Here is a 288358-nt window from a genome sequence, read left to right on the forward strand (position 1 = left end):
GGTTTACTGCGCCTCGAAACTCTTGTGTATAGGCGCATTACACATGACCAATAAATAAACGTAGCATAAGAAATCACTTGAAATTAAGTGAAAACAACTTTAGTTCAGCAACAGTTAAGTTAAAACAGTTCTGTGCAACAGAACTTTTGAAATTCGGCAAATGTTGGAAGCAATGCTGCCTTGACGCTTAACCTTAACCATATTTATAGTACAGGTTCTCAGTCAAGACTGGATAGTCATTGTTAAGTGGGTGTTTCCATAGGAAGCGGCCATTTTGAGATGATTATACCTGTGGTACAGATCTACACAAAACGTGGTAAAAAGAGTATGCATGCCCCTCTGAATTTCTTTAGGAATGTTTTGTGAAGATCCATCATGGAAGGACAGAGTGATACAAAGGCCCAAAAGTTGAAAATTGGAATTTATGTTCCCACCTACAGAAACAAATGCTGGACAGATTTGCTTCCAACATTCCTGAGGGACTGGGGTCTGGGCCAGCTTGAGTGCTTTGTTTGATTAGGTGAAAATCCATTCAGTGTTTTTATTTTTAAAACCCCACATCTGTTGCATTTTTACACGTATATTGGGACAGTTAAATCTGTGGTTCCACATGTTGAACTGAAAAACTTCCATACAACTGCATTGGGTAAAGAGAAAATACTTATTTTTTTATTTTTATCTGCGCCACATATACAGATATCCGTGCATAGCTGTGGATCAGACACATCAGAATTGAGTGGTTTTTGGTTGGTTGAGTACGGACAGGAAAATGTGAAGCCCCGGCTATCTTGGTTCCTGGCGCCCCTTGCGGGACCAATGTATTGCATACCAAATAATAGATTGAAAAAATGTTGTAAAGGGATAAATAGGATCCTATTTGCTTTGTGCTGACCTCAGGGTGGCAGAGGGCATGTCCCAGAGGGCTAGGATGTGGCCCCTTTTTGCTAATAAAATTGCAGTGATTTTTGGCCGTGGGAACTGCAGATCCTGACTGAATCTGCAGATGTCACACTGTGAGAAAAAGGCCTGAATGGGGGAGTCAATAAGTTGTTGTGGGTAAGTTACAGGCTAGGAGGGATGTGGGTATGATGAAGGATTGTGCAATTCATTTTTCAAAGTGGATTTCTTTTTGCTGCAGCGTGCTGTCCATGGAACTTTGGCAGCAATGTGGATCCTTACCAACGGCGCACAGTCGCTATCTGCGGACCTTTCGTTCACCCATGGATTCAATACAAAGAATGCATACACAAATGTTAAAAAAGAGACATATTGGACTGTGAGGATTGTCCGGATTCTGAGGTGGATACGGGCATGCCTCTTGGAGGTGAAATGTGGCCTTGTTTTATGAAAGAAATAACGATTTGTGGCCATAAGATTCCTGGATTCTGATTGGATCTGCGGGTAAAGAGCTGTGGGAAAATGCTCACTAGGGGGGATAGAAGGCTTGTTTAGTGCAAGTTAGCAGGTGGGGGTAAGTGTCTGATTTATAATTGTGAAGTATGGTTACCAGAAGACCGTAAAACCGATTTCTTTTGCATGCGCAACCCGCGGATCCCGACCAGCAGAGCCCGTTCACGGAGTGTACACGTGGTATCCATGAAACGTCTGTGAAACAGTGGATCCCATCAAAAGAGTGCAGACAAGAAAGTTTTACAAGGGCCAGATAGAAGCTGTCTGAGGCATGTCCTGACCATAGAGTGGATAAGGATGTGACTCAGAGGGATGGATTATGGACTTTTGGGGAAATTTGTGCCTGTGGGAACTGCGGATACAGACCTGATACACGAATACTGTGAATTGTTGCAGATATCTGCGAATCTCATTTTTTAATACAGCAACCATTCAAATTATTGCTCTAGTCACCTGAACTGCATACTGTGGACCAACATTTCATATGCTGCTCAGCCTCTGAGGAGAGTGGTCCTTTTTGAAAGAAAAGAAAGCAAGTATTGTTTTTTCTTTTGGCAGATTTCATTATCAATTTAGTAGACGAAATTATTTTGTAATGGTAGCTAGTATGCCTTTACATTAAACACTGGGCCTCATTATGATATCGGCGGTAGCTGTGCCTGTAGTACAGGCATGTCTGCCGCTGGTGTCATTTTTTTTTCAGGATCCACGAATGGGCAATACCGGGTCATTACGACCCTGCCGGACCCTGTAATTGCCCATTTGTGGGCGCCGGAAAAAAGATGCTCCCCAATCCAATTCGGCCCCATAGGGCCAAATGGGAATGGGGAGGTCGGATGCACCGACACCGTTTATAACGGTGCCGCTGCATCCGAAATGCTGGGCTCGCGGGTGCCGCTCTGCCCGCCAGGTCCGACCTGGTGGGCAGAAAGGCACCCGCGAGTACAACTCGTAGTTTCCCGGTCCGGGAACTACAGTACCAGCAAGCTTACCGGTACCGTAGTTCCCGGACCGGCAAACTTATAATGAGGCCCATTGCCCCTACACCCAGGCACAGTGCTCATTACGAGTTTGGTGGTATTCTGACAGTAAATCTGCCAAAATACCTCCAAACTCAATTATCGTTACTGCCACTTGGTTTTGTGGGGTTACCATAGGGTTACAAGTGCTGGTAATTTGCCATTTTTGGAGTCCACAGGACTCCACCACGATTTTTGGCAGATTTACCATTGGTAAATCCACTGATTTTTGGAGGTAAAGTGGAGTGTTGGGTTACTGATTTATTCAATATGTGGATATCAATTAAATAATTAGAGTAAATCTGACTTGTTAGTGCTATATTAATTGCGAGAAGTCATCTGACATGTGTTTTGACGCTCCTGGTCGGGGAGGCAATAGTATCCTGGTTGGGGGGTTGGACCGATGTCCACGCTTCTGCCCTGGAAGGAGTGGTAGCGGATATTTAGCTGGTTAACAATAGCTAGAAGCCCAATCTTTCGAAAGACTATTGGCACCCAGACCACACCAGGGCAAGAACATGAGAATCCGCCCCAGATTTAAATCAACCATGCTCCAGCACTGACTAATTCATCACACCACACACCTTGAGAAAGACCCAGATTGAATCCAATTATTTAATTGATATCCACATATTGATTGAATCAGTAATCCAGCACTCAGGTGAACAGGGATCAAACTCTTTTTTGCTACATAACATGTGGAGAAAGAAGGGCATTTTCTCACTTGGAACCCCATCACCAGCAGCAGGGTATATAACCTACATTGAAGATCAAGCAAAGTGTTCTGCTATTTCAGTAATCTGACCTTATAACAAGGGGAAAAGATCCTCTTTCAGCCTGAGGCCTACAAAGGTTGAGGACAGAGCCAGTCCTACCTGAGTGTGGGGCAGTAGCAGTTGAGAGGGCTCCAATTCCTGTGCCCTACCAAGTGCCTGCTTCTTTAGGAACAATAGCCACTTGCATCACCCCATACCTCTTGGGAACAATGCTGGGCAGTTTTTCTCTTTCTTTTGTTGAAACAGAAATTAGCTAGCCAGAGTATGGACAGACCATCCACAGGAATGCAACCCACTTCACCCTATGCTAGATTCCTACAGTCACCTCGGCTCTAGAACAGCAGGGAAGGACAGTGCCAAAGAATGAAGAAACAGAGAGCTTTCATGGCCGCCAGACAGGCTGTGCACAGCCCCGCAGCAGCTGCATAAGCAGAGCACTTACTGCCAAGTCAGACCTAACAAAACCATTACAACAACAACAGTATGTTAAATAGCCAGTCTGTAATTGATTTATTTTGGTAAAAACCATAAAATCTGCATAAGTACATTGCGATGTAAAAATCAACATAGACTGAACAAATAGGATGCCCAATCTGCTGAAAAACTCAATAAATGTGTTTTAGAAATCGCATGCTGAAGGCCAGAGAGTGTGTTCTTATTAAAAATATATCATTTTATTCTGTTACAATTTCATAAAATACATCATTTCAAAACAGTTATAAGACAACAATTAATTTCCAACAAACATATATTTGTTGTAAACAAAGGTTTTTTTGTGCAAATAACGCATTTTTGTGTAAGCATTTCTCCTATACATATATAGCTAACACACAATTCAACCATTCATTTTCACAACCAAATCTGGTTTGTATAAAGTAATTCTAAATAACTGTTGCAGTAGTAATATTCCTACTTTGACAGTCCACCATTATGCATCAACTACAAGTATCCAAGATTATTCTAGTAGTATTCCTCTCATCATTGGATTTCCTTTTGTATAGTTTCGACTTGACATCAATTGGGCAGATTTTTCATAACCATTGGTCAACGTCTTCTTCAGGATTAGTAGACTTATTCAAAGGCTTTAGCAATGCTACTACATATAAAAACAACAGCAACACCATGATTTAAAACATTAACTAATACTTAAAAACATAGGCAACAACATTGTTAAAAAAAACACAATCTCTGAACTTTCTCAGTATGCTACCGTTATTTCATGAATGGGGAGCAAACTCAAATTTTTATATAGACTCAAACCCAGAATGCTCGGTGTTAGTTAACCTCCCTGGGCACGAAAAAGTTAAATAAATTACTATTGTTAGGATAGGCCAATAAGTACCCAACTGTCTTCAAATAGAAACCAGGAAACACCCTTACTATACATTTCTGCTAAAGCTCAAATGTCAGCTTAAACAAATATAAGCCCACAAAGGTGAGCAATAGAAAAATGGTTAAAAATATCTGTGAAAAAAGGCAATCTCATCTATACCTTTAAACATCCCTTTTAAAAACTCTTTTTGCTACTTTGCAAAAAAGTTCCAATTCTTGTGGTTTCCCAATGTGTCTTCTTACTAGCGTTCAGTGAGTAAATACTCATTTTCTAGTTCCACGTCAGAGGCAAAGTTTTCTGCTAAGTTTAATTCCTGTAGGCATTGAAAAAATAATAAGTAAATTTTAGCTGAAACATAATATTTTCCTTGTTTGCAATAACGGTGTTAAGTCGTTATGCTTTAGGTCTTTAAAGTGCTAGTGGCTGTAAGGGTGTGTCGGATTTTACAGAGAAAAAAACATTTTACCTTCACTAAGCATCTAGCGAACCAAGACACACGTGCTTCCCCACTGCAAAATTCATCCAACTGTTATTGACTAGAAGGGAAGGGGGTGGGGGGGGAAGAAAAAGAAAAACAGAATAGTCAAAGGACTTTTCTCTTTATTTAACATAAACATTTGTCTCGGAGAGGGTCCTAAACTAGCTTACCTTAATGCTTCCTTCAAGGTTAAGAGCCTCGCCTGCTCGGAACAACGCGAGGAACAGCAACGCGGAGGTCAGCTGCACCAAACTGAACACTAGGTTTACTTCCTGCTTACCTATAAAGGATAACTGCACTCAAGTCTACCAAGCGCGCGGCAGCTCCTTCAGACATGAAGGAGATAGAAAGGAGACTAGGCATTACCGCAGTGTAACACAAGTCTGGAGTCTGGACATAGAAACAAAAAACAGACTATTTCTTCAGGATTTTTTGGGCAAAATCACTCTCTGGTGTGTAAAGATGGAATGCAACAAAGGCTAAAGAATTAATACAGCCCAAACGGATCAAAAAGGCACACCTGAATGCCTATTATGTCATTTGAGAATAACGTAACTGCCAACACCGGTTCATGATGTTTCACAACATTTATAGACACAAGGGTATAATAACCATAGCAGATGTATTAACTGCATTCCTCCTGCGAATTGAGCCCATCAGTGTAACTTTTGGTATGATAAATCCACCATTGTTCCCTTTGTGAAAGACTTGGCAGTATTTGCTAAATCTGTGCCTCTTACTTTCTCAATGGCCTACCATTTTAAGGTATCTGGGTTCTGATTACATTCCAGAAAGTGAGCCACAAGAGGTGCATTGAGCTGTTTATTCCTGAATTTTGATTCATGTTCAGTGACTCTTAATTTCACTGGGTGCGATGTCTTGCCTATGTATGTTTTTCCACAAGGGCATACAATAGCATAGATTACGTTACTGCTGTTACACGTAGTATGGTCCCTCAGGGCCCAAGTCCTCTTATTAATAATGATGTTTTTGCAGGTTGTGGTAAGGTTACAGTTGCAACATCCACCACAGGGGTAATGGCCTAAGACTACTGGCCATTGCCCCTGTAATGCCCCATAGAGTAGTAATTAATGGTCGTTTATCTTGTATACTTCTCCTATCTGCTTTACAGATCCAATTTTTTATATTCTTTCCTTTATTAAATCTAATCAAATCAACATAGTACATACAAATATATGAAAACTATTTTCAATAATACTGAATACTTTCAAAAGAAAATCAGAAGAGTCGTGTCTAGCATGTTAACTTCCAAAAGCTTTTCTTCTCAGTCGCCAAGCTCTTTTAAATATTGGCTGTGTGCCCATGATATTGAATTATTTTGATTGCACATAAAACAGGAAATGGGCTCTCGTTTTGAAGTTATATTCAGGTTTCTTGTAAATGGGCATTAGCCATGTGTTCCTATATTTCCAGACTAATGATGATGGAAGGTCCAGAATCGCCACGATGAGCCTTTCATCCAATATAAGCTCTGCGCATGCTATGGCTCTAGAAGTGATTATTCTCAAAGATGGTATATCATGAAGGAGAGACAGAATAGTAATGCGATTCATTATGACATTACCTTCAACTGGAAAAACTGGCTCTAGAATAAAGCGAGTATGATCCTTTAGAAAATTCTCAAATACTGGTATACTCAATGGGGCAGTCCCTAAAGAGATCTGGAACAAACCTATTTCACTGTCCTGAAGTATCAGACTACGAGCAATGACAAGTGGTCAATGCGGCAAGTCCCTACATTGAGCTGAGGTGTTTTGAGTAGACTCCCTGACAGCTCTGTTGTGGTAATACAAAATGATTTTGGTATTGTCTTCTCAACTCGTGGCCCTCCAAGGGCTAGGTCCAGTAGCATATAGTCTGGTTGTGCCGAAGCATGCAACCTGCTATGTGCATTCTCTAGGTGCATCTCTTGCTCACTCTCGGTCGCATGGTTAGCCTGTTTGTTACACTTTTTAGCATATCTTTCTTGATTTGAAGCAGACATTTTGCTTTCTTTAGATTTTAAAAAAATGTGAGCATTATTTTCAGGCTCACACACAAGGTCACCCGGAAGAGGGGAAACCTCGTCATTCATTTCCACAACTGATGCATCGGGCAAAGCGAGCGCATGAAAAAATAGAGTTGAGGAATTTTTGTTAAGGTTTGTTTTTTGCATTTTATTCAACTTCTTAACCTGATTTCCTGTTTGTTTTTTCCCTTTTTTCCTGCAACTTTTTTTTCCTCACTTGTATATTAAGGCCTTTATCAGACTTTGATGAAACATAGTCCTCATTGTTTCCGCAGGGCAACATAGCCAACCTTGCAAACTCGTCCAAGACCTCCCTAAAGGGAGGTGTGTCCCCTCCCAAATAATAATTCTGGCTCCACAACAGCGGTACTGATATGTCACAATTATCTTGAAGTGCTCGTGGACCATCGTGGTTTACAGCACAGGTCATCATTGTAGGAGATTCCAACTCTTCTTTAATCGCCTCATGAACGCTAATGAGGAAATTGAGGACAATGTTCAGTGCAGTCAAAGTTTCATGGTTATTTTCAACTGCTGGAGGCAAATGATGCAAGGACTCAGATGAAGATAAAGAAGATGTTGACTCTAAGGAGAGGTCAGGCTGTTCAGGGCCCTTTGTCACAAATAATGCTGATGTATCGGGTAGCGACCTCCCTAAGGAGGATGATCTTTTTCTATTCAACACTAAGTCAGGGTCTCATTGGACGCCCATATCCGCACCATCACTATTACTTTTCTCCATTTTCAGACCAATCTTCGAAGCATGACCATTAAAACAGGGGGAGACAAGAGGAAAGGCAAGCCGTAGGTCCCCCAGGCTCGCACTTCTTCTCCTCTGAAAGAAATCAGTAATCTTCCTCTTGATAGAGGTAGACGAGAGGGTATGGCAATGCTGGGGAACCGGGGAGAGAAGGCCGACGTTTATTACGTCAGAGTTGCTCTCCAAAGTTGTGACTGGATTGTCCATAAATATAGAAGCAATAACAACGGGGTGGGGGGGCGCATGTCCACCCTCTACCACGTCAACTTCAATAGCACAGCAATCGTCTTCTAAAGTGGAACTCTGTAAAAAAAAACATGCTACACAATTTACACAAGTTGGAACTTCTCTGTTTATAGTGGATTGCTTGATCTCTGAATCCACAGGTACTGTAACAGCACAGAGGGTTAATAACAGTTCACAGACCCCCATCCAACAAGAGCCGATATCCGACTAATCATAAAATCAATGAAAAGAAGCGCCAAACTGTGAGCAAGTAATGCCACACTTGCTGTCGCTCCGCGCAGCGATGCAGATTTTAAAGTCACCAGGCCCGGGAGGTGACTGCATAGTCTGCAACCTGAAGCAGTTAGTAGTAGTCAGGAAAGGTGTGTAAAACCTCTTCCTTCGCCAAAATGTGAGCACTCAATGCTTCACTTGCTGGCGTGCCCTAGTGACGTGCACTCTCAACACAAGAAAACTCTATGACAGGTGAAACTAGAAAAATATGTCACATTGGACCATTAGGCTAATCTGACATCCCGATGGCCTAAATTTAATTTCACACCAAGGATCTATTGCACGATGCACAGCAAGAGATGTCAACAGAAAACAGGGTTTTAATCGTGATTTAAAATAACACATATGAGATTTACATAATTTATAAGAAGGTTGCAAGACGTGTGCTCTGTGTTCTTGATGCCTGCTTAGTCTATGTTTGTGAGGACCACATAAGAAAGATTGTGAGGCATTAAGTAAATGTTTACTGACATTTTTGTTTAACCATAAATTGCGGGTGAGAGTCGCACGCAGCCCTTCTACACCCTATTTGTGTGATGACATGTTGCCTCCCAGTGATGGCAACCACAGTAAAAGCGTGCAAAAGCTACCCAGCACTAACTATAAACTCAGGCAAAGAAACACAACACTGTGTGCCAGGATGAATGTGCTCGTCCAAGCAGTAAGTGCGTCAACCTATTATGATATACATGTAAACTCATAAATTCACCATTTATTAGATAAGCAAGTGAGGTTTTTAATTGTTGCGTGATTGAACAAATTATTTGTGTTTTCACCTCTAAAGCCGTTTGCCCATTTGGCAACACATGTTTCGACCTCTGTGTTCTTTGTCAAGGCAAAATTCAATATTTATAACAGACGGTAGCTCAATATAAACCACTTGGGGTATCTAGGTCCCAGTATGCAATTAGAAGGCTAGGTGCCAATGCAGAGTAATCTGCCCGTCTGATCTCCAAATTGGATGAATGTGCACTCTTGTTAAATCTAGTCCTTATACTTGTGGTAACGTAGCCTTGTGATGAAAGCTTTCTGCTCAATTCTGTCCTCACAATCCGATTCCCATTCTGAGTGGTTCCCCTCGTCCCGTGGGGTTCCTTGCAATGAAGGACCCGGCCTCCGTCTGGCGTCCGGGTGCAAATGCAGCGTTTACATGTGGACGCCAGATGGAGGCCGTGTCCTTCAATTACATACTGGGAGCTCGATACCTTGATATCCCAAGTGGTTTATATTGAGCCACAGTCTGTTATAAATTTGGAATTTTGCCTTGACAAAGACCACAGAGGTCAAAACACGTGTTGGCAAACGGGCAATCGGCTACAGAGGCGAAAACACAAATAGTTTGTTCAATCACGCCACGTATAAAAAGTTCACTTGCTTATCCAATAAATGGTGAATTCATGAGTTTACATGGATACCATAATAGGTTTGCACACTTAGTGCTTGGACGAGTGCATTGATACTGGCACACAGTGTTGTGTTTCTTTGTTACTTTTCTAGGCAGGGGTTAGCCTAGTAGTGCCAGAATCTGCAGCTGTTCCACTTACTCTCAAGTAAACAAGCACATCATTCTCAACCTAAGCGCCTGCACATACCTGGTCATACCCTACCCCGGGATACCTTTTGTTAACCTATAAACTGAGGCAAATGGTGTATAGGCACAATTAGCTTTTTTCAAATCCGAATTTATTCACAAAACACTTTTGTTACGTAGCAACCACTACAATCAACATGTGTTCTGAGCAGCTCTGCACCTTTGCAAGACATTTATATTCTCCAAAATATGGGCCTCATTACACGTCTGGCAGTCCAGAAATAAGGGCGCTGGTAGCAACGTACCGGCACCCTTTCCGGACCGCCAGACTACGAGAATGCCTGCAGGGGCTGGTGCCCCCAGCAGACCTGCCAGGAGCACCGGCCCTTGCAGACATGGTTTTCACAGAAGCGCCAACACCGTTATCAACGGTGCCGGTGCTTCCGTGTTCCCATTCCTGTATGGGACTCCAGGGGAATGGGGACTTACAGTTCCCACCGCCTGACATCCTGGGCCACCAGGACTTGTAATATCCTGGTGGCACTGGGATATCAGGCGGCAGAAATGGTGTTACGGGGTCAGCAGAAACCCGCCGGTAGCACCAGCCGGTTACTGCCGAACTGGTAATGAGGCCCTATAGCCTCGGTTTCTGACGCATCCATGAATCTATAGATGCATCGGAAACCCAGTCTGTACACTTTGGATCCTTTGAGATGCGTCCGAAATTGCCCCTGAGGCATGTGATGTCGTCACTCACTCCCTTGTCACGTGAGAAGGGGCACGAGGCAACGGGAAGGGGAGGGACAGGAGGTAGGGGTATTCGGCCAGTTCCTGAAAGGCTGTGAGAAATAAAGACGTGTTGATTCGCACCGCATTTGTGTCTGTCCATTTTATGTGGGAAGCTTGTAAGCATGAACGTATAAGTTTGTGGGAGATCGATCCACCTCTTTACATTGGCGACGAGGCGGAAGAACCACCGCCATCACCGCCACGCAAGTCCCAGCACCGTGCGCTCGGAGACATCGAGTGCAGACGGAGCAGCAGGCTGCGGCCCTACCAAGACGTGACGGTGAAGGTAAGGCGGGTGAGAGTGAGAAAACTCCCCGCCAGCCACCATCCTTGGTAGGATTCCGGGCGGGGTACCTGCACGTACCCGTCAACGGCGACGAACACCCGGTAGGTGGAGCGCGTCGGCTCCCTGCGACGGCAACAAACACTGGCAGGTGGAGCGTGTCGGCTCCCTGCGACGGCAACGAACACCCGGTAGGCGGAGCGCGCCAGCTCCCTACGACGGCGACAAACGCCCAGCAGGTGGAGCACGTCAGCTCCCTGCAGTAGGGGCGGGCCATCCCACCAGAGACGTGAGGCCCCGGGCAGGAAGAAGCTGCCCACGACTGGAGAAAGGAGACAGCGGTGGGTGGAGCGCGTCGGCTCCCCACGTGAAGGTAGGCTGTCAGTTTCTCCCGGATCACTCGCCAGAGGCGGATGCGCGGGAGGGGAGTGCATTTGGCTCCTCACCACAGTTTCCCGCCAAGTAGGCCGTGATCTACGTGGGTGGAGCACATCGGCTCCCCACGGGCTTAAAAAAAAAAAAAACTCTCCTTGTTCTTTCGTTTCTCCTTATTTCCCCCATTTCGTCTCTCATCACAACAAAATTTTCACGTGGGAAGAGAGCACTGGCTCCTCGCATTTCTTTTGACCAGCCACACTGCAGCAAACAATAATTGTGTCATGCTGGATGACTCCTCAGAGGAGTCACTTACCGTACAACTAACACCTGCCCGGACAACTCGCTCAAAAATGACGGACAGCCTGATCTCACAACTGCCCCCCAATTTCGACCTCAGTGATTCCAGCACGCTAGGGCCCAGGTGGAAGAAATGGATAAGGGACTTTGAAGTCTGCCTTAAGGCAGTGGGCCCTCTTGAAGATGAAAGGAAACATAGTCTGCTCACTCATGCCATAGGATCTAACGTAAGAGACATTCTAGATGAAATGCCTGAAGATACCATAGACACCTACATCAGCTTAAAGACTGCTCTCACCGATTACTTCACGCCCCACACCAATGTGGATTATGAACGGCACGTTTTCCACACCACGAAACAAATAAAGGGTGAAACAATGGATGCGTTCGTGATGAGACTGAGAGTAAAAATGAAGCACTGCGACTTTAACAAATATTCCAATGAGGAAGCACTTCGCTCACAAATAATAGTAGGATGTGAAAGTGGTGACTTCAGGAAAAGACTATTGCAAAAACCACTTAGTCTGGAAGAGATTCTACGCCTAGCACGATCAGAGGCAGCCCTAACAGCCCAGGTAGAAGGGCTGGATGGCATCAGCATCACCCATGGGAAACATGAGAGCCTACATAAACTGGAAAACGCCCCTAAATGGAACACAGACCCATTTTGCTATCATTGCGGGCATGAGTACCCCCACGAGGGCACGTGCCCCGCCATGGGTCAAATCTGCTCTGCATGTGGGGGAGAAAACCACTACAAGGCTGTTTGCTTCATATATCGCAGCAAAATGCGTGGAAGCGGAAGGAACAGAAGATCCACGCCAGAAAGAGAGCTGAGGCGTCCAAGTCCCAGTCGTGACTCACACAACAAAGCTGAGTCGCCACGCCACAGATTTCGTGAGGAACCCACAGACCGAAGACAAGCAAAGTCATCACGAGAGTGGAGAGACAACAAAGTGGCGTCCTCCGGATGAAGAAGGCGCTCTAGGAGATACGTCAGGTGTTTAGTGGAACAATCACAGTCGGACAGCGTCTCCAGCACCTCTTCAGAAGACAATCCCAAAAATGTACTGAAACCACGAAAAGGAGAACCACGGGTGAAAGGCTACTTATACGCACTTGGGAACCCCACAGCAAAAGAAAACAGCCCCACTCTCATAATACAAGTCAACCAGGTGGCTGCTGAATTTCTCATGGACACGGGAGCCACGGTCAACGTAGTAAGTGAAGAGGTCTACAACAGCATGCCAAACGCACCACGCCTGCAACCAGCCAGAGCGCTTATTTTTCCATATGGCTCCACAACACCCCTTGCGTGCAAAGGTTTCTTCATGGCTTCATGCAAATACAAAGACCACGAGAAAGAGATTCCCATGCATGTCCTAGAAGCCGCCACACATAGTGGGTGCATTCTCAGCTACAAATCGGCTGTCGACATGGGGCTAATACATATTCTATACAGACTCATGATGCACAAGCATTTGGATCCCACTTCAAGCATTGATCAAGTCTTCCCCGCGCTATTTAAAGGTCTAGGAAAATTGAGGGACAGGCAAATTGAACTACACATAGACCATGGCGTCAAGCCTGTAGCCCAACACTACAGAGGAATTCCCATTAACATACAAAAACAGGTAGAAAACGAACTGATCAAACTCCTAGAAGCCGACATAATTGAACCGGCTGAAGGTCCGAACCCCTGGGTGTCCCCCATAGTACCCGTACCAAAGAAAGACTCCCCGGACATTCGCATTTGTGTGGACATGCGAAGACCAAATGCAGCAATATTAAGAGAACGTCATCAATCGCCCAGAATAACAGATATGGTACACCTCCTCAATGGTGCCAGCGTCTTTTCAAAACTGGACCTCAACAAAGGCTACCATCAGCTAGAACTCCATAAAAAAAAACAGGTACATCACCACTTTTGCTACTCACCAGGGTCTCTATAGATACAAGAGACTCTGTTTTGGGGTCTCCTCAGCAGCAGAAATCTTTCAGTCAGAAATTCACAACGTAATCAAACATGTGCCAAACTGCCTAAATTATAGCGACGATATCTTGGTTTTCGGACAGACTCAAGAACAGCACGATGACACACTCATGCGGGTGTGCATGGCACTGGAAGAAGCGCACCTCACACTAAACAAAGAAAAGTGTGAGTTCAGGAAAACAACGCTACGATTCTTCGGGCACATCTTCTCTGAAAGTGGAATGACACCGGATCCTGAGAAGGTCAGCGCCCTCACAAACGCCACACCACCAACCTCCGTTACCGATGTGCGATCATTTCTGGGTTTGGCAAGCTACTGCACAAGATACATCAAGGATTTTGCATCGGTCAGCGCACCCCTACGAGCCCTCACTAAACTCAATGCAGAATTCAAGTGGTCAGACGAGTGCCAACAGGCCTTCCAAATCATCAAAAACCACATTGCGGATGCCAAAAACATGGCCTACTTCGACCCCAAAAGACACACAGAACTAATCGTGGACACAAGCCCAGTTGGCCTAGGGGCCATATTGACTCAACTTGATCGCAAGGATGGTCAAGCAGCACACGTGGTATCCTATGCAAGTCGCAGCCTCTCAAAAACTGAACAAGCCTATTCACAGGCTGAAAAGGAAGGTTTGGCTGTAGTTTGGGCCTGTGAGTATTTCCATCTATTTCTCTATGGAAAACCATTCACAATAGTCACCGACCATCAGGCATTACTGTTCATCTACGGCAGTGCTCAGGCTAAGATGCCCCCGAGAATAGCTCGAAGGGCCTTAAGGTTACAAGATTATCACTTTGACATCATTCACCGGCCGGGGAAAGAGCAAAATCCAGCAGACATTCTCTCGCGTCACCCCAGCCATGGTAGCAGCCCAGACCCCTCTATAGCGGATCAGTACATCATGTACTTAGTACAGGGAAATGCCCCACAAGGTGTGGACATGGAGCAAATAGCCAGAGAAACCAACACCGACCAAGCAATACAAATCATCATGAGATGCCTCGAGAAGGGCCGCTGGAAACATGCAAAACAACTCAAAAAGAATGTAGGAGATGAGACTAAACAAGACATCAAGTGTCTACTGGCCGTAAAGGAGGAGCTTGCCAAAACTGAGGAAGGACTTTTACTAAAAGGAACCAAGTTAGTTATTCCACAGACCTTGAGAAAAAAAATCCTGGAGCTGGCGCATGAAGGACATCGTGGAATAATGTCCACCAAAAGAATGTTGCGTCAAAGAGTATGGGTCCCTCAACTGGACACTCAAGTAGAAGAACTGCTAAAAAACTGTCCCACCTGCGTGGTCCTCAATCCACAAACCAGACCAGAACCACTCAGGATGACGGAATTGCCGGAAGGGACCTGGGAAGAAATTGCAGTAGACCATTATGGCCCATTAGAGGGAGGTGAATATATCCTTGTGGCCATTGATGAATATTCCAGATTTCCGGACGTACAAATCATACCTTCCACAGCGGCATACCATACCACTCCTGCTTTGGATCGGATGTTCGCCATTTATGGCATTCCAAAAATACTGAAATCCTATAACGGACCCCCATTTACTGGACATGATTTTAGAAACTTTGCAGAATACATGGGTTTCCATCACAGGAAAGTAACACCGTTGTGGCCTCAAGCCAATGGTACAGTTGAACGATTCATGAAGAACATTAAGCGTACCACGCAGATCGCTCGCCTGACAGGAGAATCGGTGGAGAAATTGCTGTGCCAATTAATGAGGGACTATCGCAACACACCCCACAGCACCACAGGCAAATCGCCATCCGAAGTCATGTTTGGAAGAAATGTAAGAACCAGACTACCTCACATGGGGCTGGAAGAAGAACGTTACAAAGGTGATGCTGAAATGAGAGAGCGAGATGCATCACGGAAATCGGACATGAAAGAAACAGCTGATAAGAAAAGAAGGGCTGAAGAGAATCTTCTAACAACGGGAGACATCGTCATTGCAAGGCAGCCGCAAAATCGCAAGAACATGGCAGCCTTCAGAGAAGAGCCCCTCACCGTAACGCATAGGAAAGGGTCTCTCATCACGGCTGAAGGCAGCACCCATGTCTTGACAAGAAATAGCTCCCACTTCAAAAGGATGGCAGGAATTGTACCGCTAGTTGAACCTCGCACACCCCGAGGTACACGGGAAAAGGACGCACCCTACGAAGGAGACAGGGAGGATTCCGGCGCAGAGGAGCCATGTTGGCTCTCCCAGGAATCGAGCGAGAGAAACGACTGGAGGCCCCAAAGGACTCGCAGAAAACCACATCGCCTCATTGAAGAAATGTCATGATCCCGAACTTTATGTTTAGTATCGGGGGGGGGGTGTGTGATGTCGTCACTCACTCCCTTGTCACGTGAGAAGGGGCACGGGCCAACGGGAAGGGGAGGGACGGGAAGTACGGGTATTCGGCCAGTTCCTGGAAGGCTGTGAGAAATAAAGACATGTTGATTCGCACCGCATTCGTGTCTGTCCATTTTATGTGGGAAGCTTGTAAGCATGAACGTATAAGTTTGTGGGAGATCGATCCACCTCTTTACAAGGCATAGGTCCAAATTCTGAGAGGTGACAGGCACACCAATTGCTTTCAATGGAAAGTTCAGGTTCAACCTTGATTTCATTCTCACAGGATGCCCCTAACAGCCGAGAGCTAGGATAGCTCTGAAATTGAACTGTTGCTCCAATTTAATGTTCCCATTGAAATGGTGAAGGGTGAATTAATATGTTTGAAGTCTCCTCCGAAAACGTATTTTTCTGCTACTAAAAGAAATGTTGGGCTTGGACCAGGGAGCCTGTGACCTACGTTTTCAGGTGCTCTAGTAACACTATGTACCATTACCAAGAGACATTTCATTCACAGCTGAGATGACGGTTTCATCTCGGAAATTCAGGTCCTGTCAAACATTCCTATAGGCCCAAATAAGACTATCTCAGCTTTGCTTGCTGCTATAAGGAACAGACCTTAATAAGATAATAATGTTCTCCTTCAAAAGAAACAGTTGTTTCATGTTTTTTGCAGTGAAAGGGTGATGGGTTGCTTTGACATCTCAAACTCCACTTTATATTTAAGTATTTTTCTGACCTTATGAACTATTTCAGTGTAACATGGCGTGCAACGGAAAACATGCATCCACGGCCTGTAAATATGTACCGTTTGCAAGGCACTCTGGCTGCCCTCTATGGAGGCAGGAATCCACTTGCCACTGAAGGCCCAGATGCCAGCTCCAGCTCTGCATGCTGTCACTGCGTCATGGTTAACACCAACTTCAAGGACGACCCCACAAAGAAGCCATGATCTAAAAGCAATCGCACTGTCACTTTAGATGTGGCCCTTGGCGGCTGAGAGACCTCGCTCACAGTTACTCAGCAATCAAAGACACCTTTCATCCTTTCCTGGGGGGGCTCACCAGCGTGACGTGGTTGACCTGCTTCTTCTGACTGATGACGCCGATGGGAGTTTCAATAGCAAGCAGTCGAGAGGCTGAGCCTGTACAGTCCGTGTCATCTGAGAGACAGGCCTGCTATTGCAAAGGTTAGACACCCAGCCAAATAAATTGCAACGCTCATCAGTTGGACAAATAGAAATATGTGCTCAGAAAGCAAAATGCATTATTATTGTGCCTGAGTTGGCAATGAAGTGCAACCGGCAGCTGAAATCCACATTCCTTGTTGGGAAGAATGCTCTAAGGACTGAAAATCAAATCTCCACGTGGTGCATTCTGGGTTGCATCGTTATATTCATTATAATGATAATCACTTCAACATCTTACATCATGTGACATCGTTGATTTACAGCTTATTGCGCTGCATGATTTACAGGCCTCTTTTATGGCTTGGCTTGTGCTCTGGCTCTCAGAGCCAAGAGAGACCCCTGGCTGCGTTCTGGCTCGGCTCCTCCTATGACGTTTCTGATGTGTTTGCCACTAATGGCTCCAAATGTCGACATAAGATAAAAGGTTCCGTTACGAATAACAATATTCTGACAACCCCTCATTTTTAAGCCTCATAGGCAAACGGTGGGGTCAGGAACACAGGATAATGACCACCTCCAAGTTATTTATTGCCTGAAGCAAAGCAGGGCCTTTAGGTTGAGAAGGGTCATAATCTCAAGCGACCATGGCCCAGCCAGAGGTCAATACGGTTATTAGCACGTAGCGCTCTGAAATTAAAAGGGAAAGTGAATGGTTTAGGCTACAGCACAAGTCAGAATGTTTGGAATGGGACTGTACGTAAGCAATAATAGCCAAGCTGGCAGGCTGGAACGCGAGGTAACGGCCTGGTGCCCATGTTATAGGCATAAGCGAAGCGAGGGCCTTAACAATGCACCCGAGTGCCCTTACCACCTATAGGGCCAGCCGCTGAGGGCATTATTGTTAGTAGCACTCCAGGATTTTAATCCGAGGGTGCTGATAGCAATGTATTAGTTTGAATGAGCGGGTGGTGCATATACGTGTCCTGTTCATTCAAATTAAAATACTCACTTAAGATGGCCGCCATGGAAAAGTACGAGGGGCTCAATATGGAGCCCCTCTTCCATTTCCTCAGCGGCCTGGGATGCGGCAGTAGCACCAACAGAAGAACCATAAGGTAAGTTGGGGGGGTTGGGAGGTGGAGGAAGACGGATGGGAGGAGCAGAACATGGAGGAGAGATGGGGCGAAGATGGTGGGTGGGTACGAGCAGCTTTCAGGTTGCTTAGAGCGCAGGGTTGGATCATGGGATTCAGCAAGTGATACCAGCAACCCGATTGGCTGCAGCACAAGCCCCGGGTGCTAATTAAGCAATAGGCCCAGAGCAGGGAGGGCATTACCACTTCATGTAACGCTCCGGGGCCCATAGTTACAGGCCCGAGCTAAGCGAGGACCTTAACTCTCGAGCCAGGTCTTTGCTTAATAATAATAAGTAGGGTACTATTTGCCTACCTGCCACCTAAGTCTCCCGTGCGGATTTTACCAGAAATCTGCATAGATGGCAAGATGTTAATCTCCTTCCATGCTTTTCCAACAGTTCAAACATGTGCAACTACAAATTAAAGCGCGGAGCACCTTCCAAGACAATGTTTATGTGTTTAGCAAGGAAGCAGGGAGTGGCAGGCAGAGCCCCATAAGGTTGTTATTTGCTGCAGTGCTCCACTAGCCATGGGCCAGCAGTGGCTCTTGGTACTGTCCATCAAGTAAAGAAACAGGGTGGGATGAGCTTGATTCCGGTTTCCTCAGTATTATTTCTGAAGCTGCACAGGCACCTGTGCTGGTCATCATCTCCCTAGAGTAGCAGTCATTCATTGAACAATGAAAGGGGATTGAATTTATTAGGGCCAGCAGCACTTTTGAAAACTTGGGAGTCCCTCGTACATTTCCATGGCGGCCATTTGATTTGGTGGATCACCAACTGCTGCAAAAGGCATTGGAGAAAATAGCGGGATGCTCTCTGGCTGCCTTAGCATGGTTGACATCCTTCCTAGTGGACCAGAAAGCGAGGGTGCACCGGGGGGGAAAGTTTTCTGAGGCCACCGACATCGAATTTGGAGTCCCTAAAGTCCCTTGTCATTCAACTTGTACATGAGATGCCTTTGTGACCTTTTGGATAGCGCCGGCCTGTTCTTTGCGAACTACGCCGACGATACCCAGTTGGTCTTTGAATTGGAAGGGGGTCATCTTAGTGACAGTGCCAAAATAACTGAAATCTATGACATCATAGATAAGTGGATGAAACATAATAGGATATGTCTAAATAATACCAAGACAGAATTACTGATCTTTGGAACACATCAGGCAAGAGCTAAATTAGGTGCAGAATACAAAGCCTTTGTTATTAAGGAGGCCGTCACCCCAGTAATGACGCGGGTCAAAACGCTGGGGATGATGGTGGAGGCATCAGTGGGGTCTGAGGTGCAGGTTAAATACCTTCAAAAGAATAATGCTTATTACCTGCGCCTTCTGAGAGCCATCCGTCCTTTCTTAAATGAGGAAAACACGGCAACGATTGCTAGGGCCATTTTTCTGTCGCAATTGGATTACGGCAATGCATTGCTGCTAGGGGCCCCTAAGAAAGAAATTGAGAAATGCTAAATCATGGAAAATAATGCCTTTCGTACCATCAAAAGGATAAAGAACAGAGTGCCCATAATGGAAGGAAGGAAATCATTAAACTGGCTTAGAATAGAGGAAAGAATCACATTCAAATCTATGACAATTGTCCATCGATGTCTATTTGACACGGCCCCTATGTATTTGAAGAAACAATTCTCTAGATACACTCCGTTGAGGTCTCTAGGATTAGAAGATCAGGGTTGGTTGAATGTGCCACGTTTTAGTTGAGTAACCGGCATGGGGAAATCATTCATAGGTAGAGGCAGTGCAACGTTGGAACAACTTGCTCCTGACCCTGCAAATGGAAAACAACTACCAGACTTTTAGGAGTCATCTTAAAACCCAACTGTTTAGATAAGTCACTGCCATCTTAGCGTATGGTCTGAATCAGTTCCTCCGGAAATTATGTATGTTTGTCTATAGGCTGTCTCTGTTTTGTGTTTCACGCGCCCTGATGCCTGCAGGCTTTCAGCGCGCTATAAGCACAAAAATAAATAAAATAAATAAATAAGTCATGGTAGGCTGGAATGTTTATGCTTGTGTCCCTCCACCCCTCTGCTATTGAATGCTTGGTTCAAATGCCAGCCTAGTGGTGTGTCAGTACATGGTATGAAAAAGACCAATTCAAATCTAATGCCGGTTTCTAAATTCACAGCAAACCTGCCTGTTGCTCCAACATGTATTTTGTTTTTTGGAGTCTGAGTAAACCTTTATTCCACGCTTGCTTTAAGTAGAGGCTGGAGTTGATATGTAATGCCACTTTCTACAGTTAAATTATCGTGCATCTGTGTAGTGCCTCCTGCCATATGTTATGGCGTTGAAACGCTATGGGAGGGTGCCCCTTCAGGGGACCACATTCCAAAAGGCTACACTTACAAGCATTATAGAACATGCAGGAGTTTTAGTACAGGGGAGAGTGTGGTGTAGACGGCTGGAGGAAAATGGGATAATAGAGAAGAGTCTTGAGAAGTCTTGAGCTGGGCAAGATGATGTCTATAGCTGGACCGAACTTTGCATGGGACTCAGCTGTAAAGCACCAAGAAAGGAGATGTAACAGGGCTAAAATGCCAGTGACGTCCTGGTGCACATGGCTAGAGATACGGCTCGGTATAACTTTGTGTGTGGCATAAACCCAGGTGGCAGTAGCTGCGCGATAGCTGAGCCAACTTATGTGGGGCCTTGTGTGTCAGGACAGAAGGAAGTTGGAAAGGAGGTATGAATCCCCGAGCCCCTGCGTGCAGATTATGACTCTGCAATGCCCTGTGTGCAGTGTATATGTGCAAAGAGTCATATGCCAATCCCTGCAGATTAATGACTGTGGATGTTAATCCAGATGAAGTTAATTACCAGATACACCTGCATAGTGCAGGAGAAACACAGGCACCTGGGAACGCTGCGGCACACAGATAGGGATCCCCTTTAAAAAACGCAGAGACTTCATCAAAGGAGATCAATGAAGTTATATGTGAGGAATATTGTCTTACCCATCTCTCTTCTCTCCTCTCATTTTACACTCTCTCTCGTTCTCTCCGCTCTGCTGAACTCTTCTTACTCACTGTACCCCTGTCACCATGTGCTGTTTCTCGCTTCCGTTCCTATCAGCTCTTGGCCCCCCCTACACTGGAACTCCTTACCTCTCTCTATCCGCTCCATCCCCACCTACACCTCCTTCCGCACCTCCTTGAAAGCCCTTCTTCTTCACCCCCCCTTGACCTTCTACCACCTTTCCTCCCCATCTCCATGTCCCCTCATACCTTCCCTTCCCCTTCCTTCTCACATCCACTTGACCTTATATCACATATTTGAATTATTGCTCCTCTTCCCTTTACTACCTCCTCTCCCTTCCTTCTCATCTTTCCCTCACCTCCACTATCTAAGGAAACTGTTCTACATATTGATTCGCTGGTTTGTCTCATGATTGTTAACTTGCTTCTTCCATTATTGTACCTTGTTGTTATATTGTACAGTGCTTTGGATTAAAGCGCTATATAAACCTAATAAACATAAGCCTAATCATAAACCTACAGTCTCGTGCATTTCCATCCTTCCACTTGCTGCTGCATGAGAAAGGCCTGGAGATGAAGAAGAAGAGTACAAAGGGAGAAACTATAGAGGAGGGTCGAGGGTCTTAGATTAATCTGTTGGCATCTACGAGGGAACTAGAGCAGGTGATGGGAGTGGGGTGTACAAAGGATGCTGCCCCGATCATAGCTGCCCAGAGATAGATTTGACTGTAGGGGAGTCATTCCTTGAGAAAGTTATCAGATCAATGATCAATGTAGTTTGAAACTGAGTTGAGATTAAGCCGGGCTAGCTAGTGAATGCAGAACATGTCTCTCATATTTGTAGAATTGAATGTGTTATATGGCTTAGGAAGGGGGCGGTTGAAATTCAGATCCGTTGAGTAGATGTTTCACTGAAAGCTGAAATTTACCATTGTGCAAGGAGCTGGAGAAGAACTGGCGGGGGTTGTGTTGATTTCCATGGACACGTGTCCTGGTGAGCCTTGTACAGGCTAAGAAAGGGCTAGAGTGAAAGAGAGGATGAGATGTAAGTGAAAGGTGAAATGAGAGGGCAGAAGAGCGTAGGTAAGTGGGTTCTGCTTAGGAATGGGAGGAGGACTAGGGAGGGGGAGAAAATAGACAGTACAGGGTGATTATGGGGGTCATTACGAGCTGGTTGGTAAGGGGTTAACAGCGCCAGTAATAGTGCTGAAGCCGTTAACCCCTTACCGCCCTATTATGAGTCTGCTCGCGGAACCCGCAAAGGGTGCCTGGTAAAACCAGGTGCCCTTAGTGGGTCCCACTAGCAGACCAGGGAGCTAACAACGGGCACAGTTATTAACGGGCCCATTGTTAGCTCCCTCCCCATTGAGCCCTATGGGGGCTCGAATGGGAATGGGGATGTACCGGGTCCGGGTTCCTCGAATGAGGAATTACTGGGTCCTCCAAGGTTGGAATGGCCCTGTAAATCCTCATTTGAGGATCCCGGACCCGGTACCCGGTAAGAAGGTAACCATGCCGCAAATTGCCTAGGTTAAAAGGATGAGAAACTCCATGAAGAGGTGGGTCTTGAGGTCTTTTCTGAATTGTAGGAACATGGGTGTGACTCTTATGCTGACGGGGATGAGGTTCCATAGTCTTTGGGTGTAGGCAGAGATGGCTTGTTTTCTGGTCATTTCATTTTTGCAGTGGCGGATTTCAAGTCTGCACGTGTCCTTGCTTCCGGTCGTACGCTGTCTGGAAGAGATGCTGAGTTTCTCCATGAGGGTGCTGGTTGACTTGAGGGCAGCTGCCTTATAGATGATGAAGCAAGACATGAAGGTGATTTGTGCGTGCAGTGGGAGCCAGTGAAGGTCGATGAGGGCCGGGGTGATGTAGTCGTATCTGCGCAGACCCTTGATGGTTTTACCGGCAAGGCTAACTCCATACCGGCAAAACAATCCGGCACCTGCGAATGGGCAATTACTGGGGTATTCCGACCCCACCGGACCCGGTAATTGCCCTTTCACAGGTGCTGGTGCCCATATATCCCCATTCCCATTGGAGCCCCACAGGGCTCAATGGGGATGCCTGTAGCACTGGCACTGTTCATAACGGTGCCGGTGCTACAGGCATGCTGTGCTCGCGGGTACCTTTCATTCCGCCAGGGCAGACCTGGCAGAATGAAAGGCACCTGTGGCACAACTTGGAGTTTGCCGGTCTGGTAACAACGGTACCGGAAAGCATATCAGTATCGTTGTTACCGGACCGCCAACCTCGTAATCAGGGGAATGTTATTTGCAGTTTCTAAAGAAGAGCATGACCAAGTGCTGAGGAATGTATAAGAAAGACTCAAGTCAGCTGGATTAATGGTGCAGAGGAGCAAGTGCAAAACGTGTGTAGAAGAAGTTGCGTTCAACAGCCAGAGAGCGTCTGTGAAGGAGATAAGTACTAAAACCAGTTTAGTAGCCCCAAAACAGTTGAGGTAATTCCTAGGATTAGCAGAGTACTGCCAAAACTGTGTGAGGGAATTTGCAATCAAATCCATGCCATTGAGGGTGCTGTCAAAAAAGGGGTCTAAATTTGAATAGGTAATTCAACGTTAGAAGGTATTTGGACAGATAAAGGAGGACATTGTGAATGTACCATTTTTTAATCTGGAAGGCGGACCATATTGACGGTTGATGGAAATTTATGGGGATTAGCACCCACATTCTCCCAACATACAAAAGAAAGAGTAAAGCGTGTGGTGATGTTTGCTTCAAGGTCATAAGGGGGGAGGGCTAAATTGTACTAATCATTTGTGGAGAGGGAGGTACCAGCTGTATTTTGGTCTATACAGTAATTCAAGTTTTATTTTTGGGGGTATCACTTCATAGTGAGGTCGGATCACAGGGCTCTTGTGCAAATGTTCGTATCATCCAAAAAGCCCAAATAAAAAAGCCTGAATGGGAGGTTTGGCAGAATTTTGGCCGTTTGAAAATTCTGAACGGCCGAAAAGTTTGACCAATTCCCCCATTCAGTGGCAGTGGCTGTGGGGGTGTCCCCCGTACCCGTGTTCACTATACAGTGAATGCGGGTTGCGGGTGTGTCACCCACAGCCGATCCTGAACAAAGTTAAACAAAAAAAGAAACAAATTGAAATGACCATGCAGCGCCGGTTCCTGATCACGGAAGTGAAAAGGAATAGGCGTTGCAGGTACACAGTGAGTCAGCGGCACACAGCCTGGGGGTGGGGGTATGGGTTGGGTTGGAAGCCTATAGCTGCCATGTTAAGGGGAGAAAAGACCAAAAGTTTTCTGAAACATAATTTTCTGTGTTTCCTCCCTTGAACATTTCAGCCACAGGCCACAGGCTAACAACTTCAATCTGAAATGTTTTCTAGTGTATGCTGCAAAACAAAAATGTGTCACCTAGGTTTCCAGATGGCTACTAGGATTAAAGTCATTTGAGTTTTAGTTGGTAAGAATGCGGTTGTGGATTGTTTTGTCACGTCTTCCTGTAGATACAGGAACACAGGGCGATGAAATGCTGATTGATGAGGTGATAGTGGTGAGTTTAAATGAGGAGGCTTAGGAAAATGATGAAGTCACGTGTTGTGTTAAAGAGTGGACTGTCACAGGATGGCCTGAGTGTGACTCTAAGCAGAGAGTTTGATAATTGGTGTGAAGTGAATTAAAGTCAAACTAAAGAGGGGTGCTAAAATCATACCTCTAGAGGATTTGAAATGGAGGTTGGTGAAGTTAGCTTACCAAGGTCATTTTGGTATAAGAGGTACCAAAAGTAGATTGAGGCAGAGTTATTGGTGGCCCAATGTGAATGTCAGTATGGAAAGACGAGTTAGGTAGTGTGGCGCATTTGCCAACAGCAACAAGAGCAAAATAGTTAGAGAGACATCTTTGATACCTGTAGAGGTGCCGTCTCAACCAAGCTGGCAATAGATGTGATGGGGGCCATCCAAGGATTAGGTTGGGGTTGTAAGTACATATTTATGTTTGTAGATTATCCTTCTAAGTGGGTAGAATGGAAAGGAGAGACAACTACTGTTGAGATGTTAGGATTTTTGACAGAAGTGTTTTTTAAAGAAGGATTCCACAAGGAAATAACTGACAATGGAGATACATTTTGTTCAGAATTGATGAGGACATTTTTAGCAAGCTATTCTATTAAGCAAGTGTGTACTGCATTATATCATCCCAGGGCCAACGGGCTGGTGGAGCGGATGAATCCATTCTCCAAATGGTGCACGCAGTTAGCTATCAGAGCCAGGGTACCATGGAGGGAAGTACTCAAGAACATGATTTGGGGTCATTGTACAACTCCATGTTCAGTCCCTTAAAATGGCACCTTTTGTGTCGCCCAAGGGACACGAACAAGGCACCAGGCGGTGCCCTGGATGGTTGGGGTTGGCAGTTACTGTACCAGTAGACAGACAGAAGATCATGAGAGTAATAAAGGAAGGATAAGATTCTTACAAACACGGGTTTGATAGCAAGAAGAAAACCAAACAGAGAGAATGGGCAGTGAGAGATCATGTGTTAATATTAAATCACAGAATGGGCCACAAATGCCAAGGAGATAAATATTTGGGGCTCAAGAAAATTATGGCAACACGTAATGGTGTGGTGATAATGGAAGGGGAGCAGTGTGGTCTATGAGAAGACCAGCACCTTGGAAGGATGGTGAAGAAAGGAGTTGTCTGAGAGTACCACAAGACAATGTTAAGGGCAGCAGTGAAGGTCAAGGAAATGATAAGAGTGATGAGAATGCGAGACGAATAAACATTAGGGTAAGGTATCAATCAAAATGGCAACAGGATTATGTTAATACTTGAACTACAACCTCACTTAAATGTGTAACGTTACGTTGGAATTATAAATATCAGTACATCAAATTAAGAATTGTAAATAGTTTTAAAAAAATGGTAGCTCACACATACAGTTGCATTATTTTGATTCAATGTTTTTGGTTTTAAATGTAAAGGTTTATAGGGCAATGTTGTAATCTTGCTGTTCTGTTGAATACCGAGTTAAGCAAAGTTAAAGAAATGTGTCTGGGGAGGGAGATATGATGTAATGTCACCAGTTCCATGTAGAATGTTAAATACTTAGCGCTGGAACTGGCGACAGTTGGAAAAGTGGAGGACTATGGGGAAGCGATCGTGGCCTAGCCCTGCTGCCTGCACGTGAATAAAAACCTGCTTACTCACTTGTGGTGTGTGCCTCACTTCAATAAGTACAACTATGTTAGAGTGATTATATTAATGTGAGGTATGGATTTCAATCTAATAAAGTATAATGGAAATCTGACAAAACACAGTTGACTTTGTGTAAAAAGTATAGCTGTTATAGCAAAGAACGATGCGTAGCCCGGCCCTCAACACTTGCTCCTCCATTTACTACAATAGTTAAGAGATACATGAGATGTTCCACAATTTGGTAGCGCAGTAGCCAATCCAACATGACTGCCCAACATCACCCAGAAAATCATAAATCCTGCAACACTTACTGAAAACCTTACTGGCCAGCCCACAGTTCTTGTTATGGCTGCTTCTGGGCCTCTACCCAGGCTCAGCTGCAGTCAGAATCAAACTGAGCTGTCTGAGAAATTCTCCATTTTATATACACAAGTGTAAACATTTATATAGTGCTTCTCACAAAGTCAATACCACCTATGTACTGTTCTTACACATGTGAACAAAGCCGAGAGGCTGTAATTGTTCAGATGACAATGGGGAAGATATTAATCTCCTGAAATATTCTGTTAGACACTATCTTCCTCTCTCCCCTTCCATGGGGGTAGCTAGGTACCGCACATTGGCTACAAATTCTTACCATCGAATACTCTTTACCAAGGCCAGGCTAAATGCTAATCCTGTAAAAGAGATGACTGGTATTTAATTGGGCAGTTGGCATACAGATGATGTTCACTGCCTATGTTGTGTGAATGAAACCTTGGCCCGTTTTGAACTGTTCTATCCCCTGTACGATGACATACCGAAACAACATATATTTGGCTTGTTGAGCAGATCTGATTTAAGACAATGGAAACCTGCGTTTATGCTGTTACTGTCTCTCCGAGATGCGAAGATTGCTTTTAGACTTGGCGGTTATTTGGAAGTGCTTGGAACATCACTCTTTGCTTTGATTTTATCATTTCAATGGCGGTCAAGTCATCATAGGTATGCTCAGTTCAATATTGGTCTCTAGTGTGTGTTTATGATGTAAATTGGTTTTAAATGGTTTTTAATGATGTTTTCTTTGTGCTGGATGAGTATATAGTCTTTTATGGCTTTTACTGGATGATCTGTGAATTCTTAATGTGATGATTTCTGGATTATGTTAAATCCGAAATAAACTGAATTTGATTGATTGACAACAGTTAGCCCATAGTTTTTTTTTAAGTTTCATGAGAAGTGTTAGAGCACAAGGATGTAGGTAATTTATTTCAGAATCTCAGACTTGGGACCACGAACCTTCGAGGACCTCTTAAGCAAGCAAGAGACTGTCTTCAATTTCCAAATTCACGCAAGGAGAATAGACGACCAAGCTATTGTCAAGGTATCTCTTTGAAACGTAATTGGGTAATAGTGCCGCAGATCCAATGTGCATATAATAATAATAGCATAGACTATGAACTCCTTTTAAAATATGATTTATGTGGCTTGCATGCAAAGATGAGGGGGTGATGGTTGATTCCACAAATTTTAACATGGGATCCACCCTCCCCCTGATCGACAATCCGCTCCTTTTTAGCCCTTGATGACCAATCGTGCCTCTTCAAGTTGGCTACTTATGTAAGGAAAGCAATACATTCAGAGATGTGTGTACAGACTTATTGTCATTGTACAGAATATGCACACGTATTATTAATGAACTATGTACTTTATTGGATTCTATGTCATTTCATCTACGGGTGCAAATTCGATGTTTTCTTTTTTAGGAGAACATTTTACAGAAAAAACTAATTGAAATTGATTTATTTTTTTATTTTTTAGGAGTTCCCTCTAATCCCCCATCCCCTATTGTTTTTTTACCTATTCCCAACCCCCCCCGCCCCTTATATACACTTTTCCAATCCCCTATATATTTCGATTAGTTTTTTCAGTAAAATGTACTCGTAAAAAAAATATCAAAATTGCACCTGTCGATAAAAGAACATTATACCCTTTATTCTTCTATTAATGTCATGCTGCGTGTTATATCTTTGTTTATTGGAACTAGTGGAAATGTTTTAAAAATGGTGTCTATTTTAAATAAATGTGTAAAGGTGGAAATTAATCATAATAGTGTGCTTTTGTATGCACGTACCGGATATTATATCCGAAATATACACTTGAGGATGTAAAATGAGAGGGTTGTCTTAATAACAAAGGTGTTCTGCATATTCCCTAGCACTATGCACCAGCACAAATGTGCTGACAGGCCCTCTGGGATACATTAGCGATGGCCATGAGTGCCTGACACATATGCATTATAAGATCCCAGCCCTGACCTGGGTGCTGGGGGCCCATGTCACAATGAGGGGGTCATAAAGGTTTTCCAGTTTGGAAATGTTGAAAAGGAAAATAATATGACCATTCCCTGTTTGAGGGAAAGACATGCAATTGAATCACAGCTGCTGAGGCGGCTTCGGGCCTGATTAAAACAAATCTGCAAAAGCATCAAGTGCAACCCTTCTATGCACTGCACTTCCCCCTCTGCTTGTTCTAAAAAAGGATCCCGTTTGTAAATTGGGACACGCTTAAACAATGAGTGAAAACACACCATCCACCTCTTGGTGGTTTTCCTAATTCTAGACATTTCACTTGTGTGGAAACATCTTCTCTTAATGGGACCCAAATCTCTTAGACCTTTCTTTATCTTTATCCAATCAGCAACCATTAAAGTTTCCCCCTAATACATGAAACATGGTCACACTCTGTGAAGCTCCTCCCAGCTTCACAGCAGCTTCTTTCATCCTATTCAAGCCATAACAATCTTTATGGGTGAGCCCTCCTCACCAAAGGAAGAAATGCAAAACAGTGAACCTTAATTGACCTGGGCACGTAAACCACACTTGCTTTGACCTTCGTGGACGTACAGCCCTGCAAGCATCCCAGAGACTACTGCACAGAGTGTAGCAGTGACTCGACACATGTATTCTCTGTGGTGATGCAGGAGTGTTACAGGGGGAATAACAGGGTGCAGCATTAACTGTCCAGATGTATGCTCTGAATCAGAAGTGAGCACCACAGAGGGAATTGTGGTGTGAAGCAGTGAACAGCCTCTAAGAAATATTAGACTTCAGGGACATTTTGAACCGTTTACATGCTTGATAAATAAATTAAAACGTAGCGGTTTCTTGGGGGTAGTGCAAACAGTGATTGCTACCGCAGATATATATGTATTATTGCTTTGGCTTCCATTAACAGTAATCATGTGATGAAAAATGTTCAGTGAAAATCTGCCTCCTATGAGTGGCAAAGGTGAAAATGATTTTAAGGCCAAAATAAATTCCATGTCATTTAGTTCTATTCTAACAATGCAGCAAGTCATTTGATTAAATGATTAAATGCTGCTTGAGCTCTGAAATGTGTAAATGGTGGAAGGCAGAGAAAGCTAAGCCAATCAGTTGAGGCAGCGTCGCCCGAGGAACACATGGATGAACACTTGGAAATGTATCATCTTTTATGAATTATTCTCGGGATAAGAAAAAACAAGGCATAACTTTTCACACCTCTGTAATCTTTATTAAAAGCATTAAAATATCTTCAATACTATCATGAAACGTGCACACTTGACTTATTTCTATAAAGATCTGTACATTATCTTCTCATCTATATTTATAAAAGTGAACATTTGTGGGTATCTGGGTTTGTGGCAAAGTGTTGTACCTTATACAATTCCACACCGTTTCAACAATCTGCACCATATTTTGCATATTTACCTGTTAGGACCCTACAGAAAATACTGGCTACATGACATTTGGACATGGCGCGGTTTATTACACGGTTACACGCAAGTCAGGGAGCTCCTTCCTCCACAATAACTGTGGAGCACAATGAAGCCCTTTGATTTATTTCAGATTCTTTTCCTAAAGCCTCCAACCCGTTTCGCACACAACCCCAACAAATACCTGGTGCCACAATGGACTAGGAACCAGGCCTGTGTGTATTAAGACTATATTAATTAATGTATTTATATAGCTAAATATCATCATTAGATTACATCAGCCACCAATGTTGTGGCAACCCAAGAACAAAAGGACTTCCCTAAAGGCACTAACATAGAGATATGCTGTCACAATTATTTCCTTTTAAATCACCCACCACTACAAGAAAAGAACAATTCAACACACTCAGTGATAGCAGATTTGGTTGAGCCTTCTCCCAGCAACCCTCCCTCCAAACATCAATTAGGCCTGATTCCTTTGAATTGAAGGCAGTGGCAGGGAGTGGGAACATTAAGGGGTAATCGGATTTGTGGTGTTACTCACAGAAACAGTATGAAAGAATGAAAAGCAATGGAAATTCGTTTTGCCACACCTAAAAAGAGCAGGCAGGGTTTCAGGATTTTAGTCAGCACACAATGGGAAAATCGGATTTTGGAATATTTGATCACAGAACCAATAGGGGAGACAGAAAGGCAAGGGGAAAAATTAGTTTTGCTACACCTAAAAATAACACACAGGGCTTTGGGGTTTTTATCAGAAAAGAAGGGGAAAATCGGTTTTGGTTTGGAATCACAGATGCAATGTAAGACACAAAATGCAAATGGGAAAATTCGTTTTTCAGAGCACAATGGGAAAATAGATTTTGGGATGTTTAGCACAGTTACAATGTAAGAATTAAAATGCAAATAGGAAATTCATTTTACAGAGCACGATGGGTACACAGGGGCAATTTCGTTTTTTCACCTTGCATATGCACAGGCAGAACTGGGCTTCCCACTTCTGATTTAACATGAAGGGGATGAATGGGGAATTTCGTTTTTACCCCCTGCTCCCACACGTGTATGCAGGGCTTGGGATTCATTCTTTTGGTAGTTCTTTATGTCTATACCAATTCAAAACACACTGAGAAATGATTGTTGGTCTTGAATGCCAACAATACAGATCCTGTGAATTCAACAGGGGAATTCATTGATTTACTTTGATAAATATACTAGGGATCTACACAGACAAACAGCATATTTTCAATTGAGAACTAACTAAAACAATGCTAGAAGAATATGAGGGCTACACAATGATGGCTTTGGGGTAGTTCTACTTACAGTAGAGGTCTGGACTGGGCATCAGGAAGCATCAGAACACACAGCTGGGGCAGCCATGGGGGCCAGTCAAGGGTCTTTCCGCCAACGGGTCCACATCAGCTTCTATGTCTCCTGGCTCCTCTCTCCAATGCAAGACTTAGGCCTCTCTGCTGGGATGTTTCTCCAGGTTTCAGCAGCAGGTCGCCTCGCGGAATTATTCGAACAAGTCCAGCTCTTATGCAAACTGGCTTATTGATAGGGCAAATTACATCACAAATGTGTCATGATTCTCATGAAAGGGATTGGTTTATTATCACTACCCCCTCCAACCTGTGTGCTGAAAAGACAAAGGGTGGGGGGAGTGTTTTGGGTTAGATGTAGGAGGAGAAAGCTTCATCATCTCACTTTGACAGCTGGGCTCGGTCTGCTTTAAAACACCAACAATCTCACAACATGGCAAGTACCCTTAATTTTCAGATTTTTACATGTATGAACATATTTACCAGAACTACAGTTTAAAGTGAATCAGTCTGGAGTCTGCACGCCCTTTCTATGCAGAAATAAAGTTTTTCTTCATTTACTCAGGAATCATATCAGTGAAAAATATGCCATTTTACGGGCATCATATTCATTATTATTGGCGTGCTGTTATCAATCTTTCGCATCTCTGGGAATAACGGGAAGGCCTAAATCATATTTTCATTAATAACTTTAGGTGTGTTTATCTGACCAAAATCATTTTAGCATGGTGAGAAGGGGTTCACTATCCCCTTTAATAAAGGCCTGGAATGACCGTTGTGTGATGTACGCAGTCCATTGTATGCAATAAAATGTGTTTCTCCCATTCAAATCAGGGTGCAGTTTCACTCCTCATTTGCTGGCCCCCACCTTTTTTTAAGGTTCACTTCTTCTCTTTCGGCACATGACGTCAACAGAGAGATCTGTGTTTAGATTTTGCCTCCCCCATCAATGCCTAATGGCCACACTAATGCACTTTTTATGGGACATGGAGGTCATAAGTGCTGCAGAACAGACCTGACTTTATCTGGTCTTCACCGCATTTCTGATCTCAAAAATATTCCTGCTTGTATTTTTAAGGAAGGGCACTGATGGATGGAGACAACCAGACCTGAATCTCCAGGAAAACAGAGGGAGGTCCTAGAGTTTGGTTTCACATCTGAAGAAATGACCATCCTTTTACCCTGCAGAAAACAGCCTGTAAACTTGTAAATAAATGCATTTTAATTGCCATCTTATAAGGCACACAGTTTCAAAAATACATGCATGTTAGTTTGAAATTGTCCATGTGGAGGAGCTTGTGATAGGCAGAAACCATGTTCACACTTTGAAAGTATGGCAAGCATTTTGCTGAGCATATTATTAATCTAGATGAGTGAAAAACAAAATGACATTCTTGTATTTATTTTACATGTAAAGTGCTCCGTTTCACTGCAGCTGCTGGAGCACAATCTGGTATTTCATTTAAGATACGGGGCACTGCGGTTTCTTGAATATCAGTGCAGCTCTCCATGTATTTGTCAAAACATCATTGCAGGTGTCTTTCTCTCCCTTCATGAAATGCATTGTGCACATTTTAGCATCTTTGGATTTCTAGGCCTACTTTCTTTCCTTTTGATTTGGGTTCCATGCGCCTTATGTTGGACATGATTTCAGCGCTGGCCTTGTATTTTGGTGAGCCCTTAAAACTGATGCTGCCCTCTATATTTCAGGCATCCCGGGGTAAATTTCACCCCACAGACACCTCAGCCGTTCCCTGGTTTTCCGCACAATTGCAACCCACAATGGTAGGAAAAAGTAAAACACTGCCACCAGCCATAAATTGTAGAAAGGGTAACATAAAAATGTTACAAGAGAAACTAAACAAAGGGGATACTGAGTAATCCCTCCAGCGCACTATTGAAAGATATTGTGTGCTGGGTCTAGAAAGTTACAAATGTAAGTAAAGTACATTCACTTCACTGCTCTTGGAAACAGTAGTTTAACCAAGAGAAGGTTTCTACACCTTGGGGAAGTCTGGAAGACTTCCCTGTGCCTCTGCACTGAAGGTGCTGTGTTTCACAATGTAAACCTACGATGCCTATGGAGTTTGTCAGACTCCAAAGTCAAAAGAAACATAATGTTCAAATCAATGAAAGATACATGAGAGAGTGGGAAAAAGGTCTCACTCGCTCCAGGATAAAAATTAAAAGTCCTTAAGTCCAGCAAAAAGAGCTGGGGTATCTAAGGTAGAAGGGAATTAGCACATTTCTGAGAATTCTCCCTAACATTCATCGAAATGTGTGCAGGATTGTCAAATATGAACTTGGTTTCTGTCCATCATGAGCCCAGCACAGAGGAGACAACAGTGTACATAATCTATAAGGCGATGCACTTAAATGAAGGCCTTTCACGGCTGAAAGCAACACAATGGGCCTCATTATGACCCGGGCGGTAAGGGATTACCGGTACCCGTAAGGGCACTGGTACCGGTAATCCCTTACCGCCCTATTACGAGTTCCCTTTGCGGGTCCTCCCTTAACAGCTGGTAAAACCAGCCGTTAAGGACAGGACCCGCAAGGGGACTTTAGAGGTAATACCGGTACCGCAATTTGCAGTACCGTTATTACCGCCTTCCCCATTCCCATTGAGCCCTATGGGGGCTAAAATGGGAATGGAGAAGGGCCATGGTGAATGGGGAATTACCGCCCCCGCCAACCTTGGAATGGGGCGGTAATTGCTCCATTCACCATGGCGGAATCGGTAAGGTTTTGGAGGCAACCATGGCGCTAATAGCGCCATGGTTACCTCCAGGGTCGTAATGAGGCCCAATGTCATTTCGATTTTGTTTCCAAGTGACACTTTGTAAAGCTAGAATTACTCCAAAACCTTTTAAAATTTAATTAGGATGCCCTCATTTAACCCCCATATGCAGGGAACAACTTTGCAATGACATTTATCCACGTAACAATTGTGTGCCTTTCAAGATTCATTTTAAAGTGAAAATGTGCGTTAAAACGGTAATGTTGGCTGAGTGGGTTGCTTGCAATTGGTTTTGTTTCTCTCTGTTTGTGACTTCCTCAGATGTGAAACTAAATTCCAAAACCCATGTTGTCATGGGGATTTAGGAGGCCTGGCTCACTGCAGACATGGGGGCCGTCCTTTAAAAATACAAACTAAATACTTGTAGAGATCAGATTTGCAGTGTGGATGAGATAAAGGCAGCTCTGTTCCCCAGCTTTTATGAGCCAGGTCACTTAGGCTGCAATAAAACTTGCCTTAGCTGGCAATTAGCTCTTACAATGTGCAAGCTAATCTTAACACAGGACCCCTCTTGACGTCACAGCCAGGAACAGGCACATGGCAAGGGTGTGGGCCAGGTTTAAGGAGTGGTTTGACTGTCCATTGTGTATATTGGGAGAGATGTTTTTTCTCTAAAATTGGTAATATTTGTCGCACAATAGTGAGGGTAGGATTTCTGAACAGGTGTCAACGAGGCGCTTCTCACTATCTAAAAATGATTTTGATGAGACCAATATACCAAATGTTATTAATAAAAACTTAATGTGGCCCTACGTATGAATGTGAGAACCATAGAAATGTGATAAAACATGTAAAATATTATTCAAATGCCGCGCACCAAGGGACATATTTTTCACTGATATAATTCTGAAGTAAATGAGGAAAAACTGTAGCTCCGCACAGGAATGACATACAAACTCCTGAGTAGTGTTATGTGATTCGTAGTAAAATATAGGCTTAAAAAAGGCCTTAATTTCTGGCAAAATGTGGAAATTAAGGGCACTTGTCATGCAGTGAGATTTCTGTGTCCCTGAACCAGACCAAGCCCCCTGTTGAAGGAAGATGATGGAGTGGTCTCCTCCCCTCGGGTCCCAAAATACTCCTACATTTTCTGGACCTATCAGCACCCAGGTGGGTGTGAGCTATTGAACCTTAACTAATCTCTTCTGTGGGAACTATGACAGATTAGTGATGTTATTTGTCCTATAAATAAGTCACTGCACCTCAGATCAATGCTTCTTTTCTGCCTCATAACATCTGCGATGAGCTTCTGCTGAACTATGATCAATCCCAGCACTAGCAGTGAGGCCTACATCTTGCAGAGGAGCCAGGAGACATAGTAGCTGACTTGGGACTCCTTGGAGGAGATAGGAAATCCTTTGCTGACTCCATTGGCTGTCCCAGCAGTGGTGCCCTGATGCTCCCTGATGTCCAGTCCAGACCTCTCCTGTAAGTAAACTAAACCCCAAGCCATAGATAGCATAAGCCCTGTATTCTTCTAGCATTGCATTCAATATTTCCCCATTGAAATAACCCAATTGCCGATGCATTTTAGTCAACTCCCCATTGAAGTACTCCCCTGTTTGCCTGTGCATGTTTGCAAATCCTCATTGAAAATCCCCATTGTGTCTGTACTCCATCCCCATTTGCCTGTGTAAATCCTTAGTGTATTTTTGTAAGAAAATCAATTAATTTCCCCATTTATTTCACAGGATTTGTATGGTTGGAATTCGAAAACAACCATCTTCTCCCAGTGCCTTGTGAATTGGTATAGTCATAAAGTGTTGCCCAAATAATTATCCCCATTGTGATCTGAGCAACAAATTTGTCCCTGTGTTTAAATTGTGCCCTGCTAAACGAATTTCCATCTGCAGCTGTATTGTTCCATTGCATCTGTCATCCTAACCAAAAATCGATTTTCCCTTTGTGAGCTACCCCCTTTCCCAGAGCCTACCTGTCATTTTCAGCCTCAGTAAAAACGAATTCCAGTTGTATTTTCTTTCCCAATGAAATTGAGCTTAACATCCCAAAAGACGATTTTCCCCTTCTGTTACTCTTTCCCTATTGTGAGATAAAAATGGATTTCCATTAGCATTTTCTTTCACATTGCGTATGTGTTGAAAAGCCAAAAAACGAGTTTCCCCTTCCATGCTGACTAGTATTCTCTAAAAACCCTGCCTGTCTTTCTAAGTATAAGTAACTGAGTTCCCTGTCTTTCTATTTCTTTCCCATAGCAGTTGTGATAAATAATTAAAAAGCCATTCTTCCATTGTGCTCTAAAAAACGGATTTTTCCCTTCTTAGCTGGCTCCCCATATTTTGTCTGTGGACACCACTCCAAAACCGACTCTCACCCTGTATTCCTACTCCCTGCCACTGCCTTTCATTCAAAGGTATCAAGTCAATTTGATGTTTGGGGGTTGAGTGTCGCAGGGGGAATGCTTCACTCCTGCGCTATCATTGTGTGTTGAATTATTCTTCTATTTTATCATTAAAAAGGAAGTATTGTTGACAGTATATCTTAACCTGGTTGCTTTATAGCTGTCATTGCATTTTTGTGTTGCCACAACATTGGTGGCTGTTGTAATTGGTTGATTCTAATTTGACGTTAAATAATAAATTAATAAATATCTTATTGCTACACACCGGTCTGGTTCCTCGTCCATTATGACATGGGTTGTTTGTGGAGGGTGTGTGTGAGACGGGTTGGAGGCATTCTCAAAAGAATCTGAGGTAAACAAAAATCAAAGCATTTTTATTGTGCGCCACATTCATTGAAGGGGAAGGACATCCCTGGTTTGTGTGTGCCGTGTGATAAACCATGACAGTTGGCATACTGACGATATTCAGTGCTGATGTGGTGCGAATGAAACCTTGGCCCGTTTCGAACTGTTCTGTCCCCTGTACGATGACATACCAAAACGACATCTATTTGGCTTGTTGAGTGGATCTGATTTAAGACAATGGAAACCTGCTTTCATGCTGTACTTGCCTGTAATTTGCGAAGTGCTCGGAACATCACTCTTTGCTTTTATTTTATAATATTTTGTCGGCCAAGTCATCATTCGTATGCTCAGTGCAACAGTGGTCTCTAGTGTGTTTATGATGTAAATTGGTTTTAAATGGTTTTTAATGATGTATTCTTTGTGCTGGATGAGTAACTAGGCCCTGATTCATGGATTATTTGCTCCCAAAAAAACTGGTTTTGTGCGCCATTCTGCCCGCAAATCCCTGTTTAACAAATGGGGATTTGCAGGCAGAAAGGCGTACAAATCCCGTTTTTTTCAGCGCAAATAATCCACGAATCAGGGCCATAGTGTTTTATGGCTTTTACTGTATGATCTGGGAATTTTTTATGTGATGATTTCTGGATTATGTTTAATCCAAAATAAACTGAATTTGATTGATTGACAACAGTAGGCCTATAGTTATTTTTTTTTTAAGTGTGATGAGAAGTGTTAGACCACAAAGATGTAGGTAATTTATATCAGAATCTCGGACTTGGGATCAAGAACCTTCGAGGACCTCTTAAGCAAGCAAGAGACTGCCTTCAAATTCCAAATTCTCGCAAGTAGAATAGACGACCAAGCTATTGTCAAGGTATCTCTTTGAAATGTAATTGGGTAATAGTGCCGCAGATCCAATGTGCATATAATAAAAATAGCATATACTATGAACTCCTTTTAGGCATATGATTTCTGTGGCTTGCATGCAAAGATGAGGGGGAAATGGTTGATTCCACTAATTTTAACATGGGATCCACCCTCCCACTGATCGACAATCCGCTCCTTTTTAGCCATTGATGACCAATCTTGCCTCTTCAAGTTGGCTACTTATGTAAGGAAAGCATTGTCATTGTACAGAATACGCACACGTATTACTAATGAACTCACACGTATTACTAATGAACTATGCACTTTATTCAGTTGTATGTCATTTCATCGACGGGTGCAATTTCAATGTTTTTTACGAGAACATTTTACCAAAAAAAACTCATCAAAATTGATGTATTTTTTTTATTTTTGGGGAATTCCCCCTAAGCCCTATTGTTTATTTTACATATTTCTGACCCCCCCAACTCATTATATATACTTTTCCAATCCCCCTATATATTTCAATGAGTTTTTTAGGTAAAATGTACTCGTTAAAAAAAACATTGAAATTGCACCTGTCGATTGAAGAACTTTATACCCTTTATTCTTCTATTAATGTCATGCGTGGTATATCTTCTTTTATTGGAACTAGTGCAAATGTTGTAAAAGTGGTGTCTATTTTAAATAAATTTGTAAAGGTGGAAATGAATCATAATAGTGTGCTTTTGTATTCATGTACCGGATATTATATCCAAAATATACACTTGAGGATGTTAAATGAGAGGGTTGTCTTAATGACAAAGGTGTTCTGCATATTTCCCGGGAAGATAGCTCAGCTGCAACGTTTTCACCTTGGACAGCAAGATGACACGAAGCAACACAGGTTCGATCCCCGGGTCCGCACTTAGAAACCTGGGGGTATTTAAGCGCATTATAAATATGCAACTAAGACAAAAAAAACAATTACGCAAAAAAAGAAAAAGACAATTCCTATAACAGCGCCTCGATGCCCGTGGGCTGTGTGAGCGCTTTAAAAATGCAAATACATTTTAAAAAATATATTTCCTAGCACTATGCACCTGCACAAATGTGTAGCGATACATTAGCGATGGCCATGAGAGCCTGACACAAATGCATTATAAGATCCCAGCACTGACTGGGGTGCTGGGTGCCCATGTCACAATGAGGTGCTCATAAAGGTTTTCCAGTTGGGAAATGTTGAAAAGGAAAAAAGGAAAAAAATATGATCTATACCTGTTTGAGGGAAAAAAATGCAATTGAATCGCAGCTGTTGAGATGGCTGCTGGCCTGATTAAAACAAATATGCAAAAGCATCTGGTGAAACCCTTCTATGCACTGCACTTCCCCCTATGTTTGTTATAAAAACGCCGCTGGCTGTTTACCTTTTTAATGCATTAGAAAGCACATCCAGTTTGTAAATCGGGACACGCTTCAAAAATGAGTGAAAACACACCTTCCACCTCTTGGTTTTCCCAATTCTCGACCTTTAACTTGTGTGGAAACATCTTCTGTTAATGGGCCCCAAATCTTTTAGATCTTTCTTTATCTTTATCCATTCAGCAACTATTAAAGTTTCCCCCTAATACATGAAATACGGTCACACTTTGTGAAGCTCATGCCAGCTTCACAGCAGCACCCATCTTTCATCCTATTGAAGCCGTGACAATCTTTCAGGGTGAGCTCAGGGCCATCTTAAGCATTTTTGGGGCCATAGGTAAGGACGTCTTTGGGCCCCCCCACCAGACCAAAGGAATCAACTGATCAAGAATATCCGGTGGCACCACCCCCACACCCCCACAGTAATCATAAGCTATAGGTTGATATGCTGCCTTGCAGCATTCAGAATAAGCATGTTTACTCCCTTTAAGGCCCCTTACCCTCCTCATACTTGCGCTAATCAAAATGATAAACAAGTAGTATTTGAAGGCCAACATTATCAATCTACGAAGAGATTACTTCTCTTCTAGTATAGAAACGGGATACTTTTTATCAATAGCATGCAGGAAGGTATGCAGCCTGTAGTATTAATGCAGGACTGTATGTAAAAGGTACATGTAACCCAGAATAGGCAGAGAACTCACATTAGCTGCCTCAGAGGATAGAGGAGACCAATTGTAAGGAAGGAGAAAGCTACACATAGCATAGCATGGATAAGGAATGCAGATAAGAAGCTAGCAGGAAGTTGTCTCTATCCAGACAAACTAAGAATAGAAGTGGGACATGGTTTTCAAATAGTGTTGCCATTAGAGATCAAGGGAGCAAGTGCCTGTGATGTGCAGTATAGCAATACTATTATAGTGGAAGCAACCCGATAGCCAGTGAAACCATGAGTGAGTCTTATATGAAGGTCATATCCTGAGAAGGAAATCACTCTGAAGGCCTGACCATTTTGAAAGGTTTAGGGACTGGCAATTCTGAGAGGTTAGGCAATAAAATATCAAATGAGATGCCCAGGATCACACATTGCTTAAGGGGTGAAGCTGGGATTTGTGCCAACTATGCAATTTCTGCATTTGAACACTTTCTTTTCCAGGTCTGACCATATACTACAACTCTCTCATTTTATAAAACGGACTTGCAAAGTACGCAAATCACATTTCCAAACCTGACAATTTTTAAAACCAAAAGTTTACAGAAGTGTGTTGCGCAAAATGGGAATGATTCTAGCTTAATTCTCTCCATCATCAAGGGAAGTCTCAGCATACCACTCGATGTGATTTAACAGATTTAATCTAGGTAAGTCTTTTGTACTTTTAAGTTTTAAATACTTCCAAAACAATAGCTTGTGAAATTGTCATTCATAAGCGTGCAGATAAAACTTTTAACTTTTATTAAAAAAAGCAAAACGTTTTTTGTGTCAAACGAGCAGACCTTAAAATATGCTTGCCCAAGGACTACAACATCTGGTCCGCACTCTCCTGTCTACCACTCCCTCCACTCAAATGCCTACATAAGAAGAAATATCAAGTAATGAGCTAAATAATGCCACCAGCATGCAAGAAGGAAAACCTCAAAGAAGACAGCACAGTAATGCAAGAGATAGTATATGATTTGACCAGAAACAATGTATTGTCTGCTGGCAAAGCCAGGATACAAGCATGAACACTTTGGTTCCACAGTCTTGAATCTGAATACGTATTCACCCCTTGGACTAATAGTTTATGCTCAACTTTGGAGGTGATTGCCTAGGTTTTAGAAAGCCCCATCTGAACAAACAAATGTCTAGACCTTCACCATACGAATGACATGTTAGTTCTTATAGTAATCCCTATCTGATGCAGGAACATTGCTGATAATAGCACCTCTTATGCTGCAAAACCAAGTACATTTGCAGGTATATTCATAAACTTCAGTCATACGAAATGTTCAGCCAGCCTTGCTGGAATGTGCTCTTCTAATCTTTCATTAGAACACAAATCTCTGCAATTAGTGCTTAACACACTGAGTTAGCTTCTGAACCATTGTGGTACTCGATTTATCAATATGGATTTCAACTTTGGCTATTGCACATGATCAACATGATTCCAACAGGAAGGAAAGAATGGTACAGAAGTTGTGCCGTATCGAACACACAAACTAAGTATTCCACAGCGAACACAGAAAGCATTACCTGATTAATTGATCAAAACAGACAGGCAATAGGTTTAGCGCCTCATCAGCTTGCCATAAATTCTGCTGGCGTGTGCTATTTAAGTGTGGTGAACAATGGAATCTTACTTTAGATCAGGCAGCCTTGTGGGGGCCCCCTCCAAGGTGAGGGGCCTGGACAAGTGCCCCTTTTCCGTGCCATAAAAACGTCTCTGGTTGAGCCCTCCTCGCCAAAGGGAGAAATGCAAAATAGTGAACCTTATTTGACATGGGCACGTAAACCACACTTGCTTTGTCCTTCGTGGACGTGCAACCCCGCAAGCATCCCAGAGACTACTGCACAGAGTGTAGCAGTGACTCGGCACATGTATTCTCTGTGGTGATGCAGGAGTGTTACAGGGGGAATAACAGGGTGCAGAATTGTCCAGATTTATGCTCTGAATCAGAAGTGAGCACCACAGAGGGAATTGTGGTGTGAAGCAGTGAACAGCATCTAAGAAATATTAGACTTTAAGGACATTTTGAACGGTTTACATGCTTGATAAATAAATTAAAACGTAGCGGTTTCTTGGGGGTAGTGCAAGCAGTGTTTGCTACCGCAGATATATATGTATTATTGCTTTGGCTTCCATTAACAGTAATCATGTGATGAAAAATGTTCAGTGACAATCTGCCTCCTATGAGTGGCAAGGGTGAAAATGATTTTAAGGCCAAAATGAATTCCATTTCATTTAGTTCTATTCTAACAGTGCAGCAAGTCATTCGATTAAATGTTGCTTGAGCTCTGAAATGTGTGTACGGTGGAAGGCAATCGTGGTTTTAACAAAAACATGGAGGTTCGACTGAAGTGTTGCACAGAGAAAGCTAAGCCAATCAGTTGGGGCAGCGTCGCCCGGGGAACACATGGATGAACACCTGGAAATGTATTATCTTTTATGAATTATTCTCTTGATAAGAAATAAGAAGGCATGACTTTTCACACCTCTGTAATCCTTATTAAAAGCATTAAAATATCTTCAATACGATCATAAAACATGCACACTTGCCTTATTGCTATAAAGATCTGTATATTATCTTCTCATTCATATTTATAAAAGTGAACATTTGTGGGTAGCTGGGTTTGTGGCAATGTGTTGTACCTTATACAATTCCACACCATTTCAATAATCTGCACCATATTTTTGCACAGTTACCTGTTAGGACCCTACAGAAAATACTGGCTACATGACATTTGGACATGTCGCAGTTTATTACATGATCACACCCAAGTCAGGGAACTCCTTCCTCCACAATGACTGTGGAGTACAATGAAGCTCTTTTTTTCAGGTTCTTTTGCTAAGGCCTCCATCCCATCTCGCACACAACCCCAACAAATACCTGGTGCCACAATGAAGTAGGAACCAGGCCGGTGTGTATTAAGAATATATTTATTTATTTGTTTATTTATTTATTTAACCAAATATCACAATTACATTACATCAGCCACCAATCTTGTGGTAACACGAGAACAAAAGGACTTCCACAAATGCACTAACATAGAGATACGCTGTCACAATTAATTCCTTTTAAATCACCCACCAATACAGAAAAAATTCAACACACTCAATGGTAGCAGATTTGGTTAAGCTTTCTCCCAGCAACCCTCACATTACAAACATCAATTAGGCTTGATTCCGTTGAATGGAAGGCAGTGGCAGAGAGTGGGAACACAATGGGAAAATCGGATTTGTGGTGTTAATCAGAGAAACAGTATGAAAGAAAGAAAAGCAATGGAAATTCTTTTTGCCACACCTAAAAAGAGCAGGCAGTGCTTTGAGATTTTAGTCAGCACACAATGGGAAAATCAGATTTTGGAATATTTGATCACAGAACCAATAGGGGAGACAGAAAGACAATGGGAAAAATTAGTTTAGCTACACCTAACAATAACACACAGGGCTTTGGGGTTTTTATCAAAACAGAAGGGGAAAATTGGTTTTGGGTTGGAATGACAGTTGCAATGTAAGTCAGAAAATGCAAATGGGAACATTTGTTTTTCGGAGCACAAAGGGAAAACCCATGTTGGGATGTTAACCACAGTAACAATGTAAAAAAAAAATGCAAATGGGAAATTCATTTTGCAGAGCACAATGGGAAAATCATCAATTTGAGATGTTTAGCACAGTTGCAATGTGAAAAAGAAAATGCAAATATTAAATTTGTTTTGCAGAGCACAATGGGCACACAGGGGCAATTTCGTTTTTTCACCTTGCATGTGCAGAGGCAGAACTGGGCTTCCCACTTCTGATTAAACACGAAGGGGATCAATGGGGAATTTTGTTTTTACCCCCAGCTCCCAAACGTGGAAGCAGGGTTTGGGATTAATTCTTTTGGCAGTTTTTTATGTTTATACCGATTCAAAACACACTAGGAACATATTGTTGGTTTCGAATGCCAACAATAGAGATCCTGTGAATTCAATAGCGGAATTAATTGATTTACTTTGATAAATATACTAGGGATCTACACAGACAAACAGCATATTTTCAATTGGGAACTAACTAAAAATAATGCTGGAAGAATATGGGGACTACACAATTAGGGCTTTGGGGTAGTTCTACTTACACTAGGAAAAAATTGTTGGTTTCAATTGACAACAATTCAGATCCTGTGAATTCAATAGGGGAATTAATTGATTTACTTTGATAAATATACTAAGGATATACACAGACAAACAGCATATTTTCAATTGGGAACTAAATAAAACAATGCTGGTAGAATATGGGGACTACACAATTATGGATTTGGGGTAGCTCTACTTACATAGAGGTCTGGACTGGGCATCAGGGAGCATCAGAACACACTGCTGGGACAGCCAAGGGGGTCAGTCAAGGGTCTCCTCTCTTTCCTCAAAGGGGTCCCAATCAGCTTCTATGTCTCCTGGCTCCTCTATCCAGTGCAAGACTTAGGCCTCTCTGCTCGGATGTTTCTCCAGGTTTCAGCACCATTAAAACTTTAGTTGTGTTTATCTGACCAACATCCTTTTAGCATGGTTAGAAGGGGTTGAATATCACCTTTAATAAAGGCCTGGAATGACCGTTGTGCGAAGTACGCAGTCCATTTAATGCGATAAAATGTGTTTCTCCCATTTAAATCAAGGTGCACTTTCACTCCTCATTTGCTGGTCACCCACCTTTTTTTAAGGTTCGCTTCATCTCTTTAGGCACATGACGTCAGCAGAGAGATCTGTGTTTAGATTTCGCCTCCCCGTCAATGTCTAATTGCCACACTAATGCACTTTTTATGGGACATGGAGGTCACAAGTGTTGCGAAACAGACCTGACAATATCTCATCTTCACCACATTTCCGATCTCAAAAGTATTCTTGCTTGTATTTTTAAGGAAGGGCACTGATGGATAGAGACAACCAGGCCTGAATCTCCAGGGCAACAGATGTAGGTCCTGGAGTTTGGTTTCACATCTGAAGAAATGACTGTCCATGTACCCTGCAGCAAACAGTCTGTAAACGTGTAAATACATGCATTTTAATTGCCATATTATAAGGCACACAGTTTCAAATATACAAGCATGTTGCTTTGAAATTGTCCATGTGGGTGAGCTTGTGATAGGCAGAAACCATGTTCACACTTTGAAAGTCTGGCAAGCATTTTGCTGAGCATATTATTAATCTAGATGGGTGAAAAACAAAATGGCATTCTTGTATTTATTTTACATGTAAAATGCTCAGCTTCACTGCGGCTGCTGGGAGCACAATCTGGTATTTCATTTAAGATATGGGGCACTGCGGTTTCTTGAATATAAGTGCAGCTCTCCATGGATTTGTCAAACTATCATTGCCACATGTCTTGCTCTCCCTTCATGAAATGCATTGTGCACATTTTAGCAACTTCGGATTTGTAGGCCCACTTTTTTTTCCTTTTGATTTGGGTTCCATAGGCCTTATGTCGGACATCATTTCAGCGCGGGCTTTGTATTTTGGTGAGCCCTTAGAACTGATTCTGGCTTCTCTATTTCAGGCATTCCGGGGTAAATTTCACCCCACAGTTCTGTGGTTTTCATGACAATTGCAGCCCGCAGTAGAAACACACAATGGTAGGAAAATGTAAACCACTGCCACCAGCCATTAATTGTAGAAAGGGCAACATATAAATGTTACATGAGAAACTAGAAAAGAGGATCCTAAGTAACCCCTCCAGCACATTATTGTAAGAAAGTGTGTGCTGGGTCTAGAAAGTTACAAATGTAAGTAAAGTGAATTTCACTTCACTGCTCTTGGAAACAGTAGTTTAACCATGAGAAGGTTTTTAAACCTTGGGGATTTCTGGAAGACTTCCCTGGGCCACTGCACTAAAGGTGCTGTGTTTCACAATGTAAAAAGATGATGCCTATGGAGTTTGTCACACTCCAAAGTCCAAACAAACACTGTGTTCAAATCAATAAAAGAGACATGAGAGAGCTGGAAAAAGATCTCACTCTCTCCAGGATAAAAATGAAAAGTCCTAAAGTCCAGCAAAAAGAGCTGGGGGTATCTAAGGTAGAAGGGAATTAGCACATTTCTGATATTTCTTCCAAACATTCATCAAAATGTGTGCAGGATTGTCAAATATGAACTTGGTTTCTGTCCATCATGAGACCAGCACAGAGGAGACAACAGTACATAACCTATGAGGGGATGCGGAACTGCAGTCAAATGATGGCCTTTCACGGCTGAAAGCAACACAATGTCATTTTGATATTGCTTCCAAGTGACACTTTGCAAAGCCAGAATTACACCAAAGCCTTTAAAAATGTAATTATGATGCCCTCACTTAAACCCTGTATGCAGGGAACAACTTTGCAATGACATTTATCCATGTTACAATAGTATGCCTTTCAAGATTCATTTTAAAGTGAAAATGTGCGTTAAAACGGTAATGTTGGCTGAGTGGGTTGCTTGCAATTGGTTTTGTTTCTCTCTGTTTGTGACTTCCTCAGACGTGAAACTAAATTCCAAAACCCATGTTCTCATGGGGATTTAGGAGGCCTGGCTCACTGCCGACATGAGGGCCTTCCTTTCAAAATACATACTAATTACTTGTAGAGATCAGATTTGTATTGTGGACGAGGTAAAGGCATCTCTGTTCCACAGATTTTATTACCCAGGTCACTTAGACTGCAATAAAACTTGCCTTAGCTGGCAATTAGCTCTTAGAATGTGCAAGCTAATTTCAACACAGGACCCCTCTTGACATCACAGCCAGGAACATGCACATAGCAAGGGTGGGGGCCAGGCTTAAGGAGTGGTTTGACTGTCCATTGTGTAAATTGCGAGAGATGTTTTATTTTTAAAGTGATAATATTTGTCGCACAATAGTCAGGGTAGAATTTCTGAAAGGTGTCAACTAGGCACTTCTCACCATCTAAAAATGATTTTGGTGAGACCAACATACCAACAGATATTAATACAAACTTAATGTGGCCCTAAGTATAAATGTGAGAACCATAAAACTGTGATAAAACATGTAAAATATGATTCACATGCCGCGCACCAAGGGACACATTTTTCACTGATATAATTCTGCAGTAAATGAGGAAAAACTGTAGCTCCGCACAGGAATGACATACACACTCCTGAGTAGTGTCATTTGACTCATAATAAAATATAGGTTTAAAAATGCCTTAATTTGTGGCAAAATATGTACATTAAGGGCACTTGTCATGCAGTGAGAATTCTATGTCCCTGAACCAGACCAAGCCCCCTTGTCGAAGGAAGATGATGGAGTGGTCTCCTCCCCTTGGGTCACAAAACACTCCTACATTTTCTGGACCTATCAGCACCCAGATGGGTGTGAGCTATTGAACCTTAACCAATCGCTTCTGCAGAAACTATGACACCTTTTGATGTCATATGTCCTATAAATAAGTCACCCCGCCTCAGATCAGGACTACTTGTCTGCCCCATAACATCGGCAATGAGCTTCTGCCAAACTATGATCAATCCCAACAGATGCAATCTGCCCGTTATTACCTCCCTCCCCATTCCCATTGAGCCCTATGGGGGCTCAAATGGGAATGGAGATGGGTTCCTGCAAGGAGGAATTACCGGGTCCTCCTATGTCGGAGTAACCCGGTAAATCCCCATTGCAGGAACCCGGTAATGGAGCCCGGAACGGAGGCAGCCATGGAGCTAATAGCTCCATGGCTACTCCATTCTCGTAATGAGACCCTGTATGTAAAAGGTACATGTAACCCAGAATAGGCAGAGAACTCACATTAGCTGCCTCAGAGAATGCAACAGTGTTCAAGCATGGATAGAGGAGACCAATTGTAAGGAAGGAGAAACCCCACATAGGATAGCATGGATAGTGAATGCAGATTAGAAGCTAGCAGGAAGTTGTCTCTATCCAGACACACTAAGAATAGAAGTGGGACATGGTTTTCAAATAGTGTTGCCATTAGAGATCTAGGGAACAAGTGCCTGTGATGTGCAGTATAGCAATACTCACTATTATAGTGGAACCAACACTATAGCCAGTGAAACCATGAGTGAGGCTTTTATGAAGGTCATACCCTGAGAAGGAAAACACTCTGAATAGCTGACAATTTTGAAAGGTTTAGGGACTGGCATTTCTGAGAGGTTAGGCAATAAAATAACAAATGAGATGTCCAGGATCACACATTGCTTAAAGGGTGAGGCTGGGATTTGTTCCAACTATGCAATTCCTGCATTTGAACAGTTTCTTTTCCAGTAGTTCTTACCATGTACTAAAACACTCTCATTTTATAAAACTGACTTGCAAAGTATACAAATCACATTTCCAAACTTGACAATTTTTAAAACCAAAATTTTACAGAAGGGTGTTGCGCAAAATGGGAATGATTCCAGCTTCATTCTCTCCATGGTCAAGGGATGTATCAGCATACCACTCGATGTGATTTAACAGATTTAATCTAGGTATGTCTTTTGTACTTTTAAGTTTTAAATATTCCAAAACTATTGCTTGTGAAATTGTCATTCATAAACATGCCGATAAAACTTTTATCTTTTATACAAAAAGCAAAACGTATTTTGTGTCAAACGAGCAGACCTTAAAATATGCTTGCCCAAGGCCTACAACATCTGGTCCGCTCTCTCCTGTCTACCACCCCTTCCACTCAAATGGCCCACATAAGAAGAAATATCAAGTACTGAGCTAAACGGTGCCACCAGCATGCAAGAAGGAAAACCTCACAGAAGACTGCACAGTAATGCAAGAGATAGTATATGATTTGACCAGAATCACTGAATTGTCTGCTGGCAAAGCCAGGATAAAAGCATGAACACATTGATTCCACAGTCTTGAATTTGGATACTTATTCACCCCTTGGACTAATAGTTTATGCTCAACTTTGGAGGGGATTGCCTAGGTTTTAGAAAGCCCCATCTGAACAAACACATTTCTAGACCTTCACCATGCAAATGACATGTTAGTTCTTATAGTAACCCCTATCTGCTGCAGGAACATTGCTGATGATAGCACCTCTTATGCTGCAAAACCAAGAACATATGCAGGTATGTTTATAAACTTCAGACATAGGAAAGGTTCAGCCAGCCTTGTTGGAATGTGCTCTTCTAATATCTCATATGAACACATACCTCTGCAATTAGTGCTTAACACACTGAGCTAGCCTCTGAACCATTGTGGCACTCAATTTATCAATTTGGATTTCAACTTTGGCTATTGCACATGATCTACATAATTCCAACAGGAAGGAAAGAAGGCTACAGAAGTTGTGCCGTGCGGAGCACACAAACTAAGTATTCCACAGTGAACACAGAAAGCATTACCTGATTAATTGATCAAGGCAGAATGTACTTGTCAAAACAGACAGGCAATAGGTTTAGCGCCTCAGCAGCATGCCATAAAATCTCCTGGCATGTGGTATTTCAGTCTGGTGAACAATGGAATCTTACTTTAGATCAGGCAGGCCTGTGGGGGCCCCTTCCAAGGTGAGGGGCCTGGACAAGTGCCCCTTTTGCCCTCCCTTAAAAACGTCACAGGGAGAGCCCTCCTCACCAAAGGGAGAAATGCAAAATAGTGAACCTTATTTGACATGGGCACGTAAACCACACTTGCTTTGTCCTTCAAGGATGTGCAACCCTGCAAGAATCACAAAGACTTCTACACAGAGTGTAGCAGTGACTCGACACATGTATTCTCTGTTGCAATGCATGAGTGTTACAGGGGGAATAACAGGGTGCAGCATTAACTGTCCAGATTTATGCTTCGAATCAGCAATGAGCACCACAGAGGGAATTGTGGTGTGAAGCAGTGAACAGCCTCCAAGAAATATTAGACTTAAGGGACATTTTGAACGGTTTGCACGCTTCATAAATACATTAAAACGTACCGGTTTCTTGGGGGTAGTGCAAGCAGTGTTTGCAACCGCAGATATATATGTATTATTGCTTTGGCTTCCATTAACAGTAATCATGTGATGAAAAATGTTCAGTGACAATCTGCCTCCTATGAGTGGCAAAGGTGAAAATGATTTTAAGGCCAAAATAAATTCCATTTTATTTAGTTGTATTCTAACAATGCAGCAAGTCATTTGATTAAATGTTGCTTGAGCTCTGAAATGTGTGTACGGTGGAAGGCAATCATGGTTTTAACAAAAACATGGAGGTTCGACTGAAGTGTTGCGCAGAGAAAGCTAAGCCAATCAGTTGAGGCAGTGTCGCCCGAGGAACACATGGATGAACACTTGGAAATGTATCATCATTTATGAATTATTCTCGTGATAAGAAAAAAGAAGGCATAACTTTTCACACCTCTGTAATCTTTATTAAAAGCATTAAAATTTCTTCAAAACTATCACAAAACATGCACAATTGCCTTATTGCTATAAAGATCTGTATATTATCTTCTCATCTATATTTATTAAAGTGAACATTTGTGGGTAGCTGGGTTTGTGGCAAAGTGTTGTACCTTATACAATTCCACACCATTTCAATAATCTGCACCATATTTTTGCACAGTTACCTGTTAGGACCATACAGGAAATACCGGCTACATGACATTTTGACATGTCATAATTTATTAGATGATCACACCCAAGTCAGGGAGATCCTTCCTCCACAATGACTGTGAAGCACAATGAAGCGCTTTTATTTCAGGTTCTTTTGCTAAGGCCTCCAACCCATCACGCACACAACCCCAAAAAATACCTGGTGTCACAATGGACTAGGAACCAGGCCGGTGTGTATTAAGAATATATTTATTTATTTATTTTTATTAAACCAAATATCACAATTACATTACATCAACCACCAATGTTGTGGTAACACGAGAACAAAAGGACTTCCACAAATGCACTAACATGGAGATATGCTGTCACAATTAATTCCTTTTAAATCACGCACCAATACAGAAAAAGGAACAATTCAACACACTGAGTGATAGCAGATTTGGTTAAGCTTTCTCCCAGCAACCTATGAAAGAAAGAAAAGCAATGGAAATTCGTTTTGCCACACCTAAAAAGAGCAGGCAGTGCTTTGAGGCTTTAGTCAGCACACAATGGGAAAATCAGATTTTGGAATATTTGATCACAGAACCAATAGAGGAGACAGAAAGACAATGGGAAAAACTAGTTTAGCTACACCTAACAATAACACACAGGGCTTTGTTTTTTTTTTTACCAGAACAGAAGGGGAAAATCGGTTTTGGGTTGGAATGAAACCTGCACCATTATGCTCTCTACTATAACGTCCCTACCTAATACTTATATCTGCCTTACAATGATAGACACAATAAATTACAAAACTGTACACAAAACAAGCCTGGAACAAGAATACTCTCTCGCACAGGCACCATGCTGTACTGCTGACTGAAATGTAAGATTGCGATCCCGCCTATCCAAACTGCATGATCTACCGGCAAAATAAATTGAGCAACTGGACTACCTAAAGAAATGCCTATCAGAAATAGCAGCCACAGAGCCTACTTCTAATCTCACCAACCATAAAAGAGTTACACCTAACCCCCCTAGGCAGACGACAAAAAACAGCTCTAGTGCCTCCCCCACACCAGTAAGCCACCTAATGAACCTTAAAGGAGCTCTCATAAATGCCAGGTCTCTAGTTGCTCATGCAACTGAAATTGCAGACATCATCCTAACAGACAACCTTGACTTCCTGGCCATCTCAGAATCATGGTTACATGACGCTGAAGGCCTTGCCTTATCCCTGGCAGTCCCTGATAACTACACTATCCTGCGAGCAGACAGACAGGTCTCTCAAGGTGGAGGAATAGCAATCATAGCTAAAACCAACCTAGCCATGAGAAATTTTACAACACCCACTATGAAATCCTGCAAATGCCTCATGGTCAAAGTAGCCACCACCAACTCCCAAATGCGGAATATCTGTTTTATCTATAGACCGTCAGGTCCTATTGGAACCTTCTCGGAAGACATATCCACAGCACTGTCTAACAAATTAAAAAACACCTCACAAACCTTAGTGCTAGGTGATTTTAACCTAGGTTACAACAACATTAAGGACACCCACTCTACTGCAACTGCCACAACCTTGAAAGAACTCGGCTTCACACACATTGGCAACTAACCTAGCCATAGCCCAGGCCCACCCGCTTGCACCACCCACCCTCACGAGGAATAAAAAACTTATGACAGCTGACAAACTGCTGCCCCTCATACTCCCTAAGCTCAATTCCATACCAGACAACGTGGACCCCAACTCCCTCGTTGAACAGTATAACGAAATCATGAACAAAGCCCTTGAAAATATTGCACCTCTCAAATTAAGGAAGAGTAAACCATTAAAACACCTGAACACTTGTTTCAACCCTCACCTAAAAAACCTTAGACTACTCAAAAGAAAGCTTGAAACTGCTTGGAGACTCACTCCGTCTGCAGAAAACAAACTTAATCTTACTAATATCTCAACCCAATACAAGAAGGATATCCTCCTAGCTAAACAGGAGACGTACGATAATAGAATATCACAATCTAAATCTAGCATCAAAGAACTGTTCAGTATTCTTAAAGAATTGGAAACACCTATTGTACCACAAGAGAACTGCACTAAAGATAAAAGTTGGTGCACCAGCATCCAGCATGCTTTAACCAACAAAGTCTCCAACTTACAAACCAAAATTGCCCTTAAGAAAGCCTCTCTAGCTCCTCAAGTTACTCAAAATATAGCTCCATCACCACATCGCAAACAAGAAACCCGTTTCAGCTTCTCTAAAGTCTCTGTCATTGAGGTGGAGAAGGTCATACTGGGACTTAAACCATCCAATTGTAAGGGTGACCAATGCCCGCCACAACTTATTAAGGATGCTGCGAGAGAACTCATGCCCTTTTTAACCAAATTTATCAACTCTTGATTCACAACTGGCACTGTCCCGAACAATTTGAAAGAATCCTGGGTACTACCACTACTCAAAAAGCAAACTCTTGACCCTGCCATACCCACAAATTTCAGACCCATCACGACTGTGCCATTTCTCTTAAAGATTCTAGATAAAGTGGCCTACATCCAAATACAGAACGTCCTTGACACCTACCTCCTTCTTGGCTCTCGCCAATCCGGTTTCCGTCCCCAACATGGTATGGAGACGGCCCTAATTGATCGTAAGGCTCAAATAGACGAGCTTAGAGATAAGGGCCAATCAGCCTTACTCCTCCTTCTAGACCTCTCGGCTGCATTTAACCTGGTTGTCAATAAAGCCCTGTGCAGCCACCTAGATTGCTCGGCCGATTTCTCTAAGGAGGCCATAATATGGATCGAGTCATTCTTGAGCAACAGGACCATGAGAGTCTTTTCACCTTCGGCCTCAGCAGACCTCATTCCCATAACCTGTGTGTCACCAACACTTTACAATGTATTCACCAAACCCCTCTTTGACGAAATGGATCATTTGGGTATCACCTACACGAACTATGCAGACGATACCCAAATCCTCCTACCTCTTACCGGAGATGATGTTGTCGACTTGGCTTTGGTGAATAAAATCTGAGCTCATTATCCTAGGCACCCCCTCCCAGTTATCTAAACTCAGCTCAGATTTTGCCAAATTCACTATTTATGGCAATAACATAAAAGTAGCAAAGGAAGTGAAGACCCTAGGCTTCTATCTAGACACTACCTTGAACTTCACCAAACAAGTCAACTCCCTAGCCTCTGCTACCACTTACACGTGCAAATTAATCAGGGCTAGTAAACAATTCCTCTCCCCTGACAGTTGCCTTCTTCTCGATAGAGCCCTCATACTTTCCATATTGGATTACTGCAATGCGCTCTACATAGGTGCGAACAAACAGATCATCCACAAAATACAAGTTCTCCAGAACAATACCTTGAGAGCAGCACTCAAGATTAATAGAAATGAACATATTTCCTCTACTAGAAGAAAACACAAATGGCTATCTACCTCTGATAAAATCAAACTCAAAATCACCACCCTCACATACAAGTGCCTCAATTATAGAGCACTGCCATACCTTACTGATAGAATCTGTAGAAAGACCTCTCTCAGACTGACTAGAACAGCCAACTCTAATTGCCTCCAAGTACCACGCTTCAAACTCACCACTATTGGGGGACATAGCTTCCCAGTTAAAGCTGCGCAATTATAGAACTCCCTACCTCCTGGTATTAGAGAACACCAATACTTTTCCAAATTCAGACAGAACTTAACTAACTGGCTAAGAGAAAATGATAAATAACTATCCGGGTAAAAACTCTTTCGACCACGTATTACTCTTCATCTCCGCACGGCCGCCTGCTCATTGATTTGGCTATCATGTGTTAGTCCCTTCTGGACACCCTGTCTATGATGTACTGTGATCACCTTTGAATCCAACTATTCATGTAATTCATATTGTATTTATGCCTATGTATCTCATGTACCTATTGTTGCTTATGCATTCTATGTACCCATGTAACCAAGCTGAAAATATCCTTATTTTCCTGCGCCCTGATGCCCTCAGATCTGGTGCGCATTATAAATAAACAAAACAAACAAACAAAGAAACAATGTAAGACAGAAAATGCAAATGGGAACATTTGTTTTTCAGAGCACAAAGGGAAAATCGATGTTGGGATGTTAAGCACAGTTACAATGTGAGAAATAAAATGCAAATAGGAAATTCATTTTGCAGAGCACAATGGGAAAATCATCAATTTTGGGATGTTTAGCACAGTTGCAATGTGAAAAAGAAAATGCAAATAGGAAATTCGTTTTGCAGAGCACAATGGGTGCACAGGGGCAATTTTGTTTTTTCACCTTGCATGTGCAGAGGCAGAACTGGGCTTCCCACTTATGATTTAACATGAAGGGGATCAATGGGGAATTTCGTTTTTACCCCCTGCTCCCACACGTAGAAGCAGGGTTTGGGATTCATTCTTTTGGCAGTTCTTCATGTCTATACTGATTCAAAACACACTGGGAAAAGATTGTTGGTTTTGAATGCCAACAATACAGATCCTGTGAATTCAATAGGGGAATTAATTGATTTACTTTTACAAATATCCTAGGGATCTACACAGCCAAACAACATATTTTCAATTGGGAACTAACTCAAAAAATGCTGAAAGAATATGGGGGCTACACAATAATGCTTTGGGGTAGTTCTACTTACAGTAGAGGTCTGACTGGACATCAGGGAGCATCGGAACACACCGCTGGGACAGCCAAGGGGGTCAGTCAAGGGTCTCCTCTCTTTCCTCCAAGGGGTCCCAATCAACTTCTATGTCTCCTGGCTCCTCTATCCAATGCAAGACTTAGGCCTCTCTGCTGGGATGTTTCTCTAGGTTTCAGCAGCAGGTCGCCTGTCGGAATTATTGAAAGAAGTCCAGCTGTCATGCCCGCGCCGCTGGCGCACGCATTGGCAACCATCATGTACTACTTGGTACTCATTTATCCTCCTAATACTCCTTGAACAACTTCTTTTCACGCCTTGATCTTTTATTTCCATTTGCTCAACTTTGGTTCTTTCTTATTTTATTCAATTAACTACATTTACCATAATGCACCTGGCTGCAGTCCTCAATTCCTGGCTATTCTCATTCATCGTTATTGGGACCACAATCCCCAGAAGCCCTAGCGGCCAGTGCTGCTTCCACCTTCTCAGGACCAGAGAGGGAGGAGGCAGATTGTCTTCAGGTGTGCTGCTACAGGTGCTGTCAATTAGCCTGCCTCAGAACACGGCAGGGCTGTATATAAGCAGCTGCCTGCAGGAGCACAGTGTCTTGCATCTTGAGTTCTCCCCGCTCCTGTTTGCCTTGACCCTTTACTTTGAATGCTGTTCCTGTTGCTGCATTATCCTGCTTTGTTCCAGTGCCCTTTCTTGGCTCCCTGCCTTGCAGCCGTTCACGCTCCGCTGCCTTCTACCTACAGCCCTTGTCCTCTGGGCTTCATGCCTTGCAGCCTATTACAGTCCTCTGCAGCCCTCTACTGTCAGCAGCCTTGCTCCTCTGGGATCGCTCCTTGCTGCCCTGCTCCTCTGGGCTCCTTGCCCTGCAGCCTGCCTCACTCCGGCTGCCTACAGTCCTTGTCCTCTGGGCTCCCTGCCCTGCAGCCTACCTCACTCCGGCTGCCTACAGTCCTAGTCCTCTGCAGCCCACCTTGCAGCCTGCCTCACTCCGGCTGCCTACAATCCTGGTCCTCTGGGCTCCCTGCCCTGCAGCCTGCCTCACTCCGGCTGCCTACCGTCCTTGTCCTCTGGGCTCCCTGCTCTGCAGCCTGCTTCACTCCGGCTGCCTACAGTCCTAGTCCTCTGCTGCCTGCCTTGCAGCCTGCCTCACTCCGGCTGCCTACAATCCTTGTCCTCTGGGCTCCCTTCCCTGCAGCCTGCCTCACTCCGGCTGCCTACAGCCCTTGTCCTCTGGGCTCCCTACCGTGCAGCTTGCAACCTTCTGCTGTCTCCAAGCCCTTGTTCCCTGGGCTCCCTACCTTGCAACCTGCACCTCTTCGCTGCCTACAGCCCTGCTCCTCTGGGCTCCCTACCTAGCGGCCCTATTCTTTTGGGCTCTCTGTCTGTTGCCTACTACTAATCTCTCTCTGTCCTCTTCTTCTGGACTCCCTGCCTTTCAGCCTACCACAGTCCACCGCAGTCCAATACAGTTTGCCTGCACCTAGTGCCACTCTTGACTGCAGACCTGCTTCCTACTTTGCAGCCTTCTGTTTTCCTGACTGCTGCTCCTTGTTCTCTTCCTTGAGTCCTCGGTACTCCACCTTAGGTTATCTATTTCAGTCTAACTGCCTTTCCTTCTGCTAGATTGCTCATTGACTTCCTTTTCGCTGGATATTTCTGTTCTTGTCTTCTCATGTGTATTATGTAATCCCTTTGTACAGAGCTTGCCTGTTGGTTTCCGGCAGGCAACCTCTGCCCCTTCCTTTGTCGCGTTTTCAGTGTTACTGTTCTAACTTGATGAGTCCGACTTGATGGTCGTGCAGTTATGAAATGCCTCCGTCCCCAAGTACCGCTCGAGCAGAATGTAAAATACTGCCCAAGCAATCTTTGAGGCCACAGGTGGGAGTGTCGTCGTCAGCCTGGTATCGGGAACGCCAGAAGGACCCCTGAGTACTGTAAGGCAAAGGGTTATAATCAAGGAAACACTCAAAATGGCAATTGGCAATGGACAGAAGGAGTAAACAAGATGCAGTGACACCAGCTTACCTATAAGGGGTGGAGTGTAGGTAAGGAACCTATGCAGGGGAACCCACAGCAGGCTGGGATGATGTAGTTGACACTCCTGAAGCACCTGGTGGAGCAAGACTGGATCCGTGGAAAAACGTGAAGCAATCCGAGGTTTGCAAAAATAGAAGGGCAATCCAAAAGCAAGTCCAGAGTACAAATAGGTGTCAGATGTCCGGGAAATCAGAGAGCACGCCAGAGTCCAAGGGTAATCCAAGAGCAGTTCCAAGAAGCGTTCCAAGGTCGAAGCAAGGAGAGAAAACAAGAAGCAATGGTATCGCCTGGCAGTCCTCCGTAGAAGTAGCTGTGAAGCAAAGAGTCTTGTTTGCCGGCTTCTTTTGAAGAGGCGAGCGGTATCACGTGACTTATCACATGACTGCTCGTGCACGTCGCGTGGAGCGCAACGCGGCCAGTGATTGGGGCTGTCAGTATGTCCTGGTATCCCGGAGTCGTCGGCTGTGCAGGAGGCGCCATGGCAACCGCCAACGCGGAAAGGGGCGAAAAGAGGCAAGTCCGCCCAACATGGTATTCCGCCTGCCGTGTTTCCCCCGCTGGTGTGAATGGGAAATACGATGGCGAGAAGCGCCTGATGAGGGAGATAGGTGTGAGGGGGGAAGTGAGAAATGGGTTGCGTGAGAGGGCGTGACAGAGCCCCCCCCTTAAAGGCCCACGACCGCGTGGGCTGGAAGGATGCTGCCGGTGAAACCGGGCCACCAGGCGAGGAGCGTGAACATCCCGGGAAGCAACCCAGGAGCGATCCTCAGGGCCGTACCCCCTCCAGTCCACTAGATACTGCAATCCACCCCTGTGCATACGGGAACCCAGAATAGCCCGCACCTCAAATACATCGGGGGACGAGACAGATACCGGGGCAGGAGGGGCAGCCAATCGGGTAGGGCAAGGGCACGGTTTAAGCAGGGAGACGTGAAAAACCAGGTGGATCCGCCAGGCGGGGGGCACCGCCAGGCGCATAGCCACCGGGTTCAGGACTTTGACCACCTCATATGGACCCACAAAGCGAGGGAGAAGTTTGCGACAGCCAGGGATGTGTAAATGGCGGGTAGAGAGCCAAACCCGGTCCCCTACCTTGTATGCAGGCGCAACTGCCCTCCTCCTGTCAGCAGCGGATTTCATGGAGGATTGGGCCTCACGCAGGTGGACCAATGTTTGGGCATGGACCGAGACCAAATCCCGAGCGCAGGCCGAAGCGGCGGGGGTATCAGAAGAGGAGAAGTCCGGAATGGGAAGAGTACGGGGATGTTGGCCATAGAGGGCGAAGAAAGGAGAGAACCCAGTAGCAGAGTGCAATGTATTGTTATAAGCAAACTCGGCGAGATGCAAGAGGTTAAGCCAAGAGTCCTGATACTGTAACATTAGGCAGCGTAGATACTGCTCCAATGACTGATTGACCCTCTCGGTTTGCCCGTCGCTCTCTGGATGGTAAGCAGAGGAATAATGAGCATCAATACCCAACAGAGAGGTGAGGGCCCGCCAGAATCGGGAGGTGAACTGCGTGCCTCGATCGGACACCAAAACATGGGGCAGGCCAAAGAGACAGAAGACAGACCTAAAGAAATGCTTGGCTAAGTCCGGGGCTGAGGGTACCCCCTTGCATGGTACAAAACGGGCCAGTTTGGTATAGGAGTCGACAACGACCCAAATAGTATCGAAACCCGGTGTACGTGGCAGGTCGGTAATCAGGTCCATTGAGACCGTGTGCCAGGGACGTGGAGGAACCGGGAGAGGAAGAAGAAGACCCAAAGGTCGGCCCCTGCGTGACTTGCCCTGGGCACAGACTGAGCAGGTATTGACGTAATTTTGTACGTCGCGTTTCATAGTCGGCCAACAACACCAGCGTTTGAGTAATTCCAGAGTACGATGCTGCCCGGGGTGACCATTAATGGCAGCATCATGAGACCACTCCAACGCCAGGTTCCTGGTTTCGCTTGTGGGAAGGAAAAGCTTCCCGTGTACAAAGGGCAGCCCATCCTGCATGACCGGATCCCATTCTGTTAGTGACTGTGGATAGCGGGAGACCCACTGTCGTATGTTGGACTGTAATGAAGGTGATGGTGTGCAGACACAAACTACATGAGTCTCACTCAACAAGGTTTCAGGGAAGGATGGGAGAACCTCCCCCCCATGGGAACGAGACAGAGCGTCTGCTTTCCCATGCCCGACACCGGGTCTATGTTTGACCACGAAGTCGAACGCGGCAAAGAAGAGATGCCAACGTACTTGTCGGCTGTTTGTACATTTCAGGGAGGCGAGGTCTTGGAGATTCTTATGATCGGAGAACACCACCGTCTGGTGTTTTGCGCCCAGGAGGTGGTGTCTCCAGGTCTGTAGGGCGTCCTTAATGGCCAAGAGTTCTTTTTCTGTGACTGTGTAGTGCAATTCGCTTGCCGTGAACTTACGAGAATGAAATGCAACCGGATGCAAACGACCAGTGGTAGGGCATGGTTGGGACAGTACAGCTCCTAGTGCATAAGAGGATGCGTCTGCCTCAAGGACAAACGGGAGTTCAGGGTCAGGGTGTTGTAACACCGGAGCAGTGGTGAACATAGTTTTCAGGGAGTCAAAGGCGTTTTGTTGTGTCACGGACCAGACATAGGGGACTGACGGGCTAGTGAGCGCAGTGAGTGGTGCTACAATAGAGGAGAACCCAGCTATGAATCGTCGGTAGAAGTTGGCGAAACCCAAAAATGATTGCAGTTGCTTGAGTGTGGTCGGAATTGGCCATTCATTAAATGCCCGGACTTTGGACTGATTCATAGAGAGACCCCCAGGAGAGATATGGAACCCCAAGAACTCAACCTGACTGGTGTGGAAAATGCACTTCTCGGGTTTAGCAAATAGCGTGTTGGTTTGAAGACGCAACAACACTTCCTTGACATGCGTGATGTGTTCATCGAGGGAGGAAGAGAAAACCAATATGTCATCCAAGTACACTACCACGTAAGCGTTCAGGATATCGCAAAATATGCCATCCATGAAGCGCTGAAACGTGGCAGGAGCATTACAGAGGCCAAACGGCATAACCGTATACTCAAACAACCCTTGTCGTGAGCAGAAGGCCGTCTTCCATTCATCACCCTCCCGCATGCGTATGAGATTGTATGCTCCCCACAGATCCAGTTTAGTGTAGATTGTGGCATGAGTGAGTTTGTCTAACAATGGGGTAATGAGAGGTATAGGATAGCGGTTTTTTACCGTGATGGCGTTCAAACGCCTGTAATCAATGCAAGGACGGAGATCCCCTTCCTTCTTTGGCACAAAGAAGATAGGACTTGCAGCTGGGGATGTTGACGGGCGAATGTGACCCAGACGCAGGGCCTGCTGTATATATTCTTGCAGGACTCGTTCTTCTGTCTGGGTTAGGGAGTAGATCTGCCCCTTTGGGATGGGGGCATCCGGGACTAAATCAATGGGGCAGTCGTAGGATCGATGCGGAGGAAGACCTTCCGCAGAGCCTTTGTCAAACACAGCCCGATATTCAGAATACTCAGGAGGTATGTTGTACGTGACCGCCCCTATCATGTGAGTGTCCTGGGCGTCGGATCTGTCTTCTATGGTTAAAGAAGCGACTACCCCGAGAATGTCTGGGGGACTGAAAACCCGAGGTGTCTCGAGCAGACAGTAGTATTGACACGTTTCTGATTCAAAGGAGACCTGACCCGTGCCCCAGTTTATCAGAGGATTGTGCCTCTTTAGCCAAGGAATGCCCAAGATAACACCAAACTGAGGCGTGGCTATGAGATCAAATGACATGGTCTCTCTATGGACTTCCTGTATGACTAATTCCATAGGGGCTGTCTGTTGTAAGATTGGTCCAGAGGCTAAGGACGTCCCGTCTACTGCATGAACCGGTTCGGGGTGTTTCTTTTTGATCAGAGGTAAGTTTAGCGAATTGGCTAGTGCTATATCTATAAAGCAGCCTGTAGCTCCAGAGTCGATCACTATTTGTACTGCATGGGAGACCCCCGCGGCTGGGTTTAAGGAAGCTTGTACCACCACAGGTCGGACGGGACCAAATGCTGGATCAGAGGTATTTAGTATAGGACTCGCCCCAACTCCTGATCTCAAGGGCGAGTCTTCGGAAAACCCGGAGCTTTGTTCCTTGGCCGGCGGGGACACTCCTTTACGAAATGCCCGTTGAGACCGCAGTAGAAGCAAGCGTTGTCCGCCCTTCTGCGCTCTCGTTCGGCATGAGTAATAGGACTGCGTACCCCGCCGATCTGCATGGGTTCTGGTAAGGTGCCAGATGAGGTTGAAGGTGTGGTCTGGGATAACCCTGCTTCCCCCTTACGTTCTGCCCGCCTGGTGTCGATTTGCAAGGTCAAATCGACTAGATCGATATAGAGTGAAGGAAGAGAATGCACCACAGATAAAGCATCCTTCATGGAACCACACAATCCCCTATAATAGATCACTGCTTTCTTGTTCTCTGGCCAGGAAGTCTCAGTAGCGAGTTGGTTGAACTTGGTGATATATTCAATGAGAGTGGATCGGACTTGAGTAAGATCTAAGAGTTCCATGTCTCTGGATTGGGCTTTATATCTAGTGTCAAAAACCTTGGCCATTTCTTGGGTCAATAACTCGAAATCATACAGAGCAGGATGGTTGCCCTCCAACAATGGGTTAGCCCATGTGGCTGCCACACCCGACAAATGGGATAGAAGAAAAGCCGCCTTAGAGACCGGATCAGAGAAAGCCTGAGGTCGGCATAAGAAAGGCAGTTTGCACTGATTTATGAAGGTGCGATATTTCAAGGGATCTCCCTGATACCTCTCAGGGGCTGCTAGAGGAAATGGGGTCTGAACCACCACAGACGGGGCTGGCAGAGTGGGTGGTGTGACGGGAATCGTGTTTTGGGATGGGGCAGCATCGCCGAACTCGGCGTCAACAGGTAAGGGATGTCGTGTGCTCTGCATGGCATCAAGACGGTGGTTCAGTGCAGTGGTGGCAGAGGCCAGGTCAGTGCGGAGGGCAGTGGTAGCAGCTGCCATATCTGTCCTAAGCGATGTCACTGCTTGCATTAAAGCAGTCACAGGGTCCCCGGCTGAAACATCCATAACTGGACGACCATAAGGCTTCACAGTCTGTTCTAACTTGATGAGTCCGACTTGATGGTCGTGCAGTTATGAAATGCCTCCGTCACCAAGTACCGCTCGAGCAGAATGTAAAATACTGCCCAAGCAATCTTTGAGGCCACAGGTGGGAGTGTCGTCGTCAGCCTGGTATCGGGAACGCCAGAAGGACCCCTGAGTACTGTAAGGCAAAGGGTTATAATCAAGGAAACACTCAAAATGGCAATTGGCAATGGACAGAAGGAGTAAACAAGATGCAGTGACACCAGCTTACCTATAAGGGGTGGAGTGTAGGTAAGGAACCTATGCAGGGGAACCCACAGCAGGCTGGGATGATGTAGTTGACACTCCTGAAAGCACCTGGTGGAGCAAGACTGGATCCGTGGAAAAACGTGAAGCAATCCGAGGTTTGCAAAAATAGAAGGGCAATCCAAAAGCAAGTCCAGAGTACAAATAGGTGTCAGATATCCGGGAAATCAGAGAGCACGCCAGAGTCCAAGGGTAATCCAAGAGCAGTTCCAAGAAGCGTTCCAAGGTCGAAGCAAGGAGAGAAAACAAGAAGCAATGGTATCGCCTGGCAGTCCTCCGTAGAAGTAGCTGTGAAGCAAAGAGTCTTGTTTGCCGGCTTCTTTTGAAGAGGCGAGCGGCCAGTGATTGGGGCTGTCGGTATGTCCTGGTATCCCGGAGTCGTCGGCTGTGCAGGAGGCGCCATGGCAACCGCCAACGCGGAAAGGGGCGAAAAGAGGCAAGTCCGCCCAACATGGTATTCCGCCTGCCGTGTTTCCCCCGCTGGTGTGAATGGGAAATACGACGGCGAGAAGCGCCTGATGAGGGAGATAGGTGTGAGGGGGGAAGTGACAAATGGGTTGAGTGAGAGGGCGTGACAGTTACAGACACCCACTGCTGTTGTTCCCAGCCATGAGCATACAGCATGGGCCTCTGTTATAGCAATCTGTGCAGAAGGCTGGAGTTTCCTAAGGTTTGTGGAACACTCTTTCCCATTTCAGCATACACCCCAAGAGGGAATCCAGTTTGTTTGTACCTTTGTATCTTTTGCCCCTTTTGGCTCACAGCTACTGTTTCCTACTCTTCTTTCTTGTTGAACTTCCTGCCGTGTGTGCTTATCTGCTACCTTACCTCAGCACAGCCACACTACTTGGGTACCCTGTGCCACTCTTGACAGAGTGCCATTCTTGACACCAGCTCTCATGCAAACTGGCTTATTGACAGGGCAAATGACAACACGATTGTGTCATGACTCGCAAAAGGGGTTGGTTTATTATCACCACCCCCCTCCAACCTGTTTGCTGAAAGGAAAAGGGATAGGGGAGTGTTTTGGGTTAGATGTAGAAGGAGAGAGCTTCATAATCTCACTTTGACAGCTGGGCTTGGTCTGCTTTAAAACACAAAAACCTCACAATATGGCAAGTAGCCTTAAGTTTAAAATCTTTACATGTATGAACATATCTACCAGAACTACACTTTAAAGTGAATCAGTATCAGTCTGGAGTCTGCACGCCCTTTCTATGCAGAGATACAGTTTTTCTTAATTTACTCAGGAACCATATCAGCGAAAAATATGCCATTGTACGGGCATCATATTAATTATTATTTGCATGCTGTTATCAACTTTTAGCATCTCTGGGAATAACAAGAAGGCCCAAATCATATTTTCATTAAAAACTGTAATTGTGTTTATCTCACCAACATCATTTTAGCATGGTTAGAAGGGGTTGACTATCACCTTTAGTAAAGGCATGGAATGACCGTTGTGCGATGTATCCAGTCCATTTAATGCGATAAAAAGTGTTTCTCCCATTTAAATCAAGGTGCACTTTCAATCCTCATTTGCTGGGCTCCCACTTTTTTTTAAGGTTCACTTCTTCTCTTAAGGCACATGACGTCAGCAGAGAGATATGTGTTTAGATTTCGCCTCCCCGTCAATGTCTAATTGCCACACTAATATACTTTTTATGGGACCTGGAGGTCACAAGTGTTGCAGAACAGACCTGACTTTTTCTCGTATTCACCGCATTTCTGATCACAAATGTATTCCTGCTTGTATTTTTAAGGAAGGGCACTGATGAATAGAGACAACTAGGCCTGAATCTCCAGGGTAACAGAGGGAGGTCCTGGAGTTTGGTTTCACATCTGAAGAAATGACCATCCATGTACCCTGCAACAAACAGCCTGTAAACTTGTAAATAAATGCATTTTAATTGCCATCTTATAAGGCACACAGTTTCAAAAATACATGCATGTTGCTTTGAAATTGTCCATGTGGATGGGCTTGTGATAGGCTGAAGCCATGTTCACACTTTGAAAGTCTGACAAGTATTTTGCTGAGCATACTATTAATCTAGATGGGTGAAAAACAAAATGGCATTTTTGTATTTATTTTACATTTAAAATGCTCAGTTTCACTGTGGCTGCTAGGAGCACAATCTGGTATTTCATTTAAAATATGGGGCACTGTGGTTTCTTGAATATAAGTGCAGCTCTCCAGGGATTTGTCAAAATATCATTGCCACATGTCTTGCTCACCCTTCATGAAATGCATTGTGCACATTTTAGCAACTTTGGATTTGTAGGCCCACTTTCTTTCCTTTTGATTTGGGTTCCATAGGCCTTATGTCAGACATCATTTCAGCGCTGGCTTTGTATTTTGGTGAGCCCTTAGAACTGACTCTGGCCTCTGTATTTCAGGCATCCCGGGGTAAATTTCACCCCACAGTTGTATGGTTTTCAGCACAATTACAGCCTGCAGCAGAAACACACAATGGTAGGAAAATGTAAACCACTGCCACCAGCCATTAATTGTAGAAAGAGTAACATAAAAATGTTACATGAGAAACTAGACAAATGGGATACAAAGTAACCCCTCCAGCACCTTAATGTAAGATAGTGTGTGCTGGGTCTAGAAAGTTTCAAATGTAGTTAAAGTGAATTTCACTTCACTGCTCTTGGAAAAAGTAATTTAAACAAGAGAAGTTTTTTAAACCTTGGGGATTTCTGGAAGAATTCCCTGTGCCACTGCACTGAAGGTGCTGTGTTTCACAATGTAAAAAGATAATGCCTATGGAGTTTGTCAGACTCAAAAGTCCAAACAAACACTGTGTTCTGATCAATAAAAGAGACATGAGAAAGCTGGAAAAGGGTCTCACTCTCTCCAGGATAAAAATTAAAAGTCCTAAAGTCCAGCAAAAAGAGCTGGGGGTATCTAAGAAAGAAGGGAATTAGCACATTTCTGAGAATTCTTCCAAACATTCATCAAAATGTGTGCAGGATTGTCAAATATGAGCTTTGTGTCTGTCCATCATGAGCCCAGCACAGAGGAGACAACAGTATACATAATCTATAAGGCGATGCTGAACTGCAGTCAAACGAAGGCCTTTCACGGTTGAAAACAACACAATTTAATTTCGATTTTGCTATCCTGTGACACTTTGCAAAGCCAGAATTACTCCAAAGCCTTTACAAATGTAATTATGATGCCCTCATTTAACCCCTGTATGCAGAGAACAAATTTGCAATGACATTTATCCACGTTACAATAGTATGCCTTTCAAGAGTCATTTTGAAAGTGAAAATGTGCGTTAAAACGGTAATGTTGACTGAGTGGGTTGCTTGCAATTGGTTTTGTTTCTCTCTGTTTGTGACTTCCTCAGATGTGAAACTAAATTCCAAAACCCATGTTCTCATGGGGATTTAGGAGGCCTGGCACACTGCAGACATGATGGCCTTCCTTTAAAAATACATACTAAATACTTGTAGAGATCAGACTTGCAGTGTGGACGAGATAAAGGCAGCTCTGTTCCCCAGCTTTTATGACCCAGGTCACTTAGGCTGCAATAAAACTTGCCTGAGCTGGCAATTAGCTCTTTGAATGTGCAAGCTAATCTCAACACAGGACCCCTCTTGACATCACAGCCAGGAAAATGCACATGGCAAGTGTGGGGGCCAGGTTTATGGAGCGCTTTGACTGTCCATTGTGTAAATTGGGAGAGATGTTTTTTTTTAAAATTGGTCATATTTTTCGTACAATAGTCAGGGTAGAATTTCTGAAAAGGTGTCAACTAGGCACTTCTCACCATCTAAAAATGATTTTGGTGAGACCAACATACCAAATGTTATTAATACAAATTAATGTGGCCATACGTATGAACATGAGAACCATAGAAATGTGATAAAACATGTAAAATATGATTCACATGCCGCGCACCAAGGGACACATTTTTCACTGATATAATTCTGGAGTAAATGAGGAAAAACTGTAGCTCTGCACAGAAATTACATACAAACTACTGAGTAGCGTAATTTGACTCATGGTAAAATTTAGGTTTAAAAAATGCCTTAATTTGAGGCAAAATATGGAGATTAAGGGCACTTGTCATGCAGTGAGATTTCTATGTCCCTGAACCAGACCAAGCCCCGATGTCGAAGGTAGATGATGGAGTGGTCTCCTCCCCTCGGGTGACAAAACACTCGTACATTTTCTGGACCTATCAGCACCCAAGTGGGTGTGAGCTATTGAACCTTAACCAATCGCTTCTGCGGGAACTATGACACATTTGTGATGTCATTTGTCCTATAAATAAGCCACCCCGCCTCAGATCAGGACTACTGCCTCATAACATCTGCGATTAGCTTCTGCAGAACTATGATCAATCCCAACACTAGCAGTGAGGCCTAAATCTTGCTGAGGAGCCAGGAGATATAGTAGCTGACTTGGGACTCCTTGGAGGAGTGAGGAAATCCTTGGCTGACTCCATTGGCTGTCCCAGCAGTGGTGCCCCGACGCTCCCTGATGTCCAGTCCAGACCTCTCCTGTAAGTAAACTAAACCCCAAACCATAGATTGCATATGCCCTGAATACTTGTAGCATTGCATTTGATATTTCCCCCATTGAAGAACCCCAATTGCCTATGCATTTTAATCATCTCCCCACTGAAGAACTTCCCTGTTTGCCTGTGCATGTTAGCAAATCCTCGTTGAAAATCCCCATTTGTCTGTACTCCATCCCCATTTACCTGTGTAAATCCTTAGTGTATTTTTGTAAGAAAATCAATTAATTTCCCCATTTATTTTGTGGGATTTGTATGGTTGGATTTGAAACCAACCATCTTTTCCCAGTGCCTTGTGAAATGGTGTAATCATAAAGTGTTGCCAAACAAATTATCCCTATTGTGATCTGAGAAACACATTTGTCCGTGTGATTAAATTTTGCTCTGCTAATCGAATTTCCATCTGCAGCTTTATTTTTCCATTGCATCTGTCATCTTAACCAAAAACCGATTTTCTTTTTGTGCGCGAACCCCTTTCCGAGAGCCTACCTGTCATTTTCAGCAAAATCCATTTGCATTTTCTTTCCAATTGATATTGAGCTTAACATCCCAAAAACCGATTTTCCCCTTCTGTTCCTCTTTCCCTATTGTGAGATAATCTTTCACATTGCCTACTAGTATTCTCTAAAAGCCCTGCCTGTCTTTCTAAGTGTAAGTCTTTCCCATAGCAGTTGTGATAAATAATTAAAAACCCCATTCTTCCATTGCGATCTAAAAAACAGATTTTCCCCTTCTGAGCTGGCTCCCCATACTGCGTCTCTGGACACCGTTGTAAAACCGATTTTCACCCTGTATCCCTACTCCCTGCCACTGCCTTTCATTCAAAGGCATCAGTCAAATTGATCTTTGGGGGTTGAGTGTCGCAGGGGGAGTGCTTAACTCCTGCACTATCATTGTATGTTCAATTGTTCTTGTTTTATCATTGAAAAGGAAGTATTGGTGACAGTATATCTTAACCTGGTTGCTTTATAGATGTCATTGCATTTTGTGTTTCCACAACATTGGTGGCTGTTGTAATTGGTTGATTCTGGTTTGACATTAAATAATAAATTAATAAATATCTTATTAATACACACCGGGCTGGTCCTAGTCCATTGTGACATGGGGTGTTTGTGAAGGGTGTGTGTGAGACGGGTTAGAGGCCTTCTCAAAAGAATCTGTGGTATACAAAAATCAAAGTGTTTTTATTGTGGACCACATTCATTGTTGGGGAAGGAGACCCCTGGTTTGCCTGTGCCGTGTAATAAACCATGACACACTCATGCTTATCTAATACAGCACCCTTGTACTTAGCAGAAACCATTCAATGTGCCACCTCTGAAAGACCCAAGCGTGCCCAGAACTGCAACCAACTAGCAGTCCCCACATTCAAAAGAGCGAGAGCAGAATGTGCCAGCTTTGCAGTCCTGGCCCCAAAAAACTGAAACGCCCTACCTCCCACACTCAGGAAGGAAACAACCTTCACAGCCTTCTGTAAGTCACTCAAGATGTAAATCTTCCAATAAACACCTACCGAGACTCTCCCAGTCTCCAAGGCTAATACGAAAGCTCTGATCCATCACCATTTGTATCTCAATGCATGTTATATGTAAACTCACTCTGTAAACGGTAACATGATGTAATACACATACAACTGTCTTTGTCAATTAAGTATACTGTAACAGCGCCACAATGCCCCAGGCTGCTGTGCACTTTATAAATGTAAATAAATAAATGAATAAATGACAGTTGGCATACTGACGATGTTCACTGCTGATGTGGTGAGAGTGAAACCTTAGCCCGTTTTGAACTGTTCTGTCCCCTGTACGATGACATACCGAAACAAAATCTATTTAGCTTGTTGAGCGGATCTGATTTAAGACATTGGAAACATGTGTTTATGCTGTACTTGCCTGTTATTTGCGAAGTGCTCGTAACATCACTCTTTGCTTTGATTTTATAATATATTATTGGTGAAGTCATCATAGTTATGCTCAGTGCAACAGTGGTCTCTAGTGTGTGTTTATGATGTGAATTGGTTTAAAATGGTTTTTGATGATGTATTCTTTGTGCTGGATGAGTATATAGTCTTTTACCTATATCCTATTTTATTTTATTTTATTGAGATTCTTCTTTCAATATGAATCTAGAAATGTATACCGATTATGGTTTTGTTAAGATATTTTAAGTATATCTGGGCTTATTTCAATTTATTTTATGGTTAAACAATATATTGTACTTATTACATTTGTGTGTTTGTAAGTTTAAAATTGTGTATTTCTATGATGTTTTATATGTATAATTTATTTTATATGTGTAAAGTTTAAATTTAAACTATATCACATTAATAAATAAATAGTCTTTTATGGCTTTTACTGTATGATCTGGGAATTTTTAATGTGAGGATTTCTGGAATATGTTAAATCTGAAATAAACAGAGTTTGATTGATTGACAGCAGTTCGCCCCAAGTTTCTTTTTTTTTAAAGTGTCATGAGAATGTTAGACCACAAGGATGTAGGTAACTTATTTCAGAATCTCGGACTTGGGATCAAGAACCTTCGAGGACCTCTTAAGCAAGCAAGAGACTGCCTTCAAATTCCAAATTCTCGCAAGGAGAATAGATGACCAAGCTATTGTCAAGGTATCTCTTTGAAATGTAATTGGGTAATAGTGCCGCAGATCCAATGTGCATATAATATTAATATCATATACTATGAACTCCTTTTAGGCATATGATTTATGTGGCTTGCATGCAAAGATGAGGGGGCAATGGTTGATTCCACTAAATTTAACATGGGATCCACCCTCCCACTGATCGACAATCCGCTCCTTTTTAGCCCTTGATGACCAATCTTGCTGCTTCAAGTTGGCTACTTATGTAAGGAAAGCAATACATGGACAGATGTGTTTATAGACTTATTGTCATTGTACAGAATATGCACATGTATTACGAATGAACTATGTACTTTATTCAGTTCTATGTCATTTCATCAACGGGTGCAATTTTGATGTTTTTTTACGAGAGCATTTTACCAAAAAAAAACTCATCAAAATTAATTTTTATTTTTATTTTTGGGGAGTTCCCCCTAAGCCCAATCCCATATTTTTCTTTACCTATTCCCAACACCCCAACCCCTTCTATATACTTTTCCAAACCCCCCTCCCTATATATTTCAATGAGTTTTTTCAGTAAAATGTACTCGTAAAAAAAGCCATCGAAACTGCACCGTTGATAAAAGAACCTTATACCCTTTATTCTTCTATTAATGTCATGCATGGTATATCTTTGTTTATTGGAACTAGTGGAAATGTTTTAAAAATGGTGTCTATTTTAAATACATTTGTAAAGGTGGAAATTAATCATAATAGTGTGCTTTTGTATGCACGTACCAGATATTATATCCGAAATATACACTTGAGGATGTAAAATGAGAGGGTTGTCTTAATAATAAAGGTGTTCTGCATATTTCCTAGCACTGTGCACCAGCACAAATGTGCTGACAGGCCCTCTGGGATACATTAGCGATGGCCATGAGAGCCTGACACATATGCATTATAAGATCCCAGCACTGACTTGGGTGCTGGGGGCCCATGTCACAAAGAGGGGCTCATAAAGGTTTTTCCAGTCGGGAAATGTTGAAAACAAAAGCAATATGATCTATCCCTGTTTGAGGGAAAGAAATGCAATTGAATCGCAGCTGTTGAGATGTCTGCTGGCCTGATTAAAACAAAAATGCAAAAGCATCAGATGTAATCCTTCTATGTAATACACTTCCCCCGATGTTTGTTCTAAAAACGCAGCTGGATGTTTACCTTTTTAATGCATTAGAAAGCACTCCCATTTTGTAAATTGGGACACGCTTAAAAAATGAGTGAAAACACACCTTCCTCCTCTTGGCTCTCCCCATTCTCGACCTTTCACTTGTGTGGAAATATCTTCTGTTAGTGGGCCCCAAATAATATAGATCTTTCTTTATCTTTATCCAATCAGCAACCATTAGGGTTTCCCCCTAATACATCCATCTTTCATCCTATTGAAACCATGACAATCTTTCTGGGTGAGCCCATGGCCATTTTAAGCATTTTTGGGGCCCTGGGCATGGACATCTTTGGGGCCCCCTCCACCAAATCAAAGGAATTAAATGATCATGAACATCTGGTGGCAACCCACCACCCCCCACCGTGATCATAACCTATAGGTTGATATGCTGCCTTGCAGCATTCAGAATAAGCATGTTTACTTCCTTTACGTCCCCTTACCCTCCTCATTCTTGCTCTAATCAGAATGATAAACAAGTAGCATTTGAAGGCCAACATTAGCAATCTACGAAGAGGTTACTTCTCTTCTAGTATAGAAACAGGATACTTTTTATCAATAGCATGCCGGAAGGGATGCAGCCTGTAGTATTAATTCAGGACTGTATGTAAAAGGTACATGTAACCCAGAATAGGCAGAGAACTCACATTAGCTGCCTCAGAGGATAGAGGAGACCAATTGTAAGGAAGGAGAAAGCTACACATAGCATAGCATGGATAGTGAATGCAGATTAGAAGCTACCAGGATGTTGTCTCTATCCAGACAGACTAAGAATAGAAGTGGGACATGGTTTTCAAATAGTGTTGCCATTAGAGAACAAGGGAGCAAGTGCCTGTGATGTGCAGTATATCAAAGCTTACTATTATAGTCGAAGCAACCCTATAGCCAGTGAAACCATGAGTGAGGCTTTTATGAAGGTCATACCCTGAGAAGGAAATCACTCTGAAGGGCTGACAATTTTGAAAGGTTTAGAGACTGGCAATTCTGAGAGGTTAGGCAATAAAAGATCAAATGAGATGCCCAGGTTCACACATTTCTAAAGGGGTGAAGCTGGGATGTGTGCCAACTATGCAATTCCTGCATTTGAACAGTTTCTTTTCCAGCTCTTAGCATTTACTAAAACAATTTCATTTTATAAAACTAACTTGCAAAGTACACAAATCACATTTCCAAACCTGACCATTTTTAAAACCCAAATTTTCCAGAAGGGTGTTGCGTAAAATGGGAATGATTCTAGCTTCATTCTCTCCATCATCAAGGGAAGTATATAAGTACCAGCATAACAATCGATGTGATTGAACAGATTTAATCTACGTATGTCTTTTGTACTTTTAAGCTTTAAATACTTCCAAAACAATAGCTTGTGAAATTGTCATTCGTAAATGTGCAGAAAAACCTTTGACTTCTATACAAAAAGCAAAACGTTTTTTGTGTCAAACGAGCAGACCTTAAAATATGCTTGCCCAAGGCCTACAACATCTGGTCCGCTCTCTCCTGTCTACCACCCCTTTCACTCAAATGACCTACATAAGAAGAAATATCAAGTAATGAGCTAAACGATGCCACAGCATTGAAAAGGCAAACCTCACAGAAGACAGCACACTAATGCAAGAGATATTATATGATTTGACCAGAATCACTGTATTGTCTGCTGGCAAAGCCAGGATACAAGCATGAACACTTTGGTTCCAGAGCCTTGAATTTGGATTTTTATTCACTTCTTGGACTAATAGTTTATGCTCAACTTTGGAGGGGATTGCCAAGGTTTTAGAACGCCACATCTGAACAAACCAATTTCTAGACCTTCACCATACGAGTGACATGTTAGTTCTTATAGCAACCCCTATCTGGTGTAGGAACATTGCTGATAATAGCATCTCTTATTCTGCAAAATCAAGTAAATATGCAGGTACGTTTATGAACTTCAGACATAGGAAAGGTTCAGCCAGCCTTGCTGGAATGTGCTCTTCTAATTTTTCATATGAACACATATCTCTACAATTAATGCTTAACACACTGATCTAACTTCTGAACCATTGTGGAAGTCAATTTATCAATATGGATTTCAACTTTGGCTATTGCACATGATCAACATAATTCCCACAGGAAGGAAAGAATGGTACAGAAGTTGTGCCGTACGGAGCACACAAACTAAGTATTCCACAGTGAACACAGAAAGCATTACCTGATTAATTGATCAAGGCAGAATGTACTTGTCAAAACAGACAGGCAATAGGTTTAGCGCCTCAGCAGCATGCCATAAAATCTCGTGGCATGTGGTATTTCAGTCTGGTGAACAATGGAATCTTACTTTAGATCAGGCAGGCCTGTGGGTGCCCCTTCCAAGGTGAGGGGCCTGGACAAGTGCCCCTTTTGCCCTCCCTTAAAAACGTCATGGGGAGAGCCCTCCTCACCAAAGGGAGAAATGCAAAATAGTGAACCTTATTGGACATGGGCACGTAAACCACATTTGCTTTGTCCTTCGTGGACGTGCAACCCTGCAAGCATCCCAAAGACTACTACATAGAGCGTAGCAGTGACTCAACATATGTATTCTCTGAGTGTTACAGGGGGAATAACAGGGTGCAGAATTAACTGTCCAGATGTATGCTCCGAATCAGAAATGAGCACCACAGAGGGAATTGTGGTGTGAAGCAGTGAACAGCCTCCAAGAAATATTAGACTTCAGGGACATTTTGAACGGTTGACACGCTTGATAAATAAATTAAAACGTAGCGGTTTCTTGGGGGTACTGCAAGCAGTGGTTGCTACTGTAGATATATATGTATTATTGCTTTGGCTTCCACTAATAGTAGTCATGTGGATGAAAAATGTTCAGTGAAAATCTGCTTCCTATGAGTGGCAAAGGTGAAAATTATTTTAAGGCCAAAATAAATTCCATTTTATTTAGTTGCATTCTAACAATGGAGCAAGTAATTTGATTAAATGTTGCTTGAGCTCTGAAATGTGTATACAGTGGAAGGCAATCATGGTTTAACAAAAACATGGAGGTTCGACAGAAGTGTTGCGCAGAGAAAGCTAAGCCAATCAGTTGAGGTAGCGTCGCCCGGGGAACACATGGATGAACACTAGGAAATGTATCATCTTTTATGAATTATTCTCGTGATAAGAAAAAAGAAGGCATAACTTTTCACACCTCTGTAATCTTTATTAAAAGCATAAAAATATCTTCAATGCTATCATAAAACATGCACACTTGCCTTATTGCTATAAAGATCTGTACATTATCTTCTCAACTATATTTCTAAAAGTGAACATTTGTGGGTGGCTAGGTTTGTGGCAAAGTGTTGTCCCTTATACAATTCCACACCTTTTCAACAATCTGCACCATATTTTGCATAGTTACCTGTTAGGACCCTACAGAAAATATTGGCTACATGACATTTGGACATGGCGCGGTTTATTACACGGTCACACCAAGTCAGGGAGATCCTTCCTCCACAATGTGTGGAGCACAATGATGTGCTCTGATTTATTTCAGGTTCTTTTGCTAAGGCCTCCAACCCATCTCGCACACAACACCAACAAATACCTGGTGCCACAATAGACTAGGAACCAGTACGGTGTGTATTAAGAATATATTTATTTATTTATTTAGCCAAATATCACAATTAGATTACATCAGCCACACATGTTGTGTCAACACAACAACAAAGGGACTTCCGTAAAGGTACTAACATACCTTTACGGAAGACCTTTTGCCCATGCTGTCACAATTATTTCCTTTTAAATCACCCACCAATACAAGAAAAGAACAATTCAACACACTCAATGATAGCAGATTTGGTTAAGCTTTCTCCCAGCAACCCTCACCCTCAAAACATCAATTAGGCTTGATTCCTTTCAATGGAAGGCAGTTGCAGGGAGTGGGAACACAATGGGAAAATCGGATTTGTGGAGTTACTCACAGAAGCAATATGAAAGAAAAGCAATGGAAATTCGTTTTGCCACAACTAAAAAGAGCAGGCAGGGCTTTGGGATTTTAGTCAGCACACAATGGGAAAATTGGATTGTGGAATATTTGATCACAGAACCAATATGGGAGACAGAAAGACAATGGGAAAATGAGTTTTGCTAAACCCAACAATAACACACACGGCTTTGGTTTTTTTTCTCAGAACAGAAGGGGAAATTGGTTTTGGGTTGGAATCACAGATTCAATGTAAGACATAAAATGCAAATGGGAAACTTTGCTTTTCAGAGCACAATGAGAAAATCCATTTTGGGATGTTTGGCACAGTTGCAATGTGATAAAGAAAATGCAAATAGGAAATTTGTTTTGCAGAGCACAATGGGTACACAGGGGACATTTTGTTTTTTCACCTTACATATGCACAGGCAATACTGGGCTTCCCACTTCTGATTTAACATGAAGGGGATCAATGGGGAATTTCGTTTTTACCCCCTGCTCCCACACGTCGAAGCAGGGTTTGGCATTAATTATATTGGCAGTTCTTTATGTCCATACCGATTCAAATCACACTGAGAAAAGATTGTTGGTTTTGAATGCCAGCAATACAGATACTTTGAATTCAATAGAGGAATTAATTGATTTGCTTTGATAAATATACTATGGATCTACACATACAAACAGGATATTTTCAATTGGGAACTAACTAAAACAATGCTGGAAGAATATGGGGCTACACAATTATGGCTCTGGGGTAAGTTCTACTTACAGGAGAGGTCTGGACTGGGCAGCAGGGAGCATTATAACACACCGCTGGTACAGCCATGGGGGTCAGTCAAGGGTCTCCTCACTTTCCTCCAAGGGGTCTCAATCAGCTTGTATGTCTCCTGGCCCATCTCTCCAATGCAAGACTAAGGCCTCTCTGCTGGGATGCTTCTCCAGGTTTCAGCAGCAGGTCGCCTCTCGGAATTATAGGAAGAAGTCCAGCTCTCATGTAAACTGGTTCATTGATAGGGCAAATGACATCACCAATGTGTCTTGATTCTCACGAAAAAGATTGGTTGATTATCACTACCCACGTCCCACATATGTGCTGAAAGGACAAAGGGTGGGGGAGTGCTTTGGGTTAGATCTAGGAGATAGCTTCATCATCTCACTTTGACAGCTGGGCTCGGTCTTCTTTAAAACACAAAAATCTCACAACATGGCAAGTACCCTTAATTTTCAAATCTTTACATGTATGAACATATTTACCAGAACCACATTTTAAAGTGAATTAGATGAGACTAGTCTGGAATCTGCACATCCTTTCTATGCAGGGATACAGTTTTTCTTCTTTTACTCAGGAAACCTATCAGCGAAAAATATGCCATTTTACAGGCATCATATTTATTATTATTGGCATGCTTTTATCAACATGTCGCTTCTCTGGGAATCACGGGAAGGCCCAAATCATATTTTCATTAATAATTTTAGTCGTATTTATCCCAGCAAATTCATTTTAGCATGGTTAGAAGGGGTTACTATCACCTTTAACAAAGGCCTGGAATGACCTTTGTGTGATCTACGCAGTCCATTTTATTCGATAAAATGGCTTTCTCCCATTTAAATCAAGGCGCAGTTTCACTCATTTGCTGGGCCCCCACCTTTTTTTTAAGGTTTACTTCTTCTCTCTGGGCACATGACGTCAGCAGAGAGATCTGTGTTTAGATATCGCCTCCCCCTTCAATGTCTAGTGGCCACACTAATGCACTTTTATGGGACTTGTGACGTGGAGGTAACAAGTGCTGCAGAACAGACCTGACTTTATCTGGTCTTCATCGCATTTCTGATCTCAAAGCTATTCCTGCTTGTATTTTTAAGGAAGGGCACTGATGGATAGAGACAACCAAGCCTGAATCTCCAGGGCAACAGAAGGAGGTCCTGGAGTTTGGTTTCACATTTGAAGAAATGACCGTCCATGTACCCTGCAGCAAACAGCCTCTACACTCATAAATAAAAGCATTTTAATTGCCATTTTAAAAGGCACACAGTTAAAAAAATCAAATCATGTTGCTTAAAAATTGTCCAAGTGGATGAGCTTGTGATAGGCAGAAACCGTGAAAGTATGGCAAGCATATTGCTGAGCATATTATTAATCTAGGTGAGTGAAAACAAATTGTCATTCTTTTATTTATTTTACATGTAAAATGCTCCATTTCACTAGAGCTGCTGGGAGCACAATCTGGTATTTCATTTAAGATATGGTGCACTGTGGTTTCTTGAATATCAGTGCAACTATCCATGAATGTGTCAAAACATCATTGCCACATGTCTTTCTCTTCCTTCATTTCATGAAATGCATTGCGCACATTTTAGCATCTTTGGATTTTTAGGTCCACTTTCTTTCTTTTTGATTTGGGTTCCATAGGCCTTATGTCGGACATCATTTCAACTCTGGCCTCTGTATTTCTGGCATGTTGGGGTAAATGTCACCACACAGACACCCCACCCATTCCCAGGTTTTCAACACAAGTAAACATTTGTTTGTGGTTTTGTGGCTTGGCAAAGCATTGTTCCTTATACAATTCCACACCGTTTCACCAATCTGCACTGAATTTTGCATTGGTAGATGTAAGGACCCTACAGACAATACTGGCTATATGACATTTGGACACCCCATCCCGTTACCCAGATTTCAGCACAGGTCAAAATGTGTGAGTTTTGTAGATTAGAGAAGCTTTGTTTCTTATACAATTCCACACTGTTTCACCAATTTGCACCACATTTTGCCTAGTTACCTCTTAGGACCCTGCGGACTTTAGTGGCTACATGACATGTGGACACCCCACCCTTTCCCGGGATATCAGTACCTTCACACATGAGACGGTTGGTGAAATCGGCAAAACATCAATGTGGTCGTAAAACGACCTGTCCCAACACTTAGGAACAAAACTTGAGGTCCCACATTTCAAGGCCCTAGGATGCACCGTTTCTGGGATATTTGCACCGCAATGCTCCGCAATGAACTGCACCATGCCAGGATGAGGCGATAGGTGTGGAGAGAGCACCGAACCTCCCAGTATGCAGCAGCACACCAACTCTCACCTCCCGGCAACGTCTGCTCCAGGGTATGTCAGCCAGCCACATGCACCCATTCTCAGTGCAGTTTACATCAGGGTGCAAAGCACATCAAGTGATAAGCGAATCAGAACAGAGACCTACAGGACCATTGATTTTCAACAATTGATGAGAATATTATAATGTCGGTCCACAGAACCTGTTCAGAGAACAGGTTCATTTGCTAGTTAGTCTCTATTTGCGATATCACTACACACCTGTAATAAGATAATAAGGAAATGTTATTGCTATTCAACTGTAATAACTTAATCCCTTGAGTCCACCCTCTTCCTCATCAGGTCCAAGGACGGCAGGAAATTCATATATCTATATGCATATATATATATATTTATATATATATTCATTGAAAAACGTTAGTTAAGGTGCAGTTAAGTAGAGGAGATTTAACGCTAGAAAATCCAAGAAATTCAGCGGATGTGGAAAGTCATGACCGGCATAACTCGGGGTGCTCCCGTTGATGTCCCCACATAATGCTATGAACCTCATAATGCCATTTTATTTTATTTAGTTATTGTGCAGTTGTAAGGCGCTTATACAACAAGTAATTGTGTTTCAAAGCACCGACAGAGCAAGGGGTGTGTGGTGGGGGCATTGGAACAAAGGAGAACAAAATAAACAGCAGAGCAGGAATGGGGCAGTCCTACAAGGCCTTGTGAGCATTCAGAACATGCAAGTGCAAGGAGAGAGAGAGAGGGGGACAGGGAAGGAGGTAGGTGCTAGGGATTCCATAGAGGGAAGTGTGGAGGAGTTAGTTAAGCAGTTAAGTGCAGGAGTAGGTCCCTGGCTGGGATAGCTTTGTGCAGGGTGATCACCTTCCATTAATAAGTGCAGGCCTGTGAGACACAAGCCAGTGAGTGCCAGAAGGTGAGTGCTGGATGGTGCAGAAGACTGCGGGCGACTGGGAGGCAAGCCGGGACCCTGGAGCACACAAGGTCCCAGGCCACTAATCTCATCGATTGGGGTATTCCCACAGTAGTAAGAGGGCGAAGGACGAGGTAAAGAGGAATGTTTTGAGGAACTTCCAGAATTTGAGGAGATCCAGCTCAAGACGGAGCAGAGGAGGGTGCTGTTCCAGAGCAGGGAGCCAGTTGTGGAAAGAGATCTGCCACCAGCTGGCTGCTTAGAAAAGCACCTGACATGCAGAGAGTTGGAGCCGGATGAGTGTACAGATCTGGAAGGAGAGTATTTGGTGAGGGCAAGTTGTAGATAGATTGGTCCTCTGCCCCAGACAGCCTTATGGATGATGCAGAAGGATTTGAAATTGATCCTAGCAGTGACTGGTAGCCAGTGGAGGGAGTTTAGGGCTGAAGTGATACAGTCCCTGGGCTTGAGGCCAAAGATTAGTCCCTATTCTGGACAAGTTGGAGGGGGCAGAGAGAGGAAGAGGCTACATTAAGGAAGAGGCTATTACAATATGCAAGCCAATAGTCAAGCCTAGAGAGTACCAAAGCTCTGGAAATGTTGAGCTTCTGGGGAAAAGTAAGGAAAGGAAGGATACCTCTGAGGAGGTGGAGTTGAAAGTGGGCCTTCTTGGCAAGGTGCAAGATGTGAGGGAGGAGAGAGGAGTCGAAGGTGACTTCAAGGTTTTAGCCTTCAGATGCAGGAGGAGGGGCACAGCCCATAGAGGGTGGCCAGAGTGAGGCAAGGAATGATGGAGTGGGAATCCCAATAGGAAGGATCTCAGTTTTACTAGCATTGGGGCAGAGATCATTGGAGGCACACCAGAACTGGTTAGCAGAAAGGCAATCGGGAATGGTAGAGTCAGAAAGGGGAGCATCAGAAGGAAGTTTGACAAAGAGTTGGGTGTCATCAGCATAAATTTCAAAAAAGGTAGCAGGCTCTCCTCTCCAGAAAGAACATGGCATGATAACCTGTTCTGAGATGAGAGTTTGCAGCACACGATTTTTGCTCACTCTACCTTTCACAGATGGGAAATATCCATTTGCACATCAGTCTTTCGCCCGCCCACATGGGCAGTCCAGCACCGAAATGCTATGGCAATTCCTCTCTTAACAAAATTACCAACAGCAACCCCATACACGTGTTTCAGCCTTGTTGGGCCTCATCAGTGAGGTGAAGCTGTGCATCTCTGAGCACAGTGAGCAGGGAGTCCACGTCTGGTTGCCCCCAAGTAACTCAGGGTGACCAAGCCCAAGTATCTTGCAAATATTTCTGCATAACACTGGAAGTGAGGTGAGTGTCAAAATCGATTCTTGCGTAGACTATGTATACCTCCATCCCCAAGCACCAGTCAAGGAGGTTAGTAAGAACTTGCTGACCGGTTATTGGGGCCACAGGTGGCTGGACCGATACACCGGGTCCCCAGGTAGCTGAAATGGAAACAAGGTATTAGTGAAACAATCAATGTGTAATGTCCCAAGTATAAAATGAAAACCAGGTAAATGGCACCTACCGGTTGGTATGCTGGCGGAGACGTGAAGGTGGAGGGCAGTGGACAGGATGCCTGACTACTCCCCCACTAAGGCGGTGCAAGGTAGGTAGCATTCGATTCCAGCGTTGGAACACACCTGTGACCAGAAGGTGCTTACTGTGGAACCAGGCAGGAAATTCAGAAACCTTTCTGAGTAATGGTTTAGGTGGAACAGAGTTCGTAGCAAAAGGAGTCCAAAGAACAGAGCACAAGGTTGGTATCTTCGTTATAGTCCAAAATGCCAAAACAAGCAGTTAGTACAAGCAGAAGTCCGTAGTGTTTAGCCAAGGTCCCTATCAGTTCGTAAATCCAAGCTTGATAATGGTGATCGATCACGTGATCTTGTTTGATTCACACGCTTGCGTATCCATGTCTGCCGAATGCTGCTTCCAGGGTAACTGCCAGTTGTAACGCGGCTGGAGCCGCCATGAATACTGCTGCCATAGGAGTGCAGGTCTTCATGATAAACTACGCAGGGACTGTGTAACTCGACATCCACATTGCTGCCTTAGTGGGTATCCACGGGAAGTACTTGTGCTCTGTGGGGTTTGTACACTAGCTGGTTCATGATGAAGGTTGGAGGAGGTATGACGTGTGGGAAGCGTAACAGTGAGAAAGTGGAGATGAGGTGAGCAAGCGGGCGAGGTAGACATTAAAGAGCCAGGGTGAGAGGTTACAGTCCTTAGGAACGCCACATATAGAGAGAAAGGTGGAAGAGGAGAAAGGGCCGAGGATGACCTGGGAGGGACGGTCAGTGAGGAAGGTGGTCAGCTATTACAGTGCACGCTAGAAATACCAAGAGTATAATGAAGCTGTTTTTTGATGATGGAATGGTTGACCGTGATAAATGCAGAGAAAAGATCAAATAGAATGAGGACAGTGGGAGAATTAGTGTCAAGAGATGCGAGCTGTTCTTCATGGGTGTTCAGAAGAGCAGTATGTCTATGTGAATCCGTTCTCTTATAATATGTATGTGCTCATGGACTTTGCAATGGGAACATGCAGAGTTAAGCTGGTCATGACGTCCCACATCTGCTGATTTTCAAGGGTTTTGTAGCATTAAATCTGCTCAATGTAACTGCACCCTAACTAACGTTTTTTTCAGTGAATTTCAAGGGTTTTGTTATACCATAGTTTTTTACAGACCACTTGCCATGGCATTCAGCCCTGTCCACTGTACATGTTCCCCCAATAGGTTTCTTTTGGACCCACTAGGTGGCCACAGCATTCATCCATGGCCACTATACATGTCTCTCAGGCCCACTAGCCCGGGACTTTGGCCCTTGCCAGTGAGCATGGCCTTCGGCTATGCCCACTGTATATTTAAAAAACTACCAGCTACTGTACATGTTCCCCAATATATTTCTTTCGGGCCCACTAGGTGGCCAGAGTCTTCAGCTGTGACCACTATGCATGTCTTTTGAGACCACTGTATATTTTAAAACACTACCGGGCCAGGTCTTTAGCCATACCCAATGTATATTTTAAAACACTACCAGGCCACTTGCCATGGCCATCGAATAACCGCGGCTATGAGAACACGTTTGTGCTCTGAACCTGGTCCCTAGCCTCCCCCACCAAACTCCCCATTTTCATATGTTGTCCTCTTTCTACCTCCCCGCCTCTAGCCTGATGTCATTGCATCAATTTTTTTCACATCTAATGGCCTTTTTAAATTCTAGCCGTGGTTATTCCTGCAATAAAAGCTGTTATCTCTAGCATTGAAAACTAATTGTGGCATTTCATTTCTGAAAAGTCTCTCTCCTGGAAAGCACCATGGGAAATATAGCTATCATTTACGGGAGAAGGTGGCATCCCAATCAGCATCAAATATTTTGAAAATTACTGGTTGGAATAACCCCAGAATCCTCCCGGAAATCGAGTCATGATTTAAGTTGTTTCGTACCTGGTTGAATTCCATCCGGCAGTTTGGGCAGTAAGCTGAAGCAACATTTTGACTTTCTTAGTACCTTTTTTATTTTTTAACTGATCTTTTCCAACATTTCCAGTCTGGAAGGCTCAGTGACATACTTTTTGTTTGCAAAACTTCAGCCGAAGCCATCATGAGAGTCAATCGTTATTAGCAATTAATTTTGGGGGTTTTCTGTATATCTCGATACTCAATTTAACTATAGTGCAGTGACTGCTGCAATATAATATATATAGTAGAAAAGTCCAATTGAGCCAAGTCACACATTCCACAACGCCACCTAACAGCCATCACGGAACTGGATGTGAACTTCCAGCGATGGCTACTAGGTGGTGTTGTGAAATGTGTGACTTGGTTTAAATGGACTATTCTACTTTCACATTTCAGGTGAAAGGGTTTTTTCAAGCGTTTTTTAAACCCATCATAACTTTCTTGGCATATATATATATATATATTCAGGGAAATAAATGTGTTAAAGGGACTCCCGACCACCCATAACATCTTGTTACCAACATTATAAACACAACCCCTTGTAGGGAGTTTTCATCAAAAATCATTTTACATGGGATGTCATCAGTGATGTCATCAATGACATGTGTGATGTTATCTTCGATGTCCTGAGTGTTAATCTTAGCAGTGCACATTGGTGGTGTGAGTTATGGTTGCTTAGTTTACCATAACTGGCAAATTTCTGAGGTTTTTCGGTTTTACTTGTAACCATAACGTCCCTTTCAATAACGTTTTTTCCCTGAATTTCATGGGGTTCTGTTGGTGCAAATTAACCATAACGTCCGTTTGACAATGTTTTTTAAGTGAATATCATGGGTTTTTGTAAGTGCAACTTAACCATAACGTCCCTTGAACAACACTTTTTCAGTGAATTTCATAGGTTTTTGCTAGTGAACCTTTACTCTGCTACCATTCCCTTATATTGTACTCCCCCCCCCTACAATGCGGGAGCTATGGAATCCGCAGACAGCGCAGTAGTCCTCGGACGTCAGGCGGCATTTGCAAGGCTCAAAATCATAGGGGAGACCCAAAAAAGATATACTCATCAACCAACAAACAGATGTACATAAAATCAAAACTGATATTTCCATCATGCAAGTATATGATTTTTGTACAAATACTCATGTTTAAAAATACTAATTTTTCTTTATTTAATACACAATGCAATGGAATGCACCAATCACAAATCATAACTGTACACTTCATATAATCTCATCAGTACAACTCTGGATACAGATTAAGAAACAGCTGGTGGTTACTAGACAAGATATTCTCACTAAATAATCAGTGCATTGTATTTATTTCTCTTTTATTAGCTTTAATTACATAAACATGTGTTATAAGACATAGGGTCTCATTTTGAGTTGGCCGGTAAAAAAACAGATTACCTACCATGTACGTGTAGCACTGCTGCCGGAATCTACGGTAGATTTTGAGAAAGCGTGCACGTGCACCCCGGCATGCCGGTAACAGCACCCAGACCCCCGATAGCGGCATCATTGATGCCATAGTGACCGACTCTGGCACAGATGATGCCGTAAACACCAGTACCGGCAAAACCGGCACAGGAGACAACGTCATCGCCCCGGAATGGGAAATCCACTGGTGGCCATCTTTACAATCGGAATCCATTGCAATCCTCAACCCACAGGAGTGGAACTGAACTGCAAAGTGCCCAGCTACACTGAGGACCGTGTCAGGGACACGAGTAAGCGTCCAACGCCGTAAACCCTGCTTCAGTGAGGCAGAGATTAACATGCTTGCGGACACTCTGGTGGAGCACGCGGATGTAGTGTTTGGAGGAGACTTGCGCCGCCCAGCCCAGATTCAGAAGAAGGTAATATGGACAGAAGTGGCCTCAAAAGTGTCTGCGTGTGTACAACAATCAGGACTGTGAAAGATTGCCGCAAAAGGTGGGACAACTTGCGTCTCCACGTCTGGAACCTCCTTGCAGCCGAGCGCAGCCAGGGGCAGGCCACAGGAGGTGGTGCACCTTCCCCAATCAGATTCCAGTCATGGGAAGAAACATGTTGCACAGTCATAAACATGGAAAGCATCGAGGGATGCGGAGGCCTTGGCATCATCGTCTGGAGATGCCGGTGAGTGACCATGACTTAGATCCCAAATCACACAAATGTCCACCCAATGTCAATGGTGTTTTCTGAATGACAAGTCAGTGCCACCAGATAGCTGCTGCCTTGCCACACACCGACAGCCCCATAGCACAAAAGCATGTCCTTGCCAGGAAGACTGGCAACAAACCCTACAGACACACCCCACATGTCCCCTGTAATGCCCACACAACAACCATCAGCATGCACACACATACATCACTGTCCACAACCTCTCCATTCGTCCACATGTCACCCCCACCATGTCCCTGCCCGCAGGCTCAACATCAATGCAGCAACGTACACAAGTCGACCACATCCCCATCACAGTGAAACTGCACATGTCCCCGAGCCATGGCCACATGGCCACAACACCCATGCCTAAACACACCAGCACCCCAGCCAACAGACACTGCGCCATCCATGTCCACACTGCAAAATGTCCCCACACTGCTCCCCCACACACATGTGTGCACCATGCCTTGTCCTACACCGTGAGCATGACAATGCACATGAACATGAATGTACCAGCTTTGATGCATGTCACATGGGTTCACACACATCAATAATGGGCTGCTGCACTGTCCCCCACAGGCACCTCATCAGGAAGCGAGGGTGCGCTAGCCACAACACCCACCTCCACTGCAGCATATGGCCAGAGCACCAAATCTACCACTAGCAGCCAGGAGCCATGCACCAGCGGCAATAGACCACAGCGTAGCTCAACATTGATCGCTCATCCCCCCGCCAACACCATATGCCTGCCAGCCAGCAGCAGCACAGCAAGTCCAATAAACCCGCAGCCAAGCATCCCCACAAACGGACTGCAGCAGTGTCCAAGCCGGCATGTCAGCAGAAAAGACCCGTTCGCAAGTCAGCACATCACCATGCCGATCCAGTATCACCAGTCATGAGCCTGCCTGAAGACCCACAATCCCCTGTCCTGAGCCTGCCCAAAGACCCACAATCCTCTGTCCTGAGCACGCCTGGAGAGCCACTATCCCCTGTTCGGAGCATGGCTGAACATCTCGATTCATCCACACCCAGCCATATGCGCCACCCAGGGAGTCCAATGGATGACGCAGGGGCACGCATCACTGTTGAGGCCACTGGGTCAGGATGAAGAGCCTGTGTTCAGTCCACCAGGCCCCCACAGACCACCACCCTTGCCACTGCCCAGACTGCGCCACATTTGTGACATTGAGGGCCACCTCAGCCGAATGGAGGAGCGGCAGGAGGCTATGCATGCCCTGGTCAGCCGCTACCTCACACAGACTGAGCTGACACAGCAGATGAAGCAAGACAACACCCACAACACTGCATGCATGCTTGGCAGGGCAACTGAGGCCGTATATCAACTGGCAAGGCGTGTGCATGAGGGCAATGAGGTGATGTCCACAATGGCGGAGTCAATAAACATGCTTGTGACTGCAATAGCTAAGCAACGGCCCATCATTACACCACCAGCACAATCCGCCAGCGCAACACCAAGCAGCTCCACCCAAGGAAGCCCTGTGCCCCACTCGCAGAGACTGATTCGATTGCAGGGGTCTCAACCCATGCACCAAAAAGGGGCCACAAATAGTCCACGGTCAGCAGTGCATGTGTGAAAGTAGTCATTGGGGAAGGGATGTGGGTGTCATGGTGGAGGAGGCAGTGGACGTGGGAGTGGTGCTTGAGGGGTGGGGGAGTTTGGATATGGGTTACTGGAGGAGGGTGTGTTGGAGCATTGTGTGTGGGGATGTGCGGGGGAGTCGTTTGGCCAATTATCAGGGGGATCGATATGTAAGTTTCAACAATTATATTCTGTACATAATTCACAAACCTTGGTGTACCAACAAATCAATTGTATGGACATTCATTCTTGAGTGTGTCACAATTTAATCATGTGCAATGTCCAGCCCCCAGTGTGACCCACCCCCATTTCCATGTCTCCCACATTTCATCAGTCCAAAGTGCAATCAATGCTTGACATTCTCCTCATCAACAGTCCATGTTTCAGGGGGGCATCTAGCACCTGGTTGAGCACACGGGAGATACATGGTTGTGAGATGCCATGCAGCTGCCCCACTGTGTGCTGGTAGATGCCTGTGGCAAGGAAGTGCAGCACAGACACTACCTTAAACAAGGGGGATGCCTGTCCGGATGTTGATGCAGCTTACCAGATCGTCATGGATGATGTCCACTATTGTGCATATGGTGTCCCTGTCCAGGCGGTACAGGGTGTGGATCTGTGCAGGAGTTAGGTCAAATGGATTGGCCCTTAGGCGAGGGTTTGGTGGCTGCTTGCGGGGTACAATTGCCTGTACTGGCCTTGTATCACCCTCATTCACCTCCGCTGCATTCCCTGGTTCAATCTGCTGGAGTAGTAGCAGTGCAGGCATGTCCTCCAGCCCCAGTGTTGCAACTGCTAATGGTAGCATTTTGGGTTTGGAAGGGGTGTGGGTGTGCTCCTTTTGTGCTGTGCCAAAATCCATTGCATCCACCTGTGGTGATTGTGTGGACCTGTGGCAGGTTTCAACACAGCAGATTGCTATTAACGGCTGCCCCGTGATGCCGGTGTTAACGGCATCATGGTACCCGTTCTTACCGGCATCTGTATGCTGGTAAGTGCATGTCCGTGAACCTTGTAATGTGCACTTCCTTGCAGCATGCCAGTGTTACTGGCATGGCTGCCGCGTGCCTGCGCCCATTCCAGGAAGATGCTACCCAGTCACAATGGATCCCTGCAGATGCCAGTAGCACCGGCATCGCGGGTCGTAATGCACCCGTCTGGAAAACGATGCCGGTATTCCCTTACCGGTATCGTTATTACCGGACCGGCAACCTTGTAATGAGGCCCATAATCTCTTTTTTTCACAGAAATGGCAAGCACACTAGAATGGTTGGAAGAAAACTTACCAAGACATGAAATGAGCAATGATAACATTGCCAATGGTATGTAACACATATTTTACTGTCAACAAATAATGTACTTTGTACACACCATATTAAAATAATTATTTGTATTTCTCTTACAGTACATAGTGTTCATGACGAAAGCACGTCCCAGTTTCATCATTTACAGTCCCTGTGATCAGAAACAGAAGTTGTATCCCTGAATGTAAATACTCAAATAAAGAACTTCAACAAAATTGGATAAACTAAGAAATGATGTCAATGAACTTGTACAATACGTCAAAAACAACCTGATTAAAAATGTTCTGTTTCACTGTCCCATTTGCACCTGTACCCCTTGTCCTCCCCATCCAATTCTGAACATTTTGCTCAAAGATGATTTTGAAACCTCAGTCACGTCCTACCCTCATGATTATTCTACACAAATGTCTATTCCTCCCATTCATATTTCCCATTCCGATACCACATCCTTTTCTTAAATAAATATATCTGTTGTCCTACAAATGTTTTCTTTATTGTTGTGTGATATTCCCTTGTTTTTGAAAATGGAGTTGCCCCCGGACAGGTACGATGTCTCGGACATGTCCGTTCTCATGTGACACACTTTTAATTAGCCTGCGGACACCACACCAGTTCTATGAACATCTGCCTGCAGGGTGTCTGGGACGTCATTCTGTGATCGTGCTCGTGCAGCGTGACACTGCCATCCCCGAATGGTGTCTGAGGCCGCGGAGAGTTTAAAACTGCTTTTCCAGCCACTCTAGGGTGATTCAAGCATCAACTTTACCCTTGCACGGTTTTCAGGCCCACTCTCTGTTGATGTGGCAGTTTTTTACAACTTTCCAATACCTATTTTTGACTCTGTAGTCCCAGAACAGCAGGACTGTCCGGGGACGGTTCCTCTAATGGGGCCCACCCATTACTTTTCCGCATTCTCAATGTGGCTGCACAGGAGAGAGCATCTGGAGAACACCTGCTTTGCACATCTCTGTAAACCTGCTGTAATGACATCTGCTATGGCCATTGTTGCTTCCCAAGCACCCTCACAACCACCACCTCCACCTTAACAACCTGGAGGGCTTCAAGAGGGGAACAGGTGCGGTGATACAGAGGAGGATCAAGAAGAAGAAGAGGATGAAGTGAAGGAAGGCCCTGTCACGAGTACTCAGAGTGAGTCCTGGGTGTTGCAATTTTTCACAGGCGTTGGAAATGTCCCAAAGGTACATGCAAGCAAGGCTCGATGCACTCTGTGTAAAGTTGTACTCAGTAGCGAGACACCTCACTTGTATTCCTACAGGACTACTTCCATGAGGCACCACACCAAATCGGCCAACCACAGTGCTCTGAGAAAGGCAATACCTTTCTCAGGTAATTGCAGGTTTACTTCCTCCACCCTGTCATCTTTATCTGCTCCTGTCACCACAAAGTATACTCCTTTGGGGCAGAGGATCCCACCTTCGCAGGCCACTGTTGACCCTTACCTTTCAAGATTCACATGTACTGTGAAGCACCGATCTGTAGGCGGGAGCAGTTTCGGAGTGCTTTTGAGTTTGCGGTCAAAGAGCATGAGAAACACTGTCACCTACCTGATTAAGGCCTGCCCAACATCTTCCTCTCTCCACCTGCCCCTTCATCCCTGTGCTTGGTGCCCCTTCCCCACCTCCTTTCCCTTACCTTGTCTCACCTAAGAAAAAATGCCCAAAAAAATACAATATTAAAAAAATACAAGGAAAATGGTTCATTTAGGAGCCACCTTTCACAGTTAAAAAATAGAAGTGAGGAAAAAAAGCATGGTCCACCGCGCATCCCGCATAGTCCGTCTACAGTGGGATAGTTTGAAAATATGCACAAAATTCTGGGTGTGGGACTAATTCTATCATTGCAATTGTTTTCTGCTCAAAAAAGGTGCTCCAGAAAGAACTGTTATTGGGTTTTTTCGCTTTTATATATAATATATATATATATATATATTTTAATTTGTACTTTTACAAACTGAAGAAAGAAAACATTTCACTGATTTTCATTATTTCTTCTCACTTTCACATAAACTGCTTTAAAGCATTTTGAATATTTTCCACAAAAGTCTGATTGCCCACATCATTTGGATGGACTCCATCTCGCCGAAAAATATTGGCCCTATCAAATTTAATCTTCTCATTATGGAACGATGTCATGCCAACATTGCAAACAAATGCACACACAGCTTTATTGATGTTGCGTCTCGCTTTTTCCATTTGCGGACCAACAGAACTGGAATGGATACACATCTCTCTCTGAGAAATTAGAGAAAAATTGTTTTGGAATTAGGGAACATTTCCTTCAACTTTCCTAATGTCTCCTTCATTGCAAACTGAAATGAGATTCTAGTCACGTTCCCCAAACTATTCCCACCCCAATGAATGATAGTAATGTCCGGATGCTCCAATTGAACCATGTTTGCACAAAATGGGAGCAAGTCCACCCACTTCATGCCACGCACTCTGTACCAGAAAACTTCCCACTCAGGAAATCCCAAATTTCTGGCTATTACAACATGGCTCGGCATACACCTTCACCCAGTGGACCAAAGTGTCTCCAAAATCCAAACACTGTGCCTGCTGAAAGACATTGCCATGGCCATTTTCAATTCTCTCACAACTCTGATTAACAAAACTCCTGCTACCCTCTCTTCCTGTGCAACACACCCAAGAAACCTGATTGGCTGTTCCTCTGATATCTGCAGACACCTCGACTCTCCGCGACCTTCGCAGTCCCCTCTTCATGCCAGGCAGCACCAAAAGACCCGGATGTGGCACGTGCCATCCGCAGACTCACACAGTAACGCGGGCATGTCTTCCAATTGAACGGGGCGGGGAGGGAAATTTAACACAATATAAGTTATTAAATCTTTAGTAGAGGCTCTGAAAAGAACCTTTTTTTGGGAGGGGTTTATAAACAAACACCTTTTTTTTCTTTTTTTTCTTTTATGATTTTTTCCTTACAGGAACCTCTTCAATGCATTCCTGACATTATAAAGGAAAATTGCATTTCCGACATCTGTGAAGTGAATTCCATCTGGACAAAAAAATGCACACCCTGAGAATTGATATTATCATTCTCAAAAGATGACATTCCTGAAGCATACAAAAAAGCAGATACACCTTTATTTATAATTTGTCTTGATGGTTCAATTTGAGGACTGAAAATGTTTGTTGGATATCTCCATGTGCGTTTCTGATTATTTCCCAAAAAATTATCTGAGCAGCAGGAAACAGTTGCCTTAGGCTTTTTAAAAAATCCTTCAGCACAACTTGCAAAGACGCTGGAGTCCCAAACCCCAAACGGTCCCCTCCACAATGGACAATCACAATATCAGGTTATTGGAAGTGAGCCATATTCTCACTGAATGTTAAAGCAAGCTTGCTCAGTTTGAGCCACACACTGCATGCCAGGAAACTTCCAGTTCTGCTAATCCAATATTTCCACGAATGCCCTGATTATCAGCATATACCTTCAATGACTGAATTGAAGAGTCACCCAGAATCCGCACAGTCTGCTTTCTCAAATTCATTGCCATAGCCTTGATCACCGCTCTCACAACTCCTGCAAACAAAATTCATACTACCCTCTCTCCCTGTACACAACACCCAGCAAACCTGATTGGCTACTCCCCACAGTCCCCTTTCCATGCCAAGCATGTGGCACGTGCCGTCCAATGATGCCGCAGTGTCTGCGGACCCGCTTGCAGAAAGCAGCCCTTCTACCCGTTCCACTTCCATGTTCTTAACACTCCCTCATTGGCTGCTTTCAAAGAGTCGGACATCCATCCACCAGTCACATCCAAAACCTCTACACCGAACCCTGTCATCTCTCCTGTTAATAAAATACATCTGCATAAAATCCTACTGTGCAACTGGCCAAGATTTCTATTTCCAGATTCACCAAGATCTGCATCTAAGAAAATATAATACAGGTGTGCTTATATTTAACAAAAAGGTTTTCTTCAACTCTTATACACAGGGTTCCTGCTACTTACCCTGTAATAAGTTTAGCAATAAGCATATTGGGCCTCATTACAAGGTTGGAGGTAAAACCGGCAAGGCTACCTCCATAACGGCATGAAAATCCAGCACCCGTGAATGGGCAATTGCCCTTTCGCGGGTGCCAGTGCCGGTATATCCCTATTCCCATTTCAGCCCCGTAGGGCTCAATGGGAATGGCAATGCCTGTAGCACTGGCACCGTTCATAATGGTGCTGGTGCTGCAGGCTTGCTGGGCTCGCGGATGCCTTTCATTCTGACAAGGCAGACCTGGCGGAATGAAAGGCACTCGCAAGCACAACTCAGAGTTTGCTGGTCCGGTAACAACGGTACCGGCAAAAATACCAGTACCGTTGTTACTGGACCGGCAACCTCATAATGAGGCCCATTGTGTTTTTAACCACTCTAGCAAATACCATGCAGTGCAGCATTCATCACCTGCTCACACGAAGCAGCAAACAATTACAATGCTCTGCATTTCCAATTTTTTTTTTTACAAGCATTTTGATGAAAGTTGAAAAATGCATATGTGGATGTACAGCAGCACGGTGTCACTTTTCCATAAAATACGGCAACACCAAATAAAATAGACATGTACACCATTTTTAAATGCTACATAGTGTCTCACAGTTTAATATCTTGGCAGCACATGAATACATCTCAACATCGCCCATTCCAAAGTATAGGTGCTTCTTAATTCTGTCTTTTTTCTTTTGCATTCTTTCAGTTTAAATTCACTTCGCCCATTTTAAAATTGCAACTACAAGTCCAAGAATGCAAAGGAAAAAAACACGACTAAACTTCACAATTCCAAACTGTGACATGTATTCCAAATAAACATATGTAATGCTGTGCTTTTCTAAATATTTTTTAGAAGCCTTTTTAAGAAAGTTCAGAAATGTTTATCTGTGTTTCCAGTAGCAGCGAGTCCCTTTTTCATAAAACAAAGCAAAAGCAAGAAAAATTGATGTGTACACCATTTGTAATTAGCGCTCAGTGTGTGCCCATTTCATATATTAAGAGTAAATGTATACTTCCTAGCAGAACCCATTCCAATCTCCAGCTGCTTATGCAGTCCTACATTTTCTCTACATTCTGTGACTTGTACTCCAATGTTTATAATGGTAAAAGTGGAACTACAAGACCCATAATGCAAACAAAAACTCTATGACTACATAAACACCTACAGATTATAATGCATCATGTTGGCAAGTATTCATATACTCCTAACACATTAAACTTATACGCACCAACCGCCAGTTAAAGTGCACTACAAATCTTTTGCATCAACTTTTCTTTGCTTCTACAAATTGTTACAGAACGTCTGCAAATGCATATACACATTTCTTAAATTTCAAAGAAATGCTCCTAAATGCAACCATTTTCAACCGTCCACCAATGTTATTAACTTTTTCCCCACAACTCCTCCTTCCATTACAAATATAACCCTTCCTTCCTAACAGTACTTCACAATTACCACATATGCCCACTAACTTCCTTTTACAAATACAGGAAAGAAACATGTCACTGCAATCAAGAACCGCAAAATGAATACCCTTTGCATCTGACAAAGTAAGAACATTAATGGACTAGGTATATGTATCTTATTATGGCAACATAGTGCCACTATATATATTACCCCAACCCGAGACTACTTTTTTCAAACCAACATTTCTTTCACTATAGCCCATTATATTCCACCATGCACACTACTACTATTCCCATCCACACACAACCATTGCAACACCCACTCTGTTCCTCAAAATAGCACAATCACCATAGAGATGCCTTCGCACAACCACTGCCTACCTCACTAACTCAACACCATCACACCTCTGTACACTTGTATTCCCACAACCTTTCGAACCATACCTAATATACCACTTCACAATCAAACAGTAAGCTATTCGTCCCTACAATCACACCCACACACCCATGCACCATACATGCATATACATTGCACAACCTCCCAATACAACCTTTCTCTTTTCCCAACAGACACAACAAAATGCCTACTAAACAGCAACTCTGTAGAAAAGAAAGAAAAACTAGAGCAGCTAAGACTAAAAGTACACCACACAGTCATCCACCTCTAAAACAATGTATAGAAAACCTTAAAACAAAAGAGCTTGTAACCTCATTCAACAAAACTAAACCAACCATGACTAAAAAAGGCAAGGCCAATCTTGCAAATACAAAAGTAAAAAGTCATGTACAAAGAAACGCGCACCTACTAACAAACCAAATCTCTATCTACCAGTGTTAACCAAGTCACTGTAAAGACATTTTTAAAAAATGTTTCAAAATATTTTCCACTGTAGAGTGCTTCACAATCTTATAAAAACATCCATAAAGTTATGATCTTCCCTTAAAACTACTGCAGGAGAGTAATCCTGCAAGCTCTAATTGACAGCGCTTTTCTACTAAAGAGAAAATTGTTTATATTGATTTTAAACAGAATTAAACCACTAATTAAATTAATCAATACATTACAACAAATACTTCTAAACATGTGCAGTGCCAATATAGAGGCCTTTCCAAACTTCTGTGATGGTGAATGGATGCACACAAGCAGCACAGAACCATACTTCAATGAAGGAGCTTATAAACGAATAAGAAAAAACAATTGCCATAGACAATAGTGGTCGAGGATATGAAATGGTGAATTAAACCATTATGGAAAAAGAAATAATCTTTTAAATCTTTATGGCAATTCCTCAATCACTATGTGAAATTAAAAGACAAAAGTAAAATGAAAATTTTACAAACCATAGACTCCTGTCCAGTGCGCAGCCAGACTCGTCTGCGAGGGCATGCATTAGCCTGCATTGTAGGAACGGTGTGCAAAAGCACTTTCCACCACATCAAAATTTTAGCGACACACCATTCCACTATATGGATTCTTGTGCATCGGCTGTACTATGCAAAAAGTCCTGCTGTAGAGCTGCAAAATGTAAATTACATTCTCCTACATGGAACAGCCAAAGAACTCCTTCAAGAATTACAGCCCATCAACGTAAATACTTTGGAACTGAAGGTAACTTAGAGAGTTTTGTACATTCAGAAAACATTACTGAAAACCTGATAAACACCAACATCCTAATAAATACATACAAAAAAGAAATAGCTAAGTATCAAAACACATCTGCTGAAATACCAGACCAAATATGTGTCTGTTACCGCAGAACGTTTCATAAAAAGAGTACAAAAATAGTAGATCTAGCTTACAAAATCCAAGACAATGAAGAATCCCAATGGTTCCAATTAGCTTTATATCTAACATCAGAAGGTACATACAAAATAACTGACCCCTCAAGAGTGTGCACATACTGCAACACAAAGCCATCACATGCTATTGCTAATAACTTAGAAATATTCCCACTTCCAAAAGCTCTCTAACAGCTTAACTTGCACAAGAGCATTATAATACAAAGAGTGCACCCATTTCAAGCTAAATTACATGTTCAACCAAAATCAGCCAAATTACCTCCATCCGAGCTACTAAAGGGCATCCGTGGCAAAGTAGTATGTTTACCATTGGACCTAAAAGTAAATGTTCAAACTCTAGGACGGCAACAGCCAATAGATCAAACTTGGATTATACTAGTTAATGGCAACAAACATATTTGGCAACAACTAGTCGACTTTAATAAAGTTAGACACGCCCTGCAATATCTAAAATAAAACAATGAATACTACAAAGATATAAACATAGAAGAAAACTTAAAAGAAACCACCCACATTATTCAAGAGTCACCAGAGCTGGCCAATTTGAACATGTAGATCCTGTTTCAGCAGCCAACATCTTAGACAAGTATAACATTCACCCACTGCACTCCAAAGACACAATTGACAATGCATTAGAAACATATCAAATGTAACAAGCCAAAGGACCCCCAATGAGTATATGCGAAAGAAATGTAGAAGCACATTCTTTTTCTCTACTCTTTCTACAGGAAAAATAGGAGGATATGATGAAAGATTCACACAAATTAGTCCATCAGAATACCACTGTTTACAAATGTATTCTGAAGACCCCAAATTCAGGCAAAATGTTGACTACATTTTCCACTTCCTCTTCGAAAGTGAACTAGTAAATTTATGTTATGGAGTTGCACACACATTAAAAACAGCTCTAACTTTTTAAACATATCTGCCATCCAACTGCTTCAAAAAAATAAACGACAAAGATGAATTTTTGTAGTCAAGTATCACAAATCTCTTGTCAAACATGCATGGTACAAAAGGATACTCGTTCCGACATCATGCTGATGTATGTTGTGTGCTAAGGAACCTAGGCCCACCAACATGGTTTGTTACTTTAAGTTGTGCAGAGTATGCATGGGATGACTTGCACCACTTCTTACGTACTGCAAACCAAAATTAAAACAGAATAGACATAGAAACTCCAGCAGAACTATGTTCCCTTGACCCTGTAAAATGTATCAAGGTACCTTCACCATCGCTTCATAGCCATGCTGCCTTTTATCTGCAATAAAACTACCCCTCCGCTCGGAGTAGTGCAACACTTGTTTTGGAGAAAAGAATATCAATCCAGAGGAGCACCACACATACACATGCTTTTGGCCATGATTGTGACACCACTGTTTTACAATTTATTGAAAAATACATTACCTGCGACATCCCTTTAGAAACCACACAAAGTGACCTACATACACAAGTGTTACACTTCCAAAAGCATAAATGTGGCAAATACTGCCAACGTAGATATAAAAACAAAGGAAAATATTATACCAAATGTCGCTTTGGTTTCCTAGACCAGTGTACAAAAAGGAACAAGTAAATAGCTTAATATCTACTTTTAGACACAGTGTAAAAGGCAAATCCCCTAGAAATACATACAATAGAAGGGACAAAGCATCCAAGTACATTCATGATTACAATGCAATCATTGCCCTCTTGTGGAATGCAAACATAGACATATAATACATTGCAGACATTTCCACTGCAGTTGCAAAAAATGTCACAGGATATCTCACCAAAGCTGAGAAAACAGAGCTAAAGGACCTGTGGGATGACATATCATCTGCCAAAACACTATCACAGAAATTGTACAGCTTCAGTCTAAAAATGCTCTCCCATAGAGAATGCGGGTCCTACGAAGCTGCAGACTGTTTAACATGTACAGCCTTATATATCAAATCTGAGCACAATATATTGCTAAACCTTGGACCTGCCTCATCCCGAAAAAAGTACTAAAATCCTACCAAGAGAAAACATAGCCACAAATGATCCCAACAGCCAGGATATTTTAAAAAACAATTTACTTGACACATACTACCCAAACAGAAGTACTACTTTGGAAAACATGTGTCTCTAAGACATTGCCCAAAACTACACCTACAAAAACAATGTCACACCAAATGAGACAACTGGCAAATATTCAGTTTCAACTTGTGAAGGAAGCCTAGTAAAGCTAACTGAAACCAGTCTAATTAATCATGTACACTTATCATTTAAAACTCTACAAAATGGAGAAATGTATTACATGGCCCTACTCCAACTTTTGAAACTTTGGAAAAAAGAAAAAGAATTATTATGTGACGAAGGGCCTCATTATGAGTATGCCGGTCCAGGCAGGTGGAAAGGCACCCGCTCGCAGACCTTGATGGATGCACCGACACTGTTGCACACTGTGCCGGTATCTGTCCTCCCCATTCCCATTGAGTCGTATGGGACTCAAATGGGAATGAAGAGTAATTATTTCCGGCGCCTGGCTAAGGGGAATTACTGGGCCACCAGGGCACGAATGCCCCAGTAATTCCCCATTGCCAGGTAACGGAAAAAAATGACCCTGGCGGCAGCTGTGCCATTTTTACTGGCACGTCTACCGCCAGGGTCGTAATGAGGCCTTTATGACCCATTTGAAGCTGCATTTGAAGCAAGCGAAAGCAGTATAACAAATGAACATTTCTAACAATACAAATGTTGGATAATGAACGCCAACAAGAGGAACAAATTGAAGCTCAACTACACAAAGACACTCCTGAGGGCAGTCAACCTTCCCTTACAGGATGTCAAGGCCCACTTGGAGAACCACTCAGTCTAAATGAAGCAGAAATAGCCATGGCTGAGGTATAAAATACCATGCATCAATATAAACAATCTGAGTAAAACTGTCAGTTCTGGAATCTCAGCTAAATGATGACCAACTCACGATTTATCTGGAAGTCACTCAAGAAATGGAGCATGGTTTTAAACATGAAAGTAAATCCGGTACCTGTAAAAATTATAAACCTCTGCTTCTGTATGTAAGTGGTGAAGCTGATACTGGCAAAACATTCCTAATTACAATAATCAGCACATTTCTACAAAACCTAACAAACAACAACCTTTCAGCTGTAGTAACAGCCACCACAGGTTTAGCTGCCTACAACATAGGTGGTGTCACTTTGCACCATCTACTACTCCTCCGTGTAGAACACCAAAACAAATGAGATACTACAAATTATCAGCAGAAGCTTCAACTGAGGTACGCAGAATTCTAAAACAAATGAAAGTGCTCTTGATAGATGAACTAAGCATGGTGTCCAAACTCATGTTGTCTTTAATTCATCTCAGAATGCAAGAAGTACTAAAAACAAACTACGAGGAACTGTTTGGAGGAAAACATGTTACTGTTTTCAGAGACCTTGTACAGGTAACGCCAGTGAAAGAGCAACCGATTTTCAAAACATCAGGACACAAAGACTGCCGTAATGCTCTTGACAGCATTGGAAATGTAAATCTCTGGCGACATTTTCAGTACAGAAAACAAACTGAAAACAGTCCTGACATATGCTAACATTTTATAAAGTATTAAAATTGAGCTGCTTACTAAAGATGCAAAATCCATCTTAAATTGTAGACTAATCCATGAGCTATGTGGGCACAATACATCTGATCCTGATGTCATGGAACAATTAACGCAACAAAATCTAAAATGTATGTCCTTAATGCCAACCCTTGCAAGCTGTAGTCAATTCAATGAAACAATGTTGAAAAAAGAAATGCAACCTATACTGCATATCACCTCCACAGACAAACTAGAAGTGCACGCCATGACACTTCCTATGTTTCAATAAGTAACAGCACGGCTAAACAGCTTAGAAAAATGTATCTCCAACAGAGCTGGATTGGAGAAAATATTAACTTTGTGTCTAAATTGCAGAGTAATTCTAAAACATAACCTTGACGTAGAACAAGGCTTAGTCAATGGAACAATTGGTACAGTTGTTGGCTTCCAGACGTATCCGCATGACAACATTAATTTTGTCAATATCCACTCTGACAAACTTGAAGAGGTTAAACAACCTGGCTGAACAATAGGGCGTTTCCTTCTTTTCAAAGACATGTACGTACGCAGAGAGCAATTTTCTCTGTCACTTGCACATGCTGTCACTATTCACAAATTACAAGGTCTTACCCTAGATCAAGCATTGATTGGCATTGGCAGAACAGTCTTTAAAGAAGGTGTGAGTTATGTAGCACTTTCACATCTGCATACACTCAATGGACTATTCCTAGTTAACTTTGATGAAAACATATGCTGACATTCCTTGCATCCTAGAATACAACATGCTATGGGCACTATACCCCCCATTTAAATATGTACCCTGTACCTCAAAAAAAGAAACCTTTCAAAAAAGAGACAGAACCTATAGTAGATTAACCAACAATACCACTAAAAAAACAATGACCACCTCCTGCATCAAACAATACAACCACAAAACTATCTAGTACAAACTAAAGTTCATATCCATCAGAAAAGAAAGACACACATGCCTCTTCTCCACAAACATCTGTAAGCCCATCTAACCATCCACAAACAGAACTCTCTGGTCCATTTAAATTCACAAATACAACTGGAGTAAATTGTTATGCTAATATAACAATAAATCTTCTCTTTCAATTGCCACCAATTGTTCAGAACATTTACTTAAACCATTTACTTAAACGGTCAGACCAGTTGTGTATGCAAATGCTTGTCCTTCACAGAAATGCCACAAATAATCCCACAACACTTACAGTGTCTCAGGTATAAGAATTGGACTACTGTGCAGGAATGGTAAAATTTACCATAAACACACAAGAGGATCCACAAGAATTCCAAATGTACTTACTACAAGTACAGGAAAACAAAAACAACCCTATCAATGAAATCTTCCAGATTTCAGACACGTGGAAGCCTATGGGCACTCTCTGCAACTATGTTTCAGAAGACTACATCCCTAATGAGCGATTTCTATATTTATACATACCAAATTGTGAATCTATCCGATTTCACCAGCTTCTTCAAAATGCAAATCATGGCATATTATGCCCTTTTTGCAATTCAGACAATTGTTCCTCCATACAAATAAACCCACATAGTCAATATGTCATACTAATGCTTCTAAGGTACAATGCAAATGTTACCAACAATAACTGTAAGCTTGCAGGCTTCACATACGGCCAAGTATCTCTTGAAAGGAAAACCTTCACAACAGTAGGTATAATATACTACGCTGGTGCCACAACTACTTCAGGGCACAACACTGCATATGTGAAAAAAGTCATTGGTTTCAATGTAATGATACCTCCATTACCCCAAAACATAGGTTACCAGCAAATTTAACAAATGCCTACTTGATATTCCTTCAACCCAAATTTAATCACTAAACTGTAGCACAATTAACAGTTAGAATATGCCACCAGGTATCTAACTACATTCATAATACTTAAAAAATACTTTCCAAAGTGAATCTAGCTAGAATACACCAACAGGCATCTAACTACTTCAAAAACACCCTTAATTGCAAAGCACTTCAAATATGCTATCGGAATTGTTATATAACAAAACATTGTCTAACCGCTAATATAGTTACAGTACGCCAAAAGGCATCAAACTATTTCAAGCATTCCCTCAATTACAACATACTTCAAACACACATACTATCACCCTTACACTCACGTAACTGTAACCATTTTTTTATCCGGTATTTTCTTTCCCAATGACCCATTGATTATGTAAAGTGAAAACAGCAGCGGTGTGTCATACACTAATGTTGTAGCAAACATAGTACTTAAAATGTACTGTTTATGAGGGTCTAAAAAAGAAAATGCTGATTTTACCCAGCCACATATTCTAGGGGGCATGGCCCGTGGCCCTGTGGCCATGTCCCCCAGAATCTGGCCACTGACCACAACACAATTAAATGTATAACCAGTACGCATCATATATGGTCAACTAATACGACTTACCTCCCCCCCCTTTCAATCGAAGTGATGTCCGCGGACACGGAAATTGACCGCGGGCCCAGTGGCATTTACAAACCCTTTTTCACCTATAAAACAGCTCTACATTACCTTCATTCCACTTCCCTACCATTTCAACGCCCTCTTCCAGCCATCAAATAACCCCAAATGTCTTTTGAAAGCCGCCCACTCACCAAGATGTTTGTGAACTATAGAATTGTCTGCGGGAAGCTATGGCACCTGGCCAGCCTTTTTCAACCTACAAAAACAGCCCCATATCTTCTTTTTTCCACTCCCCAACCCTTTCCAGTGCTGCTTTCCACCACCAAATGACCAAAGATGTGTTTTCCAGACTCTTTCTCCACTGAACTGTCCGCAGTCAGCTGAAACTGGCCACGGATCCAACATGGCAGACATTTCCCAAAAGTCTGACGCACCTCATGCTCGTCATCATCCAATCAGCGAGTGCGTCCCCTGTACGCAGACATCATGTAGGCCTATCATGAACTTTTTGTTGGCCTACTTTTTGGTTGTTTTAAAAAAGAACTGCTGGATGGCTTTACACCAAATTTACAAAAGCAAGCCGCCGCTCCTGCTGCAAATCTGGTGAAAATCCATCCAGCGGTTTGGGCTATAGAGGTGAGGTTTTCCAATGTGTCTATCGGAAAACCCACACATTTTGGAACCCCCCTATAACTTTGCCCCCCTTGATGAAACCTGACCATACTTTACAGGATCGATCTGACGGGCCATATACATAATTTGCAAATCATGAGGATTCATTCAGGGGGGGACAAGTTATAAGCCACCCAAAAAGTGCTCTTCCTATGGGTTGAGTGCCTTAGCCATAACTGCAGGGCCGCTACCGCGGGCCCTGTAAAAAAATAAATATATATATGTATAATAATATTATATATAATATATATATATATACACATATACATATATATAGAAAGAGAGAAAGAGAGACATAGATATATTTAAAATATATAAATTATTGGAAGTCAAAGGGTTAATACAGAAGAGATAATATGACATCACCGTGCCTAATGCCATATCCAGTTTCCAGCATCTGCCATCTCTCAATAATTGATTGGTTGTAAGAGATGGTGCTTGGGATGCTAAATGCCATTTGCTTGCAAAAGAGGAGCTCTGTTTAGGGAACCATCACAGGTGCCACAATAATCATTCCAAGTCTCAGAGGATGTTCAAGGGTTTTTATTAAGTGTTTTTAATTGGTGTTAAAGATATCACTTCCTCTCTCATCTGCTTCTCTCTCCTCCTTAGCTGGGATATCCGTATCCCTGGGTTAGTGCTGGCAATTGTTACATCCTCAGTATGCTAAGCACTAGATAAGGTGTGGTGATAGACTAAAGGCACTTGGCCTTATCTGTCTTAATAGTAGTGTGGAGGAGGTAGAGGTAGTTGGGAGGAAGGAGAAGTCAAAAGTAAGAGGGAGGATTTACATAAAAGAATCGTAGGTCCCTCCATGACTTTCCCTACCCTATCCAGTTGTTAGTCTCCTATAGAGGATTTTGAGTAGTGCCTTGCAAACACCATGTTAGATTTGATGTTATCTTCAGTGCTCACTCTCTCCTGTCCCTTCTCCCCTTCACTCTCCCTATGCTCCTTTTTCCTTCTCCACTCCTCCCGCCATTGCTCTCTCCCCTCTCTACTGTCCTTTCAATGTCTTTCACACTCTTGAAATCTCGCCTCGACTCTTTGATGTAACTCCTCCTTCCTCCTTTTAACTACTCCCTCCTCCAAACTACTTCTACCTCCTCCACATTACTACTCACCCACACTACTACTCCCCTAATCCACTCTATCACTCCTTTACTCCCTCCACAGCTCCTCTCCTCCACACTACACTTCCCCTCCTCCACACTACTACACCCCTCCTCCCCCCTACTGCTCCCCTCCTCCACACTAATACTCTCCACACTACTACTCTGCTCCTTCCTCCAACTAATCAAATACCCTCCTTTCGCTCAGTATAGTCCACTTCACATTCACTCTTTACTCTAACCTCTCTGCTCACTTGCCAACAAACACTCACACTCACACTGCGTAACCACTTTCACGCCTAAGTCAATACCTCACATGTTCCATAAACCACCTCCACAAGCCACCACTCCCTCCTTACTCCTGCTGATCGCTTGGTCATCCTCTACCTCCACCTCTAACCTCACGCGCAAAAACCCACACTTCCTGCTTACTGTCTCCTGCTTCAACACCTCTCTCCCTATGAAGATTGGATAAAGTTCCCTGGCCAATCAGGCCTGGTCTTTGAAGTGCCCAGAAGAGGGTTGCAAAATATCCACACCCCCTCCCAAACCACAGAAGCTGTGTAGGACACGACACTCCTACCTTGGTATAAGTGCCTGAATTAGACTGACCAGGTCGCCACACATAAGCAAATGCAGGTAAGAGGGTTAGGATGAGGTCATGGAAATGTGTTTTCTTTTAGGGAAACTGGAAAGAGGTTTGCGAAACAACAGGGGGTTTCTTAGGGCACAGCCCTAATTTCATGCACATGCAAAAAGGAACTGTAACAAGGTCTTGTATATCTTGCGTGCCAATACTAAGAAGAATATTTCAAGCTGCCAATATCCTCAGTAACAAACTTGTAAACACCTTAACCTAGACTATAGAACCAAAATCACATGGCCTAGGGAGAAGCTGAGCACATCAGTGTAGCAAGGAATCAATGAATATGATAAACGAAATAGTGGAAGCGTTTCTTTGCATAGTTTATAAGTAGTTCTTCTGTTCCCTTAGTTATTTGTTTTGATGTTAGCACCACCTGTTTTTCCTCATAGGTGAGCTCTAAAGGTACATAATGAGGTCTCGCCTCAAGCAGTAATCTAGTGTAAGATAGAAGACAAACAGTTTTTTGATAGACCCTTGTACACTGTCATGTCATACAGCCTGATACCTCTACCACGTTGCGTGTACTTATGTTAGGACCAGGAAAAAGAGTCTGCGAGTGCTGATGAGGCTCAACCCTGCCTCCTTGCTGTGTGTGTCGAATGGCATGCTAAGAGAAGTGCCATGGTGAATAGAGCTTCTCGGGATGGCTCTGAGCATAAACACACTCTGCGACCACGCTTGCAGTAATGGTGAATGGGTGTTGGTGGGCATCCGCTCTCTTGCTCTGCCTCTGCAAGCATCAGACAAAATCTGGCGGTAAGTGCAGAGACTTCTGTGTCTTGTCCATGCAATGACAATGAATAACCAGCAACTGGCATGTGAATTGTGGGTCCTCTCTCTCTATGAAACCCCTGGCACCTGGAAGGGTGGTTGGGGTTGCTGGGTAATGTAGTCCGTGGGGCCACTGTGTGGCATCTCTGCATAGTGTACATAGCCATACAGAGTTTGAGACAACGGTCTCCTACAAGCCACCACCCCAATAATCCTGACGGTCTTCACCACCCAGAGGTGTGCGTATAGCCAAAAGTCACAAGTAGCAGGCTACGCCCCACCCACATAGTGAAATGGCAGCTTGAGACGTGCAGTGCCCGGGCCCATGTTACGGGGACCCACTTGAGGTGTCCATAAGGTGTGTTCTTTGGGGGGTGGGTTTTGCAGTACCCCCATATGTGCCTGGTGGTCTAGGGCAGATAGTGGTGGTTGCTTTGGGGAGGTCGCCATTATTGGGAGTTGCTGCACGGCTGTTTTGGGCGCTGTGCATATGTCTCGTGTCTTTGCTCCTCTCAGTCTGTTCATAGCTGGTGGTATATCACCAGATGCTGATGAATCAGTTGTTGGTGGTTTGGTTGCTAGTTTCTTGTTGCCGGTGAGGTGTGATCGACTTGGGCTGTCCCTCTAAGGACTTTATTGTGCTTCTTGTCCCAATGAATGGTCTCTGTGAAAGACAGAAAAAAACGGGCAACCATTTTGTCTAAGAGGCATGGTATCAGTTACAGGTGGACTGCGCAGAAACATGCTGGCACAAGGGAGCCAGGGGCAGAAATGTGAGCCCCATGGGTGCCACAGTCTGTAGGCTTAGAACTGGTTGTGGACTTTTCCTTATGCCGCCCACCCTCTTTCAAGAGGGGTATTTGTTCCGTTAGTTGACAAGACCAGCGTACTGGCTTTGTCACAGAATGAGTGCTTGGTGAAAAAGAAAGGAGGCAGGAAAAAGAGGGGAGATAGCTGAAGGTAAAGAAAAAGTGCTAGGAAAGAGCTAAAAAAAAGAACGAGCATGTGAGAAAAATAAGAGAATGAATCAAGAAAGGTAATTCCAGAAGAAGAAAAAAGAGAGAGGAAGGAGATAAACAGAAGCCTAACATGCCAAAGTAGACAGAGCTGAAAAGAGGAACAGTGGTGGTAGACGAGGAAAGGCAAAAGAAAATTGAAGAAAGTGCTTCAAAGCAGTTGAATTGGAAAAGGGTAAGGAATCAACGCATGCTGTTGGCCATATACTAATTGGAATTTTCTGTGCAAAAGGGCTGGCAACCACATCCACCTGATTCCCATTCACTGGAGTGACCAACTCATGATACCTTTTGTTATCAATGCACCAATTAGCAGGCTCCCAACTCATAAAGGACAGTACCCCATCACCAGAAGAAACTGGAAATCACTCAACTGAGAAGAAGGAAAATATCAAGATGTTCCAGAATTGGGTTTCAAAAGCATTAAAGATCCTTAAACCAGTGAAACATGTCACTTTATTTGAAAAGAATAGAGCAGTTGGGTGGTTTATCCCCCATCTGTGACACCAGAAGAAATTCCCCTGGAAACAAGAACAAGCTTGGAGGAAACATTAAAATCAGCCAGACAAGGCACTATACGCGGGACAGATTTGACACTGCATGGCAGCAACATTAAGGGCCAAAACCCCTCCTTGCACTGACTGCATCAGAACAGCAATCTATCAAGCAGCATAAATGTTCAAAATCATCAAGGAAATAAGAAACCTTGCATCATGTATCACATAGCCTTCTCCCACACAGGAACTATGCAATGGCATATCTATAGGTCATAGCTGAAGAGATCTGTATTATTAAACTATATGTAATAAATTGGATGATTGGTGTATTAACAAGGTTTTATTGCTTAAAGAAGATCCAATTTTCAGAATCTAGCTCTAACCCATTTGTCAAAGTCCTGCATTTTTAACTTATATGCTTTACCCAGCAAAGTATTTGCACTCTATACTTCCTAATACGTTTGCTAGGTTTTTCATGACCAGTCTTGTCTTATATCCAACATCTAACTTCACTACAATGCAACAGCAAAACAAGTCTCACATAATCTCACACAACAGGACATGGAATCTACTCATCCAACTGCACCCATGCTCAGTGAACAATGCCAACTGAACTGAAGCTGCCAACAATACATCACTTTCTTCCTCACTATACTTTTGTCCCGCTTTGCCTCACTAACATCCCCACCCTCTTATCTTTCAGACCCGCAAGAGTGCCAGGGGACCACTCTGGTGGTGATAGTGCGCATTATAAATATAATTTAACATGAACATTAGTCTGTCTTGTACGTTGTGTGCTCATCCATGTGTCACTCTTAACAATGCATTTGCACTTTATACCACTTGCTGCGTCTGTCATGTTTACGTGTCTATTTGCGTGCTCCACCTAATAATGTATCTGCATTTTATATTATGAAACTTGTTTGCTCTGTTCATATGATCATATGTATTTCAGAAACAATGAATGCTTTAATATTTTTTTATTATTTCAATATGCTTGTAGAGGAGGAGTAAAGTACCCCCACCAAAAGCTCTGTCCCCATGATGCTATATATTGGGAATCCTGGAAGCAAGGTATCCATTGAGAAAACCCTACTTACATTCACAAAGAAATAATGGCCTTTTGGACAAAGTTCCAGAGGAAGTGTGAAAATTAATGAAAAAGAAGACTGGTGACATCATTGTGGAGCAGAGCTGACGCACCCAGAAAAGATGCACGAGGTGAAAGAACATAGTCATTCTATAAGATCTGAAGAGGAGGTGGTAAAGATGAGCAACATTTTGGGCTCAAGATGAAGATGCTCATGCAAATAAACGCTGAAGAAAATGCAAAATCAGTTCACACTTGTACAGATGCAGTAACAAGTACACAAAGTGATCTTAAGGCTGGCTACATAGTGAATAGTTGCGGTGATGCGCCAATGTATAATACATAGGAATGTATAGAACCTGGATATTCCAGGATGCACTTCAATCAAGGCTTGAAACCCCATGATTGGAAAGGGTTGATCAGTGTGGCGCAGTTGGAAAATAACTAAAGGCGATGGAGAATACAAGTGTGGATTGGCTGGTCCAGCACCAAGAAGTCGAGGCCACCGTGAGCCTGGTTGTCCATCCAGTAGTTACATGAACATGAGAAAGAAACAAACTTCTGTTTGAGGTGAAATGGAAAAATACTGAAGGTGTCAAGAGTTCATCATTATAATATTAAATGCTGCAGAGAGCTTGAAAATACAGTCTCCAGTCACATGATCAGATTAAAATAGACATTGAGTCGAGCTACACCGAAACCAAGAAGATACTGACTGGCAGATTGCAAGAGTGATGATAGATGTTGGGCTAACTGGGTGGGGAGGCATGATCACGCCAACCCTCCCTGCACCTGGTATGGTAGCCTGCGTGCTGCTAGCGTGTGGAACATTCCGGAAGGGTACAAGAGTGCCAAACCGATAGTAGAGGGCCATGTATCAAAGAGCCCTATAGGTTGTATAACCAATGAAGTGTTGAGTATTACTGTGACATGGAAGATGACTTGCACTTGGGATGGGCTTACTTGCCCACTTGACAGTAGAAACCCAATCACAAATCCCTGTCAGTATGGAACGTATACTTAAATGTTCCCTGTAAGCCTATCACATCCCCAAGTAGGTTTTTGTAGTTTGCTGTGTGGTGTGACATCATTTATGACAAGTTTTTACTATAAAAGTTGTGTTTTTTATAATATGCGCTGAGAGAAATTGAGCGAACATCTTTTGATGTCCGTTGTAACTCCCTGTTTTAGATAATTGCAAATAAAACAGACCAGATTTTGCCAGCTTCCTGAATCGGTTTGATTATTGATGTTTCAGTAAATTCTGCATCCCCATCTATCTCTAATTATTGCTACCTAGTCTTAAAGGGCCCTAGGTCTATGGGTTCATGCTCATGTTTTTGTTGTGCTTCTGCCTTTTGTGTATATTTCACTTTTATGGCGTTCAGCCATAATTAAGTATTTAGACTGACTGACTGATTTCACCAACTGCTTCCAAAATAAGGTAAAAAACATCCACAGCTATAAATATATCACAAACGGATTGAATTGATGTTGTCCGTCCCAACAACAATCGACTCACAATCTCAATACTCAACCAATTCAACCCAAGCATAGAAGAGGGCTTCAGAAAACCTGTGAAAGAAATCAACATAGCTGGCTCCATGCCAGTCCCCTTCCCCCTGGATATCTACAAACAGGTTGTTGCCAAAGAAAGCCCAGAACTCTTTTTTTTGCAATTGATGAACTCTTCACTGAAAACAGGAATTGTACCAGGATCTTTCAAGACAACATACCATAAGCCACTCCTCAAAAGTTTCATTGGGCAACCCACATGACCCCACCAACTACTGACCTACCTCAAACATAACCTACTCAGCTAAAATTCTAGAAAGCTGTTTATATAGCCACCTTCTGGAACATGTTGGAACCAACAACATACTAGATCAAGCAAACGTAGGTTTCAGACCAATTAGAAGAACAGAATGAACACTATTATACAACAGGGACACCTCGAAATCAATGAAGACATTACATTACCTCAGCCCTCATACTCTTGTATAGCTCACCGGCTTTTGGAACCATCAACCGCAGATCTTTAATGGGCAAATTGAAAGCGTATGGACTGCACAACACAACTATCAAGACCTGGGACCCTTCGAAAAGGCCTCATGCTTCCAGTATGCCATGGCTGGTAACTGCTCTAGCATTTTTCTCATTGCAGCTCAGGACACATTACAGAATCCCGGGGACAGCACGTGGTCTCACGTTGATGTGTGTCTGATGTCATCATGCCTCCTTTGGGTCTGCAAACCTTGGGGACCAAAATGCCAGAGTTTGGATGCCGCCACACTTCTGAATGTCTTCACTAAGAGCGCAACTGGTTTTTGAATCTTGTACTTGGATAGTTTTGTTTTCCTGCAACCAAGGACCTCTGGACGCATGCTTGGCTTTTTCTTTGGCTGTAATGCTCTGACTGCTCTCCTTTCTTTCTCCTTTCTTTGCATTGGACCTTGGACTGACTTGGCTCTTCCTTAAGGCTTGGTATTTATTGGACTGCTATTATGGATTTGGCCCTTTTATACAACTAGCTAGGCTTTCACCCTGATTTTGGTTTGGACGCTTCTCCAATAGGATCTTGAATCTCCAACAAGTAGATCTTCATCTCCCTTCCGCCTACTGGGATTCATATGAGGAACTTATTGACCAAATTGTGCTCTGCAGGGATTGACTTGGCCTTGTGTAGAGTAGCAATTTCCTCCACTTCCTCATGGAATTATTGCACACCGCTAGGAGTGGCTGGCTCAACTTCCTAAACCAGGTATTTCTTAGGCTCCTGTGCTTTGCAGTGACTGAGTGGACCTTGGCTTTGAGGTCGTCCCACCTCCTGCAGCAATCATTTCTCATCTAGGGGGCGGTCCCAACACTTGTGATGTTGGCCACCACGTTACTCCATATGGTGCTCTTCCTCTGGCAGCTTGTCTTGCACTGCCTCGCTCCAAATAGCTCCTCAGCATACTGCAGCAGAGTCTCCCCCTAGGCTGTCAATTCAGCGTCTGCAAACTTGGGTTTGCGTTGACATAGGTCCTTGTCTGGGTAGCTGTGTTCCTGGGACAGGTTTTTCTGCTGTTTCTGTGCCTGGATGGCTGTAGATTGCAGTGCATTGATGTGGATTTTGGTTTTTGTAATGGGCGGTGGCCTACTTCTGGCTTTCGCAGCATTTCGGGTTCCTGCGGCAGCATTTTCTGCCAATTCAGTGTTATCGCTGTTTTCTGGCGGAAGAGGTAGGGACGCCATTTCTTTTTCTACTAATGGCAGATGTTTTATCAATTAATCTGTTCATAGCGGATATCCAGTATTAACGCTTCCGGCATGGGTTTATGCGCACGCCTGTGTACTCATAGTACGGCTGTGATTCCGCTCCATGCTCAGCCAGAAAGGCTAATACCGGATTGCCAGTATTAACAGGGTAACTTGGAATGATGCCCACTGTCATTTCTGTCCCTGCAATATATGCCAGTATAAAAAACATTTTCATACGGGCTGTGCCCAACATTTCCATGCTGGCTCCACCAGCAAATGCATGTATTCCCATGTAAGAACATACTCATGTTCGCATTGAGAAGTTTTCTATAGTATCATTACTGGCACTAGGCACAAAGCTGGCTCCGCCAATATATGCCAGTACTCCTATGTAAGAAAATACTCCAGTTGGTTTCGCCATTAAAAGTGACATGTCACAATAAAAAACATGTCTAAACTGGTTCCAGTGTAAGCCAGTCTAGACCCATAGGAACATTCATCATAGATGCTTAGTTTTTAAAAAGTCATGCTACAGTAAGAAATATACAGGCCGCTACATCAAAATGTCGATCTAGCGAGGTAATATTACATGCTTGCGTTATCAAAGACACCAAGTAATAATATCATGCCACAGTAAACAATGGATAGAGTGGCTGTACCAAAAGGCCAGTCTAGCCAGGTAATGACACACATGAACTTGGCTTTTCATGAAAATATCACTAAAACATGCAAAGTCAATAAAGGATGTATCAAAAATGCTCTAGTGATCCCCAGTCTCCCAGGGCCTTGGACACACATACGGACATCCCCTTTCACCCACCGGTCACCCACACATTTCCTCTCACATTCATTCACACTGCATTTCCCACAGAGGCATGCATATACCCACCCAGAATATTCACACACACAATCACACACAATCACATTCATACCCATTCACCCACCAGTCACTTACCCATACACCTTCTCTCAAATACATTCACACTGGCATCCACCCACCCAGAACATTCTGCCCGCGCCCACACACACTCACATGCCTACTCACTCACCCACCATTCACTCACCCATAAACATTACACGTCCACTCGCACTGCATTCTCCACACAGGCACGTACCCATCCAGAACATTCAAACACACACTATCACATTCATACTCATTCACCCGCCAATCACTCACACACCTTATTTTACATCCACTCTCACTGCATTATCTGCACAGGCACACACCCACCATCAACCCAGAACATTCAAAAACACACTATCACATTCCTGCTCATTCACCTAGCAGTCACTCACTGTAACGCTCACCTGATTCCCGTAGAGGTGCCGGTCTTGACTGGGCGTATACCGTATCTTCAAAGGTTATGTGTAACACAGGGCTGGCTCTTTGGGCTGGACCTATGTGCACTGTATGTCTGGCTCGAAGGGTAAGATGTCTTAGGTAAGTGAACGCCGTGCTCTCCATCTGCCTCGAGGCAGGGTGCTGTAACCAGTTTCTTCACTGGATAAGGGGAGCAGGCCTCTTGACTTCAGAGGACTGCTGTCCGTCGTTTACTGCACGAACGGTAAGTTTCGAGTAATTCTAATGTCTTTAAAGTCTTTAGTAATGATGTCTCTTGTTTTGCAGGGTTCCGGCGATGGCGCATGACGGGCTGAAGTGAGTTGAAGATGGAGCCCGTGTGATGAATAGAAGCGCCTGGAAGCACGTAAGTAAGCGCTTGTTGCCTGCTTCACGATGCGCTCTAACTGTCTTTTTATTTTGCAGGTACAAGTTCGGAGCGGCTGCAGGGTGCCGGAATGCCCACTGGGTTAGATGTGGAAAGGAGTAATGGCACGTGAGTATTAAAGTTCCCCAATGTCTTTAAACGCACCTTGTTTTGTCTTTCAGATGCGGGATGCAGCGCCGAAGGCCTACGGAGCGTGCGAAGAGTTGGTAAGCTTTTGTCTTTCAGATGCCGGAATGCAGTGTGAAGACCTCCGGAGCGCACGAAGAGTAGGTAAGCCTTTGTCTTTCAGATGCCGGAATGCAGCGCGAGGCGTTGGTGACAGCCGATGGACCAGGTAAGTGAAGAGCTGTCATTGAAGACCGTAATGCTAACCTGTTCTTTCTTGTCTTTATAGGTGTTGCTGAAGACTGGATTCAGGATGGTAAGCCTTTTTCCTTAGGCCCAGGATCAGATGCAGAAGACACAATGAGTGTTCTGCTGCTGAGGATGCAGAATAACGCAAAGCAAGATTCATCCATCGGGTGTGGTTTAAATAGCCTCCTGTAGTGCTTAGGGGTCTCCTTCCACAGCCACGCCTAGGTAAGAAAAGAGTTCCTGCTTTCCAGAAGAGTTCCAGTGTTCTGAATCTAGGGAGTGGCTCCTGCCCCACCCAACAGGAAAAGTAGTTCCAAACAGAAGAGGATCAGAGGCTCAACTGGCAGGCAAGTAAGCAGCATGGTCTGCTGCAGGTAAGTCCACCCAAGCATTATGAGCCCGGCGCTTCCAGCGCTGGGACTGGGCATATTTATGAGCCTGGTGCCACTGGCGCCAGGACTGGGTCCAAAAGGTCCCAATTGGGACTGGTTGGCACTCGGAACCTGGGTTATGGATCTGCTTCCAAGGGAGTTGGGAAAACCCTGACCTTTTGGAAGCAGAGATCATGACAGTACCCCGCCCTCAAGGCCCCTCCCAAACCGGGCGTCTCCGGGGGTTTTGGCTTGTCAGGAAATGTTCGGTGAAATCTTTTGATTAGGCGAGGAGCGTGGACATATTCAGCAGGTTCCCAGGATCTCTCTTGGGGGCCGTAGCCTTTCCAGTCAATTAGGTAAAATAGTTTAGATTTGGAGATCTTGGAGTCCAGAATGCTTTTGACTTCAAACTCGAGTTCTCCATCAACTAGGATAGGTTTTGGAGATTTGATTAGTCGGGTTTGAGGTTGCACGGGTTTTAATAGAGAGACGTGGAAGACCGGATGTATCTTCATGTGCGGGGGCAAGTCCAACTTGACCGCTACTGGGTTTACTATGGTAGTGATGGAATAGGGACCAAGGTATCTTGGGTTGAATGTGCGTGGCCCTTTTAGAGGTAGATATTTGGTGGATAACCAGACTTGATCCCCTACTTGATATTGAGGGGCTTCCTTCCGATGTTGATCTGCTCCTTTCTTGTATTGTTCTTTAGCCCTTTGAACGTGAGAAACAGCTTCCTTAAAGGCATGGGTGATTGTAGAATGCAGGTAGTCTACTGCTGGTGTTTCAAGATCTTGGAGGGGATCCAACTCCGAGGTTCGAGGGTGACTGCCGTACAAAAGAAAAAACGGGGTTTTCCCAGTTCCCGAATGGACAGAGTTATTGTAGGCATATTCGGCTATCCAAAGGATGTCTTTACAAGTTTTTTCAGTTTGTTGCAGCATGCAGCGTAAATACTGTTCCAGAGTTTGATTGGTCCTCTCGGTTTGTCCGTCGGTCTGAGGGTGGTGACTGGTCGATAGTCTCACATCAATTTGAGCCGACCGACAGCAACTTCGCCAAAAATGAGAAATAAATTGACTACCTCGATCCGAAATTAGAACCGAAGGAAAACCGTGCAGTCGGACGATGTTTTCGAGAAATTCTCGGGCCAGAGTTGCTGCTGTTGGCAAGCCTTTGAGCGGAATGAAATGCGCCATCTTGGAGAATAAGTCCACGATTACTAGAATCGTATTGTATCCGGAGCATGGAGGTAGATCGGTGATGAAGTCCATAGAAAGCGTATGCCAAGGGCGAGGTGGGATGTCAATAGGGCGTAAGAGGCCTGCTGGTCTTTCCTTTTGACTCTTGTTTTGGGCGCATACTCCACAGGACATTATAAAGTCTCTGATATCTTTTTTCCAAGACGGCCACCAGAAGTAGCGCTTGATCTTTTCTGAGGTCTTGGCCATACCGGGATGTCCTTCCATTAAAGAATCGTGATAACAAGAGATTACTTTTTTCTGTAAATCTGTGCTGGGTAGGTATAATCGTTCTTGGAAATACAATAAGTTGTCCTTTACTGCAAAGTCCTTTCCCTGCAGATGCCAATTCTGTATGTCTGCTGGAGTTACAAGTTGCCTGGCTTTATCCTTAACTTCCTCTATGGATTCTGTGGCGATTACACCCAGAATTCTTTGTTCGGGAATGATTGGTACAGGTTTAGGGTTGATCAAGTGTTCTTCCACTCCCATCCGAGAAAGGGCATCGGCTTTACCGTTTTTTGTACCAGGTCGATAGGTAATTATGAAGTCAAACTCGGCAAAGAATAATGCCCAACGGAGTTGTCTAGAGGATTGCGCTTTTGCGGTTTTCAAATATTGCAGGTTTAGGTGATCCGTAATCACAGTAACGGTGTGTCGGGCCCCCAGCAGAAAATGCTGCGAAGCCTTAAAGGCAGACTTGATAGCCAGAAGTTCCTTGTCAGTAATCGTGTAATTGATTTCAGGAGGCGAGAATTTGCGGGACCAAAATGCCACGGGATGCAACTGATTGGTTACCGGGTCCTTTTGTGATAGAACTGCCCCCATGGCAAGGCTTGAAGCATCAGTTTCCACGATGTAGGGGAGTTCGGGGCGAGGGTGTTTTAAGATTGGTGCAGAGATAAATTTAGTCTTCAAATCCTGGAAAGCTTGTTCCGCCTCGGTAGACCATTCAAAACGTTTGTTTTTCTTTAAAAAGGCAGTGATAGGCTGGACTATTCGAGAGAATTCGGGGATAAACCTGCGGTAAAAGTTAGCGAAGCCTAACATGCTTTGCACACCTTTTACGGAGGATGGTGATGGCCATTTGAGAACTGCATCGACCTTCGTTGAATCCATACGCACTCCGCCAGGTGATAATATGAATCCCAAGAATTCAACTTCAGTCACGTTGAAAACACATTTTTCCAACTTAGCAAAAAGTTTGTGTTGACGCAATCTTTCGAGGACCATTTTCACGTGTTTCCGATGTTCAGATTCCGATGAAGAATAAACGAGGATGTCGTCAATGTAAACAACAACACACACATCTATGAGCTCTCTGAGGACATCGTTCATAAAATATTGAAAGGCGGCCGGGGCATTGCAAAGTCCGAAGGGCATGACCTGATATTCAAATAGCCCATACTTGGTGCGGAAGGCCGTCTTCCATTCATTGCCCTCTTTTACTCGTACCAAGTGGTAAGCTCCTCTAAGATCCAGCTTTGTATATATGCATGCTTTTCTGACTTGGTCCAGGAGTTCAGGGATCAAAGGTAACGGATATCTATTCTTAACGGTGATCTGGTTCAGGGAGCGATAATCTATACAAGTTCTAAGGTCTCCTTCCTTTTTTGGAACGAAGAACAAAGCTGAAGAAGCAGGGGACTTGGAAGGACGAATAAACCCATTTGCCAGGTATTGATCCAGGTATTGTCGAAGGTGAAGGTTCTCAGGCTCGGTGAGGGCATAAATTCTACTACAAGGAGGAGTAGATCCAGGTATCAGGTCTATCTGGCAGTCATAAGACCTATGAGGAGGTAGAGAGTTATCCTGATCCTTCCGGAAAACATCTTGGTATTCTAGGTATTCGGGAGGTAACTGGGGAGTCTCTGAAGAAATTGCTGCCAGTGCAACACCAGGTGGAGGGTGACAAGTAGAGACACATTCTGGAAACTGGACCTTTCTTGCTCGCCAATCGATCAGAGGATTGTGTTTCTCTAACCAAGGTATTCCTAGAATAATCTGAAACTGAGGGGCCTTGATCACATCGAACACGATCTTCTCATGGTGTCCATCTTGACTTACTAGCGTCACTTCTTGAGTGGTATGCGTTACTGGCCCGGAGGCTATCTCCGTACCATCCACCGTAGTAATGACGTCCTTTACAGCCTTGGGACAAAGAGTTAGATTCATCCTCAAAACCATTTCATGATCCACATAATTGCCGATGGCACCGCTGTCGACGTAAGCTTCAATTGCATGTAATCGATCCGGATTATCAGGGCTAATGAGGACCATAGGTATCACGAAATGCGAGGTCACGGAACTGGTTTTCACGCTCGGCAAGAGGACCTCTATTCTTGTCGGGCGATGTCGTTTCCCACCTCAGAGTTTGTAACTTTGGTAACTGCAGCTCCTTATGCCTTCTTGGCAGGTTTCACCGGACAGTCTCGAAGAAAGTGCCCTGAGTTTCCGCAATAGAGGCATAATTGCAACTGTTTTCTCCTTTCCCGCTCCTTTTGTGTTAGAGGACCTTTCAGACCCCCTATTTGCATGGGTTCCCCGGAGTCTACTCCTTTGGAAGGAGTTGGCGGTTTGGAAAATACTCGAGCATCAAACTTGGAACGATCGGCCTTCCTGTTCTGCAGTCTGTGATCTATTTGAACGACTAAGTCTATATAGTCCGAACAATCTTGTGGGGGATTCACTACTTGGGCTAACACATCTTTGAGCTCTCCACGTAGACCTCTATAAAACAGCGTAATCCTTTTGTCCTCAGGCCATTGAGTTTCCACTATCAGTCTGTTGAAAGACGCAATATAAGCCAAAAGGTCTTGATTACCTTGTCGCAACGAAAGAAGCTCATTGTCCAAGGCCTGCCCCTGTGAATGTCTTGCGAACAGTTTTTCCATACTGAGCTGAAAAGCTTGAAAATCATGGAGGACCGGATCATCTTGATTTACTAGAGGGATCGACCAGTCTGCTGCATTGCCACTAAGGTACGAAAGCACGAAAGCTACTTTAGCTTGATCAGTTGGAAAGGCTGCTGGCCGGCATAAGAAATGCAACCGGCACTGATTGATAAATACTGCAAACCTCTTTGGGTCACCAGAAAATCGTTCGGGCGGAGCCAAAGGTACATTCCCAGGTAGGTTGATCTGCACTGGATTCATAGAGGATGTAGAAGGAAGATTTCCCCCAGATGCGGGTAACGGGGTCTGTCCGGCTTGTGACTGTAGCAATTGTCTAGCGAGATCATCTGTTCGCTCCTTGGAAATAATCAGTTCCCTTCTTAGAGCGTTCGTTTCCTGACGGGCTGCATGCACTTCTGCCCTTAGTTCCCCAAGTAACTGGGCTAGCTGGTCGGTATCCGAGGTTTCCATAGCGCCTGGATGGGAGTTTTGTGGTAGGCTTTGCGTTCTGTAACTCTCACCTGATTCCCATAGAGGCGCCGGTCTTGACTGGGCGTATACCGTATCTTCAAAGGTGATGTGTAACACACGGCTGGCTCTTTGGGCTGGACCTCTGTGCACTGTATGTCTGGCTCGAAGGGTAAGATGTCTTAGGTAAGTGAACGCCGTGCTCTCCATCTGCCTCGAGGCAGGGTGCTGTAACCAGTTTCTTCACTGGATAAGGGGAGCAGGCCTCTTGACTTCAGAGGACTGCTGTCCGTCGTTTACTGCACGAACGGTAAGTTTCGAGTAATTCTAATGTCTTTAAAGTCTTTAGTAATGATGTCTCTTGTTTTGCAGGGTTCCGGCGATGGCAGATGACGGGCTGAAGTGTGTTGAAGATGGAGCCCGTGTGATGAATAGAAGCGCCTGGAAGCACGTAAGTAAGCGCTTGTTGCCTGCTTCACGATGCGCTCTAACTGTCTTTTTATTTTGCAGGTACAAGTTCGGAGCGGCTGCAGGGTGCCGGAATGCCCACTGGGTTAGATGTGGAAAGAGTAATGGCACGTGAGTATTAAAGTTCCCCAATGTCTTTAAACGCACCTTGTTTTGTCTTTCAGATGCGGGATGCAGCGCCGAAGGCCTCCGGAGCGTGCGAAGAGTTGGTAAGCTTTTGTCTTTCAGATGCCGGAATGCAGTGTGAAGACCTCCGGAGCGCACAAAGAGTAGGTAAGCCTTTGTCTTTCAGATGCCGGAATGCAGCGCGAGGCGTTGGTGACAGCCGATGGACCAGGTAAGTGAAGAGCTGTCACTGAAGACCGTAATGCTAACCTGTTCTTTCTTGTCTTTATAGGTGTTGCTGAAGACTGGATTCAGGATGGTAAGCCTTTTTCCTTAGGCCCAGGATCAGATGCAGAAGACACGATGAGCGTTCTGCTGCTGAGGATGCAGAATAACGCAAAGCAAGATTCATCCATCGGGTGTGGTTTAAATAGCCTCCTGTAGTGCTTAGGTGTCTCCTTCCACAGCCACGCCTAGGTAAGAAAAGAGTTCCTGCTTTCCAGAAGAGTTCCAGTGTTCTGAATCTAGGGAGTGGCTCCTGCCCCACCCAACAGGAAAAGTAGTTCCAAACAGAAGAGGATCAGAGGCTCAACTGGCAGGCAAGTAAGCAGCATGGTCTGCTGCAGGTAAGTCCACCCAAGCATTATGAGCCCGGCGCTTCCAGCGCTGGGACTGGGCATATTTATGAGCCTGGTGCCACTGGCGCCAGGACTGGGTCCAAAAGGTCCCAATTGGGACTGGTTGGCACTCGGAACCTGGGTTATGGATCTGCTTCCAAGGGAGTTGGGAAAACCCTGACCTTTTGGAAGCAGAGATCATGACACTCACCAATACACATTCTCTTAATCCACTCTCACTGCATTATCTACACAGGCACACATCCACCTAGAACATTCATGATCTGAATGACACAAGGCCCAGTAAGATAATTTATTTTGTCCTCCCTTTGTCTCCCCTTCCTTGCCTCGTTGCGCCTAGAATCACTTGTGTACAGGTGTGTTATAAATGACTCATCATATCATATCATAACATTCAAACACACACACTATCACACTTCTTCTCATTCACCCACCACTCACTGACCCATAATACATACATACATCTGACACGCACTTCACACATGCAAAATATATATATATTTTTTTGTAAATGTGGTTTTATTAGTTTTACAGATACAAGTCGTGCAAAGAAAGGATACATTTAAGTACACAATTAACTATCTCGTAATGGAGAAGCGGACCCTTAAAATTTGGCATATTTAGTGTCTGTCCAGCAAACACCTTCTTCATACATAGGGTTTGTTCAAAAACATGACCTTGCCCTCCTCCCTTTTCCCGCCCCCCTCACCCCTGGTCAGAATCTGTATTGCAGGTCGAGCAGCGTTCATCGTGTGGCGAGCAACGTCAGTGTTCAATGCCGAAATTGCGTTGGTTATGAGAGTGTCTGTTGGAGAGCTCAACTCATGCGTTGCCTAGGTCAATTCTTGTGCCTCCATCATCGTGGTAGGGGCATTGTTATGAGATAAGCCGGTGGGCAGGTATATACTTTAATATTCCATCCATAAGATTTCAGTCTGAGGTAGTTTTCCATCTAGCGATGCTGTTATATGTTCCATTATGCATATATTATTGGAAACATGGATCCATTCATTTTTCGTGGCACTTTCCATCTCATTACTAGTGTTGCCCTAGCGGCTAATAGCAATTGTGGTGCTAGATCCTTGATCTTGACCCAGTCATCCTCATCTTTCTCAAGGCCAAACAATATGAGGTAGGGAGTAGGTGTTCTGTCGATACCGTCGACTTCTTTGATCCAGCCCAGGACCTCCGACCAGAACACTTGTATTTTGGGACATCCCCACCACATGTGCCAGTAGTCTGCTCTGTTTCCGCATCCACGCCAGCAAACCGGGCTCGTAGTCTGAAACATTTTAGATAATCTGACTGGATCATATTGCCATCTATGTAATAATTTGATTGCATGAAGTTTGTATTGATTTGAAATGGATATCCGTGTGGCTGCCTGGCATATGGTATCCCATAGGTCTGGAGTGAACTGTTCGGAGAAATCTGTTTCCCATCTGCTTTTCAATGAGTCCGTGTTCACCCCCTCCCCTTCTATCAGTGTTTTGTACATATCAGAGATTAGGCCTTTCATTACAGTTCTTGAATCCAGTATTTTCTCAAAAGGGGTGAGTTCTCTCATTAATTTTGGTTTACAGATAGCTCTTGTCAAAACCCCTTTTATCTGCAAGTATTGAAAGGTGGATAATGGGCCTATTCCGAGGGATTCGGTTAGTTCAGGGAGAGAGATGAAGGAGTCTTTCCGTTGCAGTTGCCCTACTCTCTCTAATCTAGCCTCATTCCATGATTGGAACCGTCCGACTTCTGGAATGTGGTTGTTGATTCCTGGGGACCATAAGTGGCTGAGGGGAGCCGGCCAGGTAGTAATGTTTTGCATGTTTTTGCCATGTGTCCAGATGTCCCAGATGGTGATGAGTATCAGGTGGCCTTTGAGTTTTCTACAGATTCTTTTTTTAGGTGCCCATAACCATTCAGATTCTGTGGCTAGTGTAAAGTAATGGTTGCCCATATTGATCCAGTGGGTGTCTGTTTGGTTACGGAGGTGTGGAATCAATACCCTAAGTTGGGCGGCTTTGTAATATTTTTGAAAATTGGGAAGCCCAACTCCACCTTTATCTTTTGGGAGCGTTAGGGTCTTGTATGGAATTCTTGCTTTTTTCCCTTGCCATAGGAATTGGAGCATGGCCCTTTTGATCTCAGTAAAAAAGGTTTTTGGAATCCTAATAGATATCGCTTGAAAAGGATATAGGAACCGGGGCAGGGATATAATCTTAATTGCATTAAGCCGGCCTAGCCAGGATATTGTGAGCTTGTCCCATCTTGTCAAGTCTAACCTAAATTGTTTCAATAGTGGAGGGAAGTTTGCTTCAAATACGTCACTTAGATTCTTCGTTAATTGAATCCGAGGTATTGTAGTTGTGAGTGTTCGATATTGAGACCGAATGGGGAGAATCTGATGGTATTCTCATCTTTTTGACCTTGGAGGGGAAAGAGTGTGGACTTTGTTTTATTTATTTTGAACCCAGAGAGTTTACCATATTCTTCTATCTTGCAGAGAGCCCGGGGGATGGAGACGGAGGGGTTCGTGATGTGGAGGAGGATGTCATCTGCGTAGAGGGCAATTTTGTATTCTGTTGTCCCCAGTCAAATACCTTCTAGTGTAGGGTCTGCCCTTATTGCGATTGCCAGGGGTTCTAAGGAGAGGGCAAAGAGAATCGCTGAGAGGGGGCATCCTTGTTGGGTTCCACGCTGCAGGTTGAACCACCGTGAGTATTCCCCGTTCACAAATATAGATGCCTTGGGGTCTGTATAAACTGCGTGTATCGCCCTCCTAAATCTAGTACCCATTCCCACCTTTCGGAGTACCGCCTCAAGGAACCCCCATTCCACCCTATCAAAGGCCTTTTCTGCATCAATGGAAAGCAGGGCCGGGTCATTCTCCATGGTCTGGGATGCGTGGATCAGGTGTAAGGTTTTGCGGATTGTGTCTGCCCCTTGTCTGCCCAGTATGAACCCAACCTGATCGGAGTGTATAAGTTGAGGGATGAGGGTTTCGAGTCTTGCTGCCCAGATTCTGGTGTATATCTTTGCGTCAAGGTTGAGTAGAGAGATGGGGCGGTATGAGGAACATTTCGTAGGATCCCTCCCAGCCTTGGGGATAACAGTGATCAATGCCTTGGTAAAAGAGTCTGGGGGTTTCCCTGTGTCCATTATTTCATTGAAGAGGAGTGTTAGGAAGGGGGCCAGCGCGGTGATAAAAGTTTTATAAAATCCGGCGGTGTAGCCGTCTTCGCCCGGGGACTTGCCCAATGTTAATCTTTTTATGGCGGCTTGGACCTCCAGTTCCGTAATAGGGTATTCTAGTGATTCGACCTCTAAGTCAGGAATACGGGGTATATCTATTGAAAACAGATAGGACTCTGTCTGTGATCGTTCAGGGTCTACCTCAGAAGAATGTAAAGTTTCATAAAAGTTGGCAAAATGTTCTGGGATGGTGGTGTCGGCGTGTGATGTGGGGAAGGTATCACCTTTAATTTCTAATACTCTTTGCTCCGCACTTTTTTCTCGCAGCCTGTCGGCGAGAAGTGCGTCGGCCTTATCGCCCTTCTCGTAGAATTTTTGTTTAAAAATCTTACTTTACGCACAACCTGTTCATGCTCCAATAGTTTCAGTTTGTTTCTTTTCTCTCTGGCTTTGTTCATCGTCTGAGGATCCACTTCTTCGCCTATTTTGGGTGTGCGTTCTAATTGGGAAATTTCACTTCGAAGCCTTTGTTCAATACGATTACGTTCTCTCTTCTTTGATGAGCTTTCCCTTATTAAGATCCCTCTCCAGGTGGCCTTCCCAGCCTCCCACACTGTTTGTTTGGGTACCTCTCCATTGTCGTTTGTTTTTGTCATAAATCACCAATGTATCAAATGAAAAGGATACGGTAACCAAAAAAGGGTACAATTGGTAGGGCTCTTCCGGATCCTTTTTCACACGACTTGATTGTAAGTAAGTCAAATTAGACCTTCCAAATGATACAACTCTCTGACTGATGAAACAGGCAGAGAGATGGATCACTGGAAAGGGCGTGGGTATTGTATCGTAGGTCAACCTAGGATAGATAAAGTATCATAAGAAACTGTCCCAAACTCAACTCACTATGATAGCACAGTAAAGCATTAATTCAAAACACTGACCTTATGGCAAAAACTGAAGTATTCAACGAAAGTCTCTTGAAGAAAACCAGAAGTTGAACCAACGACAAAGATGGGGAAGATTAGTAAGGGAGACTTATCCCGAACAGCACGAGGCTCACGCTAGATACCGGGTTGGTGCACCACAGGATAGCGCCCAAAGTACTGTGCACAATCACCTTCCAATAGTTCATGAAATACTTCCTTTCCCACGAAGAACAAAAAATAGAAGTTCACCTGTTAACTATCACAGGTACCAAAGGTTCAAAGTAGTTCAGAAAACCACGTGCAGGATAGCACGCAACAGCTTACACGCAGCCAGGACAGCCGCGCTTGGCGACAGCGTTTGCGTGTGAAGAGCTGGAACGCAAACAGGATACACGCAGCCCAGGACAGCCGTGCTTGAAGACAGCGTCCACGTGGAGATTTGACACGCGAACAGGATACACGCAGCCCAGGACAGCCGCGCTTGGAGACAGCGTCCGCATGGAGATTTGGCACGCGAACAGGATACACGCAGCCCAGGACAGCTGCGCTTGGAGACAGCGTCCGCATGGAGATTTGGCACGCAAACAGGATACACGTAGCCCAGGACAGCCGCGCTTGAAGACAGCGTCCGCTTGGAGATTTGGCACGCGAACAGGATACACGCAGCCCAGGACAGCCGCGCTTGGAGACAGCGTCCGCGTGGAGATTTCGCACGCAAACAGGATACACGCAGCCCAGGACAGCCGCGTTTGGAGACAGCGTTCTCGTGTGGATAAAAACGCAAACCGGATACACGGCTCCAGGAATTAGCATGTGGAGGAAAACACGCTACAAAAGGCCAAAGAAGTTGCTGAAGGGAATGCGAGGACGCAGGTCCAGAGTTCAGCTACACAAACGCCAAAAATGAATCAATCAGAAGCAGCGATTGACGTTTCCACACTGCTTATGTACGTACTGCCGTAACACACTTGACGGAACTAAGTCACGTGAATTTAACGACGTGAAAAATACAGACATCGTTTTCCTGGCAATGGATCAAACAACCTCCATTTCGAATAGAACGGTCTAGCGGTTCTATGGGCATAACTCATTCTGTATGGAGAGGTTGTTCCCGGTCCAGAGATATGTCCAGCAGGCATGACAGTTTTGAAGAATTCGGAGATTTCTGTCTCCATTTCAGTTCTGAAAACGACATCCCTCCAGAGGCTCTCGTTGCAGCGCCATTTCCCACTATTTTTAGGTAGGTCGGCCCACTGAATGTCTGTGAGGACCATGTCATGGTCGGACCAAGTGATCGGGGTTATCTTTGCCTGTGATATTACTTCAGAGGGCTCTCTGGAGAGATACATGTAATCTATGCGGGTGTACGTATTATGGGGAGCAGAATAGAAAGTGTAGCCTTTTTCTTCCGGATGAAGAGCTCTCCATGCGTCTACCATGTTATACAGTTCCATCATATGAGCTAGCTCAGTCGGTTCAGGTCTATTCTGATGAGTCATGGTAGGGTTCCCAGGATTCCGGTCTGTGGCCGGATTCGCCCTTTGATTAAAATCCCCCCCCCCAAGATGATGTGTCCAGTGGCTTCAAGTAGTATCTTAGGGATCGTTCTGGAGAGAAATCTAGACTGGCCTGTGTTCGGGGCGTACAAGGTGGCAATTGTGACGTTCAGGTTACCTAGTTGTCCATTTACTAACATTGCTCGTCCTTCAACGTCTGACCATGCCTTGGTCATCACAAAATCTATGCCTTTTCTAATGAGGATTCCCACTCCTCCCTTTCTGAGTGGGCCAGAGCTCAAAATTCAGTTCCCACTCGTTTCCTAAGAATCCGTTGTTCATCTCCTTTTATGTATTTTGTTTCCTGTAGTAGAAGAATCCGCTTCTACGAAATTCTGTGGCTACAAGGGAGCGTTTCGTCGATGAGTTGAGCCCTTCAACATTGAGTGTTCCAACTCTTAAGGAGACTGGTTCCCTTATATTAATGTTTGTAGCCATAGTTCTTTCTCGCTGGGAGTTGTCTCTTTGTATACACTCGGCGATGCTCTATGCTCACGAGCTGCACGCTGATTTGGCTGTTGTGGTTCATTATGTTTACTGCTCTGACCTTCTTTGTTTCCTTAACTTTTCCCTCCCTCTCCCCCCTCCTTCCTCCTTCCTAATTGATGGCGTCCGGTCTAGCCCGGTCGGTTGTCCCAGGTCGACATCGGACCACTTCCGGGGGTCGTTACTTCACACCCCTTGACCAAAATAGGTCATTGTAGTCCAGAGTGAGCCCCCTGGTGGTTCCCCCCTAATTATCTTCATTAGAGGTCAGGGGATGTGTGTGCATTCGTGCATCCATATCACACCATTTATATACTTTGATTGGAATTGTCTTACCGGTATCATCTGGTGTCACTTGTCTGTTTCTGGGGAGAGATTGCCCCTCCTGAATTTTTGCGACCCCTTCGCTCTCCTTCTCCGGGGGCCTTGGAGTCGCCATTCTCTTCCTTCCTTATTTGGCGCTTCTTGACTAGCCTCTTCTCCTTGTGTCCCTAAGAGGTCATATATGCACGATTTTATCTCATTCTCCGATAGCAGTCTGAATCTGGTCCCCTCGTATTGGAACGTGAGGGAGAAGGGATAACCCCATCTGTATCGAACGTTCTTTTCCTTGAGCATCTTCGTTAGATGTCTGCACATTTTTCTGAGGGCTAGGGTCAAGGAGGAGAGATCTTGGTAAATGGAGATTTGTGCTCTACATAGCATAATCTTCTCGCTCATTCTGGCTTTCTCAAGAATTCTAGCTTTGTCCCTGAATCAGTGAAATCGGGCGAGGACTGAGTGTGGTCCACCGCTGGACCTCCTGCTCTATGAATTTGTTCGGTTACCGGTTCATCCACCTCATCATCCGTTGTCAGAAGTTTGATGATGTTGTGAAGTGTCTCCTTAAGGTCCACTTCCGTTTCCCCCTCTCTCTCCGGAATACCAAAAATGTGTATATTATTCCTCCTTTCTCTGTTTTCCAAATCATCGAGTTTAAGTATAAACTCATATTCACGTTGTTCCAGTTCCGTCATTCTTTGGTCGAGTTGTCCTTCCAGTGTGTCAATGGAGGCCTGATTGTTTTCAACTCCCTCGAGTCTGTCCTCCATGCTATCAAGCCGTTGAGTGATCCTATCCATTTTGCCACCTATATTTGTTCCCAGGTTCTTAATCTCCCCCAGTAGGGTGGCTATGTCTCCTTTCGTAGCTGCAGCCAGGTCGTCTCCTGTAGTGGCGCAGTTTGCCATCTTGGCGCCAGCGGTTGTAGGCAAGGTGGGGGTGTAGGCGAAGTGAGCTAGTTTGTGCTTAGTACTCATACAGATCACCGATGGTGGGCCTGGGTAGAAGCTGCGTGCGCTGTGATAATCCACGCCTCGGATGATGACGGCCTATTCCCTCGAGTTGCGCTGCGGGTAGTTTGCGAATGGGGCAGCGTAAGTTCTTGTGTGGGCCTGGGGTGGTCCCGTGGGCATGCGGGGAGTTGTGCTGGGTAGTCGGCTCCGAGGGGTGGTAGGCACTGTCCCCTGTCGATGCCGATTATGAATTCCATCTCTGATGAGGTTCGTGCACCTTTTTTGGCCTAGACAACTGTGCCATTGGGTTCACTCGGGAAGTCGCAGATCTGTGAGGGCTCCACTCGGCGGTTTTCCCACACTGTCATTTCCCCAATGACAGTGTTAGGGTGTTTCACTCCGGGAGCCGAACACACGCCTTCCGGGCCTTCTAACGGTGAGACACACGCAGTTGGTTTCGATTTCCACGTGCCTCGGAGGCCCCGATTTTCTCTTGCGTTTTCTGAGGCTATGGAGGGCTGATTTACATCGGGATTTTTCCTCGGGTGGGGGGGACGTTCCCGTATTTGTTCAGCGGGGGTTCCAAAAGACAGGGGCTCATTCCATCTTCCGCGGTGCTGGTTACAGAGCTCACAGAGAGAGCATGCTGATCTCTGCGCCCCATGGTGGCCGTCAATATATATATATTTTTTAAAACCCTTCTTACCTGTTTTTCCAGCTTCGGTCTGTTACTCCAGGCCACCCTCGTCTCCTCTGTGCTGCTCACAAACAGCAACCAGGAAGAGGGCAGGGCTTCCTGGTTCCTCTATATGAGCTGCGAGGAAGCCGGAGAAGGGGTTGGAGCTGAACGTGGGATGTGACATGTGCCGCATGTCGGGGTCAGCTTCAACCCCTACTGAGCGCCTCCTTCTTGCGCTGCAAGCCCCGGCCCAGCCTTCACCCTGATGGGAGAGGACTGGGCTGGGCCCCCCCAGACCTGGTGCGGTGGGGCCCCGTACTCTGCTGGGGGCCATGCTACGCCAGTGCTGTGCATGTGCTGTGTTAGCACAGGGTATGTGTATGATATGTTGTGGAACATAGTTATAATATTAATAATAATTTCAGTTTTTTATATGATGAGCATGTCAATTCCTCTGAATTTGTAAGCGCCATATACAGATACATAGCTGTTATTATCACCCAACTGAGCTGAGTACCGTGTCTGTGTGTGCTTCAGCACTGTCACCATCCTGTACAGGCTGCAGCTTGCGGGATTAATATATATTGCCATTCCCCCTGTACATTTCCTGTCCCTATGAACTACTACGGTCTGTCATTTGCCCTGTCCCATCTCTGGTCTAGCTATCATGTCTTACCCATTATCAACACATTCTACAATTATAAGGCCCTGTTTCGGGATTGCAGCACCGTTTGTGTTGGCGCCCACGTGGTGTGCTACATACTTGCTCCGGCAAGTACTGCAGTGCCCTGTGCTGCACACTGCGCGATGAGTAGAACCGCCATGTTTGCAGGGTTCTGGCTTCGTTGGGCACACATTGGACTGCCCTCCTGCTCCCCTGAGGTCACAGCTCCATCCAGGAGTGCTCATGCTCCTCTGGGGGCTTAAAATACATTTTTTGTAAAACCTTTTTTTTCTGTCTCCTCTTCAGTGGTGACTTTGTTGCTCTGGCCTCTACCTTGTCCTGAGAGGGCGGCTGGTGTGGTACGCATGGAGGTACCCATCACCCCTAAATTGCGACTCCCCAGGAGTGCTCGTGCTGTCAGTGTTCAAAACAACTGCGTTGCTGGACTGTAATACGAAAAAGGAAAAGGAACCATGAGTAAAGTGCCACAGGATGGCTGATGATGCAGGAGTGCCCCCAGTACCTGCCCTACCGCTGAAGCAGCATGGCTCTCTGGCCCCTTTGGTAGAATTTGATGTATCTGATGCCCCTTCCAGCCTGGGCCCACGATGGAATTTGTGGTGCGAGAGATTAGAAATGTACTCTGATGCTTGAGATGAAAGTCGGTCAAGTGACACAGCGAGTAGAGCGCTCGCTTTGACATCCGTGCAGAGCCTGCTGATGCAGGTTCGAATCCCTGCAGGGCCAAAATCAGCCTTTTATCCTTCCGAGGTCGATAAATGAGCACCACACACCGTGGGTAATAATAAGCAGTGCTCAGATACCTGAGGGTTCGTAGCGCTATATAAATGCTAAATTATTATTATCAATGATCATGCCATTAAGTTGACACTGCTATACTCTCCTGGACTTGCACTGCACAAACATTGCGTCCTGCTGACAACTCACTCATATGTAGTTGCCAAGACTGTGCTGAGTGAATATTTCACCCCAATGGTAAATCGTGATTTTTAAAGATTTCTGATGTGTTCAGCAAAACAGAAAGAGGAAGAATCATTAGACTGAGACATATGGCCATTTCATGTGCATGGAACAATGGAGAGGAGTTTCTTCATCAGCAGCTGAAACAAGGCAGTTCGTCTAACAAGATGGCAAGACAGATTTTGAGGCAGCCTAGCATCACATTGGTCTACATTTCGGTCAGTACTATGAGTTGGCGGAGGTAAAGGCATCAAAATGGACGTGGCCATGTAAACTATTAAACTAGAGGAGGCGGGTGCAGTGGCATGGGACCCACATGCAGTAGGGGTGGCACTACCAATCATTTTGCGAGGGTATGCCGAGTTCCCATACCAGCTGTGGCGCTGCCCGATGACGGGCCTACGCGGCGGCGTGACGTTTCACGCCGCCGCGCTAAGTATAAATAAAGGGGGCGTTCCCGGCCGCATTAGAGCGACCGGGAAGCCCGAACACGAAGGACTGGTGTCGAGTGGTTCCTTCATGTGTCGGGGGCTTGCGACATCGCGTGGGGGCTCCAACCCGCCCCCAACAGTGGCGACGAAGCGGTGAGGGAGACCCGGGCCCGGTGGTGAAATCTCTGGGAGATTAATTTTTTCTAAACGAAACGGAACGAATTTTCGTTTCCTCTCATGCCGGGTCGCGGGACGCACACGCGGCCGGCGGCCATTTTGTTCAGAGGCCGTGAAACTTCACGAGGCTCCGGTTTGGAGCGTGGAGTTACGACAGGCCTAATTTTTGGATTTTTTAGTAGCAGGAAGCCTACCCTGCACGCCCATGTCTAATTTGTGGATTTTAACTTGTTTTTGGGTCTTTTACGTCGTGTGAAAGCCAGGAGAGGACTGATATGACAGGGCCAATCCACTATCTTTGGCTCAATTTTTGGAACTTCTAAGTACATTTGGAGAGCGGCAACGTGGATCCACGGTGTTCTTTGCCCCCTTCATCATCAGAGTGCCGTGGGTTTTTCTTCTTTGTCCTCTTCATCATCAAGCCTGGCTGCTCTGGATAACTGTGCTTTTGGACATCCACTGGTGCCTTATCCGGATATCTCCCTGTGCTGGAACTGTTGTGTACCCGGGAAGGAGGGGTGAGTGTGTCGGTGGGTGTCTGAGTTGCGGCCCTCAGGACAGTAGGCGGGGGTGCCTGTGCGCTCAAGCCCATGGGCGACTCTGAGGATTCGGACAGTGGTGGTGCAGCAGCGTCCCTCCCCCGCGATCGTGGCCAGGCAGCGGATCAACAACAGGCTGCCCTACCTCCCGTGATCCAAGTCCTTGCAGGAACGCCACCTGGACAACCGGGTTTTCCCATTATGGCTCAAGCAAGAGCACCCGCGGCCCATGCCGCCTTGCAGCCGATTCCGGAATTCGATGCGTCAGGCCCACCCTCGAGCATGGGGCCCCGATGGAGAAGATGGGTGAGCCGCCTCGACATGTATTTCAGGGCTGCTCAGGTGACGGATGATGACAGCAGAATTGCCACCATGCTGTATTCGGCAGGGCCGACAGTCGAGGAGATATTTGAATCGCTTGCTCCTGTCAACAACTCTTATGATGCGGCCAAGGCGGCCCTCCTCGCACATTTCCTTCCCCTTGCAAACGTGGACTATGAGAGGTTCGTCATGCTCTCGGCGAAGCAGAAGGAGGAGGAGACACTGGACACTTTTTATGGTCGCTTACGCCGCCTCTCCCTCGGTTGTGCATGGGGGGATGCAGACGACATGATACGCACCATGCTAATCCAGGCATGCTCCTCCGGCAAGCTCAGGAGGCAAGTCCTGAGAGAGCCGGGCCTCACGCTGCCCCGTATTTTGGAGCTGGGCAGGTGCCACGAGGTAGCAGAGGCACGCGCCAACAAGATGGAAGCTGGGTCTCGGTCGGTGAGGTCGGAGGAGGTGTGTGTCGTGTGGCGGGGTGGCCGAGGAGTGAGACGCCCGGGGGCAGGACCCCGAGACAGGGCTGGGAGAGCCGGGGAGTCGTGCCAGAAGTGTGGATACGATCTCCCTCATATGGCAGAATGTCCGGCGGCTGGAAAGACCTGTGGGAGGTGTGGACTGGCCGATCACTTCTCGAGAGTGTGTCGGGCAGCCATGCCGGTGATGGTGCCGAGAGGTCAGTTACGGACATGGGCTCCGCGCCAGAGCCAACAGCCCAGTATTGCCCAGGTAGAACAAGGGGAAGTTGAGTCCCATCCGGAAGGAGCCGAGGAGGAAGACGAGGAAAACATCTTTTTCGTCTCAAGCGTGGGAGTACTTAAAGGAAGAAGCCGGAGACAGCCGAGATGTATGGTCGAGATCAATCACTCCCCAGTCCCAGTGCTCGTTGACACCGGCGCCTCTGTCAATGTGATGGCCAGAGGGCATTATGACTCCCTCAAACCCCTTCCGGGTCTGGTCGCACCGAAGGCCCGCATATTTGCGTTTGGGGGTCAGGAACCGCTACCGCTCGATGGTGCCTTCGTGGCAGACGTGGAACATGATGGCTCACAAATCAGGGCCCGATTTTATGTGACCCCGGTGAGCAACAATACCCTACTCAGTTGCGCAGCTGCGGAGGCATTAGGTATCGTCAGCTTTGCATACTCCGTCCACCTGGAGGACATTAACGATCTCCTTGACAAATATGCTGCACTCTTCAGTGGGATCGGAAAGATGGTCGGGGAACCAGTTCGATTACACATCGATGAGTCAGTACAGCCCATCGCATTGAAACACCGACGAGTACCTTTTCATTTAAGGGAGCAGGTCGATAAGGAGCTGGGCAAGTTGGTGAGTTTGGACATCATCGAAAAGGTTGAGGGCCCAACCCCCTGGGTGTCCCCGATCGTGGTGGCCAGAAAGCCCAAGCAACCCGACTCGGTACGCATTTGCGTGGACATGAGGCTCCCCAACAAAGCGATCAAAAGGGAACGCCATCTTACTCCGACGATCGATGATATCATTGCTGATGTTCAAGGGGCTCGAGTGTTCTCGAAGCTGGACCTCCGAGCCGGATATCATCAGGTCGTCCTTCATCCAGAGTCCCGGTACATAACAACGTTTACCACCCACCGGGGACTATATCGATACAAGCGGTTGAGTTTTGGAGTGTCATCTGCTGCTGAAGTGTTCCAAAACATCATCAGGGGCGCCCTAGCAGATCTAGAGGGCGTCCTCAACATCAGCGATGATATTCTGGTGTTTGCCAAAACCGAAGTGGATCACATGAAGAGGCTCGAGGACACTCTGAAACGACTTCAATCGTTGGGCCTCACCCTGCACAGGGAGAAGTGTGAGTTCTTGCGCCCCTCTATTGAATTTTTTGGCTTCATATTCAAGGAGGGGGGGGTGTCGCCAGACCCGAAGAAGGTGCAGGACATCAAAGCGGCAAAGGCCCCCGAGTCTGTGACGGACGTGAGGAGCTTCCTGGGGATGGTAACGTATTGCGGGCGGTTCATCCCGAACTTAGCCTCAAGATCCGAACCACTCCGGGCGCTGACCAAGAAGGAGTCACCATGGCATTGGGGCCCTCTCGAACAGGCCGCCTTTGAGGACATTAAGGGTGCCCTCACAACGGGAGATACCATGGCGTTTTTCGACCCTGCCTTGGAGTCGGAGATTGTGGTGGATGCGAGTCCTTTCGGGCTGGGGGCAGTGCTGACTAAAGTGGACCGCAACGGGACTATTCGACCTGTGGCGTATGCAAGCAAAGCGCTCACCGAAACAGAACAGAGGTACTCCCAGATCGAGCGGGAGGCCCTGGCAGTGCTGTGGGGCTGCAAGCATTTCCGGCTCTATGTCTTGGGACGTCCAGTGACGGTGGTGACTGATCACAAACCGCTGCTTCCGATTCTGGTGGGCTCATCGTCAAAGCCACCAGCTAGAATTGAGAGGTGGATGCTCGCCCTCCTCGAGTATTCAGTCACCCTGGTATACAGGCCGGGGGCCAACAATGCCGCGGACTACCTGTCTCGTCATCCGGGAGTAGGTGGGGGAGATGGACATGACACCTGCGGAGAAGAGGCGGACAGTTATGTACGAATGGTGGTGGAGGCGGCAACGCCAAATGCGATGTCCCTAGAGGAGTTGGAGGCTGCTGCGGCTGAGGATGAGTGTTTTCGGATCCTGAAGGACACCATGCACAATGGGTCCTGGAAGTCCGTCCTCGGAGCCGTGTCCGGGCACACCCAGGAAGCCAAAACAGCGCTGGAGCAGTTGTGGAAGGTGAAGGAGGAGCTGTCGTTCTCCGACTCAGGGCTGTTACTCTGGGGTGACCGGATCGTCATTCCATGGTCGAAGGTGAGCGAAGTGATCAGCCTCGCCCATCATGGACATCAGGGCGCCGCTAAGACCAAGGCGCGGCTCCGCTCGAAAGTCTGGTTTCCGGAGTTGGAGAAAAGGGTGGACGACTTCGTGGCGGCCTGTGTATGGTGTCAGGCGGCCTCTCCGCTGCAACGAGAACCTGCAATTGAGGCAATGCCCCGTGGCACGAGGCCCTGGGAGATCGTCCACGCTGACTTTGGCTCAACATCAGTGGGCACTCACTTCCTGGTGATAGTAGATGAACACTCGAGATACCCGGAGGTTGAGTTCGTCGAGTCGGTGGCTTTTGAGCATGTGGTGGTGGCCATGGAGAAGATATTTGCGGCCCATGGTTTCCCCCACACTCTCTGCTCTGATAACGGATCGCCTTTCCAAAGTGAGCGGTTCTCCGAGTTGATGGAGAGCTGCGGAATACAACACAGGAAGATCTCCCCCCTGTGGCCCCTTGCTAACGGGGACGCCGAGAGACTGATGAGGACCCTGAATAAAACGTTCCGAATTGCTCAGGGGCAGGGGCAATCCTTACAACGCGCCCTCTATCAGTTTCTGCGGGTGTACCGCACCACCCCACATGCCGCCACGGGAGTGGCACCCGCCGAGGCATTATTCAAGAGGTGCCCCAGGGGACTGCTGCCGGAAGTGGGGGAGAAAGAACCAGGGGTCATCGATAGTCCGCGAGTGGAGGCTGAAAGACGAGTCCGAACGGAACAGGAGAACCTGCGCAGGGGTCTCCGACCTCAAAGACTTGAACCGGGAGATGAGGTCCTGATCCGTAATCGACACCCTCATGGGAAGCTATCGCTCCCCTATGAACCGGAGCCTTTGGATGTAGTGGCAGTGAAAGGATCCATGGTGACGGCCTCGGATGGACGGTCGGCTGTCACCCGAAACGTGAGTTTCTTCAAGAAACTGGGTGATTCACGAACTGAGACCCCTCCCGAACCTGATCCACCAGACATACCTGCTGACGAAGGTCTCTGGGGCGAAGGACCCAGATCCCCAGTCCGGGGAGACGCGGCGGAAGGACATCACGTGCCGGAGGTAGGCCGGAGGTACCCCCAGAGGGCTGGGCGAGGGAAACCTGCCTACCTCAGCGAATATGTTGTGGGACGATTGATTAGTGAACTGGGGTGATAAGATCTGGGTGGATGACATTAAAGGGGTTTTTGTTTTGGGTGTGCAGTAGTGTTTAGGTTAGATGTGTGGTTTTCCTGGTTAATAAAGTTACTGTTAATCTGTGTTCGTGTTCCTCCCGGAAAAGGAAGAGTGTGGCGCTGCCCGATGACGGGCCTACGCGGCGGCGTGACGTTTCACGCCGCCGCGCTAAGTATAAATAAAGGGGGCGTTCCCGGCCGCATTAGAGCGACCGGGAAGCCCGAACACGAAGGACTGGTGTCGAGTGGTTCCTTCATGTGTCGGGGGCTTGCGGCATCGCGTGGGGGCTCCGACCCGCCCCCAACACCAGCTACACCATCTTGAGGCCCAGCTAGACTCTATTCGCCTGTCCCAAGGCAAGCCCCCAAAGTAGCGCAAGTCAAACCTGCTACAGAGCAAACGGAATATTTGGCTGAAGACGATGACAAGGAAGACGTATTCTTCATATCGAGTGTGCGGGAAATCAACAAGAAGAGGAAACGCCAGCCCAGATGCATTGTGAGTGCCAATGCGACCGAAGACCCTGTTCTCATTGGCACGGGAGCATCCGTCAATCTAATCACCCAACGCCGTTCGATTCCAATGTGCGAATATTCCCTTCTGGGGTAAGTCGTCCCTACTGCTAGAAAGTATGTTCATTCTGGAAGTGAGGCATGAAGGGAAGAAGATAAAAGTGAAATATTTGTCACAAAGGTCAATGGGCACGTGCTTTTGAGCTGTGCTGCTGCCGAACCCCTGGAGATAGTGAGTTTCGCTTTTCGGGTGTATCAAGTGTCAGGAAACAGAGATTAAAGTAGTTGTCAATCTGGCATAAATGGAAGAGCTTCCCGTATACACGTGTATTCACCCTCCCGACATGGCGCCCTCCGCACGTCTATTCTTGGAAAATACACAACGGTCTAGTGTTTTCTCAAGATAGCGGCACATTCACGGACTGAAGCAGAGCAACATCGCGATAAATGTGTTCAGAAAGGTGAGCACAAAGGGTCACCTCACCTGTGAGGCTGGTGCTGTCCTGTGTCTCCTCGCCTTGTCAGGGCTTCCTTGGTGTAAAGGTTTGTTTCCTGCCCCCCCCCTTCCATTCTCCTATTTTATTCCCCTTTCAAGCTTATGTTTTGCTGGCGTCTCCTTTCAGAGTCGCATCCCCGTTTTCATTTTCCCATTTATTATCTCCCTGCCGCTCTGCTCCTTTGCATTACAGCACCCTCAACCAGCCTGGTCCTGCTGCTGCATGTAAGGATGCCGCTTCTGCAGCCTTCATTTACTCTGCTGATTCTCTGTGGCTGGTCACCGGCTCCCCCAGCTTTGAGCCCAACTTCTCCTCTGCATTCTTCTTTTGCCACATCAATCTCTCCACACTTTCAGAGGTTCATTACCTTTCACTTCGGACTACGCCTCTGACCAGATTCTGCAGCCTCCTGCATCATGTCAGTCCACATTCTGCTGCTGAAATTCAATTTGTGCTTGAATCTGCTCAATAGCTCTACAACTCAGCAGGACTGCTTCGCCTTTGTTTTTTTTCAACCTGTGGAGGGTTTTTTCCCCAGGAGGTACACAATCTCTTGTTTTAATTAAGAGATGGATACTGTTTCAGAGTCCCTCATTTTGTGTCAACTGCCTACCCTACAGAGAACTGAAGACCTCACTGTTTCCTGGCAGTCATCACAATAAGGTCAGTGCATGTTTGAAACATAACATCAAGAGGACATCCAGATGCTGGTGGAGAAGTCTGCAGATATATTCAGTGCCACAGAGCTGCAAGCCATGAGAAATAGTGTATGGGCTTTTTAGGTCCAACGGCAGGGACACACTTTTTGGTTGCGATTGACCCCTTGTCGAGATATCCCGAGGTTGTGTTCATCCCCTCTACCACATTATCAGATGTGTTACCGGCGCTGAAAAAGATATTTGCCTCATGTGACCTGCCGGAGGAGGTGTTCTCTCATAATGGATCTCCATTCCAAAGCGAAGGTTTTGCCGCGTTTGCACGAATGTGGAATTCGACACAGGAAGATAACATGAATGTGGCCAAGAGCGAATGGAGAGGCTGAGTGATTCATGGCAATGGTGAAAAAGGTCTTCCAAATTTCCCATGGCCAAAGATCATGACTCAGAAGGGCATTGTACCAATTCCTGCGAGAATACTGCAGCACACCGAATTGTTCAACCGGAGTTCCCCCGGCAGAGGCTCTGTCCTACGGATGTCCTCGAGGGCTAATACCGGTCCCAGAATAACGGATTCCAGGAGAGATTGACTATCAGGAAACAGAAGAGGATAGGAGACCGAGAAATGAGAATTAAAACGCCAGGAGAGACCTACGGGACTATGATCTAGCACTGGGTGACACAGTGCTGGTGAGATGCTGTCATCCAGAAGGCAAGTTGCCCCTAATATATGAGCCCATATATGCTGCAGGTCGTAGATGTCAGAGGGTTGATGGTCACGGCATCCAATGGTCATTACACTGTTACCAGGAACTCAGATGGGAGCAGAGGTCCCCTTGCAAGCAATGTATGACTCAAACCCATCTGAGGCTAAAAGGGTGGAGGAGGAGTGTGAGGAAATTGACCATCTGCATGGTGGGTGTGTGCTCACCTGGGCTTTTTTGAAATTTTATATGAAAATTGAATGACGATAGATCAACCTCTGGTAAATGTGTGGGTCTAATCTGCACACATTTTCCTATGCTCACCGCATGACATACACATGGACCTGTGTACTCTGGGTGGACACAGCCTGCAGGCGCAGTCCTCCCTGTCACATTTAGTTGGAATGCGACACCGAGGAGTACATCAAGGCATCTCAAAAGGGGGAGGGCAAAGCCTTCCCCCTGCCATGGTCAGCCTAATTAAATATCAAAGGCTCCAGGGATCGGCCCTGTCCGTTTGTTTACCCTCTGCAGATGCTTGTGGCAATTAACATAATTAACATACTAATACAGTATACTTCAAACAGGCCCACATGAGGCCTGGCTGCAGAGGCTAAAACAAAGCAAACAGGATACCCCAACACCCTTTTGATATGCACTGGGCCATCCTGAAGCCAGCTCCCACCCCTCGGTATCGAGGGCAGTGAAGTGTCATGTCTGGTAAATGTTTTTACAGTAGGCAACCCACGCAGGGGGCCCCCTTTCAGAGGGTAGTACTATGTGATTTGATGGAGACAGAAATTCGGTTCTCACCACAACCTCAAGGGAGACCTGTCTTTAATCAGGAACCAGAGAGCTCAATTAACCAGAGGCACCCTTTGATCCACAACAGACAGGAAGATGGGTGGTACTTAGTAGTACATGTTTTCACCTCTTTACCTTTCCTGTTGCAATGCACTCTGGTTATGACCTTACGCATAATAGATGATTGCTGGTGGAGGCCAAGGATTGCTTCATTGAGGTAGGCTTAGCCTACACCAATCACTGGGGCCCATTTAGCTTTAAAAGAGGGGCTCAACCTCTGCTTTTGGGCAGATCATCTGAAGGCTTTGCAAGGAGTAACAGGAAGAACTCTTTTGGTCCCTGGCTGAAGGTACAGTCTGCTTTACATTTTCTGCCAGTGAAGGAAGGCCAGGATTTCAACAAGGGAAGCAAGATCCCTCCCTTAAACATCTCCCAGGGAACAGAGGGAGATACTGAATCCCGAGGACCCTCCTGCAGCATTAGAAGTGGTACCCAGCCAGCACACAGCATGCGCAGCTGGGCTCTGCAAGCAAGCATCCTAGGTGGGAAGTGCCAGAGAGTCTCTGAGCCAAACCAAGGACAAGTCTCTGAGCCAAGCCTGCAACATTCTCCTCAGCTTTGGGCCGTCCGTCCCAGTGAAGAAGCTAGGAGGAGCGCACCGACAAGCATCAACTACCGTCCACCTTAAGGGACATTTTCAAGGCAGTCAAACCCCTCGAGCTGCAACCAACTGCACTGCTGACTGTTGTCACGCCATAGTCGCTCATGCCATCCAAAACACCTCCACCAGTGCTTCAGACCCGCCAACCAGTACTGAGACACCGATTCCTGACCCCAAGCCACTGTGTAGGCCAGCCTGCAGCCGTCCGTCCAGCCTCACTCACCGAACTGCCTACCACCTGAAACCTGCAGCTGTCTCCCATCTTCAACTCTGTCGCAGAAGGTGCAAAGCGCCCTAAAACCGACTTGACAATGTCGAGCACCAAGAACTTCTACAAGCACAAGATGCATTGTGGTTCTGTCCCCCTGCTCCTTCTCCGAAGGCCCCTATTGACATTTTACAACCAATTGCTCCCTTTGTGCTGAAACCAAGTATCCTTGAACTATTGTAATTACTTTACCGACTACCCTCCTGACAGTATTTTTTATTTTATTTATTTACTGTGTGATTTAGCTTTGCCCAATAAACCTTTACACACAAGCATCACTGTATGACATTAAAAAGAAAAAAACAGTAATCCGAAAAAGAGAAGAATTAAAAGACATTTTACACAAATTCATCATTACAATCACAATTAAACAGATATTTAAAAAAATTCATCATTGCAATCAAAAGTTGCTCATTGGGTTCAACGAGAAGAGTCCAACACAAATTATCGTAAGTTAAAAAAGGCCTATTTTTAAAATAGGATTTGAGCATTACATTACGATGGTCAGAAAGTGCTGTGCATTCTATAATTACATGTTTCAGAGTTTCAATCCCTTCATACAGTGCCGACAAGATCAATCTACATTGCTTACTTTACTACACATCCCTAAGACGTCCTTAGTCAAAAAGAGATTCAATTTCAACCGCAACCAGAAGGAACTTAATTTCTTTGCAAAGTGTCTAATAAAACAATTCTGTATTTTGTTGAATGGTTTAATATAAGGTGCAAAGTGGTCATTGATTGTATACATTTTTAAGCAAGATCTATTCAGGATCCAATCATTTTCATACATTTTCTTCTTAACCTTACAAGGAGTATATTCCAGGTCAGACAAGGATACTTCATAGGCCACACATATGTTCATGGACCCATTATTACATTGAGTCAAAGTGATACAATCTCCATGATACATTTAGTTGTTTAAAAAGGGTACCAAAATAGGCAATAAGATACTTCGCAGTAGCTGTAATCTACGCCAAGAGATCATGGCCTCCAGCGAAACCAGGCCCAAAATATATTGATTCGAGGCCAAAGGAACACACAATGGTAGGGAAAGAATGCTCTTCCAAACAGTTGCTTCCACTTTTGACAATAATAGGCTCTTTTCTTTCACCTAGGCTCCATAACTCTGTCTGTGAACCAAAATTTGATTATAGATCTTGATCACTGGGGCAAAAGAGAATATACCATATTTGTTATCAAAGACCCGGAGTTGGGTAGCGGCCGATACAGCTTTTAATTCAAGGTCCTGATTTGCCAGGACCAAAGATCTCTTGGATTTAAAGACCACAACCAAGTATTTAAATTCAGATACTTCCTCCATTTATTGGCCATTTATTATAAACCAGACAAAGGTCCTTCTACCCGACAATGGCTTGCGTCGATTCATAATAAGGACCTTGGATTTAGAGACATTAATATGCAGACCAAGGTCCTTAAAGTATTGACCTAGCACTGTCAAAGATATTTGCACTCCCACTGCGGTATAATCCAACAGAACAACGTTATCTGCGTATAGGAGGTACTGCAATTTAGTGGACCCCAATTTCGGGGGATTTGCAACAATAGTGGTCAGGTCGGCTCCTATTCCTAGAATGTAAGAATTAAATAGGAATGGCGCTAACATGCAGCTCTGACGAAGACCACGTGCTGCATAAATCCATCCTGTATAGCTCCACCTTTGATCTAATCTGACCTTCATACGTATATCTTTGTGTAGCTGTTCCAAAATACTGACCACGTATTCAGGGCAACCCCAATCCCTTAACATTTTCCATAAGGGTGAAGGGTCTACTCAATCAAATGCCTTTGTGATGTCTAAAAAGGCCACATACAGGCTGTATTTTCTCATCAAGATCTTATACGAGGAATCTAGTAGAGAGATAGGGCGGTAATTTGCAGGGTCCACGCTGTCTCTCTTTTTGGTGATCACTACAACTGTTGCCTCCTTCCAGGTAGGCAGAAATTGATGACTAAACATGACCTTACAGTACAAAAGTAATAACACTTCTGCCCATAGCAGCGGAGATGTTTTTAAAGTAAGACTAGCTAGGCTGTCCGGGCCAGGAGCATTCGATTTTTATGCCCTCGTAATTGCTCACACTATGGGCCTCATTACGACCCAGGCGGTAAGTTACCGCCTGGGTCGTACCCTTACCACCATGGTGTAAACTACGTTTACACCATGGTGGATGGCGGATTTACCACCCCATTCCAAGGTGAGTGGGGCGGTAAATCCCCATTTCCCATTTTACCATTCCCCATTCCCATTTTTGCCCCATAGGGCATAATGGGAGTGGGCAAGGCGCTAATTACGCCACCGTAAATTCAGGTGGCGTAATTAGCACCATGGTCCCTTAGCGCCATGGATAGGGGTTAAAATCACCATGGCGCTAAGGGACCTTGTAATCAGGCGTTAAGGGTCGGCGCCGTTTACGGCGTCGTTAACCCCTTAACGCCTGACTCGTAATGAGGCCCTATATCTTATATGTCCATTTTCAGTTCCTCCCATGAGGAGGAAGGCACCAGTGCCACGTCAGAAGCCACGGTGAAGGTGTTCATATCGTTAACACAGTCATATAAGGTGTTCAAATAGGCCTCCCAAACAGACCCCAAAATTGGCTGTGCTTGTAGTGATGTATGAACCGCTTGACCTCGAATTAACCGCCAAAAATTCAACAAATCTATTGAGTTCAGTGCGGATAGCATGCTCTCTGCATCTTTTTGGAGAAGTAAGTACCTGTGGTCCCTTCGCCAGTTTCTATAACTTTGTTTAAGTTTCCTTGTTAGCCTAGGAGCCACTGGGCCCGACTTATTGATTTTCCTAATGTCCTGTCTTAATTTTCTTTTTCGTAATTTCGCAGCCATATTATATTTGTGGGAAAAATCAGGATGTTGGTTCGTCTTTAACAGCATAGACAGGGTATTAAGCCCCGTAATATAATCTGTAGTTGTTGGCCAAACATGTTGTGAGGCATGTCAGGGAAAAACCCCTCTAATAAATGTTGTTCTACTTTAGTATTAAAGTGATCAGCTATTTTGGGACGCCACAAGACTGCTTGATCGCTGGGTCTGAGCTCAATAAAGGGCAAAGGGTTTGTTGTGGGCCCCACGTTATTGTACCCTACCCATGGTAATCTGAGCTGCGAGTGGTCGCTCTCCTGGCAGTGTTTAACCTTCAAACCCTGAAAGCTGGAACCATGGAATCCCAGGTGAACACGTAATCTAGTGTTGATCGCTGGTATATTTAGACCAGGTATATTTAGGCTTAGTGCCACCTTCTAGTCTACCATTTGGAGCTGCTAAGTCACATTTATTTTTTTTAAAAAGAGCGTACTAATCTCCCCCTAGCTCTGGCGTTCTGTGAGTAATGCCGAGCATATACTCGGTTGTACCAGACAGCATCTAAACTTTATGCATTAATGTCACCCATGATAACAAGACCGGTATCTTTGGAAGCACAATAAAAATCAATACACTTAATAACTACAGATAGAAAATCAACCAGACTTGTTGACACAGGATTGTAGTAGATGTTTGGCACAACCAATGACTTCCAGACAAGGTCAACAGAATCACACCATGTAATCTTAATACCCAGAATATCACCACGTCCAAGTAAGAGACTTTGAACACTAGAGCCTGGCGAAATTCACCAGGCAGTCAGTAAGCCACCAAAAGGTCTTCCTTTTGGGGCAGGCTCATGTGAGACAAGAAACCCGTCCACAACTGGGGAATCTAACATAAACGTTTCTTGCAGACAAATGAGGTCTGCTTCATCCCAGAGCACTCCATTACAGCAGAGATCGTGAAAGCCTTACATGTTCCATGAGAGCAATGCTTTTCAATGGAGTTAATCACGTGAGTCCAATCATATGATACTGTGAGCTTTTTATCAATAGTGGTCCTTCACCAGTATAACGGATGGGGTCCACTTTGACATTAACTAGCAGGGGTTCACGTGGAATTTAATGAAAGCCCCGTCTGGAGGTTTCCATTTGACTGGGAGGTAACACTTCTTCACGATCTTCAATTAACAAGTATTCCATGCTCTCTGATTCAGCCATAACCAAATTCTTAACCAAGTGGGAGTGCTAACGCACTTCTACAATGTCCACCCTTCTGAAATCCACAAATAATATTCTTGCAATGTCTCTAGATGTCAGTGAATGTTGAGAAGGGATTTCCTTGAACATGCCCAAGATATATTGGTGATTAAGCGGGTAAACCCCATTGACCCTAAATGTATGCTTAATTGAGAGCTAGGCTAAACTCAACTTCGTACTAGACCATGCTAAACCTTGGAGTGAGGTCACCTCATCAGCCTCCCCCATTAGTGGGAGTTTAAAGGGTGCCGTTGTAATGGGCATCCTCTTTCCTTTTTGTAACTGTCCTCTGCATTCCTTTACAGGGTGGGTTGTATTTTGTAGTGTGCTAGAACTGTCCGTTGTGATAATAATAAAGTAGATATTTTTATACAAGTTGACTGGACAGCCCCTTTCATCATTGGGTCATAATTGTATTTTCGCTGTGTTGCAACTAACCAACGATCCATGACCTTGCGGAGATATGCCTGCCATTCTGACCACGTTACCAAAATTGGTCAAGGAGATTTATAATTGACTTGTGTTTCCCTTCTGTTCGGATCCCTTCTAGTGTGCTAGAGGTGTGCGGCTGATTGATGTTTTAGAAACCGACATTCATCCCTGGACCACTAGTGCCCCAAAAGTTGATTTGTCACAGGGAGGATCCCGAATTTCCTGGTAGTGAAAATGGATGGTATCTTGAAGAATCAAGGACTCCAGAACCAACCATAGACCTGGGCCTCATCCGACGGAAGGAAGAGGATATCCTCAGATGTAGACTAAAAGGCCGCTGGTCCAGTTGCAGGACTGTGTAGTAAATGTATGATGGTGGTCGTGTGTTCTCTTTATGTGCCTATGGTTTGTGGCTAATGATAGTAGAGTTAAAAGTTAATGGCCCTCATTCCGAGCTAGGAGGTAAGTACCGGTACTTTTTTCCGGCATGGCGGAAAGTACGACACCGGGCTGGCGTCAGACCGCTAATTGCGGCCCATTCGGAGCTCGCAGACACACGCTTTTCGCCATGCCGGAAAAGAACCGAGCGTCCTGCCGCAAAACGACCCGAAAAACCCCTACCGGCATGCTGCGACACGTAAATAACAACACCGCCTTGGAAGCTGTAGCGTCAGTACATAACGGTGACCGTAATTTACGGATCATTACCGGCATGGTTTTTACCTTACTTCCATGCTCGGAATGACCCTGAATGTTGTTGGTTTTAACTATAAGGAAAAGAAGGAATGTGGTGAGGTCCCTTTAAGCAGCCAGGCGTGATTGAAGTAAGGCCATAGGTATAATAAATGGGGAGTCACACCATGCACAAGTTACTGTACTAATGGAGCCTGAAGCAAACAGAAGTGTCCCTGGTCGTCTGTTTACTCACGTTCTTGAAGGCCTTGATGCCTCACAATATGCATGAACATGTTTTCATTAATCACAACAAACCCAATCCAATATGGCTGCAGGGAGAAATGGAAAGGAAGCTCAAAAGAATGTGCCCACTTTGTATTCCTTTGGTGTCAAAGATGGAGTGGAGGCGGCCTGGGTCCCAGAGTGGTGAGGAGAGGCACAAAAAAGGTAAGTTCACATTGTACTTTTTCACATTTACATCAGGAGCAGGCAGACAACGGGAGAAACGAGGTGGAGCAAATAACTACTTGCTTGGATCTCAGGCTTTTACTGGTAAACACAACCCATGTTCCAAGGCATTCTGTTGCAAGACTACTAAAATGTCTTTGCGCCAAAATATTATTGGGTGGTTTGGAGATTTTTAAGAAAGCAACCTGTCTGCCTAATGCACCCGCCCTGGGCGCTCGTTTTTAAAAGCTCCAAATACCCCAATAACATTTTGGTGCAAAGCCATTTTAGTAGTCGTGTACAAAACAGCAAAGCCGCGGCATATCCAGCAGTGCCGTACACATATCCCTAATACTACTATGATGCAAGATAGTCTTTATTTCGAAATTATATAGTAACCGTCAAATGACCCCGGCTTCGCTCACCCGAAAAAGTCCCCAAGGACACCGGCAATATTGTGAGTGAACCATCGGCGAGTAGAATGCCGCCCCGCGACCCTCTGAAGCCAACGCTTGGAAAATGTTCCAATATCTTGCAAATGCGAAAGTGATTCCAAGACCCACACTTGGCCTGAGTGCTCCGCTGGGAGAGTCTGCGCGCTGCTACGCCGGCAGACATTGGAGTTGGGGATGTGGTGGTGAACGTGGGAATAGTCCATTTGTTGATCTAAGCTTCTGTAAGAGCGGGGAAAGAAACTCGCGGAGCTTTGAAGAAACACTCGCAGTCTGAAAAATACAAAGCATCTGTTGTTCCCCGGTCAGATTTGAAGCGTGTACAGTCTGCCGGCCACCAGTTAATTGCTTGCAGATTTTTACAACTCGAGACATATTAATTGAAGAGAATAGGCCCATCATTCAAAGGCGTAATTATGGGGACTTTTCTCATACTTAATAGCCTGCCGAGACCAAGCCATGCTTGTCTTCAGTGCTACTTTTATTAAATTCCTGGTTGTATTTCTACAGTAAATTATCAGCGGCCATCTCATGGTTGAACCAGGAGGCAGCAGTGATGGGAGGGTGGAGCAGAAAGGAGTGGTGGGTCCGGAGGAAATGTACACTTCCGCAGACGGAAGTGTAATTTCGTGACTGGGATGGAACCACTCAAACATTCGTTTGTATCCAGATAGCACAGGGGAATATTGTACACGGTTGTGGTAAGGTGTTTTTTTAAATGTATTTTTTAAACTGTGTTTTGGATGTGAGCACACTACATTAGAAAAAAAGAAAATTGCACGTCAAGTTAAACATGTCACAGCATAGTTTACCACGACCATATGTATCATTTGCCGGCACTATTTAGCAGACTCAACCAAAATTTGAGGTTCTGGCATTAGAAGGTAGAGAGAGACATAATGTGCATGGTTTATATTTGGGGTGGAATAAGGTTGACTATTTTCACCGGGCTAACCGAGTGGATGGCCTGTCTGGAACTCTATGGGGTATCTTTGGGGGCAGTTATGGAGGGGGCTAACCGAGTGGATGGCCTGTCTGGAACGCTATGGGGTATCTTTGGGGGCAGTTATGGAGGCAGCTTGTTGTGCCTGGGAGGGCAGCTCCTTGTTATGTCATGGCCTGCTGTCACACAGGCCAGGCTGACCAAGGCTAGGGGTACCCAGCAGACACACGGGCTGCGATCACGCAGCAGGGTTATAGGCAGGGACCCCGCTGCTTATGTCGGGATCACCCGACATGACATCACGGCTGGGGGCACCCAGCAGACGGCTCCAGACTGTGGTCACCCAGTCAGCCATGCGCACACAGGCTCATGCTAGGCCTGGGGGCACCCAGGCATGCACCAGCAGATGACGCTGGCGTTGCCCAGTAGGGGCACCGGCTTCCCAATGGAGAGTTGTCCAGCAGGGTCTCTACTAACATGGCAGACAGCCATGAGGGACAGTGTTGCCCGGCAGGGGCACTGTCATGGTGGAGGGCCCTGCAGGGCAGGCCCTCTGTCAGCTACGCAGCACCAGCATGGTGCCGCACAATAACGACACAGCAAAGACTGAAGAGCGGGAAGCCGCTCATTACTTTTTATTGAGTACAGTCACGTGGTTACTGCTACAAGCTCCTGGGGGATACCAAGCTCCACAGTAGGGGTGACACATTACACTCCTCCTTTTCCATAGGGAACAAACAAATAACAGACTTCACTGGACATCTAAACACATCGCAAACCTCAACACTTGGGACAGTTATACATACGATCACATTTAGCATATACCTATATTCAAGGTTGGTGGCATGTTGGAGGTTTCAAATTATCAAAGGACCCTTTATCACCTCTTTAATATCCGTAAAGTCAGTTCTTCTCTTACATTCCATGCTACTAAACTCCTAATCTCTTCCCTCATCTTTTCTCGTCTTTTCTACTGTTCTATCTTTTTCGGTCTCACCTCTTCCCATCTCGCCCCTCTTAAATCCCTTTACCACTCTGCCATCTGCACCCTCTGTCTTCTCTCTCCCTATGATTCCATCTCCAATTCACTTACCAACCTAGGCTGGCTTCCCTTCCACTCCCAACTTAAATACCACTTCCTTTGTCTCATTTTTAAGTCTCTTCATGACCTTGCCCCTCCTTACCTCTCCTCTCTTCTCTCTTTCTATGCCCCCTCTCGCTCGCTACACTCCGCTGATCACTTCTTACTCTCTGTTCCCCCACCCTCCCTGTGCCTCCTCTCGTTTCCGCTCTTTCCAACTCCTTGCCCCCTTACATTGGAACTCACTCCCTTTCTCTATCCGCTCCATCTCCACCTATTCCTCCTTCCGTTTCTCCTTAAAAACATTCTTTTTTCACCCTCCTCCCTGACTTCTCTCCCCTTCCTCCTCTTCCTTCTCCTCCCCACTCCTCCTCCCTGTTCCTTTATCTCGTCCTGTCTCCCCGCCGTTGACTGCCACCCTCTCTCTCCCCTTTCCCTTTCTTCCTTCCCATACCTCTCCTCTTCTCTTCCTTCCCAAATGTAATTGTTCTACATGCTGTTTTTCTGGTTTGAATCAGGTTTATTTATCTTATTGCTTCTATGTTCCATGTTTAATGCATTTTAGTTTTTATGCTGTAAAGCACTATATAAATAATAAAATACAAATATAAATACAAGAGCACCATCCATAAAAAGCACATAAAAAACACTGCAAAAGTGAATGTATTGAGCGTGAAGACTGTTGGCAAGGGCATGCCTGAAGTGTCTGCATGACTGAATGAATGCTCAGGGCTGGTGAGACGAACAAGGCATCGAAAAGCCGGGTGCTGCCTGAGACCCAGAAAGAGACGAGCCAGAGGCCAAGGAGGCTGGGACAAGCACTTTTGTTTACAGTTAATGTGGAGTGAAGTGGTCTGGTTCTCTGGGCAGTTTGCCCTTGTGCTCACTCTGGCTATTGACTTCCTTGGGCAAGTGCATAGCACACGGTTTAAGAGCTCACTGCAAGCATGGGCCCAGCATGCACTTCAAATATCTCAACCCCCAGCAAGGCCTACTCATCCCGTCATCCACTTCTGAGGTGAATACATTGACTACCATTCAATTGGGCAATAATATCAGCTATTATTGCAGTACTTAGAATTGTGCGGACCCATTAAACAACTGATATTATTGTTATTTTTCAGACACTTAAAAATGTCCATGGATTTGTGTAAAGTGGCGGCAGAATGAATCCTTCTGAGTAAAACGCCTAAGGACTCTTACTATAAGGATCCCGAAGCACTTAACTCCCTTCAGGACTGTGTTCTTTGAAGGTTTTTTTGCTGCACCCTCTTTTAGTTTTGAAACACCCTGAGCCCTGTCAACGCCTTGCGAACCCTCTCAAACGCCTGCCATCTCTTTGTCCAGTCCTCAGTGGAAGACATGTCCTTCCAGTGCAAGAGTCATACACTTGCGCTGTGGAAAAGGATCTCTTGACCTGTCCCTTAACACGCCACAATCTCTGCCCTTCTCCCTTTACACAGGTTATTTAGTCAAAAGAAACCTCCAGTTCTGTGTACTCAAAGGTAAATCTCTAGCAATCACCAGCAAGGCCCCACCGTATCCACCCAGGGTGCTATGGCCTTTTTTGATTAAAAAGACTTCACCACTGACCGTATCAAGTGTGCTCCCTGTGAATTAATTGAACAAGTTTTAAAAAACTTATCTGCCATGGAAACTGTAGTCGGAGTCTCTTTGCAGAGCTCCTCTTCTATTTGAATGGCTTTTGGAGGTGGTGCCGGGAATTATCGAAGGAGATGGCAGTTATGGAAGGAGATGGACAAAACAGGAGGGCCATATGGCATGGAACATGATGTAAGGAGGTTCTTTTGTGGGAAGGGAAGTGGGATATTTATTTTATTTATATATTTATTTCATTTATAAAGCGCTCTAAACCCAGAGGCATCAAGGTGCTGGTTACAGGTTACATACGTTATACAGCACGTGGAAACATTTCGGACGAGCCACGGTCTTTAGGATATAAGTCTGACAATGGTTGCTTCCTGAGTAAACAGCAAAGACTTCAGATGCTTACGGAAGGCACAGTATGATTGTGGCAACCTTATATCCAGTGGTAAAGCATTCCAGTTTTTGGTGGCCACCACCGGGAAGCTCGGCCCTCCTGATTTCTGTAATCTAACTCTCAGGGTGATAAGGCGATGAGATTTTTACCACACGTTCAAGTGTTGGGAGTCCTCATGCTTCGCTCTTCGAGCTTTTGCTGTGTTTTTTGCTTTTTTGAGAGTTAAACTCTATTTTTTGGTCAATCGAGCCCTTGTGCTCCATTGATCATCCTTCCGACTAAAGGGGACCCGTTTTCAGAACTTTTCAGCGCCCCTCAAGGGCTGTTTTCATCGAGTTTTCTTCTTGGAGGCTTCCAGACAATTCTTCAGGCCTACACCTCACCACGTGGATCATGTCGGACGAGAAGGACGGCGCTTCCCTCTTCAAGCTGTGCTCCGACTGTGGTGTGCGGAATGTGTATATGGAAGACAGGCATTGCCAGTGCCTCTATTGCTCGAACCCGACGAATGAATGTTAAAGTTATTTATATCGCACACCGTCACTAACGGAGTTGGTCCCCAGGCGCTCTGACGAATCTGTAAAACAAGAAGGCCGGCGGGTTGGGTTAGTCAGGTGAAGAGGGAGTAGGGGAGTGAGAGAGGTGGTGTGCTGTTGGCGGCTTCAGTTCGGTATACACTGTGCGCTAAGCTTTGGAGTGAGTATTGGACTGGAGCGAGACCTCGTGCGATGTTAGTGCTGTTTATGTGTTAGTTTGTTGTTGATGGCGTGTGGTAAAGTGCGTGTGGTTTGCTGGGCGAGAGATGGTTGTGTGAATTATCGGGTGAGTAAGGTATGCAGAGATTTGAAGGATGGGTTAGTGGGGTGTGAATCCTGGTTATGGCACATCTAGCTTGATTTAATTTGTATTCCTATGGGTGGGGTTAGTTGCAGCTTTCCTTTCTTGACCGTCTCACTGTCGTGGATGAAGGCGCTGCACGCTCCCTGCTGTATTCTAATGAGCTTTGTATAATGTGGATCAGTATGTCTATTCTCTCCCTCAGGTGTCAGAGCTGAGGATTGAAAGCCCCCTATTCCCTTGCTATCTATTGTGACATAGGTCTTTGAGGCTAGGGTGTGGTTCAGGGCCAGGGTGCTATTGATAAATCGTCCAAGTCCTTCTGTTTTGGTCTGCCTATGCATTCAGTCTTTACTTTCCCCCTATCATGGCTATCTCTCTGTTTGTAGTTTGGTCTTGAACTTGATCTTGAACACTCATGCGCAACTCCCTCAACTCACTCCTTCTAGTGGATGGACCACTGGCAATTCACTCCTTCGAGCTCTGGTTTAGCAATGCCCTCAAACACCTCACCCCATCCAAATGTTCCACGCAGAGATGTGGAACATCGCCGAAGTGGTTCTCCCCCAATCTCAAACCCCTCAAAACTCTCAAGCACCGTCTGGAACGGGCCTGGAGAGCCGACCCTTCAGCCCAAAACAAAACCACCCTAGCAGGGACAACCAGAACCTACAGATCAGAAATCAGAAAAAGCAAGAAATCATTCCATGGGAACCAAACCCAAAATGCCCGCAACCCAAGTAAGGAACTACATAAAATCATAGCAGAATTCAAATCACTCTGATGTTCTTCCCTGACCATCCCAATCTCCCAAGCCTTATGCGACACCCTCTCCCTCCACTTCTACAACGCCGCCAATGAAAGACACAACGCCATCATCGCCAAACTAAAAATCCTACCACCACCACCCACCCGCCCGCAGCACCCCACACAAACCTCACCCCAAACACAATTTTCATTTGACTCTTTCTCTCCCGTCACACACCAGGAATTCCTTTAGCTGGTAGCCACCAGCCACCCATCAGGATCTCCGGAAGACCTATGCCCACCCACATTGTTCAAGAAAATACTAACTCCCACCTGTGCAGGTAACGCTGCTGGTGCAATCCTTAACCACTTACTCACCTCAGGATCCTTCCCGAAAGCCCTAAAAACATCCTACAACAAACCCATTCTCAAAAAAACGACGATTGACCTGCTTCTTCCACAAAACTACCAACCTATCTCCAATACGCCTTACATCGCCAAACTAATTTATCGTGCGGCTTACAAACAGCTTGTCCAATTTGCTGAATCCAATAACCTCCTAGACCCAGCACAATCAGGTTTCAGACCACTAAGGGGAACAGAAGCCTGCCTAGTCTCCATCTGGGATGACCTAAAAAGAACAGCCGACGCAGATTGCAGCACGGTTCTCATCCTTCTAGACCTTTCCGCAGCTTTCAATACCATCTATCACATGATTGTATTAGACAGACTACAAACACTAGGAATCAAAAGCACAGCTCTGTCGTGGATCTCTTCCTTCATCTCTAACTGATCGCAAATCATGCACCTCGACCAATTCACATCCAATTCGCCAAGGTGTTGCCCAAGGAGCATCCACGTCACCGCTAATCTTCAACTTCTACATACAACCCATTCCCGCAATCATCCGTTCGCACAACCTTACCTGCTACAACTGTGCAGATGATAGCCAGATCATCCTCAAAATCCCAAATTCCGAAGGATCCAGCAGCCCGGACCTGTCATTGTGCCTCTCTGATATTGATCACTGGATGACGACCAACCATCTCATCCTCATCCCCCAACCAATCCCTTAGCCTGAATCCCTAGGACAAACACCAGCCCCTTCAAACGTGGTTAAAAACATTGGATGTAAATTCGAATCAGATCTATCCCTCACTGTCAGAACCCTTAGACGAAGTGCTCCTTGTTGACACGTCGTGAAGTATTTAATTCTTCCTATCAATGTGATTCTCAGGGGTACAAGAGGACAAACTGATCGAAAGATGTTGTAAATTCGTTGGAACCGCAACTGCTTCACGATTTCGAGGATATCCAGGTACTCCAGATAACTGCAGAGAAGTACAACTAATTACCAGCTAATATAGAAACCCTCTAAATAAGATCTACAATAATCAAAAGACTAACCTGCAGAGAAACGTGGCATTAAGCAAAGAAGTTCCATACAAATTGATCCTCGAGACTGATGAGTTCTGGAGACCACAAGAAAACAAAAGGTATTTAGCAATAAGGTAACAAGAGGTACAGAGAAATGGCAAGAGAGTGAAAGTTTTCTTACCAGTGTTCTCAGGATGTGTGAGACCCCAGGCGAGTACTTGTCCTTGTCGTCTCTCAGGATTCCACTCCAGTTCCGGGTTTGTGTCCAAATCACCAATCGCCTGTCCCGACGGCACGAGGACGCTTATGGTGCCAAGGCAGTCTCTAGTCCAGCACCCCAACCTATTCCCGCCGGCACGAGGACGCCTAGAGTGCTAGGGAAGTCTCTAGTCCAGCACCTAACCTGTGCCTGCCGGCACGAGGACGCCTAAAGACAACACGGGAAGGAGGGACAGTGGTACAAAAAGATAGGAGAGTAAGAAAACAAGAAAGCAAGTAATACCCAGGGAGATTAGAAAACAGAAGAAAGTATCAGAGAGGAATCGGTCACCAGCCTCCAAGGTCCAAAATCTACTAACACAAAATCACTGGGCAAGAATGTCCTAGAACGATCCAAGGTCAAAATTCCTAGAAGCAATATATAAGGGCAATCCGGGCGAGAAATCCAAAATACGTAATCCGAGGTCAGAAGGTACCAGAAAATCCAAGCATAAACAAAAGCTGCTGTCAAACACGATCAGAAGCAGCGACTGGAGGGCGAGGGAGAGTTAAATACCGAACTACCGGCAGTAAGTCAATCACGTGACCCACTGCGTAAAGAATCACGTGGGAAACTACGCGTCCACTGCCGTAGTCTCCATGGTAACTTCCACACAAAGCGTCGGAAACACGGTTTCCGACAAAGGCGTCTGCAAAAGGTAGTTCGTGGACAAGACACCACTGCCCCCGTCTTTCATCCGGTAAAAGCACCCGCTGCTGCCTGCGAGCGGACAAGGTAACTGGAGGGATGTTGCGAACCTGGGACCGATTTCTGACAGTATCCTCCCCCAAAGGACCCCCATGCTTCCGCGAGGCCAAAAACTGGGAAACCAACAAAGGGGCATGCACATTACGCTCCGGTTCCCATGTACGATCTTCCGGGCCGTACCCCTTCCAATCCACCAAAAAATACCTGACCCCACGAGAAATCTTAGAATCAAGTATAGCGTTAACCTCATATTCCTCCACACCTTGAACAACCACCGGAGACGGTGGCGCAACAATCCTAGTATGGTCGACACAAGGTTTAATCATGGATACATGGAATACTGGATGTATCCTCCAAGAGCATGGTAAGTCTAATCTGACCACCAACGGACTCAAGACATCCTTGATGACATAAGGACCAACAAAGCGTGGTAGCAGACACCGACGCCCCGGGATGCGTAGATTTCTTGTGGAAAGCCAGACCCGCATGCCTGGAACGTATTCGGGTGAATCTCGGCGGTTACGATCTGCGTATACTTTGGCCTGCTTCTGAGCTTGTACTAAGTGTTCCAAAACACTAGCTTGGACCACAGACAGATCCTTGATACAAGACTGCACAGCCGGACAATCTGCAGGAAGTTCCCAGTCCAGAGGTAGAGTGCGAGGGTGTTGCCCATATAAGGCAAAAAAAGGTGACGTTCCTGTGGATGAATGACTCGAATTGTTATATGCGAATTCCGCCATGGGAAGGACCGTTAACCAAGATTCTTGATGCTGGAGGATGAGACACCTGAGATACTGCTCCATAGTAGCATTAACACGCTCAGTTTGGCCATCCGTTTGCGGATGGAAGGCTGTGGAACATCGATCATCGACCCCCAATGAGGACATGAGATGCCTCCAAAAACGAGACGTAAACTGGGACCCCCTGTCAGAAACCACGATTTCAGGGAGCCCAAAAAATCAAAATATGTGTCGCAAAAACAATTCTGCAAGCTTAGAAGCAGAAGGCAGACCTTGGCAAGGAACAAACAAGGACATTTTCGAAAAGCTGTCCACCACCACCCACACGGTATCAAAACCATCGATCAAGGGTAACTCTACTACAAAATCCATAGTGATCATTGCCCATGGTTTCACCGGTACTGGTAATGGCTGTAGTAGCCCCATAGGTTTCGCCGAGTGTGATTTACATTGGGCACAAATAGCACAGGTCGATATATATTGTGAGACATCTCGCCGCATTGAAGGCCACCAGCACCAACGTTTGAGAAGTTCAAGTGTTTTCTGCGAACCAGGATGAGCTGCAATAGCAGCGTCATGACATAATGCAATAGCCGCATAGCGAGTGTCATGATCAGGCATATAAACGCGACCCTGGACGTAAGGCAGACCATGTACAACGTCCATGTTGTATTCTGCTAATTCCGCTGGCTCCTTAGTTACCCAGGTTTGGAGCGTCGTCTTCAAAGTGGGCTGTAATACACATCCACACACCACTTGTGTTGGTAACATCAAAGACCCATCCTGTAGACGTGAAACAGAACCCCCAAGGCTTCTGGATAGAGCGTCGGCCTTGGAATGCAGAACCCCTGGACGATAAGTCAAGGTGAAGTTATACATAGAAAAGAATTCATGCCAACGGGCGTGCCTGGCAGTAGTACAAGTCAGAGATTGCAAGGCCAACAGGTTTCTGTGGTCAGTATATACTTGGACCGGCATTTCAGTACCAAGAAGGTGATGCCGCCAGACCGTAAATGCGTCTCTAATAGCCAATAATTCACGTTCAGTGATGGTATAGTTTTGCTCATAAGGTGTTAACTTCCGTGAATGATAGGCAACTGGATGCAGATCGCCTGTATCAGAGCAAGGCTGGGATAGAACAGCTCCTACAGCTACATCCGAAGCATCTGCTTCGACGTAGAAAGGTTGTTTGACGTTAGGATGCAACAAAACAGGTGCAGAGGTAAAAGCTGCTTTCAAAGATTCAAATGCTCGTTGAGCGTTATCGTTCCATAGAAAAGGTTTATTGTTACTGGTCAGTTCAGTGAGTGGCGCGGATATATAAGAGAACTGTCTAATGAAACGACGGTAAAAGTTGGAGAAGCCCAAAAATGACTGTAACTCCTTCCTGGTAGAAGGTTTGGGCCAATCTAGTACAGCTTTGATCTTATTTCTGGTCATCTGTACTCCTTTATTGGTGATATCATATCCAAGAAACTCAACATGGGTCACATGAAAAACGCACTTCTCTAACTTCACAAAAAGAAGATGATCACACAGGCGTTGTAGAACTTCCGAAACATGGTGCACATGCATTTCCATGGATGGGGAGTAAATGAGTATATCGTCGAGGTAAACGATAACAAACCTGTCGATCATGTCACGAAGGACGTCGTTAATAAAATTCTGAAAGGTGGCCGGGGCATTACAAAGCCGGAATGGCATTACCAAGTACTCAAATAAGCCATATCTGGTCTTAAATGCCGTTTTTCATTCATGACCCCGGCGAATCCTCACTAAGTTGTAAGCCCCCCTAAGATCCAATTTAGTAAAGAACTCTGAAGAACCCAACTGATCTAGCAAGACAGATATCAAAGGAATAGGATACTGATTTCGTATAGTACTTGCATTAAGCTCGCGGTAATCTATACAAGGTCTTAATTCACCCTCCTTCTTAGGCACAAAAAACAACGGGGAAGCAAACGGAGAATGAGAAGGACGAATAAAACCTAACTCAAGAGCCTTATCCAAGTATTCTTTGAGGACGGCATCCTCCTTTTGGGTAAGAGAATAAATGCGTCCCGATGGTACCTTAGCCTCTGGTTTGAGATCAATTGGACAATCGTATGGCCGATGAGGAGGCAATTTCTCAGCTTTACCCTTATCGAATACATCCATGTATTGTATATATTCGATAGGCAGGACAGTGTTTACAACTGCTCCAACAGTGACTGCGGAATCCAATAGGGCCCGACTAGGAGCTGCAAGTATAGAACCTGCCGAGTTACAAACCTGAAGACACCGCTGGGAGCTAAAGGCAATAGCCCCAGTCTCCCAATTGATTACCGGGTTGTGGAGCTTGAGCCAAGGTAATCCCAAAATCAATTTGTATTGGGGTGCCATAATGACGTCAAAGATGATAGTTTCCGAATGGTCGAGACCAATGGTTAACTGCAAAGGTATGGTATGTTCAGTAACTAGTCCAGATAGAAGAGTAGAACCATCAACAGCATTCACCACCTCTGGAACTTTCTTCGGTAGAAGAGGTATACCCCATGTTTGGACATATTGAGCATCGATATAATTTCCAGTAGCCCCAGAGTCTAAGACCGCATCAGAACTCCATGGCACGGCCTGTTGATAGCTCAGAGTAATGTTAACATAAAAGGGCATAGATATACAGGAACCCTGCATAGAACAGCTCGGAGTAGGGGTTCCTTCTACTGCCGGGCTTTGGCGTTTCCCGACTTGCGGGGCTTCTTAGGGCATGCACGAAGTAAATGGTTAGCAGAACCGCAGTAAAAGCATAGATTGTTTTGTCTCCGGTTTTCTCTCTCTTCCACTGTTAACGGGCCTCTAACTGCACCGATTTGCATGGGTTCTTCAGCGCCAGTTATGGGAACCGGAAGACCAGCAGGGTTAGACAGGGTTACTCTCTTTTCCCCTTTTCTTTCGGCCCATCGGGCGTCGACCTGGAGTACTAAATCTAGGAAGTCAGGGAAAGATGTAGGGACCACCGGAACCGTGGCTATAGTATCCTTCAATGAGTCTGATAACCCCTTATAGAACAAGGCTGCCTTCTTTTCTTCTGGCCACCCGGTTTCAGCAGACAACTGATTAAATTTAGCTTGGTACGATAACAACGGAGCTTCTCCCTGACGGAGATTTAATAACTCCAAATCGGTGGCCTGAGTCTTATACCGAGTATCGAATACCCGAGTCATAGCAAGTATCAAAGCATCACAATCAAACAATAGCGGGCTGCCCTGTTCCAATAATGGGTTCGCCCAAACTGCGGCCATACCTCCGAGATTCGATAAAACAAAGGCTGCTTTAGTAGTTGCATCAGGAAACGAGGCAGGCCGACACAAAAAATGTAACCTACATTGATTAATGAAGGTCCGAAAGGTTTTAGGATCTCCGGTAAATCTTTCGGGAGGGGCAAGCGGAAACTGGGCGGCCATATAAACAGGCGCAGAATCTGGTCTGGCTGAAGACCCTGCCTGTCCTGAGGTACCCGCGGAAGCCAAAGACGGTGAACCTAAGGCCACTTCCCTGATCCCATCCTGCATAGCATCAATGCGTCGGTGGGTGTCAGCATGGGCAGCTGTCATATCAGCACGTAGGCCGGCCACTAATTGTACTAAGGCGGCCAACGGGTCACTAGTTGTATCCATAAGGAAGGCTTCTGATTCTGTCAGAACCCTTAGACGAAGTGCTCCTTGTTGACACGTCGTGAAGTATTTAATTCTTCCTATCAATGTGATTCTCAGGGGTACAAGAGGACAAACTGAGAAACTAATTGATCGAAAGATGTTGTAAATTCGTTGGAACCGCAACTGCTTCACGATTTCGAGGATATCCAGGTACTCCAGATAACTGCAGAGAAGTACAACTAATTACCAGCTAATATAGAAACCCTCTAAATAAGATCTACAATAATCAAAAGACTAACCTGCAGAGAAACGTGGCATTAAGCAAAGAAGTTCCATACAAATTTATCCTCGAGACTGATGAGTTCTGGAGACCACAAGAAAACAAAAGGTATTTAGCAATAAGGTAACAAGAGGTACAGAGAAATGGCAAGAGAGTGAAAGTTTTCTTACCAGTGTTCTCAGGATGTGTGAGACCCCAGGCGAGTACTTGTCCTTGTCGTCTCTCAGGATTCCACTCCAGTTCCGGGTTTGTGTCCAAATCACCAATCGCCTGTCCCGACGGCACGAGGACGCTTATGGTGCCAAGGCAGTCTCTAGTCCAGCACCCCAACCTATTCCCGCCGGCACGAGGACGCCTAGAGTGCTAGGGAAGACTCTAGTCCAGCACCTAACCTGTGCCCGCCGGCACGAGGACGCCTAAAGACAACACGGGAAGGAGGGACAGTGGTACAAAAAGATAGGAGAGTAAGAAAACAAGAAAGCAAGTAATACCCAGGGAGATTAGAAAACAGAAGAAAGTATTAGAGAGGAAGCGGTCACCAGCCTCCAAGGTCCAAAATCTACTAACACAAAATCACTGGGCAAGAATGTCCTAGAACGATCCAAGGTCAAAATTCCTAGAAGCAATATATAAGGGCAATCCGGGCGAGAAATCCAAAATACGTAATCCGAGGTCAGAAGGTACCAGAAAATCCAAGCATAAACAAAAGCTGCTGTCAAACACGATCAGAAGCAGCGACTGGAGGGCGAGGGAGAGTTAAATACCGAACTACCGGCAGTAAGTCAATCACGTGACCCACTGCGTAAAGAATCACGTGGGAAACTACGCGTCCACTGCCGTAGTCTCCATGGTAACTTCCACACAAAGCGTCGGAAACACGGTTTCCGACAAAGGCGTCTGCAAAAGGTAGTTCGTGGACAAGACACCACCGCCCCCCGTCTTTCATCCGGTAAAAGCACCCGCTGCTGCCTGCGAGCGGACAAGGTAACTGGAGGGATGTTGCGAACCTGGGACCGATTTCTGACACTCACCCAACACACCACCAGCAAATCCAAAACCTTTTTCTTTCACTTACGTATCCTCAGGTGGATTTTCCCCTACCTCACCTATCCCAACCGCGTCTTGGCTATCAACTCCATCATTCTCTGCCGCCTTGATAATGCCAACGGCCTCTACCTAGGAGCCCCCGCATCCCAACTACAGAAACTCCAAAGAATCCAAAATTCGGCAGCATGCCTGCTCATTAACTTTCCCGCCAGAGAACACATCAGCCCTACCCTGAGAGTCCTCCACTGGCTCCCTATTGCTTGACACACCACCTTTAAAGCCATGTCTATTACCCATCGCGCAATCCACAACACTGGCCCTGAATTCCTTTGAGACAAAATTGTCCCTTACCAACCGTCATCAGATCTCGCAATGCATTTCGCCGAGTGATCCCACTGCATAGCTCGATAAAACTTGGCGGCTCCTGCTTCTTCGTCCAAGTGGCAATCATCTGGAATTCCATCCCTTTACACATTTGCAACATCGAAAACCACCTGAAATTCAAGAAGTCCCTTAAAACCAATACTCTCCTAAACCACTGCACCTTGCGAATGCACCATTAATAAACTCCACCGCTGTCTATCATAACCCAGGGGCCAGCAGCTCTCACAGCCGTTTCACCTGACACCCCACCACATACCACTCAACAACACTGCCTGGCGACTAGAAGTCCAGGTAAACCAGCAGCTTTCGTTGTGGCATTCCTGATCAACCGACCCACAACAACATTCCAACCCAATAAACACCCGAGCTAAGCCAGCAGCCTTCGCAGTGGCTACACTTGCATCATACTCACTGCGCCCCTGCCCACCAGTTCACATGAGAGACAACTAACAATGAGATAAGTGGCCCTGGTTAGCACTCACACATCATTAACTATTCACTGCCACAGTCAACCCGCATCGCTCTTTCTGGGAAACTCCCAACACCAGCAGTCCCCACCACAAACCATTTCTCTACACTAGCAATCCCCTACCACAAACCTATTTCCCCAAGCTAGGTACATGAAGCCATTGATGACTATTACATTACAGATACCTACTATACAACAGGCTGAAACCAATGACTTTTCAAGCCTAGGCCCCCCTCCACCTACACAAATCTAGAGGTAACCCCCCCAGTTTGTTAGTTATATGTGAAGACCTCCTCCACTGCGAAACCTGGGCCGCCTGCCCACCTTACAGGATTCTCAATTTTAGGCGGAGCCTTCACCTTGGCTCACTATATGACGTATCATACTGCAGGATGATATCCAGGCCTCTCGCCCCCATACAGAATCCTCAAAGCTGGGTCTCGCCTCGATCTAGGTTCGCCGTATGCTTAAACCTTCAGCACTGTGAAACGTAGGCCTTTCCCCCATGGTACAGGATCCTCTAATCTAGGTCTTGACCCTGTCGCTGCTTATTATACGCGGATACCAGCCTCAATGTGAATACTAGGCCCATCGCTACATGACTCTCAACTCTAGACCCAGACAAATAGGCAATCTCGCAGCCTAAAGTACGTATAGCTTACACCACTAGTGTGGATCCAGGCCACAGGCACGGCCAAACCCCAATCCACGATAGAACACACCTACGGCTAAGCACATCCGGCCTAGTTTCACACATAGGGCCTCATTCCGAGTTGGGCGGTAAGGGTTAACGGTCACCAGTAAGGAGACCGGTGCCGTTAAACTCTTACCGCCCAATTCCGAGTTCCCTTAGCGGGACCCGTAAAGGACGTGTGGTCTGACCACATGTCCTTTACGGGTCCCACTAAGGGAACAGGGCGCTAATAACGGGCCCGCTGTTTGAGGGCCCGTAATTAGCGCCTTCCCCATTCCCATTGAGCCCTATGGGGGCTGAAATGGGAATGGGTAATGGTTGGTTGAATGGGGACTTACCGGGTCCGCACAGGTCGGAATGTCCCGGTAAATCCCCATTCAACCAGACCGGACCCGGTTATGGAGGCAGCCATGGCGTTAATAGCGCCATGGCTACCTACAAACTCTGAATGAGGCCCATAGTCTTCCAGACTGAAACACCTGACGTACCCCAACACCACTGCCACTAGCATACAGCGACCACAACCCGAAAGGAACCCGGTATAGCTGGCCTCACATAGACTCTCTCTTGACAACATCAATCCATCTCTAACCCTCAAGAGCACCCACCCACGTGTTTAACCTCAACTGGGCTGCTTAGTCAAGCCTTGCCAGCCACCCAAGTCTTAGAGTGGCAAACATGCACACCCGCATCTAAGCTAATCCCCTAGAATCTCCAACCACATCGACTATGGTCACCAAGGGCATTCCAACCAAGGAAAAAGCGTATTGAGGCCACACAAGTGGGGAACGAGCGCTATTGTCACGGCCCGCTCCCTTCGCTCCCGTTCTCGCTCCCTTTATTCCGGTTCCCGCCACTTGGGGGCATGTTTTGGGGTTTATTCCCTACTGGACATTTCCTTCGAACCTTATGCTACAGTGTTCTGATGAATTGGGACCGTTACAAACTTATTTTCCAAGTTTCTTCCCTTCCGGATCCATTCCAGGGTTTTGGCAGCCAGCATGCTACTTAAATCAAATGACTATGCTTCCCAGAATGCCTTGGCTCACTGCTTCACCTCCTGCTTCCCAGAATGCCTGGCTCACTGCTTCATCTCCTCCCTTGCAGGACAAGGCTGGGTGGAGGATAGGCAACACCTGTGGCTGCAGGTGCAGCAGGCGGCACGCCTGAGGGGTGTGTTCGTTTAGCAGCTTTAAAAGCCTCAGTTTGCTTCAGTCCGGCGCTGGTCATTGTAGCAGTGTTCCTGTTGTGACTAGTCTCCTGTTCCTTGTTCCTTGTTCCTGGTTTCTGTGCCTTGTACCTAGTTCCAGTTCCTAGCTTTTGTGCCCAGTTCTTAGCTCCTGTATCTTATTCCTCTGTCCTGGATTTCGGATTAATGTGCTTAATTGATTTATGCTTTCTGCATTTCCCTTTCTTTTTTCCTCTGTCTGCAGACAGCCTTTCTCTGTGCTTTACTATTTGATGCAGACCAGGTTGCCGGAGCGTTCTGTCTCTTTATGCTGTTCTGGTTACTGAAGACTTGATGCATTAACCTTACTTTTGTAGTATTAGTTTACTGCCTTTTCCCTTGGTTGGGTGGGAAAGGTTTTCTTTGTAATAGCGTTTCCCCAGCTCCTGATCCATTCAGATTCCATTCCATATTTTCCATTGCACTTCAGCATTTACTTTCCATCGCATATTAGGTGTGGGTGTTGTTGCAACATATTCCAGTGTGTATCCCCTTTTGTTTGCCTCACAAGTTAATATCACAAATCTTACTTGCCCCTGACTAGGGTTTACGTATTTTGTTATCTTTAACACTTTGCTTTTACAGCCTTCTGGGTTCCTGTTTGATCTACAGGGTTCGTGACATTACTGACATTCTAGTGGTCTTTCCGGTCCTCGTGAGTACTGTTTGAATGTTACTTATTCAGTATTTTACAGAGTGTCAGTTCACAGAATCTGTACTTGCTTGCCCGCTACGTGGGTTTAGCGCCGTCAGTATCTGTAAGAGCATAGTGGGTAAAGAGTTTGCTGACTTTCCTTTCAGTTATAAGGAGGTCTTAAGTGCTTACCCTACATTCCTTTTTCGTATATTGGTAAATACTTTATTTGCACTCCTGGGTTTATACATACACAAGCCTTGGGTATTTTATGCACGTTGTTAGATCCAAAGTTGTTCACTGTGCAATTCTGTGCACTTTACCCCTTGCCGTAGTCAAGGCCTTCTGCCTTTCCTGACAGAATGACCAGCCTATCTTCCCGTTTGAATATGGCCAGAAAGAAAGGCAGCAAGGTTACTAATAAATGTGTACTGAAAGCTTTGATTCCGTTTATCTGTAATAATCAAATCACTGATCCTGACTTAAACGAACTCCTTGACACAAATGGGTATTTACGTGCAAAATATTTCTGTCTTTAATTTTGATCCAGATATGTCCGCACAAGCCTTAGCAGCGGAGAATAAAACACTGTTAGGTTTACTAAATACGAGTACATCTGTTGTTGAATCTCATGATTCCGGTTGTGCTTTACCTCAGATTGAACAGTTTCATGATTCAAACATAAAGAATGAAGGGGTTCAGTACATAACTTCTGTTTTCAGCCCTCAGTCAACTGCTTACTCCTCTGCACAAGTACTTACTGTAGTTACTGACGTCAAGAGGTCTGATGACAGTAGTTTACTTAGGGGTAACACAGATCAAGTCGGTATGAGAGAGTATAGAACACAAGACTTGCAAGCAGTAAATGACAATGTACCATCAGTAAACGTCCGGATGACTAGGGTAGGATCCAGTCCTGATGCCACCATGCCTTCCCTTGTGCCTACTGATAGGGATGTACAGGTAAGCCTGGGCATGTTAAGAGCTGAATTTGAGGAGTTAAAACGAGAATACATCAGTTTACTAGAGGAGAACAAAACTTTACGATTTTCTCTGACTACGCTTCAAACTTTATCCGTTGATGAAGTGAAGACTGTTCAATCTCTGAGTGAGGAGGTTTTAGTAGGCCATGATACTTGTCAATATGAAACATCTATTGGGAGTGAAAGTCCTCTTTCTTGCACAGCACTTATTCAGAGCACTGATTCTGACAATTGTTCTACTGTCTGTCAGGAATTGCTGTTAGTTGAGGATTTACAAGCCACTCCTTTACCTAAGGTTTCCTCTGTAGCAGTCAGTCATAATTCAGAGTTTAAACACATACATGCTTCTGATTCCCAAACATTATCCACAATGGTGGCATACACAGAATCAGTCACTACCGTAGGCTTAGGTTCTGCCCTTGATCTAGCTGCTGAGACTGAAGTAAACATTCAAGCTGATGTGGAGAACGATGCTACCTCTGTGTTCACTCCTTCTTCTGCCACTTTTGGTCACAATGAACAATCAAAGACAGTACTTAACTCTTGTTTTGATGGACTCATTCCACAGTGTACTAAAACAAAGACCCGGCAGGCGATTCCTGAACTATTGATTGATAATCAGCCGCCTTCAGAAGCTAAGACAAAGGAATGGACACTTGGCGAAATCCGAAATGACTCTGTGTCATCCACTAAGGAGAGGTGCGGCATGGGTCCTGCTCAGTCTTTGGTTAATGGTGTCATGGAGTCAACCGCCCAAAAGATGCTTTCCATTCCTGAGCCACAATTATGTCTGTCAAATTCTGGAACTCCGGTCTGTCCTCCTACAACCTTGGACTCCTCAATGTCCCAGTCCACGGCTCAACACTCATCGTTGACACACGTATTTTCAATCAATGAACAATTGCTATGCCAGCCAGTTACTCAAGAGCCTTCACCATGTACGTGGTCAGAGCCAAAGACTTCGACAAGTTTGTCTTCAGCAAACGAGACGGCTTCAGTTCATGAAAGACCTGTATCCTGCTCAGCCTCGCTGTCAATATCGGAGGAGCACTTGTCTGCTTTGTTTGATCATGTTGCAGATTCATCTACTTCAGAGCCACCTCCTAAATCTCCACCAATTATTACGGATGAACGTCCCATCTGCCCATCTTATGCTTCAGGAGGATCACCAGAAGGCCTGTCTTTTACACAAGCTAATTCTTCCAACAGCTTGACTGTAGAAGTAGCACCTCTCGCATATGCTACATCTGAGTCTGAGACTTCTGCCAAAAACATCAAACTGGTTCACAACTCGGGAGGGCCTTACGTGCAAGGCCGTTGGTCTTGCCTGGAGTTTTGCAAAAGGGAGACGGATACCATCCGCCATGGCCTAGACATCGATCAAGTAGCCAACCAGGATAACGGGCTGGACGGTTCACATTTGGGGGCCGGTTTGGATCAGCCGCTTGACAGCTCTTTTGTTGCCGGATCCCACATGAGCCTGAAGGAAGGGACAGGCACGGCCCTCCAACTGCTGCACCATTCGGGTGCTAGTAGTCAAAGGGAGGACTTGACTGCTGCGGTTCATGATGTGCCTGTTATTGCTCCTGCTGCGAGTGTGCTTGATGTACCAAGTACTGTGTCTATCACTCCTATCGGTATGCCAAACGTCCCTGCGGCTGTATCCCATGTGCAACAAGGTGGCTATATGACTAACACCAGGAATGCCAGCCTTGTACAACCCATTGGACTTCCAGGCCCCCAAGGTGTTGAACAGATGCAATCTGATCTTGGTCACCCTCAACCTCAGGTCTTGAATCAGATAGATGATGAGAGAAGATCCGAACCTCTATCTCGGCCACCACCTTCTTTGTCTGAACATGAACATTACCTGAAACCTGCAGTTTTCTCGCCTCTTGTGTGTAAGCCTTCAGCAAGGGGGCTACCAGAGCATCTATCCTCAGCCAAAGCATGTTGCACCAGCCAGCCTTCCTCCTCAATGATGTATGAGTGTTCGCTCCCAGAGACAGTGTTTCATGGACCTTCCAACTCTGCTTCGGGTCCTGCAAATCCTTCATGCTTTTCTTCAACCCATGAGTCTAATCCTCGCCAAAAACCTGCCTATGGCTCTTATAGACTGCAGCCTGATTCTATTCATTCCAGACCTTCTGCTTCTACCCGTGGATCATCGTTCTCGTCAGTGCCGCCTCCAAAATCAAGGCGCTTTCATCATGGTAGGAAGATGTTTTGTGCGAGTAACGGCCGCCTGGAGTCAGCCGTGGGAGGGGGTATACTGTCACGGCCCGCTCCCTTCGCTCCCGTTCTCGCTCCCTTTATTCCCATTCCCGCCACTTGGGGGCATGTTTTGGGGTTTATTCCCTACTGGACATTTCCTTCGAACCTTATGCTACAGTGTTCTGATGAATTGGGACCGTTACAAACTTATTTTCCAAGTTTCTTCCCTTCCGGATCCATTCCAGGGTTTTGGCAGCCAGCATGCTACTTAAATCAAATGACTATGCTTCCCAGAATGCCTTGGCTCACTGCTTCACCTCCTGCTTCCCAGAATGCCTGGCTCACTGCTTCATCTCCTCCCTTGCAGGACAAGGCTGGGTGGAGGATAGGCAACACCTGTGGCTGCAGGTGCAGCAGGCGGCACGCCTGAGGGGTGTGTTCGTTTAGCAGCTTTAAAAGCCTCAGTTTGCTTCAGTCCGGCGCTGGTCATTGTAGCAGTGTTCCTGTTGTGACTAGTCTCCTGTTCCTTGTTCCTTGTTCCTGGTTTCTGTGCCTTGTACCTAGTTCCAGTTCCTAGCTTTTGTGCCCAGTTCTTAGCTCCTGTATCTTATTCCTCTGTCCTGGATTTCGGATTAATGTGCTTAATTGATTTATGCTTTCTGCATTTCCCTTTCTTTTTTCCTCTGTCTGCAGACAGCCTTTCTCTGTGCTTTACTATTTGATGCAGACCAGGTTGCCGGAGCGTTCTGTCTCTTTATGCTGTTCTGGTTACTGAAGACTTGATGCATTAACCTTACTTTTGTAGTATTAGTTTACTGCCTTTTCCCTTGGTTGGGTGGGAAAGGTTTTCTTTGTAATAGCGTTTCCCCAGCTCCTGATCCATTCAGATTCCATTCCATATTTTCCATTGCACTTCAGCATTTACTTTCCATCGCATATTAGGTGTGGGTGTTGTTGCAACATATTCCAGTGTGTATCCCCTTTTGTTTGCCTCACAAGTTAATATCACAAATCTTACTTGCCCCTGACTAGGGTTTACGTATTTTGTTATCTTTAACACTTTGCTTTTACAGCCTTCTGGGTTCCTGTTTGATCTACAGGGTTCGTGACATTACTGACATTCTAGTGGTCTTTCCGGTCCTCGTGAGTACTGTTTGAATGTTACTTATTCAGTATTTTACAGAGTGTCAGTTCACAGAATCTGTACTTGCTTGCCCGCTACGTGGGTTTAGCGCCGTCAGTATCTGTAAGAGCATAGTGGGTAAAGAGTTTGCTGACTTTCCTTTCAGTTATAAGGAGGTCTTAAGTGCTTACCCTACATTCCTTTTTCGTATATTGGTAAATACTTTATTTGCACTCCTGGGTTTATACATACACAAGCCTTGGGTATTTTATGCACGTTGTTAGATCCAAAGTTGTTCACTGTGCAATTCTGTGCACTTTACCCCTTGCCGTAGTCAAGGCCTTCTGCCTTTCCTGACAGCTATATAAATAAAAAATAAAATACAATACAATGCAATTACAAACAAGGCTAGGCCTAGCCGATTGAGCTTTAATGAGCTTTTGTGAAAGGTACCTTGGGGCTGCGTTCGCTAGGCATTTGTAGGTGATAGCTAATGTTTTGAAGATAATGCGCTCGCAAATTGGAAGCCATTGGCGCTTCTTCTGGCGGCTGAGATGTGCTCACGTCTTGGTATGTTCAAAGCCACCCTCAATGTATTCTTTTGAAAACCTGCAGTTTGCTGATATTGCTAGCGGATATACCTGCAAATAATGTGTTGCAATAATCTAATCTCGAGCCAACTAATGCTCATGCAATGGCAAGTCTTCTGTCCGTAGAAAGGAATGGTTTGTAGGCATTGAAACCCTTAGTAGTGTATACCCCCGATGATGCAATGGCGTTGATCAGCCTTGATGGTGGCATGGTGGAATCTAAGTAGACATCTAGGGTTTTAACATCACTCAAGACTTAGGGCCTCATTACACGGAAGGCGGTAATCCAGGGTGCTATTAGCACCCTGGACCATGCCGGTAAATTACCGGCACCGCCTTGGCGGAAAGGGGATTTACCGCCCCATTCCAAGGTTGGAGGGGCGGTAAATCCCCCTTCCGCCATTGCCCTTCCCCATTCCCATTTCTGCCCCATAGGGCTCTATGGGAATGGGGAAGGCGCTAATTACGGCACCGCAATTTTGCGGTGCCGTAATTAGCTCCGAGGTCCCTTAGCGGGTTGGTACTTAACGCCTGCAAGAAGCAGGCGTTAATTCCTCCAACCCGCAAAGGGACCTCGTAGTACGGCGGTAAGGGTTAACGGTCACCGTTGCCATTAACGGTGACCGTTAACCCTTACCGCCGTCCGTGTAATGAGGCCCTTAGATGTTGATGCAGTTAATGATAAAGGATTTGTAAGCGCTTCCAGTTTACGAAGTAGAATACACAATTTGACCAAGAGAATGTCTGTCTTCTCATCATTTAGGCATAACATGTGGGTGGCTGTAAAGACTGGAGGGGGTATCTGTACTTCTGCCTTCTATATGGTAGGGCAAAGGCGCAGAACCCCCAGCAAGGCACTCAATGTGGTAGCAATGGGTGAGCAGCCAGGCTTAAGCTTTCAGAAGGGGATGCTGGCAGGTTCTTAAGTACAGTGTTTACACAAAACCCCCACAAAGGAATGTCCACACACTAGGTTAGGTGATAACACAGCTTCTTTATATAAAAGAAGGATTGAGAAATAAATACACATATAAATAAGACTTTGTACTTGGAGTACTTATTCAAAGAATTGTAAATATATACATTCCATGTGGTACCACACATGACTTACATCCAGTCATAGATGCACTAACTGCAGACAGTTTTAAATAGGGAGGCAGATTCGTAAGTTAGGTATAGCAGCATAAAACAGGGAAGAAAGGCAGGTTAGTTATTAACAGTGGCAGAATGTTTTCTTTAGACTAGACATCTCATTCTGAGCTAGGCCCCCCCCCACCGGGCAACCTGTAGGGAAAAAAAGGGCGTAACCTATGTTGTCTTTTACAGCCCAGTCCAATAAGGTTCAATAACCTTGTGCTTTCCTTTAAAAGGTTATGTCACCCCAAAGTAACTGAGAGACCACATGAGAGCAGGATCCAAGTCTAATCTGGGATCCCTGGATGAATCCTGAGGCTAGTGTTACGCTCACCTTGTCTCTGCGGAAGCGTTGGGGCACAGTTGCAGCCCTCCTGGGGGTGAGGTCGCTCAGGTCCGACTTCGCCCTCTGCGCTTATGTGGTGACTGGTGGTAATAGGTGATGCTGCTTGGGACTGCTCCTATGTGGAGAATAGGGGGCGTGAGTATGCCAGCTTGTGCGCCTGATCCCCTTCTCCCAAACTGTGGTACCCGTGGGATGCGCTGTCCCTGGAAAGCTCACCTGTTGATTAATTTTGGCGAGCACTCCATCCTGCTGCTTCTGGCAGGGGCGCTTGTATGATCTGGACTGAGTTCCTTCACTGGTCCCTTGCATGTGGTAGTCCAGTACTGCTGCGACTAAGCCACTATACTTCAGGTAAGTGTTCCTGTTTGCCTTTGTCTTTCCTCGTCTGTTTTTGTTGTATTGTAAAGTTTGTCGTCTTGTATTGCTGTCCGTTTCGCTTTTGATGTTTGCTCTTTTGCTTTCTTCCCTTGAAGGTGATGTTGCCGGCCCGGCAGAAACTGCGGCGCTCGAGGCGGCAGCCAGAGGGAATGAGGAACGAAGCTGCAGCGGTACAGTAGCTGGTAAATTGTTAACTAAGGGGTGACAGTGTTCAAATGTGGCACGGCCCTAGGACGTGATGAGTCTCTGCAATAAAGACGGACGGATGTTGTAACCTTGTCTTTCTTCTTCTTCACAGGGTCCGAGTTCGTGGATGCGGAGTGTGGTGCTGCTGCGTCGGGATGAGTCAGCACATGAGGATGTTCTCTGCAATAAAGGCTTTCAGCTCCTGGAAAGTTCTTGTAAAATAAAAGCACTGAAATAAAGTAAAAGCACTCCTACACTGAAATAAAGTGTTCCTGATCACATCTCTATATGAGCCTGGCGCCAAAGGTACCAGCACTTAGTCAAGCCACGACCCCTGTGTTTATGGGTCCCAAAGGGACATAAGTGAATCAAGTGACCCATTGCCACCATCACTAGATGGTGTGATTATTGTGTTCTTGGGCTGGTGGCCATGACAGCTAGAAGATGCTCATCATCATCACAGTACCTTAGGTGCCTTGGCAGGGGAAGTGGCAGAGTTTCTCGGCTTTACTGGATGATTCCCTCCAAGGATGGACCCCCTTTGAAAGAATGTGCCACTGGGATGCTGAGTCCAAGACTAAAAAAAGAATCAAAGTATTTCTGAAGTGCTGCAGTTTGGCTGTTCATGGTGCTCTACTTTGGTCGATGATTTCTCTGATTTTAGAAGTCCTGTGAAGACTAACTGTGGGCGCCTTAAAGGCCTGGCAGAAGTAAGACCCCTACAACCCTTCGATGACTTCTGGCGGTGACAGGTCACTTTAGGTGTTGGGTTTTGAAATAACACGGTTTTGCGACTTTCGGTTCTTCGGTGCTGCAGCCATAGCTCAGACCTCTGGATGGCTTCTGGCAAGCTGGACTCGACCACTGGAGTGGACCTCGGACCCTCACCAAGTCTGGACCCTCGGGACATCTTTGTTAGCTTCTGGTGGCGGGAAACCCACCGACAAACCTTCCTCGGCACTAAGTGACTCTGGACTCTGTCCGGCAGGAAAAAGTGGTCAGTGATGATGGTTAGGATGTCTCTTGAAATGTTCTTAGGCAGTTTGAAACCTTTGCAGCTCTGGGTGCCCAGCATACATGCCAGGGTACCCCCTCTTCTGGGTGGTAAGAAGCAACATCTTCCAACTGTCGCAAAACGATCGTGCATACCCAGGGAAACACCAATGGACTTCTCTGGCTCGAGATGTCCAGCACTCCTCTTCTGGACTTAGAAGATCCCTTCTCTGGAAGGCAGGAACTGAGGACTGGCTTCCAGGATACGTCGATGAAGAGCAGTCATTTTGCACAATAGTCCATCATAGCTCAGGGAGAGGTGTCCTTTGCAGGTACTCTCTGAATCAGTCCTTGGGGGACATGACAGCTTTCAGATTACTTGAAGAAATTGCAGCAGCAGACTTCTCCTCCAGCTGGGCTTCAAGGAACAGCTTCTTCTTGCTTCAGCTTTAGCTTTTGAAAAAATTGCTAAGTGAGAGGACCCCAGCTATAGAATAGACATCTGTTCCCCATTCACTCTGGCTGAGCCAGGTTCAGTCAGTCAATCACACAGAAGGGCATTCATGCAGACAGGTGGCCTATCAGGCTCACAGGCATTCAGGCCATTCACTCCACCCAGACACCCATAACAAAGAATGTGGATTGGGGCAAGTACCCAGCCTTTCAGCACACTACACTGAATTCATGTAATTGTTATGTTATGGTATGTTATGTTATGTTATGTTACTTGGCATTTATATAGTGCTCTATATATCATTGGTATGACCTCAAAGCGCTGGTAGGTTGAACGCTCCCAGGAACTGTAGTTCTGGTCAGTAGAGAGAGATAGTGTTGTAGGGTGCGTGGGTGAACCAGCTATGTGTGCAGCTGATGTACTTGCCAGATGGTAGTTACATCCTAGCGTTAGGTGTGGTGCATTAGGTTATCAGTTGGATGTGTGCAGTCTGGTGGGTGGACATCCAGACTGGGCTCTGGCTGCGTTAGGTCTGAAGGTCTGAAGCATATGTGAGCAACTAGGCCGGAATGTGCTCGGCTAGCTGCGTTTTATCAGGATGTTGAGGTGTTCATGGGGTCGTATTTGTATGTGAACAGTTAGGCCAAATTGATCAGGGGTATAGCTGTGTTCTAGTTGAATGATGGTGTATAGTAGAGAGTAAGCGTAGCAATGTGATATGATGGTTATCTTTAATGCCCTGAGACCGGCACATGAACAGGCTCTATCTTTTCCATCCATCCATCCATTCCGTCCATCCATCTGTCCCATCCATCCATCCATCCATCCATCCATCCATCCTTTCCATCCATCCATCTCTTCCATCCATCTATCCATCCGTTCCATCCATTCTATCCATCTATTCCATCCATCCGTCCCATCCATCAGTCCCATCCATGCGTCACCCGTTCCATCCGTCATCTGTTCCATCCATCCGTTCCAATTCATTCATCCCTTCCATCCATTCCAATTCATCCATCCCTTCCATCTGTTCCATTCCACCCATCATCCATTCCGTCCATCATCCGTTCCGTCCATCCGTTCGGTCCATTCATCCATCCGTTCGGTCCATCCATCCGTTCCATCCATCTATCCGTTCCATCCATCTGTCTGTTCCATCCGTCTGTCCCATCCATCCGTTCCACCCATCCGCTCCATCCGTTCCAATCCATCCATCCATCATCCGTTCCATCCGTCATCCGTTACATCCGTCATCCGTTCCATCCAGCCATCTGTTCCATCCATCATCTGTTCCATCCATTATCCGTTACATCCATCCATCCATCCATCCATCCATCCATCCATCCATCCATCCATCGATCCGTTCCATCCATCATCTGTTCCATCCATCCGGTCCATCCATCCATCCGTTCCAGTCCATCTGTTCATCCCATCCATCCATCCATCCATTCTGGTCCATCCATCCATCCCCCTTTCCATCCATCCATCATTTCCATCCATCCGTCCGTCCCATTCATCCGTTCCATCCATCCGTTCCATCCATCTGTCCCATCCATCCGTTACATCCATCCGTTTCATCCGTTCCATCCGTCATCCGTTCCATCCATCTGTTCCAATCCATCCATCCGTCATCCATTCCATCCGTCATCTGTTCCAATCCATCCCTCCATTCCATCCATCATCCGTCCCATCCATCCATCTGTTCCATCCATCCATCTATCCCATCCATCATCCGTCCCATGCACCCATTCCATCCATCCGTTCGTTCCATCCATTCGTTCCATCCGGCTGGTCCATCCATCCGTTCCATCCGGCTGGTCCATCCATCCGTTCCATCCATCTGTTCCAGTCCATCCATCCATTCTGTTCCATCCATCCATTCCGTTCCATCCATCCATTCCGTTCCATCCATTCCGTCCCATCCATTCTGTCCTATCCTTCCATCCATTCCGTTCCATCCATCCATTCTGTCCCAAGTATTAGCCAGGGCTGTCTCATTCTATGTGTCACACACACAGAAACTAGACACCCACAAGAGAGAATGTGCGTTGACCCGCAACTCATTTCACACAGGTCCCATCCCTAGGGTGTACCCACAACACACAACACCTGGGAAGGCTCCAGTCAGTCTGACAGGAGGCAGCCCCAGAACCATACGTGGTATTTCCACCCAACAGGCAGCCCGGGGGAAAGGAACAGCAGAGACATATATGGTGTTTCCACCCAACAGCCATTCAGGAGGAAAGGACAGAGTCAAGGCTTCTCAGGACTTTGAGAAACAAGGTAAACGGCATTAGAAATCAAGAGGCCTCAGTGACCATATTGCCTTTGTGTAGACATCCATTGATTCCTATGGCAGGGCCTGGGCATCCAACAAATGGAGGACACTCAGAGCCACTGCCAAGTCAGCATGTAGCTACCACCAGCCTATACCCTTCTTTGTGGGCAACACATAGGTGACCAAAACACACATAAGGGGTACAAGGGTGTACCCCAACCCATGGGTGCCATAAGGGTATCCCATGGGAGTTGTTCATCTAAAGATCAAATGAAGAGCTGTACTGCCAGAGGTCCAGGCTGGAACTGGAAATAGAGAACACACACACAGAGAAGTGGTAGGACAAGAACAGGAGGCTCTGTCCCTCCATAAGGCATTTCCAGCATCACTGTGTGTTTGTATTTGTATTTTATTGTTTATATAGTGCTTGATTCCAAAGTGCTTTACAGTTTAACAACAAGAAAACATCAAACATAGAACATAGAAGCAATAATAATATACATGAATCAAACCAGAAAAACAACATGTGGAACAATTTGCATTTGAGAAGGAAGAGAAAAGGAGAGGTAGGGGAAGGAGAAAAGGGAGAGGGAAAAGCGAGTAAAGAGAGTTGTGGGGAGGGTGGATATCATACGGGAGACAGGGAAAGATAAAGGAACAGGAAGATGCTATTGGGAGGAAAAAGAAGAGGAGGAAGCGGAAAGGAGTCAGGGAGGGGGTGAAGAAGGAGTGATTTCAAGGAGGAACGGAAGGAGGAATAGGTGGACATGGGGCCATCCTTGGCTAGGTTGATAGAATGTAACCTGGTAGCGTAGGTAGTGTAGTTACCACAGATAAGCAAGAGGAGTTGAGTATCGTCAGCATAGTTTGTGTAAGAGGTGCCTAGGTTGCAGAGGAGGTCAGAGAGTGGCTTGGTAAAGATATCCGTTTGTATCATATCAAACACAGTGACTAGCAGTATCTACCATTCCAGGGTAATTCTGTTGTTAACTGCCTCTAAGACGTTAGAGTGCTGCATGGATGACATTCTCAAGTACTCCTGCATCTGTTGGTCGCCCCCTGAAGTCTTTTCACCAGTGGGGCTGTATTAGCTCCAGTGAGCGGTTGTTGCAGGGACCTCATTCCCATAGGGTACGTCATTCCTATAGGGTTGGCATTTTTACTAAAGGGGAAGCACTGATTACAATTCAGCTACTTGGCGGTAGGCAACGTCTCATTCCAATGCCTAATAAGCCAGTGGTCAGCCTTGGGTCCCTTAGTTCGTTAAGAATGGGGTCATGGTTGCTTTCCTCATTGTGGCTCAGTCTTTTACAGCTTGTAATGTCCTCTCTAATTAGAGAACGGCATCAATAGACTGTTCTGAGCCAAAGGATGCATTTGTTTGTGAGAGAGGCAGAAACTTCCAACCAGTCATTGGGGCATTTGGGGACTGTATGCAAAAGAATCCCCGCCCGCCGGTCCCTCTCATTGTTCCACGCTCCAAACCTTGTCCTAGATCGTTTTGCAGCTTTAGGACACTATGGTGGACTAGTTCTGGGGCCACTCTGATCTGGTTCTTTATCTCTGCACTCCAGCCTGCCTCCCTGTTGATGGGGCTGACCCCCGTAGTTGCCCTCCCCAGAGTCAACGCACCCAGGCATTTGTGCTGGTGGGTGGTATCCTAGTGGGGTCCCCACATTGAGGGGGCTAACACAAAGAATCCCTTTCCCAGCTGTCTAATCCCTTGCATCAGCTGTATGATAAGCAACGTCTTTTGATGGTTGCAGCAAACTGGTTCTGAGTGGCGAAATCCTCCTCCGGTGTAATCCTCTTCCCGAAAAGCTGAAAATGTTGCTTGAGGAATTGCAAGGTTCCCTCTATGTTTGTATTTGTGGATGTTATGGGTGCCACAATAGCACAGCCATTTAAACAAGTCACCAGGGACTTAATTCGATTCTCATGATAGTCCATTAGGGACACAGACATAAGTGCAAAGGAGGGGAGAGGGGGGATGTCAATTGCAACAGGAGATGATGGTTTTTAATTCAGGAACCCCTAAAAGATTGTTGTCACAATCCAGTATCCCACAGCTCATCAGGACCACTGAAAGCGCATAGCTTTTCCCAGGGCTAACTGCAGAGTGTACTAAGAAACTCTTCCCAGCACTGGTTACTACCACTGCACAAGCTTTCCTTTCATCACACTTAACAGAATTGCCCTCTGTGATAATCTCACTCGTGTTGCTCCCCTTCACAATCATGGTGGTGCCCAGAAAGTGGTTAATTTCGTTAATCAGATTATAGGCTTCTCCCGTGATCATGCTGCAGGCCTTCACCTTTGTGACACCTTGGTCGGAGGCTAAATTGGGCAGATCCTGATGCCACGTTTCCTCTTAGTAATACAAGGCGTAGGAGGACTTCGTATTGATGAGGGGGAGGGAGCAACAACCTCCATATCGGGAATTGCCATCGGCATGATAGTACGACTTAAAGGTAAAAAGAAAGAAATATGACCAGGACAGCCTGGACAACAACCGGAGGCAGTAAGAGCAGTTCGAAATGGGGCCGCTTGTCACTCCCCTCACCTTGTCCCAGTGGATCAGCAGGCACTCAGTGACCTTCGCCCTTTAGAAAACTGAGGGTTACAGCAGACAGGCAGCCCCCTTTGATTGCTTATCACCCCCTGCGGGAGCTCAACACCCTACGCCCTTGTCCTGTGGGATTAACCCTGTTGGTGGTTATGGCTCCTTTTATGTCCCAGGGAGCGTGGCAAATGTGCAAACAGCACAGCAGCCACAAGCAGGAAAATGAAAAAGGAACCTTACGGGAGCTCAACACCCCGCACCATAGTCCTGATATTGCACAAGGTGGGCGAGACACACGAGCCTTGAGGGACACCACAAGAGACCGGTGCCAGAGGGACAGTTGCTGTAGCTGAGAACACTCTCATAGACCTATTGGTCAGAAACAAAGAAATACAGGTGATAGCTTCTGTAGAAAAATTAGCTGCATGAGGAGAGGAATTTGGTGGTCCATAAGGTCCAAGGGTGCTGACAAATCCAGCAGAAGGAGGAGGTCTACCTTACTGGTATCTTTGAATTTGTCGAGTTGATTTTTTAATTTTAGCGGGGCTCTTTCAGTACCATGGCCTGGCCGGAACCCGGATTGGCGCAAGTCAAGTAGGTTATTGGTTACGAGATGCGACTGGATCTGAAGGTATGCCGCATGGTCTAAAATTCTAAGGTGAATGGGATGGTGGTGATAGGGCAGTAGTTGGTAGGGATAGCTGCGTCTAAAGCTGGGTTAGGCTGGCAAAGAGGCAGGAGGGAGCAGATATACATGGCAGGATTTTAGGGGCAGGCTAATAAATGCGACAGGGGAGGAAGGTGGAAGCTGGCATGCCCAAACACGGGGTTATATCAAAAATAAAGTCTGCATTCTGGTACTCCTGATTGGCTGATGCCTTCTACCTGGGTGCTAATTTGACATTGTTCACTGAATTTGCTCTTTCACTGTAGGAGCCTAGTCTAAAACGGATGTAATAACTGAGGATTCATACATAGACCCTATTTGTCTGTTGTTCCCCTCTCCCTCTCCTTCTAAGTTTTGTCAGTATCAGCAGAAATCTTATATTTTATATCCCAGAGACAGTGTTTCATGGACCTTCCAACTCTGCTTCGGGTCCTGCAAATCCTTCATGCTTTTCTTCAACCCATGAGTCTAATCCTCGCCAAAAACCTGCCTATGGCTCTTATAGACTGCAGCCTGATTCTATTCATTCCAGACCTTCTGTTTCTACCCGTGGATCATCGTTCTCGTCAGTGCCGCCTCCAAAATCAAGGCGCTTCCATCATGGTAGGAAGATGTTTTGTGCGAGTAACGGCCGCCTGGAGTCAGCCGTGGGAGGGGGTATACTGTCACGGCCCGCTCCCTTCGCTCCCGTTCTCGCTCCCTTTATTCCCATTCCCGCCACTTGGGGGCATGTTTTGGGGTTTATTCCCTACTGGACATTTCCTTCGAACCTTATGCTACAGTGTTCTGATGAATTGGGACCGTTACAAACTTATTTTCCAAGTTTCTTCCCTTCCGGATCCATTCCAGGGTTTTGGCAGCCAGCATGCTACTTAAATCAAATGACTATGCTTCCCAGAATGCCTTGGCTCACTGCTTCACCTCCTGCTTCCCAGAATGCCTGGATCACTGCTTCATCTCCTCCCTTGCAGGACAAGGCTGGGTGGAGGATAGGCAACACCTGTGGCTGCAGGTGCAGCAGGCGGCACGCCTGAGGGGTGTGTTCGTTTAGCAGCTTTAAAAGCCTCAGTTTGCTTCAGTCCGGCGCTGGTCATTGTAGCAGTGTTCCTGTTGTGACTAGTCTCCTGTTCCTTGTTCCTTGTTCCTGGTTTCTGTGCCTTGTACCTAGTTCCAGTTCCTAGCTTTTGTGCCCAGTTCTTAGCTCCTGTATCTTATTCCTCTGTCCTGGATTTCGGATTAATGTGCTTAATTGATTTATGCTTTCTGCATTTCCCTTTCTTTTTTCCTCTGTCTGCAGACAGCCTTTCTCTGTGCTTTACTATTTGATGCAGACCAGGTTGCCGGAGCGTTCTGTCTCTTTATGCTGTTCTGGTTACTGAAGACTTGATGCATTAACCTTACTTTTGTAGTATTAGTTTACTGCCTTTTCCCTTGGTTGGGTGGGAAAGGTTTTCTTTGTAATAGCGTTTCCCCAGCTCCTGATCCATTCAGATTCCATTCCATATTTTCCATTGCACTTCAGCATTTACTTTCCATCGCATATTAGGTGTGGGTGTTGTTGCAACATATTCCAGTGTGTATCCCCTTTTGTTTGCCTCACAAGTTAATATCACAAATCTTACTTGCCCCTGACTAGGGTTTACGTATTTTGTTATCTTTAACACTTTGCTTTTACAGCCTTCTGGGTTCCTGTTTGATCTACAGGGTTCGTGACATTACTGACATTCTAGTGGTCTTTCCGGTCCTCGTGAGTACTGTTTGAATGTTACTTATTCAGTATTTTACAGAGTGTCAGTTCACAGAATCTGTACTTGCTTGCCCGCTACGTGGGTTTAGCGCCGTCAGTATCTGTAAGAGCATAGTGGGTAAAGAGTTTGCTGACTTTCCTTTCAGTTATAAGGAGGTCTTAAGTGCTTACCCTACATTCCTTTTTCGTATATTGGTAAATACTTTATTTGCACTCCTGGGTTTATACATACACAAGCCTTGGGTATTTTATGCACGTTGTTAGATCCAAAGTTGTTCACTGTGCAATTCTGTGCACTTTACCCCTTGCCGTAGTCAAGGCCTTCTGCCTTTCCTGACAGCTATATAAATAAAAAATAAAATACAATACAATGCAATTACAAACAAGGCTAGGCCTAGCCGATTGAGCTTTAATGAGCTTTTGTGAAAGGTACCTTGGGGCTGCGTTCGCTAGGCATTTGTAGGTGATAGCTAATGTTTTGAAGATAATGCGCTCGCAAATTGGAAGCCATTGGCGCTTCTTCTGGCGGCTGAGATGTGCTCACGTCTTGGTATGTTCAAAGCCACCCTCAATGTATTCTTTTGAAAACCTGCAGTTTGCTGATATTGCTAGCGGATATACCTGCAAATAATGTGTTGCAATAATCTAATCTCGAGCCAACTAATGCTCATGCAATGGCAAGTCTTCTGTCCGTAGAAAGGAATGGTTTGTAGGCATTGAAACCCTTAGTAGTGTATACCCCCGATGATGCAATGGCGTTGATCAGCCTTGATGGTGGCATGGTGGAATCTAAGTAGACATCTAGGGTTTTAACATCACTCAAGACTTAGGGCCTCATTACACGGAAGGCGGTAATCCAGGGTGCTATTAGCACCCTGGACCATGCCGGTAAATTACCGGCACCGCCTTGGCGGAAAGGGGATTTACCGCCCCATTCCAAGGTTGGAGGGGCGGTAAATCCCCCTTCCGCCATTGCCCTTCCCCATTCCCATTTCTGCCCCATAGGGCTCTATGGGAATGGGGAAGGCGCTAATTACGGCACCGCAATTTTGCGGTGCCGTAATTAGCTCCGAGGTCCCTTAGCGGGTTGGTACTTAACGCCTGCAAGAAGCAGGCGTTAATTCCTCCAACCCGCAAAGGGACCTCGTAGTACGGCGGTAAGGGTTAACGGTCACCGTTGCCATTAACGGTGACCGTTAACCCTTACCGCCGTCCGTGTAATGAGGCCCTTAGATGTTGATGCAGTTAATGATAAAGGATTTGTAAGCGCTTCCAGTTTACGAAGTAGAATACACAATTTGACCAAGAGAATGTCTGTCTTCTCATCATTTAGGCATAACATGTGGGTGGCTGTAAAGACTGGAGGGGGTATCTGTACTTCTGCCTTCTATATGGTAGGGCAAAGGCGCAGAACCCCCAGCAAGGCACTCAATGTGGTAGCAATGGGTGAGCAGCCAGGCTTAAGCTTTCAGAAGGGGATGCTGGCAGGTTCTTAAGTACAGTGTTTACACAAAACCCCCACAAAGGAATGTCCACACACTAGGTTAGGTGATAACACAGCTTCTTTATATAAAAGAAGGATTGAGAAATAAATACACATATAAATAAGACTTTGTACTTGGAGTACTTATTCAAAGAATTGTAAATATATACATTCCATGTGGTACCACACATGACTTACATCCAGTCATAGATGCACTAACTGCAGACAGTTTTAAATAGGGAGGCAGATTCGTAAGTTAGGTATAGCAGCATAAAACAGGGAAGAAAGGCAGGTTAGTTATTAACAGTGGCAGAATGTTTTCTTTAGACTAGACATCTCATTCTGAGCTAGGCCCCCCCCACCGGGCAACCTGTAGGGAAAAAAAGGGCGTAACCTATGTTGTCTTTTACAGCCCAGTCCAATAAGGTTCAATAACCTTGTGCTTTCTTTTAAAAGGTTATGTCACCCCAAAGTAACTGAGAGACCACATGAGAGCAGGATCCAAGTCTAATCTGGGATCCCTGGATGAATCCTGAGGCTAGTGTTACGCTCACCTTGTCTCTGCGGAAGCGTTGGGGCACAGTTGCAGCCCTCCTGGGGGTGAGGTCGCTCAGGTCCGACTTCGCCCTCTGCGCTTATGTGGTGACTGGTGGTAATAGGTGATGCTGCTTGGGACTGCTCCTATGTGGAGAATAGGGGGCGTGAGTATGCCAGCTTGTGCGCCTGATCCCCTTCTCCCAAACTGTGGTACCCGTGGGATGCGCTGTCCCTGGAAAGCTCACCTGTTGATTAATTTTGGCGAGCACTCCATCCTGCTGCTTCTGGCAGGGGCGCTTGTATGATCTGGACTGAGTTCCTTCACTGGTCCCTTGCATGTGGTAGTCCAGTACTGCTGCGACTAAGCCACTATACTTCAGGTAAGTGTTCCTGTTTGCCTTTGTCTTTCCTCGTCTGTTTTTGTTGTATTGTAAAGTTTGTCGTCTTGTATTGCTGTCCGTTTCGCTTTTGATGTTTGCTCTTTTGCTTTCTTCCCTTGAAGGTGATGTTGCCGGCCCGGCAGAAACTGCGGCGCTCGAGGCGGCAGCCAGAGGGAATGAGGAACGAAGCTGCAGCGGTACAGTAGCTGGTAAATTGTTAACTAAGGGGTGACAGTGTTCAAATGTGGCATGGCCCTAGGACGGATGTTGTAACCTTGTCTTTCTTCTTCTTCACAGGGTCCGAGTTCGTGGATGCGGAGTGTGGTGCTGCTGCGTCGGGATCAAGATCACTGGATGTTAGGAGATGAGTCTGCAGATGAAGCAATAAGCACCGGTTTCCTGGAGGTGAGTATGCTGGATGTCAAGAGATGAGTCTGCAGAGGTAAGTAAACTGGTCCAGGCGGCGGTGAGCGTCACGTTGCACGCAAGTGCACAGTAACGCGAAGCACCGGCCTTAATGATGAAGCAGCTTATAAAGCTGAGCTTCTGAAGCCACGCCCAACAGGTTCAGTCTGCCTGCCAACCCTGCCACACCCGATGAGTCAGCACATGAAGACCAGGCCTAGGAAGCCACACCTAATGAGTCAGCACATGAGGATGTTCTCTGCAATAAAGGCTTTCAGCTCCTGGAAAGTTCTTGTAAAATAAAAGCACTGAAATAAAGTAAAAGCACTCCTACACTGAAATAAAGTGTTCCTGATCACATCTCTATATGAGCCTGGCGCCAAAGGTACCAGCACTTAGTCAAGCCACGACCCCTGTGTTTATGGGTCCCAAAGGGACATAAGTGAATCAAGTGACCCATTGCCACCATCACTAGATGGTGTGATTATTGTGTTCTTGGGCTGGTGGCCATGACAGCTAGAAGATGCTCATCATCATCACAGTATCTTAGGTGCCTTGGCAGGGGAAGTGGCAGAGTTTCTCGGCTTTACTGGATGATTCCCTCCAAGGATGGACCCCCTTTGAAAGAATGTGCCACTGGGATGCTGAGTCCAAGACTAAAAAAAGAATCAAAGTATTTCTGAAGTGCTGCAGTTTGGCTGTTCATGGTGCTCTACTTTGGTCGATGATTTCTCTGATTTTAGAAGTCCTGTGAAGACTAACTGTGGGCGCCTTAAAGGCCTGGCAGAAGTAAGACCCCTACAACCCTTCGATGACTTCTGGCGGTGACAGGTCACTTTAGGTGTTGGGTTTTGAAATAACACGGTTTTGCGACTTTCGGTTCTTCGGTGCTGCAGCCATAGCTCAGACCTCTGGATGGCTTCTGGCAAGCTGGACTCGACCACTGGAGTGGACCTCGGACCCTCACCAAGTCTGGACCCTCGGGACATCTTTGTTAGCTTCTGGTGGCGGGAAACCCACCGACAAACCTTCCTCGGCACTAAGTGACTCTGGACTCTGTCCGGCAGGAAAAAGTGGTCAGTGATGATGGTTAGGATGTCTCTTGAAATGTTCTTAGGCAGTTTGAAACCTTTGCAGCTCTGGGTGCCCAGCATACATGCCAGGGTACCCCCTCTTCTGGGTGGTAAGAAGCAACATCTTCCAACTGTCGCAAAACGATCGTGCATACCCAGGGAAACACCAATGGACTTCTCTGGCTCGAGATGTCCAGCACTCCTCTTCTGGACTTAGAAGATCCCTTCTCTGGAAGGCAGGAACTGAGGACTGGCTTCCAGGATACGTCGATGAAGAGCAGTCATTTTGCACAATAGTCCATCATAGCTCAGGGAGAGGTGTCCTTTGCAGGTACTCTCTGAATCAGTCCTTGGGGGACATGACAGCTTTCAGATTACTTGAAGAAATTGCAGCAGCAGACTTCTCCTCCAGCTGGGCTTCAAGGAACAGCTTCTTCTTGCTTCAGCTTTAGCTTTTGAAAAAATTGCTAAGTGAGAGGACCCCAGCTATAGAATAGACATCTGTTCCCCATTCACTCTGGCTGAGCCAGGTTCAGTCAGTCAATCACACAGAAGGGCATTCATGCAGACAGGTGGCCTATCAGGCTCACAGGCATTCAGGCCATTCACTCCACCCAGACACCCATAACAAAGAATGTGGATTGGGGCAAGTACCCAGCCTTTCAGCACACTACACTGAATTCATGTAATTGTTATGTTATGGTATGTTATGTTATGTTACTTGGCATTTATATAGTGCTCTATATATCATTGGTATGACCTCAAAGCGCTGGTAGGTTGAACGCTCCCAGGAACTGTAGTTCTGGTCAGTAGAGAGAGATAGTGTTGTAGGGTGCGTGGGTGAACCAGCTATGTGTGCAGCTGATGTACTTGCCAGATGGTAGTTACATCCTAGCGTTAGGTGTGGTGCATTAGGTTATCAGTTGGATGTGTGCAGTCTGGTGGGTGGACATCCAGACTGGGCTCTGGCTGCGTTAGGTCTGAAGGTCTGAAGCATATGTGAGCAACTAGGCCGGAATGTGCTCGGCTAGCTGCGTTTTATCAGGATGTTGAGGTGTTCATGGGGTCGTATTTGTATGTGAACAGTTAGGCCAAATTGATCAGGGGTATAGCTGTGTTCTAGTTGAATGATGGTGTATAGTAGAGAGTAAGCGTAGCAATGTGATATGATGGTTATCTTTAATGCCCTGAGACCGGCACATGAACAGGCTCTATCTTTTCCATCCATCCATCCATTCCGTCCATCCATCTGTCCCATCCATCCATCCATCCATCCATCCTTTCCATCCATCCATCTCTTCCATCCATCTATCCATCCGTTCCATCCATTCTATCCATCTATTCCATCCATCCGTCCCATCCATCAGTCCCATCCATGCGTCACCCGTTCCATCCGTCATCTGTTCCATCCATCCGTTCCAATTCATTCATCCCTTCCATCCATTCCAATTCATCCATCCCTTCCATCTGTTCCATTCCACCCATCATCCATTCCGTCCATCATCCGTTCCGTCCATCCGTTCGGTCCATTCATCCATCCGTTCGGTCCATCCATCCGTTCCATCCATCTATCCGTTCCATCCATCTGTCTGTTCCATCCGTCTGTCCCATCCATCCGTTCCACCCATCCGCTCCATCCGTTCCAATCCATCCATCCATCATCCGTTCCATCCGTCATCCGTTACATCCGTCATCCGTTCCATCCAGCCATCTGTTCCATCCATCATCTGTTCCATCCATTATCCGTTACATCCATCCATCCATCCATCCATCCATCCATCCATCCATCCATCCATCCATCGATCCGTTCCATCCATCATCTGTTCCATCCATCCGGTCCATCCATCCATCCGTTCCAGTCCATCTGTTCATCCCATCCATCCATCCATCCATTCTGGTCCATCCATCCATCCCCCTTTCCATCCATCCATCATTTCCATCCATCCGTCCGTCCCATTCATCCGTTCCATCCATCCGTTCCATCCATCTGTCCCATCCATCCGTTACATCCATCCGTTTCATCCGTTCCATCCGTCATCCGTTCCATCCATCTGTTCCAATCCATCCATCCGTCATCCATTCCATCCGTCATCTGTTCCAATCCATCCCTCCATTCCATCCATCATCCGTCCCATCCATCCATCTGTTCCATCCATCCATCTATCCCATCCATCATCCGTCCCATGCATCCATTCCATCCATCCGTTCGTTCCATCCATTCGTTCCATCCGGCTGGTCCATCCATCCGTTCCATCCGGCTGGTCCATCCATCCGTTCCATCCATCTGTTCCAGTCCATCCATCCATTCTGTTCCATCCATCCATTCCGTTCCATCCATCCATTCCGTTCCATCCATTCCGTCCCATCCATTCTGTCCTATCCTTCCATCCATTCCGTTCCATCCATCCATTCTGTCCCAAGTATTAGCCAGGGCTGTCTCATTCTATGTGTCACACACACAGAAACTAGACACCCACAAGAGAGAATGTGCGTTGACCCGCAACTCATTTCACACAGGTCCCATCCCTAGGGTGTACCCACAACACACAACACCTGGGAAGGCTCCAGTCAGTCTGACAGGAGGCAGCCCCAGAACCATACGTGGTATTTCCACCCAACAGGCAGCCCGGGGGAAAGGAACAGCAGAGACATATATGGTGTTTCCACCCAACAGCCATTCAGGAGGAAAGGACAGAGTCAAGGCTTCTCAGGACTTTGAGAAACAAGGTAAACGGCATTAGAAATCAAGAGGCCTCAGTGACCATATTGCCTTTGTGTAGACATCCATTGATTCCTATGGCAGGGCCTGGGCATCCAACAAATGGAGGACACTCAGAGCCACTGCCAAGTCAGCATGTAGCTACCACCAGCCTATACCCTTCTTTGTGGGCAACACATAGGTGACCAAAACACACATAAGGGGTACAAGGGTGTACCCCAACCCATGGGTGCCATAAGGGTATCCCATGGGAGTTGTTCATCTAAAGATCAAATGAAGAGCTGTACTGCCAGAGGTCCAGGCTGGAACTGGAAATAGAGAACACACACACAGAGAAGTGGTAGGACAAGAACAGGAGGCTCTGTCCCTCCATAAGGCATTTCCAGCATCACTGTGTGTTTGTATTTGTATTTTATTGTTTATATAGTGCTTGATTCCAAAGTGCTTTACAGTTTAACAACAAGAAAACATCAAACATAGAACATAGAAGCAATAATAATATACATGAATCAAACCAGAAAAACAACATGTGGAACAATTTGCATTTGAGAAGGAAGAGAAAAGGAGAGGTAGGGGAAGGAGAAAAGGGAGAGGGAAAAGAGAGTAAAGAGAGTTGTGGGGAGGGTGGATATCATACGGGAGACAGGGAAAGATAAAGGAACAGGAAGATGCTATTGGGAGGAAAAAGAAGAGGAGGAAGCGGGAAGGAGTCAGGGAGGGGGTGAAGAAGGAGTGATTTCAAGGAGGAACAGAAGGAGGAATAGGTGGACATGGGGCCATCCTTGGCTAGGTTGATAGAATGTAACCTGGTAGCGTAGGTAGTGTAGTTACCACAGATAAGCAAGAGGAGTTGAGTATCGTCAGCATAGTTTGTGTAAGAGGTGCCTAGGTTGCAGAGGAGGTCAGAGAGTGGCTTGGTAAAGATATCCGTTTGTATCATATCAAACACAGTGACTAGCAGTATCTACCATTCCAGGGTAATTCTGTTGTTAACTGCCTCTAAGACGTTAGAGTGCTGCATGGATGACATTCTCAAGTACTCCTGCATCTGTTGGTCGCCCCCTGAAGTCTTTTCACCAGTGGGGCTGTATTAGCTCCAGTGAGCGGTTGTTGCAGGGACCTCATTCCCATAGGGTACGTCATTCCTATAGGGTTGGCATTTTTACTAAAGGGGAAGCACTGATTACAATTCAGCTACTTGGCGGTAGGCAACGTCTCATTCCAATGCCTAATAAGCCAGTGGTCAGCCTTGGGTCCCTTAGTTCGTTAAGAATGGGGTCATGGTTGCTTTCCTCATTGTGGCTCAGTCTTTTACAGCTTGTAATGTCCTCTCTAATTAGAGAACGGCATCAATAGACTGTTCTGAGCCAATGGATGCATTTGTTTGTGAGAGAGGCAGAAACTTCCAACCAGTCATTGGGGCATTTGGGGACTGTATGCAAAAGAATCCCCGCCCGCCGGTCCCTCTCATTGTTCCACGCTCCAAACCTTGTCCTAGATCGTTTTGCAGCTTTAGGACACTATGGTGGACCAGTTCTGGGGCCACTCTGATCTGGTTCTTTATCTCTGCACTCCAGCCTGCCTCCCTGTTGATGGGGCTGACCCCCGTAGTTGCCCTCCCCAGAGCCAACGCACCCAGGCATTTGTGCTGGTGGGTGGTATCCTAGTGGGGTCCTCACATTGAGGGGGCTAACACAAAGAATCCCTTTCCCAGCTGTCTAATCCCTTGCATCAGCTGTATGATAAGCAACGTCTTTTGATGGTTGCAGCAAGCTGGTTCTGAGTGGCGAAATCCTCCTCCGGTATAATCCTCTTCCCGAAAAGCTGAAAATGTTGCTTGAGGAATTGCAAGGTTCCCTCTATGTTTGTATTTGTGGATGTTATGGGTGCCACAATAGCACAGCCATTTAAACAAGTCACCAGGGACTTAATTCGATTCTCATGATAGTCCATTAGGGACACAGACATAAGTGCAAAGGAGGGGAGAGGGGGGATGTCAATTGCAACAGGAGATGATGGTTTTTAATTCAGGAACCCCTAAAAGATTGTTGTCACAATCCAGTATCCCACAGCTCATCAGGACCACTGAAAGCGCATCGCTTTTCCCAGGGCTAACTGCAGAGTGTACTAAGAAACTCTTCCCAGCACTGGTTACTACCACTGCACAAGCTTTCCTTTCATCACACTTAACAGAATTGCCCTCTGTGATAATCTCACTCGTGTTGCTCCCCTTCACAATCATGGTGGTGCCCAGAAAGTGGTTAATTTCGTTAATCAGATTATAGGCTTCTCCAGTGATCATGCTGCAGGCCTTCACCTTTGTGACACCTTGGTCGAGGCTAAATTGGGCAGATCCTGATGCCACGTTTCCTCTTAGTAATACAAGGCGTAGGAGGACTTTGTATTGATGAGGGGGAGGGAGCAACAACCTCCATATCGGGAATTGCCATCGGCATGATAGTACGACTTAAAGGTAAAAAGAAAGAAATATGACCAGGACAGCCTGGACAACAACCGGAGGCAGTAAGAGCAGTTCGAAATGGGGCCGCTTGTCACTCCCCTCACCTTGTCCCAGTGGATCAGCAGGCACTCAGTGACCTTCGCCCTTTAGAAAACTGAGGGTTACAGCAGACAGTCAGCCCCCTTTGATTGCTTAACACCCCCTGCAGGAGCTAAACACCCTACGCCCTTGTCCTGTGGGATTAACCCTGTTGGTGGTTATGGCTCCTTTTATGTCCCAGGGAGCGTGGCAAATGTGCAAACAGCACAGCAGCCACAAGCAGGAAAATGAAAAAGGAGCCTTACGGGAGCTCAACACCCCGCACCATAGTCCTGATATTGCACAAGGTGGGCGAGACACACGAGCCTTGAGGGACACCACAAGAGACCGGTGCCAGAGGGACAGTTGCTGTAGCTGAGAACACTCTCATAGACCTATTGGTCAGAAACAAAGAAATACAGGTGATAGCTTCTGTAGAAAAATTAGCTGCATGAGGAGAGGAATTTGGTGGTCCATAAGGTCCAAGGGTGCTGACAAATCCAGCAGAAGGAGGAGGTCTACCTTACCGGTATCTTTGAATTTGTCGAGTTGATTTTTTAAGTCTAGCGGGGCTCTTTCATTACCATGGCCTGGCCGGAACCCGGATTGGCGCAAGTCAAGTAGGTTATTGGTTACGAGATGCGACTGGATCTGAAGGTATGCCGCATGGTCTAAAATTCTAAGGTGAATGGGATGGTGGTGATAGGGCAGTAGTTGGTAGGGATAGCTGCGTCTAAAGCTGGGTTAGGCTGGCAAAGAGGCAGGAGGGAGCAGGTATACATGGCAGGATTTTAGGGGCAGGCTAATAAATGCGACAGGGGAGGAAGGTGGAAGCTGGCATGCCCAAACACGGGGTTATATCAAAAATAAAGTCTGCATTCTGGTACTCCTGATTGGCTGATGCTTTCTACCTGGGTGCTAATTTGACATTGTTCACTGAATTTGCTCTTCCACTGTAGGAGCCTAGTCTAAAACGGATGTAATAACTGAGGATTCATACATAGACCCTATTTGTCTGTTGTTCCCCTCTCCTTCTAAGTTTTGTCAGTATCAGCAGAAATCTTATATTTTAGAGGAAGTCAGAATTGTTTGCATGTAGGGACTGGTACAGGAACTGCATTTGTCCCGCTTTCGTTGAACTTGAGAGGATAAATAGCCACCATTGAGGCTGTGTTGCAGTGGCCGGAACTCTAGGAGTGCCTTACTTTCCCACCCCCCTATAACAAGAATCCGGGGTGGCAGAGCCCTATCTAGGTGTTAAGGATTGCCATGAAGTAAGGGTGTAGAAGCCCCAGCTTTTCTTGATTTTTATTAAACATAAAGGCCCTCATTACGACCCTGGCGGAAAGGGGTTTACGCCGGCGTAAACCATGGCGCCCCTTTCCGCCTGAGTACGAGTTCCCTTAGCGCCATGGTGATTTTAACGCCTGCTTTTAGCAGGCGTTAAAATCCATGGCGCTAAGGGACCTTGTTGTTAATTACGCCACCGTAATTTACGGTGGCGTAATTAACGCCTTCCCCACTCCCATTATACCCTATGGGGCAAAAATGGGAATGGGGAAGGGTAAATGGGGATTGGGGACTTACCGCCCCGCCAAGGTCGGAATGGGGCGGTAAGTCCGCCAACCACCATGGCGGAGTTGGCAGCTTAGCGCCATGGACCATGGTGCAAATAGCACCATGGTTCTCCGCCAAGGTCGTAATGAGGGCCAAAATGATGTGGGTAATTCTCACTCAGATAGGGTGGTCTGCTAACCAGACCCCATTCCACAAACTCGATACCAATAGCATAGTGTACACTTGTGTCAAGCTGAATCAGTAGCTTGATCTGCAGCCCGTGATCTCTAATGGCACAGAGCAGGTTCATGTCGCAGGTGCCTTCTTGGCAGCTGCAGTAACAGCCAAGTCACTGCAGTAAGGGGCTGCATTTAAGATATGCACCTCCGTTTCCAAACACATAATTACGAGTATTACTATCCTGGTGGCTTGTTAAACCTTAAATAAAAGCTATATCTGAGTTAGGGTATGGTGGATGGTAGCTCTCATAATTATCCAAGCCACACAATTGTGATATCACACATGTATCATCCGTGCAAGCTCAGCTCACCTGTGTAAGGTTAATGTGCATTCCCTCCATCCAGGCTCTCTCTGCTGCTCCCAGCAAGACTGTAGCCCTGGCAGTTGCTTCTCTCTGATCCCTTGTGAGGGTGGCAACACCCTCTCCAGTGAGGCAGACACTCTACATAAGGCTGTCCTGGGAACAAGAGTCAAAGGATACACCTTTCCCAAAAAGACTTGCCTCACACGATGGTGCTGCATATCAAAAGGGTATTTGATGCTATTGACAAGAGAAGGGAGCAGGGTTAGTATAGGTAGAGGGTGTGCCACACAGCTGGGGAAAAGTTCCAGCATCTTGTTTCTCTCTTGCTCCATCGCCACTCCCTGTTCCTGTCACTATTTATTTATTTATTCAAATTTGTAGAGCGCGCGTCAGCCCGGAGGCATCGCGGCGCTTGTTACAGGCAAAATCTTAGTTACATAGGGTACAGTAATTACATATAATACAAAAATTACAGTGGACATGTATACAATAGAGATGCAGTATATTTACATGGATTCCTGAGCATTTTAGTTATTTTGCAAGGTATGAAGTTTTCAACTTCTTGCGAAAAATGGGAAGAGAGTTTTCCGCTCTAATGTCTGCAGGGAGGGCGTTCCAGGTCTTGGCTGCAATGTAGGGGAAACTTAGTCCTCCGGCTTTGGCTTTTTTGATGAGTGGGATGCAGATTAGGTTAGAGTATTGCGTCCTGGTAGGACGGGAGGAGGAAGGTTTGAGGATGGTTTCTGATAGATAGGACGGGGCGGAGAGAGAGAGGCATTTGTGAGTGAGGGTGAGGATTTTGAGAGTGATCCGTTCTTTGACCGGGAGCGATTGGGCTGAGTGCCTGGCCTGTGTGATATGCTCTCATCTTGGGATACTAAGAGCGGCCCGAAGAGCATTGTTCTGCGTGACTTGTAGTCTGTTTATGTTTTTGGCAGATGTGCCGGCTAGGAGTGCATTGCAGTAGTCCAATTTGGCTCCAATGGTTGCTCTAGCTACAGAGAGGCAATTAGGTTTGGAGAGGTAGGGCTTGATGGCATTTATGAGCTTGATGGTGTGTGCGGAAGCAGAAGTGATTGCGCTGACTTGTCTGGTCATGGATAGAGAGGAGTCAAGGTATACTCCCAAGGTCTTTACGGCTGTGGATACGGGGATGATGGAGTTGTCAATGGAGAAGTTGGCGTATAGTTTGTCAAGTTTGTCTAGGGTGTTCTGTTGACCTAGTATCATGATTTCAGTCTTGTCACCATTGAGGCAGAGGCCATTAATTGCCATCCATGCCTTTATAATGGAGTAGATTGTGTGGAGTGCCTTTGCGTCTTCGTTGTATGATCCTGAAAGGGGTAGAAGTACTTGTGTGTCTTCCGCGTAGTTCGTGTATGTAATGCCGTATGAGTCAAGTTTGTCAAAGAGGGGCTTGGTGAACAAGTTATAGAGTGTGGGTGCAGTGCAGGATCCTTGAGGGACCCCGCAGTGTATTGTCGTGGGAGTGGCGTTGGCGATGCCTGAGAAGACTTTCATGGCTCTTCCTTCTAGGAAGGAAGAGATCCAGAGGGCTGCTTCTTTGGAGAAGTTGGCTGAGTGTGTGAGGTGTGAGGTGAGGGTCTTGTGATCAACCAGATCGAAAGCGGCTGAGAGATCTAAAAGGAGCAGAAGAGCAGGCTTGCCTTTGTCCATGATTTGGGTGATCTGATTCTTCAGATCTACCAGGGCTGTTTCTGTGCCATGTCCTTTCCGGAAGCCTGATTGCCTAGTCCCGAGGATGGAGTGGGTTTCCAGAAAGTGTTGGATTTGGCAGTGTGCGGCTTTGTCCAGTAATTTAAGCAAAAAAGGCACTGTGGTTATTGGTCTGTAGTTGTTAGGTTGTACGGGGTCGAGAGTAGGTTTTTTTAGGAGAGGCCGGACCCATGCCTCTTTGAGGTTAGCTGGGATGATGCATGTTTTAAAGGACGCATTGATGAATGCCGTGAAGAGCGGCGCAAAGCAGTCTGCGCAGTCCTTGACTAGTTTGGGTGGGCAGATGTCGCCTTTACAGGGGGAGGGTTTGAGGTTTTTTAGTAGGTTAATAACTTCTGATTCAGTGATGTCTCTGAAGGAGAAATCAGGTATGGTGCGCTTGGAAGAGGTGGGTGGGGTGTTGCTAGTTTTAGATCCTGTCTGTTGAGGAAGTGCTTTGCAGTGGTCTTTGATTTTTTTTTGGAGAAGGTCAATTTTGTGTAGCATGGCAGCTTGAATGCTGGTACACCAAGCTTCATTTTTGATTATTTCGTCCGGTGTATTAGGGGGGGAGATGAGCTCATTAAAAATGGCGAAGATCTCTTTGGAGTGTGATTTGGCATTGGAGATTCGTGTGTTGAAAGCTTTGGCTTTGGCATCGGTGATAGCTGTCTTGTATTGGTGGGAGATTAAATTGAATTTGTTTTTGGTATTGGTGCAGGGGTCAGATTGCCAGTTTTTTAGTGCTGCTCTTTTGTGGGACCACATAGAATGCAGCTCTTCTGTAAACCATGAGTTGGTGTGTAGGGATTTCTTCTCTTTTTTCCATTCAAGTGGTGCTATTTCATTGATAGCTTTGGTGAGGACATCTTTGTAGATGTCTGCTAGGATGTTGGGGTCATTAGCGAATGGAGGAGCTAACTCCAGCACAAAGCACTCTGGGTGTGATGTCTAAAGGCAAAGTCCACTGAAAGTCAGGGATAGGACTCCTGAAGCAGGCTTGCTTTTTCCAAACACCTGTGGACTTTTTCCTCTACAAGAAGGGGTCCACCACTCCTCAGATTCACTTTGGAACAACACCTAAGGAAGAATTTCCTTGGACTTCTTTTAGGAGAGTTGACTTTCCATAGCCCTTAACCGGTGAGGGGAAGTCTGAGTGTCCAATTAAGAGGCAAGCTCTGTTCCCTATCCATCCCCAGGTCACATTGGGGGTGACCTGCTGCTGGAACAAGACCTGCATCTCTGTCAGTCATACTGCTGCCCGGGACCTCATCAAGGTGAAGGACCCCTGGAAGTGTGCACCAGTCTCCATTGCATTCTGAGCCTGAGATTAATGACTACACTTGTCCCTGAGACCCCTGTGCACCTAGTCACCAGCATTTTCGCCAGCAAACTGACTGTGTTGACCTTCACGATCTGTACTTCCTTGAGTGCCTCATCAAACCAGTTGCCCAGAATAGCACAATCACTCACCCGCAATGTTAGGGTTGAACCAACCCTAGTGGCCCAAACAATCTGCCCTTCTTCAACAAACATTGGCTTGACCTCTGCTTGACATTGCTCCCCATCTATATCAATGCAATCGCCAAACTTGAGCTGCTCAGAACTGCATGAACAGCATCAGGAAGCCTTGTTCTCTGTTGTCAAACTGCCAAGACCAGCAAAAGGTACTATTGACTAATAACTGACCCTTGGTCCATTTCCAGACTCTAGAGCCTGGCTAGGTGACCACTCATCCTTTTCCACTTCAGTAGGTATCCTTTTTACAAGCATTGTGGTTAATTATTGCATTTTCTCCCGCTGTTTCATTACTCAGAGTGCGGCATCTTCTACCTCCAAAAGAAATACGATGAGTGTGCAAAATAACTTGTAGAACCAGAACTATTATCAGTCTGCCTGTCTACATGCAAGAGGAACTGGGACCTGGAAATCCCCTGCATCAAGAATCGAAGATCCAGCCATAGGACAAAGTTCACTGTCTTTATTAAAAATTAAATGACAGGGTTTGCAGCATGAACATTTCAACATTCTCCACACTCCCTCGCTCTCCTGGAGCCTGTCATCCAGTTTTGTTAACCCTTCACATCTCAAAATGAGGGTAGATCCAAAAAAAACCTAACAGAGCCAAGGGATTGGTTAGTAAGGTGAACTATATACACATTCTATAAGGGATTAGTGCGTTTATTGGGTAAGCCATATCTGGTGACTCCTCCTGAGACCACCTCTGTGTTGCGAATACAAAGTTACAGGTTAGTGTAAGGTGATTGGCCAGTGGAACAAAGTGTAAGCTTAGCGTGGAAGGTGGTTAGGGATTGGATAGAAAGGGTCTTCTCATCCTTGGATCTTTGGACAATTACCACGCCAAGTGCAACTATTCAAGGTAGTGGGAATGACCCTGAAGGTGCTGCATGTTCCCAATAAGTTACCATCTTCAATCTCCTAGGCCCTGAGACAGAATATTCAGCTTTGAAGCTGTATTACTTTTGTATCCTGTCTTCAGTTCGATGGGAGCAGCCACCTCAGTCCGGCTCGAATTAATAGGCTCTGTCTTGCAGGTTCAGATCATTTATTTAGGGACCACGAAGTTGGCCTCCCTTGCTTGCAATTATGAGGATTATTGGCTTGTGTTCCCTGCAAGTGTCCTATCTCTTCTGTTAACTTGAAACCTTCCTTCTCTTGGTGACTTTGGCAGGCTATGCACAATGTCCACTGGAAGCCTGGTCTTCATGCTTCAACTTGTCAGCTCTTCTATGTATTCTCAAGTTCATTCTTCTTCTCCCTTTCGTTCCAATGTACCTGCGGCTTCCATCTTTATTTACATGGCTGCCCATGTTAGTCACATTCAAGCGTCAGCAAACAGTTCATATGTAATCTTGTGCATTTTGCGGTTTCTGTGTAGCAAAAGGTATACGCGTGTCAGTCCTCCAACTGAGTCATAAGCATATTCTTTGTAATAAAGCTAAATGTACGCATAACTTTATGCAGGAATGCCTATTTGCTTCATGTCTAACGTATCTATGTCATAATGTCAGTTGAGACATCATTGTCTCTCTTCGAGGTTACAGTCAGTCGAGTTGCTCCATCGATTGCAGGCTCGTCTCTACGTCTCTTCTGTGATGTCATCCAGATAAAGTCTGAATTGTTGTCTGAGTGAATAGCATCTCAATGTATTTATTTACATTTGTATAACGTATAAGACAGGCCCATGGGCATAGTAGCTCTAGACAGGACTAACAAGAACTTAAAAGACAATTGTCCTCATTAGGACCCAGACTTTAAGGGGTTAACGGCGCCGTAAAAGATGTCAGTGCTGTTAAACCCTTATTGCCTTACTACGAGGTCCCTTTGCGGGACCCGACCTTAACGGCTGGTCTAGACCAGCCGTTAAAGTAGGGGCCATTCCCATTATGCCCTATGGGGCAAAAATGGGAATGGGGAAGGGCCATGGTGGCATGGGGAATTACCGCCCCACCAACCTTGGAATGGGGTGGTAATTCCCCATTCCGCCATGGCAGACTACGCTTTCCGCCGGAGTCCTAATGAGGGCCAATGAAAATCAGCAGAAATGCGGTAGGTCCGTTTTCAGAGTAATCAATTAAACATAAACCCCTGTTTGAATTTAGTAAGAGACTGACAGGACCTCAGGTCTGGGGGTAAAGAATTCCAGTTTATGGGGCAGCATAAGTGAAAGAGCCCTGAGCCACCACTTCCAACTTAGCTTGAGGGGTATGTAGTAAGGCTAGACTATTAGATCTTAATGTCCTTCATGCCAGTAACCATGCAAGCCTCTTAGAAAAGTATGTTGGACTGACTCCATACAGGCATTTATGCGTAATGCAGTGAGTGTGAAAAACAATTGTACTGGCAATTGGCAGCCAGTGTAATGCTTTTCTCACTTCTGGGATGTGATCTCTTCTGGTCAATCCCTCTACGACCCTTAACGCATTAATCTGGACGATCTGGAGACGCATGATTTCCCCTTTATTTGTGCCTTGTAAAAGGCTAGATCCATAATATAATTTGACTCCAATGATCATCCGTGCAATTGGTGCACAATTAAACTGAGAAAAAAATCGTTGCAACTGTTCCAATAATTTTAGGTAATAAGATGAAGATGAGACCAGATAGCTTACATGAGCCTTCATGTTAAGCTCCTGATCAATCACCATACTGAATGTTTTCACTTTAGGAAGAGTAGTGATGGCACAGCTACGATACATCAATGATGGGGAGGAAGTGCCCAGAAGCGACGTACATTTCTAATTTCTCTGTCGTTGGGCTGAGAGCGGGATGGGTGTAACGAGGGCCACGTTTAGGTCTCCTTCTTCAATCCCCCTTTGACAAGTCAAGCACACTTCCTTCACAACCTTCTCTATTCATGTGGGACCCATACTTCTGCCACTCCTCCCAGATAACCTGTGTGGGTCACTTGTTCATCTAAACTCTAGGTCATATAGCAGCAATCTCCATCAGGTTTGCACCTCACCCATTTTCCCTGTTAGTTGTGTGGATTTGGGGGAAAGGAGAACCTTTTACCTGGCTATTTTCATCTCTCTGCCCAATAATAATGTCACCCCTATTGTCTTTTCAGTAGTCCTTTTGCATTGCGCTATAGCTACTCTGATAACAGAGAAGGCCAATAATACTAGCCCTAAGGCTGCTATCAGTACTTTCAGTCCAGTAGGCATCCAGGAAAAGATGTTTCTCAGCCAATCTTCATCTTCTTCTGTTCGCTCTGTCACTGCCTCCATTTTAGCATGCAGGTCTTATAATTGCAGGATTGCTTCTGTTAGTGCTCATTCTCTCCATCGTCAGAAGGCACGTACATGCAACAGGAAGGCCCGATCTTGGTGCAAACGCCTCCCTCCATAGCTGTGAGGAGATCCAGAACGTATCTGTTCTGTAGGGTCATCAGTCTGGTAGCTCTCAACTCTTCTTTTATTGCATTGAACCCCTTGACGGTCGAATTTATTGTCTGCAATAATTCCCGTCTGTTCATATCTGTTCTGCTGAACAATCAGTGTTCTGGTGGTATTGCTTACAATGTGTCGTACATCCTTGTTGACACGTAATTTCTTCTCTTTACTCTTATTAGCTCCACAGACCTCTTCCTTCTTTGGTGTGTGTTCATTTTAGGGAATCTACCTACATTTATGTCTTTCAGAGGCACTACCTGGGCTGGTGTGTTCAGTACCACCAGAGGGCATATTCCTCCCCAGTTCGGCAGTAGTTGCATATATCCCTTGTGTACGCAGGCCCAGCAGTGATCCATGAGCACTGCGGTACCGACCCTCGTGCCTGTTATCTTCGATATTCATTTGCATCCTTTATTTTCTCCAACCTTTACTGAACCGTCATTCTGGAACCATAAGGAAGCATTCTCGAGGGGTATGATTGGCATAGGCCCTACTTCATTCTCCACCCAGGTGAGCAGTTTTGGACTTGCTGCCCATTTTTCGATGCAATCATCATTTTCCTTCTACACCACTTCTAATGGAACTGTCAAGAGTGTGTCTGCTTTGCACCCTACAATCCCCTCCTTCCATCCTTCTCCTGTGAATATTTATTCATGCACTAGCAGCCAAGGTCTTTCCCAGCATCCTGGCATCCCTCCTAGCCCCTTTGTCCTGTCTTTGGGCATGGCAATTCCTTTTGTGTCACTATTCTGGCTTCTCCTTTGTTTGGGCTGTCAGGAACATACTCTATTGTCTTGTCAGTGCTCCAATAGTCATCTCTCATTTCCTGAGTCTTGATACAGCTATCTTCATACTGGAATGTCTTCTGCAAAATCCATCTTAGTGCAGCCCATCTTTCTTGGAATCGGCCTCTTGTTGTGCAGATTGATAAGTGCATAAGGCACTGTGCTCTGGCTGTTGGAATTTCTGTGTCTATGAATGTTTGGAAGGCACACATTGTGTAGGAGATGAGAGAGCAAACATAGCAGCTCTCCTTCGTTGTCTCTGGCCCCCCTGGGTCATGCGTGTGTACCACAGGTTATTATACAAGTGGCCTAATCAGCTAGGTATGTGTTTACATGTTCAAAATCTATATCTGTACTTTGCCTCAGTCTTTTTACTTTTCGGGCAGCGCTGGTCACCCGGTCAGATATGGCTTTGGTAACAGCAGGAATAGGTGTTGTGTTAATAGATACTAAAGCGTGTGCATGAGACAATACAACCTTGTGTAATGCAAAGAGGGTAAAGAGGTATAGACAGCAGAAAGCAAAACATATCAACACAGTGGATCTCACTGCAATTTTCATTTTCTGTAATGCTGCATGCCTTCCATATTGGCTATAGAGTTCACAAACCACTTGAAAAAATCTTTGAAATGCATTGTTATTAGTTTGTTGTGTTAATGAAGCTCTTCTGCAGTAGTACTGAGCCAATGCAGCAAAAAACAGTCGCTCCCAAACAAACCTCACTTTGGCGCTATTGAGTAATGGATTAACAGGTGTGTCGATTGGCACGCACGACCGCTATAGCTAATGGGAGTTGAAGTGCTTCTATGAGCCTGGCCAATAGGGATGCATGCTGCACCTGTGTGCCGTCAGCATACCATTAGCCCCTCCTTTTCCAACATGGCAGTCCTGCATGTAATGTGGACATCACATAGTCGGAGTACGCAGTAATCTCCCCATCCTCATGCGCTTCTAATTCCATTATAAGGGCTACTAGTTCTGCTGCTTACACTGAAAAATGTGAAGGCAATCTCACACTTGACACTACTTCAACTGTCCCGCTCGGTTTTATTTTTACTACTGCAGTCCCAGTATGTTTCTCCCCTGTAGTCTAGTCTATGGTCAAAGACCCATCAATAAAGAATAATTCTCCTCCTTCAAGGGCATTCTCTCCTGCTCTGGGAATATCATCATAGTGTTCTGTGTATGTGGTACAGTAGTGTACATAGTCTCTCTCCTCTACTGGTGCTGCAATAAATCTCGCTAGGTTTACAATTCTGCATCTCACTACCTCTATCGCCAGATTTGAGATAATTACCTTGTATCCTGATGCTCTCTGCGTGGTCAATGTGCCCTTGGGCTTTTCAAGAATAGCGAAAAGGGTATGCTCCACATACAACGTGATACTACAGCCTATTGTGATGCTTGCTGACAAAGGCAGCAGCAGACAATGCTTGTTTGCAAGGGTAGTGTCCTCATTACTGGGTCCAAATGCCCATTATAGTAAGATATTGATTTGTGCCACAAGGTCCTTTTCTGTGTGAGCACCGCCGTCATCACTGCCCCATTGGCGTGTGATAACAAATAGAATTCTTCACTGTAATTAGGAATCTCTAACACTGGGGCCGTGCATATTGCCCCTTTTTATTCCTCAAGTTCTTCAGTGATCTCCTGTGTCCATGTCAGGTTACCGTCCTCCCTTTGGGCCGCCCGGATCCCACTTAAAAAAGATCTTGTGTACATGCTATAATCGAAAGTTCAGGCCCTGCAATAGTTACAGACACCTAAGAATTGCTACATTTCCCTTACAGAAAACAGTCGTGGCGTTCTGAAGATCACCTCTGTGCTTTCTGGGGTTTCCTTCCTACCTTCCTGTGATATTAACTCTCAAATGTACAAAACCCTGCTGTGGCAATATTGTAGTTTTGCCTTGTCCACGTTGTAACCCTTCTCTGCTAACACTGTCAGCAACTGTACTGAATCCTTTCGGCACTGTTCTTCTGACCTGTATGAAGGCAAAATAAAGCACGATACAGACAACAGATTCAAAGTGCAAACAAAATTACTTTATTAACTCAAATGTCAGGATGGATGAAGACCTAACTTGCCCTATACTGTGGTGGTATTTCCCTACATTAAAGAAACTAAGGAATGTCTGAGTCAGAAATTTCAATTTAAATCTGTCTGTATCCAAAACATATCCTTGCCCTCACAACTAAAGCTAAGCAATGTGTAGGGATGTCAGCAATACAATAAATAGTGATTGCAATCAAGTTCCGAGTTTCTTCCAGCTCCTAGCTTACTTTTCAGCTCCCCTTCCCCAAGTTCAAGATCGTTCCACAAATGTCTTGGGTTTACCTTTCCCAAGTTCAAGACAGTTCTAAAAATCCTCAGGGTTCCCTTCCCCAAGTTCAAGACAGTTCCACAAGTCCTATGGGTGCCCTTACCCAAGTTCACAACAGTCAATTTGCACTTATTATCAATCTTTCAATGTTCAAAACAACTCCAGGTCAACCTTACACTCCTTCTGGATTTGATTAACAGTTCAATCAGATTACATCTTCTTACTTCACTTCAGCAATGTCTTTGGCTCTCACAATTGAGGATTCCCTGGTCTAGGCAAAGTTGTCAGACCACACAGTCTACCCATTACAGGTCGCACAACCAGGAACCCTACGTTCTCTAGCCAACACAGGTTCTTCTGTATCTGCCCCTGTGTGAATGTTCACACTCACTTGCTTTCTCCTTGTCAGCCTCTTGACTTTGCCACAATGTGTTACATATGCTTTGCCGGTCTTTGGCCTTGTCACACTGTATTCATGCATATCATTCACTTCGTGGTGGTTCTGTTCCTTCACCACCTTGCTGTCATGCTCTGTCACAATCTTGCATACTTGCTGTCTTGTTTCATACTTTGCTTTCAGTTAGGCAATACTCAAATTTCACATTCATATGTCATTAGGTCGTAGCTTTGCCAAACAGTTCTCAGGGAGGGGGGTGAGGCTACACACAGTATTTATCGCCTCAGGACCGCATTTGATAGCATCTCAAGAGCGACCTTGTGGGTAATTCTTGCCAGGAGGGGAATCCCTTCTGGGCTCTTACAGATACTGATTCAGCTTTACTCTGGTAACTCAGCCAAAGTACGCTGGGGACTGGGAGGGGACCTCACAGATCCCATTGCAGTAGCCAGAGGGGTCCGAGCGGGATGTGTTTTAGCGCCCTTATTTTTCCGGATATATATTATTGAGGTAGTTAACCAAGTATAATTGAACTTTCTAGATCCTCCTCTTTGCGGATGACGCTGTCTTGCTATCAACATCCGTAAAGGGCCTCAAAACTACACTGGAGATCTCTGTGATGAAATGCAGAGAGCTGAGTCTTGAGATCAATATGGCTAAAACCAAAACATTGGTCTTTAGAGCCAGATGTAAAAGGTTGATTCTAGTGTTGCTGACTATAAATGGGTCACTAATCGAAAACATACATAACTACGATTACCTGGGTGTCAGACTCAATGATACTGGAGACTGGACCCCCAGCTATTAAAATCTAGTCCGACCATGGAAAGTATGGTGGAGGCATCATAAGGTTTTTCTACTCACATGGCCAGGGTTTGGTTTCACCTGCAATTAAGATGTTCTTGGCTCAGGCAAAATCAGCAGCCACTAATGGGGCAGAAATATGGGGCTGCTCAAAATATTACAACGTAGGCCTAGCTGAGAGAACATGCCTGAAGAAGCTACAGGGACTTGCAACACGTTGTCCCTCTGCTCCCATTTATTATGAAGTGGGATTAATCCCAATTCAAAAAGAGGTCCAGTATCGGCCTGTGCTATTTTGGCTTAGATTATGACTGAACCCCGAATTACAGATTTTCCGAGAGGGGGTATCTCATATTTTGGACTCAAAGGTTGAGAAGTCCTTACCCTGGTTCCAACATGTAAAGAAACCTTTGTTTTGTATGGACATGGTTGACCTATGGTTATGCCCACAGAGAATAACTTGGAGTGATGTTGGTAAGGCCAAGGTGGCCTTGCAAAGGCTGCTCGAGATTGACCTGGCTAGCGACTGTTTAGAGGTGGCTGCTGGCAGACTTTACCTGAACTCCAAATTAAGAACTGGGTTTGAAGCGGAGTAGTTGGAAGGGTAGACTTGCCAAATCCCACACCAAGTCACATATTTCCTTGTGTTTTTATTTCTGTTGATTCTGGTTGTACTTATGTAATATATGAAATGAAAAAGCGCCTCCTTGCTGTTTTTAATGCATAACTATGTAATTAACTGGTATTTGTCTCATATTTGTGTACTTTTATGGTATTCATTCCGAAATAAAGATGAATGATGATGAAAATGTTCTCATTTAGTTTGGTATTCAATATTTGTGATTGTTTGCTTTGCCATGTGCATATTATATTGTCCCTAATTTCATCCCAACCCGTGGCTTTGGGTTTGTTTCATCGTGTGCATGCTGTTTAATTCATTTGGCAGTCACCTCACTTCCCCAAAGCCCCCAGGAGCGCCTGGCTCTAGTGACTTTCCCTCTTCACTCACCAGTCATGGCATTCCCTCGGGGGAGTTGTACTTTTGCATTTCAGCTCCACCTGCTGCCTTTCTTTTACCCACAAGCCCTGCTCGTCCTTAAGTGTCTTTCCTGTTCTCGCCGGAAAATCTGCTTCCTCTCTGTGGACCCTGTCGTTCACTTTGCTTCCTTTTCTTCGCCCGCAGCTCTGGTGGAGTATCTCCGACCATGGAGGCTCCTACACTCCTCCTCTTGAACTGCCATGTTGAGTTAGCTCTCATGTCATGCCTTGCTCGTCCTGTGCTTTCGTGCTCCACTTTTTACCCCTGTGGGGAAGGGAAAGGGATGTCAGGTGTGTGTAATCCTGGTCAATTTCCTGACTTTGCCTGACCCTTGTATTGGGACATGTGAGGTAAACAGCTCTGGTGTTAGTCTGTTGTCTTTCATGTTGTGCGAAAGTGTTTGCATCAGAAAAGGGGGCGGCAGTGTTTTGGAATATCCTACGTGATAGGATGGGGAAAAGATGTTTAAAGAAGGGGGATACCGCATCTCACCCATCGGTGTCCCATTCCCACTCCCCATGGACCCCCCCCCATCCAGGTAATCCTCTCACACTGGTCTACGTCCAGGAACTGGATCCAACGGCAATGGCCATTTCCTGGCCACCTGCATGACAGATCCCCGTGGACTAGACAGGGAGACACCTTCAGGTTTCTCACAAGTGGTAAAGAGAAGAAAGCATTCTTCAAATCCTCACTTAAAACGGGTAGTGTCCGGCAGAATGCTTCATAGTATTGTCGCTGGATTGGGAACTAAAGGGAACTCTGCTACAACACTTGTTCAAATGCATAAGACTAGAATAAAACACCAAAATCTCCCTGTCACCTTCTTCACCAGGTACACAGCCATGTTACACTGTGATTCGGATGGCACCAAGATCCCTTGCTGCACTAACATGGAAATTGTCTCAAAAATGCCTTTGTCTGCTTCCCTGGACAAAATATATTGTTTTGCCCTTGGTAAGATGGCCCCTGTCCTGCGCTTGATCTTAACAGCTATTACTCCCTTTAACAGGCTGACATCACACGAGCTGTTGGTCCATAAGACACTCGGCACTCATGCTAAATCTTCCTCAAGAAATGACGTTCGCACCTTTTTCAATAGGGCCATTCTTTGCAGCACTTCCCTATATTGAATTGTCACCCAAATGGCAATGCTCATAAAGAACATTGTCTCGAGGTCTGAATAGTTGTCTCGGAACAATTCCTCGTGTATCAAGCCGGTCAGTCTGTGCCCTTATGCCACCGCGATTACTGCTCTCCATGCCTGTCCTGTGTCATCGGTTCCGTGCAATACAATCCTTTCGTCCCTCATAATAGCTGTCTCTGGTTTCAGTGGAAACACCTGTCCCTCCTCCTCGCCTAAGGGAATCTCTGGTCTGAACAAAAATGAATTGGGTAAACAAAGCAGTTTACCCTGTATTCCTGGAAGCCATGCTCATTGTACTTCCACTCCATATTGAAATAGCTCAGGGTCCAAAGGCACCCCGCTCTGTGCAGTCTGACCACAGAAATCCTGAATTAATTCTTGTGCGTTCAGGTAGTGAAATCCTGGGATGGAGCATACTATCCCCTGCTCTGTGAATGAAATTGTCATGTTAAGTCGGCTCATCGAGCCCCTGCCCATTACGTTAACCAGTGTCTGTCTGGAATATACCAGTAGCATGGTAAGGTCATGTTCCCTTATAGAGATCGGGAGTAAAAGGAACCAAATCTGTAGCTCCAGAGAATCCCTGTGCATTCTTGGCAGTGCCTGACATCGGGTATCTCCCTTCCCTAATACAGGGGGCCTCATTACGAGAATCCCACTAAAAACGGGCCCATTATCGGCATGGAGGAAGTAGTGGGTCGGTGCTCGTTTGACGCCGCTAATAGCGGCTGATTATGAGTGCGCGAGCACGCGCGATCCCCCATGCTAGTAATGGCCATACCGCCATGCCGCTAAAGGCCCTCCAACCCCCCGATAGCGGCATCACGGGACCCGCTGATACCGCCTCCCCCAGGAGGCACCCCTTAATACCGACCCTGTAATAACACCATGTACATACCGTGCTCGCAATATCGGACCTGGAAGTAATGTCATCGCGTCGGAACGGGAAATGCGCGGGCGGCCATCTTTAACAACACAATCCATTGCAATCCTCCCAATCCACCAGTGCTGCATAGGAGAGACCAGGGCCATTGAATAGAACATGTCTAAGGCAAACCGAAAAACCAACCCTCACTGCGCAAGAAGCGTTTCTCAGATGAGGAATTGAACATGTTGGCAGATACCCTTGCTGCCCATGCCGATGAGGTATTCACCCATAACCTCAGAAGGGAAGTGCAGCAGAGGAAGAAGGAGATATGGGAGGAGGTAGCCCTCAAGTTTTCTGCAGTTCGCACCACCCCACACACAGTCAAAGACTGCAAGAAAAGGTGGGACGACCTCCGCCTCAAGGTCCGCAACATCCTGGTCAGCAATCGTCAGGAGGCCATGGCCACAGGCGGGGGTGCCCACTCCCGGTCAAACTCATGCGCTGGGAGGAGACATGAAGCACAACCATACAGATGGAGTCGATAGAGGCCTTCGGGGAGATGGAGACGGGTGCCACAACATCTGGAGATGGAGGTGAGTGACCCTGCAAACCCCAGTAGGGCAAACCATGACGTAGCACAAGTGATGTGGAATAGAGCCTAGGCAAGGCAATGCATGGCCCATCACAAACACATTAACATATCCATGTCCAGATGGAGGCCCAAACCCTGCCACACTGAAATGCATGCTGAGTGCCAATCCCATTACCAACATACAAACAACACACAGGGATCATTCCCATGTCATACATCACACAAACCCCAATACAACGGCATGCCACCTGGCATGCAACATTGCCGAATTGAGATGTCACGGCTCATGCCAAAATGCCCCACCCTTCAAACTACCCTTTGTGACACACCTGTAAGATATAAATGCATGAGAAATGAAAAACTCCACAGCACCATCTCATGCATCTTGCATGTAACACCATCACTGATGCCCTGCATCTCTTCTTCCCCCAAGCACCGATGGAGAAGATGGCAGTCAAGACCCAGCCACAAGGCCATCCATGTCCCGGGCCAAACCACCTGGCACTGGCAAAACCACCTCTGGGGCAGCATCGCAGCCCACAGTACAAGCCAGGGCGAGTGCACAGGCCATGCCGGCACATGAGGGCCCCACAGCAGCGGATGAGACTGTAACCACAGAGCTGCCAATGATAGTGGAAGGGAAGGCCAGTGGCACCCATTCCGCTGCAACAAGTTCAGTGGGTGAGGCAGCAGCCACAGCCCCACTCAGTGACATTGACATAGGAGCGGAGGAGTACGTGGACCAAGAAGGCACAATCCATGTGGCATGCCACACACCCCAAGACCCCCGTCTAGCCCCCAACACGCCACTCAGGCCTCACTCTCCAGCCCCATGTGGGATTCTGCAGTTCTGCTGCACAGCCCCGAACTCAGTACCACCCCAGAGGCCAGCCCTGCAATGGCACGCCCTGCCACAGCACCATCAACCTCTGCTGCTCCCACTGACTTGGAGGCACGGCTGTCAAGGGTGGAGGCAAGGCAGGACACCATGATTGACATTGTGCGCCAATATGTGGCTGACGGGGAGGAGACAAGGCGGGAGATCCATCAGGCCATTGCTGGGAACACTGCTGCAATCAATGCCTGTGCTGCAATGATCCGTGACAGTTTGGGGGCAGTCACAAAGGTTCTGACCGGCATACTGCAACACATGCAGCAACCACAACCTGCGCCAGCCGTGCCAATCCCTACGGCATCCACCCCATCCTCCACACCCGCATCCTCCGCACCCTCCAGCCCTGTGCAACTGACAAGGCGGAGTGCGAGGCAGTATGAAATGCTGCCCCTGGACACAAAAAAGGCACGCAAATAGTGTGGGTGTCAGGGTCTCGCATGTAATAGGGGCCAGTGCTTCTCAAACTAAACGAAGTTCAATGTTAAACTATCCTGTGTATCTAAGAAAGCACAAGAAATGCCTATATTATAGAACCCTGCTTTGTATTATGTGCAGGAAGAACTTATTGAGGTGCAAGCCCCTCTGGGGGTACAAGGACGCCAAAAGACTACATTACCCAGGAGGCTCGTGTGGTCACGAGCCTCCAGAACCCAATGGGACGTCGAATCAGCCTTCGCGCATGCGCATTGTGCATCGGACAACGCCCCAGCTTCCGCGCATGCGCGCAACGAACCCGGAAAGCTTTGCTTGCGCTCATGGACGCCGGAGAAGTCAGACGCACGTCCCGGAGGCTCCTGCAGGCTGCGAATCGCAGGGCCACACCCCACCTGCCTATCCTGCAGGCCCCGCGCCACGCATGAGATAAGTGCTAACTTTGTTTACTAACTGCAGCACTTGATTGCGGACCTTTGGGAAGGGGATTTGCATAGTAACTTGAGGTCCGGAGAGTGAACGTATACTAACGCATACTCGTTCGACTCCCCAAACTTCATGGGCGTGTCTCGAGCGCTGAAAAGCTCGCGTACAGGGGGTCCTTGTCTGGGGGCTTAGGGCTTAAGGCCCATCTGAGTACTGAGTGTGTGTGTGTGTGTCGGGGCTCCGGCACAGATTTACCCACAAGCAGTGGGAACTGGAAGCACGGTCAAAACGAGTGTGCAGGCTAAAGACTCATGCGTGCTTTTACTCTTTTGTAGCGTCGCTCCCGTTTCATAGCGAATCAAGGATCGTGGAAAATGATAGGCCTGTAGCGGAAATCGCCGCATCTGCAGCAACATTCAGAGCTAAGTGAAGCTAAACTGTAAAACATGATATGCATGGTTGTGACTTCAAAACAATCAATGTGAAAGTGTAACTATTCATTGAGGGGCACAGTTAGAGTGATGTAAACTCAGAGGTGTTTGTGTAATGGGAATCAGACAAGTTATAGGTTCATATCCCTAAGCAAGAGAAAGTGTAATCTACTTGAGAGCAAAGTAGATGAGTGCAAGAGTGAGTGGGCGGAGGTCTACATAGCAGGCACCCAGGAGGGGGCCTTACAACGACTCATTCCTACCTTCCCTACCTATTCAATCCCTACCCTACCCATCCAATACCTTAGCCTAATTCAACCCGGTCACCCTAATTCCCCTTACCTATCCAATCCAGCGGACCCTAACCCTCTTTCCCCGGCGGGTCGCGGAGGCCTGTGGTGGTAATAATCCAAGCACCAAGACCCAACGGGGAGGCAGGTGTACATGCTACCTCCGCGCAAGACCAGGATACTTGACAGGAGCGCAAGCCCAAGTATTGTCAGGCGCCCAGGTAGCACGTCACCATGGAGGCTGTGTTAGCAGCATTACCGGATTTAAAGAATGAACTGCATGCCACTAGACAGGATTATGCTTCCCTGGCAGGACAGGTTCACACGCTCACTGTCCAGGCCGCTGCTCAAGCCACACCGTTGCCTAGTGATCTTGCTCCACCTACTCCTGTGCAGGTCCACGTGTCCACCGAACCCCCACTTCCTTTGGCAGCTCCTGAGTGGTATCACGGGGACTCCCAGAGATACAATCAGTTTGTAATGCAGTGCCAGTTGCATTTTATCACAAAACCCGCTATTTTTCGCACTGCCCAAGCACGTACGGCTTTTGTTATTTCATATCTGGGTGGGGATGCCGCATCCTGGGCCACACCATTAGTGACTAAGGACGATGCATTATTGTATGATTGGGACCAATTTTTAGAGGAGTCTGGTAACATTTTTAACCGAAGAGCAGCGACCCTAATAAAGGACAGGGAATTGCTTACCTCGCGTCAAGGAGGGAAAGACTTGGTGACATATGTTACCACCTTTAATCGGCTGGCAGTCGAAGCTGACTGGCCAGAAGAGAAGTAGTTAACGCTATTCTATCAGGGGTTACGTGATGACACAAAAGACCTCATAGCACAAGTAGATCCGCAGCCTGACACTTGTTCTTCCATGATAGACTTGGCTTTACGGCTTAATCAGAGGCAAAATGAGAGGAGGCAAGATAGAAGGAAATGGGACAGCAAACCAGTGGTAAGACTGCATCAACAGCAACAACCAAAATCTAGCAAAACGAGTGATGAACCTATGCAAATAGGAACTATTCGCGGCCCTCTGTCCAAAGAAGAGAAAGACAAAAGACGACGAGAAAAACTATGCCTCTATTGTGGGAAATCAGGACACTTCATTAAGGAATGTCCAACCAAACCTAAAAAAGAATTGTCGGGAAATGAGAAAGCTCGCCAGTAAGGGTGGCTCGGGCGAGCCCACCAGAAAACACCTCTAGGCTTTTAGCTAATACCTTGCAACCACAAGTAAACCATGTTACTGTTCCTGGCACAATCCGTTGGGGGGAACAATGGGTACCAGTATCCTTGATGGTTGACTCCGGAGCCACCGGAAATTTCATAGATCAAAAATTAGTATTAGAATTAGGTATTCCTCTAGTGAATGAAGAACGCAAGGAAGAAGTTAAATCGGTGGATGGGTCGCCACTGACATCGGGCTTAATAGCACAGCAGACCATGTGGGTGCACTTAGAGTGCAACCCACAACACCAGGAAAAAATGTGGTTCAATGTCAATGCCGCACCCCAATTTGGAATTATCCTAGGGTTGCCCTGGTTGAGGACTCATAACCCGAAGATCGATTGGTCCCAAGGAACGTTAGAGTTTCCCTCAGCCTATTGTTCCGAAAATTGTGGGATAATCAGTGTGGGGCACGTAATCGGAGGCATTGGAAGTGATTTGCCCGCAGAGTACCAAGACTATAAAGATGTCTTTAGTAAAACCGCAGCCGAAACTTTACCACCTCACAGGCCCTTTGACTGTAGAATAGACTTAGAACCAGGGGCAGCATTACCATGCAGCCGTATTTATGCGTTAACAGAGTCTGAAAATTAACACCTAAAAGAGTATATTAAGACAAACCTGGCCAATGGCTTCATACGTCATTCAACGTCTCCGGTATCGTCACCCTTATTCTTCGTTCCTAAAAAGACCGGGGACCTAAGAACTTGTATAGACTACAGGGCAATAAACCATGTGACTGTAAAGAATCGATACCCACTACCCCTGATTCCCACTTTGCTAGACCAGGTTCGTGATGCTAAAATATACACAAAATTGGACCTACGAGGTGCTTACCATCTGGTGCGGGTGCGCGAAGGGGACGAATGGAAGACCACCTTCAGAACAAAATTTGGCCTTTACGAATATCAGGTCATGCCATTCGGACTCTGCAACGCACCCGCCGCCTTTCAGCACTTCTTAGATGAGGTTTTGCGGGGATACCTCGATGTTTTTACGGTTGTCTATATAGATGACATACTAATCTACTCCCGAAACATAGAGGAACATCAGACACATGTGAAGGCGGTCTTACAACGCCTTAGAGAACACCAGCTATATGCAAAATTAGAAAAATGCGAGTTCCATCGAACTACAATAGAGTTCCTGGGGTTTATTTTGTCTCCGGAAGGAGTGACAATGGATCAAAAAAGGTACAGTCTATCTCGGAATGGCCTTCCCCTACCTCAGTGAAGAAAGTGCAATCAGTATTGGGCTTCGTCAATTTTTACCACCGGTTTATAGACGGATTCGCAAAGAAAGTGCAGCCAATCACCCGTTTGTTAAAAAAAGGGGTGGTTTTCCGGTGGGATACAGAGGCAGAAACCAGTTTCCAGGCCCTGAAGAAAGCATTTACCACAGCACCTATATTGCTCCATCCTGACCCTGCTCCTACATATGTTGTGGAGACCGACGCCTCCAGTTATGCATTGGGAGCAATATTATCTCAACATGATAACACTGGACAGTTACACCCTGTGGCGTACTATTCCCGTACCTTGCTTCCTGCAGAGAGAAACTATATAATAGCAGATAGAGAACTCCTAGCCATAAAAGCAGCATTCAGCGAATGGCGCTATTATTTGATGGGCGCACGGCATACCATCACAATTCTAACTGATCATAGGAACCTAAAATTCCTAAGATCCGCTAAAGCCCTAAGTCCTAGACAGTTGCGGTGGGCAATGTATTTTGCTGATTTTGATTTTATAGTAACTTATCGCCCGGGAGTGGAAAATCAGAAGGCCGACATCTTGTCCCGCTACCCAGAACCCAGCCCTGAGACCACTAAAGAGGAAGAACTAAAACCAATTGTGTCCCCCACACGTATCATTGGTAGTGTAATAGTCGACGACATGTTTGACGATATTCGAAAGGCGTTAACAGCCCAAGAACTAGTGCAATGGAACAACCCAAGTGTAGGAAAAACAGTTAAAGACGGGCTACCCTTCTTGGGCACGGCTTTATATCTCCCAACCACTACCCTTCAGCAGCGCGCCATCAAATGGTGTCATGATTCTCCTTTTGTGGGGCATCCAGGAACAGCTAAAACTCATGAGCTCGTGATGCGTCACTTTTGGTGGCCCAAAATGAAGCAAGATATTCAACAGTATGTACTTGAATGCGAATGTTGTTTGAGAAATAAGTCTGATCATCAACGCCCTGCAGGTTTGTTGCAACCATTATCAACGCCACCAGTACCTTGACATACGATATCACTGGATTTGATAGTAGATTTACCAGCATGCCATGGCTTAACCACCATCTTAGTAGTGGTGGATTCTTTGACTAAATTAGCACATTTTATCCCTTGTAAAGGGGTGCCTATGGCCAAAATAATGGTAGATCTTATTCTTCAGAACATCGTACGTCTACATGGCATCCCACAGCACATTGTGTCAGACCGGGGGTCGCAATTCACGTCTCGTTTCTGGCGAGCCTTTTGTAACTCCGTAGGCATTAACCTAAAACTGTCCACCAGTTATCACCCCGAGACCGATGGGCAGACGGAGCGGGTGAATCAGACCCTTGAGCAATACTTACGATGTATGACCTACGAAAACGAAGCCACTTGGGCGGACACAATCTGGCTTGCGGAATTAGCTTACAACAACGCTATACATGCCTCCACTAAAACAACCCCATTCTATGGCACGTATGGCTACCACCCTCGATTTCAACCTGTTCCCCATACCATTCCAGATACGGTCCCTGCTGCCCTATCACACAGGAAAAAATTGGAGGGAGTGTGGCGGGGTATTCTTGCTAATTTAGAAACTGCAAAACAAAAGTACAAGCTATATGCTGACAAGAAAAGAAGACTGGGCCCCGAATATAAGGTAGGAGACAAGGTGTGGTTAGCAACACGCAATCTCCGATTGCAGGGTCCTCGGAAGTTCCAGCCAAGTTATGTGGGGCCCTTTCCTGTGGAAAAGATTGTAAATCCTGTAGCAGTTTGTCTAGCATTGCCTACCCAAACGCGAATACACCCAGTTTTTCACATAGCACTGTTGAAACCAGCTCTGAAATCCGTCCAATTGAAGAACCCTCCACCCATACTCGTGGATGGAGTCCCAGAATATGAAATAAAAGCCATATTAGACTCTTGTCGTCGATCAGGTAAACTGTACTATCTTGTTGATTGGTTGGGATACGGGCCTGAAGAGCGGTCGTGGGAATCCGCCACCGCAGTTCACGCTACCCGCTTGGTGCGAGCCTTTCACCGAAGACATCCCAGTAAACCAGGTCCTGCTGGAGGGGGGAGTACTGTCAGGGTCTCGCATGTAATAGGGGCCAGTGGTTCTCAAACTAAACGAAGTTCAATGTTAAACTATCCTGTGTATCTAAGAAAGCACAAGAAATACCTATATTATAGAACCCTGCTTTGTATTATGTGCAGGTAGAACTTATTGAGGTGCAAGCCCCTCTGGGGGCACCAGGACACCAAAAGACTACATTACCCAGGAGGCTCGTGTGGTCACGAGCCTCCAGAACCCAATGGGACGTCGAATCAGCCTTCGCGCATGCGCACTGTGCATTGGACAACGCCCCAGCTTCCGCGCATGCGCGCAACGAACCCGGAAAGCTTTGCTTGCGCTCATGGACGCTGGAGAAGTCAGACGCACGTCCCGGAGGCTCCTGCAGGCTGCGAATCGCGGGGCCACACCCCGCCTGCCTATCCTGCAGGCCCCGCGCCACGCATGAGATAAGTGCTAACTTTGTTTACTAACTGCAGTACTTGACTGCGGACCTTTGGGAAGGGGATTTGCATAGTAACATGAGGTCCGGAGAGTGAACGTATACTAACAAATACTCGTTCGACTCCCGAAACTTCATGGGCGTGTCTCGAGCGCTGAAAAGCTCGCATACAGGGGGTCCTTGTCTGGGGGTTTGGGGCTTAAGGCCCATCTGAGTACTGAGTGTGTGTGTGTGTCGGGGCTCCGGCACAGATTTACCCACAAGCAGTGGGAACTGGAAGCACGGTCAAAACGAGTGTGCAGGCTAAAGACTCATGCGTGCTTTTATTCTTTTGTAGCGACGCTCCCGTTTCATAGCGAATCAAGGATCGTGGAAAACAAAAGGCCTGTAGCGGAAATCGCTGCATCTGCAGCAACATTCAGAGCTAAGTGAAGCTAAACTGTAAAACATGATATGCATGGTTGTGACTTCAAAACAATCAATGTGAAAGTGTAATTATTCATTGAGGGGCACAGTTAGAGTGATGTAAACTCAGAGGTGTTTGTGTAATGGGAATCAGACAAGTTATAGGTTCATATCCCTAAGCAAGAGAAAGTGTAATCTACTTGAGAGCAAAGTAGATGAGTGCAAGAGTGAGTGGGCGGAGGTCTACATAGCAGGCACCCAGGAGGGGGCCTTACAAGGACTCATTCCTTCCTTCCCTACCTATTCAATCCCTACCCTACCCATCCAATACCTTACCCTAATTCAACCCGGTCACCCTAATTCCCCTTTCCTATCCAATCCAGCAGACCCTAACCCTCTTTCCCCGGCGGGTCGCGGAGGCCTGTGGTGGTAATAATCCAGGCACCAAGACCCAACGGGGAGGCAGGTGTACGTGCTACCTCCGCGCAAGACCAGGATACTTGACAGGAGCGCAAGCCCAAGTATTGTCAGGCGCCCAGGTAGCACGTCACCATGGAGGCTGTGTTAGCAGCATTACAGGATTTAAAGAACGAACTGCATGCCACTAGACAGGATTATGCTTCCCTGGCAGGACAGGTTCACACGCTCACTGTCCAGGCGGCTGCTCAAGCCAAACCATTGCCTAGTGATCTTGCTCCACCTACTCCTGTGCAGGTCCACGTGTCCACCAAACCCCCACTTCCTTTGGCAGCTCCTGAGCGGTATCACGGGGACTCCCAGAGATACAATCAGTTTGTAATGCAGTGCCAGTTGCATTTTATCACAAAACCCGCTATTTTTCGCACTGCCCAAGCACGTACAGCTTTTGTCATTTCATATCTGGGTGGGGATGCCGCATCCTGGGCCACACCATTAGTGACTAAGGACGATGCATTATTGTATGATTGGGACCAATTTTTAGCGGAGTCTGGTAAAAAATTTTAACCGAAGAGCAGCAACCCTAATAAAGGACAGGGAATTGCTTACCTTGCGTCAAGGAGGGAAAGACTTGGTGACATATTTTACCACCTTTAATCGGCTGGCAGTCGAAGCTGACTGGCCACAAGAGAAGCGGTTAGCGCTATTCTATCAGGGGTTACGTGATGACACAAAAGACCTCATAGCACAAGTAGATCCGCAACCCGACACTTGTTCTTCCATGACAGACTTGGCTTTACGGCTTGATCAGAGGCAAAATGAGAGGAGGCAAGATAGAAGGAAATGGGACAGCAAACCAGTGGTAAGACTGGATCAACAGCAACAACCAAAATCTAGCAAAACGAGTGATGAACCTATGCAAATAGGAACTATTCACGGCCCTCTGTCCAAAGAAGAGAAAGACAAAAGACGACGAGAAAAACTATGCCTCTATTGTGGGAAATCAGGACACTTCATTAAGGAATGTCCAACCAAACCTAAAAAAGAATTGTCGAGAAACGAGAAAGCTCGCCAGTAAGGGTGGCTCGGGCGAGCCCACCAGAAAACACCCCTAGGCTTTTAGCTAATACCTTGCAACCATAAGTAAACCATGTTACTGTTCCTGGCACAATCCGTTGGGGGGAACAACGGGTACCGGTATCCTTGATGGTGGACTCCGGAGCCACCGGAAATTTCATAGATCAAAAATTAGTATTAGAATTAGGTATTCATCTAGTGAATAAAGAACGCAAGGAAGAAGTTAAATCGGTGGATGGGTCGCCACTGACATCGGGCTTAATAGCACAGCAGACCATGTGGGTGCACTTAGAGTGCAACCCACAACACCAGGAAAAAATTTGGTTCAATGTCATTGCCGCACCCCAATTCAGAATTATCCTAGGGTTGCCCTGGTTGAGGACTCATAACCCGAAGATCGATTGGTCCCAAGGAACGTTAGAGTTTCCCTCAGCCTATTCTTCCGAAAATTGTGGGATAATCAGTGTGGGGCACGTAATCGGAGGCATTGGAAGTGATTTGCCCGCAGAGTACCAAAACTATAAAGATGTCTTTAGTAAAACCACAGCCGAAACTTTACCACCTCACAGGCCCTTTGACTGTAGAATAGACTTAGAACCAGGGGCATCATTACCATGCAGCCGTATTTATGCGTTAACAGAGTCTGAAAATGAACACCTAAAAGAGTATATTAAGACAAACCTGGCCATTGGCTTCATACGTCATTCAACGTCTCCGGTATCGTCACCCTTATTCTTCGTTCCCAAAAAGACCGGGGACCTAAGAACTTGTATAGACTACAGGGCAATAAACCGTGTGACTGTAAAGAATCGATACCCACTACCCCTGATTCCCACTTTGCTAGACCAGGTTCGTGATGCTAAAATATACACAAAATTGGACCTACGAGGTACTTACCATCTGGTGCGGGTGCGCGAAGGGGACGAATGGAAGACCACCTTCAGAACAAAATTTGGCCTTTACGAATATCAGGTCATGCCATTCGGACTCTGCAACGCACCGCCGCCTTTCAGCACTTCTTAGATGAGGTTTTGCGGGGATACCTCGATGTTTTTACGGTTGTCTATATAGATGACATACTAATCTACTCCCGAAACATAGAGGAACATCAGACACATGTGAAGGCGGTCTTACAACGCCTTAGAGAACACCAGCTATATGCAAAATTAGAAAAATGCGAGTTCCATCGAACTACAATAGAGTTCCTGGGGTTTATTTTGTCTCCGGAAGGAGTGACAATGGATCAAAAAAAGGTACAGTCTATCTCGGAATGGCCTTCCCCTACCTCAGTGAAGGAAGTGCAATCAGTATTGGGCTTCGTCAATTTTTACCGCCGGTTTATAGACAGATTCGCAAAGAAAGTGCAGCCAATCACCCGTTTGTTAAAAAAAGGGGTGGTTTTCCGGTGGGATACTGTCAAAGCCACTTCCCACAGTTCCTTCCCCAGGAGACTCCTCACCTTGGTCTTCACTGTGACTGGCGACTTTCTGTCTTCTCCTCCGGTCTTTCGGGGTTCTCTCCTCTTCAGTATCCTTCTTAAAGAGTCCTTTCCCCTTCTTGTGTTCGAAGAGATAGGGACGGTCTCCTCCGGAGGCCACCTTGACCGTTATTGGAATAAACCGTCAGGTGAACCCTGGGGAGTCCGCCCCTCCCAAAACAGGGAAAAAGCCAGTAAGGCAGAAAAAACCCTGTGAGGCTGCAGGCGAGGATAGATTGGAGGAATTGCGGATCCAGAGGCTTTAAAAGTCTTGAGGCCAATGTCCAGTTGATACTCCAATGGATGACAGCTACCGGACTGTGATTCCTTGGTATGGATGAAGGAGCCCTGGGAGAGGCGATGGAGTGTGGAGCCACAAAGGGGAACTTCTATGCTTCCGAAGGATCAAACATAGGCACAGAAGACTGCAATCGGAGGTAAGTTGTTTCGGTAGACAGGTAAAGGTATGGGGAGAGAGAGAGAGAGAAAACTCGTGAGCAATAGAGAGCAGTAGTGAGACCGTGAGAGTAAGAGAGAGTGAATGCGAGAGAGTATGAATGAGAGAGCGAGTGAATGCTGGAGTGCGCGAATGAGAGAGAGTATGAATGAGAGAACGAGTGAATGTTGGAGTGCGCGAATGAAAGAGGAGGTGAAAGAGAGGGATGGCAAGACCGAGGGAAGCCGGAAAAGACCCCGAGCAACAGGGAACCGGAAAACCGGAACCTCGCCGACGGGGAAGACAGGTACCAGCCGAGCGAGGTAGAGGGTACTACAGGGGCGAAGCTAGGCTGGAACCGAGGACCAGATAAGGGGAAAGGAAAGGAAAGGAAAGGCAGGAGAGAACGGCCGTCGCCTATCGAGAAGGCGAAGGGCCGCTGAGATTAACCGAGAAAACAAAAGAGGAGCTCGGTATGTCAGGAACGGTAGTAGGCACAAAATCGAAAGTCAGCAAAGCGAGTTGCAACGCGACTCGCAGGGGGCGCGGCTTCCTTAAATGCAGCAGCAACAAAAAGACTGGACCGCTCACAGACAGACTGTTGGGACCTAATAGCGCCTCCATCTTGCCCATAACTTCCACGGTCTCAGCAGTGTGACAGTATGCCCTCTCCTTATCCCTTCTCCCCCGGGCTTCCCTGGGTGAAGGCGATGGAACTATCTGAGAAGGCGTGGAGCATGGATGTTACGTCTGGGCTCCCAAGATCGTTCTGCTGCTGAGTACCCTTTCCAATGGACCAGGTATTGTATAGTGCCATGTCTGTAACGGGAATCCACCAGCCTCTCCACTTCATACTCGTCAGGGTCCGGGTCCTCGATCCTTAAAGAAGAGGGTCTACGATGACTCGTAGGATCGGGAAAATAAGCCTTTAGGAGAGACGTATGGAAAACAGGGTGAATCCTCTTCATCCTGGGTGGTAATTGTAACCGAAAGGCCACAGGATTTACCTTGGACAAAATAGGGAAAGGACCTATGAAGCGGGCCGAGAATTTTCCTGGGTGAACCCAACGCGGGAGATATTTGGTTGATAACCACACCTTGGTTCCTACAGCCCAGTTAGGGTTAGGGGATCGCTTCTTATCCGCATACTTCTTGTAACGTATCCGGCTTGCCTCCAACTTCTGTACAGCTTCCTTTTGGATGGTACGGAGATCATGAAGATGTTGATCCACCGAGGGCACAGTAGTAGGAAGAATCCCAAAAAGAGGAATATGTCTCGGATGATACCCGTGGGTAAAAAAAAAGGGACTGATGCCTGTAGCAGAATGTTGGGTATTGTTGTAGGTAAACTCTGCCAGTGCTAGATAGGACTGCCACTTATCCTGCTCCTGATTGCAGAAACAACGTAGATATTGTTCGATGGTTGCAATTAAGCGTTCGGTCTGGCCGTTACTCTGGGGATGGTAACCAGAAGACAATGCTTTCTGAATCCCCAGAGAGCTGCATAACGCTGACCAAAAACGGGAGGTAAATTGGGTTCCCCTATCCGACACTATGGTCCGAGGCAAGCCATGTAATCTCACTACGTCTCTCAGGAATACTTCGGCCGTCATGGGGGCGGAAGGCAAGCCATGTAAGGGAGAGAAATGTGCCATCTTGCTCAGGGAGTCAATAGTCACCATAATTGCTGTGTATCCCCCCGAGGGGGGAAGATCTACAATAAAATCGGTAGATACATGTACCCAAGGCTGAGATGGTAGAGGCTCTTGTTGGAGCAGGCCCAATGGTCTGTGAGTGGTATTCTTGTTGGCCGCACATACTGGACAACTCATCACGTATGCCTTAGTGTCCTTTACCATTGTCGGCCACCAGAAATATCTAGAAGCCAGGCGTAGGGTTGCCCTCTGTCCCTTGTGACCCGCAGACGGAAGGTCATGACACCAATATAGGGCTTGCGTTTGGAACTCCTTAGACGGTAGAAATAGGGCGCCTTGATGAAAGTACAACCCACCCCTCTTCACCAGGAGTGGTTGATACTCTGAAGACACATCGATATGATTAGTGGCAAGCTCTACTTCTTGTAGGAAAGAGCTGACCATTCCCAGGATTCTCTTGCCAGCAAGTATCCCATCCTGGCCCTGTTTCTCTTCCTCTTGGTACTCCAGGCTCCGAGAGAGAGCGTCCGCTAGAGCGTTCTCCTTTCCGGGAAGATATGAGATTTCAAAGTCATATTGGGAAAAGAAATAGGCCCATCGAGCGTGTCTGGAATTGCGACACTCCATTTGCTGCAATATCTTCAGATTCCGGTGGTCAGTACGAACCAGAAAGGGATGGGCAGCTCCCTGTAACAAATGTCTCCATTCAATACAGGCCTGTCGGATAGCCAGTAGCTCTCGTTCCAACACCGAGTAATTCCTTTCACTAGGTGTAAGTGTCCTAGAATAATAAGCCACCGGATGTTCCGCTCCATCTTTGCCGACTTGTAGGAGGGCAGCTCCAATGGCCCCTCCAGAGGCATCTGTTTCAACCACAAAGGGGAGAGATTAGTTAGGTTGCACCAGAATGGGAGCAGTAGTAAAGGCTTTCTTGAGTACCAGGAAGGCTTGGTCGGCATCCTTATCCCATTCAAACTTCTGGCCCTTTTTTAGAAGACGAGTGATGGGCAAGAGTATGTCAGAGAAGTTAGGGATGAATCGTCTGTAAAAGTTGGAAAGACCCAAAAACCTCTGTATGTCCTTGGGACTCTTCGGAACAGGCCATCTAAGGACTGCCCTTACCTTCTCAGGATCCATCTGTATCCCCTCCTTTGAGACGATAAAACCTAAGTATGACACTGAGGCAGCCTCGAAAATGCACTTCTCTGGCTTGACCAGGAGCTGATTTTCCCTTAACCTTTGGAGGACCAGTGAGACATGCCTTCGGTGTTCCAAGAGAGAGGAGAAAAAGACCAAAATATCGTCTAAATAGACCACCACTGAGGCATACAGCAAGTCGGAAAAAATCTTATCAACAAAGCGCTGGAAGACTGCCGGGGCGTTCACCAGGCCAAAGGGCATGACTCTATATTCGAAATGTCCCAGAGGAGTTCGAAAGGCCGTCTTCCACTCATCCCCTTTCTTTATTCTCAGCAGATGGTAGGCTTCCCGAAGGTCTAATTTGGTGAATATAGAGGCTCCTTCTACTGCTTCAAGTACCTCCTTTATGAGAGGCATAGGATATCTGTCTCGAATAGTCAAGCTGTTCAATCCTCGGTAATCTATACACGGCCTGAGTTCAGCAGAGCCCTTCTTTGGGATGAAGAACATTGAAGCCCCTGCTGGGGAGTGTGATTCCTGGATCAAGCCATTCTGTAGATTAGCATCTAGATACTCCTTCAATGCCCTTCTTTCTGGTAGGGACATCGGATACATGCGTCCAAACGGTACCGATGCTTCAGGTTTCAAATTGATGGCACAATCCTCTGCTCGATGTGGGGGTAAAGTACGGGGTAGTATATCCTCAAAGATCTCGGCATACTGCTGGTAATAAGGAGGGATCGTTTGAACCACTGCCGAGGAGGTAGGAACAGCAACCCCCTTCCCCCTGAAAGGAGATGTCTGGGGGAGACACGAAGTGGAACAATATGAAGACAGAAAACTTACAGTATTAGTAGCCCAGTCTATCCTGGGATTATGCTTGCGCAACCAGGGTATGCCCAGGATGACGGGAAAATGGGCAGCTCTGATGACATCAAAGGTAATTTGTTCCTGGTGTTGAAACAAAGACATAGTGGCTGGACAAGTCTCTTGAATGAGAGGTCCAGAAGAGAGAGGAGCTCCGTCTACACCCTCTACCGGTAAAGGACAGTCTTTCTGAAGTAGGGGAATAGCTTGTTCTTGAACCCACTGAATATCAATAAAGTTTCCAGCAGCACCGCAATCCAGCATAGCCAAGGTTTCTAGTGAAGCAAGAGATCCGAAAGTCAGATGAACTGTAAATACCATGAGTCTATGGTCCTCTTTCGGCTTATCCTGCTGCCTGAAATTGCAGGGATTAATCAATTCCGCCCGGTTCCTTTCCCTGCTCAAGACCGGGGAGATGCGTTTCCCGACCGTCTCGGGGGTACCTCGGGGCAACTCCTAAGCAGATGCTTAGAGGATCCGCAGTACATGCAAAGACCCTGTTCTCTGCGTCTTTTTCGTTCCTCGGGAGTCAACGAGCCCCTAGTTGATCCTATTTGCATAGGTTCCTCTGTCTGCGATCGAGTAGGAGGATTTGAGGCGGGTATTCCGATAGTCTGATGTGGTCTGAACCTCCTCCTTTCTAATCTTCGCTCCTGCAATCTAAACTCCAACTGCAGAGACATCGTGACCAACTCTGGAAAGGAAGCAGGACGTGCCATCCGGGCTAGTTCGTCCTTGAGTTCATCATGTAATCCTCGTTGGAAGAGGGTCTGTTGGGCTGAATCTGGCCACCCCACCTCCGTAGCCAACTTCATAAATGCGGAGGCGTATGTCTGTACACCTTGATTTCCCTGACGGAGATCCAGGAGGGCTTCATATGAAGAATATTGGACCTCTGGTCGTTCAAATCTGTTCCGCAACAATTGAGTGAACTGTGCGTAGTCATTAACCGCAGGATTTGCTTGTGCTATCAGTGGAGTAGCCCAGGCCAAAGCATTGCCCACTAGGTTGGAGACCAAAAACCCAACCTTGGCCCTATCGAGTTCATAGGCCTTAGGTCGAAAGGTAAAGTAAATCATACAGGCATCCAAAAATTCTTTCAGGAGTTGCGGACTGCCATCATACTTCCCGAAGGAGAACGTCAGGGGAGGCAGGTCACCTCGGAAATCCTCTCGAGCCGCCACCTGTTGACGTAAGTTGATGTTCTCTGTTCGAAGGCTCTGAACCTCCGCCTGGAGACCCTGAATCGCTGTTACCATCTCCTGGTATTGTTCCAAGGAGGCCATCGTACTCGTTTGGCGTTGCAAACTGTCAAAGCCACTTCCCACAGTTCCTTCCCCAGGAGACTCCTCACCTTGGTCTTCACTGTGACTGGCGACTTTCTGTCTTCTCCTCCGGTCTTTCGGGGTTCTCTCCTCTTCAGTATCCTTCTTAAAGAGTCCTTTCCCCTTCTTGCGTTCGAAGAGATAGGGACGGTCTCCTCCGGAGGCCACCTTGACCGTTATTGGAATAAACCGTCAGGTGAACCCTGGGGAGTCCGCCCCTCCCAAAACAGGGAAAAAGCCAGTAAGGCAGAAAAAACCCTGTGAGGCTGCAGGCGAGGATAGATTGGAGGAATTGCGGATCCAGAGGCTTTAAAAGTCTTGAGGCCAATGTCCAGTTGATACTCCAATGGATGACAGCTACCGGACTGTGATGCCTTGGTATGGATGAAGGAGCCCTGGGAGAGGCGATGGAGTGTGGAGCCACAAAGGGGAACTTCTATGCTTCCGAAGGATCAAACATAGGCACAGAAGACTGCAATCGGAGGTAAGTTGTTTCGGTAGACAGGTAAAGGTATGGGGAGAGAGAGAGAGAGAAAACTCGTGAGCAATAGAGAGCAGTAGTGAGACTGTGAGAGTAAGAGAGAGTGAATGCGAGAGAGTATGAATGAGAGAGCGAGTGAATGCTGGAGTGCGCGAATGAGAGAGAGAGTGAATGCAAGAGAGTATGAATGAGAGAACGAGTGAATGTTGGAGTGCGCGAATGAAAGAGGAGGTGAAAGAGAGGGATGGCAAGACCGAGGGAAGCCGGAAAAGACCCCGAGCAACAGGGAACCGGAAAACCGGAACCTCGCCGACGGGGAAGACAGGTACCAGCCGAGCGAGGTAGAGGGTACTACGGGGGCGAAGCTAGGCTGGAACCGAGGACCAGATAAGGGGAAAGGAAAGGAAAGGCAGGAGAGAACGGCCGTCGCCTATCGAGAAGGCGAAGGGCCGCGGAGATTAACCGAGAAAACAAAAGAGGAGCTCGGTATGTCAGGAACGGTAGTAGGCACAAAATCGAAAGTCAGCAAAGCGAGTTGCAACGCGACTCGCAGGGGGTGTGGCTTCCTTAAATGCAGCAGCAACAAAAAGACTGGACCGCTCACAGACAGACTGTTGGGACCTAATAGCGCCTCCATCTTGCCCATAACTTCCACGGTCTCAGCAGTGTGACAGATACAGAGGCAGAAACCAGTTTCCAGGCCCTGAAGAAAGCATTTACCACAGCACCTATATTGCTCCATGCTGACCCTGCTCGTCCATATGTTGTGGAGACCGACGCCTCCAGTTATGCATTGGGAGCAATATTATCTCAACGTGATAACACTGGACAGTTACACCCTGTGGCGTACTATTCCCGTACCTTGCTTCTTGCAGAGAGAAACTATATAATAGCAGATAGAGAACTCCTAGCCATAAAAGCAGCATTCAGCGAATGGCGCCATTATTTGATGGGCGCACGGCATACCATCACAATTCTAACTGATCAGAGGAACCTAAAATTCCTAAGATCCGCTAAAGCCCTAAGTCCTAGACAGTTGCTGTGGGCAATGTATTTTGCTGATTTTGATTTTATAGTAACTTATCGCCCGGGAGTGGAAAATCAGAAGGCCAACATCTTATCTCGCTACCCAGAACCCAGCCCTGAGACCACTAAAGAGGAAGAACTAAAATCAATTGTGTCCCCCACACGTATCATTGGTAGTGTAATAGTCGACGACATGTTTGACGATATTCAAAACGCCTTAACAGCCCAAGAACTAGTGCAATGGAACAACCCAAGTGTAGGAGAAACAGTTAAAGACGGGCTACCCTTCTTGGGCACGGCTTTATATCTCCCAACCACTACCCTTCAGCAGCGCGCCATCAAATGGTGTCATGATTCTCCTTTTGTGGGGCATCCAGGAACAGCTAAAACTCATGAGCTCGTGATGCGTCACTTTTGGTGGCCCAAAATGAAGCAAGATATTCAACAGTATGTACTTGAATGCGAATGTTGTTTGAGAAATAAGTCTGATCATCAACGCCCTGCAGGTTTGTTGCAACCATTAACAACGCCACCAGTACCTTGGCATACAATATCACTGGATTTGATAGTAGATTTACCAGCATGCCATGGCTTAACCACCATCTTAGTAGTGGTGGATTCTTTGACTAAATTAGCACATTTTATCCCTTGTAAAGGGGTGCCTACGGCCAAAATAATGGCAGATCTTTTTCTTCAGAACATCGTACGTCTACATGGCATCCCACAGCACATTGTGTCAGACCGGGGGTCGCAATTCACGTCTCGTTTCTGGCGAGCCTTTTGTAACTCCGTAGGCATTAACCTAAAACTGTCCACCAGTTATCACCCCGAGACCGATGGGCAGACGGAGCGGGTGAATCAGACCCTTGAGCAATACTTACGATGTATGACCTACGAAAACGAAGCCACTTGGGCGGACACAATCTGGCTTGCGGAATTAGCTTACAACAACGCTATACATGCCTCCACTAAAACAACCCCATTCTATGGCACGTATGGCTACCACCCTCGATTTCAACCTGTTCCCCATACCATTCCAGATACGGTCACTGCTGCCCTATCACACAGGAAAAAATTGGAGGGAGTGTGGCGGGGTATTCTTGCTAATTTAGAAACTGCAAAACAAAAGTACAAGCTATATGCTGACAAGAAAAGAAGACTGGGCCCCGAATATAAGGTAGGAGACAAGGTGTGGTTAGCAACACGCAATCTCCAATTGCAGGGTCCTCGGAAGTTCCAGCCAAGATATGTGGGGCCCTTTCCTGTGGAAAAGATTGTAAATCCTGTAGCAGTTCGTCTAGCATTGCCTACCCAAATGCAAATACACCCAGTTTTTCACATAGCACTGTTGAAACCAGCTCCGAAATCCGTCCAATTGAAGAACCCTCCACCCATACTCGTGGATGGAGTCCCAGAATATGAAATAAAAGCCATATTAGACTCTTGTCATCGATCAGGTAAACTGTACTATCTTGTTGGTTGGTTGGGTTACGGGCCTGAAGAGCGGTCGTGGGAACCCGCCACCGCAGTTCACGCTACCCGCTTGGTGCGAGCCTTTCACCGAAGACATCCCAGTAAACCAGGTCCTGCTGGAGGGGGGAGTACTGTCAGGGTCTCGCATGTAATAGGGGCCAGTGGTTCTCAAACTAAACGAAGTTCAATGTTAAACTATCCTGTGTATCTAAGAAAGCACAAGAAATGCCTATATTATAGAACCCTGCTTTGTATTATGTGCAGGAAGAACTTATTGAGGTGCAAGCCCCTCTGGGGGCACCAGGACGCCAAAAGACTACATTACCCAGGAGGCTCGTGTGGTCACGAGCCTCCAGAACCCAATGGGACGTTGAATCAGCCTTCACGCATGCGCACTGTGCATCGGACAAGGCCCCAGCTTCCACGCATGCGCGCAACGAACCCGGAAAGCTTTGCTTGCGCTCATGGACGCCGGAGAAGTCAGACGCACGTCCCGGAGGCTCCTGCAGGCTGCGAATCGCGGGGCCACACCCCGCCTGCCTATCCTGCAGGCCCTGCGCCACGCATGAGATAAGTGCTAACTTTGTTTACTAACTGCAGTACTTGACTGCGGACCTTTGGGAAGGGGATTTGCATAGTAACTTGAGGTCTGAAGAGTGAACGTATACTAACGCATACTCGTTCGACTCCCCAAACTTCATGGGCGTGTCTCGAGCGCTGAAAAGCTCGCGTACAGGGGTCCTTGTCTGGGGGCTTGGGGCTTAAGGCCCATCTGAGTACTGAGTGTGTGTGTGTGTCGGGGCTCCGGCACAGATTTACCCACAAGCAGTGGGAACTGGAAACACGGTCAAAACGAGTGTGCAGGCTAAAGACTCATGCGTGCTTTTATTCTTTTGTAGCGGCGCTCCCGTTTCATAGCGAATCAAGGATCGTGGAAAACAAAAGGCCTGTAGCGGAAATCGCCGCATCTGCAGCAACATTCAGAGCTAAGTGAAGCTAAACTGTAAAACATGATATGCATGGCTGTGACTTCAAAACAATCAATGTGAAAGTGTAACTATTCATTGAGGGGCACAGTTAGAGTGATGTAAACTCAGAGGTGTTTGTGTAATGGGAATCAGACAAGTTATAGGTTCATATCCCTAAGCAAGAGAAAGTGTAATCTACTTGAGAGCAAAGTAGATGAGTGCAAGAGTGAGTGGGCGGAGGTCTACATAGCAGGCACCCAGGAGGGGGCCTTACAACGACTCATTCCTACCTTCCCTACCTATTCAATCCCTACCCTATCCATCCAATACCTTACCCTAATTCAACCCGGTCACCCTAATTCCCCTTACCTATCCAATCCAGCGGACCCTAACCCTCTTTCCCCGGCGGGTCGCGGAGGCCTGTGGTGGTAATAATCCAGGCACCAAGACCCAACGGGGAGGCAGGTGTACGTGCTACCTAAGCGCAAGACCAGGATACCCCATCCTCCACACCCGCATCCTCCGCACCCTCCAGCCCTGTGCAACTGACAAGGCGGAGTGCGAGGCAGTCTGAAATGCTGCCCCTGGACACAAAAAAGGCACGCAAATAGTGTGGGACAATGGGACTGGGGGGAGGTGGTGTTAGTGGTGTATAGGGGATTAAGGGAGTGTTCATTGGGGGGTATGGGGAGTTCATTGGGGGTATGGGGAGTCCATTGGGGGTATGGGGAGTTTGGGTGTGTGGAGGGGAGGGGAACGGAAGAGGCCGTGTGAGTGGTGGAGGGGTGAGGTACTTTTCTGTAGTTTTCATTAATACACCCGTGGTGTATAAAATCATTTAATGCCTGGGCATTGTTCATTTCGTGTGTATTCATTTTATTCATGACAATGCACAGTCCCCAAATGAGTGTAGCACTGACACATATCCATCAACATCCCTGTGTTTCAGAAGTATTCGTCAATCAGTGATTGGCATACAGCACGGCCATCTTGTGCATCACGTACTGGCAGGGGTGCTGTTTCTCTTCCATCATCAGCCTCATCATCCTCACACGGTGCATGCATGTCAGGTGGCAGTGGTACATTTCTCTGGATGCACATATTGTGCAGCATGACACAGGCCATGGTGATCTTTGCCACCTTCTCAGGGCCATAAAGGAGTGCTCCACCAGACCTGCTTAGGCATCGGAACCGCGCCTTCAACAGGCCAAAGGTCTGCTCAATCACGACACGGGTACGGGTATGAGCCCGATTGTACTCCTCTTCATGCCTGCTATGGGGTTCCGCACAGTGGTAAGTAGCCACGGCTTCAAGGGATATCCTCCATCACCTGTATGGGAGTACAAAGAGGTCTGTGTGAGTCATTCTGAGCTGCCACCTTCAGGATTCACGACCATGGCCGCAGCTATTTGGTATTGGCATGCACATGTCCCTGTACGTATGCACAAACATTATTTGGATGCATTGTGTACTGCAATATGGTCTGCTAGTGTTGATTGCGTTGTACAGATGATGCAGGATGTAAACTTGCATGGTGGTGCGGATGTACTGTGGATGTGGAACAATGTCTTGCCTCCCATTATTGCAGTGTATGCTACTCTGTGCCTAATCACACTAGCGACATTGGCACAGTTGTTATCATGTTTAGTCATGCATCACTTGACATACCCATGGTGGCCTGGCTGTGCGTCTTGCATGTTGTCATTGATGTACGGCATTGAACTAATGTGTGGCACTGATGTGTCATGTTCGGGTTGGGAGGTTCAGGTCACACGTGTTTCGCTCTGAGTGCATTGTCCACTCACCGGCCATTCCCACCCAGGTGGAGTAAGCATTCCCCCCCATTCCCACCCAGGTGAAGTATGCATTCCCCCCATTCCCACCCAGGTGGAGTATGCATTCCCCCCCATTCCCACCCAGGTGGAGTATGCATTCCCCCCCATTCCCACCCAGGTGGAGTATGCATTCCCCCCCCCATTCCCAATCATGTGGACTATGCATCCCCCCATTCCCATCCAGGTGGAGTATGCATTCCCACCCATTCCGACCCAGGTGGAGTATGCATTCCCCCCCATTCCCACCCACGTGGAGTATGCATTCCCCACCTCACCACCCTGATGCATTGCCATGGCCCAGGCAGGCAACTTACCGAGCAGCCAGATACATTGTCCAGCATGTTGCTCCATGTGACATGGGTAGCGTGGAGTTACGCAGCACCATGCATCATGTGTCGATCTGGAATATCGGGCGCAACAATGTGTGATGATCTTGCTGGAGTCACATACCATCTGCACATTGATGGAGTGGTATTGCTTGCGATTGCGGTACACCGCCTCTGTTGCATGGGGGACTATCAATTCTACATGGGTGCAGTGGAGGGCACCGATGCAATTGGGCATACCTGCCAGTGCACGGAAGCCTTCTTTGGTGTTGGCAAGCTCCTGGGCAGTCCGTGGTAGCGATATGTGGGTACTAACGTGCTTCAAGAGGGCTTCCAGCACTTGGGTCAGCATGCGTGAAAAGAGTGGTTGTGATATACCATGCAGCTGGCCCACTGTGTGCTGGTAGGTGCCTGTGGCCAGGAAGTGGAGCACAGACACCGCCTTTAGTAGGGGCGGATGGCAGTGCGTATTTCAATGAAGCTGACGATGTCTTCATGTATCATGTCCACAATGGTGGTGATGGTGTCCCGGTCCAACCGGTACAGGATGTGGATCTGCTCAGGGGTTAGATTGAATGGACTGGGTCTGATGCGAGGGATTGGTGGCTGTCTACGAGGTACCACTGGCTGCACTGGTGGTAATTGCTGGGCCTGTCTCACCCTCCTTCTCCTCTTGCGTCACCTCTGTGCTGCCTGTTGTTGTGGCTGTAGTTGTTGCTATTGTTGCTGTAGTTGTCGCAGTACAGGCATTTCCTCCAGCCCCATGATTACAACAGCTAGTGGTATCATTTTGGTGTGGAAAGGGGTGTGGTGAGTGGGTGTGCTCCTTTTCTACTGGGACAGGCTCCATTGATTCCACCTGTGGTGATTGTGTTCACCTGTGGCAGTTGCCTTCACTGCAGGTTGCTATTTACGGGTGGTCTGTGATGCCTGTATAGCCGCCGTCATGGAGGCCTTAATTACCACCTTCGGGATGCCGGTAAGTGCATGGCCGCATATCTTGTGATGTCCTCCTATTACCGGCATCCTGGTATTTTTCTCTGCGAAGGGGCACGTGTACGCGCGCATGCCGGTATGAAGGGGCACGGTACGGGCGGTGGCGGTATTGGCGGGTTGTCAGCTCGTAATTGCCTAGGCCCATTAAAAATGCTGGTAATACCATTCCGCCTTCCTATTTTCATTACTTCCATGCTCGTAATGAGGCCCAGGATCTTCTCACCCCTGTATCCATGAGAAAAGAGAAAGTCTTGTCATCTATGATCACCCCTACACTTAGCTCCTAGTTCAGATCGGTTGTAACAGATAGGACTGAACACATCAGGTCCATCTGTGGGCTGTCCTATTGTGGGTATAAAGTCATCCCTGTCTCTGTGAAAGGGTTTCTGTACAGGAGTCTGCATTGTCGAGTATGTGTGTCTCAAGGCAACAACGTTCAGCTGTGTGGGTGCTTGCTGTGCTGGTTGTGGTGGCTGCATGTACTCTTGTGTCTGCGGTCTGTATATCATGGGCTGTTGTGACTGTCCCACTGCCTGTTGAGTTGTTGCTATTTGCCACGCATATGTCGGCACCTGCATGTGATCTTGGGCGCATTAGTCTGGCTGCTCAGCTTGGTATGTCGATTGATAAGTCACCCCCCATTTATTGCATTCCACCTCTGCTTCTACACAGTCGCGCTATGTGACCTACCACATGTCCAGCACTGTGGTGGACCACCCATGCGTCTCTGCATTCCTCCGTTAAGCCTGTCTCCACTGTGCCAAATTGAATGTCCAAATCCTCTTCCACACGGCACTCCTCCCCTTGCCCGTGGCCAATAATTGGCATATCCTCTTGCTGCAAAACTTCCTCCTCCCACCTGTTGTCTATTTTGCATTTTTTGAGTAAATACGCCCTCTCCACTCGACAACATCGCTCCTTCCATCGTATACTTTGATAGCTTCTTCTGAACTCATTTTGCTTCTTCCGGCTTCCTTTCACATATTTGGTGGAAAGACTGCCCTCCCGGGACCATGGCTTCTCCATTGTGCCCTCTGTATCGCAAGTCCATCCCGCGCTATACTTGCATATTTTGTCTTGATACCGTGGAAGGGACTTGCACAAATGCTTGAGGGGTGTATCTCCCATGGTGGCACGTCACCGACTGCTGATAGTTACTTGACCTTGAGTCGGGATTTTTTGCACGCTGAACAATTTCTCAAATTATGCATATAACACAATAATGTCAATTCTTAATCAAATCCTTCAAAACCACAACAGCTCTCAAGATGTTCCACCAGCCTCTCTGGCTCACCACTGTCAACAGGACATTTCTGCACGCACTGCCCGCACGGTATTCTCTGGGCATAAAGGCCAAGCCACAATTTCTTCATGTGCTCTTAGAGCCCAGCCCAAATAGCATAACACTCTTCAACAATCTAAACATCACCTCATCAGGTTAAAAACCATTGTCATCTGTTTCTCAACTCTTCTTGTTTCTCTCTTTTTTTCTCTTCTCTTACCACTACGTTTGTGCCCCGTTACGGACCTTCACTCCCACATCAATGTAACATGTCCTATTCAGTAACCTTATACATGACATCACTAGCTTAAAGTGAAAATCCCAATACTTTGAGTGAACTCTCAAATATTAAAACATCCCAAGACATAACACAAATAACATGACATATTCCTGTCTTCCTGCTTTCAAATCACAGGGATACCAAAAACATGTGGTCCTTCTTCAATACTGCCACATAGGAATAAATCTTCATGAGATAAACTAAGAAACCACCTTCTGCAGCCTAAGTAAGCTAAGCTAGCACCTAGATACAGGTATACTTCTCTTCATCCGTAAACTAAGCTGATCGCCTAGAAACAGGTATACTTTTTTTGTCTTTTTCATCCGCAAACTAAGCTGACTGCTTAGAAAACAGGAATTCTTTTTTTTTTAAATCATTGTGCTTTTTTCATCCGAAATCTAGTGCCTGGAAACAGCGATACTTCACAAAGATATAAAATAAACACCCATTTTTTCCGTCCCCAATATTTGCAGTATGGCTGAGACTAAACTTACAATCCACGGATCCGCTGAAGCCCTCGGGCAGCGCCTCTCCCACAATCTGCCACTCTGCAGTCTGATCAACCTGGTGCTACAACGGGAACGGGCAGTAATTTCTCAAGGGCAGTTCCTGACAACCTTCTCAATATCCAAATGTGGTTTTCATTCCAGTCCTCACGGGTCACGACGCATCCCTTCGGGCACACAGCGGGAATAAAACAGTATTAATTGCTGATGGGTCTTAGCAACCGTCCTCTGCTACCACTTCTAATAGAGTGGCAGGGATTATCAGTCTCCCTGTCTACATACAAGAGGAACTGGGCCCTGGAAATCCCCTGCACCAAGACCAGAAGACCCACCAATAGGACAAAGTTCACTGTCTTTATTAACATTTCAATGACAGGGATTGCAGCATGAACAATGCAACATTCTCCACACTCGCTCACTCTCAGCGAGCCTGTCGTCCAGTTTTGTTAACCCATGACATCACAAAATGAGGGTGCATCCCAAAAAACCTAACAGGGCAAGGGATTAGTTAGTAAGGTGAACTATATACACATTCTATAAGGGAGTAGTGCATTTATTGGGTAAGCCATATCTGGTGGCTCCTCCTGCGACCACCTCTATGTGTTGCAAATACAAAGTTACAGGTTAGTGTAGGGTAATTGGCCAGTGCAACAAAGTGTAAGCTTAGGGTGAAAGGTGGTTAGGGATTGGACAGAAAGGGTCTTCTCAGCCTTGGAGCTTTGGATAGTTAGCAGGGCAAATGCAACTATTCAAGGTAATGGGATTGACCCCAAAGGTGCTGCATGTTCCCAATAAGTTACCATCTCTGATCTCCTTGGCCCTGAGAATATTCGTCGTTGAAGCTGTATTACTTTTATTTCCTCCTGCCTTCGATGGGAAAAACCACCTCTATCCGGCTCAAATGAATAGGCTCTGTCTTGCAGGTTCAGATCACGTGTGTAGGGACCATGAAATGGACCTCTCTTACTTGCAATTATGAGGATTTTTTGCTTGTGTGGAGAAAACCAGGTGCACTCAAGGGAGATAAATCCAATCAAATGATGTTTATTTATTTATTTATTTTATTTATTTATATTTATATAGCGCGCAAGCAGCCCAGGGGCATTGAGGCTCTGTTACTTGCAATAACTTAGTTACAGGGTACAGGCATGATAGCGGTTGTTGACGCATTATGAATACTACAAAACTTCATACTGTTGTTACAGATATTGCATTTGGTCATATATTACAGCTTATACGATAAGTATTCGTGCTGGTGTGTCGGGCCTTATGTGAAGAGGGTAGTTTTCAGAGTTTTGCGGAAGGTGGTGAGGGAGGCCTAACCTCGGATTGTGGGAGGTAGGGGTTTCCAGTGAGTGGGTGCGGGATAAGGGAAGCTGGATCCGCCCGCTCTGACTCTTTTTACTAGTGGCACAGAGAGCATGTTGGTGTATGGTGATCTGGTTGGCCTGGTAGTGGAGACGGGGTGTATCCTTTGTGAGAGGTAGGCACAATAGCATTTAAATGGTGGTAAAAGATTTGCACATCACAGATTTTACACTGGGGGGCTCATTTTCAGTGGTGTTGGACACATGTGGAATCACATTTGGTATGGAGGCAGTACAATTGTATGAGGGGTTAAGTACTTTGTTGGCCGCTGTATTGGTAGTACTTGTAGTGGATGCGGGCTTTGAGGTTGAGCGGAGGAGCCTGGCCTTATTGGCAAATAGGGAGAGTTGTATAGTTCGTGAGCATAGCCGGGCATTACGGGTGCTCGTGGGGATGGGCTGTGAGCTGATGGCGGCTTGCAAAGTTCGGGCACGTAACCTGAGACGCCTTGAGGTGGAGCATGGGTTGGAGAGAAGCTTGCAAGGGTAGTGCTTCGTACTTTCTAGGTGCGGCATAGGTTTTGGGCAAACGGCAGACGAGCAGCGAAGAGCTGCAAAGAGCACAGGAGGCCTTTTCTCCTGGCCTTCTTTCGTCGGTTTCGCCTCTATTCCAAAAGTTAAATATCATAAATAAGCAAACAAAGAATGTCCATTTACATGTTCTGGACCTATGTTGTTAAATTATATTTTTATTTTTTTATTTTTATTGCAACATTTAGTTTATTCAAACTTTAATTACAAAATTACTTCCAAACATCATCATCATTACATTTCAAACTCTACTTCGTACTTTGAATCTCACACACAGCCTTTAAGTTTCAAAGAATACTCTGTTTCTATGGTAAACCGCAGTCCATTAGCTGCAGCACCCTCATTCAGTTATCATTTGCAGTTCTGCAATTTTCTAATGATTCGGTTCCCCAGACCCCAAGATCCTCTCTAAGAAATAAACCACAGCACAAGTTTGGGAAACGTTAATTCCTGCCAACATCCTGAACCACCAATACTCCATTTCACCATTTTGGGGTACACATCTTCCTAGATGAAGTGAGCGTTGGTTGATTAGTTCGTCACACTCCATATTTAGATGTTTTGAAGATGCAGTAGCCTTTTTTCAGAATCTGCACTGATTATCCCTTGTTTCTTTATCATGTTTAAGCCACGTTTTGTAGGCATTCAACCGGAACCGCATAAAAGACGATGATGTCTCGATGGATATCTTGAAAGATATTTTGGCAGATTATCAAGCCTATTTGCTGACACTCCTGTGTAGAGTGGCGTCACCATTTTATTACGCAGTTTGTTGTTATATATCCAATTCCAGATTCTTTTTTTAGCCAGTTGTGGAGTATGCATCAAAGTCTGCCATTGTATATCAGCACTATCTAAGATCTTCATTATTTTATTGGCCCACGTCAACAGGATTCCTGAATGTGGATTTTTAATTGCTGGCGCTAAGATCTTATAAGATGGAGCTATGTCAGTTAAGTACATTTTTCGTAGGGCTGAGATTGATTTCCATTGTATGATCCCATACAACGGCTCAAGCACAAGTTCATTTCTTATTGCTACGGTGGAGATATTAGAAGGTAGTCTCAGCATACGTCTCCAGAACTGTCCCTCTAAAGATGCCCAAATTCGATTATTGAGGTTCCAGCCAGCCTCCGCACCAAATGTAATTGAAGGAATTACTTTCTGTAAGTAAAAGGTCCTCATTGGGATTAAGGTACATTTTTCATATTCAGTATGCAGCCTTGCTCCTTGCAGTGTTAATACTGACATTCGATGCTTCAGATCTAATACCCAATCCCATTCTCTAATCGATTTGTTAATTTGGACACCTAAATATCGGATTGCTGAGACGGTCTCTATCGTTTACCAGCGACAGTCCATTTAAAGTTTCTTTCTTTTTTACATTTTTTGTACTGATTGAGAGGATCTTCAATTTACTGTCATTAATTACAAGATCATTTTCCTTCAAATAAGTTTCCAGTTTTGTTAAAAGCTGTTGTAACCCAATCTGAGTTGAGTCAACCAAAACAATATAATCGCATACAAAGACCAGCTGATCTGTTGGCCGTTCCCTTTGGAGGGAAGCAGTGAACTTCCTTTAGTGCCAATGATATATCGGAGATAAACAGTTTAAACATTAACGCTGCAAGAGGGCAGCCCTGTTTTACTCCCTTGGTTGTACATACTTCATTCGTCAAGTCACCACTTTCATTTATTCTGACTCTGATGGACGTCTTTCCATGCAGCGCCATCAGCGGGTGGAGTAAGGCAAGCAGACATGACCATGTTATTAACTTTGCTCAAAGTTTCTCCCGATTGATGGTGTCAAATGCTTGTCGCATATCAATAAACGCTATAAATAGCTTATTTTTCTTTTTGATGGCTTCAAGCTTCAGTAAATGTATTATTATTATGTTTACTTCTGTGCCAACTCCTTTGGAAAAGGCGGTTTGCCGGCAGTCCATCAGACCAGTTTCATTGGCCCAAGATGTCAATTTGCATTGCAAAAAAGTGGCAAAAATCTTTCTGATAATGTCCAAGAGGGCAATAGGGCGATAGTTGGTTGGGTCGATCCTATTGCCCTTCTTAAATATTAGGACTATTATTGCTGTTTTCCATGAAATTGTAATTTCCTTGAAAGTTGAAAAAGGCAAGAATAAATCCCCAATGAATTTTGCCCACAGATCTTTTTTTGCCTTCAGCATAACATTATTCAGACCATCCAGTACTGCTGCATGTGAGTTTTTTAACTGTTGAATCATTAACGTAAGGTTTCCTTTTGATTCGTAAACATCCCATGTCATAGTGCAGTCTACGATTTGCATCGATTTTGATGTTCTTGTGTCGTTAAAGACTTTTGTGAAATGTTGTTCGCTTGCTGCACTAGATATTCCATTTGCGAGCCTTCCATCTTGGATCAACGTTCCCTTATTAAGGATTTTGCATATGTCTCTTGATTTATGTTGGGTGACTAATTTGAGAATGTGTTCTGCGTGTTCTTGATCTCTTATTAATCTAAAAAATGTAAGCCAATTTCGATATCTCAGTTTACGCTTTTTAATTGGTAATTCACATTTGCTTCCCAGTGTCTTTTTCATCAGTCTGATGTCTTTATTCAATAATTCTTTTCAATGATTCTCTAAAGCGCTGTACTCATATTTCTTTATGTGTGAGCAGATCTATGTCTGGACGGCTTTTGTACAGAATTGCGAGAGTAGCAGTGCATAGTTTCATTTTGTTGTCGGGGAGTGAACTCCAAGTAATATGCGTTGTCTTAACATTTTTATTTGGAACTCACTTATTCTTAATCTGTTTAGTCCTTGGTTTATTTCTACCGGGCAGCTATATTTCACCCCTGTGATGGCCCTGGACATCAACCATGTTAATTCCAATACATTGTGATCACTGTTTGATGCTTTCTGAATTTTGTGATGATTGATTTTTGACCACATCGAAGATAGGATCCAGATGTAATCTAAAGTTTTATGGCTAAATTCTCGATGCCAAGTGTAGCTGGCCGGAATGTCTCCTTTAACTTTGCCATTTAACATCGCGCAATTTCTTGCTTTCAAAGCTTGTTTCCAAAGTTCACCTCTGGAGACTTTCAAATGGGATGTTGATATTGCTGTTTTTGGATTCTCAAACCAAGAGAAATTTAGGTCTCCACAAATTATCACTTCAAGATCCAAAAAAGTTGTTTAGCAGGGATCAATTATTGAAGTTACTGAATTAATAAATCAAATAGTTGGAATCATTGCTGGATTCCAGTATATATTTGTCAGTAACAAATGTTTTAATTTGTCGGAATCAGTATATTGCATTTGGAGCACTGTTCCTTGCACAAAGAGTTTTGGATTGTGTGTTTGAATTATTTCCCATCCGTAGGAATTATTTACCATTGTCAGCAGTCCAGAAAATGGATGTCCTTGCGTATTTTTTCCTGCTGCATTTAACACGATAGTATAACCATCTTTTATCGGAGCTTTGCGTAGCCAGGTTTCTTGTAGGCATACAGCGCAATTATTCTTCAATGATAAGGGAAAATCTTGGAACAAATGATGAAAACCTCTTGTGTTCCATGATATTATACCACACACTTCCTCTCTACAAGACTGTGCTAGTTATGCTCTATGTTCACTGTTGTATCCAAACATCTTTGTATTTTCAGTTTGATCTAACTGCTGAGGTACATCTACTGTCTTTGAAGATTTTATATTAAATTGTTTCCTCAAAGCATCTCGTCTTAGTTCATTTGTTGAATTTATGCCATTTATTTGCATTTGACCATCAATTTGTGATTTGTGCGGATCCTTCTCAACATGTAGTTCAAAGCCATATGAAAGGAGCTCATCCTTCGCTGCCAATTGAGTTTTACCACTGCCAGTGACCTTATGTGGAGAAACACTTTATCTGAAGTATCTTCTTTGATGTATTCTACAATCACTATATCCTCTGAAGTGATTGTAAGTAGTGACAGGATATTATGGAATAACTGCATCACGTTTCTTCTGTTTAGATATACTTCATTTTCATCTGGGAAGATGTTTTCGACCCGTATCTTCCACGTGTTTAGACCATTTTCAACTATCTGCACTGGCCGCTCTCTTAATTTTGTTGCAGTTTGGTTTTGCCGTTGTGCTGTCGTCATTTTTGGATTTAATTTCATGGTCATTTTGCTCCCCACTTCCTCTTTGTTGTCTAAATTCTTGACAAAATAGAACTGGAGCCAGAGCTAGTGTTCTTTAAATTGGGATTCTTTTGCTGAATTGTCTTTTTTATTGGTGCAACTTGATCCAATTGAATCAGTTGTTTGAAACTCTTTTGGGTCTTGTTACCTGGATCGTGTCTTTTGATTGGTCTTGTCTCCACATTTGGGCAACTTATTTGAATCCTATCGTCATCAGATTCAATGGAGTATGTCAAGAAATCACATAAAGGGGCGGGCGTGGCCAGCGGGCTCAGCATGGAGACATGATCCGTGTGAGCTCCCTGGCCGCCAGCAGAATCCTCCAAAATCGTGAAGAAAACTGTTGAAACGGAGGCGAACAGTCACAGCAAATAAAAGCAGACATTCGTAGCTACAGTAGACTGAAACTGGGAAGAATTCCGCAGAACAGATATCGAGAAATCTGTGGGGAAAGAATTTCACGAACGGCACTGAAGTGAATCCAAGATGGCTGCTACGCGCCAAGTCAGAGGAGTGGTTGTAACGGACTAGCACTCTCGGAGAAGAACGACGCCGGAACGCTGGGAGACCTGGAGAAGTTGGAGGCGCCTCGCATCGCCACTCCTGAAGCGACCGACAGACGCCAAAAACGAGTGTCCCTCGTAAACAGAAGCAGCCGGGGCGGACAAGGGAGCCCGATCCGGGGCTCAGCAGCCCTGCGGTGGAGGCGAGCAGCTGCAACCTGATCCCCTGCTCAGCGACTGGCTCCGCGACTGGCGCCTGGAGAGAACAACGGCACCCGGAACACAGCCTCCCGCTCCAAACCACAGCTTGCAGGCACTCTGTACAACGCTGAGCACCCGCTGACATCCTGCATAATCAAGCTGGTAAGGAGTGGGGGCGGGTGGATAAGGGCAGGGTACCTCTCCCTCCCCAACACAAACTACAACACTAGCCATACAAGAACTGGGACAGGGAGGGTGCAGAAGGTAGATCCTGAATTAAAGGATAAAACTTATAAGAAAGCAAACCCCACTACGCGCTGCCAGCACAGCAAAAAGCAACGCGGGGGTAAGGGCCCCAACAAAAGCTAAGAGAGCAGGGGAGGTCATAGAAGCCCATACAAGCCATAGAAGGGAAACTTAGGGAGGAAACTCCCCCAACCAATCCAACTGAACAGGACTTCCCCGGGCTCAGCCTCCAAGCGGAACTCGAACTGCGACAACCCCTATAACCAGGGGGCGGGGGAGGCAAGACCCACGAGCCAACCCAGCAGCCGGCGACACACAATAAGAAGAGTCCCCACATAGATAACAAAGAGCCCCACAGGAGCGCAACACGCTTTGGTTACTAACTCTCCCACAAACACGAGTGCCATTGCGCAGGCTACCCCGCAAGCTGACTCAGAACACTAAGGCCTGCACCTTACACAGCAAGAGCAAGCCAACAGCCGAAAACTGCAAATGGCAAAGATAGAACGACAACGAAAAAATGGACCAATCAGAGCACGATGGAGCAATTCACAACCACCACCATGCTTCCACCTACGGAAGCGTGCAGATCTGAGGATGCACAAAATCGTGAAGAAAATCTGCTCCTAAGGGATGTGATGAACGCCATCTCCAACTCACGTACCTCTATGGAGGTCAAAATGGACAGCATTTCCACAGAAGTCTCCCTATTACGCCACAATCTTCAAAAGCTCTCATCCCGCACTGGAGAGGCGGAGACCTGTATATCGGTTGCAGAAGACGAACTGAGAGGCATGGGTCAGCAAATGAATAGAGCACTGGAACGCATAAAGGTACTAGAGAGCAGGGTGGAAGAGGGTGAAGGCAGGTCGAGGCGGAATAACATCCGCATACTTGGCCTGCCCGAAAAGGCTGAGGGGGAAAGCATGGAACTCTTCCTAGAACAATGGATTGCTGATCTATTTGAACCCAAGACTTTGTCGAAACTGTTCTCGATAGAAAGGGCACATCGAGTTCTGACGGGCAGGCCGCTACCTGGTGGGCAACCGCAAACAGTAGTAGCGAAGATCCTTAACTACAGAGACCGCGATGCAGTGCTACAAATGGCCAGGGCAAAGGGAGACATAACATATAACGGTTCCAAGATCAGCTTCTTCCCAGACTTCACTAGGGAAGTGCAGAAAATGAGGCAATCCTTTGACCCCCTCAAAAAGCGCCTTCAAACACTGAATGTGAAATATGGTCTCCTGTTCCCAGCTCAGCTGAAGATATACCAGAATGGCATGACAATACACTTCACTGACCCTAAAGAGGCATGGACCTGGGCCGAGAGAAATCTGGAAGGAGACTGGAATCCACGCAAACGCCAAGAGTGGAGAAGAAACAGGTCACGGCTAAACAAACCACCAGAAAGGCCACCCCAAGAGAGAAGACGAATGACTGTGAAAGAGGATGAAAGATGAAAACAGATACGGCATGAAATCAAACGAACTTTGTCTGACACATACTGCAACCGGAAAATGAATGCTGGCGGCCCACATACCAGCACAACACCCCCCCCCCCACAGCAGCAAGTGCACACCAAGGTATTTCCAATACCAAAGAGAGCTACGCACTTGCGATTAGTTTGATTGGTTAATTGTTTTGTTTAATGGGGGACAGATGCTTCAGTTGGGGGTGGAGTATGGGGAGGGGGCGTTGGGTGTTACACAGGTATTTGCTAATCACATGGCTCAGAAAGGCTGCAACAATCACAGCATGCATGAAGATCGCAAGGGAAGGACATTCGCACATAACACCAAACCCAAGGAGTAATGGCCATATCAAGAAATAATACAAAAAAGTTAGCCTTTATGACATGGAATGTGAACGGCCTGGGAAACAGCATAAAACGAAGGCTAGTGATGTAATACATAAAGCGGTAAGACCCAGATATAATAATTCTCACTGAAACACATCTGGCGAGCACAAACTGCTGATTCTTCAAGAGAACCATTTATAGGACAGCAATTCACGCAGGGTTCTCCATGGGCTCGAGGGGTGTGCTAATACTGATAAACAAAAGGACCCCGATCGACATAACTAAAGTAATCCAAGACCCTGAAGGCAGATTTGTTTTCATACAAGGCACACTATGGAACCAAACCATAGCCATACTGGCAGTCTATTCACCCCGACACTCATGGCAGCTTTAATTGAGGAGATTACACCGATAATAGTAAACAGTCCAACGGATACTTTGGTAATGGGCGGAGACTTCAATGAGGTAATGAACATCAGTGAGGACCGCACGCATACAAGGGGTAGAAACCTGGCACTACCAACCAAGCTTGCTTCCTTCACGGTGGCACTGGGCCTGAGGGATGCATGGAGAGACCTTCACCCAGAGGAGAGGCAATTCTCTTTCCACTCGGGCGGACATGCATCAATGTCCAGACTGGACTACTTTTTCCTCCCTGGAGAAAGCATACATAAAGTAATAGAGGTTACACTACAACCCCTAGGGATCTCAGATCACTCCCCACTCACGATGCTGCTTGAGACAGAGAGACCTCAGCTGCCACTGAGGTGGCGAATGAATGCATACTACCTGGGATTCCAGGAACTAACAGAAAAAATTCAGGAAGCAACTGCAGCATACTTTGAGCTGAACCAGGACTCAGTGGAGAACGCAGGGATAATATGGGAAGCATACAAGGCAACCCTGAGAGGTGAAATCCTGAGCTGGACAGCAGCACACAAAAAAGCGCACCAGCACGAAGTGGAAGCTGCAGAAGCAGAGGTGAAACAGGCTGAGGCAAATTTCAAAAGCACGGGAGCGGTGGGAGACAACACAACTTTACAAGTGGCGCAAAAGAAGCTACATATTGTGGCCCTAACGTGCGCAAAACATGCACAAAGAACCATACGCGCCAAAATATACGAAACGGGAGATAAGGCCAGCAAGATGCTTGCATGGCTGGAAAGGAGAGAAGAGGGCCACCTACAAGTACGCCGGATAAACACCACAAACACCGAATGGGCCACAACGGACCCAGATATTGCGGAAGCCTTTGCAACCTATTACGAAAACCTATATTCCCCGCCGATAACCCCTACGGATCCCAGCATACTGGATACGCTGACCATTCTGGCATTAAATGAAGCACAGAGGTTGGCACTCGAAGCAGAAATAACAGATGAAGAACTGACGACTGCCATCTCCCAGCTCCAAAATGGAAAAACCCCGGGACCCAACGGCTTCCGTGTGGAAATATGGAAGAAAAGTGGCACCGCAAAAGTGGCACCACACATGCTTAAAATGTTCTTGCATGCAAAGGAAAAGGGTATCCTCCCACCGGATTTAAGAAAGGCCAGTATAGTGGTGATACATAAAGAAGGCAAACCTCCGGATGCATGTATCTCCTACCGACCAATCTCACTCATAAACACTGAAGCCAAAGTACTGGCAAAATATTAGCCAACAGGCTACAGACAGTGACAACATGCTTGGTCCATCCGGACCAATGCGGCTTCATGCCACAGAGGTCCACACGAATGAATATTCATAGACTACAAACAGCCATCGAAAGATCACTGGCTCTACAAGACACACTGGCGCTCCTCACTATTGACTTTGAGAAAGCCTTTGATTCCGTTCACTGGGAGGCCCTGTGGATCATAATGGCTAAAATGGGATTCGGAGCTCAATTCACAAACTGGGTTAAACTCCTATACAAAGCCCCAACAGCAGAAATCAGAGTAAATGGGTGGTCCTCGCAAAGCATAAAACTTGGAAAAGGCACCAGACAGGGATGCCCCCTAACGGCGACGTTATTCGCACTGGCGATTGAACCACTAGTGATAATGCTCAGAGAATCCCAGGAATGGAAAGGTTTCCAGTGGGCACAGGACTGGGAAGACAAGGTTTCCCTATACGCCGACGATCTTCTAATCTCCCTGAGTGACCCAGCTCTCTCTCGCCCAATCGTCACAAATATGCTAAACACCTATGGGATCTTTAGTGGGCTAAGGGTAAACAATGATAAATCCCTGCTATTCCCGATCAAGGGACTTGATCCGACAATTCTAAATAACTGTCCGTACAAAACTAAAAGAGAGCAGTTCCAATACCTCGGGATAAAGATCACGACAGATCTAACACTATATACAGAAGAAAACCTACACCCAATAAGAGATAGATTTGTGAATGATGTGAGGCACTGGATGACTCTTCCGCTCACACTGTTGGGAAGAGCTGCCCTATTCAAGATGCTCCCCCTCCCCCGGTTCATATACATCCTGCAGAACGCTCCGATATACATACCGAAAATAGAATTTCACAAAATAGATGAGACGCTTAGGAAACTGTTGTGGGGAGGAGGGCATCCTCGTATCGCACTGAAAACCCTACAGCGCTCAGTATGGGAAGGAGGAATTGGACTTCCGCACCTACAAACTTATTATTGGGCAGCCCAGATGCCAGTAGTGAATGACATCCTACACAACGACACAAGCCTACCGCATAACAAAGCAGATACTCAGGCGGAGCAAGGGATCACCCCGATGTAAAACCTCTATCAAAAAAGAACACGGCAGAACACATCCACAATGGCCGCTCAGAGAACACAGATCTGGACGGACGCACACAAACACCTGGGATGGGAAGGGAAGGTCACACTGAAACAGCCCCTGTGGCATAATAAGCATCTTCCAGAGCTCAGAGGTATCCCCAAGTAGTCGGCCTGGGATGAAGCTGGGATCCAAAGACTAGAAGACATGGTAATGGAAGGAGAAATAAAATAATTCCAAGCTCTAAAAGACGAATTCAATCTCCCTGCTTCAGAATACTTCCACTACAGGCAAATGAGACACACCCTTATCACAAGTGAGATAGACCTCCCTAATGTACCAGAGTGTACCCTGATCGAGAGGAACATAGTGATGGAGCGAATTGATCATAAAATAACATCTACAATGTACAATGCAACCAACTCATTCGCTACAATGGAACTCACAGAACTTAAAGAGAAATGGGAGAGAGATGTGGGCCCAATTCAATCAGAGGACTGGACTACTGCCCTCATGTACCCCAAAGAAACAGCAATCTCTGTCAGAATCATGTTGATCTAACTGAAAATCTTGCACAGAATATATTATCCCAGAGAGTGTAACGCTCACCTGATTCCCGTAGAGGCGCCGGTCTTGACTGGGCGTATACCGTATCTTCAAAGGTGATGTGTAACACATGGCTGGCTCTTTGGGCTGGACCTCTGTGCACTGTATGTCTGACTCGAAGGGTAAGATGTCTGCAGATAGAAAATATGGGATTAAGGAACTGGGTTATTGAATATCTCTCTCTTCTTCCCTTTCTCTTCTCCTGTAGAACCCCAAAGGTTAACGCTCTCACCTTAGGTAAGTGAACGCCGTGCTCTCCATCTGCCTCGGGGCAGGGTGCTGTAACCAGTTTCTTCACTGGATAAGGGGAGCAGGCCTCTTGACTTCAGAGGACTGCTGTCCGTCGTTTACTGCACGAACGGTAAGTTTCGAGTAATTCTAATGTCTTTAAAGTTTTTAGTAATGATGTTTCTTGTTTTGCAGGGTTCCGGCGATGGCGGATGACGGGCTGAAGTGAGTTGAAGATGGAGCCCGTGTGATGAATAGAAGCGCCTGGAAGTACGTAAGTAAGCGCTTGTTGCCTGCTTCACGATGAGCTCTAACTGTCTTTTTATTTTGCAGGTACAAGTTCGGAGCGGCTGCAGGGTGCCGGAATACCCACTGGGTTAGATGTGGAAAGGAGTAATGGCACGTGAGTATTAAAGTTCCCCAATGTCTTTAAACGCACCTTGTTTTGTCTTTCAGATGCGGGATGCAGCGCCGAAGGCCTCCGGAGCGTGCGAAGAGTTAGTAAGCTTTTGTCTTTCAGATGCCGGAATGCAGTGTGAAGACCTCCGGAGCGCACGAAGAGTAGGTAAGCCTTTGTCTTTCAGATGCCGGAATGCAGCGCGAGGCGTTGGTGACAGCCGATGGACCAGGTAAGTGAAGAGCTGTCACTGAAGACCGTAATGCTAACCTGTTCTTTCTTGTCTTTATAGGTGTTGCTGAAGACTGGATTCAGGATGATAAGCCTTTTTCCTTAGGCCCAGGATCAGATGCAGAAGACACGATGAGCGTTCTGCTGCAGAGGATGCAAAATAACGCAAAGCAAGATTCATCCATCGGGTGTGGTTTAAATAGCCTCCTGTAGTGCTTAGGTGTCTCCTTCCACAGCCACGCCTAGGTAAGAAAAGAGTTCCTGCTTTCCAGAAGAGTTCCAGTGTTCTGAATCTAGGGAGTGGCTCCTGCCCCACCCAACAGGAAAAGTAGTTCCAAACAGAAGAGGATCAGAGGCTCAACTGGCAGGCAAGTAAGCAGCATGGTCTGCTGCAGGTAAGTCCACCCAAGCATTATGAGCCCGGCGCTTTCAGCGCTGGGACTGGGCATATTTATGAGCCTGGTGCAACTGGCGCCAGGACTGGGTCCAAAAGGTCCCAATTGGGACTGGTTGGCACTCGGAACCTGGGTTATGGATCTGCTTCCAAGGGAGTTTGGAAAACCCTGACCTTTTGGAAGCAGAGATCATGACAGAGAGGCTTTGCATCAATGGGGAAGTGCGACTGATCCCAACTGTCTACGATGCCATCAAACGAGAGGGACCTTCTTCCATATCCTGTGGGAATGTCCACAAATGCAAGACTACTGGCAAAAATGCTGCGACAGGCTATCAATGGTGGTTGGCCGCGAGATACCGATGGACACCAAACTCCTGATACTAGGGATTGATGCAGAGATAGAGCTATCTCAATACGAAAAACTCATGTTTGCAACATCCACTGGACTTGCAAAGAGGAACCTAGCCCAATTATGGGGCTCAGCCTCACCCCCACAATACGAGAAATGGGTAACGGATGTGGACATGTGTGTACCGATGGAAACAAGAGTGTATACCACAAGAGGATGCCCAGAGAAAGCAGCCAAGATATGGCAAAGATGGGAAGACACTTGAAGGCATGAAAAAAGGAGCCTAGAATCTGATGAACTGCCAGAATAGAACCCATGCATGCGATCGAGACGATCCTAAAAGCCATCGAGCATAACAGATCTACAGTATAAAAGGAAAGGAGAAAGAATTCAAGCTTTGTGAACAAGTGTTTACCTGTGTGTTTAATGTATTGACTAAGTGTTAATTAGTCGATGGTATGTTTGTCTGTTCCTATAAAACAATAAACATTTTATATTAAAAAAAAAAGAATTCACATAGATCTATTGATTCATCACCAGAATCCATTGACTGGCCATCAGAATCAAGCCTCACTTGTTTATTAGGATTTTTTGTTTGTGTTTCAGCTGACTGATTGTTTGAATATATCTCAACATCTAGGTTATTAGATGTTAATAACTGGTCCGCTGTTTTTTTTGTTTTTCTCTTGATTGCGGCTAAAAAGACCCAATTTTGGTGGCATTGATAAATTTCTTACAAATTGTTTTGTTCCTGTCAGATTTCTTTTTTACACCTGTTTTACAGCCTTTTGAAGAATCTCTATTGTCCTTAAAGTTTTTACGTTTCTTACTGGTTGCATTTTGTTGTTCACAGGTCTAGCAGACCCAGTAAAAATTTCCAAATGTACTCATCTTTGACATACTTACTTCTTTATTTGGAAGGTTCGAGTTAGTTATCGTTGCCATAACTTTTCAGACTACCGTTTCCTTGCTAGTATCTGGCCCTTTGCTTTCACTTGGATGCGTTCGTAGACGTATTGTTTCTGTTGGACCACTCAATGTATTATTTGCTTTTGCTGGTATTTGCATTTCTTCATCTATTTCTTTGTCATGTTCTTCATGGATAACCATTTTATTCTTTGACTTGTTTCCAATCGATATTTGATTTACATCCTGATGTATTTCCTGCTGGCTCTTATTTTGAGCTTTTTCTGTTTTTTCATAATTCTCGTGATTCTTTTTATCAGTGACAGAACTAGCTGATGTCTTTGTTGCAGTCAATGTTTCTGTTTCGGCACATCTCTTTTCCTTATGCTGAAGCCATTTCATATATTCTAGTACAACATTCATTAGGGTAGCATTATCGGCGTGCTCTCTTGTTGCCAGATCTCCCAATCCATAGTGCCATTGTGTGGAAAGTTCAGCTTCTCTTTCTATTATTTTATGTAAGGCTTCGTTTATTAGTTCCACATTTTGCAATTTTGCATTTAAATTGCTTAATTGCGCACCTTGATCTTTTAATGAATCGTTTATAGTTTCATATAGTTTTACAAATGGGATAAGAGCAAGTGATGTTGCTGCTAGTGCATTATTGAGAATTTGGATTCCCGCCGCTACTGAAAGGTTAGTTTTGTTGCTATATTCAGACTCATTCTCTTGTATTTGTGTACTTTTTGTACTTTGTTGAGCATGTATGACTGGAGCCATCTTAGAGTTATTTTGCGGCCCATTTGTCTCAATTTGGTAGTCCAGCCCGTTTGGGGCATTAGCAGTCACTCTTTTTGCACGTGGAATTGCTGCTTTAATGGATGACGTCACTCCTTTCATATATGGTGTACTTGTCTTTTCGAAATTCATTGGATGTATCGAGAAATTGGATAGATTATGCATATCTCCTTCAACTGATGCATGTTTTACTTGTGTTAGGATCTTCATTTCAGAGGAGTTAACGAAACTGCAAATCAGTTTCTCCTTGATTACTTGGTAATCAGTTTGCAAGCGCTCAGCCAGATGTGCCTCTCGACCGACTAAATCCACTCCTTGCTTTTATATCATGCACCTTATCAGGTGTCATGATATAAAATTTGGCATTTTCCTCATTTGAGCACTCATTTTATCCTTCGGCCACTGTGTTTCATCCATCATTGGTCCGTTTATTCTGCTCTCTGAATCCATGTGGTCAGATATTGTACTAAGTGTTTTTTGTTTCTGAAGTTCAGTGTCTTCGAAGGTAAGGGTTTTTTTGCTAGCGGCTCCGGCATTACAGCTGATATTTCCTGGATTACAACCCATTTGTGAATTTGTCATATTTTGTGCAGATTTTTCAGGCTGTGTATGCGACGCAGATTCAACAATACGCGTCGCCGTCCAATTCACTGTACTTCTGATGGTGTACTGACTGCAAGTCCTTGATATTTGCGCATTGTATTATGTGTAATTTTGACATTTTCATTTGTTTATCCACTGAAAGGATAGGCGGAACAAAAACAAGCTCGTTCAGACGTATTGAATATGCATGAACTTGTATTTGAAGTAGTTCCATATCTGTTACATCAAACGGTGACTGAAAGGAGGCAGTATTTATTTCAATTACATTTCCAAAATTTTGCGGGACAGTACTGATGTCTTCAATGGTAATGTTTACCCGTTCATGAATCGAAATTTCCACCTGTACAAGTGGCGGAACACTGCAATTTTGTTCACGCTATGGTCTCAGCCCGTGTTCATGTCGGATTGGCTGCTGTTGTTACCAGTTCCCTCACAAGTTCATTTGTTCGCACAGATGCTTTTGCTAATGCCGACAACGCGGGCACAGGGTAAGTCAATTTGAATGGGCTGTCATGTGAACGCCACAGTTTGGACTCCCCGCTTACCTCCAATGAGTGACGCAGTGTTTGATTTATCCATGTGGTGAAAGCGCCGGTCGTGCAGAGTCCTTAGACGCGTCTTGCGGGCCCACCGCTGCCATTCAGCACTCATCTCTGCTCCTCGCTATGAGGTGGACTGGGGCAGACTGGGACTCACCACGGATGTTCATTCACATGTTCTGGACCTATGTTGTGTAAATTATATAAAGAAATTGCAAAGCAAACGTCGCACACATATACTGTACATAAGATTTTCCCTATAGCTCAGAGAGAGACATATCTTAGTAAAATAAAACAAGTGTTTTGAATAATCAGTCTACAGCATGAGATGATAATTCTCCTATGGACTGTTGGGTAGTCACAAAATCCAATCTTATTATTTTGCAACGCATTTCTGAACAATGTCCATCCTCAGGCTCTGTGTAGACCGCCTTCCTATAACAATAATATAAATGCTAGTAATTAAGTGTTGCTTAATGTTACTTCAATATCAAAGAGAAAATTACACTCCACTAACCTTTAGGTAAATGTCTCTGGTTTAATGTGACCACAAATCTTTCATATCTCGTTCTAGAGTAGAGATAAACAAACAGAAATATCCTTAAACATATATTTCGTCTCGGGAGGCTAGCTCAGATGCAGCGTGCTCGACTTGGAGCAACAGAGGTTCGATCCCGGGGTCTGCGCTTAGAAACCTCTGGGTATATTGTAATCATAATTAGTTATTTATAAATAACCAATTAGAATCACAATATATACACTACTAACAGGTGCACTCATAAGAGATTGTGCTACCAGATGACTCACAATACTTCCAATGCGGATGTATCAACTCTCCAACAGCACGTAATTAAAATACACCGTCCTGTAACAACAAGGATACCAATCAGTATACACAAGATGTATACACGCAATGTAAAACGGGTTATTTACATCTTCTGATATACTCAAGACAGTCAGTCCTCATGTACGATAAAGACCACTTCCAATTAGCAGGAATTCGTCCAGTTCTCGTTGAAAATTCGGATAAAGTTCCTACAAATTCAAAATTACCTTAGTCACAAACTGGTAGGTAATAGCAAGTCACAATAAGATATTAATCAACTCACCGCCAGGTAACGTTATCCGCGGCTCTCCACTAACTGTGTATGTGTCTCCAATTCACATACTCAAATGAAATAATTCAATATTAAAAAGCCGTAATACACCTACAGGCGAGCCGCAGTACAGGAACAGCAAATAACTGACCGGTCTCTTTAGACTCACTTGCTCAATGTAAAAACAAGTTGACACGTGATCTTCTTGCCATGTGATGCCGTTACGTCATGAGAAAAATACGTTTTAAGGAAGTAACTCAATACATAACGTTATCTACGTTGTGACCTGCCATGAAAAAACCCGGAACTCGTATCAATGGCAGGTTTTGAAATTAAAGGCCCAAGTTTTAATGATATTGGTATATTTTGTCATCATTTTCTCTAGTGGGGTCAGGATGAGCATGCCATTATCCCTCCACTTGGCCTGTCTCGGCTACCACCCTGGCTCCACTGTCAAAGGTAATGAGACCAGGCAGCCAGGGAAGGGTAAGGGAAGGAACGCTGCACTCCTCATCCAAGTACCAGTGCCATGAGGGAGCTTGCTGCAGGAGAGGAATGCAGCATCCGTGCACACCATCTTGGATGGCCTTATTTGCAGTTCCTTCTCCATTTTACAGAGAAGCCTAGGAGGCAACAGGGTTAGTGGAAGAGCAGGCGTCCTAAAGTGTAGATTCATTTTGATGCCCAGGATCACCGTCAGAGGCATGCGATGAATTGCAGTAGAGATGAGGATGTGAATTCCTCTCTGTAGCAAGGCGCAACAAGTTCTTTTCCTGTCTTTTCGCCTCTGACAGTGGGGTTTGAAGATGACAGGGAAGCCACACTCAAGGATCTCCCCACCCCCACCCCCTTAGCCCAGTGCCAAATTGGTAGTCATTCTGTTATGTTCACAGACCTTTGATACAGACTGCATCCCTGTGGGCAAGAAGGAAGGTTGTGACAGGAGGAGGGTAGGAATCCGAGAAGAGTGAAAGGCACAGAGATTTCGTGGACACCATCTCCTGCATATTTGGGAAAATACATTTTGAAGAGTCAAATCACGTCTGCTGAGCGAGGGAGAAATGCAGCTATCTGACTGAGAAACCCTGTGCAGCAGTGAGGAGAAGACGAGGGCTGCCACTGAGAGGAGGACGGCAGGATGCTACAGAGAATGATAAAGCAAGGGAGGCTGAGTTAGAATGCCAGATGCTGAAGCATACAGAGTCACCAGAAGATTTCCAGCCAGGGAACAACGAGACCAAACTAAAAACGGGAAGGGGAGATGGGGAGATCAACCCCTGTGAGAAAAATGAAGCACTGACATTGAAAAGTGCATAATGTCAGCCTGGTGTAATCCAAGGAGCAAATCCCAATGGATGGATGCGACCGAGAGGATCATTCCAGGGTGTGTGAAAATCAGCAATATCTTGAGATTTGATTGGAGCCTAATTTCATATCTCACGTTGAAGTTGGTTATATTGGCAATTCCTAGGTCTGGTTGAGAAACAACTGCTGGCACCATCTTAACTCTTCCAGGACTGAGATGGTTACATGTAACTGTTCCAATAAGCAGGTGTCACACCTTGCTCCTTTTTGGTGAAACTATCCTCAAACAGTCTAATGCTAAGAAAACGGTCATATATGTGGTTGGAGAAATGACCACGTGTCCACATGTTTCTAATGATGCACAAAGTTGCTACCTGGAGAGGCTTTCAGTCAAAAATCAGATGGATTTTCAGTCCCCAGAGGACAAAGCCATAGTGATCTGAGCATTAGCTAACGTGAGGTTTTTCTATTGACATGCAGTGTTTACTGGCGCGTGTGATAACCATTTCCATCTTCTTCAGTTAAATTCAAATGTACTGGCACCTATAATCTGGATCTGGATTCGGGGTTGAAGCCAGAATTTCATGTCTCATCACTTTTGAGGGACTTACAAGCTAGGCACCAGGATTTCCTGGTTTTTCCTATTAAGCTTGTCCCCATCGACAATAGACAGTTAAGGAATTGATGGCAAAGAAGTAAGGACACTAACATTAAGTGAAAAAAGCGGCTTTACTGTGACAACTTTAAGCTTACAAAACAAATGCTGACCGGGCCCATTGTTTTACAGACTTTAAACCTCACATGTTAAACACTTGCATAACTTTAACTCCCCTGAAAAACACCAAACAAATACCCCATATTCCCCCCGAACCTTATGGCAGTTACTCAATTACACTCAGACACAGTTCTCAAGTTACTCCTAGTACCCATCTCCCTGGGATAGCATGCCCATCTAAATAGAACTAACTAATCACTCCCAAATGTTATCATAGCAAAGTTCATAGCAACCAAAACTCTTTGGTAACATCATCTAAACACATTTCATTTATGCAGGTCCCAACACTAGCCGATGAAGCTTGAACATACCTAATGAAACAACTCTGTCAACCAGATTTAAATGGTACACCCCCAATCGCTCTTTGGGGTCAACTAATGAAAGTTTAGTAGCCATTCAACCTTACTGCAGAGAATACCGAAGGGCTGTGATTTGCCAGCACAAGCAGCCAAACCATGGAACTCTCCATTAAACCCCCCGGAAAGAAACATGCTTAATGCCTTTCCGTAAACATTTGAAAACCTATCTTTTTGACCTTTCATAAGACGCATCCTCTTTACAGCTGCTCCTACTCGCCTTCCGACAGTGCCAACATACTTTCGGGTGACTCTTGCAATGAAAAAACTCTTATATGCATACATACATACAACCTGCACACCACTTCGCTCCAAACTATACATAAAACACCTACTCTTCAGCCCAACCTCCAAGCCCTTTTTCCCAGGCCGAGCCATCACACTAGCAATACAGTTTGGTATCATATTGCAAAACCTCACTAATGCCAAGACCTGTCACATGAAAGTTAACCAATAACAATACTTCACATGTATAGCAACTAGTTGCTAAATTGAGACAGGTGACATAAGACACCAAAGACCTTGTGGCGACCATTAGTACCTTCGGGAAAATGTTGGAAGATGGGGGCGATTGTCCCAGGCCCCCAAGCAGTTTCAGATGAGGTAGAGGCCCAAACGCATGTTGTAGGGGTTCAGAGAGGTTATAGGGGGTGGGGGGTGTTTGCAGAAGCCACATTTTGGGTAGGTTAGTGCATGCTTGGGTATAGATTGCACTGAGTGTAAAGCGCCATCTTAAGAAGTAGCAGCCATATCAAGGCCTAACACTGCACTGCTGCCAGGGCAGTAGGCACAGGCCATGAACGTGGAAATAAGCATCTGTTTGTTGTGAGGTGCATTTAAAGGCCCCAAATAGGAGCCCCTTTCACCTGAATAGCAAGATTCTAAACACTCAGCCAAAAACGGCCTGGCATTTGTTTTTATTTTTCAAGTAAAGTTAAAGAGCCATGTGGAAAGGGGCCTACCTGCCATGACCAATGGACAAGCAGCATTTTAATTTACAAAAGAAGGAGGAATCAAAGATATCTGTCACATGGAAAACAGGATTTTCAAACATTGAAAACAAAAATGGCATGCACATGTGTGTGCAAATAAAAATGTCTTGAAAAAGTAAAAGTGAAAAAAATATCACTGCTTACAGAAAAATGTCAGAAAAAAACACGAAGTGTGGGTTAACAAAGAGCAATGTATATTATGTTTCACCCACACAACTCCAGTGACATTTAAATAGCCACTTTTTCTTCATGAAAAATGTCAGCCCAAGGCAGACTCTTTTGCTGCTTGTGGGCAAAACTTCACAAAGAAAAACTCCCACTCTCAGCCTGGATGTCACATCTCCCATCTAATGACCAACCGCAATAAAAATGTCCTGCTAAAGGTGTCAAAATGTAGTGTTCTCCAGGCCAGCTAGCTCTGAGAGCATGGACTTCAAGAAAAGTCACCCTTTTGGGAGCACGACTAATATGTGTGAAAATGGGAGAACCCACTTTAAAAAGCAAGCTTCCAACACAAAGGAGACTGATAAAGGCACAGGCTGACCCATGGAAAACAAATTGCTGGAAGGCAGGAGGCAGGACCATTTGTCCAACATGAAGATTCACAGTTTATTTAAAAGGACTATTATCATTTAGGCCTTTTTCTCAAACATCATAAGGCGGGTGGATTTGATCTGTGTACCATTTTTTATGCAATTTCCAGGCGATTTTGGGGATATACAATACCTGTGACTCTGGGAACTGTAAGGGCCAGTTAAACTAGGTTTCTGGCTGATATGAACATGTTCCAGATGTGAGAGTTGGTGAGCGGGTGGACAATGAAATTAGGAATATGCTTAATAACATATATTCATAACTGTTGTGCTTTTTATGGAAATGTGTCATGATCTCTGCTTCCAAAAGGTCAGGGTTTTCCCAACTCCCTTGGAAGCAGATCCATAACCCAGGTTCCGAGTGCCAACCAGTCCCAATTGGGACCTTTTGGACCCAGTCCTGGCGCCAGTGGCACCAGGCTCATAAATATGCCCAGTCCCAGCACTGGAAGCGCCGGGCTCATAATGCTTGGGTGGACTTACCTTCAGCAGACCATGCTGCTTACTTGCCTGCCAGTTGAGCCTCTGATCCTCTTCTGTTTGGAACTACTTTTCCTGTTGGGTGGGGCTGGAGCCACTCCCTAGATTCAGAACACTGGAACTCTTCTGGAAGGCAGGAACTCTTTTCTTACCAGGAACTCTTTTCTTACTTAGGCGTGGCTGTGGAAGGAGACACCTAAGCACTACAGGAGGCTATTTAAACCACACCCGGTGGATGAATCTTGCTTTGCGTTATTCTGCAACCTCTGCAGCAGAACGCTCATCGTGTCTTCTGCATCCGGTCCTGGGCTTAAGGAAAAAGGCTTACCATCCTGAATCCAGTCTTCAGCAACACCTATAAAGACAAGAAAGAACAGGTTAGCATTCCGGCATCTGAAAGGCAAAGGCTTACCATCCTGAATCCAGTCTTCAGCAACACCTATAAAGACAAGAAAGAACAGGTTAGCATTCCGGCATCTGAAAGACAAAAGTTTACCAACTCTTCGCACGCTCCGGAGGCCTTCGGCGCTGCATCCCGCATCTGAAAGACAAAACAAGGTGCGTTTAAAGACATTGGGGAACTTTAATACTCACGTGCCATTACTCCTTTCCACATCTAATCCAGTGGGTATTCCGGCACCCTGCAGCCGCTCCGAACTCGTACCTGCAAAATAAAAAGACAGTTAGAGCGCATAGTGAAGCAGGCAACAAGCGCTTACTTACGTGCTTCCAGGCGCTTCTATTCATCACACAGGCTCCATCTTCAACTCACTTCAGCCCATCATCCGCCATCGCCGGAACCCTGCAAAACAAGAGACATCATTACTAAAGACTTTAAAGACATTTGAATGACTCGAAACTTACCGTTCGTGCAGTAAACGACGGACAGCAGTCCTCTGAAGTAAAGAGGCCTGCGCTACCTATCCAGTGAAGAAACTGGTTACAGCACCCTGCCCCGAGGCAGATGGAGAGCTCGGCATTCACTTACCTAAGGTGAGAGCGTTAACCTTTGGGGGTCTACAGGAGAGGAAAAGAGGAAAGAGATAGGGACACCCCAATAACCCCAGTTCATTAACCCCATATTTTCTATCTGCAGACATCTTACTCTACACGTCAGGCATACAGTGCACAGAGGTCCAGCCCAAAGAGCCAACCGGGTGCTACACATAACCTTTGAAGATACGGTAGTCGCCCAGTCAAGACCGGCGCCTCTGCGAGAATCAGGTGAGCGTTACAAAATGGCAGAAAGGTGCCACATGTACAGATTTGGGAGTCGGCTTATCTAATTCCACATGATTAGGTGCAACAGAAAATACATTTAGTTTGGCAGTTGCTAGTAAAATTATGAAGTTGTGATACATAACTAGGTTTTGACAAAAAGTTGAAAGGAGAACAAAGGTTGATGAAGAATGGGAATTGCTCCAGACCCCTAAACCAATCCTGACTTGGAGGCTGGGTTTGGGCAGAGAAAGAAGGGTAACTGAGCAATCCTAGTGGCAGGGATTATTGCAGGGTACTTTTCCAAGATTGTAAAATTGGTGGTGTCATCGCTGCTATATAAGGGGGACTGCACTAGGACAGGGGACACAAAGAAAAAGGAGAAAGACAGGAGGGCAGAGAGAAGAGACAGACCATCAGTAAGGCTGCTGCAACTTACCATCTGACAGTGTAAAAGTATATTTTGCATGAATATCGCCTGATAGTAAACAATTGGCCTAATTGGCCTAAGCACATTCACATTGCACAATACATTGCATTGAATGAACCTGAAAAAGGCTGACTATGCCGCCATGTTGAGTTATCCACCATTTTGAACACCTCTTGCTTTCTGTCCCAAGTTTAGAATTGTTTTTTTGGCAGAGCAAAATTAACTTTGTACTGTTTCCATGATGTCAACGTAGATGAGAATGGTGAAGCTGCTAAAGTGGATTGTCCTACACTGAGAAACCTTGAAGTTAAACAAGATGTACTAATCAGTAATTTAGATACCATCTGTTCCAATAGTGCCTTCACCATTCAAACAGCAAAGTAGAACGATGAATAGCTGAACATGTGCTCTGTCTTTGAAACTAAGCTTCCTTTAAACTCTAGAACAAATGATAAACAAATTTAAGCAAGCAAAATAAGGAATGTTACCTTTGTGTCTTATATATGGGAAAACATGTGAAATGTTTAAAGGAACACAACAAACTATTCAAAGATGTTTAAGCATGACTTAGTTATGTGGATAGGCCATGAACCCTAGGTAAATGTATGACATGAAGAGGGGCTGGACGATGTGTCCGGGATTGTGGAAAACTTGTATAAATAGTTGTGTTTTTGAAATGTCCAGCACTCTCTCATCTCACAGTGTCTGCTTGCACACATTGCGGGGTGTTGAGAGCCAGACAGCTGCCTGTTAATAAATGTACATGGTACCTTTGGAATTGTGACTGGTGTATTTCTATTATGTGGTATTAAACCTTGATATTCTTTAATCTTTCACCAGCTGTAAGAAGACACCAGAGGAGATTGCTGAGCATGCATCTGGGTGGAGGTGCCTATCTCTAAGAAGGCCTCAAAGCTGACTGAGTCCTATGGTGGAGTCCTATGGTGGAGAGCGGGAGGCTATTTTTGATAATGGAGTGACCAGACGGTCACCAAAAGGTGTGGGAGTCTGCTTGTCTTGAATCCTTTCCCTTTATAGTGGGTTCGGGTGGGCGGGGGCAAAACTGTGTAGATCCTTAGCCTATTTAACAAAATAATTTGAAATGAAGAAAGCTCACTTACCACTGTGTGCTGAAAACTGGCCTTTCAGTAAAAGGGGGTCTGAAATCCAAAATTCCCCAATGCATTCCTATTTTTCTGTCTGACTTCTCAACATAGACCAAAGCAAGTGGGGTCTGAAAAACAAAGCGATAAATAACCCTGTGTTTATTTTAAACCAAAAGTGTGGGCAAAATTATAATTGCCATATGTATTTTCATCAGTCATGAAATCCTACTGCTACCCTTTTAAGCCTGCAGGAAAATCAAAATTACACAACATTACTTAAGTGCCTTTGTTATTGATCAGTGTAATTATATTATTGAGTGAAATTTGCATAAAGTTAAAAATTGTGATTGTGTTATTCTTAGCTCAATTTTGTGATTTATTTATGCTGCGAGAAGTTGATTGTGTTGTGCCATTTATAAAGTGTTTATTGACATTTTCGTGCTAATTTCTATTGCTTTTAATTTAAATAAATACCAATATATTTCCCGTACAACGGCCTGGTTCTTGGCTCATTGTTAGCTCAGGAGAGAGGGATGGAAGGGGCATGATATGTGTCTGAGATAGGGCTAAAAAAAAGAATCTGTTAAACAGTTTGTTGCATAACCACGTGAGTGGGGAGGGAAGGGACTCCCTGTGTTGAGGGTGCTTTCGCAATAAACCGTTACGATGCAGGAATGGGTTATAACATGGGCAGCAGTGAGTTAGACCAGGGCTGCAGAGATTCATAAACCTTTCTTTGTCTCATACTCTCAGCATTCTTATTTTGGAAGGAATGCACCCTGCAAGGCCCTGAGGAAGCTAAGAGTTCCCTGCGAATATATTCCACGAGAAGGAGGGCACAAGCCTCCTACCTTCCCCAGTCCCAACTTCCAGTTATAGTGTCCAGATGCCCTGTCCCAAGATTCCAGCATTCCAGGGTACCAGCTGTTGCGGTTTATTACACAGTCACACCCAAGTCAAGGAGTTCCTTCCCCCACAATGAATGTGGCGCACAATAAAACACTTTTGATTTTTTTTGTAAGTTCAATGTGGTAAGGCCTCCAACCTGTCTCGCACACAACCCCGCAAATACCCAGTGCCACAATGGACTAGGAACCAGGCCGGCGTGTATTAAGAATATATTTATTAATTTATTTATTTAGCCAAATAACACAAATAGATTACATCAGCCACCAATGTTGTGGCAACACAAAAACACAATGACTTCCGTTAAGGCACTAACATAGAGATATGCTGTTACAATCAATTTCTTTTAGATCACCCACAAAGACAGAAGAAGAACAATTCTACCCCCAGTGATAGCAGATTTGTAAGTTTTCTCCCCATAACCCTCACTCCCCAAACATCAATTAGGCTTTATTCCTTTGAATGGAAGGCAGTGGCAGGCAGTGGGCACACAATGGGAAAAACCATTTGTGGTCCAGCTCACAGAAACAATATAGGAGACAGAAAGGTAATGGGAACATTCGTTTTTGCAGAGTACAATGGGAAAATTGGTTTTGAATTATTTAGCATAACTGCAATGGGAAAGAATAGAAAGAAATGGGTAATTAATTTTTCTACACCTAAAAATAGCACACAGGGCTTTGTTTTTTTTATCAGGGCACAATGGAAAAATCGATTTTGGGATGTTCAGCACAGATGCAATGTAAGACAAGATTCAAATGGGAAATCGATTTGCAGAGCACAATGGGAACTCAGGGGCAATCTGGTTTTTCAGAGCACAATGGGTACACAGGGGCAATTTTGTTTTGCACCTTGCATATGCAGAGTCACAACTGGGCTTACCACTTCTGATTTAACATGAAGGATATCAATGGGGAATTTTGTTTTTACACCCTGTCCACACACGTGGAACACGGCTAATGGGTTAAATCTTCTGGCAAATATTTATTACTATACCTGCTCACAACACACAGGGAAAAACATATTATTGGTTTTGAATGCTGCCACCAATACAGATGCTGTGAATTCAATAGGGGAATTAATTGATTTACTTTGATAAATATGCTAAGGATCTACACATGCAACCAGGGGATAGTTCAATGGGGAAATAACTAAAACAATACTTGACAAATATAGGGCCTATACAATCTAAGGATTATGGGGGTAGTTCTACTTACAGGAGTGGTCTGGACTGGGCATCAGGGAGCACCAGAACACACCACTGGGACAACAAGGGGGTCACTCAAGTGTCTCCTCTTTTTCCTCCAAGGGGTCCCAAGCAGTTCCTATGTCTCCTGGCTCCTGTCTCCACTGCAGGATTTGGCCTCTCTCTGCTGGGATGATTTTTGCCAGATTCTGGCAGCAAGTCACCTCTTGGAATTAGTGGATGAACCCCAGCTCTGAGGCAAACTGGCTTATTTATAGGGCAAATGACATCACTATCGTGTCATGATTCCCATGGAAGGGATTGGCTAGTCTTCCCTACCCCTCCCACCTGGGTGCTGATAGGACACAGGGATGGGGGAGTACTTTGAGTTAGCGGTAGGAGGAGAGAGCTTCATCATCCCACTTTGATAGATGGGCTCAGTGATGTGTTTGAACTCAAAATATCTCAACATGGCAAGTACCCTTAATTTCCAAAACTGTATATGTATGAATACATTTTTGAAAACTATATTTCAAGGTGAATCAGATAAGACTAGTATGGACTCCGAGCATCTTTTCTGTGCAGGGATACAGTTTTTCATCTTTTACTCAGGAACCATATCAGTGAAAAATATGCCACTTTACGGGTAATCTGTTTATCACATCAAAATAATGTTAGCATGGTTAGAAGGGTTAGAAGGGGTTGACTATCAGCCTATCATTCTTAATAAAAAGCCTAAAATGACCCTTGTGTGATGTACATTGTCCATGTTATGTGATAACATGCGTTTATCCTATTTTAAGTCAATGTGCAGTCCCACTCCTCTGTCTTTCTGGCCCCACCTTTTTTTAAGTTTCAGTTCTCCTCTTCAGGCACATGACATAAGCAGAGCTGCCTAATGACCCCTAATGGGTTTTCTCCATGGGCCTTGTGTTGTGACCTGTAACAGACCTAACCTTATCTGGTCTTCCCCGCATTTCTGATCTCCAAAATATTCCTGCTTGTATTTTTAAGGCAGGGCACTGATGGATGAGGAGAACCAGGCCTGAATCTTCAGGGCAACAGTGGGGGGTCTGGAGTTTAGTTTCACATCTGAGGAAGGGCCAGCAGCTAATGGCCTTTCAAACTCACATACAATTACTTTAAAGGGCCTCTTCTACGGCACACACCTTAACAATGTATGCATATTGTTTCTGAATGGTACATGTACATGAGAACACCATCCCAAGCTTGAAAGTCTGGTGGGCATTTTGCTGAGTATGTTGGTAATCTTGGAGGGAAAAAAGAAATTACATTACTTTATTTAATGTGCATACAAAATGCTCTGTTTTGCTACAGCTGCTGAGAACACAATTCTAATATCCCATTAAAGAAACCGCGCTCTGTGGTTTCCATATCTGTCAGTGCATCTCTCCATAAATTGTCAAAACATCATTTCCCTATGTATTTCTTTCCCTCCATGAGATGCATTGCACCCATTTTTGCGTTTTGAAATTGAGGCTCCCTTTCATTCCTTTTGGTTTGCGTTCACTGGGCCTTATGTCGGACATCATTTCTGCTCTGGCCTTTTATTTTGCTATGCACTCATAACTGAAACAAAGGGAAGAGCATGGAGAGAATGGGTTGTCTGTTTCCTTGTGGCCTGGGTTCGTTCCAGGGATCTCTGTGGGAGCATGTCTGCTCTTTTCCTTGTCCTGAGGGGGTGGCACTCTGTTCCGCACTCCATTATTTTCAGATTTTGGTCCTGGAGCCCGCCCTTTACTTCAGCACCACCTCCGGCCTTTAGAGGCAAGGAGTTATTTAATCTGCCAAGAATAAAGGAGAGGTTAAGTATTCATACAGTACTATTTTCCCCGGTATTGACAACAACACAACAAGAAACACATCACAGTTCATAACATTACAATTTTTTTACATGATTATTGTTTCTAATAACTTCAAAAATGAGTATAAGTTGTTCTACTCTCTGTAAATGTGTGATCTTCTCCATCCAGATTCCCATTCTTTCCTTTATTCTTCAGATGATTCCTGGGCTGTACCCTCACTGTGTTTTTACAATCAGTCGCACATTCTGTCTGGGTGACAGCTTTTCAACTGATTGATGTGGACCCATTTCTCTTCCATCTGTTCTCCTTTATGGATGCGGTTCTTATAGGCGACAGGTGAGATTGTATCTACAATTTCAAAGGCGCCGTACTAGGAGGTGAGGAACTTCTGCTCTTTTGTCTGGTTCCTTTGGATATTGTACAGGCAGACCCTGTCTCCTACTAGGTACTCTTTCTTGGTGGTCCTTAAGTCGTAGTGGGTCGTCATCCCCTCTGCCGACTTTGCTAGATTTAGCTGAGTGTAAGCAAAAGAATGCTGAAGGTGTTTTGGTAAATTCTCAATGTACTCCAGGGTCGTGGACACGTTGATCAGGGTCTGCTCTTGAGTTCTGTAGAGCAGATGCTGATGTAGCACCATTTTTCATCAAGTCATCAGCTTGAATGGTGATCTTTTAATTGCAGAAGATGGTGTAGACCTGATGGCCATCAGGACAAGTGGTAGTCGGATGTCCCAACTAGGTCCAGAGTCCGCCACGCACTTCTTCAGGATGCCCGCAATTGTTTTATTGTACCTCTCAACTCCCCCACTCGAGGCTGGGTGGTAGGCAATGTGGAGATTTCTCTTTACCCCTAGTATCTCCAAATTCTTTGTCATCACCTCACTGCTAAAATGACTTCCTCGGCCTGACTCAATCCTTTGGGGAAGGCCGAAACATGAGATGATGTGATTGATCATGAGGGCAGCAGCTGTTTCTGCCTTGCATTTTGGGGCCAAGAGACATTGCACCCAATTGGTAAACAAGAATGTCCCAGTCAACATGTACTTGTTTCCACTAGAGGAGCGACTCACAGGCCTGATGAAATCGACTTGCAAGTCCAACCAACGCAGTGTCATTTCCACTTTCTGTGGGGGAGCTTGGTGTGTGGGGGAACTTTGCTGAAACTGAGCACACACAAGACACCCCTTTAAGTATTGGTCGAGGTCCTGACCCATGTATGGCCAGTATGCGACTTCTCGCAAGATTTCCAAAGTTGTATGAAACCCCCTATGACCAGCTGTAGCCGTGTCATGGGCATGACTTAACATCAGGCTTCAGAGTGAGGTAGGTACCACCCATTGGTCACATTCAGAGATGGATCTCTGTACCAACAAACCATCTTGGATTCTGAACATTTTGGAAAACTTCATCAACACCCGGAGATCCTCTTTCCTGATATAATTGGATTCGGTCAGAGGAACATTCAAAGAGTCTTCAATATGTTGATAACATTTCCCAATAATCGGGTCCCCTTTTTGTACCGTAATCAAATCAGCATCTGGGGTTTTATTACTCCACTGGGAAGTTGAGAGTTCATTTTGGATATGTGTTTGGGACCTGGTGACAGCAGTGACCTGTATTTCCCCAAAAAGAGATTTGATTTCTATGACATCCTCGTGGATGGTGTCATGCGCTTCCTCTGCATGCCCTCTTGGTGGCAGTGGAGCGCTTGGCGGCTGCCCCGTCATTAGCTTGTGCCATTGTTTTCATTTCCCACTTGTTTGTTGCTCGTTCTAGTCTTTTCTGTGTTTTCCTTTCTTCTGTAATTAGCCACGCCCATTTGCGTCACTTGGCTCGTTGCAACCCCTATGCTCTCTTCGCTTTTGAGTTTCCACGCTAATACTTTTCCTTACCTTACATCTTCCTGCCTACCCCGTTTTTTCAGGGGCTTTTGTTTTCTCCAGGCTACTCTACGGGTCTTGCCCCGGTCTTAGCTCGTTTATCTGTTGCACTCTCTCTCTCTCCTTTGCCTGGTTTCCCCTGTGGCTTCTTTCTGTCCCTTCCGTCATTTTGCTTTCTTACCTTGCAGTTCTTGTCTCCTCCCTGTTTTGGGGTGATACTAATCTTTCTGGTACCATATTCTACCTGGCCATCTCCTGGTCATTAACCTGCATCATTGCTCTGTGCCGCTTGTTGTGTCTCTGGGACCTCTCTTCCCTTCCCGCGACGCTGCTTCCTTCGCAGCTCCAGACAGGAAAGTACACAGCACTTTGGGTTTCCTATCCTCCATTCCGGCTGGTGATGCATGCCTTTACCTGTGAAGACATCTATCCAGTACTTGGATCACCCGCAGACGAACTCTCAAATTGCCATCCAGTGAATCATCACCACTAGTGACTGTGGCTAACACACCGAACCGATTAAGAGGTTTTTTTTGCCTTGGGCTTTTTTTCCTCTTGTTGGCACTCGCGGAAGGGGGTCCTTTGCCGAACCTGTCAGAACAGGCGGCAGAGTGACTCCCGTCCGTGAGAGGCTGTACCTCTACAAAAAGAAAAAGAACCAAGATTAGAGGAAGAAGGATCAACAGATATCCGCATCAGAAGGTACAGGTGAGAAGGAGGGGGATCTGGTGTTAAGTGATTACGTTGAAGAAGATTCCGCATTTGACAGATGACTCCGGTTTCGGCCAACAGTTCAGTCAAGTCATTTCAAGTTTTGTCTGGTCCATCTATTTTGGAGTGACCTTTGATCTTTTTCCAGTAGATAGTCATCTCATTAGAGGTAACCAGATCATCAATGGCTTGGATTAATGTCCCATGCTTGAGCGGTTTGTTATTCGCACACAGCATGCCTACAATTTTCCATTTAATCTGTGTTCCACAAACCCATTCCTGACATAATCTGAATCAGTGATTATGACCAGTTCTTTGAGTTGATGTTGGACGGCAGTGAGGATGGCTTGATGTACCGCCATCAACTCTGCCACCTGTCTTCTTCGGGGACCGATCTTGTTCCCAGCAGAGGGCTCTGGGGCATCATTCACCTAGGCATTCCCAACGCCAGCCACTAGTTATTTTCACCCATAATTACTTTGTTCAGATAAGTAAGGTACGCCTCCATGTTGTCTTGGGTTGACTTTTGTCCTAGAGACAGTTTTCTTGAGCACAGTCATGCAAGTCAGCCAAACCTTGCGCTAGGGGACTCTTCTTGTTTTGCCCATATCTGACCTCCACAGGAAAGCCTTGCATGGACAGAATCCAGGAAGTCTTTTTGGAATTTCTCACGTTCCCTGTTCAGATTTGGTCACTTTGGGGATATTGCAAGGACTGGTGAGGAGTCTCCACAATGATGTGCTCCCCTGGATGAACAGGCAGTTCACAATTCTTTAATTTTTCCTTCATAGTGGAGAAAGAGTTGCTCGCATACGAGATGACTTTGTTGACCTTGTCATGCTTTTGATATAATACTGCTGTTAAGCAAGTATTTGACAACCCCATCTCCAAGAAGAACTCCTTGGGCCTCATCACGACCCTTGCGCTGACGGAATGAAGGGGGCCGGTACAGGACCGGCCCCCTTCATTCCGTCAGGGCCGATTACGAGGTTCCCTTTGCGAGACCCGGATCAGACGTCTGGTAAAACCAGATGTCTTTTCCAGGTCCCATGAGGGGAAGAGGGAGGTAACAATGAGACACTTGTAATGTGCCCATTGTTACCTCTCTCCCCAACCCCATTGAGCCATATGGGGGCTCAAGTGGGAATGGGGAATGGTTCCTGCAAGGAGGATTTACCGGGTCCTCCTATGTCGGAATGACCCGGTATGTCCCCATTGCCGGAACCCGGTAATGGAGCCCGGTTTGGAGGCAGCCATGGAGCTAGTGGCTACCTCCAAACTCATAATGAGGCCCCTTGTGTTTTATGCGGTAAACCAAACAAGGCACTTGGGAAAGGCTTCTCTTCAGTTGTTTCAGTGCCTCCGCTTGCTCTGGACCCCACTTGCACTTGACCCCGGCCTTTAGTAAATGGACCAAGGTCGTGTGATCTATGCATAGTCCTCTATGAACTTCCTACTATAATTAGTAAGTCCAAGAAAGCTTCGTAGTTCACGCAGAGTCATAGGGTCTTTTAATTTCAATAAGGCTTCCACCTTTTTTTGCCTGGGGACTAAGACCCTCAGGGGTGATTTATGTCCTAAGAAGTTCACGTGGGTCTTACATCACTGTGCCTTCTGAAAGGACAGTTTTGCTCCGGCTTTCTGCAACTTGGTCAGAACATAGTGTATTTCAGCTATGTGTTCCTCCACAGTTGAGCTCTTGAATAAATCATTGTCTACATTGGCTAGGTTTCCCCTTTCACCCAAGTCGGGCATTGCCTTAAACAGAAAGATGCTACATTTGTTGCCTGAGTTTATGTATCCAAAGGGGGTTCAGGTCCACGTGTATTGCTGCCCCCCGAAGGTAAAGGCAGGCTTGTACTGGTCTTCCCTACTCACGGGTACTGTCCAGTAACCATTGGTAAGGTCAATGGTGGTATACACGTTTGACCCTTTGATCTGGGGCAGTTCCTGATCGATCTAGGGAAGGGGCCATCTTGACATGTGAACCCATTTATTTAACTCTCTGAGGTCTGCGCAAAGTCTCCATTAGCCACTGGGTTTCAGTATCCCCAGTATCGGGTTGTTAAGGGTAATGTGGACTTGACGAATTATCCCATAGGATTCTACATTTTTATAATCTCTGTGAGTGACTCCATAGACACGAGAGGCAACTGGTATTGCTTCACAAATACAGGAGCCATCGCAGGGTCCGTCGGTATGGGGGTTGAATGTATATTGGTGCGACCATAGTCGTACGAGTCCACAGCAAAGATCTCCTGAAAATCCCAAAACACCTGTTTCACTTTCTGCTTTTGCTCCACGGTCTCATAGGCATCAGCAAGGATGATTTGTTCTTCAACCATCTGCTTAAAACCAGGAAACACCTTGGGTTTTGCAATTTCTGTGGTATCCTCCAGTTGGGTGGAGAAATCTCTTGTTATGGTGCTAGCCTGGACAGGAGGTTTCAAGGATGAGAGGTAGTCACTATTGACTTGAAATACCACCTCATCCTTCCTGATGTCACAGGTTACCTCTTCCCCACCATAAGGGCAGGAAGAGTACACTAAGAAATTCCCCCATTTCCGGGTGAAAATCTTTTCCCGAGAGATATTGTTGTTACAATTGTAACAGTCATTTGGAATTGGTCCTATGATCTAATTCCCTAAGTCAATAGAATAATGTTGGGCATCAACCGCCATTCCAATAAAGGTGTCGGCGCCCAAAAAGATACTTCTAGGGTCGCTCTTATCCACTAATATTCAAATGGTGTCATGTTCTAGGTCAACTAGTGGAGTCAGATGTAAATACAAACCTTGCTTTTGGAGATGATCATTTTAAATTTATATAAGGGTCCTTGTTTTGGAGTGTCACACTGTCCCCTCATTCTGTCCCTATTTCAAAAGCATCTAAGTCAGACAATACTCACACTCTATCTAGGACAGGCAACACTCACAATGCACCAGTTACCCCAGTCAAGTTTCCATTCCATGTCACTCAAAGTGGACGGGTGTCACGTGAGCGGGTTTACCCCAAGGGCCACATATGCAGACTCAAGGGTTCCCCGTTCCGTCACTGGCGTCTGCCATGGCGTCTGCAGGAGGGAGCTCGCAGGCGCCGGCTACAGGATGCTACGCGCAGAAAGTCAATTCCGCGATCATGGAGACCATGGAGATCAAAACAACGCTCACATGTCGCGTCTGCGGGTCACGTGACGCGTTCATCCGTCTCACTCGCTACTTAAGCGCTGAACTTCCGCACGTCCGCGCTTCACAGCTGTTCTTTGGAGGATTCTGTACGGCGTTTGGATACCTTGTGTTTCACGGCTCTTGATTCTTGGACTGTTTTGGGATTTGCTTTGCTCACGTCTTTTGGCTCTGTTTTCTGGATCATCTCGAACTCGGAACGTCTTTTGGACTGTCTTGGATTACCCTGAATTGGACTTGGCATTTTTCCTCTTTACTGCATTACGTTATCAAGTACTTTGGATTTTGGTCCTTTTGTTTCATCAAGTTACAGGAGGGCAAGTTGGGTTATAACCCAACCTACAGTTCTTCTCCCTACTGTCATCGGGGAAACCAGCTCACTTGCCCCTCCACGGAATTATCAACCATCATAGGATTCTGGGCTTCCTCACCCATCAGCTTAGGTAAGCCCTGCTCTTTATTCTGCTTGTTTGCTTGTACTGTGCTCAATTGATTGCTAATAAAGGTTTTCCTATACAGCTGCCTTGGGTTTCAACATTTTCCGTGGTTCCGGGCTTCAAGAACTACCCACCTGTGGCCTCAATGATCGCATAGGGAGTAATCTTGTATTCTCTCTCTGTGGTACTTGGGGACGGAGGTTTCAATACTCTTCATGACAATCAAGCAACCTGACAGACTGTGAAGCCATTCTTTGTCGTGCAGAGTATGCAGGGTGCCACGGATGACCCCATGGCAGCTATGATTCAAGCAATCATAGTACTAAGAGCGGACATGGCTGCAGCCACCACAGCCCTTCACCAGCGCTTAGATGCTATTCAGAGTACCCGCAACCCATTACCTGCAGATGCAAAGTTCGGGGACGTGGCATCACCTGCCCCAGTTCCCCAGGCCCCATGCCTGGCCACTCCTGCTCCCGTGATTCTACCCACTCCTTTCCCATTGGCTGCACCTGAAAGATTCCAGGGGGATCCCACCAAGTACCGCACATTTATAAATCAGTGCAAGTTACACTTCCTGTGTCGACCTACCTCCTTCCCCGATCCTACTTCTAAGGCTGCCTTTCTGTTATCACATTTATCTGGTACAGCTGCTGCCTGGGCCAACCCACTTCTTGAGAACAATAACCCGGCATTATACGACTTTGACATCCCGGTGACAGAAATGTCACGTGTCTTTGACACCCGCCACAAAGCCCAATCCAGGCATCTAGAACTATTAGAATTACATCAAGGCAGGGGAACACTCATTGAATATATCACACAATTCAACCAACTGTCAGCCGAGACTTCATGGCCTGAGAGCAAGAGGGCCGTGGTATTCTACAAGGGTCTGAGCAACTCTATGAAAGATGCATTATCAGTAGTTCCTTCCTTGCCCACAGCGTTCCCCGATTTAGTGGATCTGGCTCTCCAGGTCGATGCCAGGCGCTCAGAACGGAAAGCTGAAGCTGGGTTTTCTGGTTCTATCCCTTCTGCAGGATCCTCTCATTCCGAGTCTGCTTCAGAACCTATGCAAGTGGGAGGTCTACGTAGTCCTTTAACTTCCACGGAAAGGGAGCTCAGGAGGGTGGACAATGCTTGCTATTATTGTGGGTTGATTGGTCACTTTGTGAAAGAATGTCCACGTCGCCCAAAGGCTAAATCTCAGGGTTTTCGGGCAGCTCGACCATAGATCCGGGGGTGGGTTCGAGCGCTATAAGTCATTCCCCGGACCAGGTACCTGCGTTTGGCACCATCAGATCTGTGATGGTACATGCATTATTACAACCCAATATTGAGGTCTCACATTCAGTAACTGTCATCATCGAATCGACTCTGGTGCCACTGATAATTATATCGATATCAATATGGCCCACACACTCAATCTCCCTCTCATCACTAAGACCCGACCAGAACCCGTACAGACCATAGATGGGAGTTTGTTAGTTTCTGGCCCAGTTAAACAGCAGACAGCACCTCTCACTTTGTTTCATACAAACTAACCACAAAGAAACCATTAGTTTTGGCTTGATCTCCATGCCCCAATACGGCCTTATTTTAGGCATCCGTTGGTTGCGTCTGCATAACCCTTTGATCAATTGGAAGACAGGTTCTGTGTTTTTTGAGTCAGAAGTTTGCCAGGAGTTTTGCCTTACTACACCTCATACTAAGAGCACTCCAGCCCAACTCCTCAGTACTGTTTCACAACTCACTTTGGAACCTTCTTCCGTCCCCTTGGCAGACGCGCACATTGTTGGTCTTGTAGCAGAGACAATTCCGGAGCCCTATCGGGACTACCTGGACGTCTTTGTTAAGGGATCATCAGAAATCCTTCCACTTCATAGGTTGTACGATTGCCCTATTGTAACGCTCACCTGATTCTCGCGGAGGCGCCGGTCTTGACTGGGCGACTACCGTATCTTCAAAGGTGATGTGTAGCACCCGGTTGGCTCTTTGGGCTGGACCTCTGTGCACTGTATGCCTGACGTGTAGAGTAAGATGTCTGCAGATAGAAAAGATGGGGTTAATGAACTGGGGTTATTGGGGTGTCCCTATCTCTTTCCTCTTCTCCTCTCCTGTAGACCCCCAAAGGTTAACGCTCTCACCTTAGGTAAGTGAATGCCGAGCTCTCCATCTGCCTCGGGGCAGGGTGCTGTAACCAGTTTCTTCACTGGATAGGTAGCGCAGCCCTCTTGACTTCAGAGGACTGCTGTCCGTCGTTTACTGCACGAACGGTAAGTTTCGAGTCATTCAAATGTCTTTAAAGTCTTTAGTAATGATGTCTCTTGTTTTGCAGGGTTCCGGCGATGGCGGATGACGGGCTGAAGTGAGTTGAAGATGGAGCCCGTGTGATGAATAGAAGCGCCTGGAAGCACGTAAGTAAGCGCTTGTTGCCTGCTTCACGATGCGCTCTAACTGTCTTTTTATTTTGCAGGTACGAGTTCGGAGCGGCTGCAGGGTGCCGGAATACCCACTGGATTAGATGTGGAAAGGAGTAATGGCACGTGAGTATTAAAGTTCCCCAATGTCTTTAAACGCACCTTGTTTTGTCTTTCAGATGCGGGATGCAGCGCCGAAGGCCTCCGGAGCATGCGAAGAGTTGGTAAGCTTTTGTCTTTCAGATGCCGGAATGCAGTATGAAGACCTCCGGAGCGCACGAAGAGTAGGTAAGCCTTTGCCTTTCAGATGCCGGAATGCTAACCTGTTCTTTCTTGTCTTTATAGGTGTTGCTGAAGACTGGATTCAGGATGGTAAGCCTTTTTCCTTAGGCCCAGGACCGGATGCAGAAGACACGATGAGCGTTCTGCTGCAGAGGGTGCAGAATAACGCAAAGCAAGATTCATCCACCGGGTGTGGTTTAAATAGCCTCCTGTAGTGCTTAGGTGTCTCCTTCCACAGCCACGCCTAAGTAAGAAAAGAGTTCCTGGTAAGAAAAGAGTTCCTGCCTTCCAGAAGAGTTCCAGTGTTCTGAATCTAGGGAGTGGCTCCAGCCCCACCCAACAGGAAAAGTAGTTCCAAACAGAAGAGGATCAGAGGCTCAACTGGCAGGCAAGTAAGCAGCATGGTCTGCTGCAGGTAAGTCCACCCAAGCATTATGAGCACGGCGCTTCCAGCGCTGGGACTGGGCATATTTATTTATTTATTTATTTATTCGCATTTGTATAGCGCACTTGCAGCCCATGGACATCGAGGCGCTGATATTTATGAGCCTGGTGCCACTGGCGCCAGGACTGGGTCCAAAAGGTCCCAATTGGGACTGGTTGGCACTCGGAACCTGGGTTATGGATCTGCTTCCAAGGGAGTTGGGAAAACGCTGACCTTTTGGAAGCAGAGATCCTGACAGTACCCCCCCTCAAGGCCCCTCCCAAACCGGGCTTCTCCGGGGGTTTTGGCTTGTCAGGAAATGTTCGGTGAAATCTTTTGATTAGGCGAGGAGCGTGGACATATTCAGCAGGTTCCCAGGATCTCTCTTGGGGGCCGTAGCCTTTCCAGTCAATTAGGTAGAATAGTTTAGATTTGGAGATCTTGGAGTCCAGAATGCTTTTGACTTCAAACTCGAGTTCTCCATCAACTAGGATAGGTTTTGGAGATTTGGTTAGTCGGGTTTGAGGTTGCACGGGTTTTAATAGAGAGACGTGGAAGACCGGATGTATCTTCATGTGCGGGGGCAAGTCCAACTTGACCGCTACTGGGTTTACTATGGTAGTGATGGAATAGGGACCAAGGTATCTTGGGTTGAATGTGCGTGGCCCTTTTAGAGATAGATATTTGGTGGATAACCAGACTTGATCCCCTACTTGATAGTGAGGGGCTTCCTTCCGATGTTGATCTGCTCCTTTCTTGTATTGTTCTTTAGCCCTTTGAAGGTGAGAAACAGCTTCCTTAAAGGCTTGGGTGATTGTAGAATGCAGGTAGTCTACTGCTGGTGTTTCAAGATCTTGGAGGGGATCCAACTCCGAGGTTCGAGGGTGACTGCCGTACAAAAGAAAAAACGGGGTTTTCCCAGTTCCCGAATGGACAGAGTTATTGTAGGCATACTCGGCTATCCAAAGGATATCTTTCCAAGTTTTTTCAGTTTGTTGCAGCATGCAGCGTAAATATTGTTCCAGAGTTTGATTGTTCCTCTCGGTTTGTCCGTCGGTCTGAGGGTGGTGACTGGTCGATAGTCTCACATCAATTTGAGCCGACCGACAGCAACTTCGCCAAAAATGAGAAATAAATTGACTACCTCGATCCGAAATTAGAACCGAAGGAAAACCGTGCAGTCGGACGATGTTTTCGAGAAATTCTCGGGCCAGAGTTGCTGCTGTTGGCAAGCCTTTGAGCGGAATGAAATGCGCCATCTTGGAGAATAAGTCCACGATTACTAGAATCGTATTGTATCCGGAGCATGGAGGTAGATCGGTGATGAAGTCCATAGAAAGCGTATGCCAAGGGCGAGGTGGGATGTCAATAGGGCGTAAGAGGCCTGCTGGTCTTTCCTTTTGACTCTTGTTTTGGGCGCATACTCCACAGGACATTATAAAGTCTCTGATATCTTTTTTCCAAGACGGCCACCAGAAGTAGCGCTTGATCTTTTCTGAGGTCTTGGCTATACCGGGATGACCTTCCATTAAAGAGTCGTGATAACAAGAGATTACTTTTTTCTGTAAATCTGTGCTGGGTAGGTATAATCGTTCTTGGAAATACAATAAGTTGTCCTTTACTGCAAAGTCCTTTCCCTGCAGATGCCAATTCTGTATGTCTGCTGGAGTTACAAGTTGCCTGGCTTTATCCTTAACTTCCTCTATGGATTCTGTGGCGATTACACCCAGAATTCTTTGTTTGGGAATGATTGGTACAGGTTTAGGGTTGATCAAGTGTTCTTCCACTCCCATCCGAGAAAGGGCATCGGCTTTACCGTTCTTTGTACCAGGTCGATAGGTAATTATGAAGTCAAACTCGGCAAAGAATAATGCCCAACGGAGTTGTCTAGAGGATTGGGCTTTTGCGGTTTTCAAATATTGCAGGTTTCGGTGATCCGTAATCACAGTAACGGTGTGTCGGGCCCCCAGCAGATAATGCCGCCAAGCCTTAAAGGCAGACTTGATAGCCAGAAGTTCCTTGTCAGTAATCGTGTAATTGATTTCAGGAGGCGAGAATTTGCGGGACCAAAATGCCACGGGATGCAACTGATTGGTTACCGGGTCCTTTTGTGATAGAACTGCCCCCATGGCAAGGCTAGAAGCATCAGTTTCCACGATGTAGGGGAGTTCGGGGCGAGGCTGTTTTAAGATTGGTGCAGAGATAAATTTAGTCTTCAAATCCTGGAAAGCTTGTTCCGCCTCGGTAGACCATTCAAAACGTTTGTTTTTCTTTAACAAGGCAGTGATGGGCTGGACTATTCGAGAGAACTCGGGGATAAACCTGCGGTAAAAGTTAGCGAAGCCTAACATGCTTTGCACACCTTTTACGGAGGATGGTGATGGCCATTTGAGAACTGCATCGACCTTCTTTGAATCCATACGCACTCCGCCAGGTGATAATATGAATCCCAAGAATTCAACTTCAGTCACGTTGAAAACACATTTTTCCAACTTAGCGAAAAGTTTGTGTTGACGCAATCTTTCGAGGACCATTTTCACGTGTTTCCGATGTTCAGATTCCGATGAAGAATAAACGAGGATGTCGTCAATGTAAACAACAACACATACATCTATGAGCTCTCTGAGGACATCGTTCATAAAATATTGAAAGGCGGCCGGGGCATTGCAAAGTCCGAAGGGCATGACCTGATATTCAAATAGCCCATACTTGGTGCGGAAGGCCGTCTTCCATTCATCACCCTCTTTTACTCGTACCAGGTGATAAGCTCCTCTAAGATCCAGCTTTGTATATATGCATGCTTTTCTGACTTGGTCCAGGAGTTCAGGGATCAAAGGTAACGGATATCTATTCTTAACGGTGATCTGGTTCAGGGAGCGATAATCAATGCAAGTTCTAAGGTCTCCTTCCTTTTTTGGAACGAAGAACAAAGCTGAAGAAGCAGGGGACTTGGAAGGACGAATAAACCCATTTGCCAGGTATTGATCCAGGTATTGTCGAAGGTGAAGGTTCTCAGGCTCGGTGAGGGCATAAATTCTACTACAAGGAGGAGTAGATCCAGGTATCAGGTCTATCTGGCAGTCATAAGACCTATGAGGAGGTAGAGAGTTAGCCTGATCCTTCCGGAAAACATCTTGGTATTCTAGGTATTCGGGAGGTAACTGGGGAGTCTCTGAAGAATTTGCGGCCAGTGCAACACCAGGTGGAGGGTGACAAGTAGAGACACATTCTGGAAAGTGGACCGTTCTTGCTCGCCAATCGATCAGAGGATTGTGTTTCTCTAACCAAGGTATACCTAGAATAATCTGAAACTGAGGGGCCTTGATCACATCGAACACGATCTTCTCATGGTGTCCATCTTCACTTACTAGCGTCACCTCTTGAGTGGTATGCGTTACTGGCCCGGAGGCTATCTCCGTACCATCCACAGTAGTAATGACGTCCTTTACAGCCTTGGGACAAAGGGTTAGATTCATCCTCAAAACCATTTCATGATCCACATAATTGCCGATGGCACCGCTGTCGACTTAAGCTTCAATTGCATGTAATCGATCCGGATTATCAGGGCTAATGAGGACCATAGGTATCACGAAATGCGAGGTCACGGAATTGGTTTTCACGCTCGGCAAGAGGACCTCTATTCTTGTCGGGCGAGGTCGTTTCCCTGCTCAGAGTTTGTAACTTTGGTAACTGCAGCTCCTACTGCCTTCTTGGCAGGTTTCACCGGACAGTCTCGAAGAAAGTGCCCTGAGTTTCCGCAATATAGGCATAATTGCAACTGTTTCCTCCTTTCCCGCTCCCTTTGTGTTAGAGGACCTTTCAGACCCCCTATTTGCATGGGTTCCCCGGAGTCTACTCCTTTGGAAGGAGTTGGCGGTTTGGAAAATACTCGAGCATCAAACTTGGAACGATCGGCCTTCCTGTTCTGCAGCCTGTGATCTATTTGAACGACCAAGTCTATATAATCCGAACAGTCTTGTGGGGGATTCACTACTTGGGCTAAAACGTCTTTGAGCTCTCCACGTAGACCTCTATAAAACAGCGTAATCCTTTTGTCCTCAGGCCATTGAGTTTCCACTATTAGTCTATTGAAAGATGCAATATAAGCCAAAAGGTCTTGATTACCCTGTCGCAACGAAAGAAGCTCATTGTCCAAGGCCTGCCCCTGTGAATGTCTTGCGAACAGTTTTTCCATACTAAGCTGAAAGGCTTGAAAATCATGGAGAACCGGATCATCTTGATGAACTAGAGGGATCGACCAGTCTGCCGCATTGCCACTAAGGTACGAAAGTACAAAAGCTACTTTAGCTTGATCAGTTGGAAAGGCTGCTGGCCGGCATAAGAAGTGCAACCGGCACTGATTGATAAATACTGCAAACCTCTTTGGGTCACCAGAAAATCGTTCAGGCGGAGCCAGAGGTACATTCCCAGGTAGGTTGATCTGCACTGGATTCATAGAGGATGTTGAAGAAAGATTTGCCCCTGATGCGGGTATCGGGGTCTGTCCGGCTTGTGACTGTAGCACTTGTCTAGCAAGATTGTCTGTTCTCTCCTTGGAAATAATTAGTTCCCTTCTTAGAGCATTCGTTTCCTGACGAGCTGCATGCACTTCTGCCCTTAGTTCCCCAAGTAACCGGGCTAGGGGGTCAGTATCCGAGGTTTCCATAGCGCCTGGGCGAGAGTTTTGCGGTAGGCTTTGCGTTCTGTAACGCTCACCTGATTCTCGCGGAGGCGCCGGTCTTGACTGGGCGACTACCGTATCTTCAAAGGTGATGTGTAGCACCCGGTTGGCTCTTTGGGCTGGACCTCTGTGCACTGTATGCCTGACGTGTAGAGTAAGATGTCTGCAGATAGAAAATATGGGGTTAATGAACTGGGGTTATTGGGGTGTCCCTATCTCTTTCCTCTTCTCCTCTCCTGTAGACCCCCAAAGGTTAACGCTCTCACCTTAGGTAAGTGAATGCCGAGCTCTCCATCTGCCTCGGGGCAGGGTGCTGTAACCAGTTTCTTCACTGGATAGGTAGCGCAGCCCTCTTGACTTCAGAGGACTGCTGTCCGTCGTTTACTGCACGAACGGTAAGTTTCGAGTCATTCAAATGTCTTTAAAGTCTTTAGTAATGATGTCTCTTGTTTTGCAGGGTTCCGGCGATGGCGGATGACGGGCTGAAGTGAGTTGAAGATGGAGCCCGTGTGATGAATAGAAGCGCCTGGAAGCACGTAAGTAAGCGCTTGTTGCCTGCTTCACGATGCGCTCTAACTGTCTTTTTATTTTGCAGGTACGAGTTCGGAGCGGCTGCAGGGTGCCGGAATACCCACTGGATTAGATGTGGAAAGGAGTAATGGCACGTGAGTATTAAAGTTCCCCAATGTCTTTAAACGCACCTTGTTTTGTCTTTCAGATGCGGGATGCAGCACCGAAGGCCTCCGGAGCGTGCGAAGAGTTGGTAAGCTTTTGTCTTTCAGATGCCGGAATGCAGTATGAAGACCTCCGGAGCGCACGAAGAGTAGGTAAGCCTTTGCCTTTCAGATGCCGGAATGCTAACCTGTTCTTTCTTGTCTTTATAGGTGTTGCTGAAGACTGGATTCAGGATGGTAAGCCTTTTTCCTTAGGCCCAGGACCGGATGCAGAAGACACGATGAGCGTTCTGCTGCAGAGGGTGCAGAATAACGCAAAGCAAGATTCATCCAACGGGTGTGGTTTAAATAGCCTCCTGTAGTGCTTAGGTGTCTCCTTCCACAGCCACGCCTAAGTAAGAAAAGAGTTCCTGGTAAGAAAAGAGTTCCTGCCTTCCAGAAGAGTTCCAGTGTTCTGAATCTAGGGAGTGGCTCCAGCCCCACCCAACAGGAAAAGTAGTTCCAAACAGAAGAGGATCAGAGGCTCAACTGGCAGGCAAGTAAGAAGCATGGTCTGCTGCAGGTAAGTCCACCCAAGCATTATGAGCCCGGCGCTTCCAGCGCTGGGACTGGGCATATTTATGAGCCTGGTGCCACTGGCGCCAGGACTGGGTCCAAAAGGTCCCAATTGGGACTGGTTGGCACTCGGAACCTGGGTTATGGATCTGCTTCCAAGGGAGTTGGGAAAACGCTGACCTTTTGGAAGCAGAGATCCTGACACCTATTGAATTAGTGCCAGATTCTGTAGTCCCAAAGGCTCGTATTTATTCGCTATCTCCCACTGAGGAACAAGCCTTGAAAGCTTACATTCAAGAGCCCTACGTAAGGGTCACATACGTCCATCTTCGTCTCCAGCAGCCAGCCCCATCTTCTTTGTCCCAAAGAAGGAGGGAGACCTTCGCCCATGTGTTGACTACCGACGCCTAAATGCCATCACCAAAAAGGATAGGTATCCTATACCTCTCATCACGCCCCTATTAGATCGCCTCACTCATGCTTCAGTATACACCAAGTTGGATCTCAGGGGTGCGTATAATCTAGTACGTGTGAGAAAGGGTGATGAGTGGAAAACGGCCTTTTGCACTCGTTACGGGTTATATGAATATTTGGTCATGCCTTTCGGCCTTTGCAATGCGCCTGCTACATTCCAGCGCTTCATGAATGAAATATTTAGCGATATTCTAGATGTATTCATGGTGGTCTATCTGGATGACATTCTCATTTTTTCACGTTCTCAAGAGGAACACATCCGACACGTAAGGGAGGTACTAAACGTTTACGCATGTTATCCCTTTTTGCAAAACCCGAAAAATGTCAATTCAATACTGACAACATTGAATTTTTAGGGTTTCACATCACTCCTGATGGTCTCACTATGAACCATGCCAAAGTCAAGGCAGTATTGGAGTGGCCGGTTCCCACCAACCTTAAAGCATTGCCGTCTTTTTTGGGTTTTGCAAACTATTATAGGAGATTCATTTCTGGATTTTCCTCCATAGCAGCACCTCTTACTCTTTTGACCAGTCCTCTAGTTCCATTCAATTGGTCCAATGATCAACAGCTTGCATTTGATACCCTAAAAGCTGCGTTTACCACTGCTCCTGTCCTCCAACACCCTGACAGTGATCTCCCTTTTATAGTTGAGGCGGATGCATCCTCGTTCACCTTAGGGGCAATGCTATCTCAAGAGTGTGTCTCTACTGGACGCTTGTATCCAGTCGCCTTTCATTCCCTGAAGTTTACACCCACAGAGTGTCACTATATGGTGACCAAAAAGAACTTCTGGCTGTTAAAGAAGCTTTCCAAGTCTGGCGTCACCATCTCCTGGGTGCAAAACATCGGGTGACGGTCTTCTCGGACCATCAGAATCTTCGCAATCTAGTTTTTCTAAAATGCTCAAATAGCAGACATGATAGGTGGCATCTGTTTTTTGCCGCTTACGATTTCCAGATCATGCATCGTCCTGGTACCGTTCATAGAAAGGCTGATGCTTTGTTTCGCTCTCCTGGGGGGGTTTCATTGCTAGTCTATCCAGAGACCCTGCTAGATAAGAAACATGTGATATGTCTTTGTACTCCTTCTCTGACTCTGCTGGATATGGTCCGTAAGTGGGTTTCCACTCACCCGTCCTTACTTCCAGATTGGGATTTGGTATTACAAGACGGTCTGCCTTTCTTTCAGAACAAATTGTTTCTACCTACCACTAATGTTCGCAATCTGGCTCTTGAATGGTCCCATGATCTCCCTGTTCATGCACATCCTGGGCAGCGAAGAACACTTTCGCTTCTACAACATTGGTGTTGGTGGCCTTCCATGAGAAGGGATGTGGAATTCTATGTTAACACTTGCTCTGTTTGTGCCCAATCCAAACATAGGAAAGGACGACCGTTGGGTCTCCTGCAGCCTCTTCCCATACCCCCGAGGCCCTGGCATACCGTGACGATGGATTTTGTGACGGACCTTCCCAGGGTTCAGGGTTTTGATTCCATCTGGGTTGTGGTAGACTCGTTCACCAAAATGGCACGGTTTATTCCATGCTCGGGCATTCCCTCGGCTCCTGTTCTGGCAGGATTGTTTTTCAAGTCCATTGTATGCCTTTTTGGTTTACCATCAGTGTTGGTGTCTGACAGGGGTCCTCAGTTCACTTCTCGTTTCTGGCGTGCCTTGACTAGATTAGTGTGGATCAATTCACGTTACTCTTCGGCCTACCATCCGGAGACGGATGGACAGACCGAGAGGGTTAATCAAACCATGGAGCAGTACCTGCGTTGTCTGACTCTCCAGCATCAACAGTCCTGGTTTCGCATCTTGCATATGGCTGAATTTGCCTTAAACAATGCAGTGCACTCCTCCACTGGTTTCTCTCCCTTCTATGTCTTGTATGGTCAGCACCCTAAAATCCTGCCCATCCCAGATTTCTCGCTTTCTGGTAATCCGGCTGCCTCTTCTTGCATCAGAGACATCTCGGCTGTCCACGCGCAGACCTTGCTGCACCTCAAAGAAGCCCAGGATTCCATGAAGGCTGCCGCGGACTGAAAGCGTTCTGTGGCCCCTTCGTTTGCTGTGGGGGATAGAGTTTCTTCTCGCCATCTGCATCTACAGGGTTGCCGCAAGTTGTTGCCCCGTTTCGTTGGTCCTTTTGTGGTCTCCTGGGTGATCAACCCCTGTGGCCTATCGCCTTCGAGTCCCGGTTTCATGGCGGCTTCACCCTGTCTTTCATGTCTCTCTTCTCAAACCTTGCCCTGGTCCTACCCGTCTTCGTTCCCCTGGGGCTCCGGTTTCCCCTTCCTCCCCGGATGTCTTTGAAGTGTCTGCTATTCTGGGTTCTTGTTTTTTCAAAGGGGGTTTGCAGTACCTAGTGGATTGGAAGGGTTATGGCCCAGAGGAGCGCTCATGGATTCCCGCGGGTGATGTTCATGCCCCTCGTTTGGTTTCCCGTTTCCATAGGGACGATCCGTTGTGCCCACGGGGTCGTGGGCCATTGGGGGGGGCTCTGTGACGCTGTCCCCTCATTCTGTCCCTATTTCACAAGCATCTAGGTCAGACAATACTCACAGTCTATCTAGGACAGGCAACACTCACAATGCACCAGTTACCCCAGTCAAGTTTCCATTCCATGTCACTCACAGTGGACGGGTGTCACGTGAGCGGGTTTACCCCAAGGGCCACATATGCAGACTCAAGGGTTCCCCGTTCCTTCACTGGCGTCTGCCATGGCGTCTGCAGGAGGGAGCTCGCAGGCGCCGGCTACAGGATGCTGCGCGCAGAAAGTCAATTCGCGATCATGAAGACCATTGAGATCAAAACAACGCTCACATGTCGCGTCTGCGGGTCACGTGACGCGTTCATCCGTCTCACTCGCGGATCAGGTGACGCGGAAGCCTCCGCTACTTAAGCGCTGAACTTACGCACGTCCGCGCTTCACAGCTGTTCTTTGGAGGACTCTGTACGGCGTTTGAATACCTTGTGTTTCACGGCTCTTGACTCTTGGACTGTTTTCGGATTTGCTTTGCTCACGTCTTTTGGCTCTGTTTTCTGGATCATCTCGAACTCGGAACGCCTTTTGGACTGTCTTGGATTACCCTGAATTGGACTTGGCATTTTTCCTCTTTACTGCATTACGTTATCAAGTACTTTGGATTTTGGTCCTTTTGTTTCATCAAGTTACAGGAGGGCAAGTTGGTTTATAACCCAACCTACAGTTCTTCTCCCTACTGTCATCGGGGAAACCAGCTCACGTGCCCCTCCACAGAATTATCAACCATCATAAGATTCTGGGCTTCCTCACCCATCAGCTTAGGCAAGCCCTGCTCTTTATTCTGCTTGTTTGCTTGCACTGTGCTCAATTGATTGCTAATAAAGGTTTTCCTTTACAGCTGCCTTAGTCTGAGTCCAGAGGACCTTGTTCATGCAGTCAATCATGGGTGATGAGGTGTGCCCTCTGTAGTGACGACTATCACCGGGTGTTTCACCCTATGTCGCCCAATTTTGATCTCTAGGTCTGCAGTCCCTTCAAAGGAAATATAATTTCCATAGAAGTTTTGGAGTTGCCCAGGAAGAGGTGTGAGGGAAATTTGGTGACTCGTCCCCATCCTGAATTCATTTGGTCAAAGGCCTTTTTGGACAGGAGGGTGGCTTGGGATCCATTATCCATCAGCGCTGATAATGCACATAGACCCTGTACCTTAACCCAGGCATAAAACCTCCCTTCCCTCTCTTCCAGGGGACAGAGAAAATGTGCATTTTGAGCCAGCTTGGCAGTTCATTTTTTTAATTTTAAACTCCGACTCTGTGTGATCTTGGACAGTTTTCTGTGTCAGAGTCCGGGAATCTGTAAAGAAAATGTTGCACCCAGCAACAAACGGGCTGGGGATGTCCCCTTTTCCCTGGATTCTTTGCTTTCCCCCTTTTCCGAGAGACAGTTGCCCTAACCTGTTTGGGTGGAGGATCCCTCCTTGCTTTCAGACTTATCTCGGTGGAATTGTTGGTGTTTAGGAATTGGTGGTTCTGGGTCAGTCCCCTTACTTACCCAGTCTGAGTTAGGGTCTTTTGGGACCCATTTTTCCTTGGGAGGGATCCCCAATATCTGAAAAGGAAATTTTCTTCCATGAATCCTCCAGGGATTCTTCCCCTTCAAACAGAATGATGAGGACTTCATCCACAAAATGGGTTTTGTTTTGCCCTTGATTTCTTCTACCTACCCTCTGTTCCCTAGCAGCTTTTCGGGGGTAGGAGATTAGTGTTCAGGTTCAGAGGTTTCTAGGGGTTTTTCTTGGGTGAGAAAGGAAGTTTCCTTTAGGGCTTTGCATCTCTTTTCCCCCCACGCCTCCTCCTCCGGAACCTGTTGGTTGTCAGGTTTTCTCCCCGTCATTCCTCCGGGGCACCACACCCGGGTGTCGAGCTGTTCTGCGCAGCCATGTTCATTTGAGGGCTCTGCTGAGCCCTCAACATGCGACCCAGGTCTTGTGTCAAACTTTGGACCTGGCGTTCCAGTTGAGACAATCTTTCTGGTTGGTAGGCGGGTCTACATTCGTACCGTCACTGCTCTCTGAAAGCTTAGCTGTCCCTTCTCCCAGAGTAGCCTGGATATTGAGGGTTTCCCTGATAACCCTCCATCCTTGGTCTCCGTTCTCCCTGATTTGGGGCTCTATTGTCCTGAAAGCGAGGAGAGAGAGGAGGATTGTTTTGTAAATTGGGATTTTGGAGGGTATCTGGGAAAGAAACTTAAATTGGAGGATGGAGTATTTCTTCCCTCCTGAAGGAAGTTTTGAGGGAAGTTTTAAGGGAGGTTTCCTGGGGCAATACTTACCCTATTGGACCTTGTGATGCTGGAAATGCATTGGAGGGACAGGGCCTCCCTGTCCTTGTCCTATACTCCTTTTTCGTGTGTGCTCTGTATTGTTTTCTGCCCAGGAGTCCATGTGGGACTCCTGGCAGTGCAGCTCTTCCTCTTTTTGGTCATGGTGAAAAGACCCTTGTGATACCCTTAAGGCACCCATAGGTGGGGGTACCACCCTTTACCCCTAGTGTATGTTTTTGAGCACCTGTATGTGGCCCACAGAGCAGGGTAGTGGCTGATGGCAGCTCCATGCTGAATTTGACAGGTGCTCTGAGAATCCTCAATTTTGGGATACCCAGGGCCTGCCATTGGAATCAGTTGCTTCCTGATAGGAGACAAGATGGCCCCTGTGGCCTCTTGCTTTCTATTGCCTGTTACCTTGTTTTCCCAAAGACCTGGGAAGCCCTGACTCTGTCCCTTCCCCCTGACTGGCTGTTGGGTGGAAGTTCCATATATGGTATTGTGGGGAAGTCCAGGCCAGACTGGCTGGGGCCTTCCCAATGACTGTATGTTGTGGGTACACCCTTGGGGTGGGACCTGGGTGAATATGATATGATATGATATGATATGGCATTTATAACGCGCCCATACACAAGTGTTTCAGGGCGCGACGAGGCAAGGGAGGGGAAAACAGTGGGAAACAAAGATCCTACTAGGCCAGGTGACATTCAGATCGTGCAAGTGCATGGGTAGGGAGAAAGGGCAAGTGCCTGGGGGAAGGGAGAGGGGTAAAGTGCCGTGCAAGGGATGGAAAGAATAAATAAGATAACAAAAGCGGCCAGATGGTGGCAAGTGCAGGGTAAGCGCAGAATAGGTGCTGTTAGGGGACTGGAGGGATACAGAAAACAGTCCTCAGATGTGATCGATTGCCAGGGGGCGCATTGGCAAGTGTGCAAAAAGCAGGGCATGGCCTGGACCCAAGATCAGAAAGGGTGGCCAGGTGACCAGTGCAGTTTCAGCCAGGGGTTTCAGCAGGGGAGAGAGGCAGAGAAAGCAGAAGCAAAGAGGAAGGTTTTGAGGTGTTTCCGGAACCGAAAATGGTTCTCCTCAAATTTCAGGGAGACAGGGAGGCTGTTCCAGAGGGAGGCCCCTGCTGAACAGAGAGCTCGACCACCCACTCGTTGCTTGGAGAAGCGACTGACCCTGAGGGAGTTGGAGGCAGATGAGCGAAGAGCCCGAGAAGGAAGGTATTTGGGAAGAGAGAGTTGAAGGTATCCCGGCCCCAGGCCCCAGACGGCCTTGTGAACAATGCAGAGGGTAAATGATGGAGCGTGTGACCAATATGCACTTCATGTTTAGGGTATCCAGTTTCTGGTGTGTGACACAATGACTGAGACAGCTCAGCCTGAAACTGGTATGAATGAAGTGTGGAGTGCTAAATGGCTGTGTGCTTGTCCCAATACACATTCCTTGTTGTGAGTGTCTGGAGGGAGGAGAATGGCCTGAATGCACTGTGAGTTCGATTGGCTGCCTGCCTCCATGAATGCCCTTCTGAATGATTGGTTGCCTAAGTGTGACCCAGCAGAGTGAATGAGAGACCAAACAGTATATCTGGCGACCTCTCACTGATGGAAATTGTTCAGAAGCTGAAGTTGAAACTTGATGCTTACTCCCGAAGCTAAGCCGGAAGAAGAAGGTGAACCGCTGTTCCCTTCGACGCAGTATGAAAGCTGCTGTGCCTTCAAGAAACTGATCCAAGAGAGGACATGGCTAGCAGACCTCTTCCGGAGCTACGTGGGACCATTGTGCACCAGCAAACCTTCAATGAAGAACGCTGGAAGCCAGCCTTCGAAAGACTGTCGACCGGAGACGGGGACCTCTGAGGAAACTGAAGAGAGACACATTGCTGTCGACCAGGGTTTGGAGGATCGCCGTAACCGCTGGAGGCCCATCGAAATAATCTTATATTATTTGGTCACCCAAATAATATCGCCACGACATTTTCCCAGCGATATTATTTACGGCGACCATATATATGGCGATATTATTACCTGATACCTCTGCCATATAGGGAGCAGGAGTAAAGATACCCCTCTCCAGTCTTTACAGACCCCGCTTGTGCTGGGGGAGTCCATACATACTCCAAAATGGGTCTGTTACCCTTGTATCTCGGGCTGATGTAGGTGGCAGGGTCAGATGCAGCATTTGTCGGGTACCCTGCCTGGCTACCACACAATTGTGATGGATCAGAGGGTTTCCTCTGCCTCTCGTTCTACTTATTAGAGGGAGGAGTATTTTTAGGCCCCCATTTCCAAGTCCAAAAGGGGGTATTTTTCACCTCTGCCACCTTTGCAGCAGCAGGTGTGTTCGATGGTCTAGAATTTATGGGATTATTTTGGTTCTCAGCTGGCTTTTGGACTTCATAAATAAATCCGGGTAGACTGTTCTATCACCCAATCCAGGGTCCTGCGCTCATGGTAGTCCCTAACCAGTTCGGTCATTATGTATTTGTGCGCCCCCATCTAGAGGTCTGGGCAAATGCCCGCTTCAGTTCTTGTCCAAACTCGCTTGGTGCCTGGTCTTCTCTGCACTGCAGCTTTTAGTCTGCCTTGCGGGCCTCCTGAGGGTTCTTGTGCACAGAGAAATGCTTTAAGATGGCCACCTTTTAGGTGGACCATCTTTGGTGATCTTGGTCTCCCAGCCCAGCAAAGAAGCTATAGTATTTCGGGGAGAATGTCCATTTGACAAACTCCATGGAATTTCTGATGCCAAATGATGTCATGATATGGTCATACAATTCTAAATGCTCACATACTGAGTATTTGTCATTTTTGTGATATGATGTCATAAAGCTTCTGATGGCTTTTATTTGCCGAATTTGGTATTTCACAAGACCTCTCTTCTGTTTGGCAGCCTTCTTTTTCTGCTGCACCTGAGTCTACTCGACCTCTGACTCAGAGCTGCTACTATTGGTGGTTCAATCCCTGTCCTCTAGGTGCTCCATGCCTCCCTGAGACTGGGAATCCCCCCCAGAAAGACGGGGTCTGGGCACTCTCTGGGTCACTTCCCTTGGGATCCCCGTTTCTCACAGGGGAGTACTAATTTTCCTCATCCCTCCTTCCGGGTGTGGTGAGAACTCCCCCCACCTCCCATGGCGCTAAGGGACCTTGTTGTTAATTATGCCACCGTAATTTACGGTGGCGTAATTAACGCCTTCCCCACTCCCATTATGCCCTATGGGGCAAAAATGGGAATGGGGGAGGGTAAATGGGTTAATGGGGACTTACCGCCCCACTCACCTCGGAATGGGGCGGTAAGTCCGCCAACCACCATGGCGTAAACGTTTACGCCATGGTGGTAAAGGTACGACCCAGGCGGTAACTTACCGCCTGGGTCGTAATGAGGCCCTCTGTCTGCAAAGTGGACCAAGTGGTCCCTTTGTAACTTATATTTCTGCCAGTCTAACTCCCTGATCTTTTAATCATAGGAGCCTTCCTGGTCAGAAGTATCTGCTAGGTTATTTTTAAATCTGGATAAAGATTATCAGTTATGCTAGGCCTGATTGAGTCCAGCTGCCTCGTGTTTCCTTGTTCTGGCAAACTGGAGGCATAAAGTTAGCAGCGTCCTGTACATATAACGTGCTGAGTTGGCTTGAGGCCCATGGTAAGGCTGTCATTACACCGTGGTCGGAGGGTACCCTTCCATGCTCTAACTGTTCGGGGTGTCTCAAAGCCTGTTTGTGTCTAGCCATTTCCTTCTCCAATCTCTCACATTTGTCTTTCTCAGCCCCTATCTCTTGATGATGTACAGAGGCCTGAGTTTTTAGCTCTACTAGCAGGGCTTGATCAGCTTCTATTACTTTGTTTTGTGCCACTACTTGGTCATTGAGTTCCTTGTTCTCCTCACAAAGGGACTCATTTTCTTTCTGTGAGGCTTGTATTATCTGTAATATCCTCACTTTGTGCATTTCTGGCCTGTGTTGCCTGCTCTAGGTCAAATTCTGCATGCCTCACATGTCGCATTAATTTTTCATTTTCTATCCTCATGTCAGTCAGTTCCTGAGAACATGATATGATATGATATGATAGGCTATTTTTAACATGCTTAATACCCAGAGGTTTCTAAGCGCAGACCCAGGAATCGAACCTGTGTTGCTCTGTGTCGTCTTGCTTCCGAGACGAGCACATTGCCCCTGAGCTATCCTCCTGAGATGCTTTTCTCCATGTCCTTCCTTAACTGGTATACATCAAGACATGTTCCACTTTTCTCCTGACACAATTTGCTATTCTCTTTGCTGAGGTGTTTTCTATGTCGTTTCAGAGCGTTCAGATTCTGCCGATCCTGATTGAATTCCTCCTGGGAATTGACCTCCTTTATGATCAACTGGCTATTCTCATCATTCAGTTGTTTAATTTGCATTTGAAATGCAAACATGTCCACTAAGCAGGCTCAATTGTGCACCACTTGCTCACTTAACTTTTGTAGACTTTCACTCAGGTTTTCCACACCTTCTTGATATTCCGTTCTCAGTGCAGAAAATTGGGAGTCTCGCTCTAAATTCATTTGCTGTTGTGCCACTAACTCATCTTTTAGCTGCTGAATAATGTTTTCTTGTCTTAACTCAGAATTTTGACTCTGTTGTACGTTTTCCTCTACTTGCTTAGACTCTCTGAGTGCTTGATCCAAAGGCTCAGATTGGTTTTGCACAGAGGCTACACTCTCCTGGTAACTTTCTTCCATGATCATCATATGAAAGAACATATATGCTGTGAGCTGAGCCATTTTAATTTGCTCATCTCGGGTGGTCTGTGTCATATAAAAGTCTGTCAGGTCTGACGTAACAGGCCATTATCCTGCCACATATCGACATTTACAGAGGTAACCTCCTGCATCATTCTAGATTGCCATGTTTCATGCCCCTTTTCTACCCACTCACCCTTAATAAACAATTTGAATAGAAGGTGCTTCCAGGCCATATTTATTTCTACGGTGCTCATTATAAAATGTGTTCTGCAACTACATATAGGGAGCAGGAGTAAAGATACCCCTCTCCAGTCTTTACAGACCCCGCTTGTGCTGGGGGAGTCCATACATACTCCAAAATGGGTCTGTTACCCTTGTATCTCGGGCTGATGTAGGTGGCAGGGTCAGATGCAGCATTTGTCGGGTACCCTGCCTGGCTACCACACAATTGTGATGGATCAGAGGGTTTCCTCTGCCTCTCGTTCTACTTATTAGAGGGAGGAGTATTTTTAGGCCCCCATTTCCAAGTCCAAAAGGGGGTATTTTTCACCTCTGCCACCTTTGCAGCAGCAGGTGTGTTCGATGGTCTAGAATTTATGGGATTATTTTGGTTCTCAGCTGGCTTTTGGACTTCATAAATAAATCCGGGTAGACTGTTCTATCACCCAATCCAGGGTCCTGCGCTCATGGTAGTCCCTAACCAGTTCGGTCATTATGTATTTGTGCGCCCCCATCTAGAGGTCTGGGCAAATGCCCGCTTCAGTTCTTGTCCAAACTCGCTTGGTGCCTGGTCTTCTCTGCACTGCAGCTTTTAGTCTGCCTTGCGGGCCTCCTGAGGGTTCTTGTGCACAGAGAAATGCTTTAAGATGGCCACCTTTTAGGTGGACCATCTTTGGTGATCTTGGTCTCCCAGCCCAGCAAAGAAGCTATAGTATTTCGGGGAGAATGTCCATTTGACAAACTCCATGGAATTTCTGATGCCAAATGATGTCATGATATGGTCATACAATTCTAAATGCTCCCATACTGAGTATTTGTCATTTTTGTGATATGATGTCATAAAGCTTCTGATGGCTTTTATTTGCCGAATTTGGTATTTCACAAGACCTCTCTTCTGTTTGGCAGCCTTCTTTTTCTGCTGCACCTGAGTCTACTCGACCTCTGACTCAGAGCTGCTACTATTGGTGGTTCAATCCCTGTCCTCTAGGTGCTCCATGCCTCCCTGAGACTGGGAATCCCCCCCAGAAAGACGGGGTCTGGGCACTCTCTGGGTCACTTCCCTTGGGATCCCCGTTTCTCACAGGGGAGTACTAATTTTCCTCATCCCTCCTTCCGGGTGTGGTGAGAACTCCCCCCACCTCCCTGAATGTGTGAAGGTTTTCAAAATACCCTTTTGAGGCCTGGACACTCTGGGCCTCATTAGGACCCAGGCGGTAAGGGGTTTACGGCGGCGTAAACAGCGCCGACCCTTACCGCCTGATTCCGAGGTCCCTTAGCGCCATGGAGGTTTTAACACCTGCTTTTAGCAGGTGTTAAAATCCATGGCGCTAAGGGACCTTGTTGTTAATTATGCCACCGTAATTTACGGTGGCGTAATTAACGCCTTCCCCACTCCCATTATGCCCTATGGGGCAAAAATGGGAATGGGGGAGGGTAAATGGGTTAATGGGGACTTACCGCCCCACTCACCTCGGAATGGGGCGGTAAGTCCGCCAACCACCATGGCGTAAACGTTTACGCCATGGTGGTAAAGGTACGACCCAGGCGGTAACTTACCGCCTGGGTCGTAATGAGGCCCTCTGTCTGCAAAGTGGACCAAGTGGTCCCTTTGTAACTTATATTTCTGCCAGTCTAACTCCCTGATCTTTTAATCATAGGAGCCTTCCTGGTCAGAAGTATCTGCTAGGTTATTTTTAAATCTGGATAAAGATTATCAGTTATGCTAAGCCTGATTGAGTCCAGCTGCCTCGTGTTTCCTTGTTCTGGCAAACTGGAGGCATAAAGTTAGCAGCGTCCTGTACATATAACGTGCTGAGTTGGCTTGAGGCCCATGGTAAGGCTGTCATTACACCGTGGTCGGAGGGTACCCTTCCATGCTCTAACTGTTCGGGGTGTCTCAAAGCCTGTTTGTGTCTAGCCATTTCCTTCTCCAATCTCTCACATTTGTCTTTCTCAGCCCCTATCTCTTGATGATGTACAGAGGCCTGAGTTTTTAGCTCTACTAGCAGGGCTTGATCAGCTTCTATTACTTTGTTTTGTGCCACTACTTGGTCATTGAGTTCCTTGTTCTCCTCACAAAGGGACTCATTTTCTTTCTGTGAGGCTTGTATTATCTGTAATATCCTCACTTTGTGCATTTCTGGCCTGTGTTGCCTGCTCTAGGTCAAATTCTGCATGCCTCACATGTCGCATTAATTTTTCATTTTCTATCCTCATGTCAGTCAGTTCCTGAGAACATGATATGATATGATATGATAGGCTATTTTTAACATGCTTAATACCCAGAGGTTTCTAAGCGCAGACCCAGGAATCGAACCTGTGTTGCTCTGTGTCGTCTTGCTTCCGAGACAAGCACATTGCCCCTGAGCTATCCTCCTGAGATGCTTTTCTCCATGTCCTTCCTTAACTGGTATACATCAAGACATGTTCCACTTTTCTCCTGACACAATTTGCTATTCTCTTTGCTGAGGTGTTTTCTATGTCGTTTCAGAGCGTTCAGATTCTGCCGATCCTGATTGAATTCCTCCTGGGAATTGACCTCCTTTATGATCAACTGGCTATTCTCATCATTCAGTTGTTTAATTTGCATTTGAAATGCAAACATGTCCACTAAGCAGGCTCAATTGTGCACCACTTGCTCACTTAACTTTTGTAGACTTTCACTCAGGTTTTCCACACCTTCTTGATATTCCGTTCTCAGTGCAGAAAATTGGGAGTCTCGCTCTAAATTCATTTGCTGTTGTGCCACTAACTCATCTTTTAGCTGCTGAATAATGTTTTCTTGTCTTAACTCAGAATTTTGACTCTGTTGTACGTTTTCCTCTACTTGCTTAGACTCTCTGAGTGCTTGATCCAAAGGCTCAGATTGGTTTTGCACAGAGGCTACACTCTCCTGGTAACTTTCTTCCATGATCATCATATGAAAGAACATATATGCTGTGAGCTGAGCCATTTTAATTTGCTCATCTCGGGTGGTCTGTGTCATATAAAAGTCTGTCAGGTCTGACGTAACAGGCCATTATCCTGCCACATATCGACATTTACAGAGGTAACCTCCTGCATCATTCTAGATTGCCATGTTTCATGCCCCTTTTCTACCCACTCACCCTTAATAAACAATTTGAATAGAAGGTGCTTCCAGGCCATATTTATTTCTACGGTGCTCATTATAAAATGTGTTCTGCAACTACTATGCTCTCTATGCAAGGGCAACATCTCAACCCTGTTCCTGATTAGTTTGTATTTGCAATGACAATCAATGAATACTTTAATCTACACACACCGCCCTGAAACCCAGGGTACAGGTCTGGATGGCGCCTTCACAATGCAATACAACATTCTATCCACTAAAGCGCAATCCACCTTCAATCAATAGTCTGCTATAGCTGCACTGTCACGAGTGAAAACTCTCTACCAATCACGGCACAAGCCCCAGTTTTGTTGCACTTTATTACATGGTCACACCCAAGTCAGGAGCTCCTTCCCCCACAATGAATGTGGCACACGATAAAATGCTTTCGATTTGTTTTGTAAGTTCAATGAGCTAAGGCCTCCAACCCGTCTTGCACACAACCCCAACAAATTACCGGTGCCACATGGACTAGGGACCAGGCCAGTGGGTATTAAGAATATATTAATTAATTAATTGATTTAGCCAAATATCACAAATAGATTACATCAGCTACCAATGTTGTGGCAAAACAAAAACACAAAGGGCCTGATTCATGGAAGTGTTTTATAATGGCACAATCCCATAGGAAAACATTCCATGAATCAGGCCCAATGACTTCCGTTAAGGTACTAACATAGACATATGCTGTCACCATTAATTTCTTTTAAATCAAACACCAAAACAGAAGAAGAACAATTCAACACCTAGAGATAGCAGATTTGTATGTTTTCTCCCCGCAACCCCTAACCCCCAAATATCAATTAGGCTTGATTCCTTTGAATGGAAGGCTGTGGCAGGGAGTGTGAGCACAATGGGAAAATCTTTTTGTGGTGTAGCTCACAGAAACAATATGGGAGACAGAAAGGTAATGGGAAAAGTAGTTTTGCGGAGCACATACTTACCTCGAGGCTAACAATTGTCTGGGACTCCGTCAGTCAGGCTTTAGACCCAAATATCGCATAGAATCGGCTTATTGACCTGAATAATCAAATGGATGAGATAAAGGACAAAGGGATCTGGCCCTCCTCCTCCTTTTGGACTTGTCTGCCGCTTTTGATTTAGTGGATCATAAGGTGCTTTGTAAGCATCTGGCTACAACTGCACATTTTGCTCCTGAAGCCACAGACTGGATTCAATCCATTTTGGATAACTGCTCCATAAGAGTATTCTCATGCTCTGCTTCAGTGTAGCCTACACCCATAACCTGTGGAGTTCCTCAGGGCTTGTGTGTTTTCTCCTACGATGTATAATATTTTCACGAAGCCTCTTTTTGATGACCTTGACAATCTGGGTGTCACCTACACTAATTATGCAGATGACACTCAGATTCTCATTCCCATCTCTGGTGATTATGACACTGACTCTACTCTGCTGAATAAAATTTACCTCACTATACAAGCGTGGATGGCCACTCATGGCCCCTGCCTTAATGATGACAAGACAGAGCTCCTTCTCATTGGCTCGCCAATGAAATTAAACAAACTAAGCAACCAGTTTAAATTATTCAACATTGACAGCATAAATATCAAAGTATCCAAAGAGGTAAAAACTTTGGGCTTCTACCTTGACTCAGCATTGAACTTGAACAGACAGGTCAATGCTACAGTCTCGCTACAGTGTACACATGTAAATTAATCAACACCTGTAAACCCTTCCTTTCTGCAGAAAGTTGTACTACCTTGGCAAAAGTTCTAATTCTCTGGAAATTAGACTATTGTAATGCACTCTATCTTGGGTAAAGTAAACATAATGTTAATAAACTGCAAAGACTGCAAAACAATGCGCTAAGAACAGCCCTAAGCATTACTAGAATGCAGCACATCTCGGATGCCAGGCGCAACACTAAATGACTCTCAGTCAAGGATAGAATTAAATTCAAATCATTAACCCTCACCCACAAATGTCTGCCTATTTTAGCCCCCAAATATTTAGTGGACACATTCTCCAAAAATACATCGAATAGTCCTACTAGAACCATGCACCTACACTGCCTTAAGGTCCCCAGATACATGCTCAAAAAAGAAGGGGGAAGTAGCTTTCCTGTTTTGGCAGCTCAGCTGTGGTACTCCCTGTCTGTAGCCTTATGGTCTGACCCATCCTTCTACAGCTTTAGAAAAAAGACCAAAAGCTGGCTCTTTTCTCTAGATATATAATCTGCATTGGTCTGATATCCATGTTTTTATCTACCTGCATGTACATATCTATAAAGTAGACTTGTATAATCACAATGTAATGTAACTCTCTTATAATGCTATCTGAATATTCTCATATATCTGTTTTACTGTGTAACCTGTTCTAAATGACGATGTAACCTGCAAAAGCGCCCAGATACCTTGCGGTTTGGTGTGCTATAAAGATAAATAAACAAACAAATAAACAATGGGAAAATCGGTGTTGAATTACTTCGCACAGCTGCAATGGGAAAGACTAGAAAGAAATGGGGAATGTGTTTTTCTACAGCTAAAAATAACAAACAGGGCTTTGTTTTTTTTTATCAGGGCACAATGGGAAAATCGATTTTGGGATGTCTAGAACAGATGAAATGTAAGACAAAATGCAAATGGGAAATTCAATTTGCAGAGCACAATGGGAACACAGGGACAATTTCAATTTGCAGAGCACAATGGGTACACAGGGGCAATTTCGTTTTGCACCTTGCATATGCAGAGGCACTAGTGGGTTTCCCACTTCTAATTTAACATGAAGGAGCTCAATGGGGAATTTTGTTTTTAATACCCTATGCACACATTTGCAACAAAGCTATGGGGTTAATTCTTCTGGCAAATATTTATGACTATACCAGCTTACAACACACAGGGAAAAGATTGTTGGTTTTGAATGCCACCAATACAGATCCTGTGAATTCAATAGGGGAAAATTGATTTACTTTAATAAATATGCTAAGGATCTACACATGCAACCAAGGGAATTTTCAATGAGGAAATAACTGAAACATTGCTTGAAAAATATAGGGCCTATACAATATAAGGCTTTTGGTGGTAGTTCTACTTACATGAGAGGTCTGGACTGGGCATCAGGGAGCATCAGTACACACTATTGGGACAGCACGGGGGTCAGTCAAGGGTCTCCTCTCTTTCCTCCAAGGGGTCCCAATCAGTTTATATGTCTCCTGGAACCTGTCTCTACTGCAAGATTAGGCCTCCCTCTGCTGGAATGTTTTGCGACAGATTTCGACAGCAGGTCACCTCTTGGAATTAGTGGAAGAACCCCAGCTCTGAGACAAACTGGCTTATTTATAGGGCAAATGACATCACTAACTTGTCATGATTCCCACAGAAGGGATTGGCTAGTCTTCCCTACTACCCCTACCACCTGGATGCTTATAGGACAAGGGGATGGGGGAGTGCTTTGAGTTAGCAGTGGGAGCAGAGAGCTTCATCATCCCACTTTGACAGATGGGCCCATCATGTGTTTGAACTCAAAATATCTCAACATGGAAAGTACCCTTAATTTCCAAAACTTTAAATGTATGAATACAATTTCGAAAACTATACTTCACAGTGAAACAGATAAGACTAGTATGGACTCCGCGCTGCCTT

The sequence above is a fragment of the Ambystoma mexicanum genome, chromosome 3p, assembly GCF_040938575.1.
Source record: "Ambystoma mexicanum isolate Mex_15411 chromosome 3p, UKY_AmexF1_1, whole genome shotgun sequence".
In the NCBI taxonomy this organism is placed as follows: Eukaryota; Metazoa; Chordata; class Amphibia; order Caudata; family Ambystomatidae; genus Ambystoma; species Ambystoma mexicanum.